The sequence below is a fragment of the Diadema setosum genome, chromosome 22 (assembly GCF_964275005.1).
Source record: "Diadema setosum chromosome 22, eeDiaSeto1, whole genome shotgun sequence".
Lineage (NCBI taxonomy): Eukaryota > Metazoa > Echinodermata > Echinoidea > Diadematoida > Diadematidae > Diadema > Diadema setosum.
Genome location: NC_092706.1, coordinates 21,764,293 through 22,019,125, shown reverse-complemented (window position 1 = coordinate 22,019,125; position 254,833 = coordinate 21,764,293). Strand labels below are relative to the sequence as shown.

Below are 254,833 nucleotides of genomic sequence, written 5' to 3'. Positions count from 1 at the left end.
GAAACCTGAATCCTCACCTCAACCAAAACTATACATATATACCGTTCCTCAAACTAAGTTAAAATGACGTTTATCTGTTTTTACATTCAAGCTCTTCATTTTATTATATCGTTCATTGTCAGTTACGAAAGAAATTCTGGCTTTCCTCCCGGATATGAATAATACAAAAGTTTTACAGGGCTGCGCATTTAATGTCAAATATTCCTTTTACAGTCCCCCCATAGTCAATACATACTTTCAACTTGAGCCTTGCGCTGGGCATTTTATGGGATTATATGATCAATTACTGTTAAGTAGTTGCAGCATGTCGTGCATTTCACGCTAATCCATCAGATTGAAAGGCAATGTGAAAAATTCAAGATAACATTAGTTATCGGAGGATATTCAAGGGCGCCAACGTTTGTTTGTTGCATACAATGCAATGTTATTGTTGAGGATATGTCCATTGCGTATAGCTTTACAATTCATTAGGCTCGATCCTATGATCAAATCATCCAGATGTGAAAATGACCTCGTGGGTTTATGTTTAATGAATAACAGTTGATTCTGTTTGTTTTGGTTTACTATCAGCACATATTCCCGAGCAATCAAGCGTTGTCATGTAATGTGGATCGAAACCCAAGACGGTTTCGTGCTCAGCAGCAGCACTGTTGAAATTTATTCGATTGATTTAATTTAGTGAGAGGACGATAAACTCCAACAGTCTACGTGATTTCAACGCATATCTAACCCGTCATTTAAAATCAAATATAGTACCTGGAATTATAAAATTTGGCCTATGCATGTATAGGTGAGTACATACACATTCACATATTCCGTATCTCTACAACACTGACAGTATACTAGTACCTTTAATATTTCTCGGGAAATACAGGTGTACGCTGCTATGTATTTCTCAGTGACTGCGTGTCGTCCCTGTGAAACAACATTGGTGTCCTGACACGGCGCTATACACGACCGCACTAAAGATGAGGATGATAATATGAAAAAGAGTTCAGCACACGCACTTTTTGGATTAATGCGCACTTGATTTTAAGTACAGCTGTATTGTATTTGAAATGTTTCCTTAGATTAAACGTTAAACATAAATATTGTGGTGCTATGACGCAGAAAACCCTTAATACCCTTATATTATCTGCGTGTTCTTTTCTTCCTAACCAAACAAATTAACGGAGCACACATGTAGGTAAACAGGACCGGAGAACACCTTGGCACCAGCATGACTTCTTCAAGGGAAACACTGTCAGCTCGTGGTAGTGTCTTAATCTTGACTTTGGTAAGTGACTGATGCATGTTCACATGCGTAAAGACACATCACTATACCCATTAGTGATTATAACAATAATAATGATAGCGATGATGGCAATGATGATAGTAACTAACATTCTAGAAGACGGAGAAAAGAAAACAAAAAAGAAACCGTATCTATCTGCATGTGATCTGGTTATACAATGTAGTTCGCTATTCCGAAGGTTCGTTATTCTAAAAGTAATAATGATGATAATAATAGTAATGATAATGATGATAATGATAATAACAATAATAATAATAATAATAATAATAATAATAATAATAATAATAATAATAATAATAATAATGATAATAAATCCGGAAAGCAAATAAGGATCATAATACTGAAGGTTCGTTAAAGGAACTGTAACAGTTCTAATTGAGGTGAGGATTTAGCTTTTAACGTTATGCAAGATATTCAGAAACCACTCTATGAGATGTCAAAGAGCATGCAATTCTAAGGGGTATCAAAAGTTTATTTGATGAATATCGATTTTGAAATGGCTGAGATATCCAAAAACAAGGTGACACAAAGAGACCCTAATAAAAGGCGTGGCATGTCGCCTTTTATTAGTATCACTTTTTTGGGATATCTCGGCCATTTGAAAACCAATTTTCATCAAATAAACGTTGAATCCTTCTTAAAATTACATGCTTTTTCTCATTTCATAAGAGGTTTCTCATTATCTCACCTATAGGAATGTTATAAACCTGAATCCCCTCCTCAACCAGTACTGTACAGGCCCTTTAATACCCACATTTTTTTTTTTTCGGATTAATGAACCTTCGGAATAAGGAACCTGACTTCATTTTCGGATGAACAAACCTTCGGGATAACGAACATCACTTGTCTATTATTTTGACGATCGTGATGCAAAGTATGTGACAAAATGGAAATCATACGTGTATTGTGATTTTTTTTTAAATATATGGAAGGCTACAAAGGAGGGACTGTATGAATTAGCCAGGCAGAATACCCCTCAGTTGCAGATGTATCTGCTCTCCTATGAGAGTTGCGTTTGGTATTTTATGAAAGACCGTATTCATTTTGCATTTCATATATCTTTTACATCTTTTTTTTAAAGTCACGCTTTGTGTATTATCAAAACGAGAGCGTGCTATTGGAAGGAATTCTCGGCCGAGTTAATCACCAGCGATTAACTTGCCAACAGGTTCTTACTTGCTATCATCTTCAAAAGTTATTCTAAGGATTCTAAAATAATCTGTTGCCTTCACTTGCACCCATGCGCACCGTCTTTGATTAAAGGTCTATTTCTGAGTTTTTATGTAGGGTCATCCCCTTCTGGTTTCATTGTTTTATTATTCTAACGTATAAAAATACACGAAATGAGTGACTTATAGATCTTCAATAAAAAGCCAATAATTTTGAAACCAATAGTTGTGTTGGCTCTTGCACCGCCGGCAGCATTAATGCCGTTGTGTTAAATGTAGCAGATGAACCTTGGGCAAATTAAACCCGCATTTGGCCAAAGAAGAGCCTTGATTTACACCATACTACATTCAGCACAACACATATTTCGTTCTATCCTAGCGTGAAGATGAAAAAAAAAAGAAAAAAAGAAAAGAAAAGATGTCATCCTTGGCAAGCAGAGACCGTCCAGTAATCGAAGCCATCTTCTCCGCGAGCGATATTGATGGTTCTGCTCTGTCGTTGTGTGTAGAGGTTATGGCAAAATTGAGACTTGAGTTATTAAACATTTTGTGTCTTTCTCTGCAAATATCTTTTTATATCATGCACAGAAATTGATGTCATTAGCAACCATTCTGAGTTTTTGTTCAGGTAAGGAAATATGTTACGTGTGATTGAAAGCAAGACAGCATATACCCATAATGACCTTGTCCATAATGTAATATATATACTCGTGTGTTTTTGGACACTGCTGTCTGCAGTAGATATGAAATGTGCAGAGTCAATTGCTCTCGTCTATCAACAGCATTGTCAGGAAAGTTGTCAGCCCTGACAAGCTGTCATTCTCTGAAAATCACTATAGTAGCAGTCCGAAATCAGAGCTTCTCAGCCAATCAAAACCAAGGATTTTACTGAAGTTGTCAGAGACTAAACAACTTGTCAGGCTGACAACACTTTGAAATTCATGAAACGGTGCATTGCTGCTATTGTTGTTTGTATGTTATGCTATAAGCAGAACAGCGCCCCACAACATCTCACCACGACACAAACTTTTCTTTGTTGATGAAATTTGCATGAAGCTACAATCATATTTTGACATTATCATTGACCGAGCCAAGAATGTCGATGCAGACCCCAAATACCTGCATAGAATTTTTATCGTAATTGCTATACCTTTAAATACCGTCCGCAAGCTGTTCACAGTCACCCTCTAGGTATGACTAATTTCAAACGTCATTGATATCCACTGTAAAATTAATGCCCAGTGGTATTGGGAGTGTTATCTTACTTACCTTTTTTTTCTTTTTACTTTCACTGGTTCTTGCTCAGGACTACGATGCTTTGACTGTGGGGGTACGCTCCATCTGTTAGAATGTGGACAGCAAATATGTGAAAAAAATCAGGCAAGTGCATGCAACGGCGTAGGCAGGATTTCATCTTAGGGGGGGGGGGGGCGGTTAGTCTGCCTCCCACGGTAAGAACTTTCTGCATTTTGATGCCCTCTCTCACCCCCTGAACGGTTCAAGATCTTTAATTGTGTTTGTGTGAGTGCTTGTGAAAAAAAAAAATAAACAAAATTCAGTAAAAGTGCATGAGATGTGTCAACATTACTTTGAAAATGCCAAAACACCCTCGTTTCCCTATCTGCAAAGCCCATACCGGTATACCTACTACATAGGCAGAAAGGATATCTAATAAGGCCTATCATAACTTGTGAAGCTAGAAAGAAAAGGGCGAAAAAAAAAAACGTTAGATACTGTCCACCGTCTAAGTAGATTAATCAGGAAAGCCTATTAATTAAAGCATGATGGCATCTAAAAGTAAACCATTCATTGTTCTTGTCCTCTATCACTTTTTCATTCTATTTTTTTTTTTTTTTTTGGGGGGGGGGTCCTATGAAGAGGACAATTCTATTAAAAAAAAGAAAACAAAATTGTAACAATGTTGCTTCCCGTAGCGTGACAGAACTGCCCCCTAAAAACCACGCGTGTAGAAATACATACTTAATGTCGTTGATATGTAGATGGTGCTGTTGTACATAGTTAGTACAGTCTCTCGCTCGACAGCGTAAAAAATTTCACCCGCCAGTATGTAATTTTCCCCCTTAATGGAACACCCTGTAGACAACGGCGTAGCCAGGATTTGATCTTAGGGGGGCGGTAAGTCTGCGAGGGAGCGAAGCGACCGAGCCCGAGCGAGCGGAGCGAGCGAGGGGGGGGGGGGGGAGGGTGTTGGAGGGGGGGGGGGGGTGTCCCCCCTCCCACGGTAAGAACTTTTTGCATTTTGATGTTGTAAATGGTGCAATTTGATGCATGTTTTTGCGCGTTTTATCGACGTGAAACAGTCCCACTTTTTTAAGGTAGCAGTATATTTTAGTGTAGATTATTATTGAACAATTTGCCTATAAAATGGTATAATTTGAATACACTTCTTGTGTTAATTCTTTTCACTGAATATCATGAACGCGACTGAACCCGAGCGAGCGGAGCGAGCGAAGGGGGAGGGGAGGGTGTGGGAGGGGGGTGTCCCCCCTCCCACGGTAAGAACTTTTTGCATTTTGATGTTGTAAATGGTGCAATTTGATGCATATTTTTGCGCGTTTTATCGACGAGAAACAGTCCCACTTGTTTAAGGTAGCAGTATATTTTGATGTAGATTATTATTGAACAATTTGCCTATAAAATGGTACAATTTAAATACACTTCTTGTGTTAATTCTTTTCACTGAATATCATGAACGCGACTGAACCCGAGCGAGCGGAGCGAGCGAGGGGGGAGGGGAGGGTGTTGGAGGGGGGTGTCCCCCCCCCCCTCCCACGGTAAGAACATTTTGCATTTTGATGTTGTAAATGGTGTAATTTGATGCATGTTTTTGCGCGTTTTATCGACGAGAAACAGTCCCACTTGTTTAAGGTAGCAGTATATTTTGATGTAGATTATTATTGAACAATTTGCCTATATTAATGGTACTTGTGTTAATTCTTTCCACTGAATATCATGAACGCGACTGAACCCGAGCGAGCGGAGCGAGCGAAGGGGGAGGGGAGGGTGTGGGAGGGGGGTGTCCCCCCTCCCACGGTAAGAACTTTTTGCATTTTGATGCAACGGCGTAGCCAGGATTTCATCTTGGGGGGGGGGCGGTTAGTCTGCGAGGGAGCGAAGCGACCGAGCCCGAGCGAGCGAAGCGAGCGAGGGGGGGGGGGGGGGGAGGGTGTGGGAGGGGGGTGTCCCCCCTCCCAGGGTAAGAACTTTCTGCATTTTGATGTTGCAAATGGTGCAATTTCATGCATGTTTTTGCACGTTTTATCGACAGTCCCACTCATATTTTGATGTAGATTATTATTGAACAATTTGCCTATAAAATGGTATAATCTAAATACACTTCTTGTATTAATTCTTTTCACTGTAATATCATGAACGCGACTGAACCCGAGCGAGCGGAGCGAGCGACGGGGGAGGGGAAGGTGTGGGAGGGGGTGTCCCCCTCCCACGGGTGAGAACTTTTTGCATTTTGATGTTGCAAATGGTGCAATTTCATGCATGTTTTTGCGCGTTTTATCGTCGTGAAACAGTCCCACTTGAGCAGCACGTGGATATTTTGATGTAGATTATTATTGAACAATTTGCCTATAAAATGGTATAGTTTAAATACACTTCTTGTATTAATTCTTTTCACTGAATATCATGAAAGCGACTGAACCCGAGCGAGCGGAGTGAGCGAGGGGGAGGGGAGGGTGTGGGAAGGGGGGTGTCCCCCTCCCACGGTGAGAACTTTTTGCATGTTGATGTTGCAAATGGTGCAATTTTATCCATGTTTTTGCGTGTTTTAACGAGTTGAAACAGTCCCACTTGTTTAAGGTTGCAGTATATTTTGATGTAGATTATCATTTAACAACAAAATTGCCTACAATAATATATGGTATATTTAAAATACACTTCTTGTATTAATTCTTTTCACTAAATATCATGAACGAGACTGAACCCGATCGAGCGGAGCGAGCGAGGGGGAGGGAAGGGTGTGGGAGGGGGGTGTCCCCCCTCCCACGGTAAGAACTTTCTGCATTTTGATGTTACAAATGGTGCAATTTCATGCATGTTTTTGCGCGTTTTATCGACAGTCCCACTCATATTTTGATGTAGATTATCATTGAACAATTTGCCTATAAAATGGTATAATTTAAATACACTTCTTGTATTAATTCTTTTCACTGAATATCATGAACGCGACTGAACCCGAGCGAGCGGAGCGAGCGAGGGGGGAGGGGAGGGTGTGGGAGGGGGTGTCCCCCTCCCACGGGTGAGAACTTTTTGCATTTTGATGTTGCAAATGGTGCAATTTCATGCATGTTTTTGCGCGTTTTATCGACGTGAAACAGTCCCACTTGAGCAGCACGTGGATATTTTGATGTAGATTATTATTGAACAATTTGCCTATAAAATGGTATAGTTTAAATACACTTCTTGTATTAATTCTTTTCACTGAATATCATGAAAGCGACTGAACCCGAGCGAGCGGAGTGAGCGAGGGGGAGGGGAGGGTGTGGGAAGGGGGGTGTCCCCCTCCCACGGTGAGAACTTTTTGCATGTTGATGTTGCAAATGGTGCAATTTTATCCATGTTTTTGCGTGTTTTAACGAGTTGAAACAGTCCCACTTGTTTAAGGTTGCAGTATATTTTGATGTAGATTATCATTTAACAACAAAATTGCCTACAATAATATATGGTATATTTAAAATACACTTCTTGTATTAATTCTTTTCACTAAATATCATGAACGAGACTGAACCCGATCGAGCGGAGCGAGCGAGGGGGAGGGAAGGGTGTGGGAGGGGGGTGTCCCCCCTCCCACGGTAAGAACTTTCTGCATTTTGATGTTACAAATGGTGCAATTTCATGCATGTTTTTGCGCGTTTTATCGACAGTCCCACTCATATTTTGATGTAGATTATCATTGAACAATTTGCCTATAAAATGGTATAATTTAAATACACTTCTTGTATTAATTCTTTTCACTGAATATCATGAACGCGACTGAACCCGAGCGAGCGGAGCGAGCGAGGGGGGAGGGGAGGGTGTGGGAGGGGGTGTCCCCCTCCCACGGGTGAGAACTTTTTGCATTTTGATGTTGCAAATGGTGCAATTTCATGCATGTTTTTGCGCGTTTTATCGACGTGAAACAGTCCCACTTGAGCAGCACGTGGATATTTTGATGTAGATTATTATTGAACAATTTGCCTATAAAATGGTATAGTTTAAATACACTTCTTGTATTAATTCTTTTCACTGAATATCATGAAAGCGACTGAACCCGAGCGAGCGGAGTGAGCGAGGGGGAGGGGAGGGTGTGGGAGGGGGGTGTCCCCCTCCCACGGTGAGAACTTTTTGCATGTTGATGTTGCAAATGGTGCAATTTTATCCATGTTTTTGCGTGTTTTAACGAGTTGAAACAGTCCCACTTGTTTAAGGTTGCAGTATATTTTGATGTAGATTATCATTGAACAATGAAATTGCCTACAATAATATATGGCATAATTGAAATACACTTCTTGTATTAATTCTTTTCACTAAATATCATGAACAAGACTGAACCCGAGCGAGCGGAGCGAGCGAGGGGGGAGGGGAGGGTGTGGGAGGGGGTGTCCCCCTCCCACGGGTGAGAACTTTTTGCATTTTGATGTTGCAAATGGTGCAATTTCATGCATGTTTTTGCGCGTTTTATCGACGTGAAACAGTCCCACTTGAGCAGCACGTGGATATTTTGATGTAGATTAATATTGAACAATTTGCCTACTGTATAAAATGGTATAGTTTAAATACACTTCTTGTATTAATTCTTTTCACTGAATATCATGAAAGCGACTGAACCCGAGCGAGCGGAGTGAGCGAGGGGTAGGGGAGGGTGTCCCCCCTCCCACGGTGAGAACTTTTTGCATTTTGATGTTGCAAATGGTGCAATTTTATGCATGTTTTTGCGCGTTTTATCGACGTGAAACAGTTGCACTTGTTTAAGATAGCAGTATATTTTGATGTAGATTATTATTGAACAATTTTTTATAAAATGGTATCATTTGAATAGTCTTCTTGTATTAATTCTCACACGGAATATCATGAACGCTGTCTGTTCAGCAATCAAACAGAAAAAGCATGCACACGAGGGTGTAGATAGGGGCATATCCCTTCCCACACGAAAGTGATTTTTGCGTTTTCAGACCTGAAATTCAGCGATCTGGTGCAAATTTTTGGTGCAATACTTTTTCATCGAAGTGTTAAAATCACGAAATTTAGCTCTTATTCCGAATGTGCATCATCTGTGTCTATGTACAAAGTCTAGTGAGGTAGAGCTTAGGGGAAGAGGGATTCCTCCTCCCGCTCGCGAAGCTTTTGCGTTTTTAGAATAATAAAGCGATCTGGGGCACACTTTTTGTGGAAAATTCGGAAATTGTCATTCCCAAAAGTGTACCAAGTCTATAGTGGGTAACAAGCAATGAATGGGTGGCAAGATACCTCTCCCATATTCAAGGGGGCCTTTTTTTTCAGGTTTAAGCTTTAAGAACTGAAATTCAACAATCTGGCACACACTTTTGTTGGAATATCTGGAAATTTGTCAATCAGAAGAGAAGTGTCTGTGGAAGGAGATTCTGTATAATTTTCTGATTGCAGTTTAACGTTTTGGTGCGCACATCTTGTGTCGTATTTGGAAAACTGTTTATGCTCAAAGTGTATAGCCACAGTCTACTTCTATGCATGGCGGGGGGGGGGGGGGGAGGGGCGGGCGAGCAGGGAGAAGGCGAGGGCGAGTGTTATCTCCATCTTTCCCTTACTATGGAGCTTTTGCCTTTTTAAGGTTGAAATTGAGATAACTATCTCGTATACGCATATTTGATGGAATATTTGGGAAATCACCAAAAAGAAAAAAAAAACTGATGGGGGGGGGGGGGAGACTGAGGGAGGGAAGGGTCTATTAAAAGGTGAAATTCCCCTTGTACATGAGGGAACTTTGAGTTTTCGGAATTTAAGTGATAAGTCTTGTGCACTCAGAATTATTCATATTATTTTTTTTTGGAAATCTAAAAAGTGTACTAAGCTAGGGAAAGAGGCACAGAGGGGGGAGGGTTTGGGAGGGGGATACCCCCTCCCAAGCACGAGAGATTTTGCATATTTTGAATTGAAATTCAACGATCTGGTGCACACTTTGAGTGAAAGTTTCAAAAAACAAATATGATCTTATTTGATGAAAGGTTGCAAAGGAGACCCGCTTCATGTGCATGCATACAGTATACACGCATTTTTTTTTCCGCCTCCCAAATCCCCGGTCCAAATCTTAGGGGGGCGACCGCCCCCATTGCCCCCCCCCCCCCCTGGCTACGCCAGTGAGTGCATGCACCAATGTTTAGTGCATGTTATTCCAATTCTATTGTTATTATCATCATCATAATTTAAAGTCATCGAAGATTTTGGAGTGATCCTTGAGGTCACTCTAAAGCGAGTAAAAATGAACACTTTCACTCAAAATTCACTCCAATTTCACTCTAAATTCACTCCTTTTTGTATTCACTCCTTCAAGAGTGAATATTTTCACTCGATTCTTTATTTTTTTTTTCTTATAGAGTAGGCATTCTCAAACAAACAAAGCGACAATGTGACAAATCGACTGGACATAACGTCATCAAGAAGGTGGAACCTCTCACATGCCATCCTGAAATACACTTCATGTGAAACATACAACAACTTGTGTATTCTAATTTCATTACTTAAGATTTATTAATTTAACCCACTGTATTAAAAAAAGGGAAACCTTCTGGCGCATCTTCATTTGTATGACAGCCGGATGACAGCATGGAATGAGACACAATCAGTCTATAAAATACCAGTAGCTAGTTTGATTGATGCAAAAAGCGTTGTGTCTGAGTATGTGTGAACACAAGTTGTGTGTGTGTGTGTGTGTGATGTATGTGTGATATGTATGCACGTGCGTATACGCATATAATTATGTGAATTGAACGCTGCCTATTGTAAAATGGTGGTTATCATTGATTCAACATCACACAGATCTGCAGGTCTGAGGTTCGAATCTACAGTTTGTCAACTGGACCGCGATACCATCATCGATGTCAACAGAACACGGCATGTTATAACGACAAGACCATGTACGCGTCGCAGTGTACTGGCAAAGATTTCTCAATCTGCGTCAGTTGCTGTGAAACCAATATGTGTGTCGCTAGCGCTAGCCCTGGAGGTGCTACCACGACCTTTTTACCTGCGACCACGGTGGCTGCCACAACTGCACAGGCTACGACAGCAGCTGCATCACGTACGTAGTACATGCCTCACAGCAGGGGCCGCCGCGAAATGGGGGGGGGGGGGGGGGTGGAGGGGTTGCAGTGACTTTTAAAAAATGTAAAATCCTCGTAAAGTGGGGTTTATCAATTGTTGATTGACCCCCGGTGGCTTGCGCCCTCCCCCCCCCCACACACACAAAAAGCAAAAACAAAAACAAAAACAGAAACAAAACAAAATGTTCCGTGTTCCCTGCACATAATAGGCCTACAACAACAGCGAGAGAAGTTGTTCCATTTTCGTAAGAGTGTCTTTTGTAGGCAGATAATCAAACACAATAAAGCTAAAAGAAATAAAACTCACATGCTTACAAGCTGAACCAACTCAAAGGCACTCAGCATAGAGTAGTAAGAACCAATACTTGATGGTGTGACTGTACATGTAACGTACTTTGCCCGTCACTCTGTCAGAAGATGAGTACATGCAGCGGCGGATCCATAGGGGGCGCACCGGGCGCGTTCCCCCTCTTCATTTTTTTTTTTTTTTGTTAAAACAAAAGATATAAAAAGAGCAAATGGGGGAAGTGCGCCCCCTTTAATTTTGTTAGGACGCCTCCCCTTTACTGAGTTCCTGGATCTGCCCCTGACATGGACAATGCTCTGTTAGAAACATACTTTCTTTTTGGTGCATCTTCGTAATCATGAATACTCCGCGATTACAAGCAATCTTTTCGAAATAAAATGCAGTGAACTCCCGTTACAACGAACTCCTCGGGACTGGCAGTTTTCTTTCATAATTAAATCGAAATTTTGTTCTAACTGAACAAATAAACAATAAAAATACATAGATTGGAAAATGTTGCAGCCTCAATTTTACATCATAGTAACCGGAATTTCGTTATAACCATGTTCGTTATAACGGGAGTGCACTGTAATTTTTTGAAATAATTCCACTAATCACATATACATAGACCTACACATAAACACACACACATGCACATACCCATAGGGCCTACTACTGGTATACATACATACATATGCGCTAGTATTACATAGACCTATGAAACAACAAAAAAGGGAAATAATATAATTAATACACGCTTTCCTCTCGCTACAATATTTCATCACAGATGCAACAAGGACTGGAGCCGCCACTTTCTCCCTTTACGCTGTGGGAAGACAGTTACTACAACAGTTCCCGGAAGTAGTGGCGACGTCTGCCAGCTCGCTCATCGAGTGTGCGATGTCTTGTTTGATGACGGGTTCGTCGTGTCGGTCGTTCAGCTTCGACGGGGAAGACGGCTCTTGCTACTTCTCTGCCGTCGACGTCGACGGCCTCTCTCTTTCCTCCGTCTCGACGAGCAACCATTACGTGGTCGTGAAGTCATAGACGGGACTTTGATGATTCCCTTCAGCTGGCCATTTCTGAACATATGATTTGACAATTGATGCTTCAATGAGATTGCTTTTTTCAACGGTATGACAATTCTCAGCACACTTGAAACAAGCGGCTTCACTAATCATATTGACAAAGCCTCAAACACATACAGTACATTACAATATTACAAAGAGTGCATATCAAATGTAAGCACTGTGAAACTTTGGTAACCCCTTACCCCCCCCCCCCAAAAAAAAAAAAAGCATCATACTCTTTTCCTGTAAGATTTTGAGCTACATGAATTGTATTCAATATCAAAATTTGGGTGATCTGTGAGTTTGCCTTTTAAAAAGGACAAACCAGTATCCCCTGTATGTATTCCTTTTTGAATTAATACCTATGATTTGTTTTTCTTCTCGGGCATCCACAAATCAACTCGCTACTGGTGTCCAAACATTGTTTCCTCTTCTTCTAACGAGATTACACTAATACATAAGCTGTATACAGCACATTCAGCATGTAAGTATGCAACAATTTATATATAAAGAACTTTAGTATTTGATGTGTGCAATTGCAGTTATTTATCATTCGTGGGAAAGGGACTGACCATGCCAATTTTTTTGCAGTCACATTCAGTGTATTGATTTTGTCACTCTCTCTTTTTTCCCTCATCATAAAGACGTGATGATAAATTAGGATTATTACAATTGTACATGCACGAGATTCATGGACTTAAATTGACTTCTGAAGAAACATCTGGTGAATAAGGACTTTGTATATATATATATATATATATATATATATATATATATAAATAATATATATATATATATATATATCAATTATATATATATATATATATATATATATATATATATATATATATATATATACATATATATATATATATATCAATTATATATATATATATATATATATATATATATATATATATATATATATATATATATATAATTGATATGATTTATATAGCGTCAAATCCACTCTGCAGAGTGCTCTAGGCGCGGAAGGAAGAGAAAGTGAAGGAGATAAAGACATACAAATATCAAATACATGTAATGAGTAATCAAATTGAGGCTTTAAACAAGTGAGTTTTTAGACTATATATACATACAAGTATATATATTCTTTCTTTTTTTTGGGGGGGGGGGTGCTTGCTTTATTTTTGGTATTGTTCTGAATTTTGTCAGTTGGCCTACTGCTAACACAATCCAATTTGTCTGCAGCAGACAATATCTACATCTAGGCATGTGTCAAGGAAAGGGGTGCAGGTGCCTGCATTAAGAGTAACTGCAATCCAGTCCTTGATAGGATAATGTAGACTCATTAGTTGGGGAAACTCTCAAAATTGTGGAGCAAATTAGCAGGGAATTGCACATAGAAACAGGATGAATGTTATTAGAAAAACAGGCTAAGCACTATTATCACACATTTTAAAGTTCATCATCAGATACAGCAACATAAAACCTTTCCAATCTTTCTTCATTTGTTACCTAACAATATTCTTGATATTATGATTAAAAATGCTTTCTTATTTCTTTGTTTTTTAAGCAGCTAAAATCTCAAATATCTCAAATCAACATGGAGTTAACACATTTTGTCATCAAACTCTTAATTTCATCAACTAGATGTGTGGTAGCAAAGCCACAAGTCACATTCTGAGCTTTTCCTTGTCCTCCTGATTCTAATCTAAATTACTGATCTGGACAACTCATAGTCTTTCCCCAAGCTATGACTCCATAATTATGTTAATACATTGTACAATGTACTGTACCTGTACACAGCAAGTATGACATCAAATGTTCTGTGTACACCAGTAGTGATGGTAAACTGTACATTCAAGTACATTTTATTGGGCAAAATACATCATATTCGCAGCGGTTTGCTCCAGTTTGATGCTCAATGTAGGACCTCTCATATCTTTTTTTCTTCATCACACCATATTATGTACATGCTTTCATTACACTTCCCCTACAGTGTACATGTTGGTTGATGTGTTTCTAATGTCCCATCTTTAACCCTTTGTGTGTCTTGAGTGTCAAATAGCACAGAAAACCTCATAGTGTTGTACACTCTGGTTTAAGGCACTAGCACACAAGGGGATTGGCAATGCTCCAGTAGTCAATGGAAGGACATTGTCTACAATTCTTTATTCTTGTCATAAGACAAGCTCATCAGTAAACGACATCCAGGCAGACTTGAGCGGCTGGTAAATCAGATTTCCATCAGCCCTGGATCTGAAACACCATATTAACCCCATGCTTGCTAGCCAGTGAACTCATAGATTCTCAATATCCCAGGGATAGTGAGTGGAAGACCTGTAGTAGTACAATCGAATCACAATGGCTGTATTTATGCCCACCCCCCCCCCCACTTCAATGGGAACATGTTTTCAACACAAATATTACAATGCATGAATGCACTTAATATTTTTTCAAATTTTCATGATCAACACTTTTCTATTGATCAAATGTTTCTTTAACCTTAGACTTTACATTTAAAGTCACAAATCTGCTGTTTGATTGTTGTTGTTGTTGTTGTTATTTACATATCCCAGCCCTACCACAATAATACTCTCACTCATTAACCTTGGAAGGCCTGGAAATTCTGGCTTGTAATTGTTGGTGCTTTTGTGTGAGTTTTCATGTGATTACCATAAATAAACTACTTCTCTTGTTAATTTGCTCTGATTGTACTAGGGTCAAACTTGGCATGCGGTGATTTATACAGGAAAACCTCGTTATAACAAACTGCTTGGGACTACTGAAATTTTCTCATACTGTATAGGGTAACTCACTTTATCAGGGATGAAAAACAAAATAATATGAAAGGAATGGGACCTGTAAAATTATCTCAATATATATATATCAGGTATCTCGTTATATCAGGATTAAAAACAAAAGAATATAAAACCTGCAGAATTACCTTGTTATATCAGGTATCTTGCTCTACGCGACCTCATTATGACGAGATCCATTGTGTGTGCATAATGCTGGCCATCACTGGCATGGCACCTGTGGAAATTTGTGTACGTTCGAGGCAGCAGCCATCAAGTATTGTCACATCAAAAAAGAAGTACCTACATCAACAATGCAATACCAACTGCTATCAATATGCATTTGAAGAGCGTCTACTATTTGGTTGCACAGTCATGATTTTCCATTTGTATCAAATGGTTTCAATTTGTCAAAACTCAATATCAATCCTACATCAAACACAAATGGAGATCTTCTACTCATGGTCGAACACAGGCCCGAGAAGAGTGCAAAGCCCAGACATATTCTTTCCTCCTCCCGAGAGAGTTCAGAAACAGTCCCTCAGTTGTCAGGAAAACGCAACTCAGTTTGTTCATCACAGCACAGCCCACTGTTGTCATGAATAATGTAGTGGCAGAGGCGATGGTAGACCAGTGAAGGAACTTTGATGGTGTTGTTTTTAGTTGCACCACGAGCTGCTCAACATGAAATTGTTTTGGACAGACACGCGTTAAAAAGGTCCTCCAAATGTCCTGAAAAGGTTCATGACACTGTGTAAACCTCCCAAGCAGCCTGGGAAAGCCTTGTCCAAAGCACCGGTCAGTACTTGGGTAATTTCCTGGAAGATAATGACAATGACACAGATGCATGCAAACTTTACTGATGTTTGAATATTTGATGGCTCTGTAGGGGAAATATTAATCATAGAGATATCTGATGCTACAAACAGACCATGACCTCATTCACTCAAGATGTGATTAAATGTATTATCATGTACTTTCGATAACATGGATAGAACAGATATAAGAATACCATGCTGCAATTAATATCATCTTAATCTTTTTTTTTTTTTTTTGCTTCTTCACCAGTAAAGACTAGTTTGGTGTTAAAAATGCAAATACTAGTACCTAGCTGAGCTGCGATGTTGACATATTCTATCATTATATGCTACATACACTTAAACTGGCTGATATGAAACTAAAGCAGTAACTTTGAAGAGTTTGTTTGTGTGCAGAATTCATGTGTGTGTGTGTGTGTGTGTGTGTAAAGTCAATGTGTGTGTAATTGGGAGAATGCCATGTGTACTCAATGTGTGTTCTATTACAATAAAATATGATCCCATTTAAAACTATTCCTTGATCACCGGACTTGGCTTTATCATGCGTCTTTATTAGTTTGTGAGCCTCACTGCATACATGTCACCATTATCTTTACTGGAGTAGGCCATCAAGACATTGCGCATGGTGCAAAATTGCATCAAATTTAAGTACTGAAGACAAGATCAAACATAAAACAAGGCTGCACACTAACCCATTTTTTCTACTGGTCCGACCTGTCTGTCGGACCAGTAGGTACCCAGTTTTTCCATGTTTTACTGGTCCATTCCTGAAAAAAGTTACTGGTCCGACAGTTATTTTTACTGGTCAGGGACTGTCCGACCAGTGCCAGTGTGCAGCCTTGCTGATAAAGAGAAGAAAAAAAGATCCAGTTGAACAAACTTACGGCAGCCATAACCTGGGGAAAGCATCCCTCTCTTCCTGTGAGTACTCAGAGAGTGCCTTTGGAATGACACGTGGGGGTTTGACTTGCTCGCTGATGTTGGCTAGTATATCCTCTGGAACATCCTGTCAGAGAAATGGCGGAAATTAAGAATTACATGTAAAAGAAAAAACAAACAAACAAACAAGGAGAGGTTGCTGAAGACGTCGGGGCCTGGAATGACTTCTCTGGCACAGCAAGTTAGATAGATGACTTTCAAAATAGGCAAAAGACCAAGGAAAGAGAACAACAGAATGAGAAAACAGCAACAACAAAGAGCAAATGAACTCCTAAGTTGGATGCTCAATGACCTACAGACCTATGCACCCAAATCTCAGAGTCAAAAGATCACTTTCTCCCCATATTTGACATTGAAAATGATAATCAGCACAGATCATATCTCACACCAAGACAACTATCACAAAAGGATTTTACATATTTTGTTCCCCATGTTAAAGCAAGGGCATATATGAACTAATTTTCAAATGTTCATCAAATAATCATTCACAGGATGATGCATAAACCATTGATTTGCTAAGCTTGTGAATTAAAGGTGAAATCAGCAAATCACTATCAAAGTAATAACAGTATGTTATCACATGATATTCCTTTTAAAAGGCAGATATTTCATGCTTTGGTTACATACATGGTAACATTGCATTTTAATTACTTTCTTTGACTACTGTGGCACATAGAGGCTTCCTTAAGTGTAGGGGTTACTTATCATGTGTCCCAAATAATTACTTCACTGAGCATATGAACAGAAAAGTAAAATTGAATGGGTGACATCAATGAAAAAAATGTCAACAAATAGAATGTCCTGCAAAGCACAGAATAAAAGTAGATGGCTGTAAATGTTCATATTTTCCAATTTGCCTTTATGAATGATTTTTATAACTCTACACTACAGAGAATAAATAGACTCTATACAGTGGACACGGTTACAGCAAAGTCCTTGGGACAAGAAATTTTCTTTCACTAAATCGAAATTTTGTTATAACTGAACAAACAAGCAATAAAAATACATAGAGAGGATAATGCGGCGACATAAATTTTTACTTCGTTGTAACCGAAATTTCATTATAACTGTTTTCGTTATAACAGGAATGCACTGTATTGTGATCTGTAAATGGTCAGCTAAAGTGAACTAGAATTATCACTGAAGGTGATTAATACCCCCGCCCCTAGTGTTGCTTTATAGTATGTGATGTCATGAGGGCAATGTCGTTAATACCAAGTTTGTGCATTTGGCAAATTGGAAACAGAATAATTTTAGTTTACTGTACAACTACAGAGTTGACACTGAGTATAAAACTTACGGCAAATGGAAACATGCTTTCCCCCAGCATCACTACGCTTAAAGACCATCATACACACCAAATTTGACCTTCATAGCTTGAATGGTTTATTTTGATACAAAAATGAGTGGTTACCATGGCAACACATTTTCCTACTAATACATTGGTGTCTTGCAAAACTACACTTCTAGATCATGATACATGTATACTAAATTTGATTTTAATTGCTTCAATGATGGAAAAGTTATTCGATCTGCAAGGTTTTGGTAAAACTGTAGTTACCATGGCAACGGTTTGTGTGACAAACACAAAAATTATGTGTTCAACATCTATACCTCAGGGCCATAATGCCTACCAAATTTGGTTTCAATTGCTTGAAAACTGTGGAAGAAGTTCACTCCACAGGATTTAAAAAAAAAATGCAGTTACCATGGCAACGCATTGTCTGATACAAATACAAAGGACATTTTGCAAAACTACACTTAAAGAGCATCATACACACCAAATTTGACCTTCATAGATTAAATGGTTCAATTTGATACAAAAATTAGTGGTCAACATGGCAACACATTTTTCTTATACTAACACATTGGTGTCTTGCATAACTACACCTCCCGATCATCATACATACTAAATTTGACCTTAATTGCTTGAATGATGTGGAAGTTATTCAATCCACAAGGTTTTGGTAAAATTACGGTTACCATGGCAATGCTTTGTCTGACAAACACAAAAATGATGTGTTCCACATCTATGCCTCAAGGCCATAATGCCTACCAAATTTGATTTCAATTGCTTCAAAACTGTGGAAGGTGTTCACTCCACAAGATTTCGAAGAAAACATGCGGTTACCATGGCAACGCTTTGTCAAGTACAAACACGAAGAGTGTCTTGCATAACTACACCTATAGATCATCAGATACCAATTTTGAAATTGATTGCTTAAATACATGTACTATGAAAGTTATTCAATCCACAAGGTTTTGGTAAAATTATGGTTACCATGGCAACGCATTGTCCGACAAACACAAAAAACATGTCTTGCACATCTATACCTCAATATCATCATTAACCCTAAGTTTCATTTAAATTGCTTCAAAACTGTAGGAGGAGTTCACGACGCAAGATTTTGCAACAGACTGACCGCCCGCCCGACCAACATCACGGTGATTCCTATATACCCCCTTTACACTATGTGTGGCAGGGGTATAACAAAAAATGCAATAAATCATTACAGGGCAACCTCGTTATGAAGAGGTCCTAAAACATATGACAGTTTAAATACTCGTGTAGCATGTTTGATCAGGTTTCTTACTACATATCAGTTTACTAAAACATAGATATACAAACAGCTGGGACTTACAAAAATATTACCTTGTGATAAGAGGGTTTTGTTATATCTGGCCTTTTTGTGACGAGGTTCCACTGTACCATAATCTCTACAGAGTAATCATCTGCAAGAACCAACATTTACAGTAGTAAGTATCGTGTGAGATGGAAATTCATTAAAGCTTACATCGTCTATGAACAGGTGTAATCGCCTCATCATCTCCCGTCTCCGCAGGTCTTTGGGAAGCATTCCGTAGATGGCTTTACGCATGACCTACATAAAGACAACGTCACAATAGTATGGCTGCAAGTCATCCACCATATGCTACGCACCAACATTGGAGCCAAGCTTTACATGCTACTGCAAGATTGTACACATCTTTCACCAGTCAAAGACAATTGATAACTTTTTAACTCTCTCATCTGCTGTCTATTTGATAGGGATTAGCTGATGAAACAGTTGAAAGTTTAAACTTTAGAATAAGGGGAAATTATTCGCTGTATCATACAGTAAAAAAAAAAAAAAAATACTTGAAAACATTTTACTATACTGAACTGAACTATGTGCTTTAAAAACTTCATTACCTGCTTATTCATATGCTTGAAAAACATTTACTTTATAATTTCAACAGGAAAACTCAAACTGATGCATTGATATAAAAATATATTGCCTGATTTTGTAGTCTGTACTATTAAAATTTACTTATTTTTGCTTATCAGTTCAGTTGTTTACAACATAAAAAAACTAACCATAACTTGAGTCATGAAACATTGACATCACGCATGTAATACATATCAAAATATCAAGCATATCTATCAAAAAGGCATGTTAAATTATCAACATCCTCAAAAGACTTGGGAACTTTAACTTCTTCCAAACTCTTTTGTACTTGCTATAGTACTTATCTATTCACCAAATCAACATATCAATTTATCCACCTACTGTGTTATCCAGCCATCAGTCCATCAACTAATTCACACAGCTACACTTTTATCCATTCTAGCTATGTGTATGTACAGTACCTGGTTCTGCACAATACTTTCTCCATACTTGTACATCCATATCATCATACATTTCCATACTTGTACATCCATATCATCATACATCTCCATACTTGTACATCCATATCATCATACATCTCCATACTTGTACATCCATATCATCATACATCTCCATACTTGTACATCCATCTTCAATCCATTCTACACACACAGAACGCTTGAGGGCATGTGTGAAAGTACCTTTGTGGGATCTCTCCTATGAACTATGTAAGCAGGAGTTGAACTAAATCCTCCTGGGTACCTGTAGAAACAAATAAAATATTAGAAAATTTTTGAATTAATACACAAGTAAAATATTAATTTCATTCCAGTGTCACAAACTCAAATGGTGAACTAGGCTTTCTAATCAATGGTACCTTCCTTTAGACTGAATCTGGACATTATTTTGTGTACAAGGCTATCAATAAAGGTTTAGAAACATAATGCAGCCGTAGAAAGTTTGTTGTTCTTGTTGTATTCTGCGTGCTTTCCTTTTCTCCTTCCTCATAATTAGAAATTACATCAACAAAACAACGGCAAACATTGAAAGGTGACCATGGACAATATTGGATACATTTGAAGCTTTTTTTCAGAATGCACATTGTTGAGCTGTATGGAAGTGACAGGTTATGACCATATGTTTGTACTTACCCAGTGTGGTGATGATAGATCTTTTCTTGCCATTGGTCTTTTGAGAATGCAACCTGACTGGTATTTATGATAACAACATGATCGCCAACATCACCTGAAAAAGAGAATGAGATTTACACTTTGCAACCAATTACTAATCACTAATTGCAAAAGAACATATCTTCTGCAGAATTGTCTTTCTGTCTCTAAATATAAAATTCCAACTGCAGAAATTACAACATGAAAGCAATATCATTATACATGTACCAGCAGGATCCTTATCACATCTAATTCATGACAGTGGTTTCAGTGTTAGCTTTCACAATGACTCTCTGAGATACACCCTTTCACATTATAGGTATGAGTCTATCCAGCCTTCAGTGTTACAGTTTTAATCTGGTGTGGGGTGTTATTATCATCTTGTGACTTGTATATATTAAATCCTCCGATAATTTGCATTCCTGTTGGAGGAGTTAACCAAGAATCAGCTGTGTTAGAATTGCAGAGTGATGCATGTGGAAAATCTCAGCACTGCAAGCAATGCATAGGATCGTTAAAATGTATGTGCTTGAAATATGGAAATAGACATTAGAAGTTTACTATGCAATCATGTAACTTCACCCAAGTTACTTACTGAGAGGGTGATAAATGGGTTTGTGCTTCCCCTGGAGGACTTTGGAGGCAACTTGTGCCACTTTCCCTGGAGGTTGCTTGTAGGCATCAATGAGGTACCAGAGGCGGGAAAAGGTAGCCCATTGCTGCATGAATGAGAAACATAACTTGAGATCTATGAGGGTCTATTCTGATTTGCATCATCATATCATCAGAAGAAAAGAATTTGGTACTAGATTTTACAAGTATCAGAAACTTTCAGAAAACACAGAGACAGTGCAGACTGGGTCATTTTTACATTTATCATTCCCATTTTGTAAATTCGACAGTGCTTTCCTTACCACCAATCATATTAAATCTTGGAATTCTAGTGTCTCCACATAGATTACTCTGCTACTGCCAACCACTCACTCTTCCAGGCAATTATTCTGCAGCTACCATACAGGAATCAACTTTTCAGTCAGCCACCCTGCCCTATGTGCATATGTGTGGTTGTGTACATATAGACAAGTTACAAAGATTTCTAGAAAAGATAAAGTTTGACTGAAAGGAAAGCAGATAATATTTGCAAAATTGCATGTTATTTTCTTATTTTTTATTGATTTTTTTTTTCATGGAAAAGATACAATGCATGTGGTTCTTGGTTGACTAACACACAAGTAACACCCCTAAAATATCTGTGTGCTCTTCTAATGTGACACGCAATAAAATAAAAAGCATAACCTAAACATTGTAATCTTACCCAAGTTAGGCCTACCAAAAGAATGAAAGATGCATGAACACCTGGTCCTGGGTGTAGCTGTAGATCTACTACAATGTTAAGTATGATTCAGATTGATCAACATGTAAACTTCCTTTGAGGGTTATTAAAATGTCGTTCAGATTATTTCAAATGGATGAAAATAAAAGCACTCCACAGGGCCGCAGTCCCCACGGGCACTGGTCCCAGTAGTAGTATGGTAGCCCTACTACATATCGACCACCCTTATTGAAACCGACCGCGTATAATTTGCGCACTAAACACTTAGTACGCACTTCTCTGCGCGCAAAGCACATAAAAATGGATTGGCTTTGAATGTAGATGAGGATGGTGTGGGAAAATGCGATAATTCACTGTTCATTAATGGTTTTAATCAAGGACAAAATTTCGAATGAATATTTTCACCGAATCGTAATGGCAGCACAATGTAATGTCTATGGAAGTTTCTAAAAGGCTTCTAAAAAGCTTCGTACAACACGGTGTTCAATACAACTCGGTTTGCGTGCATTGTCAATGCAAAAACAGCGGTCGATCCTAATAACGTGATTTACCGCGGGGAGCTGAAACGAGGCCACGCAAGTTCGTCGGCGATATTTTTGCACTGAAACTTCGAATCAAAAAGGGAACAACGGCATTTGATAGAGCTGGATTTTCTCAGTCACGTAGGTCAAGTTTTTTACGTGAATTTCAGTGTTAAATATTCTTATCAAGCAAATAAACATCAATTAGGCGGTCGATTAGTAGTACTAAGTAGGTCCAACCATACCGCGTAACCGAACCTCAGACTAACTATGTAGATTCTTAATGATTCTAGAGACTAGAGTAGAGTCTCAAGTCAGCGTGGTCAGTGTCTGGCTGGTCGCAGTTTATACCTTATAAAAGTAAAACCCAATAACCTATGAGAAATCAGAGATTTTAACCAATACTACAGCTTTCCTTAAGAAAGACTCTGTTGTCTAAATGATGTAGACCCGGCCGGGTCTAGTCGAAACTCTTTAATAGTGAATACGTAGAACGGAACGCACGATTAAACGATAGAATATAGCCTCATGATAATACAGCACACATTCGAATAGGTGGGACTTCAATAAAGCCGGTGCATCGGCCTCCTCGCTGGAGGTCTCGCATTGTGACAACAAAACAGACATCTCTCCTACCTGAGAAACTCTACTTGACATCGTGTGTGATTATAACATCGGTTATTGCTGAGACGAGTCAATTTTCTATCCTCCACAACATCAGTGTCACGATATTAATGGGGAGATGGCAAGATAATGTCATACAGTAGGCCTAATGGTAATCATGATTCCTTGTAAGCAAACGTGTTATGTCTCTGACTGTAGAGGGCGGGCTTCTTGTTCACAGATCAGATCAGAGCGAAGAGAGCCGTAAATAGAGATATTTGCGGCTCTCTGTTCTGTCTATTCATCACCCTTTATATTTTTATTAAGTACCTCCGCCAAGGAAAGGTTATCTATTAGAGATTCTTTTCATCGGCGTTTGTTTGTTGTTAGTTTGTTTGTTTGTTTGGAGGGCAACTCGGTGCATAACATTATGCAAATTGCATCAACTTCGTTTGAAACTTTTCCTCACAACCTTTACCAGGGGTTATACCATCCAGACTACAGCCACTGGTTGAACATAGCTTATCTTGAGTTTGAATTAATTGTTTCGAATGCGATATGCAGAATACTGAAGGTCGTATCTTTTTGTTCAAATCAAGTATCTGTTGAATTTAGATTTCGTCTTTGTATATCGTATTTTGCCCTGTCAAAATGTTTCCCTGGGAGTGACAGAAACAACTTTTACTGTTAATGCTGTCGCACATAAGTGTCCAGGTGCAGCAGGCCTATAGGAACAGAATAGGCCTATAAGTTTGATAATCTTAAAACTACCATGACTGCCGGACAGTGCCGGTATATAATTATACAAGCATCCAGCCGTCCGTCTTTAGAATTCATGAACTATTTTGCCCTAAGATATCTATCGAAAGTTACAGTACCCATTAAGTTTATGACCTATAGTGTGAAAGACAAATTAACAGCTACATGTATGTGTGTGTGTTTCATTCAGGTTCGCCTCCACCATTTTTTTTTTTAACAAGCATTATAACAATGGAAGGATTCAGGTGTGAGTTTCTTCAGTTTGTCTCCATCTACAAATTAAATTTGTTAAGCATTATAACAATGGAAGGATTGTTGTTGTTCGTGTTTATTGGCGCTTTTCAATCAGTCTGATTATCTGCGCCACGTCTTCTCCATACTATAGTCAGATAGTATTTAGGAGTCCATGAAAGAGTCTATGAGCTCAGTTCGGTTCATCACGTCACGCTCACTCTGTTCTAGGTTTCGGCTTACCTGTCAAGTGGCAGTGCGTGAGATCAATTTCCCTCCAACGTTGATAGTGCAGTGCATCTATATACAAATACAATGTAAATATATTTTTTCCCATCTACTTAATATTATCATTATAGACTGTGTGTATTTTAACAAAACGTATAGCAGACAAAGTGTGCGTATTGCTAGTGAATACTAACAATATCAATAATCAATTTTTATTGCATCGTGAACGCTTTGTATTTTTTAAATACACACAAAGCCCTAAAATTATCTTCTATACTAACCTTCACTATATTTCTAATATTCAATGCATCTATTTTCATCATTTTTTTTTGCATCAATTTTCTTTCTTTTTTATACCGTTTTCATTCCAATAAATAATGTTCTATTGTTTCTAACACTTGGCATGAATCACATAATCCATTTTCATGACAATTAACATCGTAAAGATAATAATTCAACCTTATACTTTTCCCCAGACGAATTTGATGTACTAACACTTCTTCCTTTCTACTCACTCCTTGGGCTGTATTCCATTAGATACCTGCGATTGTATTCTAAAGAAATCTCTTCCTCTCTCAGTGTTTCCCATTCTGTTTGCCAAATATCTCTATAATACGACACCATAATTTGGTCAGGATAGTCTCGTATGAGCAATATCAACATCTATATTTTCTTTAAAAGATCCCCTTTTTGCTAAATTATCAGCTATTTCATTACATTTCACTCCTCTATGAGAGGGTATCCATTCAAAATATACATCTATATCATGCAGTTGTAAATATTTCCATTTCTCTACAATTTCTACAACTAGAACACTAGTAATAGTGGACAAATTTAATATACAATCATAAATTTGCTCAACATTTGTATTCAAAGTACATGCCCTCATAACAAGCCGGCCTTGACCGGTTTTCCAATTCCCTTCAAAAGACATTAAATAAAATCTATACTTAACAAAATACTTCTGCGAAATTTTAAAGACATCTCTCCACACTCTACTTGTAAAGCTTCAAGAGATGTCTTACGCACTGCACCAGTAATTATTCTCAAAGCCTGATATTGAATACAATCAAGTTTATGTTTTGTGCTACCACTTGCAGCATCATATAATTCACATCCATAATCTAAAATTGATCTTATCAATCCTTTATATACCGTCAATAATATTTGACCATTACTGCCCCATGGTGTACCGGCAACACATCCCAACAAAATTTTAACAAAATTTTAATTTAATCGCTTTACAGCCTTGTCTTTAATAACATCAATATGTTTTCTTTTTTTCCAATTTAACTTATGATCAAACCACATTCCTAAAAACTTATATTCCGCATATTGTTTAATTTCATATCTTTCAATATATAATTTAACACTATTTTTTCTGTATTGGTGAACACCATCACAGCTGATTTATCAGCTGAAACATCAATCTTCCAGTCTCTACACCATGACATAATTTCATCAATTGCTCTTTGTCATTTCTTCTGCAAATAACATAAGTTTCTACTCACGCTCCATAACGCTATATCATCAGCATATACTGATAACTTAACAGAATTTTCTTTCAATTTTAAATCACTCAACATAACATTAAACAAAACTGCATGGACTCATAACACTTCCTTGGGGAGTCCCCCTTTTCAGCACATATTCTTCAGAATATATACTATCTAACTTTACTACACATTGTCTATTTCCCAAAAATGCAGCACTCCACCTTAACATTCTATCTTTAATTCCAATCGCTTCAATTTTATGAAGTAAACTTTTTCTCCAGATCTTATCAAAAGCCTTAGTTAAATCTAAGAACACAACAAACACATATTCTTTATTCGCCATTCCTTTTTGTACGTCAGTTTCTAATCTCACGAATTGATCGATAGTACTTCTATTTTTCTGAAAACCCGCTTGAAACGGACTTATTATTATCATTCCTCTCCAAATACCATACTAATCTGTTTTTCACCATTTTTTCCATAATCTTACACATCAATGAGATTAAGGTTAGTAATCGGGCGATATGACCTAGGATTCGTGGGGTCTTTACCCGGTTTCAACACAGGAATTTGTATACATTGATGCCATTCAACTGGAAAAATTGCTTGAATAAAACATACATCATATTATTGCAATAAACATTTATACATCATAGCGATTGTACCATGATAGCATTAATACCATCTTTACCTGCCGCTGTATTTTTCATTTCATTCAAAGTATTCTTAAACTCTCTCATTGTGAATTCCTCATTGAAAGGACTATCAACTTGCTCATATAAATTTACTTTGATCACATCATTCTCAATAATGTTTCCTTTTTTTCTTCTCCTACTGAATTACAAATATCATCTGTTTCGATCATCTGAAACGCCTTGGCAATAAGATTTGCTTTTTGTGATATATCTGTTACCGGTGTCATCTTATCCATCTCAAATAAATTACTACTAACATGAGTATTCTCCTTCCTTTTCTGTAATCCTTTCACTCTTTTCAAAACTTTACCCACATCCGTCGTTCGATTTAACGACTGGCAGTATTTGAGCCAGTATATTTTTCTTCTCTTATAACTTTATGAGCATACGCTTTCTTTTCTTTATACTTTACCAAATCTTCTGTCTTAAAATGCCTTCCTACTCTATTTTCTACACCGATTTCTCTCCCTGATCACCTGTTCACATTTCTCTGTCCACCATGGCGCTGGATCCTTTCCTTTTCTTCCACCTATATAATTATACCTTTTTGATATTTTCTTCTGCTACCTCATTAATCAAACTTACAATCAAATTATATTTTTCTTGAATACTCATATCTTCTATCACTTGCAATTCCCTATAGAAGTAGTTTATGAAAGACCAAGAAAATCGCAGTGCCAAAGTTATCACCATGGAAAAATAAACAAATTTTATATTTTGTTTGTAAAAGTTTCAATCTTTGAAGTGGCGTTTAACATAATAGGCCTATCCCGATTAGATTTTGCACAAGGGCGCAAGATGTCCCGAGCAAGTTTCATTCCATACTTTTGTCTCATCCATTCACTTAGAAATCAAGAAACTGCTGTAATCTATTTTCCCCCAGTTGCTACTTCCGGGGTAAGAAAAGTGAAAAAAAGAAAAAAAGAAAAAAAGAAAAAAAAAAGGCGGGGGGGGGGGGGGTGGGCATTCCGCCGACCCTGCGGGATGTACTAGTAACCCAAACACAGTCTGATGTATTATGATCTTCGATCATGAGGATTGGTCATTGATCGTGTGAATGCAGAAATATTAGCAGAACGCATCATTGATCGAAGTTTAGGGAAAATGGGACAATCCATTCACAAGTTGTGAATCTTAAAAGTTTTATATCAGGAATAGCTGGACATACAACAAAAAAACTATACAACAATTCGTGATGTGGAGATAACGAGAGAGAAAAAAAATCATAAAATTTCATTGCCTCCGCATGCCGTCTGAAAAAAGGTAAGCCATTTCTTTACAGTTCTCTATATCGTTGTCCATGTGTGACATCACAAATTATTGTTGTGTTCTTATCCTGTGATGGCTGTACCAAAACTTTTACAAATCATAAGCCTTGAAGGCTCGGGTTGTCAGATTTTCCTCTGATCCCACCGTTTCATCTCCTTGCCTCTTCACAGACTTGAGTTTCCAGTCGTTTTAAAGGAACAATCAGTTTACGAAAAATTGTAGGAGAGCGAACGCGATCGAACCGGTGCATCGGGAGTCGAAGGTTGATATTTAGTGGTGAAGAAGCTTTGTTTTGTTTTGAATGTCTTAATTTATCTAATAAATTGATTTCATATTATGTTCCAGTTATTAATGTGATGTCTTCATTCTGAAATGTTCCACACCAATGGTCATTGTGATGAACAAAGCTGCAACAAATTAGCTAGGTCCCACGCGTGCATTATGGTGTTGGTAATATTCTGTCCAATGAGCTGAGTGCATTGAATGAGTGGCAGTGTATCCAAGCCGCCTAGCGGAGCTGACAGAGTTTGAAATATGTGTTAGTTACTATACTACTACTCTCTAATAATAATAGGAAACACTGAAAAATGCCAGTGTGTACGTCAGACGTACCGGTGCTAGTCGTATTGTACATTGACTGTATAATTACTCTGACTGTCTCTACATGCACTGCTGTTGGTTACGGTAACGTCACACCACTCATTTGCGAAGAATTGCAGTCTTCCTCGGCACAGCATGCAGCAGTATCAATGAATTTTGAATGATCAGGGTTGTGATTCTCTGCGCCCCAGCCCAGGTATTGTGCTACAATGTACACATGTAACATATATCATCCAGGTCCATCAGATGCAGATCTGACCTCTTTTGAAGACAATTATAGATATATAGCCATAGGACCTAGCTAGATATCTATCATATATTAAACTACCAAAGGCAGGGTCTATACATTCGCTGCATTCGTACCTACCACCACAGGAGCATGACAGGATTCATTGATGCTTGTAAGTTAAATAACCTGCAACAGCTCTGATTCAGGGAGTGTATACTCTTTATTGACTTTAATAATCTGATGGACCGGAAAATTAAAGTAACTTAAAGGACAAGTTCACCTTCATTAAAGGACAAGTTCACCTTCATAGACATGTGGGTTAAGTGAATGCAGCAATATTAGTAGAACACATCAACGAGAGTTTGAGGAAAATCGGACAATCTGTTCAAAAGTTATGAATTTTTGAAGTTTCTGCTCAGTCACGGCTAGATGAGAAGATTACTATAGCTTGTGATGTCATACGAGTACAACTTTATAAAGAAAGTATATGGAAAATTCAAGATATTCTCACTTTTCTCACATAATAAGAGAATACTCGACTTCTCTCTTTCAGAAGTCAGGGGGAATAGTATTGCCCTTAACATAAGTCGTTAACAAGTCGAAGAAATGTGCACTTTATTCAAAAAGTCAAGTTTTGTGAAATTCTCTCTTTATTTTCCTTATGTCGTTGTACGCACGTGACATCATACACTGTAGTACTAGTAGTCTTCTCCTCCAGCAGTGATTGCACAGATATTTTAAAAATTAATAACTTTTGAACGGATTGTTGGATTTTCCCCAAACTTTCACTGATGTGTTCTACTAATATTGTTGCCTTCACTCAATCCACATGTATATGAAGGTGAACTTGTCCTTTAACATAAGGATTGAGAGAATGCAGCAATATTAGTAGAACACATCGGTGAAAGTTTGAGGAAAATTGGACAATCGATGCAAAAGTTATGAATTTTTAAAATTTTTGTGTTGGAACCGCTGGATGAGGAGACTACTAAGGTTCGTGACGTCATATGAGTACAACAGTCTAAAGAAAATGTAAAGAAAATTCAACATATTTTCACTTTTTTCGCATAATAAAAGAGCACTTGACTTGCCTCTTTCTAAAGGCAATGGGAATAATATTACCCATAACATATGTCAGTAACGAGTCAAGGGAATGTGTACTTTTTTCAAAAGATGAAATTTTGTGAAATTCTCTTTATATTTTCCTTATATTGTTGTACGCATGTGACATCATACACTGCAGTAGTCTTCTCATCCAGCGGTGACTGCACAAAAACTTCAAAAATTCATAACTTTTGAACGGATTGTCCGATTTTCCTCAAACTTTCAATGATGTGTTCTACTAATATTGCTACATTCTCTCAATCCTTATGTTAATGAAGGTGAACTTGTCCTTTAAAGGACAAGTTCACCTTCATAGACATGGGTTGAGTGAATGCAGCAATATTACTGAATACTAGAACACATCAGTGAGAGTTTGAGGAAAACTGGACAATCTGTTCAAAAGTTATGAATTTTTGAAGTTTCTGCTCAGTCAAGGCTGGATGAAAAGACTACTGTAGCTTGTGATGTCACATGTGTACAACGATATAAAGAAAGAATAAAGAAAATTCAACATATTTCCATTTTTCTCCCATAACAAAAGAACACTCGACTTCTCTCTTTCAGAAGGCAGGGGGAATGATATTGCCCATAACATGCATCAGTAACAAGTCGAAGAAATGTGCACTTTATTCAAAAAGTAAAGTTTTGTGAAATTCTTTTTTATTTTCCTTATACAGATCGTTGTTCCCATGTGACATCATAAACTGTAGTAGTCTTCTCATCCAGCAGTGACTGCATAGATACTTTAAAAATTCATAACTTTTGAACGGATTGTCCGAATTTCCTCAAACTTTCACTGATGTGTTCTACTAATATTGCTGCATTCTCTCAATCCTTATGTATATGAAGAAGGACCTGTCCTTTAAAGAATGATGGGTAATTTACATGTGTCATTTTCCATTTTCTTCTACACAGAGTTCATCATCAACAGCTCTACACTCCTAGTACACAGTAGTACAGGTTGACTTCTTCAAAGTAAGGAATGGGCTATTTGGGAAATTACTTGTCTCGGCAGACAATCCAGAAAGAGTGTTAGCACATCCAAGTGCTAAGCAGGACATACATGTATCAAGGTGCTTTTTCACATCAAAAGGAAAGACATTCTCACCACAAAGATGACAAATGAAAGAGAACAGAAATTAACCTGTATCAAAGACTTGCGTCCTGGAATGAAGAATCTTCAAGCCCTCTTTATTGTCCTGGATATAGGTAAGCAGAATATAGTAGAATAATCTCCCCTTATCAAAGATAAATTTGACCTAATCTAGTATTGTACATGTAGGTGACTCGACCTGCGATTGCAAATCATGTTGAATGCTTTGGCACTCCCATAAGAGGATTAATGCTTAGGTAAATGATTGTGTATAATTGGCAATCTCATCTTTACATGCATGTTGAAATTGAAATTACAGGCATATTTCAGTTTATAGTCAATTTGTATTCTGGTAATGATATTCTCACCTGCAAACTTTCTCAACAAATGGATTAACTTGCGCATAGTTTCGTGATTGTAAGTATGACAACTGTAATTGCAGCTTTGTTGAAAGACTAAAAGAAGTCAAAAGTGCCTCATGAATTTTATTAGGTTTTCTTAACTTTCCAGCAGCATCTGTTCACCAGATAAGAGGCTATTACATTGGTAATGGTGTTGTTTTCCTGCAAGCCCAGGTGGAAGTGGTTTATTATGTCAAAGTTTGTATTGCATTATGACAAGTACAGGAGATTATGGTGTTAAGTTAACTTTATGCTGACCCAGGAAGCAAAGTATGACATGGGATTGAGAGCAAAAGGAGAGAGCAAGAATGGCTGAGTGCAAAGCTGCTCGCTGGATTACTACACTGTTCAGAATTTGCTTTTGTATCCACAGGAAAGTTGTCTCATTGGCTGCAGCAGCATGACTTGTTAACTTTGCTCTTTGCTTCAGGTTAAATTGCAGATATCCCTTTGTCAGAGAACAATTCTTGGGTAACAAGTGCTGGGCAGGTCATAGGTGATGAATGTTGGGAAGGTCATGCCCCGAATCTCTTCTTTTTACATATCCAGAGCATCGGGAAACATTTTTTTTTTTTTTTTTTTTTTACATCAAAGTTCAAACCCAGACCAGTGACAAATGTATTGCCCTCTGGGAAAGAAAAAAAAAAAACAATGTAACTGTCATCCCACCTTTAACAATGTCTACATCCTTTGTAATTTCATATTGTATTACAGAGGATGTAGCTCAAGACATTGTCAAATTAAATCTTTCCAATGCAAAATTCTTGAAATAAAAGTATTGACAATATACACTACATTATGTATACTGTTTTTGCACATATCAGAACAATTTCATCAAGGGATATATTTTTTTTTTCATATGGGAAGATACCATCTCTACAAACAAGCTGTTATGTGTTTGTGTTATCAATTTTTTTTATTTCAGAAAAGCCAACAAAAACAAAAGATGGCCATGACGTCAGGTCGTGCAAGGTTGCTGACAAGACAGGATCCATCAATTTGTCTGTTTGGGATGAGATCGGTGAAGTTGTCCAGAGTGGTGACATTATCAGGCTTACAAAAGGGTGAAATAGCTCTGTCTTCATTTGGGTTCTTTCCCTATGATGTCTACCTATCTATCTATCTATCTATCTATCTATCTATCTATCTGTTTATCCATCCATCCATCCATCCATTCATTCATCCATCCCTCCATCTATCAATCTATTTTATCTGTATGTCTCACTGTGTCTGTCTTTCTGTCTATCTATATATACAGATATCTATCTAGTGGTATCTTTCCAGCATCCATCATCTTCATTTCTCCCTCTGCAGCCCATTAAACTCTTCTTTGTATATCTAAGACATAACAGTAATCTTTGCCAGTCATATGTACTCCACCTATTAAAGCAAATGCCTCATGTAAACATTCAAACAGCTCATACACAACATATGAAAATTTGTGCATTCAAATGATTTCAAAGCCCCACATTTTGTGTACGCAAATATCTCTAGATCTTGAAGTTCCTGCATAAATCTTTAGTTAAGACTGAAATGAATTAAAATCTTTGGCAAAGTATTGAATACCTAGTAAACTTTACTATGCTTGATGATTCTCACTTCTAAAAGCATTGCATCTTACAATTTTCTTTAGGTGATGTTCAGTTGATTGCAACTGCTTCCCATGATATCTAGTTTTCTTTCAAAGAATTCAGAATAACCTTGTTTGTATAATTGTAGCGCCGCGGTGTGCGTCTTTGCGATAAGGACTTCAAATAATCATGCTGATTACACTGTAGGTACCGTACAACTATTAAATTGGAATTTTGTTGTGTGCTGACTTATTCTATATGTAATTTTCCATGAACAGGTATGCTTCAATATGGAGAAATTGCCTCACTCTGTACTGTGGTCAAGTCGGGAAACTGCAGAAAGTTGGAGAGTAAGTACGCCACCAAGTTGGTGTGTAGAAGTGGTGTTCAACTTTTCATTGCAAACAGCATTTGGTCGGTATCCCATGTTTGCACACACAGCTCAAATGATGTCACTTGCATCCTGTGATGCACGTGATTGGCACTTAATGAACTTTTGTTTTTAGGGACAAGTCGACAATTTGAGGACACAATACAGTCAACCTCATTTAGATCAAATCAAAAGGAACCAGAGCAAATCCTTTGAATTACCCCCAAAAACATAACACTGATTTGACATGTATTTCCATCCAGATATAATATTTCTTTGTCTTTAGTCATTTTTTAAAATACTTATGCAAGGATGAAGTACTATGTGAGGCCGACTGTACTTTTGCTTTGTTTATCATCACTATGTTCCGTGACTTTCAAATGAGCTCTGAAGATGCTGTTGAAAATTTTGATGGCTTGAAGTCAAACTTCATTGATTAGGCTGTATAGTGATGCCCAAATCATTGGAGAAACATTAAACTATACATATGCATAGAATATCAAAATGTATAGGAACAAATGTCACCATGATAATTAACTCCTTCCAAAATTGTTTATTTCTACATTATGTTACAGGTTATTGGAAACCTTGAGTGTGATTAATCCAATTGCTCACAAATTTTCACTTGATTCAACTGGAACTTTTCAAAACTTCATTTCTACACTGTCAGTGACACTGGTATCATTTGCAAGCTCAAGTACATAGCTCAGAACCTAAAACTTGACATACACTGTATTGTAATAGGCATTGGCTTCAGTTGCAGGTGGATACTTAGGTTATTCCTATATTTGTGCTGTCACTTTGTGTATCCTGATCTCTTCTTTACAGGTACTGCATGATCTTCTCAGAGTATCCCAACATGAGTGAACCGAATTCTGAATTCATTGCACAAGCAAAAGTGGTAAGAGATTGCACATTGGTATTCATGAGCCTTTGAAGGGTATCATAGAAAGTGTTTGTGCTGAGCAAACATCTTGCCATGTACTCTCAACTGCAGTTAAGAGTTTGTTCTGATATTTTGAAGAAGGAAGTAGTATTTGTGTATCAAGATCGTAATATGCTGCAATAGAGCATGATGATATGTGCAAGAAATGTTTCAATCATAAGGCACTTGCTCCTGGATATTGCTGATGCATAGGTGTGCATGTAAAAGAGACAAGACGTCTTAGCCACTGCAATCAAAGATCACAGAAAGCACTTCCTCATTTACAGAAAATGGAATATGATTATTTAGGCAATTTCAAAACTTCTATCGTTTTTCTAAAAAAAAAAATGACAATACAATAACATATGACACTGAGTATTAAATTTCAGATTTCAGATCATTTTAAACCAAAGTCTAGAAAGGCAATATGATTATTTTCAGATACATCTTCCGGCCCGCATACGTACCCATATCCATCACAGTGTCCTGTAACACTTAGTTTTGATAGTGTAATATGAACTATTAGGTAATTCTGTTGATTCATGTAATCAAAGTAATGCATGGATAATAGTTCCTGATCACCTGCTCTACACTGCTGTCATTCCGTTTGTCCACACAGGAATTTGTACTATCAGAATTAGGTATGCTATTGGAGCAGAGCAGTGAGTTTTGGGTTTCATGAGAACAGTTATTCCCAGTCTTCTCAATTTATGAAATCTCTTTTCTCTTGTGCCAGGCACTGCAGGACCAACGAAGCAACTCTCCCACCAACCTAGGCCCAGGTGGGCAAGGCCAAGGCAAATCGAGCAATGGTGAGTGTCTTTTACCACACTTGAAACACAAACAATGAACCAACCAACCAAACAAACAAACAAACAAACAAACAATCAAACAAATTAACATACAATCAATTGATCGATCGATTGAGCGATCGATTGATCGATCGATCAATGAATGAATGAATGAATGAATGAATGAATGAATGAATGAATCAATCAATCAATCATTCAACCAGTCAGTCAGTCCGCCTGTCAATCCATCCATCCATCCATCAATCAAATCAACCATGATAGATGGCAATGAACATACGTTGAACAAACTATTACACAAGGGGAAAAAATGCGAAATGAAATACACTTCAACCATCTGCTCCAATTGTAATAATTAAATCAGGGACATTAGATATGAAGCTTTTTTGTTTTGATATCTGGAAATAAAGTTTCATGTCCAGTGTTGCATCTGCATTGTAGTTTTTTTTTTTTCATAAGTAGGTAGATAACTTTCATATTAAAGAATTGATAAATGCTCTTCAAGCATATAATTGATTTTAAATACAAGTATCACATGATTTATGTTGTCTTGCAGACACACATTGTTATATAATAATTCCTCATGAGAAAGTATTATTGTACATACACTGTATCTCTCTCATTCAGTTTAGCATTTCTATTTCATTTTATTGTGTTGATGTGAATGTAAAAATGTTTTATCAACTGTTTAATTTTACTCTATCTAAGACTGTTTGCTACTAAAATGTAGGTGCATCATACCATTTTTATGGTTTATGTGTATGTGCAACAATTAAGTTTTATATGAATGTGTTTTAATGTGCTGTTTCATGTGATGAACTCACAGGTGTGAGGATGGGCAACAACGGGGGACCAGGCGGACCAAGCGCTTTTGATCAGCAGCAGCAACAGCAGCAACAACAACAGCAGAGGCCCCCCACACCACCTCCCCAGGGCTTTCCCCACCAGGGGGGCAGGGGAGGGCGTGGTCAAATGCCACCATCCAACAGGGGAAACTACAGGGGGCGGGGTAGGCGTGGTCGGTAGAGAACTGCTGTGCGCAGGTTGACAGGGACTGACAGCATCCAGCCATGGCATACTAAAAAACATTTTGACGCACTCTGTTGTGAGTTGGGGCCTTCCACCAAACAGATTCATGCGGCTTCTTACTCTTGTCTTTTTTTATTTTTATTTTTGGAAAGTTAGCGTCATTGAACTCTGTGCGAACAAAGCGGAAGCGACATTTTTACCTCCCAGGGCAGACTCGAAAGGAAGGTGCAGACATCAAATCACTGTGGCTGATATTTTTAAGAACAGGCCACATCGCATGTTAAGTGTGTGTGTGTGTGTGTATGTTTGTGTGTGTGTGTGTGAATTTATCTGTGTATTTAGGATGCAAGTGAGTGTTTCTGTGAGTGTGCATTTGTTTGTGTGTGTGTATGTCTGCATGTGTGCACTGGTGTATGTTTGTGAAATGGAATGTTAATGAAAGTATTGATTGAGCTGAAGTAATGGTACCACTCTTAAAAGGTATGCCACTCTTTCATGTCCGTTGTTTGTTCATGATTTAGAAAATTATGCTAAAAAGTGGAATTGATGTTAGAAGTCACTATAGATAATTCATATAAGTGACATGTGACTTATTCTGATATCTTTACCTTAATTCTGGTGACACAGTACAGGTGACTGACATACAAACACCATGTCATGCCTCGAGTGTTACGTAGCTCATCCATTTATGGAGGTAAACAGGCTTAGAGTGTAAAGCCACATTAAATGTATTTTCAAGTTGATAATGATGTAACAGAGTAAAATCAGATGAGCAATCAGGCATTATAGTGAGAATAAGAGAAATGTGTCATTTTAAATACATTTTCTCTGAATAGTGGTATTTGTGGCAACCAGAAAGTAACATTTATGCAAGTTAGTTGAGGTGATGTTATCAGCCACTCACACCTCTTATATTGGTTTGTGTGCAGAAACATACAAATCATTATTAGATTTCACCTTGTGAATTAAGCCTGCTTGATCATGGTGGCAAAATGTGATGTCAGACATTTGTACTGCCACAGAAAATTTATTGTGTAAAAAAAAAATGCAACTTTATGATGATGCTGTGCCAAATGTCCCCAAGAATATTGTCAGAAAAAACAAACAGACTAATTAAAAGCTGCAATGCAATAAATCTTACTTTGATTGCAGATTGCTTTAACCCATAGAGGACGAGTCTTGAGTATGCTTGGGCAGGTGTCTATGGGAAACACGTTTTGAAGCAAAATCAGTCTGTCCTCAACGGGTTAACATTTCTGATTAAAATGCTCATGGTAGAAAGATCCCAGTAAAATGATTTCTCCACTGACTGCCACTCTGTTCTTCAATTCCTCTCCGCCTCCTCGCATGAAACATGCAGCACACCTCCCAGGCTATTGCTACCTAGTAAAGTATGTCATAACAGTGGGTTGGAAGCACCAGACTACTGCTGCAATAATATGTGCATGTTATGTGGCAAAAATTTGCAATAATCCCATTTTGTGAATTTTCTTTGCAATGTGTAGTACTCTGATATTGCACAATGAGAATTTGCTTAGAGCATGGACTGTCTAAGGTGCCATTTGTTTTGTAACTGTTGTCTGCCATCAATGCCACTTGCTACGAACCCTCCCCCCCCCCCCCCACAAAAAAGGGTACACATTCATCTTTAGACCTTCAAGTACAAGTATGTAATTTGCTTTGTTCTGGCACTGCTTTATGTTGTCTTGATGGCTGCTCCCATTTTGTCCAATGATATTCAGTGAGACAATTCAATGATTCAGTGGACTTTTAAGCTCATTGTCTAATGAAATTTAAATGGTGAATTGAAAAAGTATATTTTATGTTGTGTGTTTCCACCATGTGATCACTGACGACATGTTCCATTCTTCAGAATAGTCAATGTCTAGTTCATGTGTAAAATCACTTTCCAATCATATAGTTTGTCGTCATTGTAAGTTTATGATGTACACTATAATTGTTTTTCAATTAAATTTTTGACATCCCATTGGATATGAACTATTTTTTCTACCTGTTTCAATCTATTCTGTGTCAATTTTGTGAGACTTTATTGGACGTTAAAAACTACTTGGTATATCATGTATCTAAACATGTAAAATTATCTGTCATTCTGTCAATTTCTATACCAGCCTACCCATCTGTATTTCTTTGTGCCTGTATATCTGTTTATCTATGTAATTATATATCTGTATATATGTTTATATATCTTTATATCTATCATCCATCCATCTATTGTAGTGTCTGTCTAAGTATGTCCATCTACCTATCCATCCATCCATTCATCCATCCATCCATCAATATACATTTGTATTGTCATTACACTTTACTTGTACATGTACTTTATGTTTGTTTGTGGCAAGTACCATATATTTTTGTTCCATCATAAGTTACTAGAGGAAGATATCTTCAAAGTAGATATCCGACCCAGTAGCATGGGGAGACTATGTGATGAGAATTAAGGTTATCCCGATTGAATCAATCTTCATTTGCTGCCCACCAGGGAACATTAATTTGAAAAACGAAACCAATGCTGGCCTGCTATAACAGAATTTCCTGTCAGCAAAATGCATGTGCACCAAAGCATACGCTCAGCATTGGTCAAGATTCTTTGGCTGTCAGTGCACTGCATTTAAAGGTGTATGCAATTCATTACATGTACTGGGATTCCCAAATATGTCCCGAGTCGGGCCAACCTTTACAATACACCTCCCCATTCTCCCTGGTGTGTAGATGTAAACACACACACACACACACACACACACACACACACACACACACACACACACACACACACACACACACACACACAGACTGTACACACACACACATTTTCTGCATGTATCTTCAGGAGGAAGGGATGCAGGTTAAACACACAAAAGGTGGAGGAGGAGGAGGAGAGAGAAAGGAGATGGGGGGGGGGGGGCAGAGACAGCAGGGAAGTGACTTTTTTGTAAGTATGTATGGAAGAGCTGGGGAAAAGATCAGATGGTGTTCCAGTCTGTTGATACTTTGCTAATCTTTAAAGTGTACTTCCACTCCATGATCAAGTTGACATTAGGCCTAATGATAGAATATAGAACCAGGTGAACAGAATGGTAGGATTGATTTTCATCCAAATGGGAAAACATATTACAAAAAAAAAGTAATGGAACTTTGAACTGTTGTGTATTTTTGCCATATATCGTGCATGCTATAAAACTAGAAGAAGCAATGAACTTTCACATTGGTTTGCACGCAAAAAGTTGTAAAATGTATTCATGCTTGAGGCAGTAATTTGGCAATCTAACCCCCTTCCCAATAAACATGACTCAACCCATTGCTAGAGTATTACAGGACTAGATTAATTTTGATGCAAATAATATAATTTAATTCTCAATGATTTCTATTTAGAAATATGCTCTTATTCGAGAAAGAAACATTTGTAATTGTGGATTTTGAAATAGATGTACCACTCTCTAAGAAGCAAGTTGAGTGCTATGTCAATTGCACTGTCTGATAAGGAAGTCAGTGTATCTGAAATTTAGTTTACTTCATAACTTTCATAATTACAATCGAATATTACTGGTAAATAGTCTTGAGTAATAAGCCCTGAATGAGTACTGAAAGTTTGTGTGTATACGGGCCTCCTCAGCAAAGCACGAGTTCGCAGCAGAAGGCCTGGATATCTGGAGATTTATACTCCAGTACTGTACCTAGATCCCGATCCGTAGGTTCTGGGTATAAAGGTGTGGGGATCATATCCAACTGAAACTCTTGGGGACTCGTCGATTTGTATTGTGTGTATGCAGTAGTGGTTAAGCGGGGGAAATTATGGAATATTGTAATGCAAAATAATACATTGTTATTGGAGCTGATACAAAATATAAATATTACCCATGCAATTAGATTTCGATCACAATCTGGTGAAAGCATCATGGAAACTAGTGTGATAATCAGGAGACGGGAGATTTTATCCCCCCCTTTTTGTAAAATGTAGTCGTCCAGTAAGTCACGTGACACCAACCAGGCAACAGAACGCTTTGGATGTAAACGAAACGAACTTATCTGACGGAATTCTCTATCGTGCTCGTAAGTAAAACGATCGTATTTTTTTAAATGATACCATCCTAACAAACATTGAAGATACTTTGGCCATGTCACTCAATACATAAGTGTTGCTCTGCTGTGTTTTGGAATAAGGGGTCCTACGAAATTTCTGTAATTTCAAAAAGAAAGTTTTAGTCACTCGTCATAGTCCCATATGTTTCATTTTTTGTGACCTTTTGCTAGAAAGTGTGTAACAACGCAGACGCAAAAAACATTCACTAAGGGGACCTATGGTAGCTAGGCCCCTAGATCTACTCAAGCCCAGACTTCAAATCGGTAACATTAACTCACTAGTATATTAACTTAATTCATTATTGTTGTTGTAAATATTGACAATCATTCTAAAGATGCAAATTAGGGTCTCTTAGTCTACTCTATTTTATGTAGAAATGTGCTGACCGTCCGTAATAACTGCATGCAGTATGGTAGTAGCCCGACCAGACGCTGTAAAAGTAGACTTCTAACATTGTTACGCTGTACCTACGTACAGCGACTGGGCTGTGTATACGTGTAGTTAGTAGTATGGTTGAGGGGTCTAGATATCGCGCACGAAAATTTGTGATGCTCTTAAAAAATAATAGAAATTATTCCACAATCGTACCTGAATTTTTCAATAAATATCACGAAAATGCAGAAAAATCACCTCCCCGAATCTCCTGATGATACGATGACGGAGGAGTTTCTAGTGCACTGTCGCCGTTTGTATGTTGGACTTAATTTTATGCATTCAATTTCTTGGGGTGTGTAAAGGTCGCGCAGCTGCCCTACATGTATGTAGTTTCATGCGTGAAAGTGTCTGCCCCTCTGCGGCTGTAATGTGCTTCGGCTTTTGTAGAATATTATAAACGACCGATCAAACAAATTACGAATTCTATCGGCTACAAACGAGACAAGCGAGACGACACGTCTAGGCTACAACATCCTTAAAACAGATTTTAAGCTCAGGTAGGTAAATTACAAGGTAAAATTTGGAAATTTAGTGAAAAATTTGTTCGAAGAAATTAGAAGTTTAGTGAAAAATTTGTTCGAAATCAAAATTTCTTACCTGCTTCCTTCTCATGTTTAGCGGTTGTCAGGTATGTTTATTCCATGGGTGTATCGGCAAATTTTGCGCTTAGTTCCACGCGTAATATTGCTTGCTATATGCAGTTTCGCTATGCGCGACCATTAAGTCCCTGCGCGAGATCTAGTGCCCTTACCGACGGACTCAACAGAGCACAGTGCAGAACTTGGCAGCATAACATAGGTCTAGCAGTAAATTTGCACTTGGTGTCTGCATGCTGCTGCCTACTCTAGGACTCGTAGGTCTAAACCTGGTGTACATATACTCTAGATCTAGACATTCTACATCTACATGTAGAAATCTAAATAAAAGTTCAGTGGGCCGGTGCCCGGTGGGTAATTTACATGATAAACGCATCCATAGGCACAGCATGAGCTGTAGTGTAAATTTTGCACACACAACCACTAACTAGGGTTAGATGACCTTTTCGATATGTAATCGGCATTGTCTAACTTGTTAGATGTACCCATTCACAGTTAAACAAGCTAGCAGATTTTTTGAGGCCTCTCATTTCATGGGTCTTTCAAACAGTCTCTCATGGGTCCCTCTAATCTTAATGAGCTAAGTTTACCCTCTCTGCTGTCACTCTGATAACACATTTGCATTTCTTCCCCAAGTTCCAGCATTTTCCTGTAAGATACAAGTATGAATGACTAGCTGTTCTTGTTCCATCGCACGCCACTATAGCCCTCAACTATTTTTATTTTTCAAATTCAGCTTAGCTTAGTCTAAGGCTAGTGATGTATGTACATTGATGAGAGTGGTGATGTAGCTTTATAGTTGGTAGCGCTTCTACCTTGCAATCAAGATTTGAATTTTCTTTTGCTGTTTATTGTATCTATCCAGAGAGAACACTGGAAGGAGCACATGCTTTGAGTGAAGACACACTTTGAGTAGGCCTAGAACAGATTGCAGCGTGAGAAGATAACATGCCTGCAAAAAAGGAGCAAGTAGCGCTTCAGAAGGAGATCTTGAACCAAGAGCAATGGGATGACCTTCTTGGCTTAGAGGGTCTAGCAGGTATGTTTGTCATGGTCATCACTCCTTTGTTTTGTTTTGTTTTGTTTCTTTTCAACTTCATTTTTTTTAATGAATCGGATTCTAAGTTACTTTCTTCTTACTCGTCTTTTTTTCTCCTCTTTTGTATCATGTGCTCCTCTTTTAGTCTTTTGCATTCTTTTTTTAAATCTCTCTTTACCATCCTAACTCTTGTCTTTCTCATTCCATGTAAGAGAGAATTTACAAGTATCTTATTCATTACTTTTTATTATCTCTTTCTTTTTCCACTTGGTATGACTACCCCAGGCCTTTACTTTCATTTTCTTTGTGACTCAATTTCCATTAATTGTCTTCACTCTTTATACCTACTTGGATTTGATACCTTTTTTCCCCTTCCACTACCTGGTGCTTTCCTGTTTCTAGCATATGATATTTTCTGGTAATTCAACCTTAATATTGTGCTCTATTTTGTTGTTATTATTATTTTTAACCTGAACCTCCAAAACAGTGATTGATGTCTATCAGAAGTGGTGCGGACCATGTGCAGCTACTGTAGGTCTGTTCAGACGACTCAGGAATGAAATCGGAGATGACCTCCTCAGGTTTGCTGTGGTAAGTGGACAGATGTTCAGTGATCAGTAATTTATGATATAATTGCATGATCAGCTCACATTAATAATTTGACAAGGAATCACTCAATTGATATATGTATTCCTGGCGAGATCTGAATTTCAGCTGTGTGCTTGCAACTCTTTTGGCTGTACATGAAGCCTGTCTTATACTTGGATACGAAATTACAGAGTACACTTGCATCCTTCACTCTGTGACCCATAGTGTGTACAAGATGATTCAAGGCAGTGATCACTTACTATGACGTGGTCCAATTGACATCCACCTCTTTTTGAGTGTTTGCAGCTGACCAAGTTTGTTGGCCTTAAAAATGCAGCCCTAGTTAGTCAATTCCATGAAAAATATGATTAAATAATCATGTAATTGATTTACTGTTATTTTTTTTTTTTACAACTGCAATGATGATAATGTGTACAGTATTTGAGCTTGTTTGTAAATTAGGGTTCTAAAAGTGGGTTATAAGTGAAAAAAAGCTGAATTGTAAAAACAAATAGTCATTTGAAATCAACAAGAATAGGCTGATAACTTTATAGAGCTGAGGTAGACCTTGCATTAGTTGACTTACATGTACAAGTGTACACTGCCTCATGATTTGGGTTGTTATTCACTGTTATTTTGATGTTGTTATTACAGGCAGCTTATTCCTGTAATTCTTAAACCTTATGCACAGATTGATATACTAAAGATGCAGTTAAAAATGCATAGTCAAAGACACTACACAAAGCAACAGTAAAATGAAAGGCCTATAGAAACAAGACATTATACCTCATACAACACAGATATAAGTGTTGTGCAGACATTAAACAATAAGATGCCCTCCTTCATACATTGTATTTCCCAGGCTGAAGCTGACAGCATTGAGACCCTGGAGCCGTACCGCGGCCGCTGCGAGCCGTGCTTCCTGATGTTCGGCACCGGTCAGTTGGTCAACGTGGTGCGGGGAGCCAATGCCCCTGCCCTGCTCAAGACTGTTGAGAAGGAGCTGAAGCAAGAGCACAAAGTGTTGGAGGAGGGCCTGGAGAGACAAGTGGTAAGGCAGAGTCAGCTACACAACTTGTACAATTCAGTCTCATTGGAAATAGGGCAGTGGGGTGGCTCAGTTAGTAGCTTTTATATCTGCCTTTCAATTGAATGGCTTGGGTTCAGGCACAGGTTCGCATCCAAATGGGTCTTAATGAGCAATGTTGTATGTTATCATGTCGTCCCCTCTGGCAAGAGGCAAAACGCTCTATCCCTTGGATAGGACATAGAATGGAAGTCCTGTGTGTCAGATAGTCAGAACTCATGCACATAAAAGATCCCGCTTTATTCTTTTATCACAAAGAGCAGGGTGCATAAACCAGTGAAGTGGTCTGACCCTAGTACCCACAAAAGACCCCCAAAGAAGAACACCTAGAACAGATGAATATGGGCTATCCAGCCATCTTTTCAGGTGGAAATGAAATGAACAAGCTGAAATGAAAACAGCAACCCAACTTGCTCCAAAAAAAAAAAAGAAACATTTTATGCTCAGAACTTGCAAATGTCAGTTGTTAACGGCTCACAGAAAAGAAATTAAAAAAAGGAAAAAGCAAAAGAGGGAACAGTAGCCCTCACCATCAGCTGTTAACCTGTTGAGGATGAGTCCCGAGTATACTTGGGCAATTGTTTATGGGAAATTTGTGTTGTAGCAAAATCAGTCCGTCCTCAACGGGTTAAAAAAAACACGCACAAAAAACACAAACAAACCAAGTATTGCAATATAAATGACACTTCTATTCTGTCTTCTGCGGTATTGAAATATTTCTGTAATGCTTCTGCTTTCTGTAGTCCATCATTCTCTTCCCCTCATCCCATCCTTGTTATTTTTATCGAAATGTTTTTTTCCCTCCCTTCCTCCCTCTCCCCTAGATCAAGGATCCACTCCTGGCAGCAGCCCAGGCAGAGGAGGAGCAGGCAGCCAAGGATGAGGAGATGGAGAGGATGCGGCAAGAGGAGGAGGCCCGCAGTAAGTCACACAACTCTCCAGCAAACTCATGGAGCAGCAAACCCCTCTCAACTGTCCCTAATACCCACCCTTTCCTTTGCACAGTACAATCCCTCCTGCATTGTCACTGTTTGTCACACCCCCCAACGTATTTAACATGTTTTAAACCTCTCACTTTCCCTATTCCTAAGTGCAAGTACAGCATCAGAGTCTAACCAGTTGGGATTAAGGTTTTAAGGAATTCTACTCGATTCCACTCTAACTAGTGTATGCCACACCTATGCTCTACAGCACCCTGTTGGTTGTTAAAAAGTGAATTGACAAGAGTGCATCCAATGGATGTAAAGTTTTGAGGACTTTTACTCGCTTCCACTTTAACCATGCCACAACTGGGTTAATTTATGAAATTATATTTTTCATTGTGATGACCAAGGTTTGTCAGGCTATTCTCTCTGACGAAACGCCCACTTCACTTCCTCAAGTCTAAATCTCTCATTCCAGATTTGGCATGTATTTGGTGTGATTCTAGTCTACAAAACTTTTTCTTGATACAAATTCTTGTAGAAATGCACATACAAAGTTGTAATGACGACTTTTACATCCACTACTCCCAAACTCTGTTAGTATTTCTATTCATTTTATTAAATTTGATTTTTTTTTTTTTTTTTTGTGCTTGGTGATTACTTCTCCATGAGAGAGGCACTTTTGTGCTCCAGATTTTAATGATATGATCATTCAGCATCAAGTATTGAGCATTGGTTTTAGATAGTAATAAGGCTGTATGACATGAAAAATGAATTTCTTAATTCTAATACCAATTTGAATTTGCAGCAAATGCAGTGTAATGAAGCAGTTCTTGGGTACTTCATCACGAGCAGATGATGTTTATCACATTTTGTTTTAAAACTAAACTTGGACCCTTTTAGACATTACAGTGGTGTTAGCTGTGCAGTACATTGCATCTCATCATACTGTGCGGCCCTGATGTGATATTTAAATATGTTGGCAATCATCATCCAATTTTATATCCAGTATATATTTCACTTTGCTTCCTTTCCATTCTTGGAATTTGTAGTCTGTTCCTGAATGTAGTGCAGCTCTTGTGTACATAGTTGCTTCATTGTAATCTCTTCCTCCCTTTTTAGTGGTATGGTGTAGACCTTCTTTTTTTTTCTCATTAAGTGCTATCGAGTGTTTAGTTTATGTAGTATGGTCACTATTAACCATGAAATCATGGCTGGTTTGATGTCTTCCCACCTTAACTTCATTTCCTACCAACTAACAATTTTCTTCATCACATAGCAATAATTCTATGGAACGGGAAATACCTTTGTACTGTCCCCGTAGCTGTTTCATTCCTGTTTATTTAAATCACATTGACTTCTTGAAAATGTCTGTCTTTATATGATATCTGATTAATATCAGTGATTTTGCCTTTCAGACCTGCCATAAGTTAACTTCCAACACTGGAGCTATTTCGCAATCATTCTCATTTGATGATGCCATGAAAAATTGCTCTGGAATGTCCCGGAAGATGAAGCATTGTGTTGGTCAACCCTCTATTTGCAAAAAAGAAAAAAAGAAAATAAAGAAAAAGGAAAAAAAGTTTTTATTTCAAGCTACAAAATATCTGTATTACAAAGTAATGACATGTATTTATATGAGGGAACTGGAGGTATATGGCTGAATATTGTTGAGGTTGAATTCACAAAAAGTGAGCATTGCCATTGAGAACGGTATACCCATGGTAAAGCTCTTTGCTGAATATTACACGTAGCTTGTGTTTAGATCTGGTAGACTTTGGCATACATGTAGCAGGAGTGTAATTCGAAATTGCTGATGACCCACTATTGTAATTGATGTTTTTCTATGCTGAAATGCAAAGAGCAACAATTATCAGACTTGTTGGTCTTCCAATTTTGAGTCCATGGCACGTTCTGCTGAAGCGACAGCTCCGTCCGCAGTAGAGGGCTGGCCAACTCTTTGTCTTTTAGTTATATGTACATCAATCATGTTTCCTAACTGTACCCCTACACCCATCAGACTAACACTCTTAATTTTCATACATTGTTTGTTTCGTGACCTTTTCCCATGCTTTGTGTGGTTGTGCAGTGGCGACTAACTTCTTTCTCCTCCCCACCTCGTAGTCAAGGAGATTAAAGAATTAGGGCAAGACGGAGAGATGAGCGTGCGACCGGTTAGTCAAGGCACAGTAGATGCCATGATGCACGCAAGGCAACCAGGGGAAATTTCAGGTACCAAGCTGATGTAGGTTTGACGTCCAGTGATAATAAAAGTGACTTGGTGAATGTGGAAGTGATGTTGTCACTATTTTTTGTACATCACAACAACAAGAACAGCAAAAGTTACATGTCCACTTCATAGTGCACATTATCACAAAATGTGACATCTATGTATAAATGCTTTCTCGCAAAAGAACAACAAGCACAGTGTCAACAAAATGTGAAGTCATTTATATGTCCACAATGCTTGGTCTATATATATCGGTGAAGAAGGGCTGTAAGTGTCTTGCTATGTGTAATTATACCACACATATCCTCCAAACTGCTTAGTAAAGTTTAATTGTAGGAGCACATGATGTAGCAAACTGTAGTGCACAAAGCTCACATAGTGGAATGTGCATATCAGCCAGTGAATCCCAATGTGGTCAATTGTGCCTTGTAGAATAGAATTGCAGAGATGGATTTATCAAAGCACTGGTACATCTAGAGCTTCAGTAAACGAAGGTATAGATATTTATGCACATAACTGACTATCTATACATTGTTGTAGCAGTGGATTTGTATTTTAGGTAAACATTTAGGGGGAGGGTGAGAGGATTCCATCTTCTGCGGTATAATATTTTTCTTTGCTTTCAAAGAACTTGTATAATTTCACTGCACATGAGAATATTTTGTTTGATAGAAAATGATAAGCAAATCTAGTCTTTACATGACTACTACTAATGCAATGACTGCCTCATACAAATTGATTAAACCAACTCTTGTGTACATATCATAGATTTTAGTATATATCCAGTTTGTGGTATTTTGGTCGCCAAAATTAAACTCAAAGAAAATATCAAGGGTTTGGTCAATTTTACATCATAAGGAAAGTTATGCTGCAAAACAGTGGAAGAATTTGCATCATTTCAATATTTGCTTTTCATGATCATCTAAACTGTGGGGTAAATGCTTTTTCAGTTCCAGATCTGTATAGTGTATAGGTAAAGTCACCTGCCTATACTCGCAAGTTTTTCTAATGCCTTCAAGTCCTAACCTGAAATGTGACATTCAGTATCAGAGTACAGTGTATCTAATGTCAGATAAAGCTGCTTTTATTTTCATTTGTAGGAAGGTTACTAAACTTAAATCCTTGTCTTTTCCATCTCTTTCTTTTTCTACTTCATTATCATCTTCCTGTTTGTCTCTTCTTCTTTTCCTCCTTTTCTTCCTCCACCTCTTCTTCTGCAAGTGTGAGTGCTACATTTTGTTTCTCTTTTATTAAGCGTTTCCAGGGCCCATCAAACCTCAAAAGAATAAGTGAAATTGCTCTCATAAAAGTGATTCAAGTCATTGATGTACACATGTAAATTGTGTATCTGCATGTATTTTTTTTTTACCACTACATAACGTTTTGTGCTGCTTTGTGAATAAGCTCCATATCATTTCCAGTGAAGATGACAACTGTTTGTGTCCAAAACATGTGAGAAGCAATTATGTCATAAATATGTAAGTCAATTGATTCTAGATATCGTTGATATTGGGCAGATATTGGGCTGAGCTGAAAGTAGTACAGAGAGAAATATCTCTGTATAGAGTAATGCTCCAAAGGATTGGGTATGTTCATGCTGTAATCATCTTTTCATCTTTCTTGATAATTTTTGATAGATCTAATTATTCTCCCTAACTTTTACTGCACAGGTAATCTCTAATACATAATATTCATCATGTAGCTTGGCCTGTGAGGAACATGCACTATATCTGACACAATAACACTATATACACATGCACCATGTGCGTTAGTTTTGGCTGGAATGAATATTTTTATGTATTGTTCACATGTGTTGTGCATTTTTGCCTGTTTATCTCTGTTTACATATTACCTCCCTGCCTACATGAACACTTGTCTCGTTCTGTGTCTGTTGTTCAGCAGTCCTCTGCTTCATACAGTCATGTACATGTATATGAGCCATCACTGCAGATGTAGGCTTTCACTCAATAAGCAAGCTGACATCATGCATATAAGATTTACTTCCCATAACATTCTGCTTTTGAATTTACTCACTGACCCTTTCATATCATATAACAGAAAAAAAAAGATGAACTACCATTAAGAAAAACATGTGTCTTATGAAAAGTTAGTCAAGGTAACTTTGTCTGTAAAGAAATATGTAGTGCTTGCATGAGTAAAACATTAGATAGATCTTTTGTATGAATGGCATGGAGTGTATAAAATGTGCAAGAAAAGCATGAGATGATGTTTTAAATGAGTGCATACTGCATGATTTTTGTATCGCACAGCCAGAGCAAGCCAGAGGGCTGCATTGCATATCATACAATATGCTATGGAATACTGTGAGATCAGTGAAGTCTATTGCTGTGTGACAAAGAAGTTGTTAGATAGAGCAGTTGCACTAGCACAGCGCGCCAATTGCGCCATGAAGCATTTGCAGTTTACAATTGCGATTGTCTGTTGTGATTTTTGCAATGTTTAGTAAGGAAAGCAATGCGCTTCAAGGTACAGGTTGTAAATGGCAAGGGTATTGTGAGTATTGGTTGCATGTGTGTAACATACCTCTGCCCAAAACTGACATTTAAATTTGTTGCATTTCTCCATTAGAACCCATACCCAAGGAAGTCACAGTCGTCCTCATCAAGCCAGACGCTGTGGCTAATGGCAACGCAGATACCATCATTGGAAAGGTGAGAGGATTTCATAAACTTCAGAATTTACTTTACTGTTTATCACAGTACATGTACATCATCAATTTCTTATATAATGTCTTGTCTGCACAACAACTTTCCAACAGTTTTATTTATCAAACAGGAGTGCAGTTTTTTTTTTTTTTTTTGTCAAACCACCTTACACATAGCCTCGTCGGGAACAGGATTTTCATTTAGTCATTTGATAAGTCTCAACCTCAGACTTGGACCAGTATGCTATAAAAGATTTAACCAGAACACACCATTTTGACTACATGTGACAGTAAGAACAATGATGATACTTGCAATAATGATAAAAGTAGAAGTGATAGTGGTATCATGACCCATCAGACTTGGCAGGAGTCAAGTCTGCATGGTGACAGTAGTGCACTCTCTCCACGTAAAGGGTGTGTACAGTTCTGGTCGAAGTGAGGATTTAGCTTTTAACGTTTTGTGAGATATTCAGAAACCACTCTATGAGATGTCAAAGAGCATGCAAAGGGGTATCAAAAGTTTATTTGATGAAATCAGTTTTGAAATGGCTGAGATATCCCAAAACGAGGTGAAACAAAGAGATCCTAATGAAAGGCGTGGCCTGTCGTCTTTTATTATTATCACTTTTTGGATATCTCAGCCAATTGAAAACAAATTTTCATCAAATAAACGTTGAATTCTTCTTAAAATTACATTTTCTTTCACATATTTCATAAGAAGTTTCTCATTATCTCACTTAGGAATGTTCAAAACATGAATCCCTACCTCAACCAGTACTGTACAGTCCCTTTAAAGGCCCGAATTCACGAAGGTGGTACAATTGAAACCATGGTTTAAACCATGGACAAAGACAGTAGTTTTGTACAAGGCGCCAAGTGTCACATGGCCTATTTTGTTACGAAATCAGTCATTTCATCGACGAACTGACCATTTTGTTAATGAAATGATCATTTCATCGACGTAATGTTAACATTTCGTCGACGAAATCGTCGAAATAACTGATGTGTTCAATTTGACAGCCATATTCTTTTACCATACAGTTTAAACATTTGACCTTTCTCAACACCTATTAAAGGAGGAGTGCTAATCATTAGGTCTTCCTACATCATCTTGTTGCTGTGTCAGGGCTCAAACCCTGCACATATGTGACCCGCTACAACAAAAGGGTCCTAAAGTCGCTGACGGCTGAACAGAGAAAATCGAGTTTGAAGTCACGTCATCAAAATTGGTCAAAACAATCGGATTTCTGTTTTTGGCATAATTTTTAGTCTAATGTTTTGTCCATCATCTGCCAAATTTCCGAAGCTAAGTGATCACAGGAAAGGGAAGAAATCAGCGTTTTTCTGGGCCATGATTTTCCGACTCTCAACGTAACAGAAACGTGTCCGAAGATTTGCATTTAGCACCGCACCTAGACTCCGCCCCTAGCAACGAGGGAGAGATCTTTATTGGTCAGTGCGTGACATCCTGATTACTGATTGGTCATGCATAGACCGCTGGTGCTGAGCTTGAATGAACATCGCAGAGGTCGTTAGGAGCATACCGTCTATTGTCAAGCAGTGGAAGCTGTCTTGCCTCCACTTGATCATGATAGCGTTGGAAGGAAAACTTTGAAGGCGTTTTTCTCGAAACTCGTGATTTCCTCAACCACTTGACATGCGCTAATAAAATCATTGATATCTTCACAACAGAGTACTTTTATGAAGTGTGCTATATATGAAATTAAAGAAGAAGAGTAAGGGAATAATGTCATGCCATTTTCAGAAAATTGTCCTTCCCCGACTTTCGGATCCTTTTGTTGTAGCGGGTCACATATATTGAAAGCACAGCAAGCAATCCACCAACTTGTCACACTAAACTTGTGTTTGTGTCCACCCAATGTCCAGATTGAGGAGCAAGGCTTTGAGGTGCTAACCCGAGAGGAGAGGACACTGACCGAGGAAGAGGCCAGGGAGTTCTACAAGGACCAGGCGGAAGCAGAACACTTCAACGAGCTGGTCACCTTCATGTCCACCGGGCCCAGCTGCATCTTGGTCCTGACCCGAGGGGACACCGGGGAGGGGGTGGTGGCGGACGTCCGGAACCTCATCGGGCCCAAGGACGTGGACCTGGCTAAAGAAGAGGCTCCAGAGAGGTATTGTAAAGCCAGAAATTTTTCGTGTGTATGAAACTTTTGTGAGTTTCATGAGGAGTCAAGATTTTGCAAAAGTAAAATGCATGCAATATCTGTAGTCTGTTGCATTGAATGCCAGTGGCAATTTGCAAAAAGTTTCATGCCAGGAAAAAGGCTCTTGGCTCTTGTTCGCAAAAGTGTCATTGTTTCAGCTTTAACAGTATTGTGAGTTGGACTTTGACATTGAGAGTAGATAGTTTATGGGGGACTGTAGGTACACTGTTAATCTCTCTTTAAGAACATCATTAAGGTAGACCTCCTTCACAATGTGTGGGCACACTATGGCCACTTCAAACCATACGGGGTGAAAGAGCTGTAATGAAGGCATATTGTTATTATTATTATTATTATTATTGTTATTATTATTATTATTATTATTATTATTTATTTGTTTATTCAATTATTTATTTATTTAATTATTTATTTATTTGGCATTTCACAATAAAATACAAGCGGACACAGAATGCACACATCAGAGGGCTACAATAATACTGTATACACTGTTATTTTTGCGAGGGTCTAATTTTCACGAATTTCGCGAATCACGGCTGGACCGTGAATTGAACAACACTCGAAAATGTCGCCCCACTCTAGGCTAATAGTGGATTTACGATAGCCTCGGTGTAATGTTGCGAAAACAACATCTCGCGAAAATGTCCGTGGCCTCCTCATTCGCGAAAATAACAGCTTATACAGTATGACATAATTCAACCCTTGCCATGTTTTGTTCGCTGATGGGCACGTAAACTAGAGCGCTTTCTCTGCCAATTGGCACAGATGTCACAGAAACTAATTGGAAATGACTAGAAATTACCTAGTACTTATTCCGCTGATCCCAATTTTGCCACCGTGGCCTTCCTGTTGGCCTGTGGCGCAATAAGTTACACACAGGTGGACTTGTTAACTATACAAATAGGACAAGTTTGGGTAGATTACCAGGTACTGAATTCTGATGAAAATGTTAGGAAAATTGAAGTATTAAAGTGCCTGAGTTTTGTATGTAGAAGGGCAAATAAATTGCCTTTGCTGCCCATTTTATAGCACACCTTGTGCCAGAAAGTAGAACCTGTCCAAAGAAGATGTCCGGTTACATGTAACAAAGTTTGTAGGATGGATGATATCAAAATTGCTGGTCTCGGGCAGAATCATGACGCTCCTGTCATGGGCTAAGAATTGAAATAGATTTGACTAGATTTTTTTTTTTTTTTATGGATGTAAAAAAAAAATATTATACCATATGAACTCCATGATGTGCTAATTCAAACAGAGTAGAGGTTCTTATGTACATCTGTTTGCCTAAAATTGTTCTTGTAGTGATACTGTCTGTTTTTAGATCCATAATATTTCTGTCGTGATAACTTCATCAGAGCAGCATGATTTGCCAAAAACTGAACAAGAGAACACAATAATAGCAGTCAGGGGCAATTACCTTTGATACTTACGTAAGATGTTAAAAGGTTCCACATTGTTTTTCTTTGTTATCATTTTCCAGAATAGGCAAAATACTGACATCCAAATCTTGTGACAAAATTCATGAGTTGGTTTTAGTTTGTGCGCATGAGTCCTTCCCAAATGGTACCACTGAGGACACTAGTGATCAATACAATCTAAATGAAAATGATTTGTTTGATAATGCAAACTCCCTCCCCCCCCCCGTGTTGTTGTTTTTTTTTTTTTGTAATGTGTGTGATTTGTACTGTTCAAAGTAGAAATGCACGCTGCTTTGTTGTTTCATTTAAAACGAACATTTTCGTCTCTCTTCGTAACCACAGTTTACGAGCTCAGTTTGGAACAGACAAGACTATGAACGCCATGCACGGAGCAGATTCCATGGAGACTGCTGCAAGGTAAATTACCCAGTGTTTTACAAGTGGAACAGTTTGCATTCTCTTTTCTCTATCCCTCCTCTTGTAAAGACATCGAGATGTTTAGAACTAGCTTGCAATCCACCATTCTAGCCTGTTCTGCATATGATATATCGTCGCTGGGGCGACAAGACCTCGTATCTACAAAATGTCAAATGTACAGGAGAGCCAAAAAACATGGCGGCCAAAACACTATAGTGAATTGGAAAGCCTTTCCTTTGACATGCACGTGGTGGCTTCATTTTTGGAGTAAGACAGTTGGGATTTGAACAGGACATCACTTAACCCATTATTTGATCATTCAAAAAAGTCATTTTCACCACAATTTCAGATACAGGGTCTTGTCACCCCAGCGATAATATGATATTTCAAGGGCATGTCAGGTACTTTAATTCAAGGCTTCATTTTGTATGTTCCTTAAGCAGCCAAGATTTCTTTGATTTACTCTAATTTGTATTAAGGACAAGATAATTGTTATCTGGTTAACATTTGCCAATATTCCTTCAATAATACTGTATACACTGTTATTTTTGCGAGGGTCTAATTTTCACGAATTTCGCGAATCACGGCTGGACCGTGAATTGAACAACACTCGAAAATGTCGCCCCACTCTAGGCTAATAGTGGATTTACGATAGCCTCGGTGTAATGTTGCGAAAACAACATCTCGCGAAAATGTCCGTGGCCTCCTCATTCGCGAAAATAACAGCTTATACAGTATGACATAATTCAACCCTTGCCATGTTTTGTTCGCTGATGGGCACGTAAACTAGAGCGCTTTCTCTGCCAATTGGCACAGATGTCACAGAAACTAATTGGAAATGACTAGAAATTACCTAGTACTTATTCCGCTGATCCCAATTTTGCCACCGTGGCCTTCCTGTTGGCCTGTGGCGCAATAAGTTACACACAGGTGGACTTGTTAACTATACAAATAGGACAAGTTTGGGTAGATTACCAGGTACTGAATTCTGATGAAAATGTTAGGAAAATTGAAGTATTAAAGTGCCTGAGTTTTGTATGTAGAAGGGCAAATAAATTGCCTTTGCTGCCCATTTTATAGCACACCTTGTGCCAGAAAGTAGAACCTGTCCAAAGAAGATGTACAGGAGAGCCAAAAAACATGGCGGCCAAAACACTATAGTGAATTGGAAAGCCTTTCCTTTGACATGCACGTGGTGGCTTCATTTTTGGAGTAAGACAGTTGGGATTTGAACAGGACATCACTTAACCCATTATTTGATCATTCAAAAAAGTCATTTTCACCACAATTTCAGATACAGGGTCTTGTCACCCCAGCGATAATATGATATTTCAAGGGCATGTCAGGTACTTTAATTCAAGGCTTCATTTTGTATGTTCCTTAAGCAGCCAAGATTTCTTTGATTTACTCTAATTTGTATTAAGGACAAGATAATTGTTATCTGGTTAACATTTGCCAATATTCCTACAATAATACTGTATACACTGTTATTTTTGCGAGGGTCTAATTTTCACGAATTTCGCGAATCACGGCTGGACCGTGAATTGAACAACACTCGAAAATGTCGCCCCACTCTAGGCTAATAGTGGATTTACGATAGCCTCGGTTGGGATTTGAACAGGACATCACTTAACCCATTATTTGATCATTCAAAAAAGTCATTTTCACCACAATTTCAGATACAGGGTCTTGTCACCCCAGCGATAATATGATATTTCAAGGGCATGTCAGGTACTTTAATTCAAGGCTTCATTTTGTATGTTCCTTAAGCAGCCAAGATTTCTTTGATTTACTCTAATTTGTATTAAGGACAAGATAATTGTTATCTGGTTAACATTTGCCAATATTCCTTCAAAGAATTCAGTCTGCATTAAAATTGCAATGTTGTGACTGACTCTATTTCAAGAGAAGAGAAAATGTTAGGATTCCTGAAATATAATTTTTTTTTCTTAATGTTTTTAGGATTATCTTTACAATATTAGATTTCTAGGGTTACTTTTGTTAGCAAATATTAACAGCGTTAGTCATGAGTTACATGTGAAGAACAGTAAATACAGAACAAATAAATTGTGATTTAGTAATGCTTATAACTGCAGCATACAAAAAACTGGAAATGCTTGCAATGAAGTGAAAGGTTTGCTTTGATGGTATTCTCTGTACCACATTATGAATGGTAATACATGTATCTCTGTTGTAATTATATCTGTATTTTATCATTGAGCTATATAAAACTGTGTCATCTTTTTGTTTCTCCACTATGTTAAAAAAAACAAAACAACAACAAAACCTCAGAGAGCTGACCTTCCTGCTGCCTAACTTCAACATCCCCATCATCCCAGGCACTGGCCCACCTCCTGCTATCGAAAAGACCCTTGCTCTCATCAGACCAAATGCCCTCAAAGATCACAAAGGTATTGCAGCTGCTGGCAGCTTTCCTGCGCAAATGTCTGTCACTGCTTTGGGTCATTCTGTATAGTGTAAAAAAAGTATACTCCCATCAAAGTTTGAGATGTGATTATCGAGGATCAGAAATGTGGGCAAAGCCTCAAAGAATTTATCAATCAATCTCCTGAATGTTGATACAAAGTTTTTGGACGAGATGCATAAGTTACTTAAAATAGATGAGAAGGAATTGTGCACATCAATGCTGCAAAGCTTTGTGCAGTCAAAGTGAGCAAAAGTGAGCTACAAGTGCATTAATGTACATTTCTTCTTCAATCAAAATTAGAAATGAACCAGTGTCATATCTATTTTCTCTTCCTCTTCTCCTTCCCTCCACAGTAGAAATAAATGTGATAAACTGTAAATGGAACATTCAGATTTCAGTCTCTGAGTGCAGGATCACAATGGACTTCCTGCTAATTTAGGATTGTCTTTTCCTGTATACCTTGATATCATAGGTACAGACAGTCTACCATTGCACAGTTGAGGTGAACAAACGTGATGACAGGGTAACAGAATGCCTGCCTTTGGTTTTTCCGATGGGGAAAATATTGACAGTCAAATTATTGTCTCGATGGGATATATTAGACAGAATGCAAGAACACAGAAAGACAAGAAAGTGATTTTGGAGTAGAGATGAGTAGGGGGAAATTATCAAAAAGTGAAGAGATTTTTTTTTTTGAGCAGGATACCATCTTTGATTGCTTTCAGACGAGATTCTCCAGAAGATCCAGGAGGCGGGCTTTGAGGTGTGCCTCCAGAAGAGCATCCAGCTGACAGAGGAGCAAGCCAAGGAGTTCTACAAGGAGCAGGAGGGAACACCACACTTTGAAGACCTCATCAGGGAAATGACAAGGTGGGTGATGACTTTCCTTGGTGTGGTACTCTGCAGGTGGATGCCATCTAGGATGGGTCTGGGTCAAAGGTATAGTTATTGTATTGGTGGAGATGAGGATTGAGCTTCTAACTTTTGGCGAGATACCAAGAAACCACTTATGAAATAATACAGAGCAGACCATTCTAAGAGGAATTCAAAGTTTATTTGATGAAAATTGGTTTTGAAATTGCTGAGATGTCCGAAAACAAAGGTAAACCTAGTGATCCTAATTAATGGTGGGTCCCACCTTTTAGTAGGATTGCTTTATTTTAAATATCATAGTCATTTCTAAAATGATTTTCCTCAAGTAAACCTTGAATTTCTTGTGGAATTACATGCTCTTTTGTATTTCATAGGAAGTTTCTCATTATCTCTCTCAAAAAGTTAGAAACCGGAACCCAGATTTCAACCCAAACTATACCATTCCTTTAAAGGAAGAAATAGTAGTTGTGATTCCATCTGGGATGGTTTAACCATCTGGAGTCACTTCTTGTATGATGCATCATTCATTGTGGTGTTATTTTCAGGTGTTATATGAATGTCAGATGACAAGAAAGCAAGAATAACATCACAGATGTTTGTAGGTTCTTCTTTTTTTTTTTTGTCAAGTTCTTTTGCATATTAGAAGAACATACAATGTTCCAATTGCTCAAGGTGAATATTTCAAAATATTTCACTGAATTTGGGATCAACTTCATTAAAACTATGTGGGGGGGGGGGGGACACAGTAAGCAAGTATTTGCAGTCTTTTCTTTCAGTCATGTTGCAAGGTAGAATGAATTTCGGGGGCTACGCTCCTTATATTTGTTGAGGGTCAATTTCAAATGTTATATGTTATGATGAATTCTGGCCAGTACTTGTGTGCAGTAGTCATTTTTATAATTTTTGTTCCAATCTAGTTGCATGTCTAGCCTCTTACTCACCTGCATATATATAGCATGAGGAAAGCTTCTTGAAAATTTGATATGCTGCTTTGTGAATTTGAATTGAACCAGTAGCTAATATCTGTCTCTTTGGTTTTGCAAAAAAAAAAAAAAGAAGAAATTCAAAGGTATGTTTGTGTCTCAACATCTTGTTGGTCCACAAGTGTTTTGACCATGGTAATTAATGGGTCTCGTTTTTGATTGTGTGTATCACAATTGTTGGCCAAAACATCAACATTTTTACAGTTCATTTCAGAGTGTTCCCAGCACGGCTTTTTATGTCCTCGTATCATGTATTTCATCCACAGTGGAGAGGTTCTGGCCCTGGGTCTTGCCAAGGAAGCAGCCATCCAGAGTTGGCGAGACTTGATAGGACCAACCCTGGTGGAGGAGGCTAAGGAGAAGGCCCCTGAAAGGTTAGTCCCTCGATGGATAGTGACAATTTTACAGTCTCTTGAAATTGTTTCTCCTTCTGAGACAGTCCTCACTTCGACTGTTTCTGTTTTTGCCTCTCGCTAGATACTGTATTCTTGCTGTCTGTATAACATTATAGTGTTGCTCCATCTGTCTTTGTATTCCTTGTCTTTGGAGTTTGCCTACATTTTTCAGCCTTGAAATTGATTGTTTTAAAGGGCATTATGTTGTATTGAGGACTATGTTTGAAAGGCATTGCAACCAGCTTGATATTGTCAGAATATACCTTTGTAATTGTTTTTAATTCCTATTTTTTTTCTCTATTTCTCCATCCTATCTCTCTGTGGCTGTTCACTACCTCCGCCAAGGGAGGAGGTTATGTTTTCGTTACCGTTGGTTTGTGTGTTCGTTTGTTAGTTAGTTTGTCTGTGTGCAAAATAACCCAAAAAGGAGTGAAAGGATTTGGATGAAACTTGCAGGAAAGATTTAGAATGATACAAGTAACAGATGATTAACTTTTGGTAGTGATCTGAGAATTTTTGCGGAATTTACGAAGGATTTTTGACATTTTGGCAGGTAGGGTCAATGAACTTGGGGGTTCAGGCTGCGCGTATTGAGGTTTGCATGCGCGCACTAAGTGCGTGCTCTAGTTTCTGCTAGGGCGAGGTGCACCGTGCAGCTGAGGGTTTATGACGTAACAAAGGCTTCTATATTGGGAAATCGAGCGACTTTCAGCACACAATGCTATAAGTATGTATGGGTGGAAATTACTGATACATGTACATGTATCTTTATGGAAGAACAAGATCAATGGTGGAAATGAGCTGCATGCTTGGCGGAGGTCTGCGCTCTCAGAGTGCTTCTCTAGTTAATTCTGTATCCATCTTCGTGCACTTTACACAAATGTATCTTTCTGTCTGTCTATCTGTGTTGTGGTATTTGTTTCAGAACAAAAAACAAAATGAAACAGGCACATACAAACCTCTATGTCACATATAGTTCTTCAATCTGTAACTACGTATCAGGCATAAAAGCACATTAGTGCCAGCCATGGTATGGGACCCATGCTTGAACCATTTTGACTTCACGTATCAACATCCTTGATGACCATGCCGGTGCATACAGTTGTCGCTGGTGCTCCATTCTTATATAACTTTTTTTTTTTTTTTAAATTCACCTATTCTGTGTTGTGTCAATGCACCTAGAAACTCTCACCTGAATCGCGATATATCGTTATCGTTATTATTCTTTTGCAACAGCTTGCGAGCCCAGTACACTATTCCAGAAGCTCAGATCAACGTAGTCCACGGCAGTGACTCCGTGGAAATGGCCGAGAAAGAGCTACAGTTCTTCTTCCCCAAGCAGACTACACTTGCAGTCATCAAGCCAGACGCTGCTGGAGAACACAAAGGTATGAATCAGTAAACATCTCCTCGTTGGTCATAGACATACAAATGATTCACAGGACAGAGTGGATCGTTGAGGATTGGATACGTGAGTTTAACTTTGGAACTTTTTAAACCCACAAGCGCAGTGAGTGGGTTTTAGACTGTTTCCAAAGTTAAACCAGCACTGAATTCTCACTGATTCACGAGATAGGCCTGTGCATCATTTGTTTTATAAAGATGGCCCTGCAAATTCTTGAAATTCAACCTTTTTCCCCATCATGTGTCCGATACACCGCTGCCCCCCCACGGAAGAAAGCAGTAACTGCATAGCTGCTGAGCTGAGATAAATGCGATTTTGTGTTTTTTGCAGATTCTTTAAAAACACAGAAACATTCAAAAATAATTTTGTGGTATGATTATGCACCATACCTAGTTGTCTAACAATACCTAGGAAAAAATTATGTTTCCGTTATTTTTTAAATGTTATTTAGGAAAATGCAGTTACTGCGGTGGCTCACCCTTGATTCTGGGTAGTTTCCCCACGGAAAAAAGCAGTAACTGCAGACGGCCAGGAGTCTGCTGTTTTCCCCATGGAAAAAAGCAGTAACTGCACATGTCACATGACCATAGGAGGAGAATTGTTACCACCACCAGGTTATAAAGTTCTACTTTCTGGTTAGTCTAGATCTATAAGATCTAGGACCTATCGCTAGACCTAGACTAGGTCTTGTCGATTGAATGGCATTCTGTGTAAAAATAAGGTAGACACCTATGTACCCTAATTGAACTTTGGAGTGCCCGGCCTGGCCCCTGACACATGACCCTGGACTAGACAATAAAGTCAAGTCTCTTCGTCTTAGATCCTAGTCGTACTCTGACGTTACACTTAAGCTAGACTACAGATCTATGCCCGATGTTAGTGCTAGACCTAGATCTATTACGTTAGATTAGGCCTACTGACATTTTGTCTAACACTAAACAGTTAACAATAGATTAGAATCTAGATCTACTCTGTAACGTTAGATCTGGTAGACCTATTCTAAACTTTAGGGCCTAGGCCTACATCTAACCTTAGACTAACGTTAGTGCATTAATACTAGTGCTCATCTCCCTTCAATATATTTTCAGCTCACCTAGATTTTCTGGTTCTGGCCAAAGCCATGGCTACCATGACTTTTCCTCTGCAATTCATGATAGATTTACAGGCATGCCTGGACCGCAGAAACTGTGTGACAGCATGGTTAGCACTGGCATGATCACTCTCAGACTGTACCAGACCTGCAATACTGTGCATGCAAGTGATGACTGTGATGTGATGCAATATTTAGCTAGTTACTGTATGCTGCAGAATTTATGCGCAAAACATGCAGCTGCTGCACGCGTATTCTGCACTCTGAGCGCGCTGAGTCTGCCAGGTCTGCTAGTCTCCAGAAAGAAGCTTTTTCTACAACTTGTCATATGATTCCCTGCGGGCAGAGTCAAGTTACTGGTGAAACAATCTTTTTATATCTATTCTCCTAAATTATGGGAGAAACTGCTGTTTACATTGTTTAAAAAAGATTAGTAGAAAAAATAAATGGTATTAGGGAAAAAAAATATACAGGAAGGACTATACAGAGTCTGAATGATAAAGACTAAATCGTTAGTTACTGCTTTCTTCCGTGGGCTTTGTTAGTTACTGCTTTTTTCCGTGGGGAAACTTGCAAAGTTGAATCAACTGGATGCAGTTACTGCTTTTTGCAAAAGTGAAAAATTGTATTTTTGGTCACTTTCATTTTTCTTTTTGCAAAACTGACCTATTAACATTGGAGAGCATTGGGTAAACTATTCATTTTTGCAAAAAAGTAAACATTCATAAAAATGTCAGTTACTGCTTTTTTCCGTGGGGGGGCAGACCTGTACAATACTATACAAGGCTTGAGCCATGCGTTCGGATTTTACCAGATGCGTGGCTCAGTGTGGCTCAGTAAAAAAATCAATTCATGATAATTGACCAATCAGTTTGTAGAGATTCTAAAGCCCATTTTATGATATGCACTCTTTGACCCTTAATGTGCTTTGCTTAAGAAAGCATTCCATTGTGCGTGCCAGTAGGGGAACAAGGCACTTTAAAGATTAATGGATATTAGGCAATAGGGAGGTAAAAGATAGATACTGTAAATATGAAGAATAATCATTTACAAAAGAAAAAAAAATTGTGGCACAGCCAATAGTTTGGTTGTTGGTAATACTAATTGGACTGATGTGTTTAAAAAAAATTGATTCATAATTTTTCCAAAGTGACAGATGAATGCATGATTGCAGTTCATCAGTTCTTTGCTGTTGTTTTGTTCTTGTTTTAGTATTTTTGATCTTAGAGTTAGAGAACCCATAATGTGTATGTTGATTGTCTTTTTCTTTCAGATGCCATCTTGGAGAAGATTAAGGAGGCCGGGTTCCAGATCAACCTACAACGAGATGTGGAGCTGAACAAGGAGCTTGCATCGAAACTCTACTTGGAACACGAGGGGAAAGAATTCTACGACAGCCTTATTGATCACATGTCCAGGTAAGGAATGTGGTCAGGTCATTGCTGTTGTTGTAAGTTTTGCTTTTAATACCAGACAACTATACACTGCACGTTTTCCCTGCATATAACACTTTGGAAGCTCAAAGCCGCCAATGTCATAGAGTTTGTGGTTTTCTAGCCAGGTTTAGAGTAGAAATACAATGTATATGTCAAATCAATTGTGATGCTACAGTGAATATGTCATGAATGGCATTATTTCTGTATTTTTAGTGACTCCTTTCCTATGTGAGTGAGACAGGGTTCAGAGAGCTAGGGCAACCTGTTTTCGGATGCTTACGTTACCTCTGAATAAATATTCAAGCAAAAAAAAAAAAAAAATGGAAAGAAAAGAAAAAGAAGTAATACATGTATGTTATTTCCTATAGGAGAACACTTGTGTCCATAGAAAGGGCGAACTGCCTGGTAAGTCTTATCTATTGTTTATCGACATAAGATGTGCAGAGTAAGTTTATTGTCAATGTTGTTTTTTATTGTTATTGTTAACACGGGGAGGTGGGTCTAAGACTAATTTTAAGGAATACTTTGAAAAAGAATGAATTAATGAAAAAAATCCTTCCCCTGCAGTGGCTTGTCCATGGTTATGGTGCTGTCAAGAGAAGATGCCGTTGACGGCTGGCGGACCCTCATGGGACCCACGGACCCGGAGAAGGCCCGGGAGGAGGCGCCGGAATCGTTGAGGGCGCTCCTCGGAAAGGACATCCTCCAGAACGCCGTCCACGGCAGCTCGGACATAGAGCAGGCCAAGGCGAGAATCGAGAGGATCTTCCCAGACGTCGAGGTGCTCGGCGACGGCAAAGTTGTGGGTAAGAACGAGCCCCTGTTGCCACTGAGTGGCTTTTTCACATGGAAAAATCTAACCCGATCTCACATCAGTTTCCATGGAGGAAATATTCCATACCTAACAACTCTCTCCCAGATCAATATATGCCGCATAGATCATTTAGCAATATTTTGCCTCGTTTGTAGGCAGGATTTCTTCCTGAAATGAAACTTGCACTGGTGGTCAGGAATAGACCATGAAGAGCACATTCAGCTGAGGTAAAAAAAAAAAAAAAGACAAAAAAAAAAGACTGTTGATTATGACTGTAAGGCCACTTGTGTGCAAAGAAGTTTTAACAGGAATACCACTTGTACAATGCTGAAATCATTAAAAGGAAATGCTATATCCTCAGCAGATCAAATAAAAAATGGACACATGCCTCATCCTTCATTTTGTGTTCATTTTCTCTTTCCTTACAGCACATTATGTTCCCATTGAGATCAGGGCCCGTTTCATATAACTTGTTATCCGTGGCAAGTTGTGATAGTTGTTACAAGCTACTGAAATCCTTGCATCTGATTGGCTGGGAGCAAATTTCTTATAAAAATGTGGCAGTTGTCACTGATAACAAAGTTTTATGAAACGTGGCCTAGTTTTATGCAATTTATTACACTTGTGATCAGATTATAAAAACGGCAAGCTTTGTCTTCTGTTCTTAGTATCCATGCCTGCATGAAGATTTGCCAATAATGGGTTGCTCAAGCTACTGAAATCCTTGCATCTGATTGGCTGGGAGCAAATTTCTTATAAAAATGTGGCAGTTGTCACTGATAACAAAGTTTTATGAAACGTGGCCTAGTTTTATGCAATTTATTACACTTGTGATCAGATTATAAAAACGGCAAGGTTTATCTTCTGTTCTTAGTATCCATGCCTGCATGAAGATTTGCCAATAATGGGTTGCTCAAGCTACTGAAATCCTTGCATCTGATTGGCTGGGAGCAAATTTGTTATAAAAATGTGGCAGTTGTCACTGATAACAAAGTTTTATGAAACGTGGCCTAGTTTTATGCAATTTATTACACTTGTGATCAGATTATAAAAACGGCAAGCTTTGTCTTCTGTTCTTAGTATCCATGCCTGCATGAAGATTTGCCAATAATGGGTTGCTCAAGCTACTGAAATCCTTGCATCTGATTGGCTGGGAGCAAATTTCTTATAAAAATGTGGCAGTTGTCACTGATAACAAAGTTTTATGAAACGTGGCCTAGTTTTATGCAATTTATTACACTTGTGATCAGATTATAAAAACGGCAAGGTTTATCTTCTGTTCTTAGTATCCATGCCTGCATGAAGATTTGCCAATAATGGGTTGCTCAAGCTACTGAAATCCTTGCATCTGATTGGCTGGGAGCAAATTTGTTATAAAAATGTGGCAGTTGTCACTGATAACAAAGTTTTATGAAACGTGGCCTAGTTTTATGCAATTTATTACACTTGTGATCAGATTATAAAAACGGCAAGCTTTGTCTTCTGTTCTTAGTATCCATGCCTGCATGCAGATTTGCCAATAATGGGTTGCTCAAGCTACTGAAATCCTTGCATCTGATTGGCTGGGAGCAAATTTCTTATAAAAATGTGGCAGTTGTCACTGATAACAAAGTTTTATGAAACGTGGCCTAGTTTTATGCAATTTATTACACTTGTGATCAGATTATAAAAACGGCAAGCTTTGTCTTCTGTTCTTAGTATCCATGCCTGCATGAAGATTTGCCAATAATGGGTTGCTCAAGCTACTGAAATCCTTGCATCTGATTGGCTGGGAGCAAATTTGTTATAAAAATGTGGCAGTTGTCACTGATAACAAAGTTTTATGAAACGTGGCCTAGTTTTATGCAATTTATTACACTTGTGATCAGATTATAAAAACGGCAAGCTTTGTCTTCTGTTCTTAGTATCCATGCCTGCATGAAGATTTGCCAATAATGGGTTGCTCAAGCTACTGAAATCCTTGCATCTGATTGGCTGGGAGCAAATTTCTTATAAAAATGTGGCAGTTGTCACTGATAACAAAGTTTTATGAAACGTGGCCTAGTTTTATGCAATTTATTACACTTGTGATCAGATTATAAAAACGGCAAGCTTTGTCTTCTGTTCTTAGTATCCATGCCTGCATGAAGATTTGCCAGTAATTGGTTGCTTGCTCATTGTTTCCAGCATAAGCAGTGATCTAAGAATTTTATTCAATATTTGTCACACGTTGCCAAGCTACCTCTCGATGGTCCTGTATGCAGCTGTATTGTCATCAAATTTTCATTTGCATTAGACTCAATAACCAGTCTGACTAAAGAAACCGCTGATGGTAAGCTATGGATGTAATTGGCAGACCATTCATGAAGCCACTCTGTTCAGCCTGGTGGATGAGAAAAGTTGCAATTTTTTTTTTCCTTTGATGTGGTATCACAAACCATATTCCACATATTTTTCTTTGTTCCTTTTTATTTTTGGCAAACAGACAAATATATTTCTTTTTCTCTAAGTGCAGAACTATTTTGTGTACATTTCCTGAAAAGGAAGGATAATAAACAGGGATGTGCAGTGAATCTCACCTATGAACAAAGTACAAGTACTTAGAAACAAAAGAAGACTTGTCTAAACGAGCAGAATGAAACAACTCATCAACCTTGCAATGTGCACACAGAATAGGTTTTGAAATATTGTGTACAGTGTGGATCTGTTCTGCCACAAAATCCTGAGCCTTTGGATCTCGGCGCATTTAACATTTCTTATTTCACCTTCACATCAAGAATGCATTTTACAAAACACATACTGTAAAACATGATATATTCGCGGCATGAATTTTTCGCGAATTGGAGCCGACAGCCTTTTTCGTGGCATGAAATTTTCGCGAAGTGCCACTGGCGTTCAATGCATATAATGTAAACATGGACTCTCGCGTGCATTTTAATTTCGCGAATCTTGGCGCTCGCGAAATTCGCGAAATTAAAGTGCACGCGAAAATTCCTTGTTTTACAGTAGAAGCATCTAAAGAAACTAGCATAAAATAAAAGATTTCTTTCATGTTCATTGAATGCATACGACTAGGTCTCTGTAAAAAAAAATTATCATCACTAGACAACATGACATCTTAAGACTTATGAATGGTCTCGCCTTGCGTGGTATTGTTTTATTTTGTGTTATATTCTGCATGCAGTTGATATCAGTTCTGCTATTCCATGTAACTATCACTATAAAAGATATTCATTACATATTTCCTATACCTAGTTTGATACCTGTCCGAAATTATATCTAAAAATACGAGAAAGACTCCAGTGGGGATATTAAACACATCAACACTTGATTTTGAAATGACAAAATATGTGCTTTAGAAAAGAGCAAGCAATCAATCATTTGCTCAGGGAAACAAACACAAAAGGTAGAAAAGGGACACCCTTTTGGGTATAAAATTTATTCCATACTTCCAGGAAGTGTTGGGTCATTTTCTTCAGGTGCTTTGTGTGGATAATGAAGACAGAGCTACTAATATTTGTTGAATAGTGCATTGATTGCAAGTTTCATGTAGAAAAAGGAGCTTTCTGGAAGTTTTTATTGCAAAATTGTGAACTAAGTGAATATTTAATCCATACACATGACACATACTTTTAATAGTGCTGTACTTGATTCAGTAATTAACTGATCTTTCATAGATATTAAGCAACTAAAGGAAAACATCTATTTTCAAGATCATTTTGATTTCTTTCCGTATTCCTATTACCCATGTGAGCTTCAAAATGAATTATATCAATGCATGCTGTTACCAATATAGTGCTCTGCTGTTTGTTCAAGACATGATCAGTTTTGTCCTATTTATCACATTCCATTTCAAACTATCAATATATCTGTGTAACCCAATCGAAACTCCTCCAAATGCTAACAGTCATTTCAATGACTTTCTAATGCTGTTTGATATGAGAATGGGCACAACTTTGCTTTCACTTTCTCAGGAAATTAAATCAATATAGCCGTTATTACCATTTATAAAAGTCATTGACATACCACTTTGTCTGGAAAGTTCATTATTGCACTTTTTTCCTAACTTGACTTGTAGACAATATGACAGTTATGCCCTATAATGACATTAGTGATGCATTTGTAATATGTATAATCTTTTTTTTTTTTTCAATCTGTATAAAGCTGCATGATCCATGACTATTCTTCTGTGTTAGCTGCATGCTTGTTTGTGTGTTACTTGAGATGATCTTCACATGTTACCTTCAGTCGAGAAAGGTGCCTGTTGATATCATTGTGATGTCATGTGTTGAACAGGCACAGAGATGAAGCACTTTAACGATAGTTGGTCGTCCTCATCATTTTCATCTGTTTATCCTGCCCCGTACAGTTGTACAATGTAGTTCAATTTAAAAATCTTGCAGTCAAAATGTTGTTGTGATAAACAAATTGCGTATACAAGTTATACCACACATTTGCACATAAAAGTGTGTGTGTGTTGTGCTAGCCGTAAGTGATTTTTGTGAGTTTTACATGTTTAGATATACTACAGAATTTCGTTTATTTGTAGAAGTCATTGGAAATCTGCCAACATTAACCCTGTGACTATAAACTGCAAACAATGCGCGTGTGCAGAAAGATGCCTGTTGATATCATTGTGATGTCATGTGTTGAACAGGCACAGAGATGAAGCACTTAAACGATAGTTGATCCTCCTCATCATTTTCATCTGTTTATCCTGCCCCGTACAGTTGTACAATGTAGTTCAATTTAAAAATCTTGCAGTCAAAATGTTGTTGTGATAAACAAATTGCATATACAAGTTATACCACACATTTGCACATAAAAGTGTGTGTGTGTAGTGCTAGCCGTAAGTGATTTTTGTGAGTTTTACATGTTTAGATATACTACAGTATTTCGTTTATTTGTAGAAGTCTTTGGAAATCTGCCAACATTAACCCTGTGACTATAAACTGCAAACAATGCGCGTGTGCAGTCACACCACATAAAATACCAGTTAGGTGCCTGCATGGACAGATGCTCTGGACAACTCTAGTAGGTCTCTCTCTTCATAACAATTTGAAATCAGCATGCAGTGATCTTTATTGGTATAGTGTCTTATGATGTTTTAACCAAAGCTTTGATACCTCAAGTACAAATTCTCAGTGAACTGATGCTTAATCCTTAATTGCGATGGAATTACAGAGCTAAATGTTTACCAACTTGCTATTATATCTGTGATGCTCACTTAAGATAAAGTCACATCTCCCACACAGTGTTAATAAGTGTCAGTGTTTGTGAAGCCCCCCACTCAACAAAGTGTATTTGAAATTCTCAGTCGCCACATATGTGACAGAGAGCTGTTTGTTTTAAAATCTCTGTCTGAATCAAGGCATGCAGTTACTCTCCAAATCAGTTCACATTTTAGAATCCACCAAGAAAGGATGGCATGTTCATTGTAAGAATGTGTGTGTGTGTGTATTATTAAAAAAAAAAATCATATCATGATCTTTATTTTTAAATTGCAGTTAAAGGAGAAGAAGGACAAACTGAAGAAGGTATGCATATTGTTTAATTCTTGCATGTGTTCTTGAAAAGAATTAAAAGTGATCTTAAAAATGGAGTTTTTGCTAGTTTTTGAATAAATGTAATCGTAGATGTATCTCACCGTACAATAAAATTTTAATAAAGCTTGCAGTGAGTCAGAGCTTAATCGAATCATGTAGTCATTTGAAAATGCTATGATGCCATTTGTCCTAAGAGCAGAAAGCTTTTAGTTTGAATTTTGTCAAAGTAGTATGAATCTTTTTTATTCATCATCAAGGCCTTGTAGAGGTTTTTTTTTTTTTTTTTTTTTTTATTTATTTATTTTTTTTTTAAAGAATATTGGCAAAATTTTGATGCTGTACCAGGACTTGTCTTTCTCTGTTGTTTCTATACATCATGAAGTGAATATTGTTCTTTACAACCACATACATTTTTTTGAAGTTCATGACTTTCTGTGTTCTGAATTATGAATACATGATATTGAAACTTGAATTACTCCATATATTGTAAAATTGAAATTCTATACTTTGAAGGCCTACATTGCATAAATATTCAGTATACACATTTTTTTTTTTTTTTTTTTTTTTTTTTTACGCACAGAATGATATTAGACAAGTTGTATTGGTACCTTTTTTTCCCTATTGACTAAGTTCATGTAATCATAAATAAAAATCCTGTGTGAAATATAATAACTGAGAGAAAAATAACTCATAACTTGCATGACATACACACACAAGGAGATGGTGGTCAGCCAGCGGAGGGAGGTGAGCAGCAAGCAGAACAGCCAGCAGCAGAGGGAGGAGAACAGCAAACAGAACAGACTGCCGCTGAAGGTGGAGAACAACAGGCAGAACAACAGGCAGAACAGGCTGCAGAGGGAGGAGAACAGAAGGCAGAAGAGCCTGCAGAAGGTGGGGAACAACAGGCAGAACAACAGGCTGAGCAACCTGCAGAGGGAGGAGAACAGAAGGCAGAAGAGCAAGCAGCAGAAGGAGGTAATGAAAAAAAAAAACAAAAAAAAAACATCTTTGTACCTATCTTATGGCTTAACAGTCCCTGGAAATCCCTTAAAGCTATACTCCTTTGCCTTTATCAGAAAGAAAGTTCATCTTTTATTGAAACGTATTGTTCACTTCACACCTATAAGAAACAAAAACAAAAAACACACAAACGAAAGTAAAAAAAGGTATAATGGACGGGAATTATTTTTAAGGATTTGAAACAAAATCATGGAAACTATGCCAGAAATCCATAGATCCTGTGAATGATATCAATTCATTTTAATTCATTTCAAATGAATAATGTTCTGAAGAACTGATTTCAACGAATTGATTAAAACTAACATCCAGAATATTAAAGACACATTTCATCATGACCGTCAGAAAACGGAAATATGAATAATTGCATTAATTTGTCCCCTTGTGTCAAAATGGATGACATCTACATTTTCCAGATTATCTGTCATCCTAATCTTAACTTTTCTTTCTGGGCAAAATCCTCCTGAGAAAAAAAAAAAAGAATCATAATTTATCAATGAGATAACACAAAAGCAACGTGACAGTTCAGCAAAATCAGACAATTTTTCAGTGAGGTTTAGACCATTTGACTGTCTGTATAAAACTGATAAGATGGACTCCTTTCAATGTCGTAATATTGTCACCATGATCATGTAACATTCCAACTGCTTTGCAGGCGTTGGTAGTAGCTTCTTACATGCATGTTGTACAATGCTTTAGTGTTTTCTCCACAGGAAGCAAAGACGCACAAAAAAGTCATATGTGCCTAAAAGAATGTTCTGTTGTGTATGTGAGTGTACTTGTGTTGCATGCTTCTTAGCCTTTAGGCTGAGATCATGCATAGTGTCTGTTCTTTGCAGTTTAGCTGAATTTGACTTCATTCCCCCAGCCACCATTTGCATGGAATGTGACATACCATAATATGTTGAGCAGATTGCTTCATATTGTTTGTTTGTTTGTTTGTTTGTTTGTTTCTTGTTTTTCTTTTGTCTGTAGTGTGCTTGGCCAGACACAAAAGCCTGACATATGCTGCCAGTATTTGTCTTGTATAAAGACTGAGATAATGTTTAGCTTCCGATAACGCTGTTCCTCACACTGCTTGCTTTTAGAGACAGGATTCAGCTGCGAAGACATCATGTCATGTTTTGGACTGCTTCATCATATACTGTGCATTTTTCCCCCACACTAGTCATGTGCGAATAAAGAATATCAGCTCAGCACATAGTGTCTGTATGATGTAGGCATCTTAGAAGAATGGCTTCCTTTACATTTCAGGACACCAAGCATCATGCAAGAGTGATTGATATAGAAAAACAAACAAACTTAATTTGTTACTCCATTGCTGTTAGATGGTCTTCTTCATTTGCAAGTCACTAAGATTTGATGTTCTTGAGCAAAAAGGTGATTATCAATGTGTCATGTGGCAAAGAGTTCGAACTTTACACATAAAGATACTAACAGAGTAACATATGAAAATATGACCAGTATTCCTACAAATTATGACAAAGCGTCATGAGCATTAAAAGAAATCGGAAACATGATTTCATCAACTTCACCCCTGAAGAACTGGCAAATATTTTGATCTAAAAATTGTCACAAACTATTGTTTGTGGTGTGGCTGTAAATCACCATTCACATCAGAAATCTTAGTCAGGTGGTGAAGGACTTGCAGATGAAGGATACTACCATTAGATTCTATGTCCTGCTATGTGATGCAATTCACATGACATACTTAGTTGATTCATGCGGCAAAGAGAATATACATTTCTAGAACACAAAGAGTAGAGCTATTTCATCCGCAGAAATGCAACTGCCCTTCCCAAATGGATAGCTGCCCAGCACTCTTTTGAACAGAGATTCTTTTCATGAGGCTCAGTTTGTGATATTCCCTATGTGGTCCCAATCTGACACCCAATGCACATGGTGTACATTGTACATCGTATACATGCACATCTTTTTCTCACCTGAGTGTTGCACTGTACTAATCTGCACCCTACTGCACAAAGAACCGGCAGCACAGGTTGAGGGCGAAGATGCAGCAGCGACGGAGGGGGAACAGAAGGCAAAGGCTGACGAGAGTCAGGTCCAGGAGGAGCAAGCCACGGAAGGAGAGGCCCAGGAGCAGGCACCGGCCCAGGCTAAAGAAGATGAGACCCAAGAAGGAGGGGATGGGGAGGAGGAGAAGAAGGAGGAGCCAAAGGAGGGGGAGGGCGTGGCTGAGGGCGGGGCTGAGAAAGAGGAGGGGAAGGAGGAGGAGGCAAACGGTGATGGGGGTGGAGCACAGGTTGAAGAGGAGGAGCAGAAAGCGGATGAGGCGGAAGATGCTGGGAAAGAAGTTGAGAAGGAGGCAGCGGAGCAGCAATCTGAGGAGCAAGGTATCCCCTTTGTAGCCGATGGTGGTGGTGGTTGATCAAAATCATGGAACATTCTTCTTGTGGTCATTCTCTCCAGGACTTCATCTCTGATCATTTTAGAGTATACCCTTACTTGTTTCACTTTCAAAAACTTTCCTGGCTTGGTTCTTCAGCGGAGACTTTGTTTTGACAATCTTGCAGCTAGCATTTGACACTGCACGCTTTTGAATAATTTTCACCTTCTTTCTATGCCATTTTTTGTTTTTTCCTGAAGACATCACATGTTTTTTGGTGTTTCTTTTATGTTTTTCTTTTTGTTTCTTTTCTTTATTTGCCTTTTTCTCACTAACACATTCACCATGCCTCTATACAACAGTTGAAACTAGTTTTTTGGTTGGCTTTCACAGTGCGAAAAGTTCATTTTTAACAGTGCATATGCAATTTGTACTCGGGGCACTTGTGTCTTTAAGTTATGATTGGATTTCTTTAAAGATTATATGCTATCTGTTTAATACTGAGAGCACAATAGTGTTTGTTTGTTTTCATTCTTTACTTCGTATTTAAATTTGTCTTTTGAATGCTGCAACTTTTATAAGTACAATATGCCCAACAATCCATTTTTTTGCTCATCTTCCATTGATGCATATTTCATTTTTATGATTGTAAGTTAGTTCATTTGCAATATTGAGCTCTCATTGCTCAATATTGACGGAAAAATCATATTTATTGATGACACATGACACCTATGCCTAAAATCATGTCTAACTTTATTGCATGCTTTCTTACTTTGCTTTTGTATTACCACTGTCAACAGTTATGCATGCCATCAATCTTGCTTGTATTTATTTCATGATTTTTTCTTTTTCTTTTTTTGGTGACATTTTACCCATTACTTACAAGATTCTTCCTTCATGTTTGGCTGCCAATGTGTTTGTTTGTTTGCTTGTTTGTTTATTCCGCTGCAGCATTTCATTCATCTGTACTTTCATATACTCTGTTTTTGCTTCATTCACTGCCTGTGCTTGCAACAATTTATGCATCTTTCAAAATTCAAAGTTGTTTTTGTTGTCTGATAAAATACAGAAATTTGCCTTCCAATGTGAATAGATTGAAGTCTAATCCCTGGAAACACTTATTGTACTCTCTTGTCATAAACAATAGTGGCTATTACATGACTGTGCTACCATAGGATGGATATTGCATGATAGCCTTCCGAAAGTTTATGTGATAAAGCCAAAATTGTTATTACATGGCAGATAGTCAACAGTATGCCAAATATCCAGACATTTTTATATGCACCTCAGCATAGTTGTAATTTGGACCACTCTTTTGAGAGACAGGCTGTTTATATTTTTTTTTTTAATGACAATCTATTTATATAATAGAAAGACATAAACAAAATATGAAAACAAAATTTAAATGCTGGTTGTGGTGTACATTATGCATCCTCAAAAATTAAGCTCCTGTATGTTTAGACCTGCTTAACTTCTTATTGAGCAAGGGCATAGTGATTTAATTCTTCTTATATGAATATTTTTTTCTTTCATTTTTTTTTTTTTTTGTTTCACCCATGTGTTGTTCAAGTTTTATTTCTCTGTTATTTCTCTGTTATTCAGATTTTTTGTTCATTTTAATGATGCACCAAGAATAAGCATATTTTGCCTGGACCCTGCAGCATCAAACAGGGAAAGAGAACTGCCTAAAGTTGAGCTATGATGGCAATAGTTTGTGAATGTGATGTGTTTTATGCAAAAAAAAAAAATAAATAATGTTGATTCAATTCCTCAATGAATGTTAGAACTTTTTCTGTTATTTTCCCCATTTCGTACATTGAATCCTCATCCACTATTTCTGTCATATATATTTGCATGCATCCAACAATCTAAGTACCCAATATTTTCTGTGAATACAATTACACAATTATCTTTCATAACACTTGTTAAATCTTTCAGGGATACAAGAGCTTTATTTGTGCTTGTCAAAGTGTATGTTCATGTCTTCTTCAAGTGTATATGCAGAGAAAATTTAGCTGCTTTTAATGAGCAGTGTTGTCCATGTGAAAACACATGATACTCCAATGGTACTTTCACTCAGCCTTCTTTGCAACTCTTCTGAAAAATTTAAAGATAGATGAAAAGACTTGAATTTCTTCACTGGTTGTGCCTTTATCTGTGATTTGGTATTTTATGTATTCTGGAGAGAAATATATTCAGTCTTAAAATGATCAAAAGTGATAAGTGTGTCACCTAGAAGTCAAGGCATATGGACTAGCATGGATGACTACCCAGTCTAATTCTTTAGAACTTATTATACAAAGAAGCTATTGCTCAATGCATCAGTTGAAAAAAAAAGCCCAACAACAACAAGATCAAGCTTTATGCAACATAATTGTCTTTAGCTCTTGTGTGGTATATTGGCAAGGTTTTAGGATTGACACAATAAGTGTTCCGTGACTCATTTCTTGACCTTTTTCGAAGAATAATGAAGTTTAGGCATTATGGTACTCTCAAGGATATCCAAAAGTGTTGACAGAAGAAGAATAAAAAAAAAAAAGGATATGAATATATTTGCTGACTTTGGAGTCTGTAGTCTCAATCACTATATGATTGAATATGAAGTTTTACATTTTGTATTATTGTGCCCATTACAAACAGATACTGATAAATTTGTTAGTTGTATTTTTAACTTCTGCTTTATGCTGCTACATGTACATTTGTACATGTATGCATGTCCTCAGTAATCTCATATTTGTCACAGTACTGGTTACATGTTACATTCGTAAAGATTGTAAATACTGGTATGGGAAGTATACGAAACATCTACTAAAACTGTGTTCTTTGCTTTTTCACGCAGCGTGGTCAGACTGAGTTCAATTTACTCTAATTGCTGCTGTAAAATATTTTTATCCCAGAAGCAGCAACAGCAGAAGCCCCGGCTGAAGATGCCGCACCTGCTGCAGAGGAAACGGCGCCCTCTACGGAAGAAGCAGCACCAGAAGCAGCTGCGGAGGGTGAGAGCAGAATTCACTAATCAGCGACTCGGCCTGGTTGCCTAACCTGGCAATTAGCTCATCCATCAATGCCATTCCACTAACTTAACTCATGTCATTACATTTGTGTGTATATGCATTTAGAAAGGATCTATGTGTCTAAAGTATAACTAATACACATGTATTGCATTTTAACATGCCAATTAACATATCATAGTAGTCAACAACTAATTGTTTCCATTTCTTTGCCTTGTCCATGTCTTGTCAATTCAAAATTATTCAACAAAATTGCATGGGTTTTGATGAGCTCGTACATCACCTTTGATAATTCTATGACCTTAGTATCATCATGCTCTTGTATTATGACTGCTTACTATTTCCAGAGTTCACTCTCTGATTTTTCCGTCATACATATGTACTAATTGATTACCATTTGTTTTCTTCTCTCCATTGTTTAGAGGATTTTTATCATAGTAAACATTCAAGTCAGCTCATATTTGCTTGAATGCCTCATGCATCATAACACTATATAGATGATGACTGGCTGGGGAGGGAACATACCGAATGTTCCACCCGAAGGGTTTGAAATGCTGTTGAGGGAGGTTATAAGTCCCGAGACGAAGTCGAGGGACTTACAGCCTTCCGAAATAGCATTTCAAACCCTGAGGGTAGAACGTTTGGTACATGTTCCCGACAACAAGAGTCATCATCTGTTATATTGTATGGATTAGTCAAATACGTCAAATACGTCAACGTCAACCACCAGCACAATGCACTCGATCACTTGCGCAGAGGCAAATTCACTGTGCGCGGGTCCTTCTGTCATTTGTTACGTGAAAATGTTTTCCCATGGGTAAAACATTACAAAAATGTTCTCCCATGGGCGAACATAACCAATGTTCCTCCATCACATGACTGTGTTTAGCCAATCACTAACCGGTATTTGACTAACCCATTTAATATCAATTAATGTGTAATAGCATTCATCAGCTACTTGTTCTTCCCTTTGTTTCATCTTTCATCACAATTTAATTCTTTACATTTTCCTAAATCAGTGCTTATTTCATCTTTTGAACATTGCTTATTGTATTGTAATACTAATTAATATCTTCTTGTTTCCATCCATTGTTCCTTTCCATTACTTTTTTTTCCTCAAAATTCCTATTTCTGAAATTATTCTCCATCGCATTGATTTAGACAGGCATCATTGTAGACAAGATTCTTGTTCACTGTAAACATATGGTAAAGATGATTTAGATACTGTTGATATAACATAAAAAGTCTATCCTAAACAAATTGTTGTATTCTCGTGATTCATATGAAGAAAAATATGTATTTTAGGTGCAAATGCATTTTAGCTGGTGGTGGCTTGTGTTTACCAAGTACGCTACCTTCACCTCATCTGACTTTTGTCTTTCCATGCAGGAAAACATGTTTCATTTTCACAGCTTCATATAACACTGTTCTAAATGCTAACCACTGATTTTGTCATCCATGTTATTATCACTCGCTGAACAATAACTTCAATATGCTCCTTACTTTACATACAACTGTATATGTGCAAGATGGGAGTAGAAGCATAGTGATCTTAATCTATCATCTTATTTTTTTTTTCATCATTGTGAGGAATGTTTTCATCATTGTGTGCGAAAGAGTATCTTTTAACAATCTTTGATGATTGCATTCACAGCAACTGTTGAGTGTACAATTCAAGCATTCAATACAGTCAAATTCAATTCATTTTAATGTTGCGATACAGATGTTTTATCTTACATGACACAGATCAAACCAACAGGAGAATCATGCTTGAAAATCAACTTTGCTAGTAATTGAAATGACACGTTGTATCAACAGATTAAACAAGATTAAGGCAGTGTTCAGTTTAGATGTTTTGTGCCTGATTTTTCTGTTGAATGAAACCCATTTTGTCATCAAGGAGATTTTCATGTTTTTATTACTTGACCTCATAATACTCTTTATAGTTCCTCTAATGATGCAAAGCCCATAATTTTTTCACCGACATCACGTAACAGTTTGCTATTAATGAGGTTGACAAATTTTAACAACTAAATCATTAAGAGCAATGGTTCTGATTCGTGCATGAATGTTTTCACAATCAGTCATACTCTTACAAGCTCTCCATGTCAATTTATCATACATATATACCAACTCACTTGTGATCTTCACTTGCATTTCGTGCACATCATAAAAGTAGCTTCCACAGATTGCATGTTACCCAGTGCAATATTTTCTGTGATAGTTTTCTTCTCTATGAGGCAATATGAATGGATATCAAAGTCATTATCCCCCACCATCACATGTATATTCCCATCACATTGCACAAGAGCTACAATGCCCATTGTATAATGGCATGGATTACACAGAGAGCCACATTAAGCCAAGTATAACAGGGTAAATCGCATGCCCTTGCATGTGGATGAACGATTGAATCTGAAAATGCTGTTGATTAAACCCGACTCAGTATTTGCTCTGCCAAACGAAGTGCTCTATCAGATGTCGTTTTTTTTCTTTACAACAACAATAACAACTATAAACAGTGCTATCTTTTTTTCAGTGTTGTTGTTGTTTTTTTACCTTGTCCAAATGAATCCAAAGATGTTTTATTAACCTGTTTCATACTGAATCATGAAATCTCCATAGACTCAATACACGGACTACCAGGTTCCGGAATGAAATGGGTTAAATCAAACAAGACACCACCAACCCAAGGAACCTGAAGAGCATGAGTGATGTGTGAAGTAAAATACACTGCCACGCCTTCTGTCCAGAAATGGCAACACACAGGGCGGATTTTTTTTTTTGGGTAATATGGATTACTTAATATTATCTGTGCTAATTTCTTTTCTCTCTTTGTCTGTTTTCAAATTCCAGAGCCAGCAGCCGCTGAAGCCGAGCAGACTCAAGAAGGCGAGAAGACAGAGGAGGCTGCCCAAGAAGCTGAACAAACCACAGGTTAGTTGAACCTCATCACCTTCAGAAAAATATTCAATTCATGTCACTAGTTTATTTATCCCCCCCCCCCCCCAAAAAAAAAAAAAAAAAAGGAAAAAAAAAAATACATGGTACATGTGTCAATTTGACTTTCATCCAGCTGGGAAGGACAGTTCATTGAACAGAATATGAAATGTATGCATGAATAGTGTTATTAAAAAAAAAGAAATTGTAAGGAAGAAAAAAAAAAGAGGAAAATTCACATTATTTATTAATTAATAATTCACCTTACTTATCAATGATATTCACCGTCCTCATTAATCATGCTGTAATGATGACAATGATATTGATAACTTGTTGGTTTCTGATTGATTGAGATGAAAAAAAAAAACAAACCTTTTTTTAATATTCCAAACTTTTACACTGTCAAAGGGATTAAAAAATAAAAAGAATCTTCTTAAATGCATGCACAGTAGATACTAAATTTGATTGGCTAAATATTCATTGTGTCAGATTGATTTATACTCAAACTGTCTCTACGAAGAGCCAGCACTCTTTAACAAAATAAGTGGGCAGGCAAGCAAGCGAGCAAACAAGCAAACCAACAAATAGCAAATGACAAAATCAAAACACGAACTGCATGCTCAGCCTACTACTGCATCGAGTGTGCCATTCGAGTTGCAAATATAAGTAGGAGTAGAGTCGAATATTGTGGACAGTGCATTAAGTGAATCATGTTCATTTCCAACACCTATACGATTAATTCTCCTATTGCCTGGAAATGAAACTAGGCAGAGATGTCTCTGGCTCTTTGTGGTTATGTGCTGAGGAAGGAATGAAGTCTCGTTAACAAGAAGTGATGAAATTGAGCATAATAAAGTGAGGAATTGTTTGAAATGTGAAAAAAAAAGAGAAAAAAAGATGACATACAGTATAGTTCTTGAGTATGAGGGTTGATTAAATACATGGAAAAAAGTGCCAGTGTAGGTAAAGAAGGAAGATATGCAATGGAAAGGATAGTGGAATGCTGCAGACCTCCCAACCACTTTGAATTTGGAGGAAAGAATTTGAATTTTTTTGGAATTGTCAAAATCCAATTGTCAAAATCCTGAAAAACAGAAAATAGATATTTCTCAAAATCACTTTTCAATCAACTCTTCATCAACTTGACAGAGGATATTGGCATGCCTTTTCAGTAATAGGTTACATGAAGGCCAAATAATGTTGCATCGTAGGCAAAGGAAAATCCAAATCGATGCTATTTCATGTGCCTGAAATGAGATTTAGAAGTACAGCTCAGCAGGGCTCAAGAAGATCTGTTTCAACGAGAGCTTACAGTTGCAAACTATCACCCTATGTTTGTATCATTCGCAGATAAATAATGTCTGCCCCCGCACTTCATTTCTAAACATGGTCATCGTCGTTGCGTCAAAGCAATATCGGTTGAGCTGTTTATTTTGATTGCTTTCTCCCGCAGATGCACCTGCCGCTGCTGCCGCTGCGGAGGAAACCCCAGCGGAGGGGGACGGAGACGCTAAGCCCGAGGGTGGGGGAGAGGAGACCAAGGCCGAGGAGACCCCACCCGCAGAGGGCGGAGAAGCCTAGTGGATGGACTCTTAATGTCATGAAGGGGTGAAAGAGCTGCCTTTAGGGGTGCGAATGTTCGCCCTTCTGCTCGACATACCCACTTTGGAAACATTTCTTGGACATGCCTGCCATTACATGCTTTGGCCAACAGTTTCTTTTTTCTTTCTTTTTAAGTGTGTGTATTTTAGCCTTATACACTCCATTCCGTTTGCTGATGAAAACAGTGGTTCTGTATAAAATCTTCCTTCTTTCACCCGTACTTTGTATACTTATGTACAGACCTCTCTCAAAAATTAATCTGTTGTTCATGCAGAGATTTATGTCAAATCTGTGGTGTGCCAGTGTACTACGTTTTGAACGACCGGTACACTGTAATATCTGAATGCTATGGTTGATGATGTATGTTTTCTGTCTGCAGACAGTGTAAGATGTCTATTTAAAGGTACAGTCTTAGAATTCACTTTCTTCTCTACAGAATTTTGTTAGCATATCAAATATCTCACCGATGTATCACCTTGCAATTCAATCCAAAGACACTTAAGTCTTGGTGGCTAAATGAAAGGAAAAGGTTTTCAACCCGTGCCGATTTTGCAATAATCTCCAAAGGAGATTCCGAGGTTCCTGTTTAGTACATGCTGGGAGCATGGAAGCTGGAGCGAGGATTAAAGTTGCAAAGGCCGTGTTGATTCGCCGACGAAATCCAATCCCTGTGAAACTTCGACAAGACGGATGTGCTCCCCTCCTGCAATAGCACCTGCAGCAGGTTCATCGGAGGGGTGACATTTGGGGGTATTATCACCAGGAAATGGGTGGCAGACAGAAGTCCTGGAGGGTAATAAAGCAATGATTTCCCCCCTCTATCCCAAAAGTTTGACAGGTTATTGTGCTGGGCACAATGTCTTTCAAATAAAGCTGATTCATTCCTTTGTATTCAGTCACCTACTTGGGTTTGAGCTAGCTATTTAGCACTCAACAGTAGCCAAGTATGCCATCTATGCTCACATCATTTGTAAGGGTTCCGATACCAAACTCGACAGCTGCACCATAGGATCAGCATTTTAAAGGGTTGGGTTTCTTGATCACTGCCAGAGCTTGTAAATATAAAGTTATTCATTCGGTATCTGTGTCTAGTACATATGTTGATCATGTGGAAGCACAGTACTGATGAGAAAGCTTGGAATGTGACTTAAGAGCTCAGACCCATCGTGCAAAAACACCCTTTCATATGTACCACATCTTGTGTCCGTCCTTTTTTACTGCAGTTGCTATTCTATGAAATGCAGGCAATGTGCTCGTTGATTGTGTTATTATGTACATGCTGGAAGGTGAAGTAAATGTATAAAGTTATTAATAAAAAAATGAATTAAAAAGCTGATTTATGTACTTCTGTAAAGTGTCGTTGCATTGAGTGTGCTTCAGAAAACTCCCAAGAAATGGATATTTTCATAAGACTCCATAGAAATGGACAATACTTTCAGAATATAATGGGAGCATTGCTTGCACTGCTATCATAGCTGAAAACAAGGAGACAAAAAGACATACAAACAAAAATTATGATAGTAAGCCGTAGTTCTAAAGTTATGAGAGATCTTTTTATCTGGTCAGGTGCCAGGGAGTAGCTTGACAGATGAGTGAGGATACATACAAGTTATCTATTGTACTCCAAATGGAGTGAAAAGTAGAGTTTTAATCATGGATCATGGTAAATTATAAAACACGCACAAACAAAGAAAATGTGAAGCAGACAGCATCCACCCATCAGGTGAATTTCACACATTTCGTTTTGTGTAATTTGATGGTATAGTGGAACAAAAAAAGTAAACACATCCAGAAAAAAAAAAGAAAAAGGAATCGGTGAATGTCGTGCAGAGAGGAAGAGATATACAACAGGTATAAGGGAAGAGAAAGAGAGAAAGAGATACGTAATGGAGGAGAGGGAGAAAGGTACATGTACATAATGGGAGAGAGACAGAGAGAGGGAAAAGATACATATTGGAAGAAAGATACAGAGAAAATATTCTGAAGGCATTGCATAGTGCTTTAACCAACAGGATGTAGTATACAAACTGAATAAACAAAAAAAAAAAAAAAAAGAAAAAGTAATTATTATGAGACCAACTGCCTAGAAGCATATGAGAGGCCATTTCACCGTGTCAGCTATAACTTACAAAAGTGTGTGGGCAGAGCTAAGAAGGTAATATGTTGGTAGCACCCTTCTTTCTGGTATCACTGTCATACGATCAACAAGGATATGTGGGTGAGGCATATGGTAGGATGTACAATAGTGATTCCAGTTCAAGACTTCCATGGGGTTAAAAAAAAAGGGGGGAACAGTAGTCCTGTAGAAAGATTGTATCTCAGAATCCTGGAGAAAATGGGCTAATGGTATACAAAGAATCCAAGGTTTATCCCTTTTTTATTTATTTCAATGAAAGTATGACAGTGTAGTAATTTGAGAGTGTATGGTATTTGAACAGGGTTTTATAATGTGCAGATTCTCCTTCCCCCTCCCCTTCCCCTGTCGCTTTTCAGGAAGACTGCTGATTTGTGGTAGGGGCTGAAGGATAAGGAGAGGTGTGAGATGGATAATGGGAAAGACTAACATATGATTTAAAGGGAAGAAGTGTAGAAGATCATCTGTTAGGGGTGGAAAGGGGTGAAGGAAGGGGTAATAAAGGGGGAGAGAGGCGGGTAGGATGGGACATAGGGGGTATAGAAGGTATGAGGAGGTGATGAGAGAGCTTTAGGAGGGTTACAAAGGGGAATGAGCACGGGCATAGAGTAGAAGTGGGAGTAGTAGAGACAAAATATTCTGAAGGGGTGCAGGAATAGTGATGGGGAGGGTGTATAATGGTTAATGGGGGATGCAGGAGACAGGCGGATCCAGGAATTCTGTTAAGGGGAGGTGCCTTTACAGAGTTAAAGGGGGGGGGGGTTCATACGCCCTTCCATTTTTTATTTCATTTCTTTTGTTTTAACAAAAATTAAAAGGGGGGGGGGGGGCGTGGCCGGTGCGCCCCCCTCTGGATCTGCCACTGACTCCGGTATCAAAGAGGGGATGTACAGAAGATGGTAGATGAGGTGGAAAGAGTTAAAAGAAGGGTGCAGAGGGTATTTAGAAAGATTAAGAGTAGGGTGGAATGGACAGGGTGGAGGATGGGTGATGGAATTAAAGCATTGTGACATGGTTGAATAAAAGAGAGGGTATGTCAGATGGATGATTTTTTAAAGTTGGTTCCTGAACCAAGAATATAGTACTTCAGAATCTTGAGGGAGGGGGGGGGGGGGGGGGAGGGAGGAGGAGGAGGTGAGGGGAGGGGGTACAAATTAATACTGAAAAGGGGTGTAGGATGGGTAGTGGGGAGGGGCGTGGTGTTTAATGGGAGTGATGAAGAAGACTTAGCTATTGGGCGATCAGGGAGACGAGTCAAAATGTTAACCGCAGAGAAGCCTCGCCAGACTGGAGATAAACCACATGATAATTGACAACTTCCAGACCAATCTGGGATTTCTAGGTCTACCCCCCAATTGCAACGTGTCGATGGATCTCTCGGAGTCAAACAATCCTCCTCCCTCGTATTCCCAGTGGAATAGCATTCCTACAGCGTGCCCCCTCTGCATCTACCTAGCAAAATATGTTTTCATGTCGCAAGAATGACACAGTTCTGAAGTATTACTTTATGCACGTTGCTTGGGAGCTGTAGGAATCAGAACTATTTTTGCTGTGCCCATCTCCATGAATTATTGTCTATCAACACTGCTTTTCAACGAGAATGTTACCCACCCTTTGTTCAATAGTCTGGTTGAATTGTCTCCATGTCCCACTTGGGAGTTCAATACAAGTGTTGCCATAGAAACAAAATGACAAAAAAAGTCTACTCTGAGCATGTAAAAAACAAAAACACACACTCATCAAATGACAAATACGGTCGTTCATTTCCACGTTTTTTGCATTGACATTAAAACTGGAACTTCACAATGTTTTTTGACTGTGTATTGAAGCAACTGTCTCTTCGCATTGAGTGGTAGTGGCTCACTTTTATTCCATCAACAAAGCAATTATGTCTAGATGTTCAAATCAATTCTCTTCTTTACTATTCCACCCCTATATATTGCACAGGGAGTAGTACAATCTGTTTCTTTTTGTCTCTCTCTTTCTTCACCCTCTCAGATTAATTTCAATACACATCTGTATGATGCGGCACATAGCAAATTCCCAGTATTTTTTTTTTCCTCTTCTTTTCTTCGACTTCTTCCTCCTCCAACCAATCTCTCTTCTTCATTCTTGAAAACTCCTTGAGAATCTTTTTGATTAGCTCCTACAAATTTCCTGCATTTTTCTATGTGTGACCTACAATGTTGTATAACCACCACTATCTTTTTTCTAGTCTATCTTTTGTCTTTCTTATCCCATCTCCTCTCCTCTCCACTCTTCCCCCTAGCCCATCTCTCTCTCCTTCCCTATTCTTCCTTTCTTTATCTCTCTACATATTATAAACACACACACACACATGGTCTTTATCGTTCTATCTATTCTATTATATCCACACACACACAAACAAACACACAATATATATCTACAGAGAGACTTTCTTTATCTATCTATGATCTATCTATCTACGCGTATCCTATACACACACACACACACACACACATGTAATATATACTGTAAAGCTAGAAATTTTCTTGTGTATGAAATTTTCGCGAGCCAAGATTCATGATATCAAAATACACATTTTTTTTTCTTGTCTACACTACATGCATTGAAAACTAGTGGCAACTTGCAAAATTTCCTGCTGTGAAAAAGGCTGCCATCTCCGATTCACAAAATTTTCGTACTGTGAATATCACTAGTCTGGTTTTAATCTTCCTGTCTTGGATGATGTCCTGGCAATAAAAACATATACACTGTATGTAGAAATGGTGCCATACATATGCTTCAAAGGACAACATTGAAACAAACCATACATCAGAGAATACTACACAGATTGAAATGTTCTTGCTGGTGTAATGCAGCATCTTTTAATATAAAAGTCATATACCAAAAATATCTTTTTGATTGATGAAAATGTACAAAGCAGCTGGAAAATACAAGATTTAGCAAACTTTGCAGACAATGTAGTATTTTGTAGAAGGAAATATACCAAATATTCTATGTTCATGTAATGTCATTGTTGTCTCACTACACTGACAATTGAAGAGTTTGATCACAAAACTGGCTAAATGCCATTTCTAAACATTTTAAAGTAAGTCCATCATCAGATAAAGCAAAATAAAACCATTAACTCTTCATGTGCCATGGTGGAAACCCCCTTTGTGCCACATTATTCTGAGACACTATCGGTTTCATGCTTTGAGAAAACATTCTGTTTTTCAAGTCTATGTAACTTCTTTAGATTTCTGTTGAGCTGGGGCAAATAGTGAGTAAAGTTGTACAGAAAATGCCAAGCTATGCTTTGATGTATTATTGTATGACAAATTTATGATTGTTTTTCTTTCACATGACCAGTAGCTACATTACTGCAAAGGTATGACTTTTGCACACAAAACAGTGACAGAAACTTAGAAATTACTCTCAAATCCAGTAGAGAACACCTCTTGGTAGTCAATCACTACATGAAATGCAAGCTATAAGAGAGAGGAACGGAAGCGCGAGAAACGCTTTCATTGTACCGCGGCATTTGGCGATTTATTGATCGGATTAGGCGGATTAGTGCGTTTGAGCAGAATAATTTATGCGAAGTTGGCACACTGTCGACTGAGTTGGATGTGCGAACGTGGCACATAAAGAGTTAAAGTGATACTTCACTTGTTAATATAACAAGAAATATTTTTTAAGTTATCAAGAAAAAAAAATCACATATTCTTTCTATTATTTTCTGTTTGTTTTTCAGCAGCTTCAATCGCAAATTTCTCAAATCAACAAGAATGGTGCTACGCCGTTTTGCTATAAAACTCTTAAATATAACGGATAATGGGATTTGGTACCTGGCTTATTGATAAGTTGTTGAATCAAGAAGAGATGAAAGACAGGCAAGTACACTGGTACGACCACAGAACCTTTTCAGTGCCAAAGGTGGTTGCATCCATTCACGATAAACATGTTCTTCACAACTTTGCTGAAAGTGAATCTTCGCACAAGCACGAGTCCGTGGCGGCAATGAAATTCTGTGGGCCTTCTCCTATCGAGGCTTGAAATAGATATTTCTCTGAATTCTCTCTCAGTTTTTTACTCCCATTCTGATTAACGGCACCAGAATGTCACATTTTGTTTCGAAACACGGGATATTTCTCTCTACATGGCTACTTCAGTACACAATACCCATAAAATGCTGAAATGTACATCATAAAATGGAGTAGTTGTAACATGGCAAGGAATCTTTTTTTTTGTTTGTCACAAAAACAATCTTTTTTTTTTTTTTGTGGTTGCGAGTATCTTCCCTATAGCTGATTATCCAAAAGTATATCACACAAGACTGCCATGTGATATATTTTGTTCTGAAATACAAATCCAATTTGTGTAAAAATATGTATTGATAGTCACATTTTTTGCTTATTTACAATATACCTATAGACACTGTAGAAGCAATATATAAAAATATCTCCCTTGAGTGGTATGTACAGAACTAAAATTTAATGTAAATTTACAGAGCTTTCAGTTGTTATTGTATTGCTGTGTGATCTTGCAGCTGAATACATATACAACATTCTCTAAATCAGAGAGCTAAATACATTATAATTTACAGGCATTTTTGTACATGAGACATTTACAAGTCTGTTTAAGCATATCACACACAAATGTTTGGAACTTGCTAGATAACTAGATACTTTGACATTTTGCATATTTCAACAGCAGGTGAATTGCTGAATGCCACCTTGATTATTCCATTACATTGATTAACCAAAGTATTCAAATTCTATGCATACTCTATTCGAAGGGTTATTTAACATGACATCCAAAGCTTACAATGAGTTTGCCTAACCTAGCAACAACTAGAGTATAAGAACAAGGTTAAATCATTCAAAAAGGAAATAGAAACCAAATGTGATAGTAGCTAACTACTGAGCTTAATCTTACGGAAAGTTGTACTCAGTGAATTTGAATACATTCTTGACTACTCTCGGAAAATAACTCATGTCTGACAGGGTGAAATATACAAATGGCTCTTTGTTAAACATCCTCTATCCAAATCTTTCATACATTTTGTGTTCCCTTCTCATATATTATTCATGACAACAATCAAATTTACCCAAATGTATGCAATGCATAATATTCAGGGAACAGAATATTAACAAGAAAACAGGTAAAAGATGCCGACTCCCTGTGGTTCAACCCAGGTGACCAGCAATAGTCGGCAAACAGTATCAACCAGGCACACTGAGCCATGCACTTGAATGAATGAATGAATGAAGAGAATGGGTATGGTATACTGTATGCAGGATTTTGGAAGTAAAATGAAATACATTATCTTATCACTTATGGGTAGGGATCTCGATGAAGCATATTACAACAAACATTTAAAAAACTGTAGGAGTCAAAATGCTGCCTAATATTGGAATATTCTCACATTTCTCATTATCATGCAGTACAAATCCCCAGAGGGACACTTCAGTGTCACCTCTTTCTATGTAGCAATTAATTTGAAAGTAAATTAGAATACATCCATCTTATTCTACATGGCATGCCAGATGACTGACTAAAAAGCTCTATTTAGACATCACTTTGTTGGCTACTAAATTTTGTCAGACTGTACACAGTGAAGGAGCTATGACAATTTTATCACTGTGTTGCTTCCTTTTCATCATCCACCATCTTTTTGTTGGTTAGGTTGCAGTCACATCTGTTCTACTTGGATGCAAGGCATCCTTGAATGGTATTGAAATTCTATAGTATCTCACAGCTCTACTCCAAGACACTTGCGAAGACTCAACAGTACTGTTTACAATGCATACATCTGAACACTGCATTTACACTTCACTCATGGATGCAGTTGGCATGGCTCAACATCTTGGAACAATATCACTGCCAAAAAAAAAAACCCAGACCAAAACATGGATTTTTTTTTTCAACAGCATATTACACTGCACCATGCACTGCACAACATTATTGATGTCCAACCACTTAACTGATGACAAATCTGCTATACTTCTTTTCCATTTTCCCCAAATATCCTATGACAAGCATTTCTATTCTACTACAACAGTTCCCTTCATCTCCAGAAATTTCCAATAAATTGGGCAATATCAATAAGTACATAATGACTACTGTTTAAAGGGAATCATGTAAAACTACATGATCCAGAACATAGAATAAAGCTGGACCCTGGAAGAAAACAAACAACCCTCCCCCCCAAAAAAAAAAAACAAACAAACAAACAAACCAAAAACCAACAACAACCAAAACTAGACACTATTGTAATGAAATCAAGCTTAACCCGTAGAGGACGGGCTGATATTGCTGTAACATGCATTTCCCATAGACACCTGCTTGTCGTGAGTATACTCGGGCTACCCATAGTCTTCAACAGGTTAAAAGAGTGCATACACGTATGTACAGTATACCAAGCTTTAGTTATGAGTGGACAACTAAGTTTTCATTGCTGAGTCTTTTTATTGCATCTCAATAATACCCCAGTTTCGATGCTCAATCAATCCTTGAGGAAATGAAAGCTTCTCTGCACAACCTTGCCTTCCTTTTGATTTCTACGTCAGTGTTCCAAGTAAGCTGTAAAACCATCTGTCTTGACCATGGATTCTACTTGATGGAAAACAGGAACTAAATGGATCTCACAGTATCTATCCTGTTTGTACAGATCATGATCTCCTTTACAATCTGTGTACTTCCAGTGGTGTCTGGATCACTTTCACTGACAAAGTCCTATATGACCTGATATTTTTGCATACACATATTTGTGTGAATGGCAGTTGATTGGACATTTGCTTGAGTTGTTAATTTCATGCTGTGTGGTCTTCTCATAAGCGTGATAATAGAAAATTACAGAAACAAACATAACTCAAACTTTAAGGAAAAAAATGAATGACTTCTGATACAGACTGTTTTGCTTAAACATTGTATGAAGTGAGCTACATGTAATTGTCACTCACTGATAAAATGAATAAAGAAATGAGAATGAGATGAATTAATAAACCATTTACATTACTTATAAAAACATAGACTCAGTAAATGAAAAACACATAACTGCATGGATACATCATAATTAAACACTAGATATGAATGACTAATCCGTGAACAAATTCATGCAGAAAACAACAGAAATAACGAAAGGAAGGAAGGAATGTCGAAACAAGAATGTACATGAACTCTCCTGTGAATATGTAATTAACAACCATGTGTTCTCAGTATTTCAATGGGACAGAAATACCACGAGAATGGTTTTCTTTTATCCATGAAAGTCCATATCTCATCAATTAAACTATTTTAATAAAGAAAAGATACAGTCAATGCAATCGGAAAGCAAACGTAAATGCCTTTCTGAAATGTAAAAATGTTTGAAGCAGATATTCATTGCTACATTGAACCATCACTCCACTAGATATGGTGTATCTGCACACTAAATGTGTGACACTCTTTCTGTATGTGCCCTCAGGCCATGGGAAATTCATTTGTGATATGATACATAAATCTGCAAGTTTGATGCTTGCTTTGGTATAAAGTTTCACAGAACTTTAATTGATGCTTAATGAGGAAGCAACTGAATAGGTTTAAGTGGATGATAAAAAAACCTACAGAGATTCAGAATATTGTATTAAAGGGCTCTGGGATCCTGTTACAGACAAAATGCACGTACACCAAGTTCTAAAAAAAAAAAAAAAAAATACCCTTAACCTGTTTAGGACGGGCTGTAATTTGCTACAACATGCATTTTCCCATAGACCCTTGCCTGAGTATACTTGGGTCTCGTCCTCAACGGGTTAGCTCATTTTCAGAGCATCATATTGATGAGGAATGATCACATGTTGATGCAAGGATAGCTCAAAAATAGTAGTATAAAACCTAAAACTTATAATGTACATTATAACCAGATAATTGTTCCCTATGCACTACACAACCATGATATGGCACTTTTGGTGCAAGAATATGGCAGAGATTAGGGACAAACATTTCAGATTTCATTTGGGACCTCAGAAATTTGGATGAAAACACAGAGATATTGGAATGGGTTGAAACAAGACAAAAGACAAATGATCTTACTGTTACGGGCTTCAATGAAATAGAAATATCCATTCTGACTTTGTTGTTGTTGTTGTTGCTCTGGTAGTTTCTTTTTGTTGTTTCATGGGGGGGGGGGGGGGTGGTAAATGAATATTAGGAATTTTTGTCACTGATTTTTGACCTACACTTTAATGTGAATGGCATAATTGTCTTTTATCATCAAAGGCACTCAGCTACAATGGAATGGTGAGTAAGGAGCCAATCTTGCTCTAATTCGTTTTTAACCCATTGATTAATTTGGGAGGCTTGGACCCTGCATTAAAGTTTATGAGCATTTGAAAACTTTGCAGGAACAGGGTTAACTCTTCGCCCTCTAGGTGACTGTGGGCTTGTTTTGGTATCACCTTAAGCTAGGGATTAACCTCTGACTGACTCTTTTCCCACTCACACACCCCTCCTTTCCTGTGAAGTCCACTCTTAAAGTGGGCTAAGCCCCAGTTTCATGGGTTTCTATGAGCTCAGTAGATACTTGAAAGAACTTGTGTATCACATGCTGCTTGGCTGATTAGGTCGCGCCAAACACGCACCAAATCCATTTAGGTTAAAGGAACACATAGGACAACTAGTCACTACATGTACAATAAGGAATGCATAGGTATGGCAAATATATAGACAATCAATATGAATAGCTGCCTTGCAGAAGTCATTCACGAACAACGCACTACACTCCGTCACAGAGTCTAGAACTGTTCGAACGACATCGGTTCATCCTCCCGCTTGACCCGCAGGATGTACGAGTAGGCCGACTCGAACTGGATGACCGCAAAGCCGATCTCGCCCTTGTCAAGGAAGTCAGGGATGTAGTCCTCCAGGAAGCGGAGCTGGGGGTAGAAGGCCGTGACCTCGCCGGGGTCACCGTGGATCAGGAAGAGGATGAGTGAGGTCAGGAGGTCGTCGCCGCTCAGCATACGCTGCTTGCCACCTGGTCAGCGTACGGGGAGAAGAAAGTGAAGGCATGAATGGGAAATGAGTACCAGCACGGAAGAGGAAGCAAAAGAAAGGTAAACTGTACAAGATGAATATTTGCTACAGAGACAGAGGACATCATTAAAAAGACATTCAAAAAGAGACAACGAAAAAAAATGTGCATAATCTCTTTTGTTATCCTCAACAATTTTGTTGACAGAAGAGGTCAAAGAACTAAATTTCATAAAATGAAACAAAATATTCACCTGCAGACAAAACAGATACAAGCAGTGATAAACACACAATTGACAAAAAACATGCAGATGTCATGACATGAATGGGCCTGTTGTGTCCTGTTCTGAGGTATTCTCTGCGACAGTTGTTCTCAGGTTCCTTTGTTTCTGAAAATGCCTCAACAAGGAAAATTACCATCTGGACCCACAGATACAAATCACACTTTGCTTCATTAAGAGAGAGATAAACAAGATACATTTAGTCAGGCAAATATGCTGTTTTGTGTTGAACCCTTTGAGCACGGAGTGTCGGTTGACACAGAAAACCCCATGGCATTGAACACACTATATAAAGCCCTAGGTGCATGAAAGGTTAATATAAAAAGGGAGGGAACATTGCAGATAACCAGACATGATCTACTCACATGAAATGACACGAGCCTGCTGTTCTGCTATGGTGTTGACCTCCTTGAGGCATCGTAGCAACCACTGAAGCTTGGACGTGGGCACACTCTCCTCGAGGACCACTCGGAAGTAATGGTAGGCTTGGCTGAAGCGCCGCAGGAACTCGGCGATGGCGGGCTTCTCCCGGCAGCGACGCGAGAGCTCACGGTCCAGCTTGACCTCTCCGTTGACCCCGTGGACCATGATGTTGACATCTGAATCACACGTAGGCGGCTCCAGGGAATGGAGGGACATCTTCTCCACTTCCGACGCGGTGTCCGAGGATGCAGCTAGCTCTGAGGTGGGGAAGTCCTCCTCTCGCTTGTCCAGTTGAGGATTCCCTTCTTCTGGCATATCTGTGCTGATGGTCACTCCATCTGAATGCACATCAGGCTTGTCCAACTGCTCTCTCCTGTCTAGAATGTTTGAGTTTAAATCACCGTCCTTATTGCATTTTGCCTCCTCCTGGTGGTCGTTGAACACGCCCGAATCATCCCCAATCTGGTCTTCAAGGTGGTTACGGTCTTTCTTCTTGATTGCCGTGGGCTTCTCCACGTTTCCCACGACGCCGATCGGCTGGTTAGAGTACTGTTCCCTGGCTAACTGCTTTTGGTATGTGATATCCGGACACGAGGAGTGCCGCGACGCCACCTCGTGCTCCTTCTCGCGGACGTTTTCCAGTGACTTTTGCTTCTCCATGATGCAGGGCACCGACTGCGTCACCTGCCCTTCCTCAATGTCTATTGGAACGGTCACCCAGCGGAAGTCGATGATTTGCGTGTTGCGCCATGACTGCCGCGTGGTGTCTTTCTGGCTCGTCGTCGTGTGATGCCGTAGCTTGTCCTCTGGAAGGTCCACTTCCACCCCCGACTCCAACCGACCCCTGACATCGTCTTCCACATTCAGTTTTTCCTTCAGCGCATCGCTCACCCTTTCAATCAACGGCTCTTCTCCTTCTACTGAGTCCTTCACCTTCATGCCAACCACATCATCCTCCGACTGAGTGTCTATCCCGTGCGTCACAGTGTCTATCACCGCGTGTGTCACGGTGTCCGCAGGAGCTGTCACCTCTACCCCAACCTCCACTTCGCTGTGGATGCTGAAGTGAGGTGCATAGAGTCCCAGGATGTTGAGGATCCACTCGTCGTCCAGCTTCATATCCTGGAGACTGGATGTTGGCAGTATTTTCTGAAGATGTCTTGTCTCCTCCTCGTAGGCATACTGGGGTAAAAAGAGAGAAAGAGTGTGAGAGATGGAGAGATAGAGAAATACAAAGAAAAAAAAATATAGCAACAAGATATGTTTTCGAGAGTAAAAAAAAAAAAGGTGATTTTCATGGTAAGTATGATGCTGACATATAAGATCAAATTTTAACTACTGTAAAACACAATATTTTCGCGGCATGAAATGAAATTTTTTTTTGTGAGTTGCCTCTAACATTCAATGCGTATAGTAGTGTAGACAAGGACTTTCATGTGCATTTTAATTTTGTGAATCTTGGCTCTCGTAAAATTCACAAAATTGAAATGCATGCGAACATTCCTCATTTTACAATAATAATGTTTTCTCATTTTGGATGAAGACAAGCATACTGAATACAGTATAAACAATATACTGTTTTGGATCTCTGCATATCCTATCTCACAATGATGAAAAAATGAAAAAAGAGGGAAAAAGCTAAAGGCCTAAATTTAGACCAGTACAGATTGAAGGGCACAGAATTAGCAAGCTTCAATCAAGTAGTGGTTAAATCTGAACCATAGAAGGTATAACATTAACCCGATGAGGACGAGTCCTCAGTATACTCAGGCAAGTGTCTATGGGAAATGTGTGTTGTAACAAAGTCAGCCCGTCCTCAATGGGATAAGAACACACTGAAAGCTAGACCACTCACCACGTAGAGTTTAAGGAGTTCTGAAATCTTGCCAGGATAGAAGGCCCTTTCATAGCAGGTCCACAGGTCGGACCGGGTGAGATGGGGCTGCAGGTTCAGGTGGGACGCCAACAACCGACACACCTGACAATAAAAAAAAAAATTGGCATCCATGTGTGAAAGGCATTTGCTTTTCGGATGTCTAACTCTTTAGATGCTTAAAGTTTGCAAGCCTGATTCAGTTGAAGGCTTGCCAAATTCTAACATATTGTTGTAATGCACAACCGTGCACAAACAGACTGATAAATCTCAATATGCCACAATACATTGAAAGCATCATAGCCATAGCTTTGTTGATAAAGTTGCATCACTGCAAAGCTTGTAATTTTTTCTGCAACTCTGCAGGATGGTATTTCAAGCATAAAGACTTCTATTAAAGTTAACAGTTACAAGGCTTTGTATAAAGCAGAAAATCTTTTCTAAAAGCACTGTCTAAAAGCATTGCAGTCTCAGAATAATGTGGCACAAGAGGGTTTACACTGTGACACACAAAGAGTTAAATACTGTGTTTACAGTCTTCCAACAGGGTCTGTGTTAATAATTTGTATGGTCTTATTAACAATTATATTAGGTTATTGATAATGCACATCATCAAGTGTATGACTGGTCAATAGTATTGTACCCCAAGTTTAACAGGATGAATGCATATGTGTGTGTTTAGATACGAAAACACCTTGAAGTACAATGTAGACATATCTTTATAGAAACTGTCTTAAAACGCTACTTGCTACTTCCATGGATGACCATCAAATGTCATAGGTCCAAGTTTTCATACAACAAATAATGCACTCTGCACACCGCATGAATGATTCCCACACATACAGTATGTAAAATATTGGCATTCACCTCGTGGAAATGGTGTGTGATATTGGCCTTTATTGTCTGGGTGACCGCCTGGAAGTGGGCCGTGGGCTTTTTCTCTTTTAAGCTGCTCCTTGCACTCCTCCTCACTCGGTCAAGTTGGTTGCCATGGTTACTGCCAATGCTGCTGTTGCTACTGCTACTGTGTTTCTTGCCCAGTTTCTGCGGAATGATTAAAATGACAATTAACTTCAAGGCTTAGTGCACTGAAGTGTCTCAAGCCGGGGTGGAAAAGTCAGTTCAAGAAAGGCAAGTCAATATACATCTTAGATGGTTGATGAGGGCGGTAGCACTACCCTCCGATGATTAACCTTCCAAAAACATTGTCTATCTGTTTGACCTTCCTTTTCTGACACCCTGTCTCCCTTTATCTAATAGAATACATCATAATCATCATCAGTATCATTTTCAATGTCATTAAAATTAGCATGATCATGATCACCGTCAACATCAACTTCATCATCTCTCTGCTCATCCTCATCATCTTCATCATCACCTCCATCCTCATTATCATTATCATCACCATCATGTCCCTTCTCCTCCTCATCACCCTTCATCATCATCAACACCATCCTCATTATCATCATCATTATCCTCATCATCACCCGTTGTCATCATCATCATCATTACCAACATCCAATGCCACACTCTGCCAAATCACTGGTGACTTCTTTCCTCTATTATAGCAACATAATCATGTACTATGAGCTTTCATTCTCTCATTCTCTCAATCCATTCTTTCATCCACTCAGACATCACTCCATCCATCTATTCATCCATCAATCAGTCCTCATCCAAATATACCAGCAGCCTAGCCTGGCACAAGTGGGATTTTGAAGAACTGCCAGATACATTTGCCAGATACATTTACTATGTAATACTCGTATTCTCATTGTGAATGAAGTTGAAGATAGGCCTACTGAATTCGACATTTGTAATTAATGATAATTAATGATAACATTTAACATATATGTGACTCTGCATCATAAAACCAACAGTCTACGAGTGATTTTCCAGAAGGCCTGAAAATAGCAATCTGGGTCAACTCAGCTGTTTTGGGTTCCCTTATATCAAAGCACAAAAGGAACAGAGTCTTACCATTACTTTGTAAGAGCTTTTGTCAGACTTTTTTTTTTTTAATTTCAAATTTGGTTTTCTTTGTTTCCACCCATGAGTTGAGGGAAAGTGTGTATGGAAACCCCACAGAAGCTCTGAAAACAGTCAGCTATTGCTTTGGTATTTGACCTGTACATGTACATGTAGTCATGGCTAGAATGGTGTTCATGACTGTACCAAGTTTGACATTAATCTGACAGTCCCCACAATGGTTGCCATGGAATTTTAAATCCCCTTTTCTTCCACAGATGAAACAAGTATGACTCAGATCACTTGAACAAGCCCTCACTCCCAAGCCCTGCTTTTCAAAAGTAGCACTTTTAGCATGCTTTACTTTCCATCAATTTGCTGGGTGTGTGTGGAACATGCAAATTTTGGAGAACCATTTATTTCATTAATTTAGGCCTGGCATATCTCCTCTTTCAGATTCTGATGGAAAGCAAAACCTGACATGGTGAATTTCCATTGGTCCTGTCATGCAATGTAAGGAACATAGTTCCAAAGCAATGAAAATAATAATCTATCAATTTGAAATTGTGTGACTATTGCAATGACGATATTGAAAGACAATACTTCTTCATTAGTTGTTTTTCTTCTTTTTTTTTTAAATCCTGAAACCAATGTTGATAATGATGTTATACTACTACTACTACTACTACTACTACTACTACTACTACTACTACTACTACTACTACTACTACTACTACTACTACTACTACTACTACTACTACTACTTTTGAGCGATAACTACAATCATCACAATCAGCCCCACCCCATGAAACGTAAACAACGACTCCATATTTCCAGACATCGATCGCAGCCTGCCATACAATGTACCTTCCATGAGCTCACGTCCAGTCTGGGCCGAAGCTTCTTGATGCTCGGTTGACCTTTGATTTCGTCCCGACACTGGCTGATCACATGGTCGCTGAACTCGTGATGCAGCTCTTGAAGGGTCTTGTTCTTCTCTAATGCCTGATTGTTTTGTTTTGTTTGTGTTTTTAATGCAAAGTGCACAGACACAAATATGCCAAAGGTCATTCACAGCAAAGGGAGGTCATCTGGGCAATGCAATACATGTTTGTAATATAAAAGACAAGTTTCAGGTTAATGTCACAATGAGTTTTAATTCCCCGTATTGACTGATTTTTAAGAAAGAGTAAGTTTGTGTGATTCAAAAGAAGTAAAACTTCAAATCCCTTGTTCTCAGAAGAATGTCCTTGGTGGTTCGACCTTCTACATTGTATTACCTGTGCCTATGGCTTAGAAACATGCTATTTTTATGAGTGACATGTTATTCTTAAGCTTTGAATACCTTCTTTTGAAATTGACCTTAAATAAAAGATCTTACAGTAGTGAAATGTTTCAGATTTGTTTTGTGATGTGAAGGCCACATTTGAACAATATTTTAATATTCACACACTGCTCCTTAAATTGGCAAAGCATCTGTAACATACCCTAGTGTGAGTAACACATACCTCTGAAACTCTACTAGGAAGTGTCTGCCACTCTTGAGGTAGCTTGTTTGATGGACCGAGCACTGTAAGAAGGAAAATGAAATAAAACCAAAACTAATAAACACACACTGCTTGATCATGCTGTCTCTGTATATTGTGTCAGGGTACGTAGATGCACAAGGGTGTTTTGACACAGCACATGGTCATTAAGAATTAACACCATACTCCGGTCTAAACTGTATCTTGCATGCACCGCTATCTGCCATTCACTGGGAAATAATCAATGACAATGATCAATTGAATAGAAGTGAAACATAGAAGTCCCAACTTTGTTTAAAGGTTTAATCATCTTCCTCCAAGACATTTCAAATCCTTACGAAGGATCAATCTGTATGCCATTAGTATTTAATATGCATACATCATGCAGTCATATTTCTACTTTGTCTACTGGTGACCAAGACACAGCACAATCATAAACAGCAAATAGTTAAAACTGCTTGCTATTTGCATCTATGGAACACTCCACACATCAGAAGATAATATACCTGAAAAGCTGAAAAATGTGATAATTCCCCCCCCCCCCAAGCTGGATAGATTTTAGTGGATTTGATTTGTTTAATACTATTGTGGATGACAGGATTCTAACAAATATTTCAATACCTCCCTGAATATTCAGTTTCATTTCCCTGTGAGCTCACTACAGCATGAAATTTGCGAAAATTTTCTTACTGCAAAATATTCCACATTTACAACAAGCAAGTTTATACCTGCAAATTTGTATTTGAGTATGTTGTGAAAGAGAACCATAGCAACTAAACAAGCCAAACACTAACAAAGAATTGACAGCAAAAGTGAAAAGGAGTATATTAAAGAAGAAGTCATAAAAGATATTACTACATGTGAGAGAATACAAGACAGCTTGAACTTTAAAACTTGTCATTGTCGTAGAACAGCCCTGATAGTCATGCTTCAGGGTCATATTACCTGCTTTAAACACTGTTAAGGTTTACTAAGAAATATTGATACCTACACACAAAGGCATTTGCAACTGACAGGAAAAAGAACCCGAGATATGAATGAAACTGCTTCAACTAAATGACAGACATTATAAAAGATATGAAACCATATCTATTACTTGTAAGTGACAGTAAAAACCCTAAAGTGGTGTGATTAGGTGTCATTTATCAGGTTATCAGACTGTGAATGTCTTGCTCGTGCCAAGTGAAACCCGAGGCGCACCGGCCACATGCTAACCCGAGTGTAACTCTCTGGTACCGGTGAAATTCATATGTATACATAAAGAGCTTTCTCCTTCTGTATTGCATGCTCTCATAGCATTGAATTAACCCTTTGCTTAGCTTAACCAATTCCATACAGGAACCCGGTGGCCTGTGTATTAAGTCTATGGGGATTTCAGAATTCAGTATCGAACGGGTTAACTAGCCATGTTTTTCATCAGTATCCAATAATCCCACTAAAAACTTGACATAGTTGTGAAATAAACAGCAAGCCCATTCAGGTGTAGCAATTTGTCTGAAAACTAATAACAGGAAGACCACAGTGATAAGATATGAATTAGGGGATTATCTAATCTCACAATAGCAATTAGTGTCCAGATATCTCTGTCATTCTGTGCAGAAAGCATTCCAGCGTGCATGTAAATCGGCGCACACAGCACAGCAAGGGTTAAACCATCAAAGATCTGAGGGAAACGTTCTTGCATTGTTCCATGTTACAACCTGCTTTGACAAGGTGTGGTTATGAACTCCAAACAGGTGTTTTAATACTTCTTTCTCCGAAAATCCTCATTTAAATCATTTGAATATCCAGCAATGCCCTCAATATATATACAGAAAGTTCAGAAGTTTAAATCACACTAAGAAATCAAATTTAAATCAAGAAAAGAGAATCTGAAGACTCCCTTCTGTTCACTGAGGATCATTTCCTTGGATCTTTCTGCTGCTTATTTCTAAACAACATGGCAAACCACACCATCAGAAAGCAAGAAATACTGCAATATATAAATGAAGAAGTTCCTAAGAAACAGGAAAGCCCTTGAATATGAAATGATAACTATGCAAAGGTTGTAGAGTTCTAATCTCCCTGAGCTTTCTAAGCCAGCTCACAATGGCCAGATCAACAACAACAGCAACAACAGCAACAACAACAACAACAACAAAAACCCCATGCACTGTGAAATCCAATGGGAATCACTCTCAAAAGTTGCAAACTATAAATACCATCGGTTGATCGGACGAGGCCGTCTGACGTTACGTCGATTCCTGTCGTATCTCGGCCCTGTTTCAGCTCACTCTCCGTCGACACGAGCGCCTCTCTCACACTCGTTGCTAGGAGCTGAGAGGAAGCGGGAGGTTGGGAGTAAAAACAAATGTTGTTGCTGTCATCTCTTATCTTGATTTCATCACACTTGTATCAATGACTTTGCACTTACTCCTCCTGATATGGGCATATGCGTATATTACTCACAGGTATGCTTATATGTGCAACGTTCAGGCTGAGAAAGTATTTTTAGTTTGTAAATTCTATCTGCTGAAATAATATCCTCTAAGGCAACAGTGTAACTTGTTTCATGTTATCATGCAATAATAATAATAATAATAATAATAATAATAATAATAATAATAATAATAATAATAATAATAATAATAATAATAATAATAATAATAATAAATAATAATAATAATAATAATAACAACAATGATAATGATAATAATAACAAAAATAATAAATAACATTTATATAACATCATTATATAAATAACATTAATATAATGACGTTTCTAAGTGCATTTATACAGAAAACAACAGTAAATTAAAATACAGCATTATGTACACATAACATAACAACTTAATAATATACTCTTAATTTATGTAGAAAATATATGAATATGAATTATTTCATGCATACTTGAACATAATCACACAACTCTGCTCACTTCATCATTATCTCTAATTCATTGTTTGTGGGGCAATTTGTTCAAAAGATATCTTCAATTAAGGGAGTGTACAATTTCATTGAGAAAGTGTTCCTTTGGAATCTTCAAAATCATCCTAAATATGGAAATGACATCACAGACAATTGCACAAAAAGGCCATTGCATATACTATGAGCTGCCTTGATTTCAATGCACACTAAAAGAACATAGCAGTTCTAATGATTTCACTTTGTTGTGAACTGATATGTAACCCTTTGTTCTTCAAAGGTATTCATCAATTTCTTCATCTATCATTTTTCATTTCATTGATTTATTTTCCTTTCACTTTTTGTCATTAATCCATTCAAAGATGCATATTTCTGTTCAAATCTCAATAATTTTCTTATAGTACATTTGTATGTGCCCTATGATGGCTTTCAAAACTCTCTGAAAATGGTCAATCAGACCCAAAACAATGAGATAATATCATAAACAATTGTGCAAAATGGCACTGTGATAGAATGCCAGCATGCTCCATGCTATAAATTCACTTTGAGAGTTTCACAACAAATGCAGCAGGTGGTTGTTATTACCTTTTTCCGCTGCAAGTCATGTAATTCTTTGCTGTGCCTTTTGCACTCCTCCTGTATCTGTATATAGGCTCGGTGTTGGTCCGTTAACTGAAAAATCATTTTTGAAACAAGAATCACAGAAATAGAAGAGAAAGGGTTCATAATTGGTAAAATCATATCTACAAGCAATCCACTTATCAACTGAATCTTACACTGTAATGGAAATATGTCACCATAAGTATACAAACATGTACTTATAATTTTTTTTTTCTAACTTTAAAACTATAACAGTCTGTATAATTTTTTTTTTGAGGACAACAAATGGCATGAAAGCAAAAGAGTAGAAGTTCTATGCAACTGTAGATGAAGTTTTGAAATGCAATGACATTGAAAAATCAAACGTTAATGATACTGATTTTTTTTTTTCCTTTTTCTAGGGAGCCTTTGCAGAAAAAAGGAATTTGCTTCCAATGTACTAATAGTCTATCATTCTACTGAAATGAAGGTGTAATTGTGTACTAATATAACAAAAGAAACAACTTTACAATTTCCCTTTGAATGAGTGCGTTTTGCTGGTACGGGCATAAATCTCTATCCCCTCCCAATGCTATGAGGCTATCATGGATAATACTCTTTGATGCAGAGAAGTGAGGACACCATGGTCTTACCTGGTTCTTCTCAGGCAGGGTGGTGACACTAAGGATGAGATGAACCTCCTCCATCACAAACAATGCCTTATTGATGTAGTCTGCAACTCTGTCCCTAACCTTCCGAGCCCTGTACACACAAACAACAAAAAAGAAAGAAACATAAAATGAGATGAAAATACATTACACCTAAAATGAGGAAGATTATCTTCTGCCAGGCAGAAGGTTCCTAGCATGAAATTTCAACCCCAAAATTGAATTTTGGTTGAAATTAGGACATAATTCAACAGAGTTTATTATATACTTTCTGATCCACACAGCATTAAATGAATTTCTCACAAATTAATAGAACAATATGATTTGTTTAACGTATCCCTTTTTTGAATTGCTCTTTTGTTGGATGGAAATAAATGATAACTGAATTCAAATTGAATTGAAAACTCTTCCATATGATGTAACCATCATTTTTGTGTGTGTATGTGTGTGTGTGTGTGTGTGTGTGTGTGATTTTTTTAAGCCACAAGCTTAAGCTTGGGACCCTGCTGCTGGGCAGGAGATGACATACAGTACCATCATTTCAAGAGTATCTGACTATTCTTCACTTACTTCCGTGTCCTACCTTTCAAGGCACTTTGAAAAATAACATATATGTGGAACTTAACTGTAGCAATTGCTGTCACTATGGCAGCAGACAAGGGAAACAACTTATCACCTGTGAGTGATAAAGATGGTAAGTTGGTTGCCTTGGTTACTCAGTAATCACAGTATTGGCTTTTTACAATGATAAAAAAAAAAAACAAAAAAAGAAAAAAATGGGGGCACATATTGGTTTTCAGGAAGTTATGTGACTTCCAGTTTGCCTGCGCAAACTGTTCTGTTTATAGATAGATTCATGTGACCCTTCATCACTAAAGCCTAAGAAGTTGCTCCTTTGTGTCAAATTGTCTGATTTTGGTAGATTTCAACTCTTTGTTTCCTAACTTTCTTCCATCATATACATTCCATCTCATCTTATAAGTGACTTCCAACTGCAGAATTCATAAAAAACAAAAAACAAAACAAAACAAAACAAAACCAGACCATCAGAGCATGGTGAAAAGAAATTTAGGCACTGTGTAAATTAAACATGCACAAAATAAAGCTCACACACATTAGTTAATTTTCAGCAAAACAATTTTGGGAACAACATGATTACTCTTCACTTATCCACACATTTTTGCTTTTCTATTGTTTCACAAAACAAATCATGAAAGATATAATTACATTTTATATTCCTGTAGTTTTTAGTCAAACTTCGTCAGATTATCTTTTCACATAGAATGTAAGAAGTATGTGTGTAAGACTGTTCCTCGATGTTCAAACTTTTGATCTAAAAAATAGAATCATGCATCACAAAAACAGAAATATGATTAAGAAGTTTTGACATTAAGAAGACAGAAAAAAATAAACTGAATATTATTAATTATACCTTTCACCAAAATGAGTATTTCTTTTAATAAAAAAGAATGACACTTTTCAAAAATGTTTGCTTGCATAAAGCCTTTTTTTCATGAGAATTAGCCACATGTGGATATTTCTATATATTTGTATATATTTGCATATGAAGTCATCTTGAATGGGCAAAAAAGACCCTTTAAAAAAATGTTTGCTTGAATAAAGCCCTTTTTCATGATGAAAATCAGCCACATGTGGATATTTCTATATTTCATATATATTTGCATATGAAGTCATCTTGAATGGGCAAAAAAAAAAAAGAAAGAAAAGAAAAGAGAGATAAATATGTTCTAATGAAATCTTTCAGCAATGTTGGACTTTCAGCATATTTAGTCACATCCAAAGAGTTGAGAAATTAGGAAAGTATGTCAGTCTAGAACTGAACTGATGGGAGTGATTCTGGTGACAATGGTAAAGGAAGTCCTACAGTACCTGACTCTACAGAATAACATCAGGATATATTTTGCATGAGTTCCATTTTTACAGTTTCTATAACCTACAAAGGAAAAGCTACCCATCAGATAATTGCAGTGCTGGGATTTGAGCTAAAACGTCTTTCATGATATAACTGCACTTTTAATTTGTAACATTCTGACACCTGTTCTCCTACAGTGTATGTAAGAAGAAGCTCTAGACATGCAAGACAATGTGCCCAAAAGAGATAATGCGGATGTGCATATTGCATTATAAGACCAAAAAAAAAAAAGTTAAATAGTGTGCCAAAAATCAAGAGTTTTGTTCACCATGCTGCAAGAAAATGGAATAGACCAGTTTACCAGTGTATTCAAATTAATGGCTTTAACTTTCATTTACAGCTCTAGTATCAAGCTATTTAAACCACTTGGAAATATTGTAGAATCAAATTGTTGATAACTGGAATGCACATTGCATGCATTAGTTGTTATGAAGGGAAGGACTTTGGAAAGCCATGGGAGGGTTTTTCGGCTGTAAAGAAAACAGTCTATTGCAAAGCTTTGAATACACTTGGAGTAATTGGATAGCTTGAATTCAAGCATTAATAAATGCTATTTTCATTTTTTTTTTTTAGATATAAGGTGATCACCACATAGAGAAAAATTAAACCTTTCTACTGATACTTTATGTGTTCAATAACAAGAAATATTTTGAAGATATTATTACAATTATCACATATATTTTACTAATTTCCTTTGTTCTTCACCAATTCCAATCTCAAATATCCATGTTGATAAAAATATTTATTAAATATCATTTTTTTTTGCTTTGAAACTCTTTATAATAGGAAACTGGTCAATTCTGTTTCAACATCCAACCATTGCGTTATACCACACAGTGTATCTCATTGAGCCAAATGAAATATTGGTTTAGCACATGCTGTACTCAACTCTGTGATAATCAATAGATTTTGACGATAAGCATGTTATCTCTCACTTTACAAAAAAAAAAAAAATGAATAAAAATAAACACAAGAAAAGGAGTGATTTAAAAGACTGAATAAATTATCCAAATAATATAACATTCTATTCTTGAACAGAATAAAGTATAGACTATTATACATCTATAAAAATGAGTGAAAGTGCTAGGCATACATTTGTTTTTGCAAAGCTTGGTGTGTGCTTTCTATCTATACCAAATCCAAGATTGAAGAGAAGAATTATAAAAATCATGATGGAAATATCACTTGGAATATCAATTTACTGTGGAAAATCCTTCAACAAGGGTGCTGCTTTTTGAGGTGGATGAAATAGGCCAATGGACTAGCGTATGAAAATTTGTGGGTATATTTCCCTGGAAATATGTTTGTCCAATTCACATGTTCTAAAAAAATGTTGTTTTTTCCCCCTGGAGTCCAGTCTAGGATTCCAACTTGCAGCATTACTTGTTGTTATGTCAGGACAAACTTTAGGAAATTTATCTGATTGTCAGGAACAACGTCTATTTTAAAGGTTTGCAATTACGTAATTTTCATACACTAGTACACTGGTCTATTACATCCATACCTTGGTGATTACAGAGGTATCAAGAAAATCAATTTATAAACATGTTTTTTCACAAGTGTTTAATATGCAATGTAGGAGAAATGATGCTTTCAAAAAAAAATCCAATAACCACATAGAACTTTCCAATGATGACCAGAGGATATAGCAGGCAGGTTTTTTTTTTTTCTTATTCAGCATGCATAAAAATCTTATGGTGTTCTAATAAAAACACACACACACACACATCAAAACCCCAACAACAAAAACACATATCAAAGGTACTTTCAATAACCTACAACAGTACCCCATAACTACAGCTAGAAGCCCTGATTCCCGAAAACATGGGTATGTTACAGCTGCAATGAATTACTTAATACAATTTTGCTGAGTTTATCTGTTATTGTTCTGTTTTTCACCTTTTCTCCCTCTATGGTCTTGTTACACTGATAATTTCAGATGAGATTTGCATTTGTAAACTGAAATCGTAGTGCGCATGGCAGATTTTCGTTACAGCGCTTCCCTGTGCACGGTAGATTGTCGTTAGGGTGTGTGAGTGTGCATAGGGTTAACAACATTCTGCCATGCACAGGGCAGTGCGTTAACAACAATCTGTCATGTACAGGGGAGTGGGTTAAAGTGCCATGTGCACGACGAAATAGTGGTGAAAGAGAACAAAAAAAAAAAAACTTCTACTGGCTTTTTTTTTATACTTACGAATTGTCTCTACCCTTGCTATGAGACACAAAGGAAAAAGAGAAGTACACATTCAATGCAACATTACTCTCACATGTGGGCAAGTGTGTCACTTCAACGAGGGACATTAAAGCATGCCAGGATACATCATCATTCACATTGAGGACACATCTCCATACTAAAGACATATTAAAAGCATTCATATCAAGTCAAATCAACATACTTTAGAGGTATTGTTTACCATTGGGACCAGTGATTTTAATTAAATGTTCAAGTTACATATCACACTTGATGCATAATTATGTATAGGTCAGTTGTATCACAAAGCATCCTGCCTTCTAAAACTTTTGCAATAAAGCCTCAAATATAGGGAGATATCACTATTTTGGTCAATAAAGCACAACTGAAAATGGTTTATAGCAAAAAAACAAACAAACATAACTACTGTTCACATTTTGTAAATTTAACAATACAATAACATTAATTATACTGATCAACAATTTTGTTGTTTGTATCCCAAACTCACATTTTAGATCTATTTTGAAACACTAAAGATGGGGTTGTTGTTTCATCTGCAAATGGTAAATAATGCTTTTAATGCCTCTTCTGGATAGGACTTCAAGCAATCCCTCCCCATGGTTGCCGTCTTACAAGCTTTCACTGCTTTCTTATTGAACTGGGTAAACAATTCATTAAATTCCAATTCAATCGTCTATTGAACAAAAAGGCAACATGGATGAAACAACTAATGAATGAAAAATACATTTTTTTTTTTTAAATTCACATGGATTTTTTTCTTCCTTCTCAGGGATGAGGATGATGGGGGGGGGGGGATGTATTTTTGATGGTTACTAATAAGGACCTTTACTTCTAAGAATTTGCTTCCACTGATGAACCTACACAACGCTAGAATTCCTCATGCCCTGGATCAAATTACAAGGCTTCCTGTGTGAATATGACACAGTGTGCCAGCGAAAAAAAAAAAGTGTAAAGGATGAGCGCAAACAAAAGAGAAATGCGGCCTGTCATTCATCAAGTCCCGCCACGGAAGTCGCGGCCATGTTCGGCACGGCTATTAATACACCCCCGACAAACGATGGAGGAGCTGCACAATATGTTCGGTGTTTTACCATGCAGTAAACCTCTCGGCTCTATGTATACAATAGGGAGCTTTAGATTTTAGACGCACGGACGTTCAAAGGGGAAAAAAAATATGTTCTGAGTGTGCGCAGAAGCGCGGGTCAAGTTGACGCACGCTTCTGCGCACGCTCAGAACATGTTTTTTTTCCCCTCTGAACGTCCGTGCGTCTAAAATCTAAAGCTCCCTAATGTTACCTAATGCAGACAGATGCATTCATGATTTGTTGTTATTGTTGTTGTTGTAGCAAGCATAATACTGTAAAAATAGAAATTTTGATGGAGTGGAAGTTTCACATTTCACACAACATAAAACTGCAAAAAAAAACTTAAAAGTGCACATTTTTTCTTATTTCATATGATACTACATTTTGATTCTGCAAAATAAAACAAAAACGTGCAAAATTCATTTACTTGGCAGAGCACTAAAATATCCACATTCATAGTAATCATAATTTGTTTTGTGTATGGTAGGTTTGAAAGCAAAATAGATTTTCCCATGGTCAATCAAGTAATCATCATAGATGGTATTTCAATCTACTGTTGGCATCACGGGAAAAAGTTGGGAGAAATATCACACTGGTTTTTTTTTAACAAAACAACACTTTATCTAAACAAACAAACAAACAAACAAACAAGAAAAGAAAAATTAACACATACATACATACATTTTGATAAGCTTTCTGAGCTGGTCAGTCCGTCAGGTTGGGTCAACAGATTGCATGATGTCCATGTAATGGAGGTATCAACTTTCATTGAAATTCATTTCACAATGAAGATCATTTCAAATGTTGTTACATTTTGCTCTGTCAATATGACTTTGCACCCTGCTATAATGATGCACATTCAAGTGATGCATGTTTGTAAATCAGAAATCTTTCATTGATTTGCTGCACCCTAAATTATACACTTTCTTGCCTCCATTTCATGGACATCACATATAACATTGGCAATAAATTCTCCAGTTTGATATTTAAATACCCTTGATGTTTCAGCAGTAAAACTTGGTGGGATACCATTTTCTTTCTAAAGTCATTACTGGCAGATTTGCTTGGTTTTAATGAGGCATGGATGTGGAGTTCCAGTATGTCACAAAAGATGACCCAACCCTGTGGACTGGCCCAGCTATAATTGATAAAACTCTTACAGGCATTTTTTGTATCCTTGGCAAAACCACCAGCACTTAGGTAATAAGAAGTAGTAAGAGTAATTTTATGGAAATCCCACTACATCATTTTTTGTAGCCTGGCTGGAAATCATCCCTAATGAACAAGAAAATCACAAATTTCCTTTCTTTCCACCCAGCACAGGTGATTACCAGACAATTATTCATCTGTGCTGATTAATACTGGCAAGCCTGGCACGGATATCGTATAGCCTACCCACACTAATCGCCCACGTGTCTGCTAGCACAACGCCGTGAGGATATTTCTTATAAACAGAATGCATCACACTGCCAGCCAAAGGCAGTGATCCTCACTACATAACCCCATTCCTTAGCAAACAAATTTGCAGAAGTATAAGCAAATAAAACTGCAACATTTATCATGTTTTGAGAATGTACATCAAATGATTCCTTGTTCAATAACAGAAGTGCAAATGTGCCAATGTAAATAGTCTAAACTTGCAAGCATTTTTTTTTTTCGGTGTTGAGCTTGAGCTTAGAATTGAGCATGACATTTTACAGTTAAGACAGCCCTAATGAAGTTTGTTTGAGGATATATGAAAGAAGATAAAATAGCATGATCCCTATTCACTGACAAACATACCCCCAGGCATCTGTGCCAATTCACAATCAAACCTCCGTTTCCATATTTTTCGCAGTTCACCTCCCCTCTATCACTCTCTAGGGGAACCTAATCTGTATTTCATAAGCTTATTAGCTTGTCTGTATACTCCTCCAGCTAATATCAGTTAATTTAATCAAATTGCATATTATATATGTATTGTTTTTCCTTCTGAGAATGCCATGCACCTTCACCAAGCAGCTATTGGATTGTGAATTTGTTAATGTTAAAATTGGCACTCTGTACTTGTAAATTGTCTGATTTGTTTGCAACTGTTGTGCCATGTCTGATTCGAACACCTGCTGTGCTCCACACTAGTGTGTGCTCAGCTTGTGTCATGATATACATAAAAAGTCAAAATAAATAAATGTGCATTAAATTGAATTTGGGAAAATTTACTACAGGCACATGATATATGTTTTTGCTTTTGGCAAAAGACAAAATATAAATGTGATTCTTACAATATTTTCTTTCTCTTTGATTCTTTGTTTTTGTTTTCCTTTTCTTTTCTTTTCTTCCAGGAGAAAGAGAAGGGGGAGGTAAAAGAAGAACAATATATTATACAAATTAGTGGTGTTGCTCCCAAGACACCATGGCTTTTCCCCACATCTTATCATTTTTTTTTTTTTTTTTTGCTATGCTCTAGAATGCTGAATTCAGCCACTGATGTCTCTTCTACATGATACTCCAAACTTGCTGGCAAATAATTCACAAATTTAGATTTAAAAAAAAAAGCATGCATCATCCTGTGTACACACAAGTACAGATCCAATGATGAATGAAAAGAGAGTGCAGTTTCATGTTTGTTTTACAGTGAAGTCCATGGACTAAATTTAAACCATGGATATGGTTGAAATGATTTTATTTGATTTACGCAATTTTGGCCAAATATGATAAAAACCTGGAACACATCCATGCTCCATTATCTGGCATGAGAGTTCGATGATATTAGCCCTTGTCAAACAACAATTCGGTTATAACGCTTATCTCCCCCCTTCCCCATAGCCTCACGCACACTCCTAATAACACATTGTGACTCAAGAGCTGTCTTCAAAAACATCCTGTTTGCTGCGGTTGGTTCTGGGGGCCCGCAGTCCTACCCCAACACGTCAGAGAAATTCTCGTCAAAATATGAATTTGTGTTATCTTTGTTTGTAGGCTCATCCATCCTGTCATGTGCAGCAAACTTTCTTCAGTTGGGGAGAAAATAACGTACACACCAAAAAACATAACTGTCCCTTCTGTGCACATCCCACATCATCCATGATTACAGACAGGCTTATAAATGAGTAGACAACTGTGGGGGATCGGGGGAATCCTTTGATCTCGACTGTGTAAGCATACTACATTCCCTGCACAGAATTCTTAGAGTATAAAGGGTTATTATCAAACACCAGGGGCCTGTAGCATGAAACTTTTTACCTACGAAAAACCGAGGTTGACTTTTGACATAGTTTTTCCAGTGTTAAAGTCAATGGCAGCATCATACGAATTTGAATTTTCACTTCTTACCAGAGTTTTTCTCAGGTTCTGTGTTTTAAGTAACAGGCCCCTAGGTTTTTGACAATTCTCAAGCACCGATGGCATACTGGAGCAACTATCATGGTAGATGTTTTACAAGTCCATTTCAAGTGAAGATTTACTACAATATTTTAATAAGTTGTAAAAGATATGGGGAACTTTGAAGAACCCGAAAACATTTTTATCCCACACATAACATCTTTCTCATAAAAATACTGTGACACTAACAGCATGTAATCTACTAGCAGAGTAGAATCACTCTTCATCAGAAGACATTTCTGTATCAAGTTTATCAAAGGGGAGATTAAATTTCAGTCCTCACTGAAATTCAATCTCATGGAGGTAATCACTCTCATTTCCAAAACATTATCAATGTCACTCAAAATGCAGCAAGCTCACAACGATGGCTCTCAAAGGCAATTAATCACAGATAGACTTGGACAAATCATAGCATTTCTGATAAAAATTGTTTTTGACATGATGAATCTTACTAACAATAAGAAATAAGGGATTGACAGAAAATATTTGGATTTTAATTCAAAGTAACCAGGAGCAACTGCAGTTGTTTGAAAAAGCACTATTTACTTTCAGACAATCTGTTCCATAAGTCAAGCACCTGATTTTCCTAGGTTATCCAACATGATAATGCATCTTTGTCAATGATATCTGTCGTTTTCTCTTCTTTTTGTGTGTCTTTTTTCTACTTTTTGATGTCATTATGTGCAATTTGTATAATGTAACTCATTGCTGTTTCTGTCAGCATTGTAGTGAGTTTACATATTTTTAGTTTTTTCATTTTATGGAAATAAATTCAAATTCAATTCATTGTCATCTGAGCACATGTAAATGCATGCTGACAACATACACATTCCATGGGTGTGAGATCTATGAGTTGACAAAATGTATACTCTGAAAAGGCATGAAAGAAAAAAAAACCCACCACACACCGGAACAAAGTATGCTATGAAAGGGACAATTAGACTCTTGATATGAGTTACGTTCAGACGGGAGCCCTTAACCTCGAGATCAGGAAACTTTGAGGTTAGAGCTTGTAGTTATAGGGACCGTGAAGACGCACTCGTAGTTAGCAAACCTCGAGGTTTGCTCGATGTTTCGAGCCACGAGAAATCTTATGGTTAGCGCTCTAACCACGAGCCGCGGGGGGTCCCTACTCGTAGTTAAGCACCGTGTGGACAAAAAAAAAAAACGAACTCGAAGTTAAGAGTGACCTCGCCGTGAACTCCAACCCCCACAATTTCCCTCTGCTTCCGGGTCAACCTCCCAAACGTACACCACAAATACACTACACGTGCACCTGAGGTGAAAAACCTATGACGCACATCACAACAACATCATCTTTTCTTCCCACGCGCTTGATCTCTGAAACTGAACACGTCAAACTCGCTACTGTATTCTATATTCTTCTCTGACGCTAAAAAATTGCTTTCGATGAATATCTTCATAAAGCATAAAGTCATCAGTGCAGTGCTATCTCTGCATACCATGACAGAGGAAGCTGGTGCCGCCGGTGGGAAAAAGAGTACCGGTAAGCGAGTCCGACAGGGTTGGACTAAAGAAGAAATAGACGCCTTGTTAGCAGTGTGGGCTGAAACTCGACCCACTCGTAGTTACGAGGGGGGGGGGGCAGAAGCTTAACCTCGAGGTTTCGTAACCTCGAGGTTAAGATTTGTCGTGTGGACACGCGTCGTAGTAAAGGGCTTTTTACACTTGTAAATTTTTGCTTAGCCCCGGACTATCGGTGGGGCTAAGGGGGGGCCTTAGCCCCACCGTTGGTACGGGACTATCCTTAGCCCACTTTCTGTTTACACTCGTTTTTGCCAAAGTGGGCTAGCCCCACCGATAGTACGGTACTATCTGGCCCTGCAAAATAGCAGGGGTTAGCACCGCAATTGCGGTGCTAGCACCGCAATTGCGGTGCCAAGCAAGTGAGTGTAAACAGAACGAAAAAATAATCCTGGGCTAAGCAACGGAGACGAAGTCCGACCCTCACTGACCAATCAGAAACGAGGTAATCAAGTGCTGCCGGTGCGTGCGTGTACGTGTACAGTACACAGCGTAATTATGAATATTCATGTGGTTTGGAAAGTCCGGGGCTAAGAAATACGAGTGTAAAAAGGTCAGTTTTCTCCTTAGCCCCGGACAAGAGATAGTACGGGACTAATTGGCGAGTGTAAAAAGCTGAAAAAATTGGTACGGGACTAACGATAGTCCTGGGTCAGAGAAAATCCGGGGTTAAGAAACACAAGTGTAAAAAGCCCTTTAGAGAGCAAGAGCTAAACCTCGAGGTTTCCTAACCTCGAGGTTAGGGCCTGCCGTCTGAACGTAACTATTATCATTCTCACATCCAACAGACAACTGTTCGAAAGATTAAAAGGAGATATCTATTCATAAGCTTCTTTACAATTTCTGATGAGGAGCCTCTATCAATAGTGATGCCAGGTCTGACAATGAAACATCAAGCTTCACTTTATAGTCATCTTTCAGTCCTCTTCTGAGAATATGAGGGAAATCATGGTCGGAAATATATCATCGCTGGGGCGACAAGACCTCATATCTACAAAATGTTAAATGTTCAGGAGAGCCAAAAAACATGGTGGCCAAAGCACTATAGCGAATGGGATAGCCTTTCCTTTGACATGCTGTGGTCGCTTCATTTTTGGAGTAAGACAGTTGGGATTTGGACAGGACATCACTCAACCCATTATTTGGCCATTAATCCAAAGACGTTATTTTCACCAAAATTGCAGATACAAGGTCTTGTCACCCCAGCGACGATACATTGGCTCACCCTTTTCCTAATCTGCTGGTTTTCTGAGTTGAAAGAGTCATATATTAGGTCACAGTCATCAAAAGGAAGCAATCATATACAAATAATACACAGGTGAGAGTGCGTTCGTGGAGATGCAGCGCACTCGAGGGTATTTACAATTGTGAAACATGCACTACATTGGAAATACCCGAGAGTGAGCTGCATCTCCACTAACGTCACGAACTTAAACCTGTGTATTATTTGATTTATAAAATGGGTCGAAAACTAACATCATTTTTCATGTACCTTTGTGGGTCAATACCAGTCAGCTACATGTAGCACTCGCTCAGAAGTCAAGATGTGCGAAGATGTTCGTCCCAAACATTTACGCATGTCGCACTCGGAAATCCCGCACATAAGTACGTATAAGAGTATACGTACACCACATGTTATGCACAAGAAAGGCCGGCTGGCAGCCCGAACTAGAAGTTGTTTACAGGATTGACAGCGCGTACAGTAACGTGTGCTGCACTTGTAACAACTGATTGAGTGTACACTGCTAGTGTAAACATTGTGACGTCAGTGACTGAGCAGTTACTTTACGCTTTCTCTGCAATTATGCACGCCGTGCTGTTATGACTTTTCGTTGCACTCTTTTTGCACGGCCGTGCGTGTTAGTAAGAAAATCATGAGCGCACACGTGACTCATTTCAGCGCTTCCAATTGGCTACATTCTTGAACCCATTTTATAACTGATAATAATGAATACTCTTATTTTCCTGAATATTGTAGAGTGCATTAGCTTAAAAACAATAAGAAAAGGAAAAATCTAACCAACAAGACTTCACCTTCAAAGAAAGGACTAGGCAAGCAAAAAATTTTACATGGAGTAATTTTCAGTGCTTGGCCGGGTAAGATGAATTTTGCGTGTTTTTAATTTTGCAGAATTACGACACAAAATAGTTTTATATGTAATAAGCAAAAATTCATGTGCTTTCATTATCACACTACTTTCATGGTGTGTGAAAAGCGCGAAAATATTCACCCTGCAAAATTTCCACTTCTACAGCAAATGCTGTAAACTACAACAACATTAATTACAGTTTTCATGCATGATACTTAATATCCTGTATTCAGTCTAATATTCAGCAAAATGTGAAAGATGAAATATTTACTCACTCAACCAAATCACTGATGTACTGACTGCCTCTCTTCTGGGTTAGACTCCCTTTACAGGTGTCTACTCGCTCCTGGCAATCGTCAAGCTGAAAATAAACCAACAAGCAGACAAATTAACAAACATTATATAGACCTATAATATGCCTTCTCAAGAAATTTACCATAGCCCAACCTGCTTTGGCATCCACTCCTCTACAAAGACCACCCATTTATTAAGACCCTTAGATAAAAGTTACCTTATGGTTATTTAGAACACTATAGGTTTATATTTTTCTTTCAGGACATATCAACATGTGACTGAACATTTTTACAAAGACCAATTGTCCATAATGATTGCTTTCAATTGTGTTTGTTCTCCATTGTGGCCTTGAAAAACAGGTTTTATTTTGTAATACTCTTCACTTTGGGATTTTGCCATCTACTGTCCAATACAAGACATGCATGTGGCACAAAGACAGGAATAGTGTTTTATCAACACAGGGGAAATAGATTTAACAAGAACAGAGAGCTAACAAAATTCACAATAATTACTTAAACAGTATGCCTGTAAACATAACTTTTAGAGAATGGCAGTATATATACAATCAGGAAAAAGTAATTCAAAGTCAATCTTGAATCAACCTTCTTTGATTAGATCAGTGATGATTGGAATCTCATAGAACATACACTCTGCATGTTTGAATGAATACAATTCAATGAACATGAAAGGTCATAGGAAATCTGAGCAATTCAAACTGTATCATGTACATCTTGAGATATATGCCTGCCAATATTCTATGCACTGACAGTCCTGGTAAGATTGTCAAATTTTCAATTCATTTATTTAAATTTTCATCAGAACACAATACAACACAATAATTCATTCCATTTAAATTTTAGTATATATTTTAAATTAAATCATGACTTCATGGCTGTGTATGTTTGTCATTTTGCTTGACTGTGCTACGTATCTTGGTTGTAATGATTCAATTCTCAATTCTTCGTAAGTATAAGTTTTTACTATTTCGATTGTAAAATCACTTAATATTTTGTTTTTCTTGTAGGATCACTCCTAATGATTTTCTTTGCCATAAGACCAGAATCTTTGTAGAAACATATCCATAAAATAGTGTATGTACAGAATATTTGCAAATGCTGTTGTAAATGTAAAGACGTGGACAGACAGACAGACAGACAGACAGACAGACACACACACACATACAAATGGTCAAATAGCAATCTGCACAACCGTACTGCTGGAACTCCAAAAGCACAATGAATTTTATAAATGTTAAAATCTTTTCTTCCCCTCTTATCCTCCTTTACCAGACTACGTCTGCCTTAATTCCTCAGTGTCCACTTCCTTCGCATTAAATCCAAACCACAGCTGCCCTTCACATTCTCCTGGCATGACAAATCATTTTTAAAGTCTCGCTATTCTCATGAATTCCCCATGATGACATAGCTCATAGTTTGCTGATTGCATTCAGACGCTTCAATAGGATGCTCCAATTTAACGAGTCATATATCCCTGGATGTTGGGTGTCCCCTTGCCTTCCAAGATGTCTGACAACAGTTTCAAAACTGACAAAAAAAAGAAATATCATACTTCTTGGTATCTTATTTTGGAGGTTTTGCGGTGGTGCAGTGGCAGACTGCATTCAGTCAAAATATTTAGTATCCTTGAGCGTGTCAACGGAGTTTGATGGGAAATTTCAACGAGGATGAAGTTAGCAAGTGATGCATAACCGTATTTATGTGTGTTGCTAGGAAACCGGCCAGCAATTAAGTCCCATTGATGAAAGACATGTCTACGAGGTTCATCTCTCATTACAGATCACATTGATAATCTCTTTTTTTTGGTCATATCTTTTTCAGCAAACCTATGCTTGATATGCCTAAATATAGCGGGTTATCACTATTCATACACCTATGAAAACAGCAGCTTCATTATTCAAATGTTTCTTTTGGTACTGTTACTGTTAGTATTATAATCTGTAATGATGAAGTGGAAATATTGCACAAGTGAACATTAAAATACAAAACCCACTGAAATAGTTTGGTATTGCACTGAATAGCCCCAATGATACTAACACTATGTAAAATATATTTATATAATTGACATAACAATTAATGCCAGAAAGAGTCATTTAAGTGACCATTATTTATTTATCTATCTATTTTTTTTTTTTAGCTATCATCATCATTATCATGATCATCATCATCATCATCATTATTCTCATTATCATCTTAATATTTGCAACATTTGTGAAACATGAGTTGCAACCAAGGATATCTATTTGATGTACTCCATTCCATGATTGTCAGATCTACATGCACACACAGATGAGCAAATTACGTAATGCCATGTGTGTCAGCAAAATGTAGTCATATACTGAAACAAATAGAAATGGGAAAAAAATGAGAACATCTTCTAGATTTTGAGACTGCAATATCCTGTCTTAACCACACACTTGATTGGTCATTTCCTTGAACAGATATCAAAATACATTCTTGATGTTCATATCTGAGTACTGCAAAACCAAAGGTCAACATTTTAAGGTCTTCTCATTGCTATTACACATCATGCCAACTGAAATACGGTAAATATTTCAACTGTATTGACTTACAGGTGGAAGTCTTAAAACCCTAAAATAGCTGTGGTAAAGACAACATACGTGAGAAACTGGAGTATAAATAGTTTTAAACTGTTGGAGATAAAGTGAACATTACTTTTTATTACAAATAATCTGCATTAACCTATGACCGTGTTGATGTAGAAATAACAGACACTGTTGCATGTTCCATAGATTTGCATTAATAACAGCATTTAAAGTGGAAAGGCAGTAGCATCACAGTAGAAAATAGAAAAACTCTACATTCTCTTGTTCATGGCATGCTCAATTTATACTCTGAAGATGATATAGAGCATTTGGTTGAGTTTCTTTTTGTTTGTGTGTTTGTTTTTTTAAAGAAGGTTTTCAACATCTGAAGCAATTTTGCAGTGGTTTTTGTACAGACTGTTCTCTTCTGGCCTTTGCAGAATAATGGTGAATTAATGCTAGCATTGGATATCAGTAACCGTATTTCTGATAAGTCAGAATAAGTCCTCATTGGATTTCCTGTCCCACTAGTGATCGTATGACTGGACGCTGAGGACTATATACACCGGCAACTGGCCACAAGTTTGGCAAGCGGAGCGTGAGGTAGACTTACTTCGAGGCTGACTCGTACTATAGCTTTCAATTTCATCATTCATCATATAACAATGTCTGATAGTAAGTTCTTGACAAACATCTGGAACAACTATTATCAAACTACATAAGAATTTAACTAAGACTAACTGCACTACACATATGTTGATTAAATGTTATGGTAAGTTTTCATCGCAGTGACTCTAACAATACTGTTTCGCAAATATTGGAAGACACAATTTCATTCATTTTTGCACTGTATTAGCAAAAGTCTCAATGCTAACAAATGGAAAATGGAATCAAATTTGCCTTTGTCAGTCTCAGTGACAAATTCCAGAGAAGCAAACTGTCCACTGTGGACAGATAGTGCTTTGACCCACTGCTGTGTAAGGCAGTTCAGGAAATCCTGTTACAGACGTACACACAAACACACACACATACACACACTTCCTTTACTCTACTACAGGTGTTCAACACAGTCGTATAATTCTGTACATAATCATGCTTACTAGTACACTCGCTCTGATATTCATTCATCTGCTTGTACATCTGTTATGTTTTTACTTTGGCATGGTTTGGCATTGTGTGTGAGAGAAATGTAGTAAATGTGGTGTGCAAATCATATGCCACAACCACTACAAATTGTATTCTATAAAATAAATGATGTGTGAGTCTTTTCTTTGAAGTGGGCATCTCGCTCCCCCCCCCCCCCACTTTCTTTCTTACTTTGCCAATAATATGTGGACGGAAGAACTGGTTATCTATCACAATATCTGTGGTGTGATCTTCTAGTCATTTCCGCAGACTATAGACGGGCCTATGTCAATGGTCTCCATGCACTAATCAAAAAGCCTCAAGGCTCATTCTTTATATAACCATTCCATTCAGAATTAAAAAAAAAGATTAGTAAAAAAAAATGCAAGAAAAAAACATGATTAATATTGTCCAGTAAAAGTTGTACTTACCTCTACGTATGCATTTCTGAGGTCATTCTGAAGATGCTCGTGTAAAAGCTTCAAGAATTGAATGTTGCAGTTGGCAATGGCCCTTTCCTGTAGGAGAGGTCAGACAAGACAAGAAAATCAAAACATTTATTACAATTAATCACCATGTAAATGACATCACAGAAAAAAAAAAAACACAATCAGAGAATACATGTATATGACACAATGGCACACAGTAGGTTGCACAAACAGTAACTGTTGTCATTTAAATGCTGTTTTTTTTTTCTCACCTTTAATGCAGGTTATTCCTTTTGCCCAAGACCAAGAAAGAATGGAGAATACTATCCAAAAAGGTCTCGGGGATTGTCCAAAAATTATTAAACTGGATTTAATCTTGATGGAATTCAAAGTTTGACAATCTGAAGTACTTGATTGCCAATGCTCGATATAAGATATCCACAGGTAAAAATGTGATGAAATGCAGCCTTTACGGTGATCAGGTACAATATGTAGTAAAATACCCTGAGCAGGATCCAACAGGCCCTGTATATCAACCTCAAACTCAATGTCAGATTTCTTCCTCTCAACTTTCCTGTATGGTTACAACAACCTGTTGCACAGCTTCCAAAATTCTCTTCCAAACTGGCTGCAGGCTGCAAGGATTGAATTCTTAATGAGGTACACATACGTACACCTCGGGTACATGGGAACGCTCCTGCGTGTCCCAAATGTTCGGGGGAGGAGGTTGATAAACTATCGATAAGCTCGACAGGAAGCGAGGACTAGAGTATCACAAATTCGAAGGAAACATGACACACACAATCACACACCCAAATGAAAACATATACACTAAAAAAATTACAACAACTAACTCCCGGTACCTCTACAGAGCATGCAACAAAGCATGATAAAAGCAAAACAAAACAAGACAAAACAAAACAAAAGACTGATATGCACCAGGTGGGGTTGACCAAGTCTACAGAAAAAAAAAAGTAAACCATTATAAAAACAGAAATTGTGAGTCACAGCATTGAGAATAAAATAAAAGAAAACAAACCAAACACATAGAAACACAGAAACACAGAGTACAGGACTGTACCACCCACAATGGTCCCAGCATGCTAATACAAGGCCTACGCAAAGTTCTGACGATTCTTCTCTATGATATGACACACGACAGGCGGAGGGGTAATCACGATATCAAGAGATTTGGACATTAAAATCTGAGAACTGCTATTGCATATCCCTGGATTTGTTTTACAGCTACCACAAGACTGATGGATCACTTTACCCTTGCCCCATTTGTTGCTATTGCATTAGTTCATACTGAAATCTATAATACAACTGTCAGGGTTTTCCTATCAACTGTGAGCATGTATTGACTGAAAAGGTTGACCCTGAAAGTGACTGCTTTAAAAAAAGGAAAACAAAGTGAATCCAACAAGCAAAACTTTATCATATTATTTCATGTTAACACCAATGAAAGCACAAGTATATTGGACGCTTGTCAGTTCTTCATGGGGGCTATTAATAACAACCAGTATTCAGGGAGACTTAACATTTTGGCATTTGGCTGAATCATTGGCAAAAGCAGTCTAATGTCTGGTTTCCTCTCTTGTGACATTTGGGCTGTAATACAATATGGGAGGCAAAAGCTCAGTAGGTCCCCCATTCCCCTCTCACCCCAAAATGAATCTCGTACGCAGTTGATGTGTTCCTTGTTTTTTTATGAGATAGACTCACAAAGGGAGGAACATGTCATAAATATTGTCTGGCTCTAACATGAAAACTATATTGTAGTATCATATGCGGGTAGACTTTTGGTACATTTTGAATGCTCGTACATTTGGAATGCTGCTTATAAGAATGGGGTAAGACCAGGGTAAAATCCACCTGGTATATTAATCATGAGGTTTTTACAACCAGTACTCCTGCAAAACAAGTTAATAGTATAACCCAGGATATCAAACTTAAGATCAAAAGATTATGGTAAGTTTCAACTTAGAGTTGAAGCATGAATATCTGAAACCATAAAGTGCATCAAGTCATGAACTTTTAAATGCTATAGTTTATATGAAGTTACAATAAGTTTACAAAGAACTAGACATTTGAAGTTTAATTCTACATAATGTTCTTCTTGTCATCTCACAACTGCATTACTCTTATTTCTCACTGCTTCAAGAGTATATGAGCAAAATTTGTACTTTTCTGATAACAACATTTTGCACATATTCAAAAGTGTTGCCACAGAAGAATCTTTTATTTCTTTTCCAATTTGCCCCTTGGATCAGAGAATAGATCATTTAACTCACTGAAGACTTGCCCCAAGTAGACTCGGGTAGGCATCTAGATAGCAAGTGTGTGTTGTACAGCAAGATCAGCTTGTCCTCAATGAAATAGAATACTTACATCTGTGAGCTGGTTGCAGATATCTTGCCTCCAGTCCTTCATGGTCTTTTTGATGTCATGTCTTTCACTTGTCATCTTGTCTATAGCCTCATCGAGTTGGGCCAGGACCTGGACCTAATTGAGCAGTTCCAAATTGTGGGAAAAAACAAATGACCATTACTCACTTAACTTTCTGATATGCATTTGAGTTGTTTTCAACACAGTGGAGCCTATTCTGTCAATCAAGCAATGTGAATCTCTATCATGTGCAAATCCAAGACATATAAAAGGATGCTATGGTAACTATGTATAGATACTGTATACATAACTATACATATTTTGCTATGCATTAAAGAACTAGGAACAAGCCTTGAACCCTGTGGAAACATCTTCTGAAAGGATTTATATCTTATTGAACAGAAAAAGAGCAAATGCTTTGCACTTATCATAAAAATATTGGTGATTCAGACTTTTTGAAACAGTACACATTGCCACTTCACACCTTCCGCAATAAGGTTTTGTCATCAAAGAAAATGAATAATAGGAACTTCAAACCATCAATATGAACAATAACAACACTATTATTATCATAATTACTACTACTAATACTGCTAATACATGTACATTCTGCATTACTAAATATTACTACTACTGCTGCTACAACTACTAGTACTACTGATGACAATAATACTATCAATAACAATATTGATAAAACTTATACTTTATACAGTTCTTACTTTTTTGGGTATCAATCTTTCCCCAATTTTTACTGATCTACTTCCAATTTCTGATTGTTTTCATATTGGGATGGAATTCCCCTTGAATTCTGTAAATTGGCAAAACTCTCTGCAGTTAACCCTGCCAGGTCCCCCTACCTGCGTATCGAGGGCGGAGCTAACGTGCTTGCGGTCGCTGGCGTGGAGTCGGATGATGGGCAGGACGTAGACATGAAGGAGGAGGAGGACATCTTGGTGTTCGTTGTCGTTGCTGCCGTTCAGGATGGTGCGGGCGATCTCCAACCCCCGCTCCAGGTCCCGGCCGGCCGTCATGTTGTCCTTGTACTGATCTATGTACACTGTGCAACAAAGACCAAAAAACAGATTTTTTTTTTTAATTGAAATATAACAAAACCATACAAAAAGTACATGTAGAGGATGATTAACCAACATAACTCATTAATGTTAACAATCACATATTCCAAAAAAAAAAACCAATCTTTTTTTTTTTTTAATGGGTGCCTAACTTCCCATTTTCACGGGCTCAAATTTCTTTTTTTATATTTCAAATGAATAGAAGAAATGAGGATCATTTTTGCCACTACATCAAAAATATTATCCATATTGAGTAAGTAGTCCATGTGTTGGTGCAATAATATAAAAAATAAAATAGAAACCAAATTCATGCTGTCATTACCAACAGTTTATTTTGGCACACAAATTTTTGAGCGATTCGCCCTTTCTCAATAACACCTGAGAAAGGGCGAATCGCTTGAAAATTTGTGTGCTGAAATAAACTGTTGGAAATGACAGCATGAATTTGGTTTCTGTTTTATTTTTTGATAGAAAAAGAATGTATACATGAGATAATAGAATTCATACAGTAAAAACTTTGCAAGTTTCTTTTTTTCCCCCTCAACCAGACAGCATTTTAAGCATTGGGAGGGTAATATCTTTCTTCAGTTTTACTGATATGAAATACTCTAAACCATGCCATGGACGGTATTGAAACATACAGAGTTGATTTCAGCGTGTGTTGTTTCACTTTATCACAACAATGACAACAGTAAAAACTGAAGGAGAAAAAAACATTTGATCATGTCAAACAGGATCTGCCTTTCCACTGGGTAAACGCCCACTCAAGGTCTACACAAAACTTGTACAAAGTAAAACCAGACAGAACAGTGTACCTTAAAGATTTGTTCACAACAAAGAAAGCAATGATAAAATCATGGAACTCTAAAGTTGCAATGCTTTCCGGAAACAGTGATGTTTGTCAAAATCATCTATGCAAATAGACATGACGTGACGATGACTTTAAACAAAGTGCCATCCCCACATACAGCTGTAACCTCCATCACTGGCCTTTATACAAATCTCTACAACTGTATTCCTTTCATGAATTCAAAATGAAGGTATATCCTTTGCTTTTGATCATTGGTCACTATTAAAAGTTACTTAATAGAAGGATTAAAGTATTTACTAAATGAGATTCATACATATCATATTGTTAAGTATACCGATATCACTGCTTGACACAATGCCTGTATGTGGTTGTCACCATAATTACAACAAACATACAATGTACAACACTTTCTAAATATAATTTGGCACTTTCTGACTATTTGTCAAAGTTTGATGACACTTTCTGAGGTAAAAGCCAACTTTGGTATGGAGTGAACTTTCTAGTTATGCCTGTGGCTGCTTTAACGGAAATACACACAAACATCCCTTAAAGGGAAGGAAGTCCACTCTGAAAATTAGTTTGCATGAACAAAAAAAAAAAAAAAAGAAAATGAAAGGAACAGTGCAGTGAAAGTTCTAGCAATTCACACAAACTAATTCTCAGGGTGGATATATTTCCTTGAAAGGGACTGTACAGTACTGGTTGAGGGGAGGATTCCGGTATTAAACATTCCTAAGTGAGATAATGAGAAACCTCTTATGAAATATGAAAGAGCATGTAATTTTAAGAAGTATTCAACATTTATTTGACGAAAATTGGTTTTCAAATGGCCGAGATATAAAAAAGCGATAAGAATAAAAGGCAACAGGCCACACCTTTTATTAGGATCTCTTTATTTCACCTTGTTTTTGGATATCTCAGTCATTTCAAAACCGATTTTCATCAAATAAACTTTTGATTCCCCTTAGAATTGTATGCTCTTTGACACTTCATAGAGTGGTTTCTGAATATCTCACAAAACATTATAAGCTAAATCCTCACCTCAACCAGAACTGTACAGCCCCTTTAAGATTCTCACTGACTCACGCTTACAAAAGCACTGCCTCCACACTGTCATGATAGATGATCATCTTTACCTCGACTTTAAGGCAAGTAATTAACTAATGCAAAGTTTGGCAGTTTGTCAACAGCTTTGTGTACAAAACCTCTACAAGAAGCATCTATCGCTCTCAGAAAAAGGGATGCACATCATTAAACTCTTCTCTAACAACTAAGTCAGTCTTGCAGGTTTTAATGTTTTGTTTTGGGATATCCCATGGGAAAGATTATAAAAAGAATGAAGTTGCTTTTATAATAATCACATGAGTATGTGTCAACAGCATCTACAGTATGTGGTTCTACAACTAACTGATGCATGTAGGTGCTTTTTCTTTCTGATTAACCATGGCAACCCTAGCAAATCTAGAGTAATCTGCAATGACATCCATAAATAAAAGCCATTGGCTTTCAAACTGGCAATTCTACTGAAGTTTGCAAACTGTGCGTGATGTTCATTAGAAAATGAAATAAGGTTCATTATTTCCTTATACATCTAATGTTTGTTAATCTGAAAATCAAAAAAAGGGGTTGTTAATCCACACATCTGTGGTATTATTCTGAAGGTTCAGTATGAACTTTATTTCGTTTTCATATTAACAAACCTTTGGAACAATGAAACTTTTTTTTTTTTTCTTTTTCATTTTCGGATTAACACACCTTTGAAATGAAGAACCTTATTTCATTTTCAGACTTATGAACCTTCGGAATAATGAAGCTTTTATAATTTTCACATTAACCCATTGAGGACAGGCTGATTTTGCTACAACATGCATTTCCCATACCACATTTGCCCGAGTATACTCGGGACCTGTCCTCAAGGGGTTAACCAACTTTCGGAGTAAGGAACCTTATTTCATTATTGGATTAAGAAATACTCGGAATAACAAAACTTCTGAAAAATGGACTGTAACCATTTCTCTGAATAAATTAAGTGCTCTCTTTTAATATACCAAACTGTCCTGCGTAGGTAGACTTTGAGCACATTCCCTATGAAGGGTAGGACAAAAGTACCATGGTGCCACTCCTTCACACAATCAAATTTATCATCAACCACAAGAAGTGGTGTTAAGAAGAAAAACATGAAGCCAACAATGATTTCAAGTGCCACCGCTTCCAAACCGAGAAAGTGATGTGATTCATCCAAAGGCTATACAGACACCTGGGTTTGCCTACCCTAATGTGATGAATTGCCTTTCAGAACAATGTGATAATCAGTCTACTTTACACTGTATCCTGGCCATTCTAAAATTAGAAATTTTCAGAAACAAGGGCTTTGGTGATTGACTGCCCACACTTTGCACCCTTGGGGAAAGCACTTCAAATGCTTTCTACTGGATGTGTAATAGCTTTGGTTTGTTTGCCTGTCTCTCCATCCATCATAATATTTGACAAGGATACTGACAATGATAATTATGAAAAAAAAAAATCATGATGATTTCACAAGGATAATGACAATGATAAATAATGATGATATTAAGAGTTAAAAAAGAATGATAATGTTGGTAGTGGTGGTAATGATCAATGATAATAATGATGATGACAACAATACTATAATAAATATTACTATCATTTCATCGTCATTACTCATGGAAACTCAAACATACCTAATCAGGACAATTTCATAGCTGCATTTTCACAGTTATGATGTTGTCTTTCCATGATAAGGATTTTGAATTGATTAATTTTATCAGTTTCACCTTATGTACAGTAAATTGTGAGTTTTTGATTGTAAGATTTTGAATTGTATACCATTTTGCTACATTTGTATGTATGCAAGTTTCAATTTAAATAAAAAAATCTTGTGAGCAATTCAGCAACTGCAGCCTGCCATAATTGTAGTAAATCATGAATAATGATAATAAAGGTATCATCCTCAATTCAATGTAAGCTACATGTGATCACTTAACCCATTGAAGGCTAGTCTCGAGTATACTTCGGCAGGTGTCTACGGGAAATAAGTGCTATAGCAAAATCAGATCGTTCTCGACAGGCTAATCAAACTGAGGACTTATGCATCATAATGCATAACAGAGATGGCCTTGAAACTGCAGCGAATCAGATCCTACGCCATCGAAGAAGGAAAGTCGCAATACTCTCATCTAGAGTCTACTTCACATGCATGTAGCAGACAATCTCAAATATAATAAGGAGGCAAAGTACAATTTTGTAACAGTGGTTGACACTACCAATACCAAGACACCTGCCAGTAATTGGCTCTAATTAGACCGGAATATAGCCATCCTCCCCTCTTAGTTTCCCAATTTAGTGACCGATGCTGGACATGCCTGGCGACGTGCAGCTTCAAATGAACCAACCTGGAATCTCAAACTGACCATTCATCCCTCTTTTCTGTTTAACCCATTGAAGATAAGTCCCGAGAATACTCGGCCAGGTGTCTATGGGAAATGCATGTCATAGCAAAATCAGTCCATCCTCAATGGGTTAATTAATATCACTTCCAGTCTCAGCACTTTGGTTTGCTAGCTGGTATTGAAACATCTTGGTATTGCTCAATCAATGATAGCTTACCACCAATTAAGGATGACAGCTATTCATTGTACTATACTTACATTGTACTACTTCTTTAGAACCTTTATATTCAAAGGCAGGCCTCAGACTTGATTAGCATTCATGCTATTTTCTGGTAACTTTTATCCTGTATTCATGCATGTTTCTTTTGCTATGTGTTCTGCCATGTAAACATGTGAATATGGATAATAAACGTCAACTTCAACTTCAACTTTAGTTGTAACATAACGAAAACTCTATATTTGGCACAAAATTATTGATACCAATCATAATGATGATAATCACAGAGACAGAAATGATGAAGAAGGTCATTATGGTCACAATGTGATTGTGAAGTTCTTTAGCAAAAGTGGACATGCTATGGATAAACACACCAAAGTTGATGGTGGTCAGGGTGATGATAACAGATCATCATGTACTGTGGGACTGAGCATTTTGATAAGGAATTGATCAATGTTCAGGAGATATTCCAGATTAATTAAGCATTTAGTTTGGAGATATTCCAGATTAACTAAGCAGTTAGTTTGAAGACAAAGAGTGAAATTTTAAAACAGCATGAATTTTATCAAAATTGCATAACAATTAGGCAAGATATGAAATTGTGAGGTTGCACTAGTTTTTGCAAAAAAAAAAAAAACAGTTGTTATTATGCACATGAGAAGGTTGATGATGTTATCTCCTCACAATTTTCTACATTTGTCACATATAAAATCTGTGGAACAATTTTTCTTTTTTGCAACAAAAATGTCAAAACATGATATTTACCATTCCTGACTGAATAACTTAAAAATAATGATAATTCAAATATTTTACAATTTGAGAGTGGGGCATAATTGTGCTTGACCAAAATGATTGGAAAGTTCAAGAGTTTGCAAACAAACTACATGTATAGCAAACTGTGGGCTGATGACATCAATTTACTTACTCATTTGCATTGTATATCTATTTTGACTGTTCAAGAAGCCTTGTGTGACAATAAGCACACACGTACACAAACACAAAAACTTCATAATTCCTCATAACTTCCTTAATTCTTATCTGATTTTGATCAAATTTTCACTGTTTTGCCTATAGATATCTCACTCTTTATTACACTAACACTTAACTGGTCTGGCTTTCCTTTTTTTTTTTTGACAATAAAGAAATCAAAGAAATGATGCTGAGCTCTACAAGGTACATCGCTTACCCTCATGGGTGTGTTGGCAGGAGCAGAAAGGCCTGGAACTCTGTCTCCGCTCGGTGCACTCGTCAATAGAGCACGAGGTCCACTGGATACATTTTGTCTCCACGTCCAGGCACACCGTATCCACAATAAGCACCTGAGATGGAAGAGGGGGAAGAGGATATTGGTATGCCATGTAAATGGTAAGATGTTATCACACGCTTCACATACAACTTTGTACAGGTCTATCACATGCTTTCACACTCGTTTTCTACAGGGACCTATACTTTAACAAGTTTAATGTAAAAACTAAATGAAATACTCTGACAGCTTTCAACCAGAACAGCTATCACTGTATCAGTGATTGTCTGAAGGACTAGTCTGGCAATCAAACATTTATCTACTACAAATGATTTTCACCAACAATCCAAATCTACATTTTTCTCAAGAGAGAATTTACAAAAAGTGACCTCTAACAATAGCTTCTACTGACATCACTATTAGAAAGTAATGATTCAAAATACATCCAGACAAATGACACATGGTTTGTAATTTCATGTTCAGACAGTACTAAGCAAATTGTTGTTTTCGTATTTCTATATTTCAATACAGTTGAATAAAAAAACAACAACAACAACAGCTAAGAGTAAAGATTCAGCAATGATATCCTAGGCATTGGATTCATTCAAATAATAAATTGCACTAGGTACAGGTGTACAGTATACAAATGTTGTAAATCAACCTGCATGCATACAAGCCTGCAAATTAGACAAGTCATAATTACATGTCAGCAATAAATGTTGTTCACTGTTGTTCAGTGTTTTGTTCCTTTGTTCACTGCCTACTCTTCAAATACTTCAAAGAAAACATGCATACAAACTATTTCACCTTCTGTAGTGAGAAAGGGAGAATCTCTAAGACGACTAGGAATCTCATAGACAAAGAGGTTATGATGACAACATGACCAATTGGGATGACCACATGACCAATATCCGACACATACTGCCATCCAGTGAGCTCTGGACAATATCTTTTGTCATTACAGCCCTGCTCCTCACAACTGCCCCTCCCCCATTCTCTTTTTTCTGTTCATTCCCTCTGTGTCTCTTTTGTCTCCAAATTTGAAAGTGAGTCATACTGACTTTCATCGACTTGACAGGGGGTTAGCCTAGGATGTAATGAGGTTAACCTCAACTAAATGGCAGCGCTAAATTTGAACTGTATTGCCAAGCTTCCCTTTGGATACCTCTTCCCCCCATCCCTCCCTTTCCCTCATCCCACGGGGACCCTCAATCCCCCCCCCCCAAAAAAAAAAAAAATTAACATAGTTGTTTCTAATGACCAAAAAAAAAAAACCCAACTCTCTGGAGTCATACTGTAACAATGACTGTTGTAACATTTAAATTTGCATGGTATTCTTCATGCTATAGATTTCATGTTTTATTGTTTTGTGTGACTTGTTTTCAGTTGTGCACTCACTTATTTCTGTCCGCTAAGTGTTACTATGAAAATGGAAATTTTTCAGGCATTTCACGTGGAAGAAATCAGAAATCAGGAGAGTCCACAAATTATTTTGCTTGCTACGTATGTAAAACTATTTCATGCTCTGAATATTATGCAGAATTGAAAACACATAAAATTCATCTAACCCAGCCGAGCACAAATAATCCCACCCTTTTTTGTCTGTTTGTCATTCGACTCTCAGGGCATTCAGACGCAAAAAAAAAAATTCTACTAAAACGGTATAGCTACACCAAAACGGTATAGCTATACAACAAATTTATACGTCTGAACGCTGACTAACGAAACGATGTATAACGAATACGTACTGTATAGTGAAACGACGGTCAGAGCATCGTTTCAAACTAGAACTCGATGTCGAATCAGCATTCCGTGTGCGTCTGAACGTATGGCGACCATAGAATGGCATAACTGGGTGGGGCTTAATGGGAGCGCGCACAAAATGTGACCCCACAGCTGTCACTCATGACTATAATATCAGCATGCGCAGTGGGAAACTGCACATCTATACGACGTTTCCCAGAATGGTTGAAATTAGTGTCTGAACGGTCTGCCGGCTATACAATGATTCCTTATACGTCGTTTCATTATCGAGTTTTGGTATAAAATGGCATGCGTCTGAATAGGGGGTCTATCTCTGGCACTCATGGCCTCATAGAGGGTGTGCCCTCTACAAGCACACATCCTTGCTCTTAAAAACTAAGCACAAAGTATCGACCCCACTAAACAACCATTTCATAACAGTTTTATTAAAACAACAACAGCAAGAATATCCATGAGCCATCTATGTATGTTTCTGACAACTCCTTGAGACTGACCATTCTCACAACCAATGCAGACTTTGTGGATGACACACACACAAAACAACAATGCTGTTAATCACCCTATGAGACAATGTTTCACTTAATGACAGAAACCAAAACTTAATATGTCACTTTAACTCTTGATCTAAAAGCCACTATACACGCCCTACCCCACTGTATGGCCTCATTGTATGGAAGATTACTACTTAAGCTGTTGAACTTTTGCTCTGTAACCAAATGCCACTGGGGTTGCTGATCAGTAACCAGGGATTTGAGAGCCAAGATGGTTCCAAAAAGGTCACCTTCAACTTTGAGATAGTCTTTTTTTTCCTTGACTGTGTATAGATGGCAGCTTATTGCAGGGAAGTTGTTGGAATAGCAGCATGTGACTCTCTTGTTGACCAAAATAATAAAGATAATCAAACTTCATCTAAACTCACGGCTGAAGGGGGAGCAAATGACGGGTATACTGTTCTTTGTACAGATTTCTTTGCTAGGACAGAGTCTGTTATTTGACCTTGGTTGTGACATTTAGACTCTGAGTTAAATGATAATGGGTGCCTTAGCATTGTCTACTATAGAGCACAGTGGAACAACTGCTGTGCATTGGCAATGCTTTTGAACACATGTATGACATGGCGCTTTGACAATGACTGCCCCGGAGTCGTAAATTTGGCCCGTGAACTTGGTGCCTTGTGATGATAATTAAGCCAATTAATTCTCAGCTCCGACTTTGCTCGCACGATCAAATTTCCTGTGTGAACAGCAAGGGGTTAATGCGATCAGAGCCAGCTCACATGATGGCTGGGTAGGAACATCACGTGCCTTGAGAAGAAAAAAGAATTATCAGCTCATCTTTCTATCACCATGGCCCTTTTCACACACAAAAAATAAGCTGAGATTGAACAGACTTTCTCATTACATTTTTCTTTAACGGATTATCTTTTCTACGTAGCTATGTTTTGCATAGAAGCATATATATATATATATATATATATATATATATATATATATATATATATTGTTTTTTTTTTAGTACAGTATGAAATTGTCAATCCTTTACCCCTTTCCTACCTGGCTAGTGAGATGTTTTAAGGCTAATGTTACTCCAAAAGCTCTCTGGAAGAGCTAGGTTGAATAATCTTTCCATGTCCTAAAGTGAATAGTAGCACAGATTGCTAATAGAGTTACCATCTAAAGAAGACAGCACATGCAACTAACTAAAAACCTCAAAACTTCAGAGTAAATCGTCTATAAAGTTTCCTGAAACTTTTACCTGGTACTGCTTCACAACTCTTTCTGCATTCACTATTGAAAATCACATACATGTTTGGGTAAACTCTCCCTTTAAGAAACATGGCACCATTATTGACAGTATTGGTCAAACAAAATACTGGAGAAAAAGCACATTGACCCATTTCCATAACTAATGCTCTATATTGGCTTTAATACTGCAAAATAGATCACATTAGGAGTGTCATCTTCTCTTTCATACCTTATTGAAACCATTTGAAACCACAACATGCTGCACCTCCTTAGAATGATCAAAACCACCAACCTACACACACTTTACAATCAGGTAACTCCCTGTGACATCAAAGGTGACATTAAGTTCACAAAGACTAGATGTATGGAGAGCTGAAACCACACAACACAAAAAGACAAAAGAAAAAAAAAAAGCTCATAATGAACAGAGAGGCAGGATGGAAACCTTAAAAAAAATACAAAATCTCTTTTGGCACTCCATATATGAACCATACTTGACAGCACTGCCACTGTGAATGAAGTCATTTACAATGACTGACACTGTATAATGTCGTTTCAGTTTCTGAGTATCAAATTGTTGTCACACATCTTCTCACGCTGATATTGTTCCCAAAGCACTAGGAATGAGATGGGGGAAAATTTTGCCCCTTTGTTTGAAACCATCTAATGTCCTGCATCATTGCTCTACTCACAGACATCAATGTATGCTTCGCGGAAAAATTATTCCAAAACCAAATATGGTTACTTTCCATCATGTACATACAACATGATCATCATAGGCTACTCAAACAAAAGGGCATAAAAATATATCTACCATGTACACTGATTTCTCCACAACTTTATACTGATAGTACATTGTAAATGCTGCAGGTGAATATGTCTTCTTCTTTTCTTTTTTTTTAGCCTATATGGATTACCGGTAATTACTTTTATTCAAATTCACTAGCTGGCAAGACATGAAAAAAGACAACTATGGCTTTGCTCTTGTCTGCAATTACTACCATGGTAGCTGTATTTATCATTGCAATCTAATGAAATAATGCCCTGTTTCCTCTCTGCATTTGACTGATTGACCATTGAGATGGCAATAGTATTCATTTTCCTGACCCCCTCACCAAAACAACAGACAAATAGACAAACAAAAAACAATAAACAAATGGCAAAAACGACGACACATGATGGTCACTTTGGAAACAGTTGTGAGAACCACATATAAACATTCTGCAAGGGGCATTTCTGTAAGAGTGTCATCGGCAAGATTTGTGAATTCATCACATTTCAGAGGCTATGGCTTTAGGTATGGGCAGTTGCCCTCTTAACAGAAGCTTCCGGCTACATCACAAAAATGTTCCCCTCTCTCACTCCCTGTTTACATGACAAAATCAAGCCCAGGGAGATATGTGTTAAAATAGCAATACCAAATTACTTTAAAATGAGGAATGTTTGCATGAATTTTGAAAGATTTACGAAATAAAAATGCTCACGAAAATTCTTGTCTACACTAAATACATTAGATGCCAGAGGAAATTTGCGAAAATTTTATGCCGAGAAAAAGGTCATCAGCTCCAACTTGCAAAAATATTATGCCGCAAAAATATCTTGCTTTACAGTGGTCAAGAACATTGACAATACATTACAGCTTACCACAACTGGGAATTACACCACTTTAGGAGAGAAATATAACAGCATATCTAAATATTTTCATCTGGCTCTTTATTCCACTCACCTAGCTGAAATGGCATTTGCAACTTGCACACTCTCAGCAACTTCTAGATGCACCCGCCCCTCTCGAGTGCAAGAAAAAGCCCCCTCTCCACGTGTCCAGAGGACTGGAAGTACACTGCGGGGTGTATCCAAAACAAACATGGAACACAACAACAGATAAGACTCCTAGCTGCCTATAGCACTTCCTACAGAGACTGTTGTACGAGACACGGGGGCCTCCTTAGTCACTGCTCATCTGTAGCTGGGTTATTCTCTGAATAAGAGAGTCCAAGCAGAGGACACGGCACATCTATGCAGAGGGGGGAAGTGAACCCCACGGGAAAGAGAACTTGGATAGCCTCTGCCGGCCGCTACATTCAGGATGACCACCGGTGACCTGGGACAGCGAGGTTCAGAGTACGTGAGGAAGAGTCACCGAAAATGAGCTACTTAGACACCCTCGGAGCACCTCCTAAAAGCTTAACATCCTCTAGGAACCCACCCGCAGTCCACAGGTATGGGAACTCGCTCACCTTTCCAAATCACTTTCTACGTACAATGTACTGTGAGGTTGGGAGCCGCTCACTGGCACATGACAAAGGGGCAGGCGATTATCGCCGACTCGCCAGAATTGTTCTCTTTGCCCGGCCCGGGAGCGCGTCTTCTACGAGGAGCTATTTCCAAGCCCCCCAACGTCCATGACAACGCAGAGTAATTGACGTTTCCAACTTGCGTTCGGACCCCCGGTCGCGTGAGTCACAGATCTGGAGCTGAGGTTCGTTGCCAAGGGGAAGTCGTCATTACTCGCATCTTCCTAGCAACCATACTGGCTGCAAGTTTGGCAGACTTAGTCTTGTTCAAGACTTGCATTGTATCTGGAAGCTAGGAAGAAAACAGGGCTAAATAATTCTAAGCTAGGAATTAAACAGGGCTAAATAATCCTGCAATGTTTCAAAGCGGCTTTAACTTGAGAGGAAATGCTTCAGAGTACCGACTTCATTCACCAAGTTGCTGACTGAACTAAAATCTTGTATACTGTCTTTCTCTGTTGTCTTCCCTACCAAAACGAAGAGAAACATCTAATTCCTACAAAAGCATAAAAGTAAAAATCAAAGCCATTACAGTGTCACACTCACCTGACTTTCAAACCATCAGGATGATATGTAGCAGTCATTTGATTGAATGGTTAAAGACAGGTTTTTGCTTTAAAACACAGAAGCAATGAAATATACAGGTACTCTGCTTCTATTTCTGAGATGCCAAATTTGACAGAAAAACTTAAAATCTCTCGAGAAGGATCACTAGTAAGCAACTTTTTAGTAAATGAAACAATTATTTCACTTATCTGAGACAAGTTACGAGTAGGCAGTCAGCTGTTGGGACAGTCTTTATGGTCTTGTTCAGAAATATCTAAAATGGGATACACAAATGTCACTTGCCAACTTTAGATATTTTCCCCCATGTATCCCGCTGATGTCAATGGAGTATTTGTGGCACAAATGCTGCCTCAGCCTCATGACAAGGCAGTGTTCTGATTTACTGCTGATAATCTATTATGTCTTGAAAAAGCTTAAATGTAAAAAGTATGAATACAATCTTCTTTATGTATTTGACCAGCGAGCATCTTTTTGGTTACTTCTCAACCCTTGCTGTGTTTACTGATTAACTTTCTTTGCTGATTGGCACATTAAATGTCTAAAAACTAATTGTCAACAGATAGAGATTACCCGATGCCTTAATCTCCATTGTGTTGTCACAACCTTCCTGTTGGAATATGAGACACATTTTTTGATACACCATTACTGGGCCCTGTTTCATAAAACTGTTCGTAAAGTTATGAACAACTTACGAATGACTGGAAATCAGTTCTGATGTGCCATACTTATCAGAATTTTCATAATTCAGCACAAGAACTGATCACCAGTCGCTCGTAAATCGTTCGTAACTTTACGAACAGCTTTATGAAACACCCCCCCGAGTGGATTTACTAATCTACAACTTCACATGCTAAAGTACAGTTTGGATGGGCTAACTAATTGCTGATGAAAACATCTGGTAAGTAAAGATTAGTGAATGGGCACATACAGGGTTATGAGAAATTGACAAGATATCTCCAACACTCCCAACCCAGCTTCAATTTCAAAAGGTTGGAAAGCACTAGGCTCTTTGTTGATATTATCCTTGAGATATTGAGAGTATGTGGATTTGACCATAACTCAAGGTAGCCTTCGCTGCTCAGCACTGGAACCTTTGATATCAAGTTTCCGGTCAGAGATAGTGACCGAACATCAGGATGGAGGATGTCCAGCAGGCCTTGATGGTCAAAGTGACCAGAGAGACAGGTTCGATGACAGGCTATTGTATCAAAATGACAAGAATTGGGGAGGATATTCATCATCGGATATTTGGATTGCTTCCAGTTAGACTTAAGTCAGATGGGATTAGCCAGTACAATGTAGTATTTGCACACATTTCAAATTACCTATGTGAAAATAATGACTCTTGCTAATCAACACCTCATGGAATTCACCACAGAGTTTTAACTCTGCTTTCTGCTTTCCTCGCTATTAAAATCTGCAACTGTCTGAAACACCTGAAACGAGCCTACCCAACGCAGTCAGAGTCGAGGAATGCGCACAAATGACGTAGGACGGGCCGATAATGATCTCGCCTTCCTAATGAGGGCGACTTAGGACCGATAATTGACAATGACTCCCATTCTGCTTGAATTACTGATTCACATTTGGCACCGCTATGACTGGACCCGGACCGATTGACGTACGTACGCCGTATAATTTTAGGCTCCGTGGGCTTGCCTGCCTGCTCCCGACAGACAGAAACTGACAATTTAGAGATAATTCAAATCTGATTTCAATCCCTCTTACGTTTCGACCCAGTTTGTACACTCATTTCCAAGCTAAGCTCGCTACAAAACCAAGCAGGGTTTCTTTACTTGCACCACTTGCCTTTACCACTTTAGAATCATAAATCAAGGCATCACTGTAAAAAAAAAAAAAAAGTTATTTTCTCCAGAGATTAAAAAAGAACTGAAGTAAAAGTTTGATAGGGCTCAAAGGTGGCGATGGTGAGCTAGAGGTTACCTTAATATGACTAAAGTTTACATACAAAATATGCAATAGAATAATATACCTTGGAATGATAAAGAAAATATTATGAAGGGTGTAGTGTGTACATGTATTTAAAGAGGAATAAGATCAAGACATCTACACAAACCCCTGAACAGGTTATGGCTGGACTGGGCATCTCACTTTAATGTGCCATGCAGGTCGTATGTTGTACAACAGAATGATAGTCTAGTATTATACTACCCAGAATTCCCGTAGTACCATGCCAAATGAAAAGCAGGGAAGCTAGCTATGTACAGGTGTATAAAGATACATTATCTAAGATGAGAAAAAGATGATGCATATTGATAGCCTTCATTTCAAGACAGCTGCAATGAATATACATGAGATCTACATATCTTTTCCCAATATTCATTTCATTTCATTTCACTGAATTCATTTCATTTCAATATTAATTCGACAAAGAATGGGAATATCTTCCACATAAATATTTTACCACAAAATGTCAAAATATTAGTCTCATGATATGAAAAAAATTAATTACATTTGATTTATTAATCCACCTTGATATTCCTTTGTCTCTTCCCCAGTTTTTTGAGGACAATTTAGAAGTCTAAATAGATTTCCAAATTTAGGCAAATTCATATTGAGTGACGTGCTGTCTCCTTGATGGAGTAAAAAGAAATATGGTATGAATTAGGACACACAAATTCTATTTTTACCTTCAGCGAATGCAGAACCATGGACAAGGGGATGGCAGATGGGGTGGGGGAACTTTTATCATAATTTCTAGTATGACATTATTTCTATTATGATGCATCAATTTCATATGACAGTGGCAAATCTGGAATGATAACTTTGTTGATTCTTTTTGCCGATTTCTTCTGGTTTACAGTTAAAAACTTAAAAGGTAAAACAAAATATGTTTACACTGCTCAAACATTGTCTTTCTTTATGCTTTTATATGAACAAAAAACCAAATCAAGATTCTTTCTAATGCAGTGACGACTTTACAAATGACCAAAATAACTACTTTCATGGCAAGATCAGATGTAGACAGTGACATTTTGACAACAGTCCAAAATGATTTCCTTTATGTCTCCTACGGTGCTATTCAATATTCTAACAGCAATCACATTTTAATGATTTAAAAGAGATTCTATGAGTTGATCCTAATGTAATGTCTTGTTTGAGCAAAAAAAAACAAAAAACCAAAACTCCACCCCTGTACAAGTCCTAATTTTAGACAAACTCTGCTGTCTCCTCGTCAAATCCCATTTACTACCACGTCCCTCTGGATAGCTTTGATGTGAGAACTGACGTAGATAGATGCTAATCTGAGTGACCCAGTCCCTGCAGCAGATGTGACCTGTTTGCCGTGAATGGTTGAGACCTTTTCGCGTGGTCGTTTTAATGTTACTCCACTGCTAAAACCCTTTGTCCTGTCTTGGGTCTCCCCCATACCTGGGACAGTCCACCCTTTGGGGACAAAAAGAGTCAAGGCCTCTAATTAAGAGTGTGACACACTTTTCTTCATCTTTCCTGCCTTCGCATACGTGGGAGTGGGACGCAGTGGTGAAACTTACCAGCAGCCTGCGGTAACTGAACCCAGCACAGGATTTTGGTTGTTGTTGTTGTTGTTTTTTTTCTTTTTCTAAGTTGTTCTAGTAGAAAAACCAGGCTATCCCAGCTCGTCAGTAGGGTGAAAGAACAGGTGAAAAAGGTGACAACAGTCATTAAGCTCTTACCATGATCAAAAACCACCTGCACAGACTACTCAAAACGTTTGCTTCAAACCTTTGTCTGCTGAAGGGCGTTCACTGGCCAAAAACACAAAGGCAATGAACACATATGAACAAACAAAAAAGAGGTATCACATTGAACAATGATTTTGTTTGAAGGGTTGACTTTATCAAAGTTTAATAGGTCCCTTAAATTGGAGTGAAACTATCAAAGTGACTTGCGACACTTATATCTTAAATAAAAAATCACAAGGCTTTATTTAAATGCAATAATGCTGATTTTATGACTACAACTCCTTTTACTCGTCACTATATAACCATATTGCTAGACCCTGGTAATTGAAATATTAATTGTTTATGATCTTGTCTATTCAGTGAAATCAGAAGGGAAGTATTGGTGCATGCCATAAATGCAATTCAGAGTCATAATCTGCTTACATCCACTTCTATTACATCATCCTTTGGTAGACTCAAATACACATATTTTCTTGTGCCCAGCTGCTACTCGAGAGGCATGAAGATTCAGTGGAAATTCCTTCTGGGCACTGGACATTTTTCACAGATATAGAAACATCGTGTCTGATGTTAATACATTGTGTATATTCTTTGAAACTTGGAACATCTTCCATACCCTTCACAAAACATATTGACAAAATTCAGCTAAATACCATTCTATCAGGATCATCTAGCAATATGAGAAGCAGGCTGTTCATATCTACACATGCTTTCTGTGCATCTGCAAACTTGGTAGATACAACATACAACTAGAAAAGCACTCGTAGAGCACAGACATCTGCCAAGCAGCTCATTTCCACCCATTATACATGCATGCTGGAAATCACCCAGTTTCTCAATACATGTATAGCAACCTTTTGTTCATGTCATCAGCTTTTTTAATAGCTATGTGGTGCCTCGCCCAAGCAGAGCACGCGCTTTAGAGCTTGTATCGTGCAAACCTCAAATACACCCAGCTTGAACTCCCAAGTTTATAGACCCTATCTGCTATCAAAAAGATTAATTGAAAATCCTTCAAAAATCCATAAGAATTCGCAGATCACTGCCAAAATTAAATCATCTGTTCATAGTGTCATTGTAAACTTTTTCTGCAAGTTTCATTCAAACCCATTCACAACTTTTTGAGTGATTTTGCAAACAAACAAACAAACTAACGAACACCAATGAAAAACACAACCTCCTTCCTTGGTGGAAGTAATAATTGACCATTACTATCATGGTTATTAGAACTGAAGGCACAGAGTCAGGAAGAATATATGAATGTAAAAAGTGAAAAAAAAAATCAAGGTCACATAAAAATAGTGCAATTACTTTATAAGCACATCATTAATCAAGTTTTACAACCTATTTTGAAATTCATAATTTCACAGCTCAATTATCTTCATAATTGTAATAAAAGTTTACTTTTGTGTTAAGTGACAAATAATGTCCCTATTATGAAACAGAGTTGGACATATAATGTCCCTATTATCAAACAGAGTTGTGATCAGCTAATAGCACTAATATTTTATTTGTATTGCCCAATACATCTATAATTTTTTTTTTCTGGAAAATATTTGAATATACTGATAATCATCCAGCATATACAAAATATAGAAAGCACGTAGGTACTGAGTATGATTTCAATTTCTGTATCTGAATTGATGACATTGCAACTAATCCCCTTCTTGTTTGTAGATCTATTAAAACTGGGATGACAATGTTTAAAAATAAAATGCTTGTAAGAAGTCTATAAATTCCATGCTGAAGTTTACAAGACTGGATTTGACAGAGTCAATGAAAAATTTAAATTTTTCCACATCATGTACAATAAATAGATTATTCTGTCCAGGCTGGACACTTCTGCACACATTCTCCATTATGTATACACAGTAGATAATAGATAATCCAGCTGCATGTACAAATGGAGAAAGTCAACCTTAAGAAAAAATGACTAGACACAAAGATCAAACTTCCAATCAAGCTAAGATATTAAAGTTCTTACCCACAAACACCATCACAGTCCAACTCACTGTGCCCCCTTTCAAGCTGCTCCAAATGTCACCCTCACCTCCAATCCCTCGGAGCTAAGATTCGGTAGGGATGTCGACTCGACTGGCGTGTGAGGCCAGGAGAAAATGAGGACTGAGAACCCTCGGAGGTCCAGACACGTGGACAATAATTCATTGTGTGAGAGACTTCGTTCAGTGTGGTTTTTTTTGAAGATCACCAAATGTCAGCCAGAACATCAGGTGTTGGATGATGCTCAGGAGGATTTTTCCACGAACGGCATCAGGACAATTACAACCACTTCCCTTGGCTGAACAGATCTCCTTGTCAGTTCACTGTGATCATCACCTATTTACCCCCCCCCCCCAACACATATCTTTATTCTCTCTCCATCTCTTATATTTGAGAAAATTCTCTCTATATTTCTCTTTCTCTGAGATATAAACATATTTGAGAAAAAATTATTTCAATTCTATTTTCTGAATTATCATTATCACTCTCTGGCACAATCCACTATTAGGGTTTTGTTTCAGCACATGCCTACATCTGATTTCTTTGTGAAGTATATATAGCAAGGAATAATTTTCCTGGCACTGCACATCACAATTTACTATGTTTTTTTTTTTCAATACAACTGCTACACTTTTAGGTAGCAGTTTCCTTCCATAGAAGTGTACAGGATGCCATTTAAAATGATATTCATCAGATGGAATTGCAAATCAAATTCAAGTTGAGAAATTATTCCCTGCATCGGCTTATTTGTGTTTCTTTATTATCTTTTGGGCTTTACATATTTTCTTTGATACACTTCCCGTCCACAATGCATTTAATGTACCAAAGGGGCCAAAAGTTGCTGCCATCAGAATCCAGAATACTATTGCGCATCAGTTACCTGGAGACACAAGTCATCAACTGTTTAACTGATTTACAGATGCATCTTTTTTTTTTCACTGATTCTTAATTACTATTTCTTCTAATCATTGTTGAATTTTATCAATAAATGTACATTGACTTCACTTTACAACAAGATGTCCTACGATCCACATTTGCAACAAAAACAACAAAAATTAGCACAGAAATTTGCATAAGAAAATATAAATAGGGATCAGGCACTCTTGGTCTAAGGGTTCTGTGATAAAAAGAAAAATCTTTTGACCTTGTAGGATGAAATTTCAATTTCACTGACAACCAATATTACACTAGAAACAATGAATTCAGAATGGAAGAAAGAGAGCTGCTTTTTTTTTTTTTTTTTTTTTTTTACTTCCAGTGATATGACAGAATGGGGAATATGTAGATGTGTCCACACCACAAAACACTCAGCATTATGGAAAGAAGAAGTCATACCATGACGTGATAATGATGCTGACACTAGTAATGAATTCAGCATCCTTTGTGCAGGGATTATAGTGATGACATTAAAGGACAAGTTCACCTTCATATGAATGTGGATTGAGTGAATGCCACAATATTAGTAGAACACATCAGTGAAAATTTGGGGAAAATCGGACAATCCGTTCAAAAGTTATGAATTTTTAAAGTATCTGTGCAGTCACTGCTGGATGAGAAGACTACAGTGGATGATGTCATGTGCGTACAACGATACAAGGAAAATAAAAAGAGAATTTCACAAAACTCCACTTTTTGAATAAAGTGCACATTAATTCTTCAACTTGTTACTGACGTATGTTAAGGGTAATATTATTTTCCCTGCCTTCTGAAAGAAAAAAAACGAGTATTCTTTTGTTATCCGAGAAAAGTGAAAATATGTTGATTTTTCTTTATTCTTTCTTCATATCGTTGTACACATGTGACATCACAAGCTATAGAAGTCTTTTTATCCAGTCGTGACTGAGCAGAAACTTTAAATATTCATAACTTTTGAACGTATTGTCTGATTTTCCTCAAACTCTAACTGATGTGTTCTACTAATATTGCTGCATTCACTCAACCCATTTCTATGAAGGTGAACTTGTCCTTTAATATGGTTACAGTTTGTTATTCCACTGGTTTTTAATCCAAAAATGATGGTTTGTTGTTCCAAAAGCTTAGTTTATCAAAAATTGACCAAGGTTTGATATTCCAAAGGTTTATTAATATCCAAAAAATAAATGATGTTTATCATTTTGCATGTTTGCTCGTCGGAAAACAAAATACTTTAAGGTTCATTTGTAATGTTTAGTACACACCTTCTTTTTATTATCGAACCTCCGGAATAACAAACCTTATTTCATTTTCGAAATTGCAAACCTTAAAAATAATGCCACAAATGTTCGGACTAATAAACCCTTTATTATTCTTAGGTTAACAAACATCTAGGTATAGGGAATTTGTGTGTTTCGGAGTAACAAACCTGAATAACGAATATCATTCAATTTTTTTTTTTCACAAACACCAGGAATTACAGAATGTTTGAACCCTTGTTGCTGAGGTCAAGAGCTCAAACTCTTGACCCCCAGCTCTACCTCTGCAGGGTAGGTAGCACCTCTGACACAATTACAGTGGTTTCCTTCAGTCAATACATGTTAATCCTACCAGCGATGCCATCCACACGCACCTGTTCGTTTTTCTGGGAAAATGGGAAATTATTTCTAGTCATCACAACTCACACTTCCTTAATTTTCCTGTAGTGATTTGGATTTTATATGAATTTTGATTTTTGTTGACATCATCCCACCACAAACACAGACCTCAACTGTTGCATGCCAATCACATAAATATGGATGTCATGTTTCACATAGAGAGTTCGTGATTGGTGCAATCTATCACCATTGCAGTCACCATGGCAACTACTGTGATGCAGAGCTGCTGTCAAAGTAACTGTGCACAGCTACTGTATGTTTGTGGCACTTGTTGTGAAATCCTGCATAAAAAGTTACTAGGGTTTGATTGACATATTGCTGGGATTGAGCAAATACCATATATGTTTATTATGAGGTTGCATGTTACCAAACATACTGACTCATCAAAGTGAAAAAAGTTATTGCCCATGCATTCCACACATTACAAATGCTATGCACATTGAACATGTTCGTGAAGTACATTGACTAGCAAATATGCTTAATTATTTTTGATAGGATGCAATCTGTTGTATATAAATTATGATTGATTAATGCAAAATGATTGCTTGATTATTTATTGGTCATACTGAGTAACCCCAACAGTCATGTGGTTTACAATAATTGCCAACAATATATTCATCAATTCCACTTTACACATCACAAAACAGTGATTCTGTCTAAAGGGAAGTTCAACTCTAAAAAGCTCAAACTCAACTCAAAACTCAACTCTTCCATCTCGCCAATCCAACTACAGTAAAACCTTAAAGTATACAAACTGATCAAATGGAGTTTTATTGTGGACAAGAAGTGATAGATCTTTCCTATAGTCACTGCTACCCACTACCGAAACCAATTCCCTGACAATCTGTCATACAACTTAGGGTATACTGTCCATCTTCTGGACCACTCCAAAACATTTCAAACCACAGAGGTTTTTGTTTTGTTTTGCTTTTGTTTTGTCTTATTTTTTGATGCAGGCTATAAGCCACAGCTGCACTTGTGGGCAATGAACTGCTGAGGGAATTGCTTATGCCCCTTTATGACGGCCAAGACTTTCAATATTTCTTAAGTGTAATATAACTTCACAATGTTTTGCTGTTGTTGTTGCAGTATGAATGGAAAGCTTACTAAAACAATGCAATTGTGATGTCACAATCAGGAGTGGCAGATCCAGAGGGGGGCACAACCTGCGTACACCCCCCTTTATTTTTCATTGAAAACAAAAGAAATAAAAAGAAAAAAAAAATGAAATGAAACCCGGAAGTGGCACAAGAAATATTAGTTGCGCCCTCCCCACCCCCCCCCCCCCTTTACAGAATTTTTGGATCTGCCCTTGATCAGTCCCAATGGGACTTGGCCTTACACTGATTTTTTAATAGTACCACTAGTATTAATTCACAAATGCCACTTTGATTATAGTTGTTGTATGTGAATTATATCCAGGTCAAGTAGAAAACGATGACATGAAATCCATACCTGACATTTCTTCCACATCAGTCCATTTTGGCACAGTCATCCTACCCAGCGGGCAAGGCATGGCCATGTGAGAGAGACTGGTCACTTCCCTCTAGAAAGTGTCATTTTTTAAACACTTTTTTTTGTTTTGTTTTGCTGATCCCAATTTACCCACACCCTGACTCATTTCCTGGCCTGCCTTTGGGCACATACTGCAGCCGGGGTGCAGCCCTCACACTGATTGATTACGCAAACATTCCATCGGTCATCTTGAATTTAGGCGACCACTTGACCCCTCAAGCTCCCGTTGACATCTTCATCTGATCATCGTATTTGTTCCAGGTTTGGCACAAACGATGCATTAATCTGACAACCTTATCAATTATAAAATATTTGAAAATGAAATAATGTATATGTCTTGGCAATCAATCAGTCTTGATATATTACTTTTTTTTTGAAATTGATATCATTTGAATTGCTCATATCAGTTCTGCCAGATTCTTATTTTGAGGGCTACGGCAATAAATTGATTATATGAAGAATTTGAATGCAAAAGTTGATTATTCCATTTCAACAATGAAAGATATATGAGATTAGATTCTGCAGGTAAACAAAGAAAGTAGTAAAATATATGTGATAATCTTAATAACATCTTCAAAATATTTGTTGTGTAACAAGCGTGGTTTCATGAAAATGCTTTTGGTTTTCTCTATAAATTATATATATACAGTCAAACCTGTCTTAGTGGCCACCTGTCTATAGTGACCACCTGTCTATAGCGGCCACTGAAAAATCCCCCCAAGAGAAAAGCCCTGTTAGAGACCCTGTGTATAGCGGCCACCTGTCTAACGCGGCCAGCGGCCACAAATTTTGTTTCCCGCGGTAGATTTCAACCTCTCCATAGCAGCCAAAAACCCAATGGAGCCGTAGCCGAGCCGATAATTCAGCGTGTTTTTCTGCTTTGTATATAGCCGTGCGGGCAACGTTCAGTGATCGCCACCGCTGCATTCATCCCTCATTCAGTCATCACGACAATACACATACTACTGTGCAACTATACACCGGCATGGTTAAATGCATGAAACACACGGTGTGTGCATACGTACACACATACATGTACATGTAAGGATACGACAGTGACACGTGTACATGTTTAAGTAAGCAATGCACACAAAGATGGGTTACCTGTCTATAGCGGTCACCTGTCTATAACGGCCACTTTTTCCGTCTCCCTTGGGTGGCCGCTATAGACAGGTTTGCCTGTATATGGTGATGGTCTCTACCCCCTTGAAGACTAGTCCCGAGTATACCCAAGATGTGTCTTTGGGAAATGTGTGTGATGGCAAAATCAGCTCATCCTCGAAGAGTTAACTTTGCAGCTACTGTACTTGTTTTGCATTCAAACTCTTCAACTACTGTCAACATACACTGGAAACTAATCTCTGTTATTACCATTATTAGAGTACTGTGTTTCATTTATCATTGCAAAACATTATTAGATGGCATTGACATTCTGACACTATGATGAAAATCTAAAATGTCATGTGTATATTATACCCAAACATAATCCTACAAGTAGGCCTATGTTGACAGGAAAACTGGCGCGTTGGGAAGGGGACCATCTATGCCGGTATTGGCAAGCCAATGATTTCACTGTCCTAGTATCAGTGATTAAAATCAACAGCTGTTCGTCCTCAAGTAACCTGCTGTCTGACAGGATCATTCAAGAGGTGAATCATTTTGGGGAAAAGGCTGCCTGCCCCCTCATGATAAAGTGAAACACTGCCCTCTATTGCTTTCACAATGCCAGTCACATTGTCTTTTTCCATTTCTTTTCCCACCTATTCTACACTCTACCTACATCTTTTTCTCTATATAGAATATATTTTCAGTCTGGCCATATATATCTTTCTATTCACTCTTGCATGTGTTCTGTTTAATCTACATAATGTGCATAGTGTGTGTGTGTCTCTCTTTCTTTCTCTGTCTCTATAACATAAAACTATATCTCTTGTTATGTCTCTGCTTATCTTACATTTACTAATAGCAATGTACAATGTATTATATCTATCTATCTATCTATCTATCCATCTACTGTAAAACGAGGAATGTTCGCGTGCATGTTAATTTTGCGAATTTCACGAGAGTCGAGTTCCGTGAAATTAAAATGCACGCTAAAGATCCTGTCTACACTATAAGCATTGAATGTTGGAGGCAACTCACAAAAATTTAATGCTTCGAATAAGGTCGTCGGCTCCCATTTGCAAAAATTTCATGCTGCGAAAATATTGTGTTTTACAGTATCTACATCTATTTCTGCCACAAACATATCCCATGTCTGATACCTCTACTGTTAGACCATGGTCTCATACTATAAGAAGCACTGTATATCTTGATCATATTTCCTTGTAAAGTGTTACAGAAAATTTCCATCATTCTGACTACCTTCAATCTGCTGTATGGTTTCAATCCACCACAAGTAAAAAAAAAAAATATATATATATATATATATATATTGATAGTACAAAGTACCTGTGTTATCAAATGAAAACAAAATAATAAGTCTGCAAATAATATGCTTCCTCAGCCATAGCCATGAGAACTGCATTCAAATTTTCAAGAAAGTTTGCCTGAGGAGGAGAAAGAAAATCATGGCATTTTCTCATTCCCATCAGCAGTACACAGAAAAAAAAAAGATCAAAAGTGTACGAAATTGTAAAATATTTGTATGTGTCTTTCTCTGCCAATCCCCCTCCCCAATTTCATGTATTACAACAATGTATAGGTCTTTAATATTTCCCACTGACCAGTTTGATATGTACATGTAGTACGAACAGATTTCTGGAGTCCCATCGTGAATGAGGTGTTTCATCGTCAATGGTGTGTGCCTGAAGAGAAACTGTAAGAGACTGCTCAATCATCATGTCAGGATCTAATCCGCAAGACTTGACTTTTGGCGAGGGAAGCAGTGTAGCTTCTGCCTGTCAAGCGGCAACCGCAACATGCTCTGAAGAGGAAGGTCTACATTAACCTTGTTTCTCCTTCACTCCTGATTGGAACTCAACCCGTTCCATACCGAATTCTGAAATGCCCATAGACTTAATATGCAGGCCACCAGGTTCCCGTACGGAACAGGTTAAACACGAAACAACAACAAAAAATTGTCACTTTTTTAATAACATTGGAAGAGGGAATTCAGATAATCTGGTGTTCATTCATCCAGGTGACCCAATTTCAGTTTAAACGCGTTCAGATACTGCAAAATGCGATGAAATATCTTGTCATTTGGACTCCTGTTTATCGGTTATGATGTTATAATGGTGCGATATAATGATATGAGGCTCTGCAAACACTGTTGAATTGAAAGATGAGGATTAAAGGGATGGTACAGTTTGGGTTTAGATGGGGCTGCAGGTTTCCAACTTTTGCTTGTGTGTGTATTTGTGAGATAATGAGAAATCTTGTATGAAATATGAAAGAACATGTTATTCTTAGAGAAATTCAACGTATATTTGATAAAAATTGGTCTTGAAATGGCTGAGATATTCAAACCAAACGATCCTAACAAAATGCGACAAGCTACCACTTTAAAGGTGAATAGTCCCGGTAGTGTAGAGGGCGATACTGCCGATCACCGTTAGCATTGATACGAAGATTGCCGATGCTGAGCTGTCATCAAGAGTAAAGCGCGTATGTGTTGCTAAGTAACGTTGCCTTCGTTGTCTTCTCTGCGCATCACGCAGTCTGTAGTAATGCCAGGGTGCGTGCATACCCTTTATGTGCTTCTTATTATGACATCACAAAAGAAGTTTGCTACAGCTGTCATCCCCCTCAGCCGAATCATGAGCTGAATTGTGATCGGACCACTGACTACAGTGGATCGGACTTCTTTGGACTCGGGGAAGTGGGCCACAGCGTTAGCGCCAAAGAGGAGTCGATAGCATAGGTCTCTATAGGAAACTTGCGCCGTGCGCCCGCGTATGCATTTGACTAAAACACCGGGACCATGCACCTTTAATTAGGATCGCTTTGTTTTACCTTGTTTTGGATCAATCTCAGTCATTTCAAAACTGATTTTCATCAAATAAACTTTCATTTCCCCCTTAGAATTGTATGCTCTTTAACATTTCATAATTGTGGTTTCTGAATATAGGTTTCTGAATATCTCGAAAACGTTAAAAGCTGAATCTTCCCCTCAACCAATAATATACCATCCCTTTAACAAGTCAATTATGTTATTGAGCACTGTGTCACTGATGTGACATCATTTCACACAACTCTGATGCATCCCTGTCTGTAGTAGCACATCAAGTTTGCTTCAGTCATATTTCAATATACATTGTATATCTAAGAGGGGTCCACACTCTACAAGCTCTGTCTTTTTAGTGGGCCCCTCAATTTTCTTCACATAATGCATATTGATAAATATTAGATGGCTTAGACAGTTTCTGGTATGTGATTGGTCAAGAGCTCGTCACATGATACTGTTTGCGAGGATCGCAAATGTTATATTTTCCCAGCTCGTTATATTTCACCAACTGGTCAAATGAATATATTTTTCCCATGTGTGTCGCCCTCTTACGGTTGCAATGCGAACAATTACACCAATATAAGGGTGTGGGACCACGTCGGTAACTGGGTGAGCAAACGATTACTATCAAAAACTGCAGTCTGGATCGATATAATCTGTGATCTTATTTTCCCTCAGCGCTGCGCGCTTCGGGAAAATATAATCCCTTGGGAAAATATAACTCCCTGGCGGTCCAAAGAATATTATATTCCACCCCGTACCAGTCAATATCTGTACATTATTTCAGTTTAGTTACTTTAGCAACCATTGTAATGTATCCTTGCTGAAAGTCTGTAATTATTGTTTTCTTTGTATAAATGTACATGCATCATTTTTTGTCACTGAAGAAAGAGAGATTTACGTTTATATATTATTTTTTGTGGAAAAAAATGAAATAAATTTGAACTGAACTGAACTGAATGTATTCTTTACATGTCTAAATTTCCTCATGGCATGATGCTGACACCATCTCTATAAACTCTGTACTTGAAAAAACAAAACAAAACAAAACAAAAACTGTCCACAGCTGACGTGAATGCCACATGAGTTGGAGCAGCCACAGAAAACAAATCTCAAATTTAGATATTACACAATCTCTAAGTATTAGGCGAGTGAAAATTCATTGCCACAAAAACCGGCATAGGCAAACCTCCACCTTGCCCTTCATTCCTGTGAGGGTGCATGGGTATTGTGACAAATGTGACCCGCCACAACAAAAGGATCCGAAAGTCGCTGATGGCTGAGCCGAGAAAATCAAAAACTGAGTTTGAAGTCAGATTGTCAAAACCATCAGATTTCTGTTTCTGACATGATTTTGTAGGCTGATGTTTTGTCTATCAACTGCTGAAATTTTGAAGATAAATGATCAAAGGAAAGGTAAGAAATTATAGCGTTTTTCTGAGCCATGATTTTCTGACTTTCGACGAAACAGAACCATGTCTGAAGACTTGGATTTATCGCCGCAGATAGACTCCGCCCATAGCAACGAGGGAGTGATCTTATTGGTCAGAGCATGGCATCCTGGGTAATGATTGGTCATGCATAGACCGCTGGTGCTAAGCTTGAATGAACATCGTGGAGGTTGCTAGGAACATACCTTCTATTGTCAAGAGGTGAAAACCTCCCCTTGATCACTATTGCATCGGAAGGAAAACGTTGAAGGCAGTTTTCTCGAAACGCTGATTTCCTAAACCACTCGACATGCTCTCATAAAATCACTGATATTTTCACAACCGAGTGCTTTTGTGAGTCATGTTATATATGACATTAAAGCTTAAGAGTAAGGAAATAATGTCATGTTATTTTCAGAAAATCGACCTCCCCCAACTTTCGGATCCTTTTGTTGTAGCGGGTCACAAATATAGAAGGATAGATCACAGTGTCAATTGTTTCGGCAAATAGACCTTCTGTTATGAAATTCCATTACTGATCATAATGACAGCCAGATATATACAAGTATCAGTCACAACCAAAACTTTTTTTTTTTAGATGTATGATTGCCTGCTAGGCCATAAAAACAAGCTTTACAAATATAATTATATCCCATAATGCACTGTGTAATATTATCTGTATGCCTTTTATAGTGCTAGCACTGTGACAAAGTATCTCTACAGAGTTGATAAGATGTGTACTAAAAATACAAACCCTTCACTAAACTGCACCAAAGGTGTGACTTGTAGTATGGCAATTATACCATCCTATCACATGAAGGAACACACTCTCAAATACACAACTAATAGAGAAAAGTACATCACAGATTCTGTTCAGGAACCTGTCCCATATTAAGGAACCACCCCTACAGGAGCACTCTGTAAATCATGCCCAGTCCTTGCTAGAATTAATACAAAATGTGGATCGAGTGGAAGGGAGACCTCTGTTGGCGGGTTTGCAAACATTCAGCCAGTGTGGAGGAACCATGGGGAACGTAGCACCTTCCATTCATAGGCAGGGCATGCACTTCAAACATCATATCAAACTTGGTGACAATATGATATACAGATCATATGCCCCCCTCCCCCCCTTCCAAGGAAATACTAAATTTGATGTCTGTTTCAATGATCCTCCCGTGATAATGTGATTTTAAGAGAGAAATACATACTGTATATGCCAAATATTTCATGAGGTTTTTATTTTTGCCAATTTCGCGAGTCCAGGTGCTATTCGCGAAATTATAGACACGCGAAAATATTGACTGTGATCCCGATGTGAATGCGACATATGCATAAAAGTACACTTTTCTGTTCAGTACAGGACTCCACGATCGCAGATTTAACCACTCGCGAAATCATCAGGAATTCCAGATTCGCGAAATATATGGCGTATACAGTAGTTTGAACTTTGTTACACAAAGAAAATATAATATAGATTTGATTTGCAGATTGAGCTCTTTTTTCGTTCTCTCCAATTTTGAATGATTTCCAATATTCGAAAATGTATTATTTTAAGACCGCTTCTTGTTTTATTGGCTTTATTCATTGAAATTAGTAAAAACAGAACCAAACAAAAAATAAACAAAACGTGCAATGAGCTGCAGAACACATCTATGTGTACAACTTTTTTCACAGACTCATGTTTAACCCATTGAGGATGGTTTGATTTTGCTACAACACGCATTTCCCACAGACGCTTGCCCGAGTATACTCGGGGACTTGTCCTCAACGGGTTAAAAACACATCGTTCTTTTGCAGATTTCCCTGGACAAACAAAATTACCACAACCCCCTGACTGTCTGCCTGAATGTGCTGGCATGTTTGTACGCAAGAAATTTACGAGGCTCATGGGGGAAAACGATGTCATCCATCTCATCTAACTCTTTATGTGCCATGGTGAAACACCCCCCCCCCCCCCCGTGCCACATTATTCTGAGACACCAACATAGTCATGCATTGAGAAAACATTTTGTTTTTCAAATCTATCTAAACTTTCATTGGTTTCTGCTAAATTGTACAAGAATTGAGCAAAGTTGTAGAGAAAATGCCAAGCTCTGCATCGATGTTGATTCTATGACAAATCTTTATGTATTGCTTTTCTTTCATATGCCCAGTAGCTACATTACTGTAAATATATGACTTCTGCACACAAGGCAGAGAAAGACACTCAGAATTTGCACTTAAATCCAGTATGAAACACTGCTTGTTAGTCAATTACCACATAAAATGCAAGCTTTTTTTAGACAAGAGGAATGGAACCGCGAGAAACGCTTTCATTGTACTGTGGCATTTGGCGATTTATCGATCGGTTTGGGCGAAGTTGGCACACCGTCGAAGAGTCGGACGTGCGAATGTGGCACATAAAGAGCTAATTTGCATTATGCGACTGGAATCTAAACTTCTTATAATGAACATGTATTGTGTGAAAAATTGAAAATGACATAACCTTCCTCCTTCCAGTAAAGAATTTATTTAAGTTTACTGTAAAAGCTGTTATTTTTACATACAGATAATTTTGTGATTTGAGGAAGTCACAGACATTTTGCAAGATGTTGTTTTTGAAATTTGATGCAGAGGCTATTGTAAGTGCACTGACAGTAGAACGTACCATAGAGTGTGCCAATAGTTTTGCATGTTTTCAAATTTGCTGCCCATGGGTGACTCACAAATTTTGTGGGAAAATAAACCCTCAAACAAAAAATACAGCTTTTACAGTACAATATTCATTCAAGTCTATTGAGTTTTCAGTATGATCTGCCTTTTTATGGTTGACTAAGAACACTTCTCTCCAATGGCCAAAAACAAAGCAAAAAAACAAACAAACACACACACACACACACACAAACAAACCCAATTACTGGCTTTCAGTTGAATAAACACATAAATATGCAAATGATGTGGCAAGGTGCCTAAGTACACCCTTAAGTAATTTGTCATGTGGAAAAAAAAACACATCAAACTAAGAGACTATTATGGCCATAAAGATTTGAAGACAATGTGTTTCACAAGAAGTTGGTCCAAAAGCCCACAGATAAACAATTAAGTGCTGACACATTACGTACATAGCTTGCGAAACTATTACGAAGAAAAATATAATGCGGTTGGTAACATTATAATAACATGATCAAGGGTCCTGTTTCGATACATCTTTTGTTTTTATTTACTTGGATTCTGTCATTTTACAACAAATTATGGTTGGCTTAGATTTCCAAGCATAGCAATAGTATGCATTTAATAGTACACATGGATCATGATGACTAACAGTTAATACGAGAAAGTTCTTTTTTGTGTGTGTGCATTCAATGAAGAATGAATTACCAGAATGTTCATATGATGCCCATATTTTGTGTGTGTATTTTTTTTTGAGACGGAAGAAAAATTGCAATATAAAAAAAATATTTCCAGTTCTTCTGACTGATTAGTGAGCTTCACTTCAAAGAGCACTAGGACTTGCAGTCATTCCACATTACAAACAGTGCTTAATTGTGCACGATGAATACATCTATTTTTCCTGATCTGATACAGTCTAATCAGAAGGAAGTGCCCATTTAGACTCCTTGCTTGTCAAAGGAGTCAGAAATAAGATGAGACTGATTAACAAGTGAAACAGGAACTGTTGCAGAGCAAAATTAGAAGCTATGGATCCACACAGCATTGTCCAAAAGGTTGTATGACCAGTGGAAATATCCTCTTGGGTGACCTTCGGGGATTCTGGTGGTTGGCAAAACCACGAAACAACATTCATCTATTCAATGCACCATGAGTACAACTTTTCTTTCTATCTGTACAGAGAGTGAAAGTGGGGATGGTTTAAAGGGAAATTCGGGATCAGCTAAAAGTTAGTTTAGTAAAGAAAGGGTGCGATTTTACCAGCACAACAGTGAAAATTTGTTCAATATTGGATATAAAAAATAATGGAAGTTAAATACAAATTGTTATCAGAGTTTTGCTACTTCTCACATCAACAGTGGAAATTTGATCAAAATCAGATAAAAATAATGGAATTTAAGAAGTTTTCCCAATTTTTGCAAAACAGTTCTTGAACAGTCAATATGCAAATAGTGAGTTGATGATATATTGTTGCCTCACATCTTGCCATCATAGTTCGTACTGGTCTATACAATTTTGACAATTTCTATCCTTTTGCTTTATTGCAATAATGTCCCAATCTCAATTCCTAATATACACATACTGTCTGATTATCATTCAATATTTATTTAGCTATGAATAATGTTCTATAAATGCAGATACATTGTTACATCCACAGTCTGTGCTTGCTAGCGATATTGACGGGGGAACAAGCTATGGTATAATGCAAGCTGGGGCAAAATGTACTGAACTTTGTACCGTATAGATAGCTTAATTTCTAGCGTCTTTTTATTTGGGACGACTGCTTAATCACAATGAAGGCCTTACTTCCTCGTCATTATGGTATGGCAGTAGCTTTATAAGTTTTTGGCAAAAGGGTTTCACACTTACACAGAAATTGTGTGTTTTTGAACACAGTTTGAAAACATGTTTCTTTAGTGTGGGTTTCTCATTGGCTCGGAGACTATGTGGTGACCTGGTGGCAGCTCTAGTCTTGTTGCAGAGTGGTTGCAGAGTCGTCTCTGTGACATCTCTACGATGCCCCCTTGAGATTAGCCTTCTCTCCTGGGAGTCGCAAGAGAATCAAACATGTTCACTTTCTTTTCAGAGACTTTTTCCAGTTGCCAGCTGGTCTTGGAGACATCTGCCTGATGTTTTCTCAGTAATGGCCAAGTGGCAAAGACTAATTTTGTCCATGAGGTCTCTCAGACATCTCTGCTACCTTGCAGAGACCCACTAATGACCCTGTGGAGATGTCGCGGAGACATCTCCGCAACTAAGAAGACGCCGTGGGGATGTCTTTGCAACTTCCACATGAATAGACTGTCTCACATCTAAAAAAGTTCACACTAAGAATTGAACAAACCTCCATTGTTCTACACATCAGAACCAGAATTTGGCTAAATTTAAGATTTGACTACAAAAGAAAAAAAAAAAATAAGTGGAAATAAGACTAATTGTGTATTCAGACTAATACCATGATTACTTTTCCAAGCACATACTAAACAAGCTCTACACTCATGTTTCTGCCATTAACCACCACCTTTCTACCACATACCATGGCATCATACTAAATTAGTAAAAACCTCTTTTCAGTCCACTCAGATTGTGGTCTCATACAACCAGGTGGTGGTCACCATTTCCTCATTCAATTCCTTGTTCCACTTCAGAAAGGGAATTCCCGGTAATGACAACACACAATGACTGTTGTTTTCTGGGTTGAATGTGAAAAAGAAGCAGTCAGCTGTCTATGTATGTCCTGCAGGAGTGACAATGATTTCTGCCATTGTTAATGTAACTTGGGACAGCCGCAATTCTCTTAAATCTATCTCTTCTCAAGAAATGAAATCGAGTCCCAGATATGAAATTTAGTGGCCATAAACTCCAATCTATGAAGACAAGTCATTACTCTTTTGTTATCATTATCATTATGATTATTATCATCATTATTACATTGATCATTATTATTATCATTGAAGAAAAAATTATCATAATCATTACCATTATCACCATTACAGGGCTCAAGATTGACTGTCACTGTACTCTGTGGCCACAGAAAATGGATTTTGGGCCACCAAACTTCCAAAAAGGAATGTTTGATGGCCCGAGTGGGCACCTACTACTCAAAATGAATTTTGTTTCCTCTACTAAACAAACACACACAAAAATGCAAATTTAAAGATTTTAGTAGCCTGTAAAAGCCACCAGAGGAGAAAGTTAGTGTCGAGCCCGACTATTATTAATAATTATCATTACTATTTTATTATTATCATTACATATCATTATTATTACAAATACTATAATCATCATTAACATTATCATCTGTTCATAATTGTTTATGTTTAATCATTATTAGCATTATCACACCTTTGGTAATCTCCTGGTCCGGCACAGCAGCAAATAGTCAACTATAGTGACTATCACCTTGAGGCCTCATCATCTGAGTAAATCAACTGATATTTGTGTCTCTGACTACTTCATCGGGGTATCTCCCTACACTCTGAAATTAAAAGAGAACTGAAGATGGTTCCTTAATCTGTTAAAGTCTGGTCCAAAGAGAGAGTCACAACTCATGCACGTAAAAGATCCCGCTTCATTTTAAAATTCATCACAAAGAGCAGGGTGCATATGCCGGTGAAGTGGTCCCACCTTACATTGCACATACCGACCTGACCCCGTGGAAGACCAGGGCCCTGTTTTATGAAGAGTTAAAATTGATTATTCAACTGTAAGTCTGTGGCAGCCTGTGTGGTAAGGAAATTTAAAATCGATTTTGAAAGAAACAGGACCCAGCCATTGCAGCTGAATATGGGCTATCCAACCATCTTCTCAAATGGAAATGAAACAAACAAACAAACAAACAAACAAACAAACAAACTCAGGCAGGTGTCTATGGGAAATGCATGTTAAGATAGCAAATCAGCTCATCCTCAACAGGTTAATGTTATAGGGCCAACTCTCTTACACAAACAGTACGGGAAGCTTTATGTGTTAAGTCTCCTCTGAAACACTTGGCAATGAGGATCGAGTGCATTGCCAAAGGTCACTACTGACCGCCTGGGGCATGAACTTCATGCCTGGATGGAGACTACCAGTATACATGCAGCAAAACAAACAGGCTGGCAGAATTTCAAAGGAAGGAAGGAAAATACGAGCTTTTTAAATGTGATTACTCAATGAGAGCAAATAGACTACATGGGCATAGACAAATTGTCTGTCAGACTGAATGTGAAGTACTGTCTGTATACAAAGTGTTAATTGCACATAATAGGGTACTTTATTGGCTGGCACATACTTCTCAATTTCTTATAGTTTGTAATGCACACCACCACATTCACAGACATATCCGGAGACAGTTAGGCCATGGAGCTCAAATTCGTCAAACCGGTCACAGACAGAGAGGCTATGGAAGATTCACTGAGGCAGTCTGTGAATAATTTGTTTTAATCTGTAAATTCCACTGCTAGCGCTTTCAGCAAGCAGACCTCAATATCTGCTCCTCGTCGTGCTTCACTCATCTCAGTATTCATTTTTTTCTTTAGCCTTTTTTTTTTTTTTTTACTGCAAAGTAGAGCTGTAATCACCTCTAACATTTAAGGGGAATCCCCCCCCCCAAAAAAAAGATAAATATGTGACCCGCTACAACAAAAGGATCTGAAAGTCGGGGGAGGACAATTTTCTGGAAATGGCATGACATTATTCCCTTACTCTTCTACTTTAATTTCATATATAGCACAACTCATACTCGGTTGCGGAGATATCGATGGTTTTATTAGCGCATGCCAAGTGGTTGAGAAAATCAGAGTTTTGAGAAAAACGCCTTCAAAGTTTACCATCCGACGCTATCATGATCAAGGGGAGGCGAGACAGTTTTCACCTCTTGACAATAGAATGCATGCTCCTAGCGATGTTCATTCAAGCTTAGTGCCAGCGGTCTACGCACGACCAATCAGTAATTAGGATGCCACGCACTGACCAATAAGATCATTCCCTCGTTGCTAGGGGGGGAGTCTAGCTGCAGTGCTAAATCCAAATCTTCGGACACATTTCTGCTACGTTGAAAGTCGGAAAATCATGGCCCAGAAAAGCGCAGATATCTTGCCTTTCCTTTGATCATTTAGCTTCGAAATTTCGGCAGATGATAGACAAAACATTAGACTACAAACTTATGCTGAAAACAGAAATCCGATTGTTTTGACCAATTTTAACGTTGCGACTTCAAACTCGATTTTCTCGGCTCAGCCGTCAGCGACTTCAGGATCCTTTTGTTGTAGCGGGTCACATATGGATTCTGTGAATACAAAAAGATTGACTGAAAAACATAAGAAAATCATACAATCCAATTACACACTATGAATTTTTATTATTGTAAGTATTGGTCAATTCCATGAGCTGCTTCTCCAGACGGGATCACCATATAAAAAAAAAAGACTTGTTTTGTCACAATATTGGAATTTACACATTAAGGAAACATAATTGGATTGAACAACTTTCATTTTTCTAAGAACTCAAAAAACATCTAACTTGATAGCTGGTCTAGCAGGCATGGTGAAAAATATTTACCCTGATATTATATTTCACAGACAGGTCGAGGGAATTCCTGAACTTTCGCGAAGGATGAAGATACGTGAATTTCTTCTTACAGACCTACTTTTCTTTTGGTTACACTTGTCCATAACCATGTTCACTGACAATCATAGGAAGAATTCTAACTCTTAATAGTGAATCACATATTTACATGCTGAATGAGGTACACATTAGTGGCTTCACAAAGCTCGAGATGTATATCTTACAGTGAGGAGTTTTGATATAATGATATCAAGACTCATTTTTATTTGTCATGCCCTAAACTCGACAGGCATGAAACCGAATAGAGAGATATAATGTTTTGCAAAATAGTATGAATCTGTCACAAAAACAGAAGTTCTTCATAGACTTTAAACTAGGGGAAAAGGCAAGTATGAAGGGAAGGTATGCCTCAAACAGGAACGTTTGTTCTACAATGAATTTGAATGAGATGTTAATCAAATTGGGTGCTGGGGAAAACCTGTGGGTACCCCCTTGCCAATTGGAACCTAAGGAACAACTGTGCAAAGTCTCTAGAACTTACAACCTCACAGGGAATGTATTAACAAAAAAAATGGCTGACGTAAGAACATGGAGCCATCATATCTGATTAACTACCTCTGTCAAAGAGTTGGGCCAAAGTAGGTTTAACATCATCTCTTTTTCGTTCTTTCTCTTCTTCTTCTTTTTCTCAAATGCTTTTTTCCCCCACCCCCACCACCGGTACCTGCTGGACTCCTCGGGAGAGGTTGAGGGGTACGTTTCCTGACTAATTTCTCTTCACCATCAAGAAAACAAGAAAGAAGGAACAAATCCAGAAAAAAAAAAGAAACCTCATCGAGTCACAGATCTTAATTAACAGAAGGTTGTCCGCAACCTGTCTGCCGTAATGAGCTTCCTAAAAATAGTCGGCCTTACTGAGCTCCTGAGGAAGATAACACAAGGGGGCATCTAGGTACCTCTTAGGATATCTCATTGGAAGACTTAAAGCCTTTTGGGGGGTTTCAATTACACAAAACAAACAATCCTATTTCTTGCTAAAATGTACGACAAATGTTTAATTACTAGCATCGTTAACAAAATACATTACGGGAGAGGGGAGCCAGTTTGTAAAATTAGAATGTAGTCAATGACCAGCTGTTAATCTAAGATTGACACTGTTACTGTTGAGAGTTTTAAAGAGGGTAGAGGAGGGGTAGAACTAATTTGCTAGATGAGAAAATTTCTCTTTCCAGTTGCCCGTTGCATAAAAGTTACAATTATGGTAACTTTGCCATCCAATGGTAACTACCATGGTAACAATACTCAACAGCCAATCAAAATCAAGAATTCCATGGAAGTTACCATTGGATGGCAAAGTTACCATAATTGTAACTTTTATGCAATGGGTCCCACATATCTACATCCTAACTCATACCTACATACTTGTAGTGGGACATTTTGCACATGACAAACAGAAAGAACCATGTATGTTTCGTTTAGTGAGGTATGTGAAAAAAAAATGGGACTTGTAAAAAGTTTTTGCTAGTGGATGAATCTGTGTTCAAGAACTAGTGACAGATTGTAATCTATATTATAAGTATCATCTCTTTTCATGAGAAAAGTTACAACCTTGGGGACAATATAAAGTGTGTTTGGGTGATTTTATAGGATGCAATATTTTTGCAAGTCATTTTATCTTTATTTGCAAATATCGGTTCACTTGAAAAATTCATGAAATAAACCATTTGAATTACATGTGCTGCATAGTGTATACAAACTGAGGTGTGCTGATTAAGTTTCAAAGTCATTGAACATATTCCAGATTCAGTGACAAGTTATTTTGGTTACTGCTTGCTATATTTTGATTTCCTGCTTGGAGGTACAGGGGACTGCAAGCTACCATACCTATCCATGCACTTATGTCCAATGATTCAGGGAAAAATTTGCTCAGGTACACATGGCCTTCATCACAGGAGCTTTTTTTTTTAAAGTTTAATATATCATATGTATCTACTTTTATTTTAGATTCATGTTTCATGATTTTAATAGTGACATGCAGGAAAATATGGTTCATTACTCCAAAAATAAGATTTAAAGGCATAATTTACCATTTGCAGATGAAACAAAAACCCAACATTAGTGCTTTAAAATAGTTCTAAAATGTGAGTTAGGGGTAGAAACAACCACTGTAAAAATTTGAATCCGTATAATCGATGTTAAGTATTGCTGAATACACAAAATGTGAACAATAAGAATGCTTCCAGACTAAACCGTATACAGTTATGGTTTATTGAGAAAAATGCTGATATCTCCTCATATTTTAGGCTTTATTGCAAAAATTTTATATGGTAGGATGTTTTGTGATACAGCAGACCTACACATATGCATCAAATGTAATATCTTGAACATTTTTGAAATCACTGCTCCCAAAGGTAAACTGGACCTTTAAAGGTTCACTATTCTGATGGTTCAATCAAAAAAAAAGAAATGAGCTTCATTATTCTGAAGGTTTCTTTATCTGAAAATGAAATAAGGTTTGTTAATCTAACAGTGAAAACAAGATGCATAACTCTGAAATAACAAGCCTTCAGAACAATAAACCTTTTTTCATTTTGGAACTTTGGAATAACAACCTTTTGGAATGATAAACTGCGATTGAAAGATGAATGGTAAACAGCAGCTTCAACTGTAAACGCAAACTGGGCCAAATGCGGTACCAAATTTAGTCTGGCTTCCAGACCCTCTGCCCATAATATTTCGCTATTCAGGATATTAATGCCCTCAATGTCGAAAACTAGTATAGTTTAAGGTGGTTTTGTCCTGAGCTGCAAAGGATTTTTCCTTCGGCAAAGGCCTTTGCCGAACGGCGATCTCGTCGTCGCGGAGTCCAGTTGGCAAAGGGTTCGGAAACCAGACTATACCAAATTGCGTTTGTTTACAAGCAGAGCGCCTCTACGACAAAATATTGAAAGGTTTGAATCAAAAGCCCGGGCCAAGCCCGGCACTGTAAACGGACAGCATTGCGGGGCTCAGCCCCGCAACTGAGGCCGGGCTCAGCCGCGGCTCGGCCTAGCCCCACACTGTAAACGTGGTCTTTTTGTGTGATGGTTAAACATTTATGCATGATTTTATGGATGACAAAATACATATGAACTAGAAATGTCGCCATGCCTCCGCCATAATGCATGATTCTCCTAAAAGGTCTAATGTACATGTGGACAATGTGTGATTACATTTTCACAAAATTGGCAAAATATTAAAATGACATGTTTTGTCACAAATGTGTTAAATGTTCACCTTCCTTGACCTAGGTTTAATTGGATGAATGGGAGTGCATGTATTTGGGGATTTTAGGACTTTTACTTGACTTTGACCCTTTCATAAGTTTATGCATCGAGTAATTTTCAAGGTACGGAGAAAAAGTGCAATTTCTGTATTGAAAAGTAAATTGTTACCATTTTCATTTGGCTTTTGACCCTGAAATTCATTAGAGAATCACTGTCAGGCAGAACATGCACACATATGTACTGAGTTTCATGATAACTTGAGCTACTTCCGAGATATGGAGGAAGAAGTAAAGTTCAGCACTTTCACTTGATCTTTGACCTTTTGAAACCTTTGAGCTTTTTGGAGAAAAAAAAAAAAAAAACTTTCCAGAGAATCTCTATTGGGTTATACACATATACACTAAGTTAAAAAAAAAAAAAAAAATCCTGCAGGCATTGCATGAATACGAGGAAAACAGTGACATTCTAAAGTGTTGCCCTTGACCTTTGACCCCTGGCCTTTGACCCCCCCATGAACCCAAAATTCCCTAGATAATCACTGCTAGTCAGTACATGCATATATACTGTGTTCCACAAGGATACCTTGAACCTTTTCAGAGATATGGAGAAAAAAGTGAAATTTTAACATTTTACTTGACCTTTTGACCTTTGACCCTTGACCTCATGACTCAAAACTTTCACCAGAGAATCTTAATTGGGTAATACATATATACACTAAGTTTCAAGAAAATATCTTCTGGCATTGCATAGATGTGGGGGAAATAGTGAAATTTTGACCTTGAACATGTGCACTCAAAAGATGATGGGCACAACTTCACTCCCTGTACACATACATGCCAAGTTTCATTTGGATGAACCTCAAAAGGATTTTTAGTTACGCTGTCCACAAAATTCATTACGGACGGACGGAAGGACGGACGGAAGGACAGACAACCCGTAAACATAATGCCTCCTGCACCACTTTGTGGCGGAGGCATTAAAAAAATTAGTCAATATAGGGTCTACTTGTAAAAGAAGTTTGACGAGGGGCATTCCCCTTCCAAATCAATCCTACATTGGAAAGCCTCTCTCACTAAACTCAAAGGGAATACTCAGTAACTGTTACCACTGGCACTACATCTGAGCCACTGGCACTACATCTGAGTGAAAAAAAAATGTTTTTGTAGAGAAACAGACTGCTAAAAAAGCAGAGAAAAAACAACCAAAGGCTAAAGACAAACTCTCCTTTGGAAATGACTGACATGACAACTGCATGAAACATGAAATATATTATATATTCCATATATTATATATTCCATATATTCAGAATACAAATATATGATATATTCCATATATTCAGAATACAAATATATTGATATATTCCATATATTTTGAATACAAATAGTATATATATTCCATATAGTATACTAAAAATACAAATATATGTCTTTTAATTTCACAATATAAATCAATCAATGTGCACACCATCTCCATGGGCAAACGTTTTCCAATGTAGTGTCCGTAAAACCCGAAATGTTCCCCAGGCAGCCACTTGAAAGTACATGTGATTGGGTTGCATGCCTGTTGCACAAACCACTATTGTGATTCGTCTTGTACGTCAGCAATATCCCCTAGTCAAGTAAATTTACTGGTAACAGCTGCATTTGGGTGAGGCCAGCGAAGATTCTTTGTTTCAGGGAGTGTAACAGATTTATAGGGATATATTACGTCATCTTTTCAGACAATCGCATGACTGTATGCTGATCACAGTGATATGACTAAAGGGCTCTATGCAATATTAGCAGATTCAATAATGCTATAATCTCGCATGGAATACAATGTGGCCCAGTGCATCACGAACAGAACTGTCATAGATTACTGGGTAATAAATTTAAGTAAAGGAATTAAGGTAAAAAAGTGCTTTGTCATTAAAACAAAAAAATATGATTTGTGTTGCCTAAGCTTCTCCTATTGTATGAGGCACCAGTAAGTGTGCACCCTGACTTAGGTCAGATGTCATGCCATATTATGCATGTTATATTGAAAGAGGAGGAATAAATTCCCCTTGACCAGTGACCGAAAACCATTGAGTGTCACTGTGTCATTGCTGTGACACTATACACATATTAGCTACCGGTATCTTTGGATATTTCTCAGACCACAGAACAGCATTTGCATTTGCATTAGGACACTAATGTAAATTTATTGCATATAAAAAACCATACATTATTTACATGACTTTTTTTTTCTTACATGATACACAAGCAGGAGGTCACCTTCATTTCGTTTCTATTGTACTCTCTGATTGCATGGGCTGATTTTACTTTAAAAGCCACTGCAAGCATGAATTCCATAACAAGGCTAGAATCCAAAGTGAGATATAGTTGTGTACTGTCATGCAACAGAATAGGAAGTGACACTTGAATTAACTTGTCACATTTAGCAGCTTGATGATTAAAATATTTGTCAGGTCTCTCTTAATCTGATCCCCTTGTTAAGACTCAGATGACTATATCCTTGGTTAATCCTCCAATGACATATCTTGTAACTGATCCAGATTAACATCAATGGGTACAATGCCATTTGTGCACAAAAGTGTCATCCATTGTCTTTAATACAGACCTTTTTTCTTTCCACTGAAAAAAAATCAAGAACTTAAGAAGAAAGTTAGAGAATACAGGGAAAGTCCATAACAACACGGTTGCCAGGACTGCTGATTTTAACTTGTTACATGGTAAAGCAGTACCTTATGGTAGGCATGGAGCTACAGTTCAGCCAGCGATCAAGTTCCCCCTAGATCGTGATCACGGGCGATCAGTGATCGCATACGCGACCAATTGATTGTATGCAATTCCGCATACAATCAATTGATTGCGACATATCGCGTATGCGGTCACTGATTGCCCGTGATCGCGATCTAGGGGTCCAATACACAGTAAGAAATAAAGAAAAGTCATCCAATTGGAGCCATGTTGCAGCTCCATGGTGTAACACCTGTAGGCAAAACTTAAAGGACAAGTTCACCTTCATAGACATGTGGGTTGAGTGAATGCAGCAATATTAGTAGAACACATCAGTGAGAGTTTGAGGAAAATTGGACAATCCGTTCAAAAGTTATGAATTTTTAAAGTTTCTGCTCAGTCACGGCTGGATGAGGAGACTACTATACCCTGTGATGTCACATGTGTACAGCGATATAAAGAAAGAGTAAAGAAAATTCAACATATTTTCACTTTTCTCGCATAACAAAAGAATGCTCGACTTCTCTCTTTCAGAAGGCAGAGGGAATAACATTACCCTTAACATGCGTCAGTAACAAGTCGAAGAAATCTGCACTTTATTCAAAAAGTAAACTTTTGTGAAATATTCTTTTTATTTTCCTTACATGGTTGTACGCATGTGACATCATACACTGTAGTAGTCTTCTCATCCAGCAGTGACTGAGCAGACATTTTAAAAATGCATAACTTTTGAACGGATTGTCCGATTTCCCCCAAACTTTCATGTGTTCTACTAATATTGTTGCATTTACTCAGTCCACATGTAGGTGGACTTGTCCTTTAATCACGTCAATATTTAAATTTCAGTGAAATCCACAGGTGGTTATTCAGACAAGGATTTATAATTGTAAAAAAATATGATTGAATCATGAAAAAAGGCAGCCCTTTGGCAAGGGGGAAAAAAAACACAACCCCTGATCATGATCATGTAACAATGAATCCTCTTGTATTGTATAAAGTGTACTTCTTGTCAGCTCTTCATGCACATGTAAAAAAAAGTCATGACACTTGAAAGTGTTAACCTTGACATTCTGCTACAATGTAAATAGCCTACATTTGGTCACATGACAGTCTCTCACAACTGCAAAACAATCTCTCCTATTTTTGACATTCAGGAATTTTTGCTGCTTTTTTTTTTTTGTCATTATGCCTATAGATATCATATTTGAGAAGTCATTGTCTCTAGTTCAATGTCTGTATGAAAAATCTATGATTCACTACAGAGTGACTGTGAGGTGTCACACCAAAATGCCACAGTTTGGTCAGTCCAAGTGATATAAATGTTCACCACTGAGACTAGAATTGATATTAGACACAGTGTTTGATAGAATTTTACAGACTGTTGTTCTTATTTATCAGACCATACAGTTGAATCTATTAACATTTATTATATGACCTTATGTTCTGCATAGATATCAGTCCACTATCACGTACATACATTGTACAGTGTATGTTCACCGCAACATTTTCATTTTGGCAAGAATTCTATAACAAATTGCCCCTTTTGAAGCCATTTTGGGGCAAAGTTATCTCTCATTAAATTGTTTTTAAAATTCATATTTTATTGGGGGGAGTGAGGGATAATGCATATTATTTGGAAAACATCAGAAAAACATCATAAAATCTCTGAAATGCACTTGTACTCTTGTACTGTGGAAATACCCATATGTAAGGCCTGTCAAGTAAAACTTGGGCAAGCATCCATTTCATTGCTTTGCATTGAATGCATGAACAGATTCTTTCTATTACTGTGTAATACAAAATACTAGGCTTTATTGAACACTCTGCTGCTGTAAGGTGAATGTCTTGTCAAGCACTGTCTATGACAGATTGCATGAATAATCATTACATCACAGGTGCTAATCTCAGATCTTGGTGAATTTACAACCCAACAAGCCCGTTATGGCAAATGACGTGTTTCTGCAAAGTGTGACTATGAGATGGCTTATTTCACTGGGTGGAGTGTCTGATGATGATGACTTTGTATTGTAATTATTCAGTAGGGGGTTAGTATGGATTTCTCCTGCCCCTTTGATAATAATCATATTCTGGAGATGTGATCACAGTTCATGGCAGTATTAAACAATGTCAGATACTTGAATGCAGATATGTGACACGCCACAACAAAAGGATCCTAAAGTCGCTGACGGCTGAGCCGAGAAAAGTGAGTTTGAAGTCAGATCATCAAAATCGGTCAAAGCGATCAGATTTCTGTTTTTGGCATAATTTTGTAGTCTAATGTATCATCGTTCATCTGCAGAGATTTCAAAGCTAAATGATCAAAGAAAAGGCAAGAAATTAGTGTTTTTCTGGGCCATGATTTTCTGACTTTCAATGGAACAGAAATGTGTCAGAAGATTCGGATTTAGCGCCGCAGACAGACTCTGCCCCTAGCAACGAGGGAGTTATCTTATTGGTCAGTGCGTGGCACACTGGTTACTGAATGGTCATAAGTACAAGTAGACTGCTAGCGGTATTTAAGCTTGAATGAACATCGCATACATGTAGGTTGCTATGAGCAGAGGTAAAAACTGTCTTACCTCCCTTTGATCACGATTGAGTTCGAAAGAAAACTTTGAAGGCCGTTTTTTCAAAACGCTGATTCCCTAGACCACTCAACACGGTCCCATAATATCACCAATATCTCCGCAATCAAGTACTTTTATGAGTCGTGTTATATGAAATGAAAGCGGAAGAGTAAGGGAATAATGTCATATCATCTTCAGAAAATTGTCTTCCCCTCGATTTTCGGATCCTTTTGTTGTAGCGTGTCACATATGCGAGACACTGGCTGTATTTACCAACTTTCCTATGTTTGAAATGGTGTTTCAATTCCCACTATCAAAACATTAAACTTGCAAACCAAAAGCCCTATTTCCTCGCTGGTGGGTCGACTCTTGTCTTGCCTAACAAACCTCTACTCACTTCACCTACACTGCCATAGCCATAGGCACTTTGATAGAGGCTAGCATAAGGCTTGCCTCACCTAGTGACAATTAATGTGGGCAAAATCAAAGTCCAATCTCATGGAGAAATATTTCCATGTTGTTGATTCTGTATGCCAACCAATCACAAGCCACTTTCAGGTTTTGAATGCTTCGAGATGAATTGGTATTGTGGCTCATGATAAAGGAACTGCACAAAGACATACCACATAATTATTTGCAAACAGATCAGAACAGGTAGTAATAACTGTTTACAGGCTGATATGATCACCTATGTGGAAATACTGGCGAAAAGGCTCCACATCCATTGTTGTTGTGAGAGCAAATTACTGTGTGGATCACTGGACCACATGCAAAACCTGGCAAATTTCCAATCAGTGTGATTGTATGCAAAACACCTAGAAATTGAACTGTTCACATCGTAGCTTATACTTTGTACAATAGCTGTAATTGGAAAAGAAGATCCCACGCCTATAATTTTTTTTCTAAGTGCAAAAGGTATGATGCTAGAGCAGTAGTAACCTGTAGTGAAGATGCTTTTTAGCATTGACTGTACATCAAGATTTACTGCTAATTGTTATTATAAAATGGGTTCAAGAATGTAGCCAATTGGAAGCGCTGAAATGAGTCACATGTGCGTGCATTAATTTCTTCAGGTATGCACTAAGAAGAGTCTCTCTTCCACCTCCCTGGCCTGACGTACGTCACAATGTTTACACTATTAGCAGTGCGCACTCAATCAGTTGTTACAAGTATATCACGCCCTACTATACGCGCTGTCAATCCTGTAAACAACTTCTAGTTCGGGCCGCGGGCTGCCACACAACAGCCGGCGGCCTTTCTTGTGCATATCACGTAGCGTACGTATACTCTTATACGTACGTACCTACAGTACTTATGTGCGGGATTTCCGAGTGCGACGTGCGTAAATGTATTGGACGAACATCTTCGGACATCTTGACTTTTGAGCGAGTCCTACATGTAGCTGACTGGTATTGACCAACAAAGGTACGTGAATAATGCTGTTAGTTTTCGACCCATTTTATAAAAACAAATGATGCACAGGATTATTTCGTGGCGTTAGTGAAGGTGCGGCGCACTCTCGAGTATTGACAACGGTTGCAAACATGCACTCGGCTGCGCCTCGTGCATGTCGCACCATTGTCAATACTCTCGAGCGCGCCGCACCTTCACTAACACACTCTATCCTGTGCATCATTTGTATACTTTCTGTGCCAGAGAATTTGGACAGTGCACATGTGACATCTGCTTTATGTCAATTGCACTCAAAAGGCCTGTCTTCATCAGCCCGAAGTTTCTAAATAGTGCGTTATTTTGCAGTTATGAAACTAGCCAGATGTCAAAATAGCCCATTTGTGTGGTGAAAATGCAAATAGCACGCTATTTGATAGGGAAAATTTCCCCCAAAATCTTGGGCTAGTTTGTGAACTAGCGCGCTAATTCGTGAAATAGCGCACTAATTTGTTTGCATCTCCCGAAAATTTTTTGGGCATCAGCCCGAAAATTTCTCGACCCCACCACGTACATTCCAGGGAAGCACTAGCTGGTGCAAGCAACAGATTACGAACTGTACCCTTCATTTTGCTTCCCGGCAAAGGCCCCATCTACTTATCACGGATACAGTGTTCCGTAAACTCTCAATGTTGATACGATTTGTAGACTAATGTGCCAACAGAATGGTAGAAAATAGACCTGAAAGCTCATTACATGTATTGTGTACATGTACATGATCGCGATTGACGCCACAAACGTGACTCCATCAAGGTTGTTACCGAAGTACTATTCTGAAACTACTGTAGCATATAACTGGAACACATGTCTGTACCAGTCTGTTGTGCATCTTACATTCGGTGACACGGGAGATTTGCAATTAATTGCACATGGAAATCCACTTACGAACTGAAGAGTGATGCAATGCGCATATATGTACATTGTACGTCAAATTTTGGGCTAATTTCCCCAACCAGGCTGTTTTGAGCCGATGAAGATGCACATTCACAATATCGGGCTATTTTCCCACACCGCAAAATATCCCACTAGTTTGAACTTCGGGCTGATGAAGACATATAAAGTGCACAGAGGGTCAGCAGGCTAAGGGGGGGGGGCATCTTTTCATATTTAATGCACATTTGCAGGATGATGATGGCTATGTCTGCACTTGCTTGAGCAGCAGACAGTACACCATCACAAAATTTTAAAAATCTAACTCATCCTTTAATTATACAAAGTCATCCACTCAGTCTACAGTTAAGATTGAAAAGCATGACTGTAAGCAGCTTTACCAAGCATCCAGAAAAAAAAAAAAAATAGAACACTTCAAATGAAATCTACATTGTAACACCAAAGAATCATAGATGTAGGAAATTGCCAGTTTATACTGTATCTTGAAGTACATTGTAGAAACAGGCTGATAATGTAATTTTTGTATCAGAACACAATGTTATCCACCTCCAACATAAAAACACACATGTATACATGCAGAGATGCCAGTTAAAAGGAAATATATGACTCTGAAATACATGTACATGTATACATGAAGCTCCTTTGTACATGAAACAGCCTGAACTTTGAAACTGCCAGTGCCCAAATTCAGGCTTTTGCTTGAAAACTGGCACCCCGGTACATGTCCACAAATCCGGACAGTCCCGAGCGTATCAATCCAATATCTACCCTATATACTAACAGCTTTTTTTGTGTGTGTGTAGTGATGTGTGGAATTATTAACCCTTTGAGGACAAACTGATTTTGCTATAAAAAAAGCATTTCCCACAGACACTTGCCCGAGTATACTCAGGACTCGTCCTCAACAGGTTAAAGGGGAAAAAAAAAAACACACACAGATGCATGACATTAAAGAAAACACTTGATAATAACACTTTCATATTGGACCTAAATATCACAAAAAGGAGAGTTACATGCTGAACAAGACAGAATTTCAGGAATGAAACAAAAGACAGAGGAGTGGCAGATTTTTTTTCCTTCTTTTTTTGAAGTTGAAGTCGGAAATGAGTTGTAATTTTTTGTTTTTCCAATGAATTTTCACAGTAGTTGCCTCGCAGCTTCAGAGGGGTGAAAAACAAGAGTTTTCCGCAGCCAATATAAACACAGGCCATCATACATAAACAAAAGTGGTAGAACGGTATTCTTTTTTTTCCCCCATTTTTCACTTTCTCATCCTTTCCTGATCCTTCCATAGCTAAACAAGCTTGCATGTGGTAAATGTCTTTAAATTCTACAAAGGGTCGTCAGGTTTCCCACTGTCATTCTAAACTGGCTAATCATACACGAGATGGCTTTGGCATTGTTGCCTGCATAGACCACAAGAGTAGTAATGTCCCGAAACTTGCCAGCATGCGTATGTCCTTTGCAGGCCTGCTAAATTTGGCATCCCTTACAATGCCTGGCACGTTTATTTATAGTTCTCAACAATTAATGCACCCTCCCCAACCACCCCCCCCCCCCCACAAAGTGAACTTTAAGTGCAGCTATATTGTTGTTGTTGTAAACTTGTTGCTGTTGTTGTTTTTACAGTTACAAATTGTGGCTGGTTTCCTTATATGGGCAATGTCTTGACCAAATGGTGACATCACTGTACAATAATTATATTTCTGAACCATGCAGGAAGAAACACTTCCTCGTATTACAAGTCATATAAAGTCGTAACTCCAGTATCAAGTGTTTTTTTTTTTCACGAACAAAGAACCATAGAATTACAGCTGTATGACCTTAGATCATAGGGACTGACAAACAGACAAACTTCATACAAAAACAAAAACTGAATCAAGACCAAGTGACAGCATACTATGAGTATGTAATGAATAAACTTAATTTACGATTATTGCAGAAAAAAAAATATGTGTGTTGTTAAAACGGTCAGCAATGCATAATCTTTACAAGCTCATCTAAATTTCATACGTGTGGTGTAATTTGATTTTGTTAATCACCTTAACGGGAAAAGAAGATTTTACATCTTTGAGGAGCAGATTCCTCTAAAACAACATAACAAAATAGGGAGCTTTCTTTTTTTGTCTGTTCCTTGTTAAAACAGCGTTAACTACATAGCCTGAAGTTAAACCCCAGCACTTTTAAATGAAAAATGACATCTTATCATAATTATGAAATTACAAAATATCGTCGCCGGTCACACGAACCGATGAATCACTCGATTTTGGGTCAAATTTTCGATTTTGAGATTTTCAATCATTTCGACAGTAGACATTCCATACTACATATTCTGAAATTCTCAGTGTGTAATTCGGTGTAATTTTTACGTACTTATCACTTTTGTAGAAGTATGTAATTCCATAGTGAAAATTATTTGTTTTCCCCATAGACGTGTGTGTTAAACAATCAGGCGATTCGACGGTTCGGTGACCGCGCGTACTACATTTGTAGTATGCGCGGTCACCGAACCGACGAATCAGTGCGCATTGACTTGCGTGTAGTTTTTGAGTTTCAACAGTTCATTGACTGCGCGCATAGTGCGCGTACTATGTAATACATGTGTTGACAATGACAACGCTCAATGTACATGTACATATGGACACACATGGAAAATGACAACATTCTTTGCAGACCGAAAATACATGCATGCAGCTCTTTGACGATTTCCCGCTTATTTGTTAACAATACAATTCGATAAAAACTTCACAAGTTAGGGCAAGAATTGAAGTCTGATGTCCTACAAAAATAACTGGAAATTATAGACATGAAAGTGTAGCAACCATAAGTCAAAAATGGGTTAACTTCAAACGCGAGTTTCTCGAATTGTCATTCTTACGCAAACCTGAGGGATTCGTCGGTTCGTGTGACCGGCGATGATATAAGAATGCTTTTGATTTTGAACAGATTTTGAAATTGCACAAGGCAGCATAAGAAAAGAACAGGACTAGAATGTATTACAGTTTGAACTAGAAACGCGTTCTGAGAGCGCAGACCTCCGCCAAGAAGCTAATTTCCATGACTTGATCTTGTTCTTGACTTCCATACAGATATTCAAGTGATTTCCACTCATAATGCATGCTGAAAATTGCCAAATTTCCCAATATAGTTCTCAGCCTTTCAGCTACGCGGCGCCTCGCCCAAGCAGAGACCGTGCTCTAGTGCGCGAATGCAAACCTCAAGTACGCGCAGCTTGAACCCCGAAGTTCATTGACCCTATCTGCCAAAAGATGAAAAATATTCAAAAATTCATGAAAATTCCTGGGTCACTACCAGAATTTAATCATCTGTTCCTTGTGTCATTATCAACTTTTCCTGCAAGTTTCATTCAAATCGATTTGCAACTTTTTGAGTTATTTTGCACAAAGACAGACAGACATACAAACAAACAAACTAACAAACAAACCAATGCCGATGAAAACATAACCTCCTTCCTTGGCTGAGGTACGTGGTAATAATAGCGCATTTCATCAGTTCAGAGTATGGCCTAGCAATGATTCATCAAACTGGAATCAAAACTGTCATACGACACTGTTCTTTCAATTACTATCCAGTACCACTACAGAAATGTCTTACGCTAATTGTAATGTAAACACGGAAGATCAGTTAAATATTATTGCTAAGTCTCACATTGCCCACAGTACACCTGTATGTGACTTGAATTAAAATTTTTCTGTATAAATGCATCTTGGCTACTCACGCATGACACGAATATACCCACTCACCTTTTAAAAAAAGAAATGACAAGAATTTTAACCCGTTGAGGACGAGTCCCGAGTATACTCGGGCAGGTGTCTATGGGAATTGCGTGTTGTAGCAAAATCAAACAGTCCTCAACGGGTTAATAGCAGTAGTATTTTGGATGAATACACCACGGTACTTCATTTACAAACTTTGCCTTTTCTATCTAGTACCAAAGAAAAGTGGATAGAACTAAAATGTATTTATAATGATTATGCCCTATTCTTACCACACACATGGTTTTACTGGAAATGCCCAAACTTATGGTAAATCATAAACACAGGCATTTCCTTTGCGGTGGGAATAGGGCACATTTCGATATCATTTTCACCAATAGGCTCTGACCCTGCAATACTGTGTGTTACTTTACATTAAGAAATCGGGTAGCAGGGCAAGTCTAACTTTTCTAATCCTTGGTACAGTAGGAGACTGCATGCACAATCATTGCCTGACAGGAGGATGGACTGCCCTCTTTAGCCTCATTCCTGCCGCCAGGTCCTGGCTGAAAGATGCAGCCTTTACCACATAGGACATGAGTTGACAGATCAGAAAGACCACAAGCAAGACAAAGAAGTGACATGCTTCATGTACCATAAACAAAACAAAAAGCACACATGATTGAGTATGCCACCTGCAAGATGATGAATAAAGCCTGTTACGATTATTTCAAACTTCCGTGGCTGAGCTGAGGTCAAACCCCATTTAATACCGTTCACACCACAAACCAGCTACATGGAAGATACAGTAACCTCCAGAGGTGGTCCCAAATCGCACACCAAGTTCCATATGGTGGGTAAAAGCCTGAAGTTTGTGCTTCTTCATAGTGCTAAGAGACTTATGTCAGAAAATGTGATGTCATAATAGTTTAGTAAGTTTTATAATATATGACACTTCAAAAGTTAGAATCACGTTTTAATAATGAGTTTCAAAAGAGACACACCAATGTGGTTTGAAATCAAGTTTCTCAAGATGCTACATTTAGCTAAAAACCATAAAAATTCACAATTTGGGAATTGTCATCACTCAAATGATTTGCATCATTCAACCCATGGAAGTAAGGGTCAACTAAGGAAAAAGGCTGAAGTTCAGATGAAATCCTGGCAATATAAAAAGGTGTTTGGCGTTTATCAACTTTAAAAAGAAAACAAGAAAAAAAGGTGTTTGTAGCTATCAAAAATGCATTGCCCCTTTGTGGCATTTCAGTTGAGCATTAGAAACCGAAATTATGAAGACATGGCTGCATCTATCTATTGCCAGAAAATGCTGTCCGAAACATTTGGAATTTGTGATTATACCACAGAACATTTTTAGAAGTGGTGCAAACTAAAACCACCTACTTAAAATGGGTGGTTACAGAGGTGGTTTGCTCTGCTTCGGGGTCCATGTGTAGTGATTCATATTTGCAAAGAATGTCTCACAAATGTGGATTAAAGAGACATGTACCCACTCTCTAAAAAAAGAAGAGTGAAAATGTTCACTCTTGAGGGAGGGAATAACAGAAAAGAGCGAGTTTCGAGTGAAATTGGAGTGAATTTTGAGTGAAAATGTTCATTTCAACTAATTTTGGAGTGACCTCAGGGATCACTCGAGTGATCCCAGAGGTCACTCCAAAATTAGTGAAAATGAACATCTTCACTCAAATCGAGTGATCCCTGAGGTCACTCCAACATTAAATATCAATAGTGAAAATGAACATTTTCACTCAAAATTCACTCCAATTTCACTCAAAACTCACTCTTTTCTGTTATTCACTCCCTCAAGAATGAACATTTTCACTCTTCTTTTTTTGTAGCGAGTACTTGGGCTTCAATATGACTGCTATACTGTACCAAGTCGAATACATTGCTTGATCAAGAGACAGTGCAAAGGAGGAAGTCCAATATAACACATAACACGTGTATCTAACATATGATATTCATTTATTATGCAAATTAAATCTGTGGTCACTGTGTGGTAAAAGTACGATGTGCCACAGAGGTCATCAAATTTTACTTTCAATTCAGCCCAATGTGAAAACTGTTTTGAGGTCTTTTGTCAGGTTATGATCATCTTCAATACACTGCTGCCCATTTAAACTAGCACAAAGGCAAAACAGTACAGTACAGTTAATGCTTACTGTCAATTCTGGTTGAAGTGCAGTGGATACTAATTCTATACCGATAGCATGAAAGCTTGACATATCAGTACCCTGCATGCATTGAAACAAGGTCCTGTGTCACTGAAAAAGTACTGTGCAGCATACAATGTAGTGCAGGACTTTCCCCTCCAAAACCACAGACTGGATGCTCACAGGGACTTCCCCCTGTGTCCCTGTAAAACTTGCAGCGATGCTAAGGTTAGAGAGCAGCTCAGCTATACAAAAGAATGAAGGGAAAATCATCATTTATAAAGTACTACTGTACACCCTCTCTATGCAAAGCAAATTCCCTTCAATCTTATAACTCACCTAACAAGAGGCTAATGAGTTTAATATGAAGAGTCCAAGAGAGAATGAGTAGAGAGATGAGGCATTGATTATCTGTTCAAAATAAAAATGTCAATATCATCATGGCACTGCCACGTGCTGGCTCCAGTTTAGTGGTGGTGCCTGCAGCCCGGTAAGCAGCAGCATGCACATGCCAGGAATGAATGATACTTACAGCAAGATACTGGACAAGATATTAGATTGAAACAAGAACTATGAATCAGATTCTAAAGAAGACTTTGCAACTGCTTCAACTCTGCATGGAGGCTATGCAAAGGATTGAAAACACTGGTTGTAACTTCCAGGATAGTTCATTTCTGTTTTTTACTTGGTGTTCATACCGGTAATAATCTCATTCACAGCTAGGGAAACAGCATAAAGACAGGGGGTAGCTGAAATGTATTTCTTGAACAATCAATCACAATAAATCACTTCTTGTTGTAGTTTTCACAGCTTTAATATCTGCAAAATTCTCTTGTAACAAAGGGTATATGTACGTAATGGGCCACATTCTTTGACCACAGATAATTTGCTACCCTATATAACATGTATTACATTGTAGCTCTATACAACAGCAGGTTAAAGATATGAGGGATTTACAGCTGTATCACATGTACGGCTTTTACCTCAAAGTTTAAAGGGTATGTACAGTTCTGGTTGAGATGAGGATTTACCATTTTACGTTTTGTGAGATATTCAGAAACCACTCTATTATGAGATGTCAAAGAGCATGCAATTCTAAGGGGTATCAAAAGTTTATTTGATGAAAATTGGTTTTGAAATAGCTGAAATATCCAAAAATAAGGTGAAACAAAGAGATCCTAATAAAAGGAGTGGCCTGTCGCCTTTTATTATTATCATTTTTTTGATATCTCAGCCATTTGAAAACCAATTTTCATCAAATAAAACGTTGAATCCTTCTTAAAATTGCATGCTCTTTCATATTTCTTTAGTGTATAAGAGGTTTCTCCTTTAATATCTCACTTAATATTAATGTTATAAACCTGAATCCCCACCTCAACCAGTAGTGTACAGTCCCTTTAAGGCTCAACACTAGGCCTCATTCCTATCTTCTTCCCCCTCTCCCAATCCCCATCCCAAGGTTCCCATCTCCTAATATTAGGCCCGTTCACACACAAGGGAAAAAGTGCGATTTAAAAATCGATTTTCTTATCGCGATCAAAATTTCGAAATTTTTTCCAGTGTGGACAGAAAAATCTCACTAATTACCGCGATCCTTATCGCGATCCAACTCGCACTATTAGTGCGATTTTTCAGAATAATCGCGATTATTTTGCCAAGCGTCGTGTGTGTGAGCGCGATCGAGATTCGGAAATCGGTATTTTTTGTCCCATCGTTCGTAGCGCGTGCGAAACTCTATTGGGACTGCGGGGTCAGTCTTCGGTCATGCAAGATGCGCGCATGCGCAGTTTGGCCACTGATCGTTCTTTCCTTGCTGCGAAGTGCGATTTTTCCCTGTGTATAAACGGTCGAAAAAAAAAATCGAAATTTGGATCGCGATTGAAATTTCGATTTTCGTTGTTTGTGAACGGGTCTCTGTGATATCAGGGGTGCGCACAGGCCAGAAATAAATGATAATACTGGCAAGGTACATACCGAACAAGGTTGAAAAAAGATTTTATGAATTAGAATTTCCAGAAAATTTGGCAACTGTTTTAACTCTGCACGGAGGCTACCCAAAGGATCGACCGTGCAAACAACATGTGGGTGTATGAGTCAGCATTTATAGGGACATTACAAGTGCTAGACAAATCTGTTTTAAACAGTTTCATAAATCAGCGAAAGCTACTTGAGGATAATGTCTGCCAACCAAGAATATAAGATAAAGAAATGGTGTGTCCATCGCCTCCTGGGAGATGTATTAAAGCAGGAAGTGGTCCTATAAAATGATAACAGGACTGTGTGCTTTGGGTAATGTTTGGGACATGTTATGAATGAATATATTGTACTTTACCCTCAGGTATAAGTGTGTGAAAGGCCAATCATTCTATGCAGTGACAGCAGGGAAATTAACACAATATCCTTCATGTGAGGCAATGGGTAAATAAAAACTCGCAGAGACCAGCATTAGTTAAATACTAGGACAGAAATGGGGACAAAATGGAAACTTGTGCACCCCCTCAACCCCAACACACACACACCCCATTATCAGTCACAAGAAACTCTGCATTATTTCATTTGTATACTGTAGAGTGTATGGACAAGGATTAAAACAAAAAGGTTACTGGGACCAAATTGTAAAAAAATTACATACCGGTACCAAATAAAAAAAAAAAAAAATACATAGCCGGACACTTTTAATAATGGTTTCTAAATACACACACACAAACACACACACACAAATAATGATAGTCAAATGCACCAATCTTCATGGTTATATAATGATATTCAGCACATGTGTAATCCTACGCAACAGCATGGAGAACTTTACTAAATACAATTAAATTGCTATTTAAAGAACAAAAAAAGAAAAAAATACATATCACGTTGCAACATGAGGTCCTAAATTTAATCACTTTTTGTTTCAGGACAGGCTAATTCTTTGATATCAACATTTGCACTGGTTGATTGTTCTAAGTAAGCCTGAAAATGTTCATTTGGGTCAATCTGTCAATGTTGATTTTGAGCATTTTCTAAGAGCATCCTCTCTTCACAAAGATTATTATGGCAATATAACATTAAAAGTGAAGAGGATAAAGATTTCTTGATTATAATCTCCCTGTTTGGACCATTGATAGATTATTTTTCTATATCAGTCAGACATAGAAGGTCATTTTCATTTTCTTTTGAACCCATGAATCTCCAAAAACAAAATCCCTGAGAGGAGAGTATATTAAACTGCAAATCATTACTCCATAAAAATGTAGGCCTATGTATCATAACCAGTGTACATTGTGGAAGGAATTCCCTGCTCACTTTGCATTGTAGAAAACCGTCAGCTCACTTCCTCTTATATTTTGTGTGTAAACACACACAAACACACACACACACACACACACACACACACACATCCTTGCAATATTAAAGGGGGAAGTCACCTTTCAGTTATGTTGCTACTACTACTCGACAGACATGTCCGAGATGTCCGAGATCAAGTACACAATGCCTTGCCAATAACCTCTGTCCATTGTCTCAATGCCTGTGTTTGCATGTCGGCTAATTCATGCCTAATATCTTGTGTGATGCCATCAATCATACAGTTCAAAGGTCTCACTTCTTTGTGGATGGAGCAGTCTCAAGATCATTATAATTAATTACTACAATTTGATGAATATTGTCTGCCCTTCTGTCATAACCTCTAGTTAGTGAGTATGACATGTTTAGGATGATAAAGTGAGATACAGTGTAGAAGTGCTGAGGGCAGTGACTAACAATTCAGTTCATTTGCAATTAAGCAAGCAGCATTTTAATAGCACGGGAATTCTGCAAACAGGAAGAAGACGTAATGAAACCAAACTTGCACTTTATTGTCTCATCAAAACATAGTAAAACATTAACAGTGCAAATTCAAGCCAGAGAGAATCTGACACATGGTAAAGACACGACTACTTGGTGTTGGCTACATCTGGCTAATGGAGAAGAAATCTATAAAACACTCTTTGGTGTTGACACTCTCAAGCTTTCCACTGTTTTTTTTTTCTTTTGTCAGAAGCCTGCATTTGGCATCAGAGTGATCTTGATTATTGGTTAAACATATGAAATTTGTGTCAAGATTTGTCACCTTTTGCTACACACTAAACATTACTTGGTGAATGTGCCTTAATCATTGAAGAAGTGACCATGTTTAGATTAACTTTGCTGTTCAATGTTTTCTTATTTTTCTTTCTTTTTTTGTAAATCATGGTCTATTTTCAAGCAGGTGCATTTGCTCACAGGAGTAATTGGTTTCTACATTCAGGTCATGCAATAATCATTATTTATTTTTTTTTAATTTTTTTTTATTTTTTGCTACTCTGTACAAACAGCAAGAAAAAAACAACATGATCTGGCTGTGAATAAAGTGTTTTGAATCACAAGCCTGAGCATTCCTAAACAGCAACCACACTGTGACCTAGCGAACATGAGTCTGCAGGCCCATAATGTAGCATGGCAAGTTGCCTATTGGATGGGATTTTAAAAAGCTGACAAATCTTTGCATGTTGTTCACACACGATAGAAAAAAAAAATGTTGCGATTGTTTCAACAACAAAATACAAATCAATGCTGGACCAATTTTTGTACTGAATGCATGTATCGCAAGAGTTCACAATTTTTGTGTTCACACAATGTATGAGCATTATGGTTTTAACATAGAGGTGCAAAAATCTACATTTCAAAAGCATCAATTTTAGGTGTAAGTGACAGAAATGTGAATGGCTCACTGACAGTAAAGCAATAATGAACTATAAACATAAGCTGTTATTTTTATAAGGGTTTAATTTTTGTGAATTTCGTGAATTACTGTTTCATCGCGAATCTAACAACACCCTTACAAAATGTCGACATGCACTAATACTGATGGTAACAGTGCACTTAATACAATAGCCTCGGTGTCAATGTGCAATTAACATCTCGCAAAAATGTCTGTGACCTCCTCATTCGCAATTTGTATGCTGAAATAACAGATTTAAATGCAGTATTGGTGACAGGGGCTCTTGCAAAAGTGGGGTTCACACAATGTATTTATGGATTAAATACACATTATACATTGTAGTTTTGCCCTACACACCATGTAGATTTGCAATAGCGATAAGATCAGTCAATAATCTAAACCACATGTATGATTTTCTAATATTACCCTTTATCCTTGAGCCCCACTAAGTAGTTTTTGAGGGCCATTCTCAGATTAAGTGTTCAATTCCACGTGAGTAAAACCGAAAAATCAACCACAAAGTAATACATTCAAAGATGTGTTTTTGGAAACTTCAAAACCGGTCAAATACGAAACAAAAAGTGGAACATTCTAAATGATGGCCATTCATTGAGTAAAAATGAATTGAAATAGAGCATCATATATGATTTTTGATCGCCAATCAGATACGTTACCGCAAATTTACATGTTGTAATGGACTCCTAACTCTGAATTAAATTTATTGTTTTGATCAAATTTCTGTTCAGGAAAAGACATCTATCCCCCCTAAAGATATTGGGGTTTTTCAAGAGGTAAAGATGTTGTCATCTCTTGCTAATTGGTAGAAATTATTTCTGTGTGGTAGGTTGAAATATGCTTTTTGCTGAAATGAAATATAACCTTAAGATTCACTTTGTATTTTTAGCAAATTTCGCTTACAAATAAAGTTTCGAATCCCACAAATCATGCAAAGGGAACGATCCGATCTGGAATTTCCACAGGAAACAAATATAAATTGCTTTCCTGGGGAAATAACTATTGAAAAACATCAAATCACCTTTGGTAACGTATCTGGTAAAATATAAGTAATAATTTTAGTTGTGTATGAATTAATAAATATCACCTGTTTAATTATTTACCTCATGAATTGATGTAAAAATGAATGATGTAAGCCGAAATTAACCATTTTAAACATTGTATGTAATATTTAAACTATGAAATGTAGTGGAAAAGAGGCCTAAATGTGAAAGCTGAGTTCTTCATTCACAGAATATTCTCATCTTACGTCTGAATGTATTTATCCATCTGACTATAAATATTCATTAAGTTTTGATGGATAATGCAAACAAGGTTTAAAAAATATATTTTTGCAGGCACTTAGAAGGAAGTAGGTACAGTCTCTATGAACTCAGTATGCTACACAGTTGTTTGACCTATGGTAACGTATTTGGCTCTTCCCTTTTAATGAAAATGAATAAATAATTGTTCAACTTATCAATGAATCTTGAGTAGTTCTTCATATGTTGAAAAACACTAGAATAAATATGCAACAGAACACTGAAACTTTTCTCGGAAGCGTTTCATGAACTACTTTTTGCTCTTTCAAAGTTTGGTAACGTATCTGGCGTACCGTAAATGAACCTGTCGGTGAAGTTACAGAGCAATTTCTACTGAATATTCTTCATTTGAACATAACTTTAATTTTTTATGGAAGCGTCATTCTATGCAGAATTGTTTTATGAACACTTTGTTTTACATAACATTATTTGTCACCGTGGGTGCCCTGAATTATACGTAACGTATCTGCTAAATCTGAAAAGCAAAAAACTGATATGCTGAATCTTAGCTTCGTCTTGTAAAATAAACGTTCAAAGTTGTTGCATAGAATATGAAAGTGGCTGGGTTTTATAGCATAGAACTTTGGAGTTTATGAGCACACAACGATTTGTTTGTAAAAACATTTACAATTTCTTTTTCAGCATTTTGATTATGTGGTAACGTATCTGTCGGAAAACTGGGCATTAAGTTGTGAGACACTGACGCAGAAAGAAAAATCATGTGGAAGTGTTGCTCTTCTTCACCTCTCTGTCCTTTTGGTGTAAGAATATAATCCTGAGGTCCAACAAAACGAAGCATGTAATGTGTAGGGATGAATTTTGACCAGATTTGATCCCCAGAAAGCAAAAGACCAATGAGCAAAATTCGGTCACGTATCTGGGGTAACGTATCTGTGGTAACGTATATGGTCGATCATATTATTATGAGAGCGATATCTACCAAATATTTCTCACTTGTACTAAACTTTAATGTTGAATCGATGCGTCATTCCGAGGAGTAATGTATAATATACAATTTGTCTGACATTGCAATATCTGTCGCAGTGGGTGGCGTGAAAAGTAGGTAACGTATCTGTTCAAATAAAAGTGTAGAAAACCGATATTTCAAACATTGTACCGTATTCTCAATAAAGAGCTGTTGCACAAAAAATCTAAGTACTTGCAATGTATGAAGTATATCCTCAGGGTTTCATATACACAGGGTCATTGCATAGTCTTGTTATTTTCGCAATGCTGTAACACTAAAGAAACTGGTAACGTATCTGGCGGTGAACTTGGCGACAGGTTTCAAAAGGCTATAAAAAAAGAAGTCAATAAAAATTTTGGAACTTTTCGAGTATTGTGATTAGCACATATGATATGCTCATCGTCCATGAAAATGATATTTGGAAAGTGTGTTTGTGGATGGAGAGGAGCAATAAAACATAATTCTGAAATAGCCGGCGACACTGCGTTTTGGGGGTCTTAACGAAGTTTAACAGCAAAATTTTATACAAAAAGGCCGACAACCGCTTTTGATCGTGTTTATTTTTAACAAATAAAGTCCTCGTGATATATTATAAACATTAAAATAGTATCTAATAGGTTTCAGGGAACCGCAAACTGTCATGAAATGTCGGCGACACCAAAATTCCGTATTTGAACGCTTTTACTGAGAATGGGCCTTGAGAGAGTGCTGAACATGATAATCAACAAACTTGAAAGTTAGCGTGACCTCTCCATGAACCCGATCCCCCAGCTTCCAGGTCAACCTCCAGCGTGAAGAGTAAAGTGTAGAGTAAAGTAAAACTATGTGTCAAATGACTGCACTGATATTTTAATAACTCTGCCACACATAATGTCACACAGACCTATCACGGATCACATGATTGAAAAAAAAAAACACTGTAAAGAAATGATGTGTTAATATATTAGCATTACAATGCGCTTTTAAAAAAGGTTAGGTCACGAACTGTGATCCAGGGACATTCCAAACCACACGTGCCAACCGACTCAGGTACTGGACTTTGCTACATGTAGCAGTCAGTGATCTATTAAACAGAGAAAATATAGGGCACTTTCCTCTTCATAGATCTGTGTTGGATACACGCCAGCCTGCCTGAGAAAGTGATTGTGCTTTAAATACTAGTTTGTGTCCAGTATGAGTGTGTGTCAGTTTGTCTGTAAAGCCCTATTGGGGCCTATTGAGAATGCAAAAAACAACAGCATGTTATCTTCACCCTCACAGAAATTGATTCCTTAATCAGCACGTGCATGCACAGTGCTAGGAAATTGGAGGCATCTCCTAGGCTAGTCCCTCTTGTAACCATGGCGATACAATAAACGCAAAAGTTTGCCCTGACCTGCTGATGATCATGTAAACAAGCTCCCTGGCCACACGTCACCATTGTATGAGGCATCCAATCATAGGAGGAAAAAAAAAGTATCTCTGATGATGATTCATTACCCTAAAACACCATGGGATCTCCACGAACACTAACAGCAGTCCTTGTCTTCTAGAAACTCATGGAACAACTGGGATTCCAATGACACCCACTGTATGTCTGCATGTGTGTGCTTGTGTGCGTGTGTGTGTGTGTGTGTGTGTGTGTTTGTGTGTGCATTAAAGTGCTTTCTTTTTCTTTTTCTTGCTGGTAATATTTCATTCAATGATATTTTTGTTGTATGATATGATTTGTTTTTGTTTTATGATTGTATTTTAACATTTTATATTCAACTTCAAGATGAATGTTTTGGGATAATATTTTTGAAATTGAACAAAATTATACTGATACTGAAAAAACAAAAGAAAAAAAGTGTTGTGCGAAAAATGTGTAAAGAACTTTAATTTTTACACCATCCTATACTTTTCATCAAATCAATATTCAGAATGTACATTAGGCCTATAATTTATATACGTAAAGCACTTGCTACACCTATATTTGGCCAATATCTTACTGTATACACGATTATCATCATTACCATTATTGTATTCATATCATATTCTTGTTCTCCATAACAATCACTGAATATTCTGCTGCTATATGATTGAAAAGAAAATAACAAAACAATACTTGTTGCTCCAATGAAAACAATTGTTCACATCACAAAACACAAAATGTGTTTCATTCATCACAATACCAACAGTAATACCAATAATGATAATAATGATAATAATAATAATAATAATAATAATAATAATAATAATAATAATAATATTTTTGACGATTAGAACAGTAATTGTTTTTACTATTATTATTATCATTGTTATTATTATCATCATTGTTAGTATTACTGTAATTATAATAACAATATATTTATGATATTAAATGATATGAATATATAACAGCAATATTAAATTGCTATCATCACAGGAATGAAAACAATCACTACAAATCGTTCAACCAGACAAGCCTTCAACAGACACAGAATTATGCTATAGAAATTTCTATATTGCCCTGGAGTTCGAATTATCATACGAATGTGTTTTAGAATTTTATTTATGACCGTATGGCGTATGGCAACCAGGCAATCAATGTCATCAGACAAAGTTGTTAACTTGTGTTACACCTACCTTAAACCAAATTGCCGATTCCAGTCCTGTAATGGAAGCCTCTACCACTTCTCTGCTCCTCTTTCTGCCCCGTTTGGACGAAGTTTCCAAGTCTATTACAGGCACACTTCCATCGTGGAGGTAAATTTTTCCGAATATTTTCCATCTTTCGCACCCGCCATTGCCGTCGTCTATGGTCGAGGTTACACGCGAGCATGGCAGTTGCAGGCCGAGAGGGCAGCCGGAACCCCGGCCGCGCATGTAGAGGAACATGCCGCTGACAATCAGCTGCTCCAACCAACTTCAAAGTCGTTCTCACCTCTCATACTACTTTCTAAACCTTTGCTTGGAGAGTAGTCACTAAGTTTATTTCTCTGACGACCTTTTGGATGATTAAGCCGAATTGTCAGCCTGTAACGTCCATGCAGTACACGTACATCTAACAGTTACTTTGCAGTTTATGATTTTTACGTCCTATTCATGAGTGGCAGACTCCCAGCTGATACGCGCGGTATACTATACTACAAATTATCACACACTGTATGTCACATAATTTGTGTCGCACAGCACAGTGGGCAAATCGAGTACAGAAAGCAACGCCAGTGCAGTGGTGCATTATGAGAACCGGTGAGTCCACTTTCCAAACTTCCTCTTCCACTGACTGCTCGCCAACTTCAGGCTATTTAGATTATCAATTTTCTAAAAATTCCAGGTTCACTTGCGCATTGGTACTTACAGTTGCAAGCCTTCATGGTAAGCTAGCAAGCGAGGGTGGTTTTCTGGCATAAAAGATAACTATAACAAGATACTGAGTATATTATGATAGTTTGAGGAATAGTAAGTACATTGTACTCGGAAGTGTACTTGCGTCTATAGCCTTCTTCCTGTTGTGTAGTTACACAAAATGATAGATACGAGGATGCAGTCTCCCAAAATAGGTGTTTTTTTTTCTTCTCCAGGGCAATAAAAATGAAACATTGATTTGAATATGACGATGTGAATACAGTCCTATCACGGCCAGTTTCAGTACAAAATTAACCAACAATTCTTCTTTTTTTTTCACGAAAAAGTGTTTTGATATCACACCACGTCATAAACCCGGAAGTGAGTTGTAACATTGTGTTATTCTATATAGGAACATTTACTAAGCTCAGAAGAGCTCAGAAGGGGGGGGGGGGGGGTGTTAATGATGTAATGATTGCCACAGAACAGTGGAAACCCTAAATAGATAATGCACATCTGCTAAAACCCACTAGACATGAGCATATGCACTATATTCACTTAAAAAATGAAAAGAATTAAAATTTAAAATAGCGGTTGAATTTTTTTTCTTTTGTATGTGCAGAAGACAAAAGCGGAACCGAATATCCTCAGTATAAGTGCCTCCTGGTAATGTAAATTGATGATACACAGACCAAAGTGAGTTTTCAAGTAGGCCTATAACCTATATTATGCAACTCCAAATCAAGACAACTATTAAATCTACACTCATAACCTTCATTGTCTCAACTCTGACTCATAATGAAATGAAAACACATAAACATCAATAAAAACATAAGCACAATCACGAAGGTTACATCTTGAAACATTTTCGTCATGACTTAATTATGTTTTGCAATCCCTTTTCTACACGGAAATAATACTACATAACACCTACTAAGTTACATGAACTATTGCGGTCACTTCGGAAGAAAAAAGGTTTCGATTATGAATAAAACGAGCGTGATGGTGTTTGTTTTTGCTTTTTTTTCCGAAGAACGTATTTGATTGTTCCTGCTGATCTGTGTAGCTTCGTTTCCTCCTCTTCCTACAACGCTACAACTATTTTTACTCTGCGACTATAATTACGATCAAGATAGAAAGTTCATTAACGCTCAGAGGGCAATGTACCCCCCCCCAAAAAAAAGGGGGGCTCTATGTGTAATTTCCTTGATATTTTCTTTGCATTGTTCCACTGAGATATCACGAACTGTTGTATCAATTGGTGATCAATTATTGATGACGGTGTCATGAGGTAGAAAAATAATATAAAAAAAAAAGCTTTGGTAATTTCTGTAAGTATTGAATTGACCGCTCGATTTTCCTCACACCTGAAATTGTGTGTTCATCAATGTTTCTGCATTAAACTGAATCCAAGTATTATCAGGACCCTACATGATTGGGGGAGACAGTAGTGGATGGGGGGGGGGGAGGGCGCACCGGGCGCCTCCCTTTATTTCTTTTTTTTTGAAAATAAAAGAAATAAAAAGAAAAATGCGCTGAAGCCTTTCTGGGTTTTTGTTTTGTTTTGTTTTGTTTTGCTTGTCAGCCTTAAGTGGCAGCATTTCTTTTTTTTTTGTGCCCCCTCCCCCCTTTACGTAGTTCCTGGATCCGCCACTGGGATATGATATAGGCCTTAAACACTGTCCCTCATTATCAAAGGGACAGACGGCCGGGCGAAGAGGGTTTGCGGTATAAAGAGGGGAAAAGGAAAAAGAATTATGATGTTGTATGTGTTTGGTATAGTATGATTGTTAAAAGAAATACAGCAGTTTACCAGGGAGGTGGCACCTCCCTGAGTTTACACATTTTTGCTGGAAATGAAGTAAATGAGAAATGAATTGAGGCATGAAATGTAATGAAATGAATTGAAATGAAACGATAAAATGAAATGAAATGAAATGAAATGAAATGAAATCATCGAATATAATTTATATACTGTATCATCAGCATTTTGCCCCTTAGTACTGAATGTATCATGGAGCATCACATGCCACTGTTCAATTTGCCTGGGCTTAACCACATATACGCACGGGAATGAGTACGTTGGGATGGGATTTTATACCAATTATCCAGTAATACAGTTTTCCTCTGCGGTGCTGATACGCGAAGCTGATTTTTGGATTTTTCGGTAAGATATTTCAATATTGTACACCAAAGCACAAAATGTAAGTCTCCCTCACAAGTGTGAGAATGTCACCATCTCTTGGGGACTTGTAAGAAACACATAATTCGACAAGAATATCTTGTCTCTATTGACACCCCTCCATTTTTTTTTTTTTTTTTGGTTTAATCTGCCTTATTTTCCAGTGGCTTATTGTTCATCAGAGTTCTGATGAAAATCATTAGTAATTGAGGATCTTGTCATCTATTATCACAACGCATCAACTCGCAGCTGTTTCCTTATAGTGGACCTCACTAAAGAGAATCCGGAAGTTTTATCATTCGAAGCCTTTAAGATAAAATCGCCATGTCTCGTTGTGTCTGTGGGAAGGCCCTGAAGCATTGATACAAACAAACGCACAAACAAGTGTCTTGAATTCCATAGCTCTTCTTATATATCCTTTATCGGGTTCATCCTCTCCCATCCTTCATCCAAGAACCTTGCCTTCCTTTTAATTTTAATTCAAATATATGGGAGCTTTCATCTACTGACAATCACAAAATCAATGACTTTTTTTTTTTTTTTTTTTTTTTTTTTTTTTTTTTTTTTTTATTCCAAAGGTTCATTCCGAAGGTTCTTTAATCCGGAAAGGAAATAAGGTTCGTCATTCCGAAGGCATAATTCGAAAGTGAATTTAGGTTTGTGAATCTGAAAATGAAAGAAAGGTGTATATACCCGAATGAATCTTCGGAATAATGAACCTTATTCCGTTTTTGGAGGAGCCTTCGGGGTTTGCGCGTTGGATAGCAAATCCTTCGAAAGAACGAACCTTTTTCATTTTCGGAATTACGAACCTTTGGGATAATGAACCTTTAGAATAACGAATTGTATAAACCAGACACATTAAAAGACCTCGCAGAATTCAAACTTGGATTGATATCAATGAGCTTCACTACAGAAAGTATTGGCCAAGAACATTGAATGATGAATGATGACAGCAAAGAGTGGAATTCATGCCATTACTCTTCCACGCATGTATGGGTGGGTGCTTTCAATTGCTTCATGACAACAACAACAACAACAACAATAACAACCAACCAACCACAACAACAACAACAACAACAACAACAACAACAACAACAACAACAACAACAACGACAACAAATGAGTGTCATGTCGTAAAGTAGAAAATGTATAATGTTCATGTTTTGAGGATCAACTGTATGATTTTATGGCGTGCATAATACAAACTATATAACTCCTCATTAAAGAAAGCTGGAATTTCTTTCAGACACTTGTCAGAAGGGTTGAAATTCACGTTTCTTACTTTAACAAAGGAAGCCGATTCCCGCCTTTCAACTTCGGGGTCGGAGGGACCGCTTGGCGTTTTCCGAAATCCTTGGTTTAAGGGGCATGTTCGCGCGATGTTTGTATACCCTGTCCCCCCCCCCCCCACTTTTTCTCTCTTCGTCATTTGAAACTCTTGAGAAATCTATATGAGATTTAAATTGTTGCTTCGTTTCTAATAAGTTCTGAGATCCCAATTTGCACACACACACACACACACACTCACACACTCACACACACACACACACACACACACGTACTCACACTAACAAAAAAAAAAAACCCTAACAAATCAAAACAAAACAAAAAATCTCCTACATAAAAGATATTGGAATGACACCTTAATGAGGTGATGGGGTGAGAGTGCACTGAGCTGTGTTCCGGATTTGGGGCGGGGGGTCTCCAAAGCAGGAAACTTGCGAAAACCCAGCGAAAGGGTTGTTCAGAAAAAGTTAGCTGTCCTGAGATATATATAGGGGATGCTTTCAAAAGGAGGGAACGGCCAAAGGCATGCCAACCCTACCTCCTGCCCGTAGGGATAATTTACACGACCCATTGCCATGGCAACAGACGCCCACGTCCAAAATAGCCAGTTGTGTGTATATAGTATTGGTGGAGATGAGGATTGGGCTTTTAACTTTTTTGCGAGATACCAAGAAGCCACTTATGAAATAACACAGAGCTTACCATTCTAAGAGGAATTCAAAGTTTATTATGGCTTTAGAATGGCTTAGGAATGGTTTAAAATGGCTGAGAAATCCAAAAACAAAGTAAAACAAAGCGATCCTAATAAAAGGTGGGTCCCACCTTTTGTCAGGATTGTTCTGTTTTGGATATCTCAGCCATTTCAGAACCAACTTTCATCAAATAAACATTAAATCCTCTTGAAATTACATGCTCTTTCATATTTCATGTAAGCGGTTTGTTAATGTTATGTGATATTGATTATACTGGAGTATACCTTACATTGATACCAGGTTTGCCAGGAATTATATTGAACAACGTTCAGAAATATAACAATGGGATTGAGCCAACGCCCGCTTTGATGTATTACGGTAATAAACAGTAATGATAATGATTTTCGGTCAAGCAGTCAATTACCCAGGGCAGTCTATATTAGAAATAATGTCAGTAGAAGCCTGTAGGGGGCCTTGCCATGGCTAATTACCTTTTATTGCTTGTCAAGGTTAAGGTACCGAGGTATCAAGGCACCTCAGGTCAAGCGGGACGTAAGTGTTATGTAAACATATTTAACACACCTATGTCCGAAGTGCAACGTGCGGGATTTTACTCTGAAACAATACTCATCCCGATAGGGCTCACATCTTCTCCTATCTATCGCACCGTATATACACTCGTCATCAAAAAAGCATTTAGTTTCTTCGTTTACAAGTTTATAGTGTGTGCATGTTTCCGTTTAATAAAGTGTGCGTTTCAATGTTCATAATGGTGTGTATCTGTTTGCATTATACAATCAATTACTGTGTACTCAAGATCATTTTAATTTTTGTAATTTTCGTTTATTATGTTTTGTTCTGCGGAAGAAGAAAATGAAATGAAATGAATAGAGTGGAATGGAATTGAATTGAATTGAAGCACGCACCGTTCTGTTATATGTATATATATATATATATATGAAGAGTTTGTTTGCAAAAACCGATAAGTCCATATTTGCCAAATGGAGATATTTGCGATTAAAGGTCAAGAAAAATAAAGAGAATAATAAGACAATTTTTGCTTCTTTTGACCATAACTTTAAAGATATACCTTTTTTTGTAGTGACCAATATATCATTTAAAATGTATCATTTTGTACTTTATGACAGAGATCGTACTTTAAAATCTTTAAAAATGGACTTATCGGTTTTTGCAAACAAACCCTTCATATATATATATATTTTTTATTATTATTTTATTTTATTTTATTTATTTATTTATTATTATTATTATTTTTTATTTTTTTTTTTTTTGGGGGGGGGGGGGTATCCTTTCATATCCTGAACATGATATAATATGATGAATGAAATGAAGGCTTATAGGCATACGCATGTTATGAGACTAGTTTGCCTGACTTATATCAGACAAAATGCAAAAGCAGCAGAACTAACCACAGCAGCACCAAATAAATGAAGGGGGAAAGGGGGGAAACAACACCAAATCGAGCACTAGACGTCAAACGGTGGTGAGATGAGTGTTGAAACGAGGTATTAAGAATTTAATCCCCTCTTCACTCGGCGCGTCGTGTTATGTGGATTCACAATCTCACCACAGACCTGCAACATTCATGAAGTGGAATCCCCGACTTCCTGAGACATGGGCGACGAAATTTTGATCCTGAAGCTAAAACAGAAAGAAAAGGAAGAGAGGAAAGAGTATTATTAATGTCTGATATAATGGTGATCATCAGAAAGAAAAAGGGAGAAAGAAGTATAATGGGGGGGGGGGGGAGAGGATATGGGAGAGTTAACGTTACAATGTTTTGGAAGAGTTTCTCCAGAATGAAAAGTATACTTAAAGTGAAGATTCACCTCATGTTAGAATCGATTAATTTATCTATCTATCAAAGACCGATCCATTTGCTTATTGATATTGATTCATTAGTTTGCCGACAAATTTATTCATTCATTAATCTTAATATTCATATTTACTGGTCATATCAATCTATACTTTTCTTTTCCGGTGCCACTCCCCTCCCTCCCCCCCCCCCGTCTGTTTAGGGTCAGAATGTGTTAGGTAAATTATAGTTTCTTATACAATTCCAATAAATAAAGAGGATTACAGAATTGGAATAATAAAGATTGAAAATTATCATGTTCATTACAGTGTAAAGCCTATATCTTGAGAAAATCCTGACCGATGTATTTTGCAGGATAAAGACATTTTGAACGAATGCGTAGCCAGTAGTCTGTCGGGGAATTCAAGTGGCTACTTACTCTTGTTCTCCATCGTGATGCTGACTAAATTGGCATTTTATTATACACGCACAGGAGAGCTTGGTTAGGAAGCTCCGAGGGATTTTTGCTCGCGGGATCCGCGAGTCTAAATAGAGTTGTGCGGAAGGGTGAGTCAGAGGGCAGCAGACTGTTTTCAGGGAAAAAAAAAAGATGACGTAAAGTATACAGTACAGGGCTCACACGGGTAAATAATTCCCCATAGAGACGTGTGTTAAAATTCAAATTTCAAAAAATTCTGTAAAATAGCTGGGAGAAATGAGGTGTTTCATCTTCACTAACCTGAATAAGTGAGATATTACCTTTCATCCATCAGATTGCCAGGGTGGGTTGTTCTGCTCTAATTCTGTCCAGGGGTCCGCAAAGCCAGACTACGAGTTCTTGTCACTCAAAAAATCACCTATTTTCCGTACACGTACCCAATGAAATATAGTCCCCTCAAATTCCATCAGAAAAGCTTTCATCTTCCAACCAAAATGCAGTTTGTAGAGGAATTCATACTCAATATCTACAGCTATTCAGTTTTTTGCCAAACTACATCATTGATTTTTAATTAATTTTTTTCTTCATTTATTTTGGTATCTTTGGTACGAATTTGTGAAGGGGCCTGGGACAGTCCATTTTATTTACAGGTGTGAGCCCTATAGAGTAATACAATTGACACTGCACCGTAAAGTGGCTCTAGTTTCTTCAACTAATTTAGATACAACTAATACGTTCATGTAACACTCGAACATAATCGTGGTTCCCAATCAAGATTGGCCGGCGGGTTGTATAATTAACTAAAATGTAAAGGAAAAAAGTTAACAATTCGTCTGCTTCATGCAAACTCTAAGCATTATAGTCACAAAGCATGCAGGCGAGGAAACACCCCGAAAAGCAAAACGTCTGTGAAAAATCGCATCCATAAGACCGAAACTGGGAGAGAAACAACTTATGCTTTAGATACCTGTAATCAACACCAACACCTTCAGTATTAAAAAGGTATGTTATAGTATTGGCAAGGATGAGGATTGGGCTTTTAACTTTTTGCTAGATATCAAGAAATCACTCATAAGATAGTACAGAGCATATCATTGTAAGAGGAATTCAAAGTTTATTTGATGAAAATCGGTTTTGAAATGGCTGAGATATCCAAAAACAAAATAAAACAAAGAGACCGTAAAAAGGTGGGTCCCACCTTTTGTTAGGATCGCCCTGTTTTGGATATCTCAGCAATTTCCAAACCAATTTTTATCAAAACAAACGGTGAATAATATTCCTTTTGGAATCACATGCTCTTTCATATTTCATAAGAGGTTTCTCGTTATCTAACCAAAGAATGTTAGAAACTTGAAGTTAGGTCTCAACCAAAACTATACGATCCCTTTTAAGATGCAAGAATGGACGGACGATCAATATGTCACAAAGACGTTTTGGTGAACGATGAAAATGCTGACACAAGGTCCTATATTCTAACGTTTTGAAGGCCTATAATACACGAAATTATAACGAAGATTTCGAAGATGACGTCGAAAGAGTGAAGAAGATGTAAAAGGAAAAATTAGGAGTATCGTTGTGATGACCTTGATGGTGGCGATATTAAATGAGGAAAATCATGCCAGTGATGATGGTGATGATGATGATGATGACGATGATGATGGTGATGATGATGATGATGATGATGATGATGATAATGATGATGATGATGATGATGTCAGATACTTTGCAGACGATGATAACTGTGGTATAGTCACGTTGGTAATATGAAAATAATTATGCTAACAATTAGATTGGTATATAGAGGAACGGTATACCACGGACGGATACGAAGATTGCTTGCTGAGAAATCATCAGCAGAGAAGACCTATTTGTTTCGTGGCGTGGAAGGAGGAAGAACATCATCCGACGGGAAAAGGAGGAATGAACATTCAATTCTATTTATTCATTTATTTATATATTTATGTATTTTCTATCATTTTGTTGTTGTTGTTGTTGTTGATGAACCGCAGAGCAAAAGCGCTTAAAGGACACTACCGTCTCGTAAGCGTAAGCAGCCATTTCTGCATCTCTTGAAGGAGTATATATATATATTTCTGGCAAATAATCACTTCAAATCCACTTCAAAGTGAAGTGCCCCTTTGAGAGTCATCTGAGATTTTCAAGTTCGGCGGAAACTGGCATGGCCAGGCACGAGTGGTGGATACAAAAATGTATATCTTCATCTTGATCCATTTTCCTCTGCTGTTTCCTGCTCTTTGTCTGTCCGAATGCCCAAATTACGAAAAAAGTCAAAATCACAAAACGCGATGAGCACTGTGAATATTGTCTTTGAAATACCATATCTTTCCTTAACCATTATCCCTTGACCTGCATCAACTTCTTAAGACAGAAAGAACGGCTTGATTCTATTTCAGACCAACATTAAGAATTGAATTTGCTGTTATCAGTAAAATCTGATGACTTTGGCATTCCAAGTTTCATGAAGAAATGATCATGCGAGACATTATCTGAAATTAGTCATCATCATAAACCACTGAACAAACCACCAAGCAATTCAACGTGTTCCTCGTATTCCGTCATGAAAACAACAACAACAACAACAACAACAACAACAACAACAACAACAACAACAACAACAACAACAGTAGCAGAAGCAGCAACAACAACAACAACGAAAAAAAAACCCACCAAGAAATAAAAAAATATACGTATACAAGTGCACACGCATTAAATCAAGCAACAATAACAATCATTCTGTACTTCACAATCACAAACTTTGAAAGTAAGATCGGGCCTCCGAACCTTCCCGCTTCTTCTTTAAATGAGCCTCAAATTAAAACAACAACAACAACAACAAACAAATAAACAAGGAAGAAAAGAGGAAGAGAGGGAGAGAGAGAGAGAGAGAGAGGGGGGGGGGGGGGAGGGGAGGGGAGGGGTAGATGATAAGAAAAAAAAAAACCCAGAAAGAAGAGATATTAGTATCAAGATCCATGCATGCGTGCCCCGAATACATGGAAGACACTCTTATTACACCCGACAGGAAACTATCAATAAACATTGCGCCTCCGAAGATTCTATAGATAGAAATGACTTTGGGCCGATACAGAGAAACTCGAGACACTGTTTTTAGTTTCCTGATTGGACGCATACCCCAAGCACAAGTTGAATACACGTGACTGACAAAAAGCGAATAACAAAGTATAATGATGACTTGCAAGTGAATTTAATCCAGCTATAGTCTTACTCTGAACAGAAGACGACGGGCTGAGAGAAATAAACAGAAAGATTGATGAAAACATGAAGAAATCAGGCACTTTCAGGTAGATGGGTGTAAGATGAGTGTGAGTGAGTTAGTGTGTGTGTGGGTGTGTTTGTCTGTTTCTTTTCAACTGGTGTGTGATATTCAATGAAATATTCAATTATCCTAGTGGAATTTGCGAATAGGCCTACAGTATACGTAGACATAGGAATTCCGTCATAATCATAACGAGATCGTCATAACGAGCCATGTACTTAGAGAGGTTCTATGACATTTGCTCCTGATACTGGGATTGCGGCACGACCCTTGGGCAACACTTTCTTAATTTCTGGTATTCGAATGTTCTTTTCACACTTAAAACTTTGCCTGCGGCTTGCCCGACATGACAAGGACATTTTAATTTGACTGGATGTCTTAGAATGCAATCAATAGGATCGCGTCAAAAATACCCAAATTAATTTGAATAACCTATAGTTAACCAGCATATCAAGGACATGGATGTATAATATCAACATCCAATTTGGTATGAAATGCAAAGTTAGTAAATTCAAACATATCCCAATTTTTGAACAACTTAGGACATGTTACAAATCATCATGCTAATGGGTAAAGTTGTAACTCAGAACTTGCATAAAAGTATGGTTCCACCCTAGATTTATCATTATGACCCTGCTTGTCTATACATCCAGAACGTCATACAACTTTCAATTTTCAACTTTATTTTTCATTTCCATTAAATAAACAGGGAAAATTACAATTACAATGCATTAACAGAACATATTTGTAATAATTTAAAAACGTAAATTATCAAAATACATGTGATCACGAGAAACAACATAAATTCATAATCATTTTTAAGGTATATACAATACAACATAATACTACTGTATAGAATATAAGGAAACCAAGATTGTCATGACCAGATAATATCCCCTTTTCTCAGTAGTAAAACCACTATGAAAAATTTTTTCTTCACATGCTCTTCTTTAAGTTGTCCATCGTATAATGGAAAAAGTGAACAGAGCATCAAATTCATTGAAACTTTGTGTAAAGAATGACGAGTTAACAACTTGACTACCGCCCTCTAGTGTCTACTATTCAATTCCATTCAATTATTTTCATTTTCTCATTTTTCTTCGAGCAAAACATAAGACAGAGTAAATCAGGAATTACATCATAAGCATACTGTATATGCATAAGAAAGTGCTACATTATATTCATTAGAAAGTACTCTACATCAGAAAAGCTCTTTCCTCAAAACAAGCCTGATTTTCTTATATCCACACCGAGTACATGTATCTCAATTCGGTAAACTAAAAACAACAAAACCAACCAACAAAACAAAAACAAACAAACAAACAAACAACAACAACAACAACAATTTTCCTTATCGTTTTCATCTGGTCATCTTTTTCTTGGAGGGCTTTATTATTCCTTTGCTTTGGGGGAATATGCTTTCTACCTGCCATGGTTAAAAACATGGACAAAATAAACCCGAGTTATTTATTTTGCCGATCACTACCTCATCTCTTGTAGAAATGTTTAGACGTCTACTTTTATGTGTATTTAGCAAAACATGCACATCAAGTTAAAGGTATATTTTGTTTTGTGTGAAAGTATGTGTATCTTAAGAATTGTTGCAGTGTCATTTTGAAACAATGCACAGCATTATTTGGGATGTCATGGTTTACTGGTGGTGCATATCGAAGCCGACATCCTTCCACATCAAGATCGAGATCGAGAGAAGCAAGGGAAATAATACCATACTCTGCCACTGAATGAAATGACAGAACGTTCACTGCTTCTTCCCTGTTATGAGACTGACTGGGTCAAAACGGCTACAGTTACCAACATATCTTCATAAAAAAAAACAAACAGAAATAGAGTAAACAAAAATAATAATCTTCACTTCTCTTTGAAGGAAGATACACATGTACAACACAGGGGCAGATCCAGGAATTCAGTAAAGGGGGGGGGGGGGAGGGTGCAAAAAATGTTTCTGGGGCCACTTTCAGGTTTAATCAGCTGACAAGCACAAAAAAAAAAAAAAAAAAAAAAGGTTCCCGTGCAATTTTTTTTGCTTCTCATTGCCACTTCGGGGTTTCATCGGCTAAAAACCACACACACACACACACACACACACATACACACACACACTCACACACACACACAGAATCTGGTGACAAAGATGGTTTCTTTAAAGTGGGCGCATACGCCCTATTTCATATTTCTTTTAATTTCTTTAATTAAAAAAAAAAAGAATTAAAGGGGCATGTGCCCAGTGCACCCCCCGAATCCGCATAACCTCTGCAACCCACATACATGTAACTCTCCAAGTACTACAATATACTGCAGTGTTTTTCTAGCCTGTCATATCAAAACAAACAAATGAATACAAAACATTTGCTTTAAATGTGCAGTCATTCTTTCTATAAAAAACTACAAATGTTACAATGGCGACTGGTATGCCTCCGCCGTAATGCATGGTTCTCCTAGTAGGTCCATAGTACACGCCTTGACAATGTTTGACATCAGTTTCACATAACTGGCAAAAAATCAAAAAGACGTATTTGTTACAAATGTGTTGAGCGTTTACTTTTCCTGAAAATACGTTTACTTGGATGATAGCTACACTGTTTAAGAGAGTAAGTATTTGGGGATTGATGATTTTTACTTGACCTCTGACCCTTTTACAAGTGTATGCATTGAGTAATCTCCAAGGTCTGGAGGGGAATGTATATAAGTTCAGCATTAAAAAAAGATATTTTAGCACCTTAACCGGGTCTTTGACCCTTGACCTCTGACCCGATGACCCTAAAATTCCCAAGAGAATCACTGTCAGGCAGTACATGCCTAAATGTATACAAGTTTCATTAAGACACCTTGAGTCACTTCAGAGATACTAGGGTAGAACTGAAATTTAGCATTTTCATTTCGGCTTTGACCTTTTTGACATTTTGGCCAAAAACTTTCCCAACGAATCTCTGTTGGGTAATACTCTTTTACACTAAATTTCAAGAGAATACCTTCAGGCATTGCAACGATATGAGGGTAAGAGTGCAATTTTGAGGAGTTGACCTTGACCTTGACCTTTAGCCCTTCACCTCTGACACCATGTCCAAAAATTCCCAAGTGAATCACAGTCAGACAGTACATGCATTTATGTACTAAGTTCCATGAAGATACCTTGAACCATTTCTGAGATATAGAGAAAAAAGTGCAATTCTAGCATTTCACTTTACCTTTGACTTTTAACCTCATGACCCGAAATTTTTCTACAAAATTTAATCAGGTAATGTATGTATACACTACGTTTCAAGTAAATAGCTGCAGGCATTGCATAGATATGGGGAAAATAGTGAAATTTTGAGCATTTGACATTGACCTTTGATCTTGAGTATAACTTCGTCCACTCATTATGCCAAATTTCATTAGGATACCTCAAGCCATTTTTTTTTTTTTTGCTACGCTGTCCACAAAATAAATTATTGATTACGGACAGAAGGACGGACAGACGGACAAACCAAAAACACAATGCCTCTCGCGACACTTCGTGGCGGAATTCTAGTGTTTTAAGTTTTTATGCACTGTTAGTGAACTAAATTTAGTTACTATACCATCTGGCTGTGTGTGTGGAGATGGTGTGTGTGTGTGTGTGTGTGTCTCCTTTTTTTTTTGGAGGGGGTACCTTATGACGCATTTGGTCATGTGAAAGTTATTTCTGTCTTTGACAAAGTATGGTTCTTTGTCTTGCAACAAAAACATTGAGTCTGTGGTTATGATGTTAGATTGGCTTGCAAAGAAGTAAAATTCGACGTTTTAAATGTATTGCTTTGTACGAGCCCCCTCTGTTTCTAGACATAATGCAGTCTTCCTGTGGCTTACTCGTATCTTATGCTCTTTTTGTAATTCATCTCATTGAACACTCTTTGGTCATTGTTGGTAGAGACTAATTAACAAAATGCTGCCAAACTCTGCTACAAATTTCCTGTACAGTTTGTTCACTGTCAGACCAGGAGGGAGATCCTTGATCCTGCGATTGTCAGGCGAAGATTGAAAGTCTCACGGCGGTGTCATCACCAGACTGGTGATGACACCGCCGTTCCGTCACTTTCCTCCTGACCTCTTTTCCATGTCCGGTTTCTTGGTCTGGCCCTTCATTTCACCGCTTAACTTTCCCGTTCGTTGGTCCAGCTTCGGCAGGACGTTGCGCACCTGCCTGTCGCTGATTCCTAGAGCGGCCACGAATGTTACCCTGCAAACATGAACTTGTTGGTCCTCATCACTTGAACACGACAGACGGTACAGAATCCTCCTCCTGCCCGTTCAGGTGACCTTCCAGGAAATATGGCGAGCAATCCAGTCCCTCTGCAATGACAACTGACCGAGGTTGTAGAAGTTGTTTCGGATCCTGTTGAGAGCTTTTTTTTTTTTTTTTTTTTTTTTTTTTTTTTTTTTTTTTTTTGCTGAATCTGGAGCACTCAAAGTTCTTTTGTGTGCACAGGTCAGAATTACATTTTGCGGCATCATCAGGTATCGTTTTCCTTGGACAAGTAGCCTTCCAGATTTCTTTGAGAAGTAGGAATCACCACTGTTTAAGCATTTTCACCAGCTTAGCGCTACGGCGCTCTTTACTGGGACTGGAAAGCTGACTATCCAGAACTCGGCCTTAAGTTTCTTGAGGTTCCTGAAAGGCATTATTCTTTCTCGTATTGGAAGCAGAAGGGTCATTCTGATTAGGTCATGAGTTATTTTCCTTTAACTGGAAACAGAGCAATGTCGGGGAGTGGTATTATGACATGGCACTTCTAGAAAGTCCCCAAGGGGTGTATTTATATTTATCACTATCCTTCTTTGAAGTTACTTGCTTTTCACCATATTTTCAGAGTCTTCTGAGGTTGACGTGTCTTTGTGTTTCAGAATCGTTTGTAATGCCCATTCATCTAGTCCTGTTGCAGCTAGAAAGGTTGCCCTGGACACCCTCATCAACACTTCAGGATCAGATGGTGATGGCAAGTGATGAACCAATGATCCCTTCCTTGGTCTCTGACCCCGTAGGTTTGAAACGGCAAAGAGATGGCGGACAATCACTCCTTCTGCAAGGCAAAGCCCTGAATTATGGAGAACTCATCTCGAATGATTTGCAAGGCTCTGTATTCCAGGCTGGCACATTGCAACTTCTGACGAGTGCAAAGGTTTGAGGTCATAGTTTTGTCTCATTTTGTCTCATCTCATAGTCAACTCTCTGTTGTACTGTTACTCCTATTTCAGTCCCGTTTCATGTTTATATACGTGTGTACATGTGTCTGTGATGTTTAGAAGAAGTGATGTTTATATGTTCTTGTCGAAAAATGAAATAAAACATTAAATTGAATTGAATTGAATTGAGTTACACTGTACCACGTGATGTATTCATCAGTGATGTTGCACTGTCCAGATTTTTCTGACCAATCTCTCTCCTGATGACCATGTTCCCCCTTGCGGCAAGGACTAACTTCACCCTCTTTGGACTGATCACTTAATTGCCCAGGGTTGTGCAGAATCGTGTTCCCTTTTAATGCACAGATTAGGATGTTTGTGTCCTATGGATACTTGTTCTGTGTCCTCAGTTGGGTCTTGGGTGTGTCCGAGAGTTACACTAAGCCTTCATCAAGACAGATTCAAAAATGTACTTAAACATTACGAAATGAAACATGGGGATTGCAACCAAGCAAGGCTCATATGGCAATACATGTAATGCCTTCACCACTTATCTATTTGGTGATGCCCTAGATAGCAACGGAACACGACACACTTTTTAGAAATTGTAAGCCTGAAAGACATGTCAAAAAAGATACAATTTTAACTGCACATGGTCGGAATTCTTCTTTAGATAGATCCGGCTAAGGAAGAAGGAGGAGGAGAAGAAGAAGAAGAAGAAGAAGAAGAGGAGGAGGAGGAAGAAGAAGGAGAAAGAAAAACCGGAATGTAGATCAAAGGGGAATTTGTGACGCAATAACGCGACGTCATCGTCTCATTTTATTTTCAGATGTGTTTGGGACTGTTTCAAGAAAGCATGCACAATCTCAAAACCCCTTTTTTCATTTTCCATTTTCCCCCTTGTTTTGAACGCAAACTTCTACCACTCTCATTTGAGTTTCTTTTGCATATTGAAGCTAACTTGATATATGATCGTTGAGTGGAACTGCACTTACAGAAAATCAATGAATTCAGGTGTTCTTGTTTTAAAGATGAACAAAATTAATGACATGTGAAGATGTTAAAAGATACAGTGTGCCTTGGACCTATAAATGCGATTTATACCATGTATTTTTACTGATGGTATGTGGTGCCTGACTATCTAAAACATCATTATGAATAACATTGGCGATAATTTATTCTGGTACAATGTATATTGATTTGCTTGCTGATAACACTGCTAATAATCGCGCATACTACAATGTAAGAAGATGAATATAATTATGCAAAGTCGGATCTCACGATTTGTCACCATGCCGCATCTATTTGATATGATTTGGACGCTACATCAAATCCCCCACCCCCGTGCCCCCGATGTCACTTTTGACTCTATTGCCGATTTAATTCCTCAACTTATAACTGCAAGCAAGTTTGTTGTTTATCTCGTTGATATTGGTTCTGCGTGTGACTGCTTCTCGCATAGTGACCGAACAAACTTGTGTGATCATTGGTCAAGTTTATCCCACATCTGTGCCTCGTTATTTCACTGACATCTCTAGGGCAGACAGAGGAGCTACTACTCTCCGTCCAAACGACCATGTCAGAATAAATGAGAAACAGGTTTTGGAATAACTATTCAAACAAGCCATGCGACGAGGCCTACTCTATAGACCATTTCAATCATCCTCTTTTTCATTTGGTAGAAAAAATGAACTTTGAACTTCATCATGGTCTAATTCTTGTGTTCTTCTATTAGTATAGGTGCTGGGATCACTGTAAGACAGTACTGGAAAAGTCTAGAATATTGTGGGTCAGTTATTCCTTTTCAGATTTTACAATTAAAGGGGATGGCTAGTAACTGATCAGTAGGAATCAGTGGGAATGCTAGGGGATGATTGTTCCAATTCTTGTGGGATTCATTTAAGAGTACATACATATCTATTGCTGTGTGAAAATTATTTGCTTCAGAATGGTCTTATATTCAAGTAATGTGCAGTTTAATGCCCCGTCACTGTACAGGCCCGCTAACCTGGAAACATTAAACTGCACATTACTTGCATATGAGACCATTCTTAAGCAAATAATTTTCACAAATGTACTCTTAAATGAATCCCACAAGAATTGGAACAATCATCCCCTACAGTAGCATTCCCACTGATTCCCACTGATTACTAGCCACCCCCTTTAAAATGTATCTTTTCTCCTCGTTGTAATGGCTGATTGTTATTATGCACCAAGTTTCGGTAAACGCCCTATAACCCGTTTTAAACGTGCTAGTTAGGTCCTATTGGGTCACTCCTTTGGGGTTAAACTCTGTCTTCTGAAGACAAAATTTTTGTTTAGTACCACAGGTATACACATAGCTACAAATCATCAGGCGTATCATAATTATGTCAGTTGAAACCAACACACCGAGATGACATTCTTTTATTTGTGTGAACCAAAACGTGACGTCAAATTGACAAGCTCAGTTCGCTGCTTCTCGTGGAAAACATGCAGTCATTCAGAACTTCTGTGATGGATGTGTTTACGAGCAGAGTGGTGATGGTGTGAGCGAACACCGAGCAAAGCAAGAATTTTGGTGCACGGCGAGAGGCCGTCGAGACGATAACCACGGGACGCGATGCAAAAGATCACGTAGGGCGCTCAGTTCGAGCCACTCAAAATTAGGTGACAAGTGCACGGAGTTAAGTCATTTTTCGTCAGTGATATTACTACCGCGTATCCAAGCATCAAGCCTTCGATTCCAGGCAACAGACAGAGGTAAATATGATTGTATCATTCGCATGTTTCTGACAGAGGTTCACGTTTCGTTACTCTTGACAACATAAAGTATCGGGATCGGGAGGAAACGTTACTGGTATATCAAAGCGACTGTAACCACACACAAAGCGTCTGCTGTTGACTGTGCTGCTCTTGTACCTGTATAAACGAAGAAATGTTCCACCGGCCACTCTTTTAAGTGTCAAGTTCTCAACACGCTCATCTTATGTGGTATTTGGCGAGCAGCCCCGTTTCATCAAAGTCTGCTTGCGACAGCGCTTCCAGTGACTTCCAAACCAAAAAGATCATGGTGACTGACACGGTGTTTGGGGCGTATACAGCAATTATTTAGATTCCCAGTGACGGTGAGTATAGGCCTACATCTTAATGAATGGCATCCATTCTCTGATCTGTTGGGTGAGATGTGTGGGTCATAACTAATTGGCAGTTGCCCATCGTATCAATCACATGCATGTTTAGGCGCACTCTAAAAACACAAATGTTGAATTAGCATTTAAAAGGGCCGAGGGTTTTCCTGCTAGATTCAACATCTAAAATGTTATTTTAAAAGTTGGATGCAACACTTCAAAAAATGCTGTCACTCCTCGGCCCTTTTAAATGTTGATTCAACATTTGCGTTTTTAGAGTGCGTGCGTAAATGGACTCGTGAGACAGAAAATGATATTCAAATTATCATTTGATTTACGTAGAATACAAAACAACAACAACTACTATTACTTCCCCAACCACATCTGCAACTGGTAAGGCCTATACTGTGGTCATACGATCATGAAAACCGTGGAGGTGGGAGCCCCAGCTTTCTGAATCTTGGAATATGTATATCAATGATATATTTCATGACGAAATTCTTTCAGATTTTAACCCGTGAAAGCTTGTTACTCTCACATTAGGAAATTGAATGATCCAATTATTATCGATTATCTCTGAGCCTGGTATTACCACAATATAATCAGTTGAAATGGAAACATGCCATATAGAGGAAGATGATTTTGACCAGTCGTACTGAACATTATTATAAAATAATGTTCAGGTTTTCATGCAGATGCGAGATCTATGCCTTATCACTGAATGATGTCAAGATTTTACTTTGTTACAGAAAGAGAAAATGACCCACACCATATACATATCCTCAATTCGACTGATTGCCTACATCACAGAACCAAGAGTCTACCAAATGCACTAGATTAAGCGTTATGCGTTTTTTTTTTTTTTTTTGGGGGGGGGGGGGTTGTTTTCACGAACAATGAGGGCAATGTCATATAAATCTCATTATGCATAACTTGCTCGCTTTCTGACCTTTATGCCTTTGAGGCTGTGTGTCAGATTAACTCATTCATGTATTTCATAGCTCCTTTTGTTTTGTGGGTTTTGAGTCGATGGGCGACAACAATAGCAATGTACTGACGCATGATATTATTGGTGTGGTGGCTTCCTTTACATCAGTCTGTACACGGTTGTCCTGGGTCACGACCTTATTCTCACAATGCACTATATATTATTTGAATGTGAATATATCAGTTCGAGGTTGTTTGATGCAAGTCCACAGCTATCGAAATGTCGGTGACTCAAAATACCATCACACAAAAACATGGAATGCCATTATTATTTGTCGAGTGATGACTGAGTGGTTTATCAATTCGTTGCGCTTATGGGCTTGAGGTTGACTCCGTTCGAAGGTTATAGCGGTCCATTTTCTACACCGTAACCAGATGTTTAGGGGGTCAAGTCAAGATATTCCGATTCACTTCCCATGCAAGCAAAACAACGAGGCATATATCGAATAGAGAGTAGAAACTGATACCAACACATAATGATTTGAGACATCAACACATATTACCTAGTATTGTGTTGTGACAAACGAGTTGATGTAGGCCTACACAATAGGCCTATAAATGTATAAACGTATATCAAAATAGAGCATAATAAGCATACGTTATGTGTATATGCCCATCGTAACCATTATACTACGAGAAATAGCAGAAGATCTTCGGAAACGGCAAAACAAGGTAATTTTGCAGAAAATAAAACATCTGATATTTCCACCAAACGAGTAACTTTGAAATTTTAAGTAGGCCTACATAGATATGTCATAGATATGTTTGTGTTGTTTGTATATTTGGAACACATTAATGTAGTGTTTTGAAACGACTGAAAATGATTAATGTCTAATCTCTTGCATGCACGCCTGCACGATCATACTGTAGTTCAAGGCTATTTTCTGCAAACCATGCATGTTTACTTCGTTGCCGGTGTCACAGGCGATCCGTTCCCGCCAGTCGATAAGTTCATAATGCATGTTTTAATGGTAGGTTTCTATAAACGCAACGGGACATAATAGATATTGATCAAAAACTTACAGTCAGGGGGGCATTTCATGAAGGAACTTGTCGGATAAAATGTCCGACAAGTCAATCATATCCGACATGTTTTGAGAAATTCTTTAGTCTGATTGGCTGATTTCTCTGAACTTGTCGGATAAAATTGACTTGTCAGATATTTTATCCGACAAGTTCCTTCATGAAATGCCCCCCCCCCTCCCCAGGAGAGTTAAAGAAATGAAATTTAGGGGGTCGTTGCTCGAAGACTTTATCAAACATTATCCATTCAGCAAGGGGTAAAGAAACAAAGAAACAAAGAAAAAAAAAACAGTTGTTATGAGTCTACACTTTGTGGACGAATGATTCGTCTGTGATATAAAGTATCGACCAATTATAGCAACAAACAAAATGACTTAGCAAGTGCCTACACTTGTTGCTATGTCGGACAAATCCACATGCCGCAAGCTTCTGGTTGTCAGGAACAACAATTTGCCATCATTCAAAAGTTTACTTTTCCTTCGTTAATGAAATTCCAATCCCCGTGAGTAGCTGTCGATTGACTGAGCATATAAGTCTTGAAAATGAAACTATACAGGTAGTATCACCATCCAGTCTCCATGGTGAACGCGCCCCTCTCTCAGCGTGAGGGGACTGACTGACCTACAAATTTTCATTCATAATGCGACGGAATCATAGTGACCTTGCCACTGTTTGTAAACATGAGTTCACACTGCACTTTGCGTGACGGAGACACTGGTGGTATGTGGGCGTGGTCGATGTTTCCAAATACCACACTGCAGGGTATTCGCGTGCAAGACGTCACGCATTTTCAATGAATGACGAAACAGGATGTAACATATTGCAACCTACATTCGCCTATTATCATTATTACTCTTTATGTGAGATATAGTTTTGTGAGTCTCCGAGATATCAAAGGATTCAAATTGATCAGCCGATCACATTTCTTACTTTGCTTACTTCTCAGCATGCTTTGTTGGACGACGTGGGCAAAAGTGATTAAATAAAGTTAGGTGTATCAAAACATTATGTCTTGTATTGCAAGGCATGAATTTCATCAATTTGAATGATGCCTTGTAACTTAGAAGCTTATGATTAAAGAAAACAGTGAGACAGTCATTTTTTTTTTTGTCGGAGCGAAATGACGGAACACCAAATGTATTGCATCATGACGTATTTTTATACAAAAAAAAAAAAATATATGTCGGATATGACGGGATTGTCATCACCAAAATGAAACTTTTTAAATTGATTTTACAAGACGTCAGTATTCTTTTATGTATGGAATGTTCGACATCATTGTTTTAGAGATTTAAAAAAATCCTGTTTGTGAATAGTAGATTATTGACAATAACGATTTATTTTTTTTTTTTATAAGCCAATTGGAGACTGAAAGCGATACTATTGTGTACAATGTCTCTTCTTCGTGGACACACGCAGAACTTTGAACTCCACATTCTCTGCGTTCCTTTTCCAAGCAAGTCAGGTACTTTTCTGCTTATGTGTTTTCCTCACCGGAATCCACTTGAACGTGGAATTCTGTTTTCCTTTAAATTGAATACACACTATGTCTTATCACGCACTCATAAACACAGGGAAGTATTTTGGAGAGTTATCTGCTATAGCACTCAAGCTCGAGCAGTTTGGAGTAACCAGGGAGGTGAGACACCTCCCTGGAGTAACGTTGACGCGATATCAGCTCCCAGAAAACTGATCGCCATGATGGCCGTATGAACCAAGGAGGTACTACCTCCTGGGTTTGAACAGGGAAGTGGACCTCCCTGGTATGAACATGGTGTGAGAGATATTGCACGCACTTTTCATGTAATAAAAGAGAGAAATATACGGCTTGTATTGTACCAGGGAGGTGGGAAGAGACACCTCCCCGAGTATACCCTCCACGGTGACCTCCCGATACGAGATTACTCGGCAACGAACTGACAACAGACCCCTGAGGCGTGGGTGAGAGGTTGCAGCAGGGCGGTGGCAAGAATCTCCCTGATGCAGATTGCAAAAAGGTCGTCGTTTGTGTTGAACACGGGATTATGAATTGTGTTCCTAAATAGAGTTTATGCAGACACTTATTTGACTCGGTGTACTGCGAACGATTAACCAACACGTATATATTTTTTTTTAATATAAAAACACTTACGTTTATGTACCTGCCAAGGAAAAAAGGGGTGTGAGACCAGGGATGGAAGAAGAGAGAACATGGTAATCGCTATACCTTCTCACCCACGTTAGAGAGGTTTAATATAAAATCTTAAGACTTGTAAATCTTTACTTGTAAAGACAAGTGTATGCGCCGATTCGAGCAAAATATTGAGTGGAATCCATATCTTGCCAAACACCGATAGTAATGTTGGCGGCAAACACAAATTGTAAGATCATGTGACGATGTCATATCCTCATATGACTCATGGATTATGGCATTGGTTAGTACACACCGCGCACATGAACACACACACACACATATAAATTGGTGAAATCTTGTGTTGTACAGCATGGTCAATTAATGATTAAGCAAAATAATTCATATATAATATATACATAAATAATAATAACCTCTTTCCGTGACAGGTCATAACACTAATAGAAACGAAGACGTATTTTGACGTGAAAAATACATCTATCTCTTATTGATTCCTGTTAAAACTTGAGATATTAAGAGCAGTGCAAAAGTGAATAGGAGAGTTGTGAAGATGATGGCATCACCTTTGCCAAGTCTGAACACTGTCAGTGATAATTGGTAGCAACTTCCGTCACAGATTTACGAAAGCATGCTAATTATTACAATTTCACACGAGTTTAAGAACGATTTTGAAGAAACCTCAATTCTGTCCCGGAACCGGAATTCTGTTCGTCTGATTTTACTCTATTGGATCATCCCCACCTCCCTGATTGGATCCAATTCAAACATGGTGTCGAATTGCCCTTTAATGGTGAATACCAGACGACAGGTGTAATAGAGAGGTGCCACCCTGAGTTGTATGTTCCCAAGCCTTTTGAATTCAGTCACTTTACACCAATAAGGTCAGACAGTTCTCTCCTTTCTTTCTACCCCCCATTGATATTTCTTCTCGCAAACGTGATATCTTCCAATACACTGTACTTCCTTTAGTGAGATATTTTCGCTTCCCAAGAATCTATCTCTTCTCTTTATCTATCTATCTATCTATCTATCTATCTATCTATCTATCTATCTATCTATCTATCTATCTATCTATCTATATCTCTTCTCCCATTTCCTTTCTGATTGTATGTTTTTGCTCCTTGTTTCCTATTCTACTTTTGTTCCTTCTTCTTTCTTTCTCGTCGTCTTCCTTTCGTACCTTTTCTCCTCCTTTGCCCTTCTTTCCCTTTTCACTTTTCTTCTGATGTTCTTCTTTGCCTTCTGCTTCTTTATCTCCATTATAATTTCATCATCATTCCATACCCTTTTTTTAAAAAACTTTTTCACCCACTTCCTCTTCTCTGCTTCTGTTCTTTCCGACATTATTTCACATGAATTCTACAATCCTATGTTTGAGACTTAAACAGATTCGTCATTTTCCTCATTCTGCAATTATGCTAACCACGTAAACATTCATCTTTGTTCGTTTTTTTTCTTTTATTCGGGGTGGAGTGGGGGTCTTTTTCTTCTGAAACACAGCTTCCCACTCATTCATTGCTTGTAGATGTTTTTCGTCGCTTTTTATCAAATTGTTCTTTCTTTGTGTGCGTGACGGAATGTTTGAAATGTACATGCTGTCTATATCTTCCTTGGTTTGACAATCCGTTTCTTGCTCGTGATTTGTCAGCTTCAACTTCCTCGACGCTCGCTTGATTTAAAACTTTCACCTGCGCCCTTGACTTTCCCGGAGCAAAAGTCGCGGGATCCAAATTGTAACGTGTGTCATTTTATTTCCTTCTTGTTTTCTTTTCACTTTTTTTTTTGCGTGTCCTGACTGATTAATGATATCGGCATATTATATTGCATTATTTCTACTTGGTGGATATAAGGTGGTGAAATCATGGATGCAGACAACACAAAAAATGGTTACTATAGTAACCGAATGTGTATGTATAATACCCTGACGAGGGAAGTGGGAGATTGGAAACCTATATTATACACCATGATGTTTTAAAGGGAAGTGAACGCCAAATAATGTACGTGGATCTAGTGAATGTATAGATGTATTGGCAGAATACATCAGTGAAGGAAATCAGAAAATCCATTCACATGGCATTGAAAATAATTGTTTAACTTTTGTATATCGCATAATAAACGAACACTTGACTTATCTCTTTCAGAAGACGAGGGGAATGATATTACCCTTCACATTCTGTCAGTAATAGGTTACAGGTAGGTATAGGTAATAGGTTGTTAAAAAAAAAACAATTTTGTGTAATTCTCGTTTATGTTTTCTCTAAATCATTGTTCTATACAGTGACATTAAAAATTGTTGTATAGCATATCAGCCATCATGATACCGAAACGCACACGATTATATTTCTTTTTAACAGATTTGTTCCCCAAACGTCACTGATGTAGGCCTACTGAATTAATATTTCAAATATTGGACACTCATCTCCCTTTAGTAGTTCATTGTGCTTTTGAGAAGGGATTGAATCTCACTTTACTTTGTATGTACTATAATAAGTCAGGGTGGAACTGTATGATAGATGATCATGTTACGTCTAATGAAGGTATACCCACGAGAAGCATACTGCTTGCTTTTATCTGACAGGGGGAATATTTCTTTCTGTGTTCCTCTCCGCACAGGCTCTTTCCCCACCCCCGTCTCTCTCTATTAACGTATATATGGACATACAAACCAAGCAATGAATAACATGGCATGGACCAATATGGGGTAAAGGGTGTGTACAGTCCTGGTTGAAGTGAGGATTCATCTTTTAACGTTTTGCGAGATATTCAGAAACCACTCTATGAGATGTCAAAGAGCATGTAATTCTAAGGGGTATCAAAAGTTTATTTGATGAAAATCGGTTTTGAAATGGTTGAGATATCCAAAAACAGGGTAAAACAAAGAGATCCTAATAAAAGTCGTGGTCTGTCGCCTTTTATCATTATCACTTTTTTGAATATCTCAGCCATTTGAAAACCAATTTTCATCAAACAAACATTTGAATCCCTCTTAGAATTACATGCTCTTTCATATTTCATAAGAGGTTTCTCATTATCTCACTAAGGAATGTTCAAAACATGAATCTTTACCTCAACCAGTACTGTACAGTCCCTTTAAAAGACACTCATTTTAGACCAACTGTTTTTTGTTTTGTTTTGTTTTGTTTTGTTTTTGTGGGGGACGGGGGGGGGGGGCAGGATCCAACCCCACGCACAGGAAAGAAGAGGGAGAGAAAACCAATCTGGGTCACATTCCTGAAGTCGACCAAAATGTCAAAGGGTACGGGCAGTGGCCTCCCGACGGAGCGAGTATCATTACCTACCTAGCAAATGGGTGAAATCGCAAAGGGTGCTATCTCTATTAGCCGATATAGAATGGGGAGATGATATTTTATACCAGGCCACGTTCCTTTGGTCTGTCACGACAGAAAATGAATGTTACTATAATATGTGCAATGCGGATCAGGTCATTCAACCTTATACTAAGTGAACATAGCACAGTAATTACGAGTATCCGCTACACATTGGTCAAGCTTCAATCGTGTTTACTTCTATGTTATATATCTCTCTCTCACTCTCTTTCTAAAAATTTATAAACATATCTATGTTTGTATGTTGTTTATAAGTACATGTATTATATCATGCATATCATTATAATAATTGTATTACATATCGTCACGGTGTCTGTGTGATTGTGTGTGTGTATGTCCTGTGTATGTATTGATGTAATGCAGTAGATGTAGATTTCGATTTCGCGCTTTCTCGTTAGTCATGAGCCAATGTCACTGCACTCAAGAGTGCCATAAGGTCAAACTTAGCCGTCTCTACAAGGGACATTATCAACGGAGAATATTCCCGTTGCCATGGTAACTGATACCTGAATTGAAGGAGATGATAGGCTAGGTCAAGCCCATCCCAAAACGATGCCATAAGCGAGAGTACTCCTCCATTCTGTGAGCTGAAAGGGGTCGTGTTTCTCGAGGAGAAAAGAAAATAAGCACACGAAATTCCTGGCATAAGACGTGTGAGAAATCTTGTATCAGATTCGAGGAGATTCGATCGAGATGTCAATCCAGCAAGGATTGTATGTTCAATGCCTTTCAACAATGAAAATACGGTCAGCAAGTTGAACGACAAGATTTGGTTTGATTTCGTCTCGTGTGTGGTTCCGAGGAGCATTGAACATTTCTCTTAAAAAAGCAAGCAGTAAAAGGGGTCAGACGTAAATTAGATGAGTGAGTAAACAGACTGGGTTATCATCAATCATTTCTTGTCACTCAAAAAGTCATTCCTTTTTTTCTATGCATTTCGAAATCAATGTTTTATTCGCATGTCGCTGCCATTTGAGAACTTAGCGTGGCGGTGTATATAATGGAGGCGATGGATTCATAGCTATTGGGGAAAGAAACATCATTGCTATCACAATAAGCCAGTTCAGAGTTAGCTCATGAGCACATGGGTATGACCTTCCTTTTTTTTTTTCTCAGTCGAACCGTTAGGGCACTTCGCTCGTGTTCATAGCGACATAATGCATGAGCTTTACGTATCAGCTCATGGGATTCATCAATCCTGTTCAAACAAAGAATTAATTTGTGTAGACCAGATGACCAGATCCTAGCTGACTTTGGAAAGCACTATTTTATTATTTTGCATTGAATGTATCAATCTCTATTGATATTGCCAAATACTAGTACCACTTTACTTTTGCTGCCAGGTGGATGTGCTGACAAGCAACATTTATAAGGATTACATGAATAATCATTATATCAGAGATGCTTATCTTAGCGAATTAAAAAAACAAAACAAAACATGCCTGTTGGTTGGAATGACCTCTTTTCTGCTCATGCGCATAGTGGAACGCCGAACTGTCTTCTCATTATCAAATAGTGATATAACCATTTATTGTTATAATTATTTATATGTCATCATTATCATTATCATTATTATCATTGTTAACTATAACATATTTTATTGTTATTTTTGTTATTATGGTAATCGTAATTTCGAATTACAGGCGAAATCTAATGTCTCTGCCTAGTCAGGATTTGATTTGATTTGATTTGACATAACCATGTAATTTCGCATCAACACACTGCAAAAAGTCCGGTGTTAAATAGTGAACACCGAGCTGGTGTTAAATTTTCGGTGCTCATTTATGGTGTTAAATTAACACCCCCGGGTGTCATTTCCAAATTTTAAACTGTTTTTTGAAGAGTTTCTTAGTAACTGCACTTCTTGTTGATTTTTAATTTAAACAAGACGATCAAGAATTTTACATTAAAATACTAGATTTTTGAAAAAATGCGAAAATAAATTTACACCAAAGTAACACCAGCTGGTGTGGGCCCTTATTGAAGCTGGACGGGTGTTAAACCATTGATATTAACACCAACAAATATCAAATCAACACCATGTGGTGTCATTTTTGAATTAACACCAGTACAGTGTCAAAATAACACCAGGTACAGTGTCAAATTAACACCACGAAGTGTCAGGTGAACACTTTTCAACACCATCACAGTGCATTTTTAACACCTGTGGGTGTGGTCCTTTATTGAAGTTTGATCGGTGTTAGATTTAACACCCGTGGTGTTAAATCTAACACCCATGTTTTTACAGTGCACATACACAGAGAACGAGATGCAAAATACGGGGATGCGACGAAGTCATATCGTAGTGTTCATTAGACACACAAAGATTCTAGCAAGAAACAAATGAACTGAAGTTATGGATACCTTAGTGAAACAAGGTTCGTTAAACCAAAAGTGCAAAGACTGTGCATACTAACGAAGCTTCGGAATAACAAACTTTATTTCATTTTCGGACTAACGAACCTTATTTCATTTTCGGATTAATGAACCTTCGGAAATTACAAACCTCGGAAAACCGTACTGTAACCGAAAGCGTACCATTCTTTAAAAGTGGATCAATAGCTCTCATGTTTTTGTCAGGTCCAAACCTGCGGTTGATGAGTGTTTATTTGATATCCTACTGTTAACCACCTACTATAATGAGGTCAGGTGACGACATTAATTGCGTTTTGCTATTTTTTATTTATTTTTATTTTTTCTTTCCGATATTGCTCCTAAAGAATGCATTGTACATAAAAGATATGGAAAATATACTTGAACAACTTTTGACAAGAATGAACATAGAAGGATTTCAGTTCATTAGAGCATGACCTCTTCTGCCAATGGCACGAATTTTTGTTCTTTGTTTTATAGTTTGATCGATTTTACAGCACTCGTATATTATGGTCACCGTTGTATAGTATCACGCATTTGATACATCAGGATTCTGTTGCATAAAAGTTGAGATCAAACATGAATCAGAAAATCAAATATAGATACCGGACGTATGATGGTTGATGGCATCGCTTTATGCAACAGGGCACACTTGTTATGTCAATTGAAAAAAAAAATAGTGTTTTGCATATCTTTCTGTGAATGCTGGTACATCTGCAGTGTGATAACCACATTGAAATTCAGCACCGTAGTAACAATATGGTGTTATCATTATTGTTTTCGACTTGGTCAGATAATGTCTGATCTTTGCTTCATGTATGCACCGAAACACTGAAAACATGTACCGTGTAGTTTAATATTCACCAACCGCGACAAAGAAGTATAGACAGGTGCACCGTCATCAGGACAACAGAATTATATTATTCTTAATAATCATTGCTATATTGTTTGTTTGTTTTTGTACATACCGCTATTATTTCTAAAATCGTAATGAAAGTACTTTTGAATCTCTCTCTCTCTCCCTCTGCAGCACTCTTCTAGAGCAAGCATCTTGTCTCTGCGAAGTTGTCGTAAGTAGGACTGGTCAGAACGTCGGTTTTATTGGGTAGCTATTGGAGGGCGCCATCATGCGAGTTACGCATGCAAACCAACCTTTTCAGCTTCTACTCTATTTCACTGTCTGCATGACCACCTGGCCTTTCATAGATGCGCTGTTTGGTAAGACAATATGCATTTACAACTGTATTACACTATTATATCTGCAAAACCCTTTCCTATATTTTTCCTAGTGAAGTCAACCGTAGACTATGTCTTTTCCTCTTCTCTCTATTTAATCTGGAGATAAGTAAACAAGAGACCTTAATATGAACCTGTCAATAATATGTGAATAGCAAAGCTTAGCCTCTTGCAACTAAGAATACGTATTGCGTTGAAGTTATCTTCATTCTGTTTTTTTTTTTTTTTTTTCTGGTTTCGTGTATTCCTTTGCCATTGTGACTTGGTTATCACATTCTTCATAAACCTTGTTATGTCAGGCTTTTTTTTTTTTTTGAGTAAAAACTCACAGGCTCCTGATCTCCTGACTTGAAAAGAAATAATATTGTTGTTTTGCTGATAATACCGTAGGCCTACAGTCTTCATGGTAATAATTCATCATTCGATTGTAATCCTCTTTTATTTATTTCAGTAAAGCGAATACAACTCGAACATGATACAAAGATGAACATCACATCGCTTCATTATCCATCGCATTATCCGAACAATGAAGACTATGCCTGGCACGTGACTGCGCCATCCGGATTTCGGATATTCGCCAAACTCGGATCATTCAGTTTAGAAATAAATAAAGACTTTTTGAGATTCGGAGATGCCCATGGCAGACAACTCATCGAGCTAACGGGAAAATACTCCCCACCGACGATCCTGTCCCCTGCAAACGTGATGTGGATCAACTTCACCAGCGACTCGAGTAGCGCAGATACCGGATTCCGATTCGAGCTTTCTACATCAAACCACACAGGTAGAATAATTGTTATCATGAGCGAGATTGCGCGGTCTATTTCTCTTTTTGTCATGACTGTAATCCCTTGAAAAGATCAATAAAACGATAGAATTTCACAAAAAGTTCAAAAAATATTATAGAGCTTCCAGAGCTAAAACAAAGGCTAAATTTGATAATGTAAATTCATGTATGTTGCTAACTGGTGGGGTAGATGGAACAGCGTCAGTAAGAAACTATAGGCCTACGTGGTGGGTTGTCTTTCATGCTCACACCCCAACTTGTTGAGGACGGATTGATTTTGCTACAACACGCATTTCCTATATACACCAGCCTGAGTATACTCGTCCTCAACGGATTTTAAAACCCACCAAAATACGAAACACATGACATGGGGCACATGGATTTCCACCACCCTTAATCAAAGGACAGGACCACCTTCACAGACGTGTGGATTGAAAGAATGCAGCAATATTAGTAGAACACAACAGTGAGAGTTTGGGGAAAATTGGAGAACCCGTTCAAAAGTTACGACTTTTTGAAGTTTCTCCTCAGTCACTGCTGAATGAGAAGACTACTATTATACAGCTTGTGATGTCACATGTGTACAACCACATAAAGAAAACATAAAGAAAATTCAAAATTTTTTCACTTTTCTCGCATAATAAAAGAACGCTTGACTTGCCTCTTTCAGAAGGCAGGGGGAATAATATTACCCTTAACATATACATCAGTGACAGGTTGAGGAAATGTGCACTTTTTTTTTCAAACGATTAAATTTTGTCAGATTCTCTTTATTTTCATTATATCGTTGTACGCATGTGACATTATGCACTGTAGTGGTCTTCTCATCCAGCAGTGACAGCACAGATAATTTAAAAATTCATAACTTTTGAACGGATTGTCCTATTTCCCCCAAACTTTCACTAATGTGTTCTAATAATATTCACTTAATCCACATGTATATGAAGGTGAACTTGTCCTTATTTTTTTTTCCCTCTCGGAATAAGCCAAATATATCACTTTAGAATGCGCCAGATTGTACAAAAATACATTTTGAAAAATGGGGAAAAAGCCTAATTCCATGTGAATAGAAAAATCTTCATGCTGACCCATTTGCGTAATATTATGGATCTGAAGGAATGCAATCATTACGCAAAAACAAGCTCACACTGAGCTCAATCAGTATAGTACAAAAAAAAAAAGAAAAGAAGATGACGCGTGTGTATGAATTTAAGATAAAATCACTGACAAAAAGTGACATTCTACTACTACTACTACACTAAACTCTACTTCTGCTACTACCACTATTTAATTACTGGTGCTACCATTATCTCCAGGAGTTCGTCTGGTTGGCGGCACCACACCATTCAGTGGCACGGTAGAGGTACTGTCACCTGTCTACGGTTGGGGCACCGTCTCCGACGGCGAATGGAATTATAAGGACGCCGCCACCGTCTGCAAAGAAATAGGTTTTCCCGGCGCAATAGCGGAAGTCAGGAACGCGCACTTCGGAGCCGGGAGCGGAAGAATTTTAATGACCGATGTCGATTGCAGTAATGGTATGAATGGAGAAGGCATTTAAGTAAATTTGTGCGTTAGTCCTGCCTGTAGTCTTGATATATTTCTGCTAACTTCTCGTCACGAAAGCACAAACGGAAGTCAAAGAAATTTAGATTGAAGCAACGTAAGTATAATTCAAAGAATAGTATGCAACGCGGAAGGATCTGGCACAATGTGGGAAGTCTTTAGTGATTATTACAAGGTGTTTTGTAGAAATTGACATGCGTTTGTTTCTTGGCTCTTTAATACATCTAAATTGAATAATCATTTCTTTGATGCAGATCTCTTTTGTATTCAGGACTGTGCATCCGAACCTATGTGCCCCGGATGCTCACACGCACAAGATGCTGGTGTCATATGTCACGGTGAGTTCTCACTGTGACGTCATAGTTGGAGTCAACTGGAAAGTACTTCCGACCAACAGTTACAAATTGAAGCTTCTTTTCTTTCTTTCTTTTTTATGGAAGGTAACAAAAAGGCAACACCACACCGACATCGTATGCACGAAAAGTGCTGGCAAAGAATACTTGAATATACGCGTAGCCCAGCTCATAGGCTGTTTCTTAAATTTTCTGTGTCAGGGATTTTACAGAAAGTGTATATCGCTATACGGGCTTTACAGAATCTGTGTCAATCGATCCATGAAAGGTTTGTAATTGCACACACCCCACAAGCATGCTCGCACAGTTACTAGTGTCGGAGTTATAATTATTGTCGAGTCAAAATTTCATGTAATCTAATGCATTTGAGGTTGCGACCAATGTTACACATTCACGATCGAAAACAAGGGAATCTTCGAAATGCCATACTGTTTATTTTTTTTTCCGATTTGATTGAAATTACTAGTGTTTTTTCTTTGAATTTTACGTTGGTTCAACTTTGTGTGACTTTTCGCTTTCGCTACTGCAGGACCAAACTACCTTGGGTGTCTTTATCTGCCTGAGATCACCGGGTCATTTACATCTGGTTCGACTGTTGAGAACTGTTTGACAAAATGTGAGCATGCGAGTATGCAGTTTGCTGTCCTCAACGGTAACCGATGTTACTGCAGAAGGACGATTACGTTTCCGGAAATTGTCGAAGACGATGAGAGTTGTAGTCGGGTCTGCTCCGGTGAGCTTTCGGACTCTTGCAACAGTGTGTCAGAATCGTCCTTTTTCACCGTCTATGATAGTAAGTGTTAAAATTGTACTCTGAGTGTGTGTGTGTGTTCTCGGAATGAACCATACATACATTCGACATTAGAAATCATTAAAAAAAAATTGACAATGTCTGCTTGTATTAAAAGCTGTATGTTTCAGATGCTCGAAGACGATGGATCAACATACTACTCTTATTGATCATGACTGACTTTAACTTGAAGGTGTACCTACTACTTAACATTGCAATAAATAATTATGTTGTACATGTACACTGTACGTATAAAAGATGCGCACGTATCATGCATGCCATTTCAAGAGTTGGCAACGTCTGGTTGTGTATTTCAATACAGTTATCCATAATAATTGTTGCCCGTTGTCATCATCTTGTGCCTATCTGCATTCAATAACCAAAGTCTGTTTTGGTAAATGCTGACAGAAAGCCGTTCAAACTGGGTGGATATACAGAATAATGTCCATGTATACCCTTTACATGACCACAACCATGAGTGAAGATTTTAACAATAACCGTGAATGTTATCCTAACTATTATGCTCTAAGAATACGTATCCTGAAGCTAAGCATTTTGAACAGTCATGGAATACGACCCATCACATCAAAAGGCTAATAAAGTACGATTCGTGGCCAAAGACACACACCAAACGTAGGCCTATTTTTGACTGTTCAATATAGTTCCTGTTGGTTTTCACGCCTTATGTTAATGTACCTATGTGTGGCGACTGGACATGCTGGAGGCAACACCAATATGAGACAGATTGAAATGGTCCTACACAAACTGCTACATGGCTTCCCCACCCCGACCCTCATAATATCCTAAACTAATTTACTTCATGCTATGATTCCAATTCTAGCTGAGTCAACCCAAAATGCCTATTTTCAGGCCCATTGCATAATCAGCTCATGCGATCATTATCATATTATGTCAGCTATATTAAATCATACCAACATGTACAGTGTACATCTACCAAGAGTTATCATCATGGGTGTGATGCTGATGCATGTGTGTGTGTGTGTGGGGGGGGGGGGGAGGGGGTGTTTGTTATGATAAAGTCTGTGTTGTCACTTGTGTTGCTCAGTTTATCTGGAAACAACAACAACAACAACAACAAAACTATACAAAGGTTGTAGGTGTGGATCGGCAGTATCCAATATTGCACGAAATCGATTTCATACCCCTGATTGGTGTTAATCTGCTTGTATGCGCCTGACCAGCTTAATGTCCAATTGCGCCAAGTGGGAATCATAAGACGGTCTTTTTAAAGGTCCTGTTTACCTTTGGGAACAGTGATTTAAAAAAATTTCAAGATATGACGATTAATGCATTTGTGTATAGGTCTGTTGTACCACAAAACATCCTATCATATATAATTTAAGCGATAAAACCTAAAATATATGGAGATATCTGTATTTTTCTCATTAAACCGTAACTGTAGACGGTTTAATCTGGAAGCATTTTTATTATAACTATTGTTCACATTTTGTACATTTAACAAATACTTAACATCGACTTTACCGATTCATTTTTACAGTGGTTGTTTCTATCCCTAACTCACATTTTAGAACTATTTTAAAGCACTAATGCTAGGTTTTTGTTTCGTCTGCAAATGGTAAATTATGCCTTTAATATTGAATTTCACAAATATCCCCAATGCTGTAGTGATACACAATCGAAGATGTAATATATACAACGCAGGCCTAACACGCTGTTGAAGGCAAAAGATCACTACCCTTTCATTGTCACCGTGATTTAAATAAAAACGAAGAAGGTCATAATTCTTTGAAGTCCAATATATATCCCATAATACTTTTCTTTTTTCCAGCTTCCCCGGCTTCATCATTAACAAATCTGTTTTTGTACTTTTTAAATGATACATTTTTCAAAATCTTTCCAGCGGAGTTTGCCGTGTGTCATGACCCCGGCACCCCTCACAATGCTACAAGAACAGGACACAGTTTCATGTTGGGGTCAGAGGTGAAGTTCAACTGCTCACATGGATTTGATTTGATTGGCCACTGGAAAATACATTGCGTCGTAGGGGACAGTATTCAAGAACCGGTGTGGGATCACGAAACTCCATTTTGCTTGGGTAAACCGTTTGATTGCCTGTATGTTACACCCCACATTCACTGTTGTGATGTTAATAAGGTGTGTCTTGTCAAGCATGACAACACAATAAACTGCAACATCATGCTACTATAATTTCTCAATCACAACAAAATGTGAAATCACACCATATATTACGCTACGATAATCGTTTAGCATGACATTATTGATCATAATGTGTGATTACATGAATTCTAATCTGAAAGAACACACAAGCAAGAAGTCAAGGACCGAGCGAGATGTATTTTACCTGAACCGTTTGTTGCGAAAACAAAGTTAATTTCACGAAGTTAAAACACTGACGAAAACCAGAGATGTATGACATGAAATAAGATGAGGTGAAATTACCATAAGAACTTGAAAATTTCTATCCATTTCATCCCGGCCATTTCTTATAATCTTCCTACTCCCGTATCCATACTTTACACCTCATACTTGGTGTATGAGGTGCAGTATCTAAGACAAATACTACGAGTTAAAATATCTACTACATGAGCGATTCTGGGTAATAATTAGTAGAGAATGATAAAAAGTATTAAAATGAATAACCTTTTATTAGCAAATTCTGTCAGCTGCATGAAAAAGGTGGTAGTAGGCCTAACAGTTCTTACCATTCTAAAACCCAAGAAGTATAGTAATTTGATGAGATGAATACGATGAACATTATGTGATGAGAAAAAGGAATGAAAAAATATGCAACAGTCATAACATTCAATCTTCCCAAAACTAAGAGTTATAATGTCAGGACAATCACATTCTTTAAGTTATCGTAAGTAGATAATATGCGAATATGTTTATAAATGCCAAGATGATGTGAACTTGAATAACGTAGTTTATTTCTTTTTCATTCCTTTGACAGAAATTGTTGATAATACAACACACCCAGCTAATGCCACTGTGATACCATACGTACAACCGACTATAAACAGTAAGCTCACCTGTTTCGTGTTGCCGCTATGCACAACAAGTGCGATTTGGCATATGAATACACTATGTTAATTCTGTCTAATTCAATGATTTCGGCACTACCATTTAAAATGACATAAATGTCATTTAATTATAGCGATGTCAAATAGGAATGTATAAAAATGAAATGGATTTCACCTTGTGAATCTATGAAATCATTTATGCATGGTTGGTGCATTCTATTAAAGTTGTATATCACGTATATTGTCGATATTGTCAAACTACGCTTCAGAAATCGATGTACACTGTAGATCTCCATTATTTCTGGAAATTTTGAGAATATTAGACGTCTGCCGCAATATACGGATTAATTAGGATGAATTCTACATACAGCTGTTCTCCTGTTTGATTATTGGATTCTTTTTAAGTGCTTAATTTGTTTTGCAGTTACAGTATGTTTGATTTATGGTTTGCGTATACTACTATATGCTGAGTCGCTATATTCTCTCGTTCATTAACCAATGGCTTATTCATGTACATGTTTATCATAGCTGATGCATGAATTCGAGTTAATTACAACACTGGACGATTCTTTCTTTTTTTTTATTTGGGCAAAAGATTGATGCCAACCTAAAAGCTGCTGAAACATTTTGTGTATTTCTTTTTTTTTTCGCTACTAACGTAGTGTTTTTTTTTTTTTTTTTTTTTTTTTTTTTAAAGAGGGACAATGTCTAAATTAATCATACCAGACAGCTACTGACAAACAAATTTCAAAATCCTACTTTTTATTCGGGTCGACAGCTGAAAGTAAGGAGGTCTCTGACATCACTGCGGAAATACTCATAGATACTCTTGGAGAACTTGTCATATTCAACTGTTTATCAAAAATACCCCCCCCCCAAAAAAAAAAAAAGAAAAAGAAAAAAGAAGAATGAATGAAGTGTCATCTTTTCTTTGATTCATTTCTTCACTTCTATTCCCACCGTCAATCAATCTTCAACACTCACCAAGACAATTTGATTATCATCATCGCTGCCGTGGTCGCCGGCTTCTTCGGCCTCCTCTTCATCATCCTTCTCATCTGCTGCATTTCTCGGTGTTGGAGTCGGGGACGGTGTCGGAGGAAAAGAAAGAAGATGGAAATGTGGTACTGAGGCAGGAGCGTATCTCGAATAGGACTATTCAAGTACTTTGATGTTTCGTACTCGTCTACGCAAACCATTGCTCAACAGCTGCCGACATAGCCCTCTATGTTCCCCCGAAAGAAACACATGACATTGAGCACAAGTATAAAAAAACTATAGCCAGGATAAGATTGTCTGCAATGATAAAATCCAAATACCCGTTTTGTGTTAACACGCCCTCATGATTGTGATCTAATTAATTCTCCATGTATTTTTCGGTGCTTGAGGTGATGACTATTATGCAACTTCAAGACCTGCATACACTTGAATAGCATTATTATAAGATGGAATAGATATCCTTAGGTTAAACCATGGTGTACTTACGTTCGCCAAAGAGATTTGCGTGCAACATAACTCAAGAAGTCGTATCCGGCTGGATACGCATTTGGATGAAATTTTCACAAAATGTTGATAATAACACGAAGAATAGACGTTTAAATTTTGGTAATGATCCAAATCACCGTCAGGATCCAGGATTTGTCTGTAAATTTTGTTTTTATTTTGTTTTGTTTGTTTGTTTGTTTGTTTTTGTTGGGGGGGGGGGGTGGAAATATTTGAAGCATTCTTTATCAATGTTGTTGGGTCCATCATGAGCGCTAGATGGCGCGCTTGCTTTTACGACCCTTGAAGCCATTGCGCTGTTGCGTCAGAAAGAACGGCAGAGGCAGCGAAGGCTGGTCGGCTGCGCAGTCTTCAGTGAGGGTTGGTTTTTACTGATCAAGGAATGTAATAATGCAGGTTATATGAACGTAGGATTATAATATATTTTGGAGGTAAATTGGCACCTCGTCTACACCCACCCTGTCCACTGTCCACCTAGTCTAATGCCATCTCGTCCAAACCCACTTCGTCTACTACCAACTCGTCTACCAACCATTTTGTCTATATGCCAATTAGTCTAATTGTCATTTTGTCTACTAGCCATTTTGTCTAATGTCCAATTTGTCTAAGTCACATTTCGTCTAACACCCATTATGTCTATTGACCATTTCGTCTAGTAATCATATGGTCTATGAATAGAATAGTCTACAGCTCATTTTGTCTAATACCCAATTGGTCTACAACTCATTGTCTATTAGTCAATTAGTCTAATAACCAGTCAGTCTACTGCCAACTAGTCTACTGCCAACTGGTCTACTCCCAACTCGTCTACTCCCAATTGGTCTACTCCCAACTCGTCTACACCCAAGTGGTCTACTCCCAACTCGTCTACTCCCAACTAGTCTACACCCAACTTGTCTACTGCCAACTCGTCTACTCCCAACTGGTCTACACCCAACTCGTCTACTGCCAACCCATATCTACTGCCAACTCGTCTACTGCCAACTCGTCTACTGCCAACTAGTCTACTCCCAACTGGTCTACTACTAGTTTTATATATATATATATATATATATATATATATATATATATTTTTTTTTTTTTTTTTGTTATTTAAGTTTACTTCATCCATTTTCTTTTTTCCCAGTTAAATAGGTTGAACACTCTTGGTGCCCCATTTGGTATAAATTTTTATGTTCTAATTATGACAATTTTTTAGGAAAAAAGATAATGTCACAGTGTGAAAAACTTGCTGTGTTATTTTTGTGTTGGATGTGTAATCTATATCAGAAGCAATCATGCAGCATTTATTTGTCCAAACTTCAACACTCCATCCATTCAACTTTGATACACAATCATAAGAATGGTAAAAATGAAAAGGAACACTTTATAAGTACATTATCAGTATTTTTTATTCTGTCTGCCACGTACTGATGTATGTAAACAGTTAAATGCACCAAAAAAGGTTGAAACATAACACAAAAATATGATTCATGCCAATATATAGCTACTACTAAGATGAATAATTTACTTGCCTGCAATGTACTCAATACACGTTTCACGAGGAACCCTAAATAAGCATTTATATGTCCAAACTTCAACACTCCATCCATTCAACTTTGATACACAATCATAAGAATAATAATCCATCCAACTACACGCCCACATCGTAACAACTAGAATAGTCTAATATTGATTTTTGTGCTAATCAAGGGCAGGGTTTGATATGAATAGTTCATGACAGTGAGACGGACTGGAAACTATAGACAAAGTGGTATATTCATTATTAGCATGACCAGATGGAAATGATCAGTTTGGGTAAATTGTTGAGAGTAAAACTATATCAGTTGGGAGTACACCAATTGGGTATAGACGAGTATAGACCAATTGGGAGTAGACCAGTTGGGAGTAGACCAGTTGGGAGTAGACCAATTGGGAGTAGACCAAATGGGAGTAGACGAGTTGGGAGTACACCAGTTGGGAGTAGACCAGTTGGTAGTAGACCAGTTAGGAGTAGAGCAATAATGGGAGTAGACCAATTGGGAGTAGACCAATTGGGAGTAGACCAATTGGGAGTAGACGAGTTGGGAGTACACCAGTTGGTAGTAGACCAGTTGGGAGTAGACGAGTTGGAAAAAGACCAGATGGGTATAGACCATATTGGGTATGGACAAACTAAGGGTTGGACGATATGATAACTAGACAAAGTGAATGTAGACTGAATGACTTGTAGACGAGGTGGGAGTAGACTAACTAGTAGTAGACAAAATAGATATTAGACGACATGGCAAATAGACATTGTGAGTGTAGACGATTTGGCTATTAGATCAATTGTTTTGTAGACGAAATGCTCCTTAGACGAGTTGGGTATTAGACAATACGGGTAGTGGGCAAAGTGACTATTAGACAATATGGGTACTGGACAAAACGAGTTGTAGACCAAATGGGTATTAGACTAATCGGTAATAGACGATATGCCAGTAGACCAATTGGAAAATAGACATAGTGGCTGTAGACGAGGTTACTATAAACCATTTTGGAAATCACAATATGGGTGGTAACGTGCTGCTTGGCGGAAATCTGCGCTGTGCCAGCGCTTTTCAAGTGACAAAATCATTTGGGTGTATTTTCACGTCTACTTTTGCTATTGCTTATCCATTGTTTATCCTTCATCTTTGAACGTGTAAAAGAAAATAACGTGAATGTATGCATTTACTAGAAAAAGGAATGTACCCCTTTAACATGTTATTACGAAGCCATTTTAGACCAGTCTCTTCTATGTTCTTTTAGAATAACCGAATATATCCAAATACACACATAATATTTTGAAAACATGTCACGATAAAGATTTTTTAAATTATATCATGATAACGAGTGTTTAGGAAAAATCATAGTCCTGATGCAACATTTAAAGGTATGGTGTAGTTTTGGTTAAGATGGGGCTTCAGATTTTCATCTCTTTACGTGAGATAATGAGAAACCTCTATGAAATATAAAAGAGTAAGTAATTCTAAGAGGAATGCAAAGTTCATTTGATGAAAATCGGCTTTAAAATGACTGATATATCAAAAACAATGTAAAAGAAAGCCATTCTTATGAAAGGTGAGACTCATCTTTTATTAGGATTGCTTTGCTTTACTTTTTTTACTTTTTGCCAATTTTCATTAAATGAACCTTGAATTCCTCGTACTATTGTATGCAGTGTACAATAGCAGAGATACCAAATGTGTACAAAGGAAGTTCAGGAGATAATACAGAAATCACGAGCGAGGCACATGTTACATAATCGATAATGTCAGTAATGTGAAGCATGATCAGAGAATGTCGAGGAGGATTGAAGAATAGCTATAGATATGAATTCAGAAAAACTAGTTTAAGTTTATGCTTAAATGAATAGAGAGACTGGGATTGGATTATTTCTCTATCCAACTCATTCCAAAATTTAGGTCCTGTAGTGGTTATTGTTTTTAAAGCAGATACGGTCCGTACAGGAGAAAGATGAAAAGAATCTGTTTGTCTAGTAGGGTAAGAATGAACTTCAGTATTTTTGACGAACATCGAAGAAAACACATCAGGGAGACCACCTGAGTTTAACTGATACATAAATGACCCGATATTGAAATGATATAAATCCTGGATTTTAAGTGTTCTACTGGAAAAGAATAAGACATTAGTGTGTTCCAAAAATGTGGCGAAGTTAATTATCCGTATAGCTCTTTTCTGTATCAGTAATAAAGAATTGAGTCTAGTTGTACAGCAGTTTCCCCATGCCAGGATTCCATAACCTATATAAGGCAAAAATAGAGTAGAATACAATGAATGGAGAACATGTTTAGGAAAATACTGTTTTAACTTATACATAACACCTACATTTTTGGATAGTAATTTACGCAATGAATCAACATGAACTTTCCATGTCAACTTACAATCAATATAAAGACCAAGGAATTTTATATATTCCACCTGGTTCAATTCCACGTCGTTAACAACCAACTTACCCGGTAAAATATTGATTATATTGCTAAAAACCATAAATTTTGTCTTGGTCAAATTCAATGACAATTTATTAGCCTTAATCCACTTAGATACTGATTTTAATTCAGTATTAATGGTATTCAGTAAAACATGAGGGTTTCGATTTGAATAAAAAATGCTGGTGTCATCGGCAAAAAGTAGAAAATAGAGCAGAGAGGACGAACTGCGAAAGTCATTCATATAAAGAATAAACAATAAAGGACCTAAAAGGGATCCTTGCGGTACCCCACAAGTTATAGGCTGTGAGCTGGACACATGGCCATTCAAACTAATGTATACCTTTAGTAGAAAAAGTTATGTACTCCTATAACATGTTATTATGGAGCCACTTTAGACTAACCTCTTCTACTTTTTAGAGTAATTGAATATATACACACATATTTTGAAAACATGTCACGATAATGATTTTTTAAACGAAATCATGATAACGAGTGTTTAGGAGAAATCATAGTCCTGATGCAACATTTAAAGGTATGGTGTAGTTTTGGTTAAGATGGGGCTTCAGATTTTCATCTCTTTACGTGAGATAATGAGAAACCTCTATGAAATATAAAAGAGTAAGTAACTCTAAGAGGGATGCAAGGTTCATTTGATGAAAATCGGTTTTAAAATGACTGATATATCAAAAACAATGTAAAACAAAGCCATTCTTATGAAAGGTGAGACTCATCTTTTATTAGAATTGCTTTGCTTTACTTTTTTTACTTTTTGCCAATTTTCATTAAATGAACCTTGAATTCCTCTTGCTATTGTACGCCCTGTAACATTTTGTTAGTGGTTTCTCATAGTATCTCGCAAAAAGTTACAAGCTCAATCCTCATTTTAACCAATACTATGCCATCCCTGTATAAAAGGTGTCTTCGTAGCACATTAGTATTTTTTATTTTTTTCTTTGCTGTCAATCGCGATCTCACCTTGAGTAGATACTTGCCTTTTGAAGAATGTAGAAATTGGAAAGCTTTGGTTTTGCTTTATTTTCGTGCATCTAGTCGTGATATTCAGATAGGGAATTTGTTGAATATGTACATGATGTATGAGAAGAAATTCCCGACAACGTTTAAGGGTTATTCCAGACATTTTTCATAAGTTCACATCATGGGATAGTACATAAATCAGTAGCTGCATGTAAAGATTTGTGGAATTTATTGCGTTTCTTGAGCAGAGAAATAACACTTTGAAAAACCTTAAATAAATTACATTGAACAAGCCTGATGACATAGGACATGAAATATAAATGAAATGACATATTTCAGAAATGTATTAGTGTAATTCCATTACAATACCGCTTGCTTGCGAGTTCACCTGTGTATAATCTGCATGCCTTCTTCTTTTGTTCTGCTTCCTTGCGCTCCGATTCATACATTTCAATGGTGACCCTGCCGTGTCATCATCCTTGTTCATTGCAATTTATTATAAATTGTTTATTTTGAAAACATTCTTATTCCTCACCCCAATCACTATAAATTCTGAAACTCTGCACTCAGTTTAAACAATTTACAGTTGTCAAATGCAAAAATCTGAAAATCATCCCGTGATCTCCTTTAACGAAGAGGCAAAGTGTGTAAATATCTGGCATGGATATGTTGTGTATGACATTCACTTCTTGTCATGAAGGGCCGACTGTAATTGACTGATCTGGCTTCCCAGCGCCAGCGATCATTGTTTAAAAAAACAGGAAGAGATGCAGACAAACTAAATTTCACCGCTTTCCATATCATATAAAACTGTTAAATGAATAAGATAATGACACATACACTTACGTATATGTAAATCATATTTATGACACACACACTCACACACATACACACACACATGTGTTTCTTTTTTTTTTAATATTTATATACTATATTCTACACTGACATATCAAATCAGTATTTGTAAGGCCCCGGCGATTTCTTTTTTATTATTTCAATATTTGGGGAGACACATATAGAGGGAGATTATTAATACACAGTAAAAAGATCTTTTGATTTTAATGTATTATTTTCAAAATGCCATGCAGTAACGGCAGTCTTTGTCATGTCAGGAAAAGCTAATGATGACTTTTGCAGATCACATTGATCTACTGAGTGAATTTATCAAACAATATAACTTCCTCACTTAAACGTGTTTCCAGGCTAAACCGTCTACAGTTATACTGTTTATTCAGAAAAATACTGATATCTCCATATATTTCAGGCTTCGTTGCTTCCGTGCGATAGAATCTAGCAGAGACCCATGTCGTTAATTGTTAATATCATTCCAAGCTTTTCTTTTAAAGTGTCATTCCACCGTGCTCCCGTATGCCATGTATGTTGCAGCATGTGTCATTGACAGCTAATCCTTCTTGTAATTTATAATCACATGCATGCAGTCACTGCATGCATATTAAATTCGAGCTATTTATATTTCATTGTGAACACAGTTAAATCGATTCACAATGTAAAACAAAACATCACTAAATGAACACTCTGTGAAAAAAAAAAAAAAACACACCCACCATGTAAAATCAACTTCATACCGTTAAAGTCGAGCGTTTTCACACAGCCGACTCTGTGAACGCATTGTGAAAACACGGTGAGATACTGTCATGACTGTGGTCTTTTCAGCAGGGATATCACACAAACTACAGAACCGCATAAACCTCTTTTCATTTGAATATATTCAATTAAATTCAATTCAATTCTAACTTTATTTCATTTTTCGAAAAGAACATAAACATTTCACTTTCATTGGTAACAGAGAATAAGGTTACATAATCAAAACAAAGTAAAATTGAAAAGAGAACATAATTGTGGAACCTTGGGGTAACAAATAATGTTGTAATGAAAATTGACTGAAGTGATATAGACAATATAACATTACACAAAATATCGAAAAATGGAGGGACCCACTAAAAAGGCAATGCTTGAAGTTATTAAGTGATCATTTGAGGTGTCTCAGCACCCTCAGCTCCCTAATACTTTTTTTACAGTAATAAATTTCCACATTTCCAACGCTTACATTCACAGAAGTGTGGTACAAATATATTACAAATACATACAAATTGATGTGAAGAATTAGTACCGGTGAAACTGTATTACAGAGCAAAATGAGATTTCAATACATTTTGATTTTTTTCTTTAGTTGCTTTTATATTCCAAGATCTCAATAATGAATCCAAGGACTTCATAATTAAGAGGAAAATACAGAAACTATGTTTGTGTATGTATGTATGCATGTATATATATATATATATATATATATATATATATATCATATCATATGATGTTCGTATCGTGGGCAAGGTTATGTGTGCATGTGAGTGTAATACAATTGTATGTGTGTTTAATGTTTGTGAATTCATGTATACTGAAATATATATGTCCATAATAGAACACAGCTTTATGAATAAAGGAAAGTCCTGTTTGAGTCTCCTGTTTTTGTCTCTCCCCCCCCCCAAAAAAAAAACAACACACCAAAACAAACACCCACAACAAACAAACAAACTGGCAATATCCCTGCTTATCTCATTGGTTCACATTTCTTTTATGAACGGCATTGTGCCATGTTGTGCATATTCTACGAAGTTAATTGCAATACGTGCTTTTCAAAATACGACCAAAACCCTAAAAAGTGGGATATTCTTTCTTCGTTTGTTGGCATCACATGAGAATTACTGCAGAATGAGTGGTGACAATGCAAATTGCCATTAGCGTCCTTACTGACGGTATATTTTGTTATGATAAGCTTCCTTTTCAGTATTGATATTAACACCCATGTCATTTGGATTTCATTTCCTGGTAGATCTGGCACCCACACTTCAGTAGACTGCGACATAGTGAAAGTGATGTCAGCATGCTCTTCAAAAGCACTTCAATTACAAGAGTGCGATTCAGGTTTTGAGAGCTATGTTTATCAGTTTTCAAAACCTCGATTCAAGAAGAAAGTGCTGATTGTTTCGGTTGCTGTTAATACAATGTGCATCTATACTTCTTGCGGTCTTTATAATCAATCAAATGATGGGAACCCGAGAGTGGCATACAATAGCCCTTAGTGCGTTACAGAATCTCTTGACAATGGTGTAAATTGAATGTTACAGTCACTTTACATTTAGCTCTGACTCCACCGTGTCATTACAAATCTCTTCAATATATTGAAACAGCTCTTCTGAAAAATAGTTACAACGTATTTTCATATTCAAGTATTGGAAGTATACAGTCACCGTAATGAGCGGTTTCTCTCTTTCCCTTTTCTTTTTTCTTTTCACAGTTGCTTTATCATGAATGCGTGGGTTCGAGGCAGCTACAGCCAATACAGGTTGATGTAAGGGCTGCAGCTGCAGCGTAATACGGAGTACAGTACAAACATACTATTTCAGTCGATTGTCATGTGTATGTATACTGTCAACATACAGACATCTATAGATATAAAGAACAATAAAAGCGGCAACACAGTTCCAGTTATGGTCGTTGGTTTTTTTTTTTTCCTGAGAAAAAAACAGTTATAGATATTAATATAGGATGTGAGTGGATGTACATATACGTCCTTAATTGCTTTAGCGTCACTCATCGTTATACTCGACTAGAACATTAATTAACATATTGGGCCGAATGCATCAACGCTAGCAATTGCTTGTGCTAGCCTTTTACTCGAATCCATATGCATAAAAACAAGCAATTGCTTGCAAGCAGAAGCTTTTGCTAGCAAGCACAAGCTATTGCTTGCTGCCCGCAAGCAATTGCTTAGAGACCAAGTATTTGCTTAAAAACGTATGCATAAAACATACCATTTGCTAGTTCTTGCTAGTTCTTGCTAGCAATTGCTTACGATTTTCCAAGCTCTGTAAAATGAGCTTGAGCTTTTGCTTAACCGGAACGTTCCCTTTTAAATATCATTTTCATATTTATGAAAGAAAGACCACACTTGTGAAGGAGTGGTATAAATCTACAAGAAATTACTCATAAGTAGTGTAAGAAACTTTTTCATTTCAACAACGGGAATGTCCAGTGGTTAGCACGCAAAATGTGATGAAAAAACAGGTAGGATGTCTGACTTCGGTGGAGAGCGAGGAGACCTCTCTCCACGTGCCATCTGGCAGATCCGGGCTGCTGTAAGCTGCAGTGATGGGAATCAGCCAGTAATACGCGTGAGTGTGTATAGATGTGTGTGTATGTGTCTGTGTGTGCATTTCATAGCTCTTCTGCTATGTCAGGAAATGTTTCCACACACACATGCCCTTTCAAATACATGTTGCCACACTCGCCTTTGTTCTTGTGTTCGCACAGGCGTGACGTCCCTTTTGTTGAAAACGCAAGCAATTGCTTGAGCGGGACAAGCAAAAGGTATTGGCATAAGCAAAAGATTATGCATATGGATTTAAGCAATTGCTTGAGCTAGACCTTTTGCTAGACGAGCTTGTGCTTTTGCTTGAAGCAATTGCTTACAAGCAATTGCTTGTTTTATGCATTCGGCCCATTTACTGGAAGAGGCATTTGCTTATCGAGTATAATATCATTTGCATGTTGCATTAGATATGATATGATTTTGATAAATGTAACTTTTTAAGACATGTTGAATTATACCTCGAGGATGATTACGAGACAACTTGCCAATAATTATGATAAGAATTATAAACGCACATCATCATAACTATGCGTTCTTCAGTAATTTTCGTTAGTATTTAATATTACAGATTTAACACCAGTGTATCATAAACACATTGTAATTTTCACACACATTATGGGGTGGTATTCAGCGCTATCTTCTTGATACACTGTGAGTACTTCACATGGATATCTGTGATTCCTGTATACAGGCAATCTTCGGACGTCACATGTAATGAAAATTCAAGACCATAAACAAAATCTATAACGATGTTAAAAAAATGGCGTATAGGCCTACGCTTTGTAGCTGAAGCTGTTGTATTTTTAACGTTGTCATTGTCTGTTGTGTTTTGAGGCGCCATAGGTAAAAGATAGAAAAATAATGAGCAGAATATAGTTTGGGGCTTACATGCATCATGGATAATGGATTAAGTCTGGATTTGCACTTACGTTATCGACTTCAATGTAAATCTGTGATCCTTTACTGTCACGTTTATTATATCGTTGCTGGAATCCAGATGATTGTTGGCTATTATTACAGCTTTGGAACTTCACTTCAGACTTTACAGCATGCTGGCCGTCCATAGCTATATAACCATCATCATCTGTGTCTCCGGTCAGGGATAGGTAATGTCCGATATGATCAAAGTGCATACTTGAGCTGGGCCAGTTTTCAACCCCGTCAAGTGCGTCACTTCTTAACACGGAAAAATCATCCTTGTTAATCTTTGAGTCGTACACTGCAGGTTTTCTACCGGGTGGGCCTTGGTCAGCTGCATTAGTTTCCTCATGGATAGAATGAATGCTGTCATCTCCTACTTCGTCATCGGAATTGGATTCCTTGTTCTCTACCTCTGGCGTGGTCTTTAAGTAAAATCTGGGCCTGAAGGGTATAGAAGATATAAAGGGCACGAATACTGTTTCCGCAAACCAGTGTAGAAAAAAAGAGATTTTTTCATACATTGGCATTTTGTTCATGGATGGGCCTAGATTGTTTTGGCACTTCTGATCTGTTACATTCCATTAATACGTCCATGTCCTGGTGACTTTCAATTCAATCAATTTTAATTTCTTTACCGACCACGTAAAGTGATGTTACTCCACATGCACCAAAAAAAGAAAAAGAAAAAGAAAAGAAAGAAAATAAATCAAAAGCAAAAAAAAAAACAAAAACCAAAAAACAAAACAAAAACAATACAAAACCACACACAAGAGGTCGTAGGTTCGAATTCTAATACTTAACACTGATTAATTCGGTGCTTTATTGCGTCGATGTACGGCACCCTACTTTGTCAATCAGTTGCAAAAATCAAAACAAAACAAAAACAAAACAAAGACCCACATATTTTCCATTAAATGCACATGTCCTATTGTAAGACAACTCTTTCTTTAAGTATGTGGAATTTTAAAGTTTATCCACGTTTCAATTGCAATTTGTTTCATACTTCTGGTATATCAGGTTTTAACGTACATTGAAAATGGGAAAAGTTAAAATAATTTAGTCCCGTGACAAGACTATTACGGCTTTTGAATCGATAATTTATGGTATTTAGTTTTGAGCAACCTGCTGTGAAAGACAATTCTCTTACTTGATTAAAGACCACGGAAACGCAAAATAAGACTCTCTTGCCTTTCTGTTATCTTGGAGCGGGAATAAATCAATATTAAATCAAAAGTAATAGCACAAGTTCTTGTACCTTGTCAATGATATACAACATGTAAAGAGACACTTCTATATAATTGGAAAGCAAGTACCTGTTCTTCATGCGATGAAGTAAGAATGAAATTAGAACTGTCAGCACAACCACCATCGCCCCTAGCAAAGCGCTGATCCATTTCAAGGGACTTTGGCATGAGCAGAATATTTCTGGAGAGTCAAAATATAAATATCCGTCACTCTTTTCTATTTTTTTATTTTCTTTGAATTTTATTCAGATTTTTTTTTTTTTTTGCATTGACCATACATTACAAATGAAACACAGTCATTTTCAAAACAATTATATGGCGTATTATCAGCACTTTCAAACATAACATATAAGAATTTACGTTAACAATAGACAGATAACAAATAAAAAAGCTATTTGGATTTGGAGATCTTCACAATGATTGCACAAACAATGATGTGACTGAATCAGAGATGAAATATGTTGATTCATGCAGTAGCCAGTCCTTTCAGCTGAAATAATGAACAGGAAATACGACATTTTCCTGTATTTACAATCAGCTGACACAATCAAGAAAAAAAGGCCTTACCAAATCCAAACTGTCAATTACTATGACGTGATATCCACTTGATTCTTTTGATATGACATAAAGTGATACTTTTCTATACAACATACTTTCTCTTTTACATTCGAGTCTCAAGCAGGATGGGACTGAAGCGTTCCAAACGGGAAAGTATGTTGACCAACCAGGTAGTCCCACACACTGTAGTGTCGCACTGCCATAGATGACGTAACCTTCGTCACAGGTAAGAGTTAATCTGGATCCCAAGTTTGTGATATTGGAGTCCCAATAACCATAAGACACATGGCCGGGATGGTCACAAGATGCAAGTGAATCTGTCAAAACATTTGATAGAAATGGAACAAAAGCAAGTACATTATAGTGTTAAAAAAATGACAACCAGAAATGTGTGCAAGATATGATAATTGAAACCAAAAATCGGGCAACTAGTCTAACGCTTGACCTCCTGCCTGCCTGTCCGTATTTCAATTCTTTGACTGTTCTACAATTCGATTTTTGGGTATCCATAATGCTTTTTACAGTGACTTATACAGGGCGTATCAAAAAAAGTTACACATTTGAAAATTTTTTCATGATTACATCTCAAAATGTTTCGGAGATTTTTTCATATTTATGGATGCCCAATAGTCTCATCTATCAAGTGCAATCAACAAAACAAATTTTTGTTCACGCTTGGCTGAACACTGACGCTCTTTGTTCAGAGTGTGAAAAATGACTTGCGCCAAATTGAAAGAAGATGGAACATTCAAGCAGCAGTCCAAATAAGTGTTCTCATTCAAACAAATTGCTCTTTTGCTCACAGTTTTGATTATGTTATGATAGTTTAGGAATTTTCTGGCGATTTTCTGTCACGTTTCAAATGACTCCATTGTGTTATGAAAGGTTGATTAACAACATCAAGCTCTTTTAAGCACAGTTATCATAACTCATGCACAGACATATTGAACCCACATGCCAGTCACTCAGTCACGAAGAAAAGTACAAAATTAATGCATCCTCAGATCATTCAATCAATACAATCAATCCAATCAATCAATCAATCAATCAATCAATCAATCAATCAATCGATCGATCAATCAATCAATCAATCAATCAAGCAAGCAAGCAGTCATTCATTCATTCATTCAATCAGTCAATCAATCAATCAATCAATCAATCAATTACTCATTCATTTCATCAATTAATCAATCAATCAATCAGTCAGTCACAATTGTATGCATGTTTTATAAAAAGTGGCAGATCGACATAGGGAATATCACCTCCCCCCACCCCGTGGCTTAAAGGCTGATCAATGTTTGAAAAACTGATTATTTGTTAGTTGATTCGTTCAATCAGCCGATTGATTATTTCAATGACTGAAAAGTGATTAATTGATTATTGGGTTGATTCACTGATTGATTGAACGACTCAATGACTGCCTAACCGATATATCGGTTGATGTATTGATGGGTTGATTTATTGATTGATTAATTGATTGATTAATGGGATGAATGATGAATGAATAACTGGCATACGGTATTGATGTGTCCGTGTATTGTGAAAACTGTGCTTTAAAGATCTTGAAGTAATTACACACTCTAATTCTCACCAATTGATTTAGAAATGAAATCATCAAAATTACGATAAAGCTGACAAAAAATCTCCGACTATCATAACATAATCAAAGCTTTAAGCAAAAGAGCAATTTGTTTGAATGGGAGCACTTATTTGGACTGCTGGCTAAATTTTCCATCTTCTTTCAATTTGGCGCAGGTGATTTTTCACACTCTGGACAAAGAGCGTCAGTGTTCAGCCAAGCGTGAACAAAAATATGTTTTGTTGATTGCACTTGATAGATGAGACTATTGGGCATCCATAAATATGAAACAATCTTCCAAATATTTTGAAATGTAATTTAGACTATTTTTTCAAAAGTGTAACGTTCTTTTTGATACGCCTTGTAGTTGACGTATACTTGAAAATGTTTTCTTCCTGAAATCCTGACTGCAACTAAACTCTAACACTGATGGAGCTATAATTTTCCTAGGATTTTGTTGGTTTATTTATCTCTTCGTCTTTCTCATTGCTTTTGATATGTCCTCACGAAAAATAAAGAATAGTAAACAATTTCATATCTTATTCTAAATAAGAATCTTATATTTGCCTATGTCAGGGAACATTCATAGAACTGAAATGTTAAACTGTTGATGCTTGTCTCACCTTGGCATTTCAGCCTGACAACCGTGTTCAGAGAACACTTAGTCGTTGCCTGTGAACAATCCATTAAACGCCGAAACGAAGAACCTGTGAAATAATATTGTGAGAACAACTTATGCTGAAATATTGAAAAGAAGATTACAGTTACTTCTAATGAAATTATTATAGGGAAATCAAATGGAGAAGGGAAATTCTGGAGCGATATTGAACTGAACTTTTTGAAAGAAAGAAAAAAACCCAGTAATCTAACTTATAAAGACAGAATAAACTGACCATATACATATATATACACATATATATATATATATATATGTATATATATATATATATATATATATATACATGTATGTATAAGTACATACGTCTATAATATTGGTTACAGCTCGTTATTCCGAAGGTTCGTTATTCCGAAGGTTCATTGTTCCGAATTTCATTTTCGGATTAACCGATCTTCGGAGTAACGAACCTTGGGAATAACGCCACAAATTTTCGGATTAACGAACCCTTTTTCATTTTCGGATTAACGAACCTCTAGGTATAGGGAATCTGCCTGTTTCGGATGAACGACCCTTCGGAACAACGAACCTTCTGAATAGCGAACCTTCGGAATAACGAACAGCACCAATATTATATATATATATATATATATATATATATATATATATATATATATATTATACATATATATATATATATATATCAATCATTGTTCTATTTTGACTATAACTATGTTTCAATTACTATTATTACAATATCCTATACATGCATCCCACAGCACTAATCTTATAAAGAACATTGGGAATTAATACTGTCATCATGTCACCTTCTGGGCATGACAGCCGCTGATAATTGTTTCTCTTTGCTGTACTGGGCAAAGTCTGAGCCGAATACTCTTCTGCCGCTGGGAAGCCAAGTTCACCGCAGATTACTTCAGCAGCTTTGGGGGTAAAGTTGTCAAAGCAGACATATCTGTCTGGATCAAGAACCACTAAGCCTTCTTTGGGAGAGGGCCCGTCAACCAGCCGCGCTGATGGTATTCCTTGAAAATGAAATGAACAACGTTTCACGAATAATTCATGATGGCATAAAAAATATTGCTACTTAGACATTAATCATTGTATTGTCGCTCATCCGAGGTAAAACACAGTCATTATTCGAATTTTCTGTTCACGCTTATTTTGATATAAATAAATGAATGAATAAGATATACATATATATATATATATATATATATATATATATATATATTTATATATATACGCTCAGCAAGAAAAGTAAGTTCCCCCCTAACATTTTTTGATATATCTCAAAAAGTATTTTACGGATGTTCATAATTCGAACGGGAATGGATAGAGAATTTCATTACTCATAACATGAATGGCATATCATTGCCACCAGATATCATTATTGGTGTAAAAAATCGCATTTTATGTCAAAATGCATGGAAAAAAAAGTTGCACTTTAAGCCATAGGAAGCATATTGTTTACATTTCCTATGTAAGTTATCAAATGATCTTTTTAAATTGTGTAATTTTCAGGAATTTCTTCAGGCACAATGTGCTTCCCTATTAAACAGATGTTACGCATACTTTTTGAACAATAGGCCTTCTCAATATGAAAATATTGGTAGAAGCCATGTGATTTGTAATTCCAATTTAGGTTGATCACATTAATGTGCCTGTGGGTATTTTGCATCATGCCCTCGAGTTGTAGATCAGTTTGCTGAGGGAAATGGCATCGAACGTATGGAGTGGCCTGCAAGATCCCCTGACTTTAATCCAGTAGAGAATCTTTGGGATATCATTAAGTGGAAAGCGAGCAAGAAGTTGAAAGATGACACTTCACTGCAAGAATTTCAGCGCATCTTGCAGAGAGCATGGGCCAACATTGAGCAGCGCCAAGTACAAACTTTAGTTAACAGTATGAGGAGGAGATGGTGGCTGGTCATTGCGGGTGGTGGACATATAAGTTATTAAATACTTCACTATATGCTCATGAAAAGAAAGAGATAGGGAAATATGCAATAACCCATGCTTAAATGTTCACAATCATGAGTGATTGTTTGATTATTTGTGTAAAAGTCATTGCAAATCACTAAAGTGCAACTTTTGTTTCCATGCATTTTGACATGAAATGCATTTTTTCACACCAATAATGTTATCTGGTGGCAATGATTTGCCACTCATGTTATGAGTAATAAAATTCTTTATCCATTTCCGTTTGAATTATGAAAATCGGTTGAATACTTTTTGAGATATATCCACAAATGCTAGGGGGAACTTACTTTTTTGCTGAGTGTATATATATATATATATATATATATATATATATACATAAAATTATACCGGGTGTCCCAAAAAAAGCGGAACGGTGGATTTTCAGTACCTTGCGGTCTAAAAGTTATATATCTTTTGCCATCATTAGAAAGAGCATCTTCCGCAGAAGACTATGATACCAAAATCATTAAATTTGGTTCAGCACTTTTTATTCTACGCTAATTTCTCAAAATGCAGTCATTGTCAAATTTCGCCGGATTTTTGCGACTTATGAGATAATAATTTGAGTGCGACACGCGATCCATAAGGTGAATATTGTGTAAGCTCGGTGATCCATGTCAACAAAAGATACAGCTTTCACATTGGGCACGGCCAGGAAAAAACAGTGTGTGTGTGTGTGTGTGTGTGTGTGTGTGTGTCTGTGTGTGTGTGTGTGTGTGTGTGTGCGCTCCCAATATGAAAGCGTTATCTTTTGTTGACATGGATCAACGAGCTTACACAATTCACCATGTGGAACGCGTGTCGCACCCAAATTATTATCTCATAAGTCGCAAAATATTGAAAATGACTGCATTTACAGAAATTGGCGTATAGTAAAAAGTACTGAACCAAATTTAATGATATTGGTATCATGGTCTTCTGCGGAAGATGCTCTTTCTAATGATGTTAAAAAATGTATCACTTTTAGAACGAAAGGTACCGAAAATCCACCGTTCCGCTTTTTTTGGGACACCCGGTATATATATTGGTTACTTTTTTTATGTGTGTGTGTGTGTGTGTGTGTTCACTTTCTTTTGCTGATCTATACAGTAAAAGTAAATGACAATAATTGTTTTTGCAAAAATCAATTTGTACATTCTCATCCCACTAGGCAATCTGATAAATTTCATTTACAAAATCCTAAAACGGTGAAGGCTCTGAAATCTATCAGACACACTGGACCCGATGTTGGAACTCTCTTCCTTCTGAAATTCGATTAAAGTCTATGTATTCTTTTAAGAAAGCTGTAAAGACAATGCTGCTCCCTGGATATCAGTGATCTTAAAATGTCATTGTAATTGTATTGTGTATGAAATTCCCTCGTGGAAATATCGCCCTTCTGAATTTATTGCGTAATGTTATGTAACCGACCATGACCTTTAACTGTTCACCTGTACCTCGGTGAGAAAATACTTTGCCAGCTTTATTATCCAGTGATCCAGGTGATCTAACTTTGTGTATTAGCGAAAGCAGACAGACCTAGCTCCTCTCTCCTTTCTTCTATCCTATCTCTATGCAAGTCGTCCCTCCCTCCTATTTTCCTATGTTATATTATGTACAAGGGCTGCATTTAAATCAAGCAATGCTTAAGCTGTAGCCCTTCTGCGTTATTCATTGCATCGCTGATATGTTCTGTTGTACATTGTAAAACGAAGAAACTGTATTGCTGTATATTCTAAAGGTAATGAAGAAAATTACTTGTGTTAACAATTAATGTATACAATGCATATAATTCAGGTGTATGTATCTGCATGAGCAATGGTATAATGCAGGAACCAATAAAATCAAATAAAATCAAATAATGTCAAAAGTATGATCCAAATGGTTCAACTATACAGTGTTAAAAACAGTATCTGAAATAGAGCACTGTGGACCATGCTTATGGAGGAGCACCAAAGGGGGAGGGGGGAGGGTGTGGTCCCATTAGAGGGGGAACGAGGGGGAAGGAGGGCTTTTGCATAGAATTGAAATTCAGTAAAACTGGTCCACACTTTTGGAATTTGCTGGAACAAATTTCAACAAAACATTCTTTTCGATTTTTGAACACATTCGTATACAAACTACTCAAAATGCAAAAAAACAAACAAACAAACAAACAAACAAACAGAAAATGTAGAACTAAATACTGCCCTGATAATGAAAGATGGAGGGAATCGACTCGTAAAATTCCAGGGGCAGAACAAAAATGCATATACATTTAAACTGTCGTATATGTGATTACATCAATGTTTGCATATTGTGTTATAGTTGTACTCATAATAAATGATCGTTAGTAGCACTTACCCTCGTAACATTCCACCCTCATGATGAAACCTACTGGGTAGATATATATACCATATCCGTAGCTGAATCTGGTGGGTCAGTGATATAACAGGGGAACTCTGGTTGTAATCCCAAATCACTGTCAGGGACGATTTGTTAGCTATGTCATCCAACATATGAAATCCCATCACTTTGTTGTTGATAGATTTAATTTCAGTCAGAATTCGCCTTCCACGTGGTGCCTGTATGTCCCAAGTATCACGGTTGATAACACAGCTTTGATCGCACCATATCTCGCGCTCTGGAGCTTTCCCCGGACAGTCGAGAGTAAAATCTACGATGAATAAAATGGATCAAGAAGATTTGTTTTAAAATCAATTGCTTAGACTCCTGAATAGTTGGGGAGAGTAGAATTAAAACAACCCTGCAGCTACTGTCGTGTGAATCAAACTGTTTATTTCAACATCGTCATTTCCAAGGGGAAAAAAAAAAGCCAAGAGAATCCTATGTACGTTATTTCTTACAGAGCACTTATCATCTTTTCAATAGCAAGTAAGCCAGGAATATTACGTGTCTTTTCTAAGTGGTGTCATGTAAAAGAAATCATCAAATCTTAATGATGAGTCTTTTTGACTGAAAAGATTGCAATACATATTTCATGTTCCTTAAAGGGATGGCACAGTATTGGTTGAGATATGAATTGGGCTTTAAACTTTTTGTGAAATACCAAGAAAACACTTATGAAATAGTACAGAGCATACCATTTTAAGAGGAATTTAAAGTTTATTTGATGAAAATCGGGTTTGGAACGACTGAAACATCCAAAATCAAAATAAAACAAAGCGATTGTAATAAAAGATGGGTCCCACACTTTATTAGAATTGCTCCGTTTTGGATATACATTGTATCAGTCATTTCAAAACCAATTTTCATCAAATAAACATTGAATTCCTCATGGAATTACATGCCCTTTCATATTTCAGAAGAGGTTCTCATTATCTCACAAGAAAAAAAAATGTTAGAAACCTGAAATTATGTCCCAACTAAAACTATACCATCCCTTTAATATTTACGAACGGAGAAATACCATGTCATGCATTAACAATTCCTGCATGAAAGCCATAAGTCTATCAAACTACTACGTCAATATTGAAATTAGGCAAGTAACAAACTTAAAACAGTCCTCAATGCATTACACTCGAGGAAACAACAAAGATACTCACTTGTTGTATTGGCTTTTGATGTTTGAGAATAGTTGAACTGATGAAAAATGATGACACCAGCAACCAGCCACAGTAAGTAAGCCATTATCTCGTCAAATTAAACGCTGAATAATCAATGCTGTACACTCGACAATTTTAACGTGAAATCTGAAGACTCCAGCAGAGATTCCGAATCAATAAAGAGTGTCCCTACTCAAGAACAGATCAAGTTTGTATACACGTTGTAATTGAGACCAAAGGATGTATCTTTGTATTCTCTTGGAATTTTCAACTGCTGGTGGTAAAGTTTTTGATATCATGAAGAAATAGTGTCGAGTGTGTAGTAAGAGTGAGCAGCTCTGCAAGTTTCTGAGAGATGCAATGTGTGCGTGTCAAACAGAAAATGCAGCAAAATTGCATTACAATAGGCCATTAAGGAAGCAAGAACCTAATTTAACTACTTGAGAACGCTAGTCAATCATTATTTTGATTTGCATGACTTAATAAGATGTCAAGATATCTCAACAGCTTTCAGCAATATGTTTAATTACTTTCGTAGCTGCTACCTGTGTCAGCAAAGTAGCTTGTTTGCCCTGTTGACATACCCGATTATACGGTACTCAAGTGATAAATATCGGGACATCTTAATTCATGTGCATTTAGTCATCCTAATTAATTCATATCTAAACATGAAATCTAAACTGCCGTGATGTGGGGAGGGATAGGGATGACATTAATGGGCGATGGAAGTGCAGGTTCTTTTGGGCTAATTTCTGCCATCCCCCAGTCTTTTGTAGAAAGTGAATTAAAAAAAGGATATTTTGTCTGTCCATAATCATAGTATTCAAAATGAAGACTTGACACACGATTAATCAATTGATTGAAATTTATCATACCGGTACCGAGTTATCAGATATTAATGTCATCATTATTTCTCGAAGCTTGGCTATAATGCCCAAATAATCAATTAAGCGTTTGTAAATTTACAAAAATATGAAGTAGGAGCAATGAAAGATCCCACTGTCTAAGTTTACAAGCTGTACATTTTTTTTTGTCCCGTGACAAGGTAAATTATGTCGATATTCATTGATATGTTCTTATTGTGACATGATTATTCCCGCTATTCAGTATTTACCCATATTCTAAGTCTAGATGTTTTAGTACTTTTTAAATACATTTGTACTTCCTTCGGCGGGTGCAAAAAGTAGGCGTAACCTATTTCAATGGTCAGGTAGTAGTTTTTACTCAAAACTAATGTTTCGAATCCATTCAGCATCCCAGAAGCCCCTAATTAGACATCTCACACGCTAATACTGAAAAAAATTCCCATTGTTTGACCCCCTCTTTTGTTGCCTGGGTTTTAATTTCTCCCCAGTTTTTTCCACAAGGATGATGGTTCGAACTTATTGAGAATCAAACATGTAATAAATATGTACAACAGTATTAGGATTATATTTGGTGTAATAGATATAAGAGAAATGGGAACGACTACTTCCCATCGAACACAAACGTTTTCAGTGCACCCTAAAAACCCACTGCATAAACCCAATGAGATACGTATATATAAAAATACCAATATTTACGTATTTCGGCGGAGGCAAAAAGGAGGCGTGGCCTATTGTACGTTCAGATAGTAGTTTTTACTCAAAACTAATGGTTGGAATTGATTCAGCACCCCCACAGACCATTAGTTAGACATCTCACACGCTTATATCGAAAAAAAAACCAACATTTTCCATTATTTTTTGCCTCAACGGTGGCGTTTTTTTTTTTTTTTTTTTTTTTTTTTTTTTTTTTTTAAAGACGGCACAGATTGGGGCATGGCGCGTATTAAACCTATGGGAAAAACGTTGGGTTAGGGTTTAGGGTTAGGGTTAGGGTTAGGGTTTACAATAGGGTTAGGGTTGGGGTTGGGGTTGGGGTTGGGGTTGGGGTTGGGGTTGGGGTTGGGGTTGGGGTTGGGGTTGGGGTTGGGGTTGGGGTTGGGGTTGGGGTTGGGGTTGGGGTTGGGGTTGGGGTTGGGGTTGGGGTTGGGGTTGGGGTTGGGGTTGGGGTTGGGGTTGGGGTTGGGGTTGGGGTTGGGGTTGGGGTTGGGGTTGGGGTTGGGGTTGGGGTTGGGGTTGGGGTTGGGGTTGGGGTTGGGGTTGGGGTTGGGGTTGGGGTTGGGGTTAGGGTTAGGATTAGGGTTAGGGTTTGATGGTTAGGGTTAGGATTAGGATTAGGGTTAGGTTTAGGGTCCCCAATGTTAGGGTTAGGGTCCCCAATCTGTGCCGTCTAAAAAATCACGCTCCCGGTGCCTAACTTTGATTTCTCCCCAATAATTTCCACGACGATTTGGGTAGAAACTAATTGAGAGGTGTTAGTAGACACCTTTATGAACACACTGGTTAAGAAAGCTATTGGTAAGCAATTTTTTTCACAGATGGTCCAGAGATTTTCTAAAATGCCCTAACTAACTGTCACAACGCAGCAATTGCAATATTGGAAGTTGATGAAAAATGACCGCATGATACCCATTAAAGCATCGGACATTGAACTTTGTGGTTGTATAGAATTGTCACAATAAGCAAGCCCTAAACCATCAAGTTGCATATAAATTGTAAATTGTTCAAATAATTTCTAAACGTATGGGGGGGGGGGGGGAATCGTAAATACATTTTTCCTCTCTTTTTAGAATGTCTTCGTAAAGTTGATATGCACACCGGATATAAAGCGTTCCACTATTAAAAAAAAACACCTAGAAATGGCGCTATGGCGAACTGTTATGCTTCCGCTATAAATGCATGGTTCTCCTAATAGTACAATGTCTTGGCAATGTGTGATGATATTTTCGCATAATTGGCAAAACATTAAAATGACAGGCTTGTCACAAATATGACGAATGTTCACTTTCCTTGAACTAGCTGTAATTGGATGAATGGTTATTATTGTTTAAGAGTGCAGGCATTTGGGGATTTGAGGATTTTTACTTGACTTTTGACCTTTTAATAATTTAATGCATTAAGTAATTTCAAAATATGGAGAAAAAGTGTAATTTCATTATTAAATAGTAAAATTTGAGCATTTCAACCTGGCCTTTGCCCATTGACCTTTGACCCTATCACTCTAAAATTCCCAAGAAAATCACTGTTAGGTAGAACATGCATCGATAATTACTAAGTTTCATGATGATACCTTGAGTCACTGTTGAGATATGGTGGAAGAAGTAAAATTAGGACTTTAACTTGGCATTTGACCATTTGGCAAGAAACTTCCAAGAGAATCTCTTTTGGGTAAGACATGAATATATTCTGTTCCAAGAAAAATCCTGTAGGCATCGCATAAATAAGAGGGCAATAGGGACATTTTAAGGGGTTGATCTTGACCTTTGACCCCTGACCTTTGACCCATTACCCCAAATTCCCTACATAATCACTGCCAGTCAGTACATGCATATGTATTAAGTTCCATGAAATACCTTGAACCATTAGCGAGATATGGAGAAAAAGTGAAATTTTCATATTTTCACTTGACCTTTGACCTCATGGCCCCAAACACTCTCTGAACAATCATCATTTAGCAGTAGTATATACACTAAGTTTCAAGCATTGAGGCATTTCATGGATATCGGGGAAATAGTGAAATTTTGAGTATTTGACCTTGAACTTTTGACCTTTGACCTTGAGCATGTGAACTCTGAAGTTGATAGGCACAATTTCGCCCACTCATGTACATACATACCAAGCTTCATTAGGATACCTCAAGTAGTTTTTTAGTTGCTGTCCACAAAAATTGATTACGGACGGGCGGAAGGACGTACGGAATACGGACGGACGGACAACCCGAAAACATAATGCCTCCGGTGACACTTTGTGGCATAGGCATACAAAATCACTTCACTTCGCCTCCTAAAATCAACGAAAGTTATGAAATGCAAATCAGTTGAAAAGTGTGGACTCCGATAAGTGGTAGTCAAGATGGTATCTAAATTCATGTTCAAATGTTTCTTTTCCTATAAATTATAGCATAAACTGAAGAATCATGAGACACCAAACACTTCGATCCTGTGTTAAATGAAATGAACACATAATTAGTATGGGTGTTCATACTTCGGCAGACGTTGATACGTCGTGCCTGACATTATGTAGAGTATGAGATTATTCATTGCTCTCGTTTGATATGTCTCGATTGCTCGTAATGTACAGTTAATTCGGGGGAAAGACGTACCATAACTCGTAAACATTTACAAATGACAGCTTGCCACGTTCTCACGATCTATTAAAAGGGACCATTTCCCACACTTGCACGTACACCCTGTAGTCCAATTAGTTTAAATTAAAGTAAGTGGTAATCAAATAATCTCTATTTGTGTAGATGCTACTAAAATGACTAACGGCAATTTGTTTCCAATGACACAAGGTGATAGACGATATACTGTAAACGACAAAGATGGTTCTGATTCAAAACCATCTTAGTCGTTTAACCTCAAACGGTCCTTTTGTCACTTTGCATCCTCACTCTCTCTTATCGATGAAAACATTTAAAGGTAGGTACAGATGGATTTGTCCTTTTATCTTTTTTTTATTTAGGTATTTTCTCTATCTTTTTTTCATCATAATTAACGTCGCAGTGGCAGTTGCCAATGTGGTAAATAAATAGAGATGTGAAATACATAAAGTCATAAAGAATTAAAATGATATAACAATCCAGAATTTTTGCGAGTCTCACAATGCGTGCGTTTGTGCGCATGCGTAATCCTCATACATAATTGTTGCTATTGTTTTAATAGTTTTTCAGTGTAGTTCCGTGACACTTATAGTTTATTGTCCAAGCTCTGAGAGAATGTTTTACATCAGTAGCCTTATTTCCTTTAAAGGTTACCGCTAGGAAAGGTCTTTTATTTTGCAATGTCATGACAGATACATTTATCACACCTATTTCATCTCAACAGTTCTTACTCATTCCATAGAAGGGAAACATCACTCGGTGCAATCGATGTAAACCAAAGCCATATATCGCTGGTTCCTTCAACACCCAGTCGCAAATTGGCCTACCGCGCGGGCGCGTGTGGTAATTAGGGGGAATCGTCTTCACCATTCGCACCGATACCGATGCTTTACCATTACTCGATAGTTTAAGAAGTCTTTAGCACTGAAGAAACGCCTGTAAGCAAAAGGCATGAACATTGCGTTCACTTATGATTTCCGGAAAGGTAATAAGCTTTTTTTGTTCGTTTTCTCTTCAAAAAGATAGACATAGACATACCTTAGATAGTTCATTGGAATGTTCTCAAAGCAAAATTGAATAAACAAAGGACTCTCTGTAATATCTCTGTGGTCATGCTGAGGAGCCATTTGTCATTAAAAAGAACACACACAAGCTGTCAAAGTTCTTTAGCTGCCAGGACAAGTGCTTTTGAATTATAGAAATCGAAAGTAGAGCGCCTAAATATGGGCATGTGAATAACATAACTATCAGCATGATCAGCGTGGCAGCCCGCGCATGTCTTGAGGAGGATATGGATAGGTTACTGTCATGTTGATTTCAACGTACAGAATGTAAATTGTTGATGTACTTGGTACTTATAATGATCATTGTTGTAGTTATTATAGGTTTTTCCCGACTGATTTCATGGTGTAATGAAGTAAAATCCATTGAAATGTATTTGTAAACTTGCACTATAATATGTGCAGTGCCGAAATGTATAGTTCACTTTGTTTTTTTCTTGTAGTGTCACGCCATATCTAGGGATGGGATTCTTTCATTCAATTTTGAAATTGTAAATGTACTTTTCGGCTCCTTTTGGGTTTTACTTCTTCAAGGTTTTGGGATGTTCTAGGGAGTAGAAACATTGTCATTTATTCAAAAATATTGTGGTTTTTTATTTCGAAATTATGTGTAGAAATGAATGTAACATAAGGACAGCATATTCTGTAGTAATATCCACATCACAAGCCTTTTACAAGTACGGAAACACAAATGATTCTTGGATCAGGATGGGGTATATGGCAATCACAAATCAGCCATAGCCTGTCCTCACTTTGAATTCTATTTTATTATTATTATTATTATTATTATTATTATTATTATTATTATTATTATTTATTTTATTTTTTTTTTGGGGGGGGGGGTTGTTGGGAGTCTGCGCTCTAAAATGAAAACTTGTCATGTCAACATCACTGGTCTTTCACAAACAAACAAACACACACACACACACACACACACCAACCCACACACACACACACACACAATCATCATATCCAGATGGGGTTTGGCAAACGCAAACAGTGATGCAGATCAACTTCAAACCGTCGCAGCAATGAATTACAGTTTATTTCATTATGGTGCCCACTTGTGTGCAAGTAACTTGATAAAGATACAATGTACTTTCAACATAAACATTTACAATGAATCTGAAATTATAAACAATTTTGCATAAAATGTAGTTGGTAAACATAGGTAAAAATAGGTAAATATAGTATTATAACGAGATTGTGTGAAAACTATGAAAATTGACATTCATACAGTATTGACAGATTTATTTTCCTCTAGTTACACCGCGTTAGACTGTCAAGCATTCCAGCATATATATGTGTATTCAAAAAACATTAATGTAATTTTTGCACTTGACAAAACTTTGACACAAGTATAATGAAGCAATATTATTCCTCTATACGCATTCCTAAGTATTTTATTATCAAAAAATGAAATGGATGGATGTGCGATGGGTGACCTCATTATGAATCATCAATTTTGGAAAAATGTAGAAAATTGATCCTTAAAATTCTAATCAACAATATAAGTGGGATGTTTGGTCATTCATTCCCTGCCAGTTTTGGGTATAAGATGTTGATGTCTAAAGACCGTCATAGGAACAGAATGGATTATGCGTGATTATCAGGATTTTCCCCCGAACACAAGAGTCAGGTAAATAAGCGTGATTACGATATCACTACAGCTGTATAATTATTAATCAAGGCATGATATTCACTTCAGTTTTGTCGAGTTTCAAGTATAAATACATACACGCACACACATACACACAAAAAAAAATCTATGTTGATCTATGTAATTGAAGGAAAGGAGTGAATTCAGTTGGGAATGGCGATGAGTTTTCTTGATATTACTTTTGTCTCCTCACCTAAGCCCTTAACATTGTTTCCGTATGATAAATATACGCCCAGTTAATGTTCAGGATACCAAGCTTATCTCCTTCAAGTGTTTGTCTACAATTTACTCTATGTCCCCTTATGAGCCTATTTTGAGATGGTCACACATTGTTAATAGAAATAAATTACCTTCGTAATGTTTACATAGTATGCGTTAAGACAACATATTACAAAGCTCGTACTATATTTTCTGCCCCAATTCCAATTTACACCAATTATTTCGTTAAAAAGATATGAGGAAAATATTGTCTAACTCCAGTACTTTAGATGAATCCACATAGGCTCATCGTGTATATTACGTAAAAACTACACTTTTAGTGCTTGATGTAGACCCTTCACACTAAAAACTAGCGGTACATTTGGGGTAGGCGTTTCTGCCTGTGTGCCAGTATCGGGCTTGTGAGCAAGTAAGTTCGTCTAGGAGTACTCGTTGGTGCGGGAACGGGTAGGCATCCTTGAGCGTAGGTCTTCCTACTTGTCGTTACCCTGAATAGTCTTGTAACAAAGACCAATTATGCATGTACATGTTACATTACATCTTGGAAGACTTGGTAGTGGATACAAAGGTTATTTCAAAGAACATATCTTGGTATACATAAAACTTGCAAGTACGTGTTTTAAGACAAAGTGTCAATACACCTGTAATCTTGGAACTGTTTTTCGGAGGCTTTACGATTATTAAATTCACGTTCTGATAACGAGAATACCTACCGCCAAACTGGTTGACCAATAAGCGAAAAGACAGAAATCAATTCCTGCGATTATCAAACACCAGTGTAATTTTCTGAATGATATACCCAATTAATGGACGGAATCACATAAAAAATTAATAAAAATGTTTACAAAATATTACTAATGATTTATTCACTTAAAAATTTACGTATGATTATTTTAGTTATTCTTTTTTTTTCTCATCTGTACAACTAGCCAAATTGGCCACTCATTCAAATGTCTGGAGCGGCGACGACGTACGTGTCGCCGAGCGGTAGATTTTCACGCAGGATGATCGCGCTGCATACAGCTTACACGTAACCGAATGTAACCGAGCAACTTTTGTATTGATCCAAAATGTGTCGATCATCAAGTGTATCAAGCTGACTAGCAAGATTAAACATTTATTATCGCGCTTCAGCTGGTAAAAAACGTGCAACTGTAAGGATCTTCAATTCAAGCACGCAGTCGACAGAAGGCCATTAACTGATGCACAACTTCGGCACTAGACCAGACGTGTTGACCACTTCTCGTAATGTCACGGTGAGTGAGTGTATGATGATCATGACGCCTTGACGGATCACAACTGACTTAGAGTCTGTCTGAGGATCTAAAAACATTGTTAGCTAGAATGTTTTTAGTATATAGTGTGCAGACCACTAACAGTTCTAAGGCCTGTTTGTCGAAATGTTGTTTATACTAAGTCCCAACAATAACACTACTCCAGCCAAACTATACAGGTCATGTCAGAGGGAGTGCACTGCACTGTACTGTATTGTATAGTGTCCGTGTCTATGTGACAGTACACCATTATCGAGACAATTGTGCATGCCACAAAGCAGTTACTAAGTTAGGTTAGTGAGTTACCGGTACTATGATAATGGTACCACTACCACAGCTTGAAAATTATGCCAGTTGACATCTAACAGTTTTTTGTTTTGTTTTGTTAGATTAGTTTAGAATCTGATGTCAGAACAAAGACAACTAACAAACGTGACTAACCTATAGTATTAATTATGTTGATCTCAATTCACAGCATCAATCCTTGATCTTTCTTGAAACATGTCTAATCCTATGTAGCAGCTGCACACAGCTAGACTTGGCTGGACTGCTATAATACTAGTAAATGTATCGGTGAGGTAGAGTACAGTCCTGTCGCTGTAGTCTACACAACGCCATGCCTTGCCTGGCGTCTGGTTGGGTTAGGGTTGTGCTAACTGCGACCGGCAGCCCCATACGCATAGCGTAATGGGGCTGCGGACTGTAGCATTCAGGATCATGACAGGGTAGTTCCAGTAAAATGTATGAACCTATTGTTGATGTCACTTGCAATATTCATCAGTGCATTCCTACCTTCGCAAACTTTTATTCTTATTGGAAGCAGTTGTGACCGAACATTTTCCCTTTCTGAATTTACAAGGCAATAAACACTTACAAGAAATTGATGTAAGACCTAAACCTCACATTATAACGCTACCAGTTACACACTTCTTTTTGTTGTTGTTGTTGTTGTTATTTAGACAAGCAGCTAAATGCAGCTGTTCCACTACCAAGCTGTGGATAACTTCATGTCACATGTGAATGGATGTGACAGAGGTGAGGAATACATCTGTTCTAACCATCTGGAAGTCAGTGGAGAGCAAAGATTATTCAAGAATTCTTCAAGGACGTTATCAAGCATACTTGGTAATGGTAAGTCTTTTAATGACACAGAAGTACTGTAGTTAAAACGAGAAAGAACCATGCACAATACTACATGATGTACACGTAGTTACATGAGTTCAGCCCTGGGTCTTACTATCATTTGATAAATTGTGACTTGTAACACCAGAAGATGCATGTCCATTTTTGGGTAGGGCCTCTTCTTATCAGCACTACTGATTGTGTGGCAGTGGCATGATGGCCCCATGACTGCTGGATGTAGCATCAGTTAACAAGTGGCAAGATACATGTATGTGTGGTCCATGATAGGCTGTGAATTACTATAAATTTTTATAATACCTTTGCAGAAAGAATGACTTTGCAAGTATTGTAAATTATGATTTTCCTATTAGATTATATGTAGGACGTATATGACATGATTGTAATTCCTATGAATAATCAATCAGATAAAGTGACCAATTCCTTTATCTCAAATGAGGTAAACTGTCCCCTTTTTTTCCTGTTTTCTTTTTCTCTGTCCATAGATTCACACTTGGGTTCTCTTCACCCTTACAATACTCTGAAGCTGCAAGGACTCTCATCAAAAGGGCCCCCATCTTGGAAGACCCTGGCTGTAATACCACAGGTTTGTGTAAAGTGAAATATGATTTGAAAGGGAATGAGTCCATATTTGATTGGATATTTTGTCACAAAATAAGAAGAGCCTTTGTACATTCCAAATGTTTTGTGGAAAGTAAATGTTTATAGAGTTGTAAGTTAACTATTTGCCCCCCCCCAAAAAAAGGGGGTTGATAGTTATTATTGAAGCAAATGTGATAAGTTTTGCAATTATGCTGCTTCTTCTTTTTTCACATCAACCTCAAATAATATAAAAGGTGACGGTTACTTTGAGCATAGATAATACATGTAGTAACATTTTCAATGTAAACCAGGGTTTGAAACTAACTGATAATTTAATGTTTTTGAATGTTGCACTTTTGATTGCAGTTAATAAAATGTGAATAAAAGTTTGTTTGTTGTTATTAACAAATTTGTTGTGAATTCATTCCTCACTATTTGTCCAGAAACCTGCGGGACCACATCCAACGATAGGGACTTTTCGATTTCCCCTCCTGAATGTCGACGTCGAAGTAATGACGTCGTTTTAAGGAACTGTGCATACTCCATGTTCTCCAGTACATCCCAACGCCTGAATCGCAAACGCGTCTGCCAAGGATCTCATGGCCACCTATATTCAGAACACGAGTGATGTCATCACTTAGTGCAACCACTCGCCAGCTTGTTGGAGGGAAGGGAGCCATGACGTCGTAGCAGTACGTAGTGAACAACGTGCACTGGAAATCAAAATGGGCAATATCATCCCAGATGTGACAAACGAACTGTAGCAATCTGGAACCACTCTTGTACAAGAAAGATGGCCATGTCCACACAATCAGAAATATGTAGGATTCCTTTTGCACCAGATGGCCTTCTCATGGAGGTGGAAGGAACAGTTCTCGCGTCTGCACCTGCACCAACATTTCTGCAGGGGTTGCTTCAACTTTGGCTGTGTAGTGCACATTTGGGCTGGAATATCCCAACACGAAGAGCGCACCAATATTTCATCCAACCCTGTCTCACAAGATTAGGATATACACTTGTATTACAAGTAATTACCACTCCAGGTACAGAGATTGATCAACTTGAATATCCCAGTAGATTCAGGTCGATTCTGGAAATTGCTTTGAATATTTCCAGCAAATCGTTCTTTAAGATAGGAAAGTTGATTAACGTTATATCCCAATAAATTCATGGTGGTTTTACTTCTTCTGGCCCATTGATAGGACAGAAACCTTTTACCTCCGCTGCATTTAGGCAACAAATTCTCATTTGGAGCTTTAATGTCTCAGGTATGTTAACTTGAATTTAAATGAATATCCTTAAATACAATTCTTGTTTTGCTGCTTACAATGATTGTATGTCTCTGGCCTCTTAACACTGAGTTTAAAGTGTGATTTCCATCATAGTTATGAGCAAGGAAATTTTTTCATGTTGCTTGAATTCATTGCAAATCATAGTAAAGGTTGCCTTCCCCGTTTGAGGTAGTCTATGTACACATGCACCAGATGCAGTATCAATTGAAAAATCTGTTATAAAATGTGTTTGTAGTGTACATATTCTTTGCAGGCGGAGCCTACTAACTTGATACAGGAATATTGGCAACTGAAGCAGTTCACCAAAATGATACTAATCCCAAGTGCTGACCATACAAATATAGGTTGACTGCAGTGTATATTTTTACAGCCAAAGAAGAGTCAAGAATTTCTAAAGGTTCAGATGGTAGTGGAAAACTAAATCACTCTTGAGGTTTTTGCATTGCGAGTAACAGGGTGAGGATTTGGTCACTTTGAATCATATACCTGCCCTCTCTTTACTTATATTGAAGTTAAATCTCCAAGCTCACACAAAAGCAAAACACAAACTTCAACATAGCTTCTATGTACAATAGGATCTTACGTGTTTCCCAGTAATCTGAAAAAATACATGAGCATGAGCTTTACTTTCATGAAGATTCCTGTCATTGCCACTGCCGTTTCTAAATCTATATTTTCTTATTTAGAATGAATATGAAGTGCAATCAACCTTGCTTAAGTTGACCTTGCGGAGATCTAGCGATATTCAGTTAAGTTATTTATTTCCTTGAGAGCATTCACTACATTTGAGCAGTGTGTTGTAGTATGTTCGAACAGATTGATATACATACAAGTACCTGCGGTGTACGAGACATGAGCAGACAATTGAATGGTTTGCATGACATGGCTGCACACTAACCCATCTTTTTTTTTTTTTTTTTTTTTACTGGCCATACCCATCTGTTTGACCAGTAGGTACCCAGTTTGTCCATCTTTAATGGTCCATTCCTGAACAGTTACTGGTCCAACGGTGATTTTCACTGGTCCTGGACTGTTTTACCAGTGCCAGTGGGCAGTGTTGTGCAAAGTGAGATTACCTCAACAGATGGGAGAACTGTAAGGAGATCGCCATTAGATTTAGCCTGATGGTCAAAACTTACTTATAGAAATGTGATCCTCATCCAAAAGTTACTCTTCAGTGGTGAACTGATAGAGAAGACCATGTTAATCCAGTGAGGACGGTTTGATTTTGCTACAACACACATTTCCCATAGACATTTGCCTCAGTATACTCATGACTTTTCAGCACATCTTCATTCTTTTTTTTTTTTTTTTGGGGGGGGGGGAGGGGGGGGGGGGTCATGACTTCTCTCCAGTCGGATATAAAGCTGTATTTACGCAGCGTGCAAAACAAGCACTCACTACATGGATTTGATACTACATTATGATATGACCAGTGTGCTGTTACATAATGAAGATACAAATCTCTTTCAGTAAGTGCGCAAGTATATAAAATTGTGTTCTATAGGAAGAAATATTGTACTTTAAAATATAATTGATGGTGACAAACAGTGCGATAATAATACATGTACATGCAGTATGTCTACTACCGCCATCCAATTCATATCTGTGGCCTACCCATTTCTTAATGGTGCATAATCTGTTTACTTTTTTTCTGAGATACAAATGTGTTTCTTGTGTGAAGAGCAAGGGGTATCACTTTGGTTTAATCAAAACTCACTGTACATTGTCTTATAATGCGTCAAGTTGAATGTAGTTTTCTTCGTGACAGAGTAAGAGGAATTTTGATAAGCACAGGTAGACAGACATTTACAGTGTATTGACAGTAAGTATCTATTACTGCGAAGAAGTGGATATACACATGGGACATAAAATCTGTTCATGTGCATTATGAAAGCAAAGAACTTTCCTCGATCCCCAAATACCTGCTTTCTTAGACTATAAGACTCTCTCTTAGCTATTATCCAATTAAAATTAGTTCAAGGAAAGTAAACACTCAACACATTTGTGACACTTGTAACATTTTTCATTTTACTATTTTGCCACTTATGTGAAACTGTCGTCACACATCAAGACATAACATAGACCTATTGGGAGAAGCGTGCATTATGGTGGATGTATACCACTTACCATAGCAATATTTCTAGTTTTACATGTATTCCATTTCTCTTGAAATTCAAAGGTAAAGGTTTAAAAAGGCCATTTCAAAAACAAAACCCTTCTTAATTCAGAGCAATTCTGATATACTTGTTTCATTTTGCCCTTTTGATGCCAAATTTCGTTCCATATTTACCTATAAGTGCCAGTGTTTTTCTGTCAAAGATTTTACCTTTGATTTAAAGATTATGAACAGCTGTTTCTATAATTTTAACTGAACTGATTTACAAACAAATTAAATCAAGTGATATTTCATTTGATATGATTGTGTAGGATGTTCAATGTGTGGACAAGTGAAAGATGTTCTTCAAGCCAACTTATGATTCATGAGAAATTATGGAAATGTGAATTTTGAGCATGTATGGATTTCATGGCTGTGTAATCTCAATATTTGAGTGTATATTATGACATATTTCTTTGTTGTGCAATTGTTATGTATTCCTGTAGGTACCTACACTTTGTACATTGTGCCAAAGATAAGCAGTCTCAACTACATGTACTGCATAAGCTGTTCGTCTTTGCTTACATAAATATTTTTGTGAATGAGAAGGTCACAGGAATTGTCACAAGATCTTATTTTCGTGAATTGACACTGAGACCATCTTAAATGCACTAGATATTATACCCCAGTAGCGCTTGGTGAGAATTTTGCTTGGTAAATTTGCCAACCAAAAATGATTCACAAATTCACAAAAATGGCAACTTATTTGGTACAATGCACTACTACATCGTGTACATGTATATTTTTAAATGCAACAACCTTATTCGTATGTATAGCCCTCTGTGTTTGTAGTGCAATTTCAACACGTGGATGCTTTTGCTTTGTTATAAGTTTCCAGTAAATAAAGCATATAATTTGTACATTGTATATCAAGGAAAAACACCTTAGCATGTCTTATACATACAGTTGTATGCTGTGA

At 37.5% G+C, this 254,833-nt stretch overlaps 5 protein-coding genes and 1 long non-coding RNA gene across 9 annotated transcripts; 4 read left to right on the top strand and 2 right to left on the bottom strand.

The window, feature by feature from the left end:
• Window positions 1-13,934: 13,934 nt before the first annotated feature.
• On the bottom strand, window positions 13,935-23,592 carry LOC140245090 (large ribosomal subunit protein uL13m-like). Its single transcript, XM_072324688.1, has 7 exons — window positions 23,456-23,592; window positions 21,561-21,684; window positions 20,948-21,041; window positions 20,498-20,558; window positions 19,443-19,529; window positions 16,593-16,714; window positions 13,935-15,708 (listed from the first exon to the last, which is right to left on the bottom strand). The coding sequence occupies exons 1-7, from the start codon at window positions 23,474-23,476 to the stop codon at window positions 15,690-15,692; spliced, it is 528 nt and encodes a 175-aa protein (XP_072180789.1). The 5' UTR covers window positions 23,477-23,592; the 3' UTR covers window positions 13,935-15,689.
• A 7,462-nt stretch (window positions 23,593-31,054) lies between these two features.
• Window positions 31,055-38,223, top strand: LOC140245117 (SOSS complex subunit B2-like). Its single transcript, XM_072324715.1, has 6 exons — window positions 31,055-31,242; window positions 32,453-32,591; window positions 33,377-33,448; window positions 34,297-34,369; window positions 35,130-35,205; window positions 36,029-38,223. Exons 1-6 carry the CDS (start codon window positions 31,149-31,151, stop codon window positions 36,226-36,228), a joined length of 654 nt encoding a protein of 217 aa, XP_072180816.1. The 5' UTR covers window positions 31,055-31,148; the 3' UTR covers window positions 36,229-38,223.
• A 2,023-nt stretch (window positions 38,224-40,246) lies between these two features.
• LOC140245534 (thioredoxin domain-containing protein 3 homolog) lies at window positions 40,247-81,116 on the top strand. Of its 4 annotated transcripts, none has more exons than XM_072325098.1 (22): window positions 40,247-40,299; window positions 42,227-42,400; window positions 42,888-42,991; window positions 43,851-44,039; window positions 44,900-44,996; window positions 47,123-47,230; window positions 49,818-49,900; window positions 51,781-52,028; window positions 53,840-53,914; window positions 56,207-56,325; window positions 57,068-57,212; window positions 58,465-58,572; window positions 59,830-59,981; window positions 62,362-62,506; window positions 63,092-63,330; window positions 65,614-65,649; window positions 68,825-68,854; window positions 69,584-69,838; window positions 71,866-72,234; window positions 75,125-75,223; window positions 78,095-78,175; window positions 79,632-81,116. In XM_072325098.1, the coding sequence occupies exons 2-22, from the start codon at window positions 42,310-42,312 to the stop codon at window positions 79,757-79,759; spliced, it is 2,901 nt and encodes a 966-aa protein (XP_072181199.1). In that variant the 5' UTR covers window positions 40,247-40,299; window positions 42,227-42,309; the 3' UTR covers window positions 79,760-81,116. The 4 variants fall into 4 exon arrangements, with proteins under 4 accessions (XP_072181199.1, XP_072181198.1, XP_072181200.1 ...); XM_072325097.1 differs by having other exon boundaries at window positions 69,581-69,838; XM_072325099.1 differs by lacking the exon at window positions 65,614-65,649 and having other exon boundaries at window positions 69,581-69,838.
• A 9,064-nt stretch (window positions 81,117-90,180) lies between these two features.
• On the bottom strand, window positions 90,181-183,401 carry LOC140245352 (uncharacterized). The gene is made up of 15 exons (XM_072324930.1): window positions 182,991-183,401; window positions 126,839-126,971; window positions 120,999-121,198; window positions 120,145-120,258; window positions 117,757-117,843; window positions 113,619-113,704; window positions 101,101-101,209; window positions 100,454-100,540; window positions 99,166-99,280; window positions 96,947-97,008; window positions 96,306-96,443; window positions 94,338-94,514; window positions 93,453-93,575; window positions 91,540-92,779; window positions 90,181-90,897 (listed from the first exon to the last, which is right to left on the bottom strand). The coding sequence occupies exons 1-15, from the start codon at window positions 183,240-183,242 to the stop codon at window positions 90,656-90,658; spliced, it is 3,165 nt and encodes a 1,054-aa protein (XP_072181031.1). The 5' UTR covers window positions 183,243-183,401; the 3' UTR covers window positions 90,181-90,655.
• Window positions 183,402-212,533: 29,132 nt separating this feature from the next.
• On the top strand, window positions 212,534-220,429 carry LOC140245633 (uncharacterized). Its single transcript, XM_072325196.1, has 8 exons — window positions 212,534-212,761; window positions 213,231-213,563; window positions 214,883-215,104; window positions 215,387-215,470; window positions 216,015-216,278; window positions 218,158-218,352; window positions 219,229-219,297; window positions 220,287-220,429. Exons 1-8 carry the CDS (start codon window positions 212,671-212,673, stop codon window positions 220,427-220,429), a joined length of 1,401 nt encoding a protein of 466 aa, XP_072181297.1. The 5' UTR covers window positions 212,534-212,670.
• Window positions 220,430-248,356: 27,927 nt separating this feature from the next.
• On the top strand, window positions 248,357-250,690 carry LOC140245011 (uncharacterized). The gene is made up of 3 exons (XR_011902313.1): window positions 248,357-248,724; window positions 249,702-249,873; window positions 250,368-250,690. It is a non-coding gene; the product is annotated as an uncharacterized lncRNA (long non-coding RNA).
• The last annotated feature ends 4,143 nt before the right edge of the window (window positions 250,691-254,833 follow it).

What these genes read in the sequence shown, in the direction of transcription:
- LOC140245090 (XM_072324688.1), bottom strand. Translation starts at nt 23,476, where the DNA reads ATGTCAAGTAGAGTTTCTCAG. An exon ending in TGTCAAGTAGAGTTTCTCAG is followed by an intron (nt 21,685 to 23,455) that starts GTAGGAGAGATG and finishes TCATTCATGCAG; the next exon opens with CAATGGGCTACCTTTTCCCG. An exon ending in TACACCTGTTCATAGACGAT is followed by an intron (nt 16,715 to 19,442) that starts GTAAGCTTTAAT and finishes TTTCTCTGACAG; the next exon opens with GATGTTCCAGAGGATATACT.
- LOC140245117 (XM_072324715.1), top strand. Translation starts at nt 31,149, where the DNA reads ATGACAAATGAAAGAGAACAGAAATTAACCTGTATCAAAGACTTGCGT. An exon ending in CTTTATTGTCCTGGATATAG is followed by an intron (nt 31,243 to 32,452) that starts GTAAGCAGAATA and finishes TTTTTATTTCAG; the next exon opens with AAAAGCCAACAAAAACAAAA. An exon ending in TCATTGCACAAGCAAAAGTG is followed by an intron (nt 34,370 to 35,129) that starts GTAAGAGATTGC and finishes CTCTTGTGCCAG; the next exon opens with GCACTGCAGGACCAACGAAG.
- LOC140245534 (XM_072325097.1), top strand. Translation starts at nt 42,310, where the DNA reads ATGCCTGCAAAAAAGGAGCAAGTAGCGCTTCAGAAGGAGATCTTGAAC. An exon ending in ACCTCCTCAGGTTTGCTGTG is followed by an intron (nt 42,992 to 43,850) that starts GTAAGTGGACAG and finishes TGTATTTCCCAG; the next exon opens with GCTGAAGCTGACAGCATTGA. An exon ending in AGAAGCTGAACAAACCACAG is followed by an intron (nt 78,176 to 79,631) that starts GTTAGTTGAACC and finishes TTTCTCCCGCAG; the next exon opens with ATGCACCTGCCGCTGCTGCC.
- LOC140245352 (XM_072324930.1), bottom strand. Translation starts at nt 183,242, where the DNA reads ATGTTCCTCTACATGCGCGGCCGGGGTTCCGGCTGCCCTCTCGGCCTG. An exon ending in TACATCAGTGATTTGGTTGA is followed by an intron (nt 101,210 to 113,618) that starts GTGAGTAAATAT and finishes TTGTGTGTACAG; the next exon opens with GGCTCGGAAGGTTAGGGACA. An exon ending in GCAGGCTCGTGTCATTTCAT is followed by an intron (nt 90,898 to 91,539) that starts GTGAGTAGATCA and finishes TACGCTGACCAG; the next exon opens with GTGGCAAGCAGCGTATGCTG.
- LOC140245633 (XM_072325196.1), top strand. Translation starts at nt 212,671, where the DNA reads ATGCGAGTTACGCATGCAAACCAACCTTTTCAGCTTCTACTCTATTTC. An exon ending in TTTCATAGATGCGCTGTTTG is followed by an intron (nt 212,762 to 213,230) that starts GTAAGACAATAT and finishes TATTTATTTCAG; the next exon opens with TAAAGCGAATACAACTCGAA. An exon ending in TGCTGGTGTCATATGTCACG is followed by an intron (nt 215,471 to 216,014) that starts GTGAGTTCTCAC and finishes TCGCTACTGCAG; the next exon opens with GACCAAACTACCTTGGGTGT.